Raw genomic sequence first — 243,793 nt, 5'->3', positions numbered from 1 at the left:
ATGAAGGATGGGAAACATCAAGTCCAGTTAGCTCAGTGAGTCCCAACCAAGAAGAAACTCATCCTTGGAAACTTAAAAGGGAACTGACAAACTTAAAGGCAAAGGGAATCATGTATATGTGTATGAATAAATGGAACCAATTACAAATATGAAATCAATAGTATAACTTCAAGAATAAATTTATCAAAAATAGTAACACTCCTTAGAATTAAAATATTTATTTTGAATGAGCAATAAGATATGATATTATGAAAAAATTTGATTTTATAAAGCTCTTTTTACTTTCTACAAACTGCTAAATTCTAATAAACCTTCCAATACAAATGTATCTAGCGTAGGCATGTGCCTAACTTGATAAGCTGATTCTGAAAGCTAGAAGGAAAAGTTTAGAAAGATTCCAGACTGTCTTCATAAAGAACAAGCTAAGAGACGCCTTCCCAAGATCTTGAGAGGTGTCTGTGAAATGAGAGCAGTTAAGCAGTGCTGGATTGGCCCAGGAGCAGTCAAGTGGGTCAGTGGAGCAGAATAGCAAATCTGAAGACTAATCATACAAGAAGTGATGCCTGGTGTGAAAGAGGCACTGCAGATCAAAAGGGAAACACAGAGATGGGATTTCCATGTTGAAAATGACATAGATGCTGAGACACAAGACACTTAGAATCAGTTCTGGATTTAAGAACTCTGATGTGAAAACTAACACTTTGCATCTGTAGCTGAGGGGACCCTTTTCCTCTACCCCCTGGGAGTTCAGTAATCAAGTCTATGAAATAAAGCAACAGAACACATATTTGCAAGGGAAAAAAAAAGGTATTCAAATCAATTACATACATTGGGGCATGACATGAAAGAAAAGTGAACAAGCTCAGAACCCAGTGAGATCCAGAATCTTCTATTTCCTCTTCGTGGGGGCTGGGGGAGAATGCGTGATTTGGGGGAGAATGGGCTCTCTAAGGAACAGGTGTTAGGCTGTGATAAGCCCTGTTGCCTTCTGGTCTCCCCTCCTGGGAAATGAGTTTAGTCTTTCCCAGAGATTGAGATGAAAATTGTAGAAGTAAGTAGCAACAAGTAATCGTGTTTAAAGAAAAAGATTTGTTTTAATTGGAAAGGCAGATTTACAGAGAGGAGAGAGAGAAAGATTTTCCACCTGGTGGTCACTCCCCAAATGGCTGCAGTGGCTGGAGCTGAGCCGATCTGAAGCCAGGAACCAGATGCTTCTTCTGGATCTCCCATGTGGGTGCAGGATCCCAAAGCTTTGAGCCATCTTCTGCTGCTTTCACAGATCACAAATAAGGATCTGGATGGGAAGAGGAGCAGTCGGGACATGAACTGGTGCCCATATGTGATCTGGGTGCCTGTAGGGGACAGGATTAGCTAATTGAGCCATAGCATTGGGCCCAAGTTATTGTCTTTGAGTGACGATTTCTTAAAATCTCAAAAGCACAAGTCTTTTTATGAAAAACTTTGTGAACTTGATTATACTAAAAGGAAAACCATTCAATAGCTGCATAAGCCTTAAACTAGGGTCAGGTATCTGCAACATACCTCATCAGCATACAGAACTAAAGGCAAATTATAAAAATTAAACAACAGAACAAACACTGTAAATTCCCCTGTAGGCAAAAACACAGCCAATAAACACATGAAAGATGCGCAGATTTGTTAGCAATCATCACTACCTTGATATCCATCAGACTGGTTTGAAGAATAGAGTACAACGATGAGGATTCACCCGTTTGCTATAACTACTTAGTCAAGTTATTTTATCGTTAGTTATTAAAGATGGCTATGTCCTACAACCTAACAATGCTGCTTTAAAAAATTAAGATATCTTTCTTTGAAAGCCTGAGTTAGAGAGAGAGAGAGAACTCTCCCATCCACCAGTTCACTCCCCAGATGGGCTGCAATGGCTGGAATTAAGCCAGGCAAAAGCCAAGAGCTTCAACCAGGTCTCCCACAAGGTGCGGGAGCTCAAGCATTTAAATCACCTGTCAGTGCCTTTCCAGGCCACTAGCAGGGAGCTGGATCAGAACCGAAGCAGCTGAGACTCCAGTCAATGTTCATATGGAATGCTGGCGTTTCGGGCAGTGGTTTAACTCACTACACCAAAACACTGAAGAAAACTCCTTTATTGGGATGCAGACCTGCAGGAGAGCACAAGAAGCAAGGGAAGGGGCAGCCAGACCATGCCAGGTTACAGTACCCACCGGCATACACGTGGGCCAGGTCTGGGGACAGACCAGTCTGGCCAGCACATAACACCCACTGGCAGATCTGAGAACCAGAGCAGGGGGCAAGAGGAGCCAGATTGGGCCACAACACCAGCCAGTTCATATAAGGGACAACAATCAGGCTGAGCTGGGATAGATTGCAGCACCCACCAACAGGAGCTGGAACAGGGGGCACACTAGACTAGGCCAGGCAGTGCAATAGGACTGCAGACACTGAGGGGAGACGAGTCATGCCAACTTGGGACCAAGTGGAGGCCAGGTATGTGACTCCCAGGGACAGGGGATCTGACAGGTAGTGGATAGATTGGTTCAGGTCATGGGACCCACATGTGTGGTGAGGGATGGGTTCCTGAGACCCGGGGACAGAGGAACTGGTGGGATGTGGGTCACTTGGCCCAGATCCTGGAACCCGCCTTCCAGGTGGGTGTTGGTTCGTGAACCCTGGTATGGGGAATCCGGCAGGGCTTGGGTTTCCTGACCTGGGTACCAGGGCCCCCCTACTAGGTGGGTGCCAGGTTCATGAGCCCCAGGGGTAGGAGATGAGGCAACGCTTGGGACACCTGGCCTGGCTACTTAGACTCGCCTGCAAGAACATGCCCTACTTAATGAAAAAGGTGGCGCAGCGGACACAGGCCCTGTTGTAAAAGGAGAATATGGCAGCACATTTGGTGCTGTAGCAGAAGAAGAGAACAAACTGGAGAACTACCCCAAACAAACGATGACAGCAAAAATTTCGGTGAATGGAGCCAATGGACATTGGGAGGTGACATCACCCTCGGATCGGTGAAATCAACAGCATTTCAGAACTGTCCAAACCACTTGGCCAGAATCCTCGGAATAAGTACACATTGAGACCCTGGGTTGATATGAGGTGGTGGTTCCTCATCCCCGGGTCCTGGGATGTACGGAAAGTTGTGTTTTCCCCTTTGTTTCTCCCCTTAACCCAGAAACATAAGAAACAGCAAATTTGCAAGCAATGAATCCACCCAATTTTCCCCAAACCTTGACCCTTCCCTCCGGGATCAACCATGCAATCATTATTTAAAAATTTAATTAATTAAATTTTAAAAATACTGAAGAAGCCACGTGAGCACAAGTAGAAACACAAAGGAATGTTTGCAGCTGTGCTAATATTATTGGGAGGGAAAGGGAAAAACGATTGTTCATCTCCAAGAAACTTGGCAACTAGGCATTTAATGAAATGCTGCATTTAATTTAAAATTTTAAAATATTTTTTGAGAGACAGAGGGAGACAGACACCCCGCCCCCTTGGTTCACGCCTCAAATGCTGGCAATGGCTGAGGCTTTGAGCCAGTAATTCAGTCCAGGCTCCCCATGCAGGAGGTGGGGACCCAACTGCTTAAGCTTCCCAGGCTTGCATTGGCAGAAAGCTGCAATGGACCAGGTACTCTGAAGTGAGACTGGGTATATTAATTGGGGTCTTAACCACTAGACTAAGTGCCTACCCTTAGCTATACAATGTAATGCAGGTATCCACATTCCTAAACGCAGATAAATCTCATATACATAACATTGTGTTAAAAAATAAACTATGGAAGAATACTTACAATATGGTTCTATTTATGTTAAAGCATGCAAAGCCAAGGTAATTTGTCAAATAAGCTCGAACTGTTACTTTGTAATTTGTACTTTGTCATATTTGGTAGTTGCATGGTCTGTTAAGCTTCAGGCTGACTGACATTAAGCATTAACGATGGTGCTGGATAAAAATCCGAGATCAAAACCTTTTAAATGAATCTACGCACTTTTAGAAAAATATCCATGTAAGAAATTGGAAAGATATTGGGCTTGTTTTAGATGCCACTGGAGAGTCAAACTTTGTCCTGTGCTTCGTGTGGTCATCCAAGCATGAAATATAGTCACCTGCTCCCATCTGCTTGCTGTGACACCAGTCACCGTGGTTTGTGTCTGCTGCATGCCTAGACCGCCTAAGCACTCCAGCTGGACAGTGTCCCCCGAGGAGGCTGAGCAACATGTCCAGGGCACAGATCCCGGCTCTGGTGTTTGGAATTGGAGGGTTTGGAGCTCTTGTTGCAGCCGTCATCTCCAATGAGTGGAAAGTAACCACCCGAGCATCGTCGGTGATAACAGCCACGTGGGTTTACCAGGGTCTGTGGATGAACTGCGCGGGTAACGCCCTGGGCTCCTTCCATTGCCGACCACATTTTACTATCTTCAAAGTAGAAGGTAAATATAATGGCTTTGTTTGGAGCAGAAAGAAAATGGTGGCTCCTCCCCACCAGACACTGCTCCTCTCTCCCCCACCAGCCCCGCACCAGCCCCGCACCAGCCCCGCACCGTGCTGGCGTCTCTGCATGCAGGTGACTGCTGTCCTTGAGGAGACAGAGTGCTGAAAATAGCAAGATTGGCTTAGGATGGATGCGGTGGATGGATGTTAGTTGCAAAGGTGTGATTGTTCATTTTATTTGACAAGGGGAAGTTAAGAATGCCTTTGCAGACCTGTCAGAAATACTCATTGTGAATAGCACCCTCCAGAGCAAAACATAGAAAGTGATGGACTTATTTGAAAAGCTAGTTTCAGTTCCCGTTGAGTGGTGGAGGGATCTGAATGAGTTATCTTCCTTTGTTGGAAGCGTTATTGTTTAAGCTCTCTCTGCCTGTTATCCTAAATGCTTGTCTCACCCGACTCGTACACCTTCACTTACAGTGACAAGAAAGAGAGTACTGAGTGAGGGCAAGGCTTCTATTTTTGGAGGACATTGGGGTTTTGTTTATTCATTTTCATTCTTGACCAAACATTCATCTTTATGCATATTGAAAACTGAATTACAGGTACACCTGTCTTAGCATATATACATATCATATATCATATATATAAACAAATACATTTAGATCTTTAAAAGACATTTTCAACCTCAGGAAACCTTCAAGGAAATAATTATTTACCTTAATGTCATTATTAAGAATAGCTGTTTTCTTGTACTTTCTGCACAATGGATTTGTTCATAAGTCTGCCATAAGTCATGGGTTTGTTTTGTGAAAAATAACCCCTATTTTTTTTGATAAAATAAGAGATTTTTCACAACCAAATGGCAAAAACTGTACCTTGGCCCCTATAAAGAAAACACAATAAAAATTTAACTAGGAAGTTACTAAAGCATAATATTTTATGAGATTTTGTGTCAAGTGTGCATGTCATTAGTCCACAGTGAGTGCCAAAGGATAAAGAGAGAACACTTAGCTAAAGCCAGGAAATCACTAATGACAAGCAACGGAAGTGTTCAAGCTTTGACACACTAGGTAGGCCCTCGAACAGCATGCCCTTTCCTGGATACCCATTTGAAACATCAATTTTCTATCCCTCTTCAGCCCCAACTTCTAAACTTATCTGGAGGCATTTCCAAACTGCTCCTTGCACTATTGAACATTTCTCCAGAAACAGTGACACCTGTAAGGGAAGAGAAGGTGTCTGTGCAGACAACGTGTCATTCTGCTTGCCTGGAGTAGTCATTCTTGCTCCATTCCCACCTTGGGCAGCAAGTGGAAGGTGTGGCCTGTCAGATAAGTCTGTTTCATTGTTCACAACTGGGCTTGTCTTTTAAGACCTTATTTTGTCTTCTTGTGCTTCATTTCATATTCCTGAAGGAACCCCAGTGATTAAGGAAAGCTACTCATCCTGAGCTCCCAAAATACGCTAAGGAACAGATTTCTGACCGACTGCTACAGCGGCCTCACCTAATTCATCTTTAAAAACACACACAGATTTTATTACTAAATAGTGTCAATAGTGGCTCAAGTAATCATCTGCCCCTGAACTATTTTGAAAGTTGGTTTTGCGTCTTGGTTTTTAAAGCAATATATTCTGTATCTACTGCAGACCTCTGGAGAGGTGGTTGGAGGAGTCTTGTCTACGGACAAAGCTTCCATCAGCACACACAAAACTAAGCTGTTTTGTTCATGCTGAAGCAAAATATTAACGAGAAAGACAGTTTTCCGCAAAAGTCTACTTTCAGCCCCAGAAACGCAGGTTGATATTTCAAAGGGCAGTGAGGACTCACAAATTCGAGTTTTCTTATTCTCATGAAGTCATTGCTAACACTGCCGATTGCTGTTTCTCGATTTCTGCTTGAAAACAGCAATGGCAACATGGGGAAAGGGATGGTGCCAGCGCGTTCTGGAACACTTCAGTGATCACAAATGGGAAAAGCACTCAGACTCCAGTGAGGAATACAAATGGTTAAATTAGCTGCTAAATAATGAACTACTTCCAGCCTGTATGGCCAGTTTAGGACAAATCTTCTTAGGCTTAGGACAGATTAGGTCTCCTCTAAGAAAGAAAAGCAGAAAGCCTTTCTAAACTGTCAGATTGGATTGTGCCCCCAGACCCCGCCCCGCCCCTTGTGGTTACATAACTCCACCACTAGGCTCACACATCCTCGTATCTAATCCTCTTGGATGCTCAGGAGAGGCGGTTTCTAACAATGAAATCATTTGGACTAACAGTGACTACACCCCTTTCAACATTTGATTTGACCAGGCAGCTTTTAGGGCAAGGACTATTTACATTTAGGAAAAACATAGTGTTCTACTGCAGAGGGACTTACTGCAAGTCTGTCCTTACTGAGTTGAAAATCAAGCATCTTCATTCAGAACTGATTCACCGTCTTTAGATCCAAAGTCAGCTGTGGGCTGTGCCTTGTTTTTGCTGTGTTCGGGACTTTTCCTCACATCAGTGTTGGGAGGGATATTTAACGATGAAAGTAAAGCATGTCTCTTAGGAAAAGGAGCTATTATATTGCAACAAGGAGTGACAGAAACCAAATTAAGGTTGCTTTGGGACAGGGACTTGATCATTTTTGTTTACCTTGTGCTGCTGGCATGTAGAGGGCTCCAGAGTTTAGCACAAATGACGGAATGAATAGAACAATAGATGAGATTAAAGAGAGCTTAAAATGAGGGTAAAATTGTATTTGCAGAGGAAGGCTGGAGCATGATGAATTGGGGAAGTGAGTTACCAAAAGTTAGCAGACCGAACTTCCAATTCTGGCTCTTTCTTTTTCCATTTATTTGTAATAATATAAGGAGGACAGATTTCTTAAGTTTATCTAAGAAGATAAACAGAGTTGTACCCCTCCTCCCCTCCCTCAACACTTTTCCTTCCTTCCTTTTATTCTTTAATTTTTGCAAAAATTCAATTTCAATCTACTGTGTAATCACAGGCTTAACATTCTATCACCATGATTAAAAAAGATATAAAGACCCGGTTAAAAACAGCAATTTTTTTTTTTTTTTTTTTTTTTTTTTTGCTAGCTGTGAGACCTTAACTTTAGCAGTAAGATACTCTGAGCCTCCTCAGTAGAGTTTTCTCCTCATGGACTCAACAGTCCCTGTGAGAGTATCTTTGAGCCTGCATTTCAATCCCAGAGCTTCTCCAGCTTCCCCATTTGGTTGTAGAAAGTCAGGAAAGTCTTACAGCCATGAAAGGCCCCTCTGTGCTCTGTACTCATCAGATTAGGCCCTTGCCCCTCCCTGCATCTGTCACCTTGACTGGCTTTCTGTGTTCCTGACTGTAATCTTATCTGCTGCTGGGTTTACACAGGTTTGAATGACCTCGAATGATCACACAATCCACGTAAAGGTGCCAGGAGTTCAGTGGAGTGAAACACTGATCTGCAATTCAGCTAACAAGTAATGCCCAGCTCCCTGTAAAGAGGGTGGACCCTCTCTCTACCTTCCCAACTCCTTCACCTCTACCTCTGCCTCCTCCCTTTTTAGGAATTTCATATGAATAGACCCAATGGAGTTTTCTAAAGGAAAGGGGATCAGAATGGGATCTTCTAAAGAAGGAGTCTTCTGTGAGTTTCTGCACATGCAGGGGGCAGACGGGAGCCGTTTGATCAAAGCTTTAGACTTCTTGCTCATAAAAATGTGTGTGTCTATTCAAGATACGAAAAAATACTGTAAACTGAATGTTTCATGAACAATAGTAATTTATCTCTCACAATTCTGGAAGCTACTAAGTTCAAGGCTGAGACCTGTGTAGATCCACTGTCTGGTGAGAGCCCATATCCTGACTCACAGATGACAGATTCTGGCTGTGTCCTGTCACAGAAGGGACAAGGAAGTTTTGGGTGGGGGGCCCTCTTTGATAATCCCATCTGGAGGGCTCTTCCCTCTTGACCTAATCACCCTCAGAGGGGCCCATCTACTTTACCATCACCTCTGGGGCATAGGTTTTCAATATATGAATCTGAGTGCACGCATTGATTCACACCAGAGCAGTGCCTTGGTCCATGATGAAGTGGTAGTAATATATAAAGCAACAATACCTTGACAGTAAACAGAGAATAAAAGAAAAAAATAATAAATGGAAAATAATTAAGGTGTCCATGAAGTAAGGTTGTTTAATAATTCAAGTGCTTATAAATAGTAACATTTCTATACCTTGGGTGACATTTACCATTAATCTAGGAGGGGTTTTTATTCTTTGAGATCCTGGTGCTGCTTTTTTGAGACTTGGTTTCATTAAATAAACTTAAGGTTAAAGTTAATTTCATATTAATTTTCAAGCTGTGTAACAAAAGCATATAAAACTTAAAAGCATACAGAAAAGGTCAAGTTTTATCTTTATAATTCTCTAAAAGTGTGTTCTCATCCCAACAAAAATGGCTTGATTTTATATGTGAGTATTTCAAAAAGTTTGCAGGGAAAATGGAATTAAAATGTATTTTAGTTCAAAAATTTTGAAATCCATGCATAGGCTTTCATAATGTACTTTTTCATGTTTTTTTTTTTTTTTGGAAGACACCCTCTAATCCTATAATGGGGAAGAAAGGCAGTTGTGTGAAATGAACACAGTAGATTCTAGACAGGGTACCAGCCAACAACTTTCTGTGTTGACAACACACAATACTGAAAGGTGTCCATGTCTTGTGGTGAAAATGGTGCTAGAGCACTTAAAAAGAATTCACAGTCAACATCTGGGCTGGCAAGCCAGGCTGCTGTGCTGCAACCACCAGAGAGTCCTCAGGGCATCTTGTCTCCATCAGTAGCTCTTCCTTCAGAGGCCAGGACTTCAGCTCACTTAACCTGGTATTCCCCTAGCTCTCAGCAGGCACTCAGTAAATATCTACGAATTGATTAACTAGCAGAAGTCATTCTCTAAGTTGATTCTAGCCTTTAATATATGCAGAGGGAATCACCAAGCTCTGGGGGAAGTGCTTAGAACAAGCAGAAGAGCTATGCATATTTTTTAATAGTGTCTTCCTCCTTGAAGTATGGCACACAGGACAGTATCACCTGTGTGCCCCGGCCACTTAGTGGAAATAAACAGTCTCAGGCACTGTTAAAAAACTGACTTATCAGAGCCTGCAATTTTACAAGATCTCGAGGTATTTCCTACGTACCATAAGAGGTTGAGAATCTTAGAGTTTGGATTTAGAAATATGATGGGCTCAATATTTCCAAAATAAGGCTCTTAATCTGAGAATCTGTATTCTTACCTGTTAGATGCTCATGTCTAAGAGAACAGGCCAAGGGCCTTTACAATGTCAAACCCAAAGAAGTTCTCCAAGAGTAGCAGCAATTATTACTATGAACAGTCCATTCGATGTTGTGAAAATTCAAATCTCAACAGTAGGAAAGTGATCATTACTTGTCTCAACCCATTTGTTTCCAACCAGGAGTAAAGTACATGACACCTGGAATCGAAACCTGGGAGAGGTTTGCCTCCAACCCTTTGCAGAGTGTGCGATGTCACACCTGTAACGACACAGAGGATGCTGCTCATGGGACCTCTTAGGGTTGGTTATGCTTTTTGTTGCTGCGGCAAAATACATAAGGCTGAAAGTTTCTCTTGGATAACAGCTCTGGAGGCTGGGCAGTTACTAGCACCTGATTAGATTCTGGGGATGGCCTTATGTTGCTTTCAGTTAATGGTGGGAAGGGGAAGCAGGCTCATGCAAAAGAATACATGTGAGAGAGAGTGGGAGGGAAGAACGGAGGGACCTGGTTTATTTCATAACAACTTCCTCTTGTGGCAACCAATCCATCAGTCTTGTATGACAAAGGCACTCATGTACAAACAGCATAAGCCCTTTTCAGTATCTCCACTACCTATTAAAGGCCCCAACATCTCTCACTGTTGCAACATTAGGAGCCAACCTGAGCTTCAGTGGTAACAGACCATAGCACCTTATAGGGCAGGACTAGCACACGTTGGACAATCAGTTGCACTAAAGGTGTTTGTTACTGTATCCATCATGTGTTGTGACAGCTGGTAAAGGGAAGAAAAGACTTGGCATGGGTTCATATATTGGACATCCCAAAAGGACAAATGTTTGCCCAAATATTCCCAGCCCTGAGAGATGAGGAAAATTTTGCGACAGTTCAATACATTGAGTTGAAGCATAGCTCCACAAATGGGGGTGGGTGACCTCAGAGTTCTCGGCCTCTGAAGGCACTCCAATTCCCCGTGGTCTCCTTGGCTGTTGGGATGTAGTCCTTGGTGCTCGTACTGATAGTCTTTGGAGAGGATCCGGGAGTCTTCAGGGTTGGGATACAAGCCTCCTCCTGTCCCCCTGCTCTGCTCTGGGGTCCACCCCCCTGCTCGGTGCATATGACCTCCTGTTAAGAGGTTGTCAGGATTGCTCTTGAGTCCCCCTATATGTCTTTGTAGTTTGACTATTGTCTAATGCTGATTCGAGTCTGTTGTCTATGAGTTACCAGTTATGATCCTGGCAGGATCTATTTCATGTCTTCCTCACTCATTCTAGGGAGATGGAAGATTTCTCTGCTTTCCTGTCCCATTATGGAATAATATAGGGTATTAAAAGTATACTAGGTTTTATAGTTCTTTGATGTCACACTGATTGTTGGTTCATTGGTTACTTCACAATATCTTACTGCATGTGAGATAGGCTGTTTGAGGTTGAGATAATATTATATTTTACAGGTACTATTTTTCATATTGACATCATTCCAGCTTAAATTAAGGCAAACATGTGGCATCTAACCTTTTGAGATTGGCTCATTTCCCTTAGCATTATGGTTTCCAGTTGGGCCCATTTGGCCACAAAGAACTGCATTTTGGTTTTTTTAAATAGCTGAGTAGTATTCCATGGAGTAAATGAACCATAGCTTTCTTATCCAGTCTTCCGCTGGTGGACATTTCGGTTGCTTCCATGTTTTTGCAATTACTGATTGTGCTGCTATGAACATAGGGGTGCATGTTGGTTTCTCGTGTAACAGGTGTTTTGGATATATTCCTAGGAGTGCTATTGCTGGATCATATGGTATGCAGATTTTGAGTTGTTTGGGTGTTCTCCATACTGATTTCCATAGAGGCTGTACCAACCTGCAGCCCCACCAGCAGTGGAGTAGAGTTCCCTTTTCCGCGCATCCTCTCCAGCAAGTGTTGTTGGTATTTTTTTGTATGTGGGTCATTCTTACTGGTGTTAGGTGGGACACTGAGTTTTTAATTCACTTTCATCCCTTATCTCTAGGATATTGATAATTTGTGACAAAGACCACGGAGAAAAATCCTATTACATGACATAAACTAGTGTGTGTTTTAATTTTTTAGAATCAGGTCTAGTATGACATACAGGGAAATGACTGTCAGGAAGGAAGACATTTTTATACTTGGATCCCTGGGGATAGGAGGCACAAGGTGGCTTACAGTAATAAACATGTAAACACCTGGTTTGATCAGGAGGCTGAGGGGGTGAGGAACATGAATGAAAGCACAGCATTGTGCTATTTTCCCCTTTCATTAATGTATTTGGAAAAGCGGGGGGAGATGAAGAAGGAGAGCAAGAGACTAGGGGAGCTCATGCTCCCATCCACCAGTTCATCCCTTGGAATGTCTACAATGGCCGGGGCTGAAACTGAGAACTTAATCTAGGTCTCCTACATGTGTGGCAAGTACTGAATGACTTGAGCCATTGTTACTGCCTCCCCAGGGTCTGAATTAGCAAACAGCTCGAGTGAAGTGGTGGACATTTGGCCCAGGGTTGATGATAGGTTTGAGCCCAGGCTCTAGCTCCCAGTTCCAGCTTTCTGCTGATGCAAAGTCTGGGAGGCAGCAGGCAATGGCTCATGTGGTTTGGATTCCTCCTGCGCATGTGGGAGACCAGGACTGAGCTCCTGCCTCCTAGGTTTGGCTTGCTGCAAACTGAAGGCAGTGTAGGGGAAAATGGTCAATGAAGTTTGTTCATGTTTCTGCATCTCAGTGAATGTATGTTTGTGTGCCTCTGACTCTCAGTCTCTCAAATAAAAAAGAAATAAGAAAGAAAGCAAAAGAAGAAATTGGAGTTAATTTTGAACCCAGATACTCTGGTATGGGATTCAGGCATCTTAACTGTTATGCAGAACACCCACCTGTTTCCTGTGATTTTATCTGAAGGCAATGTGTAAGGCAGGGTAAGCAGGTGTATGATTGGCTGGTTTATATCACATCTGCAGGCTCTACAGTGTAGGGGCTGTGCCCAAGTGTCTGGTTAGCAGTCAGGGGATGGTCAGTATGTGAGAGTTCCTTAAGTAGGTGGTTGGGGCTGTGGGATTTGGGTTGGTTGGTTTGCCTAAAAAGGGATCACATGCTATGGCATAAACAATCTCTTCCTAAAGGAGGTATCTTCCAAAGCCATCAGTGTGCCAGGCTCTGTCATTTCAAAACCTCTTCCCACTGTGTACTTTGACATACTGTCCATTCCAGAAAGCTACACTGCCCTGCTTGTAAATGAAGGTAGGATAATTTAGCTGGTCGACAGTGAAACTAGCGTCATTTTTGTGTGTATCACAAAAAAAATATTTTGATTGCTAGAGACTGCCAATTTGGCACAAGGCTAGAATGTTACATTACGGCTACAAAAGGAACCCTTAAATAATGAATGCCTTTATTTATTAATGAGTCCCCTCATCAAAGTATGTGCTAGATTACTGGAATTGAGTGGATGTATGCTGTGATCTCTCAGGAGGGATGGGGCAAAGGCCTCTCCCAAGGAAGTACCCTTAGAGGAAAACAACCATTCCTATCATCAACTCAGAGTGGAGTGCTGTTTGACAGTTGAAGACAAGCAGAATCAGAATTCCTAGAAAAGCTGATGCTGGAACTGACTTGAATGATGAGCAGGTGGTTGTCAGGGGAACGGGCGGGAGGGCACTTCAGGCTAAGGGGTTTGTCTAGCTCCACAATTTATTAACCATATCACTGTGGGCAAAATGCTTACCATTTGGACTCACCCGTCTGTGAAATGGGGATGTTTGCTACTTTAGAGGCTAGTGCTGTTGAGGGTTACAGCAATGCCTGGCGCCTACTGGTAAAGACCTTGAGGCAGGAGGGTGTCACGTGCATCAGGAAGCAGCCAGCCATTACTACAGCTGAAATTTGAGGCAGCTACAGAGGAGGTGAGAGGTCAGGCTACAGAGTCAGAAAAAGGGGGAGCTTGCAAAAGGACCTGAAGCTCTTCAAAGGGTACTGAGACTTTTTTCATGAAAGCAACTTTTTAAAATATACTCTGTTTATATAATTATTATTTTAGGTGATGTTAACATAGTTGATTAGGGTGGGAAGGGTCTAGGGCTAGGGAGAAGTGGGTGTGATCAGTTTCCAAACTTTCTATTTCTTCTCTTCCCGTTTCTGTGGAGAGGGGAGAAAGAAGGCGAGAAGACCTACTCAGCCTCCCAACCATCCCACTACCTTAGGATGAGAAACAGCCACCCAGTATCAATCCAGGGTCACAATGTGATGCACGCTGCAAGGGTTTGGCCCAGGTGGATGAAATTGTTTTGAAATGCTGTCAATCTATGGATGAGGAATCCCTTCCAATGTCCATTGGCTGACACAGTTGACCTTAGAGTCTCCATTCACCCAGATATTTGCTGTCATCGTTTGGCTAAGGTAGTTGTCCATGTTTTATTCTCCATTCTCTGCTGTGCTACCAGATGTTCTCTGTAGGACCCAATGAGCTACCATATCCTCCATATGCACTATAGTCTGCCATCCAGCACTCCATCCTTTATACTGTGGAGGACCAGTTTTCATAGATGGGCCCATGGACCCAGGCCAGGTGACCTGGGCCCTGCCAGACCCAGCACTGGGGCTCAAGGACTTGGCACCCACCATGCAGGAGCCCCTGGGACTAATGGATCCAGCACCTACCATGCAGGTGGGCTCAAGGGCCGAGTCCAGGCGACCCAAGCCCCACTGGACCCCACAATACTGGGCCTCATAGACCTGACACCCACCGTAAAGGTGGACCTTATGACCTGATGTTTTAAGCAGAGAATCCCTGGTGGGACCTGGACTTCACCAAGATCCTGCAGTATGTCATGTTAGAGCCTGACCAGAGGGGGCAGTAGAAGCAACAGAAGCGAGGTCTCTCAGAGCTAGTTGTTAAGTTTGGGTGACTCATGGGGGCTGGGAGGGGTCAAGGATGAGCCCTGAAGATTTCTTCTGGAAGACTAGGTGGACAATGTGCTGAGGAAAGCTGGTCCCAGAGTAGATCCCAGCACAAAGTCCAGCCCCTTCTCTTAGAATGATATTGTCCAATGCATGCCAAGATATCAGATGATCGGATTCCTAATGTTTGGTAATGGAAAAATCAATTATATGAAATAGTTTGATTTTAATGTTCAAATTGTGATTTTTAGATGTCTAATTTAAACCAAGAGGAAGGTGTAACAGCTATAGATTAATACAGACTTAATGCTATTGATGGCATATGGATGGCAAAACTAGGAGAGCAATGTTCCTTGCCCCACTCCATAGTCAAATTGCGTAGTTCTGTTCTGGCACAGGGTATTGTAAAGAACTAGGCATAAACCCCATGCATTGATTCTGCAGAAGGCCAACTAGAAGGACAATGGAGGTTGAAATGTAAGTACACACAGACATTTGTTTTATCTAGAAAAAAAAAAAGAGGAAAACTAGATGGGGTTGTGGGAAGCAGGAGGAAGGCCCAAGATCATGATGCTGATGTTACTGGGGAGTCAGATTTAGGATCACTCTGAAGAACAAATTTCTATCCCAATTGCCCCCTCAATAGAATGGCTGTCTCACTGAAAACTGGCCAGAAAATCTGGCATTTTGGTACAATGGGTAAAGTAGCTGCTTGCTAAGTTGACATTCCAGTTAGGAGTGCCAGCTCCCTGCTAATGTGCCTGGGAAAAGAACAGAAGATCGTCTGAGTATGTCAGACCCACAGCTGTCCACTTCCAATCTAGTTCCCTGCTTGTGGCCTTGGAAAGCAGTGAGGACAGCCCAAAGCCTAGGGACCCTGCACCTGCGTACAAGAGCCAGAGGTGGCTCCTGTCCCTTGCTTTTGATCTGCTCAGCTCTGGCCATTATGGCCACTTGGGGAGTCAATCAGTGGACAGAAGATCTTCCTCTCTGTCTCTCCACTTCTCTGTTTACATGACTTTCCAATAAAAATAAATAAATCTTAAAAAAAAACAAGATTGGTCATCTTCCTAGGAGACTAATTTTTACCAGAACACAAAATAGAACTTTGGTGAGCCAGGCAGAGGGACATTTTCTCTCTACCTTTTAAAAAGATGCATTGGAGAGGCAGAGAAGGCCTAGAGATAGATATTTTCTATTCGCTGCTGGTTCACTCCCTCAAATTCCTGCAACCACTGGAACTGCGCCTGGCTGAAGCCAGAACTTGGGAACACGATTCAGTTCTCCCATGTGGCTGGTGGGGACCCCGCTACGTCAGCCATCACTGTTACCTCCCAAGGTCTGCAGTAACAGGAAGCTAGAGTTGGGAACTGGAGCCAGAATCAAACCCAAATGTGGGATGTGGGTATCTTAGTCGCTATGCCCTGTCTCCTTATCTTCCTACTGCCAGTGTTCCTATATGCTTCTGCCAGCAGGCCTCGAGCTAATGGTACCTGGGGATACCAGCCTGCTGTCTCAAATAGGCATTCTCACCAGCCCAGCACTCTGGGAGACTGGCAACCTTCCTGGCACAGAGCACTGGCGCTCTGGCCTCTCACCACTTTGCTTCAGCATCCTGTTCCTGGAGGCCAGCTGATATCTGTGCACCTGTTTAAACCTGGACCTCACAACCCACACTCTGTTTATCCAGCTGATGTCTGAGTTGCAGGTATAGACCTGACTTCTCGCTACCCAGTCCCTCTTCACAGCCTGCCCATGGCTCTGTCCTGACTGTATACCGGATGGGGGAGAAGGGGAGTGAGCAGGAATCTGTGTGTGTGTGGCTAGAACCCTTTGATTGCATCTGAAGATAATACCCATGCTCCTGTAGTGACTCCTTCGAGGGAGCACAGCAACAGTGGGACCAGGTGGTGCTGAGGAAGACAGTGTCCTCACAGGACCCTTGCCTTTGCAGCCGCTGCTCCAGTGCCAAAGCTGACTTGCAGTGCCCTGCAGGTTCTTGAGGGTCGCAGGATTGTAGTCTCTCCTTTGCCTGCCCCCTCTGTCACTGCTTCCAGTGCTTTGGTGATCCCTGCTGGGGGGTGACCTGCCTTTGCCCAGGGTGATGAGCTGTCCCATTTTGCTCTGAATCCAATGGAATTAAAAGCAAAGTCACACCAGAGTGCCTGTATCACACACACACACACACACACACACACACACCCTGCAGACTCTACAGTTCTATGCATACATATAAACCTGCACTACAGGTATACTCAAACCAGACTGCCCACATCACACACACTGCAGGTTCTATGGCTCACTGTGCATATACACAATCACACACCATGTAAACACCTCTGAGCGTTACACACAAGTAGACACACTCACCTTACTGTCAACATACACACATTTTACACATATTCACCATCCAGGCTCTACACATACACACACAAAGTCATTTGTCTTACAGTCACACCCACAGGTATCAACACACACAGACTCATGCTCTTGTACAAGTGCTGCACATAGTTCAACGCTCACTAACCCATGTAGAATCACATAGGCTTAATAGCTAACTGTGCACACACACACGCACACACATACACACACACACACACACAGCATGCAGACATCCCTCACATATCACACAGCCGTCATCAGAGGGAAAGACTGACTCAAAGGCTAGTGTTTACACGAGCAGCTAGCGGTGGGCAGTCACAGCTGAATTCAGCTGCTTGCTAGTGCCAGAGTAGCTAGAGCTGGGTCAGCGCAGGAGCTTTGCTCCCTGCTCCCCCACCCAACTCCCCAGATGTCTCAGACCTGCCGAGTACCTGGAAATGACTTTCCACTTCACCATCACCCTATGCTGGGAAGTTCTGCACATCCACCTCACCTCCTTCCAGGTTCTCTAACTCCTCAGTGATCCCTGGGATGAACATTGGGATCTGGCACTTGGTAAATTTTCTGCTTTCCTCCTTCCTTCCAGAGGTCAGTCCTCAAAGCCTGACATGCCATTCCCATCCCATCTCCTATTGCCGAGAGTGGGTCTTTTGCTTGGTAACTTAACCTCTGTGGTTTTCAGCTTCTTCATCTGTAGAACAGCTGCTCATTCTATCTTCCTTAGGAGAAAGGTTAAATTAATTATATTGTGGTTTCCCCACTCACAACGTGGTCTGTTAACATAGCTGCAACTCCTGGCCTGGTCCTCTCTGTGGCAGCTGCTCTCTCAGCCTGCCACATTCCCTGTGGTCTCAGTGGGATTCTGCTGCAGGGGGTTAAGACCTCTTTCTACTTCCAAATCCAGCAGGCTGGCCAGGCATTTCCATTCTTGCTTTTCCTGACCGTGATGCCAGCTCTCACCATGCCTCCCTTCTCCTGACCTCCTTGCTGTTTGCTTTGGGTCTGCCCCACAGCCCCTCCTGACTCCCCTGCTTCGCTACTCACCTGGGCTCCCAATCTGGGAGCCTGGGCTTCACAAAGCACCTGCCAGCCACTCGTTGTAGACTATACAGCTGGTTAATGTCAGTTTGCATCCTCTGTTCACATCCCTACCCCCAGGCCCATCCAACCTTCTCCTAGGGAGTTTCAGCCTGTCTCTGGCTCAAGTTACTGCCTACCTGTGCTCTCTCTACTGAACTAGATTGGGATGAAACATGAGAAAGAATTTCCTACTTTTCTACTTGCTTTAAAGAAAACTACTTCTTCCAGTTTAGCTCTGGCTCTACGCAGCTGCACTCAGAGTATTTATTCTCTGCTCTGTACCACTTACAATCCCATTTGAGTGATCCTGTGTGTTGGATCACATAATCCTCCCCATTTTACAGGGAAGGTAACTAGAGCTTTGTGAAGGGATGAAACTCACTCAGTGCTGTTGCAAAGGTAGTGGCTACACAGAACTCAGATGTCAGCCTGCATGACTCTTGAGCCCAGTGATGCTGCCACCTGTCCATCAGGGACCACCTAACCAGGGCTGGTTCCCAGCAAGAGCCCTGGGACCCATCCTAAGTGTCCTTGGAGTCCCTGTTCCTGTCCCATTGTGCTTCGCTTTCTTGCTGTAGGCCTCTGTTCATGCCATTTGGGGCAAAGCCCATTTTGTCATCATTCCCCACCTCTTCCTTGTGTCACATTCCTCTTTCAGTGCCATCCCTACCACCCCCATGCAAAGCATTCAGCTTTATATTTTATCATAGTTTAAATTTGAATCTAGAATTCTGAAGTAATACAAAGGCTTCCCATAACCCTACAGCCAGCCTATTTCTCCTAATATTAACATATTTGTAGGATATTTTTATAAAAATTAGTAAGTCATACTCTCCTTCCCCTGTTTTGGTTGATACCAACTTCATGCCAAGATTCTTCACCTCTTCCAACTGGAAGGAATCTTGGTCTTCATTCACCATAGCAGCTGCTTGGTCTCTGATGGTGCTTTTACTCCAGGTTGGTTTGTGTCCTTTCCTGCTTCTACATTAGCAGTCCTGTAAGTGTAGAGACTTCATTGTTTGTAGCCCTTGCCTAGAAGAAGCACTCTGTGTTCTGTGAGTGTAAGTCTATGTTCTGTAAGTGGATGTGAAATTAGTTGTATAGGATAAACAAACACAAGTACCAGATCTTGGGGATTGGAGATTTGGTTACCAGTCAACGCTGCACTGTCTTGTCTGGAAGAGCAATATGACAGGTGTTGCAAAGCATCCTAATAGGCTATCTCAAATGTATCACATGCTGATAGGGACTCAAGCTGGCCTCAGTGGGAGCCCCTGTATTTCCTGAGAGCTCACGGGTCATCTTCTTTAATCATCTTTTCTAGACTTTGTCTGGATTTTGCTACCAAGATCATCACTGGCAATTTCTGAAATGCACCCTTTTGGTGTTTGGCGCACTTCCTTGACCTCCAAAGTTTTCTCATCATGTTATATGTCATTATACAGTCACATCTGGTACTTTCACCAGATGTTAACATTATGAACACTATCAGGAACCATTCACCATAGTCCTTGTGCAATGTTGTATTTCAAAAATGCCACTGAGAAAAATCATAATATGACTTTTTAAAAAAAGTTTCTGAACAGATTGACTGCCCGAAGACTTTCTCCTGAGTGATTCTGGACTGTCTCTGTCTTGGTAATTAATGACTTTGAGATATGGATGTGGTTGTTGGCTTTGGCCATAAATCGTCCAGCCATGCATGACCACAGTCAGCAGAAAAAGTGCTCTCCAGCCCCTCAGCTGCTGGATTCGTATGAGCAGGCAGGCAGCAGAGATGTTTCTATGGGGGCTCAAGTTCATGAATGTTATGAACAACTCAGCAAAAGTGCAAGGTAAACATAAAGTGCCTTTCACTGTAAATAGACTCAATTATGAGCCAGGACCTTCTCAAGATAACTGGTACTTTTTGGGTTATCACTATTTCCAACCATGGCTGAAGATGATTGGTTTGGAAATAGTTTGTTCTTTAATGGCCTAACTTTATTTTAACTCCAGTAGTTGAGATGAGAAGCAGAAATCATTTTCCAACAATAAGTTATTTCCTATCTGAATTTTTTTTTAACTTTCAGGATTTTCTGTTAGTTATTCTAGTCTCTGACCACACACTCCCCAACTCAAGTGTGTTCCCTTGGCTTCTGAGATTTTATACTTGCCTATATTATTAAGTTAAACAGGGAGAGCAAGCTTACAATTTCTAAATGTGATGCTTTCCTTAATGCAATGTTATTTTACTTTATAGTTTACTTTTTTGTGTTTAAAGTTATATCACATATCAAACCAGCTTGTGAGCAGAAATGCTATCATCTTTATGTGTGTGACACAGTTTAAATGGAACCTGGGCCAGAACTCTGTTTTTCCAGGGGTCTCCTCCCTGGACGTCAAGGCTTTCCCAACAATGCTTGTAATTAGGTTCTCGTGTCCTACCTGCTGTTGTCTAGGGAGAGAATTCAGACTGTTCATAGCAGGGCTGTGGGTTGGGTCTCATCCCACCAGCCCTCCCACCAGGCACCCTAAAACTTCACTAATCTTCCCTCCTAACACACATATACACATTTGTCTCTTCTTCAAGAGACACTAAGCATACCTCTTTAGACAACATCACTGTGTACAAGTTTATGACTTGGAGTTCTAGTGGCACCATCATCCTCTAAATGACTTTTTACAACATGCTGGTCGTGGGCAATCCTAAGGCTGCATACTCTCTTTCTAATGCTCCTTCCCTAGGTTAAGTATAGATAGACTTACCCAAGGATCCCGAGTGGTAATGATTTGTATCTACCTATGGGCAGGTAGTTTCCACAAGATACACCTGCAGCCAGGATACCCACATCAGAACCAGTTGTAGAATGGGTACCATTTTGGGCCAGTAGCTTGTGCTATCCTCTGGTGACTTATATAAGGCTTGACCCTGAGACAGGTCACCAATACCAGCTTCTCTTCTCTTTCTCCACACCCTTCTGTGAGACTGACTACAGACTGAGAAGGAAAGTGTCCTCTAGACTGGCATCATCTTGGAGGTTCTGTCAATATGACAGGTGTGGGAGTGGCACATTAGCATGGAAGGAGGGAAGGACAGTGGGCAGTGGTGTCAGTCCTAAAACCTTTCAGAAAATTGCTTGAATCATTAGAAAATTTATGAGTCTACAAAGTCATTGAGGAAAGAGGTAGTGTCTAACTTTACAGGCAACTTCATTTTCAAATGAAGAGGATATTTTGAGAGGTGTGGTGTCTACTTCCACCTGCCCATGTAGTGCATTTTAGATCTCCAGCCTGCAAATCCTGTGCAAAACAGTGTCTTTGGAGGAAGATGTTGAACTGCATCCCCTTTAGCACTTCTGGGCTTAATTTCCAGGTTGGTTCTTGACTGTAGCTTCCTGCCAATTCAGACCCTGCAAGGCAGCAGGTGACTGCTCAAATAATTGGGTTCCTGACAACCATGTGGGAGACCTGGATCCTATTTATGGCTCCAGGATTTAGTCTGTCCCATCCCTGACCACTTGATTAGTGAATAAATGGATAGCAGAATTGTCTCTTTAATTATACCTATTTTACCACCTCTGAAATGTTATGTCTTTTTGTAGAAATCCATAGCTAACTGATTTTTGTTTGCTTCCTGGGACTTTTCAGTTCTCTCTCCAGTGTGTTCTATATTGCTCATACTTTGGAGTTCCAAAAGGGGGTAAATATTACCATTTCTAGAAGCTTAGCAGTTATCTCATTTCATCTTATAAGATCATCTGTGATGTGCCCGTTGTGGTTCCCTGGGCAGCCTCAGGCAAGTAATGACCTTGTTAGTTTAGGAAGCTATCTCCATTCTACCCCCGAGGACTAACTAGGCAAGCCAAGCAGAGGGTTTCCAAGGAAGCAGTTCACTTGATTTCTTTTGCCTAGGTTCTTGCTGATTCTCAGCCCCTTTTTTGCAGTCTGTGAGAGCTGCCTTCCAGGATCTCATAGGAAATCTGCCTTTCTCCTTGGCTTTCAGACCCCATGCAACTCTCTTTTGTTTATTACCTTCCACTCTGCATTATGGTTTCAGGCAGTGATGTGTTGGTAAACACTTACCCAGGGCTCCAAATGATTGTCTATAAACATAAAGATGTAGACACATGCGCATATGTGTACCTGCTCATTATGAATCTTACTTATATAAAGAACATAAGACATAATCACTTAATAAAACATACCAAGTTCTTGATCATGAATTTCATACACCCAAAAAAGTTTCAGAACACATTTCTTGATTTTTATTCCCTTTTTGTATTCAGAGAGTACCAATGGCTGCAGTTGAGGAACAAGTATAATTTTGACTTGATTGATGGTGAAATACAGGACACTCCAAAAAGTTCGTTGAAAATGGAATTAAAAGATGAAGTTTATTTTGGTGCCAAACAATTGGAACTCCAGGCATAGTTTTTCAATACATATTTTCTGTGAGTCTTTTGAAGACTTTCATATTAAGAGACATGGAAGCAAAACAATGAGGTATGCTCTGGGGTAATCCTTGGTCATCACTAACATGAATGACTCCCTTGCCATCATTATGAGCATTGGAGGACCTCTTCTTCAATATTGTGTTATTCGTGATGGAATGGGGAAAAACATGACACATTTTAAAGTCTAATCTGCATTTTAAACATTTTAAGAGCAAGAAGCTGTCTTGGTTTATAGCATTGGCCATTTCCTGTGGTGCAAGTTCTCCTGCCACAGTAATTAGCACTGTGGACTTCATTGAATGTGGAGTTGGAAACACATGTATAATAACATGCCATTGTACAAATACTGGGTTCTGCATTTCTGATGTTCAGTGGATGAGACACATGGATTCGTTTACTGATGCTGCTTATTGAGTCCCCTGTCTGGCGTTCCTTATACTAGGTACTGCAGACACAGCAGAAAATTAGGCAGAGGTCCTACCCTCATGGAGCTGAGGTTCCAGTGGCAGCGGGGGGTAAGAACAGCAGGAAACATCCCTGCAATGCTGCATACATGCAGTTGTCATCCTCTCTGTAGAATGTTCATCAGTCTCATTCTGTCATGGTGCTTCTGGGTCTTTCATTTTTTTTCCTTTTTCATTGACTATTGAAGTGCTGTAGTTTTACAAACAAGGAGCCAAGATTAGAGTGTGAGTAGATTAAATAGATGTGATTTTCTTGATGTGTTTTGGAATTTTTATGAACATTTGTTTTACTTGTCAACTAACTTTGGATAAAGATAATGCTTTCTAACGCTACAGAAGTCTTTTGCAATGCTCAGAAAAATACCTCTAATACACTACACTAAGAAGTATTTCCCACAGGCTTGAAAAAATTTTGAGAGTTTTTCAAGTTTATTTATTTGAGAGGAAAAAAGAGAGAGAGAGAGAGATTCTTCACAGGTTAGTTCACTCCCCAGATGTTTGTGGTAGCCAGTGCTGGCCAGGCTGAAACCAGAGCTTCATTCAGATCTTCCATGTGCGTAGCAGGGGCCCAGTTACTTAGGGCATCTTCAAACACTCTTCCCAGCTCAGTAACAGGGAGCTGGATTGTAAGCGGAGTAGCTGAACCACAAACCAGTGCCCATTGGAGAGGTCAGCATTGCAGGCAGTGGATATACCTGCTACATTGCAGCACTGACTCCCCCTCATCCAAATATTTTAAATTCTGTTCCTGAAGCCTACTGATTAGTGGCTGTGGGGCTTTGTCTAGCCATCACACGCATATCCTACACAGTGCTGCGATTTCATTGGCCTTTCCCATATAGAATGTTCAATGTTTTTAACGTTTAAGGAAATTGTTGAGAGTTTATTTCCTCATAATGTTTTTGGTTGGGTTAAAGCATTAATGTAATATAACTTAAATCATACAATGGCACATTTTCTTTTTAAAAAAAATTTAGATTTCCTGACAACAGAAAGAGCGGCTCATATTTCTTCCTCTATTGCACAGTGCTTACCTAGCTCACTGCATTGTAAAAATAAAGACTCTGTAGGTTCATTTGTTGGATGAATGAGTTTACTTATTCATGAATAAATTCTTTATTCATGAATGAACTTATTTATTCATTCGTTATATATCTTCCTTTTCTTGAATTTTATTTACCATATTCTTTATTCTTTGAATTCAGTAACACCTTTCATATCATTTTCAGTAAGAGAGCTAAGTAAATGCATATTGACCTGAATTGAAAAGAGAAATAAACACACACAGCAAATCTTCAACAAATTGGACAAAAAATAAAATCTCCCAGTGAGTTGCAAATGAATCCAGTATAATGCTATGGGTGTTTTGGATGAGGGAATTCTGTCCCAGCAAGTCACACTCTCCAACTAACCTTAGGCCTGCTTGAAGAAAGATCCTTCTAATCCAAGATATCCTGCTGCTTTAATTTAATTATGAAACAACATTAGATACATTTGAAGATAACTTAGCAGAAAGTTTGGGTTTGATCACAAAAGATGCCACCAATGCAATAAAAATGATTGCATTAGGTTAAAGACTTAGGCAGGTAAGAGAAACTAAAAGAACCTCTTATTTAGTGCAATAACATGTATCATTTGGGATTAGACTTTAATATCATATCCTTTTAAATATAAACTATATTTGTTGTCTACACACCAAGTGTTCTTCTCTCCACCTTTACTCCCTTTCCCTGATTACCCAAATCACTTCTTTCTAGGTTCTGCCAACAGTTCTTTTATTTCTTCCATTTTTATTTTTATTTTCATTTTATAGGAGTGTCAGAGACAGATCTCCCATACACTGATTCACTCTCTAAGTGCCCCTAGCAACCAGGACTGAGCTCTAGGTTCCCACGCAGTCAGCAGGGATGCAGGTTCTTGAATCACCATTTGCTGCCTCACAGGGAATACAATAGCAGGAATGTTGGCTCAAGAGCAAGGTGCAAAACTTGAACCAGGTGGCTGTTTAACTGCTGCGTCAAACACCTGCCCCAAATCAACATTTGTTTCCTACCTCTTACATCCACCTGTTTCTTGCCCCCACATATCTTATAGCTCCTTCCTCACCTTTTCTCAACAATGCCACCCCACTTTTCCCTAAGAAACTCCAAGAAAAAAAAGACAAAACCTCTGTTCAAAAGCATTTCAACATCCATTCATTCATGCCAATACACATGTTAGGCACCTTTTTGTGCAAAGCATTTTGCTTGGTTTGTGAGGGCATATAAAACAAACAAACAAACAGGTAATTGATTGTTCCTGTTCTTCGAGGGGGATTGAATGTGAAGGCAAGAAAGTGGAACAGGAGAAAAATGAAGCTGACATATATGTATGAAAAATAGAGAACCTACTGGACTACAAATACAGACACAAGCAAACTCAAAATTTTCACGCATGAAACTGTCTCTTCCTTCTACCTTCAATTTGTCATGGACCCATAACTGTTCTTGGCTCTTCCAATAGTGTTTTCTACCAATCTGCATCTACTTCTGTTGTCATTTATGCATTTGTCTGTTACGTGAGCTGGATTTCTTCTAGAACATGATAGATAGATCTGACTCCATAGGTCTGAAATGGGTCAAAAATCTGGTATAAATAAGTTCTCAAAAGATATTTGTTAGAAAGCTTTTTGTTGAGTTGAATTAAGTTTTCATCAATTGCCCAGCTTGTAAAATATGCTTCAGATGAAACCTTCCTCTTCTACATGACCAAGTTCCTGTTGGCATGCAAAGATTTGGATGCTCTTTCTTTGAGAATTCGAGGAAGATGAAGAGAATCTCTCTGGAGCTCTGTGTTCTGGACATTCTTGGTAACCAACAGAAGAGTCTTGGTTATCTGTTTTACCTTTTACCTAGTCAGCCTATACCAGGGTAGGGGACTCCTCTGTGTCATCACTCTTTTCTATTCTCTGTTTTCCTACTCTAGTTTCAAACATTTTACAGCTAAAATTTACCTTGTTTTCTTTCAGGAACCAGATAGTATTTTCTACCCCTTAGTTTTCCTAGGGAAGAAACTAGCATGGTATATAAATGGTTTCCAATAAGGAATGACTTGATAAAGATTCTTTCTGAACAGAAAAGGAAGCCTGTATATGTCATCATGGTTTCTGGCCCTTCTGTAGAGAATACCATCCAAATGACACCTTGGAAATCCAGTATCCCCGAAGCTGAGCCAGTTTTGGAAGTGTGTATAGCCACAGAGAATTCTCTCATCTTATAAGGGTACGAGTTGGCATATGAGTTAGCCATTATTAGAAAACTGTGCGACAAACAGCCACAGATCCTCATGGTCTTTCCCTAGGGAAGTTCAGTCAGTCTAGGCTGGGCTCAGCAGGGTGGCTTTCCTGATCTCTTTGAACTCAGCCATGCTTCTGGCATTCTGCTGGACTTGGCTGATCTTAAGTGGGTTAGTTAGAGTGATTTAGCTCAACTGCACCTGCCTGCCTTTTCAGATTAGTAACCTTTCCTGGGTTCACCTTTTTCCTGTCTTGAACCTGGAATATGAGGGCAGATAAGATTTCCAGTCTACTCATATGTCTAGGAATGACTCAAAGTTCCAGATAAATAACTGATGTGCAAAGACAGAAGGAACTCAGTCACACACGTGGTTTATTTGACTTCCATATTACATCTGTGGTATGTGATTGTTCAGTGCAAAATGGATGTCTTCCTTCAACTTTGGTCCTCAGTCACACCCATCCTTAGAGTATCTGGCTTTGTTTTATGGTGAGTTCTCCAACCTCATACCTTAGTGTCCTTCCTGCTACCCCACAATATGCCTCATTGTCATCAGTATGCCTCTTGTCCTCACCTAGTAGTGGTTTGTAAAGCCTGGAGTATATTTGGAGATTTGATTTGATGAAGAAAAGGTACTTTGAGATAAAACAGCTTTGTCAACCAAATTCCCAATGACAGCTTTTTAAACCAAAGTGGACTGTTCCTATCGCTGTGCCAATACTCTGTGGGCCTGTCCACAGAATTTGCTCAGAGTTGGACACTTTGTGGGCAGTATTTGAAGTGACACTAGGATAGGCCTTTCTCTCCACATCCTTCCAAGTGGTTACAAGCTTCCTACCATTTCACTTGGCTCGTTTTACCCAAGAACTATGACTATCTAACCAAGTCTAGGATTTTTTATGAATTGAGGGAAGAAGTAAGGGCTTCACAGGAATGAATGTGAATTGGTAAGAGAGGGAAGAAAAGAAGTGCCACTGGAGGGAGAAGTTGGAAAAAGAATAAAACGGCAAAGGGGATTGTAAGAAAACCATGCCAGGGAAGTGTCAGACTAGTAATTTCCCCATGAATTAATAAATAATTCATGTTTTAATAATGTCCATTTTATATTTGAAAGTCATGATGTTACCTTTTCAAGTATATCCCTTAATGCTGTATCACCGAGTCACTTTCAGAGCACGCTCTCAACAGCCACTTCCTCTCATTTTGTTCATTTGGCTTGTAGAGAAATGAGTTTAAATTTATTAAAACCACAATTGAGATGGTATGGTCATTCCCACGGAGCTTTCCAGAAGTGAAAAAAAAAAAAAAAAAAACATAGCTCTCAAAAAGGCTTTGATGTCAGAAGGAACCAAGAGGCCCAGATGAGGGCGCAAGTACCATCCACTGCTGAACTTCGTTCTGTCACCCATATCCTGCACACAGATGTTTGCAGCTCCTGGGAAAACAGAAGGGAAGGAAGAGGTGTCAGGGCTTGGGGATCAGTTGGTAGGAAAGTAAAATTTCATGCCACACCAGTATGAGGCAGTAACTGTTGAAGCATTTAGTCTAGTAGTGAGTCCTCTGGCCAGGCTGCCCACCCCGCCTTGGAGTGCCTGTTCTGTTCCCAGCTCTGCCTGCTACCTCCAGCTTCTTGCTTGTGCAGACCCTGACAGGCATTAGTGAGGGCTCAAGTAGCTGGGTTCCTGCCATGCATAGCAGAGACTGGGATGAGTTCCTGGCCCCTGGCTTTGGCCCCAGCCATTGCACACATTTGGGAGTAGACCAGCAGATGGGAAGTGCTTTCTCTCAAAAATGAATAAAATTTTTAAAGTTTAAAAAATGATGGGTAAGCCTCACTTTACCCTAAATATCAGCATATTTTTTGCTAGCAATAAAAAGAGTAGAGGAATTGATACGGGGAGATGGAAGCAACAAGAAATGGGGAAAAGAAGAACAACTCCAAAGAGGCTGTGGTGCTCCAACTCGGTAGGTAGCAGTTCCTGTGGGGTTCTTACCCAAGAAGGGGAAGAAGGTCATCTATGGATACAAAACAGCAAACTCTAAGCTGTGCCGGTTCCACCCCTCAGAGTCACCAGCCAAAGACTGGGGCCTTCAGAGTCGGCCTCTGGTTGCTGGTACTTCTGGAGCATGAACATGAGCACAAGTACTTTAGACAGGGCAATTCTCTCACTAGGGGCCCAGTTTGGTGTAAGCAGGTTTCCCTCACCTGTTGTGCCCATGAAACCATGTGAGTTTGCAACCTTGACTAACCATTATATCTTTACACAGCTTTTGAAACCATTTACAGATTTAGTGATGAGTCATTGTGTATTTACAGCAGTCAGCCAGAGCTGAAGTTAGGTCCACTTCTGTCCCTGGACGGAGGAGCCCAAAAGACAGACCCAGGACTGGCCCTGCAAGACCCTCTTCTTTGGTAACACCCAGGATGATCTTTCCTCTGGGCAATGAATGTGTGTATCTAACTTGCAGAGTTGCACAAGTTTTCTAGATTGAATTTCATTCTATGAACAAGCTCTTTTTTTTTCAGTCTATAGGGTTATTTGTGCTCTCATTTCCTGGCTCATTCTTCAATTGCCTGAGGTAGCTGGGAGCCCAAAGCTGGGAACCAGGAACTCAATGTCTCTCTCCCATGTGGCTGGCAAGAATCAAGTCACCTGAGCCTCCCAGCATCCCACCAGGAAGGTAGTCAGGAGCCAGGGTCGGGAACTGAACTCGGGCACTGTACGACAGGATATGGGCTTCTTAAAGCAGTGTCTTAATCATGAGGCTGAAAGCCACCCCCCAAAGGCCCCTTAATTGTACAACTAAATTACCTACTGGCCGTCTGGCAGGTGCAGCAGCAAAAAGGAAGATACACTTGCTGTCCTTTAAGACTCACTCCTACTAAACCTTAGAAGAGCATTCATGCTGTCATTTATGATCAAAGAATATTCAAAAGACATTTTTTTCCTATGGCCATCCCTGAATGTATCACCTTGGGAGTGTTTTTCATCTTTTTACAGGCTGAGACCCTTTAACACGTATTCTTCATCTGACAGTTCATAACCTTGGCTTTTTTTTCATAACTTTTTGCAGTTGGTTTGTTCCAATCAGGACCCAAGTTAAGATCCTTATGTTGCATTGGGTTCATATCTTGTAAGTCACTTTCAATCTATAGGTTACACTCCTTCTTTCTGTCTTTCTGCAAGAATTTGTTGTGGACAGTGATTTCTACGAACCTGAAGGCTATCCCTTACTTGCCTCCATTGAGTACATCCTTGCAGAGCTGTTTATCAGAGGCCACCAGAGAAAAAGGACCAACAGGACAGAATAGAGCTCTATCTGTGCCCTCCCCAACAGCTCAGTGTCTCACTCTGTCTTCTCTCTCTCTGTCCCCGCATGCATGCAGTACACACACACACACACACACACACACACACACACACACATACACACACGGGATCTCCAAAATGTTTAGGGAAAATAGACACTATTAAAAAAACTGTGTGGATTTCAAAACTTCTATAGCATAATAAAATTAACTTTTGGAAAAAATTATTTGTGAGATAGACACAAGGAGAGAAAGAGAAACAGAGCTTGCACCTGCTGGTTCAGTCCCCAGATGCCCTCAGTGGCCTGGCCAAAGCCGGGGGCAGGGAATCTAATCCAGGTCTCTTCTTCGAGCTGTCCTCTGCTTTCCAGGGTGCACATTAGCAAGAAACTGGAATCTGAAACTCAAAGCCAGGTACCCTGAAGTTGGATGTGAGCATTCCAACCAGCATCCTTTAAAAACAAAGATTTACTTATTTCAAAGGTGGAATAACAGTGAAAGCAAGAAAGAGGGATGCGCCATCTTAGGTTCACTCCCCAGATACAAACAGTGAGCTTTTGGTCTGACAGTTAAGATACTGCTTGAGGGACCCAGCACGCTAGCCTAGTGGCTAAAGTCCTCACCTTGCACACACCGACATCTCATATGTGTGCTGGTTTTAATCCCAGCAGCCCTGCTTCCCATCCAGCTTCCTGCTTGTAGCCTGGGAAAGCAATCGAGGATGGCATAAAACCTTGGGACCCTGCACCCTCATGGAAGACCTGGAGGAAGTTCCTGGTTCCTGACTCCTGGCTCCTGGCTCCTGGCTTCAGATTGGCTCAGCTCCGGCTGTTGCAGCCACTTGGGGAGTGAATCAGCAGACAGAAGATTTTTCTGTCTTTCCTCCTCTCTGTATATCTGACTTTCCAACAAAAATAAATAAATCTTTAAAAAAAAAAAAAGGTATTGCTTGGGATACCCTTGTCCCATGTCAGGGGACCTGGGTTCAATACCGACCTGCAGCTGCTGCCTTCTGCTTGCTCCACTGCAGACACAGAGAGGCACTGGGGAAGGTCCAACTGGCTGGATTCCTGTCACCTGCGCAGGAGAGCTAGCCTGATCCCAGCTCCTGGCTCAGCCTGGCCCTGTCCTGAGTGCTCTGGGCATTTAGGGTGAACCATGAATGGGAGTTCATTCTGTCCTGTCTCTCTAAATACGAGTCTTTTTCAGCCAGATTGAATTCTAAAGAATCACTACTGCAGATTAGTTCAAGCTATCTATGTCTTTTAACAGGACTAGAAATAATATCATTTTAAACATGAAATGTATTCTAATACTTCCAATTTAAGCCTACAATAAGAATTTTCATTTGGATTTTTAAATTTGATATTTACATATTTTTCTTCTGTTGAACATCTTAGCTCCTAAAGGGAAAAAAAGCAGAATATACATTTTTTTTCAGTTTGTGAAAATGACTGGTATTTAATATATTTGAGGGAACATGCTTTCTAACATCATTAAGTGGAAAGTGTGCCTGGCTGAAGCCAAGAGCTGCTGCTTCCAAGTCTCCCAAGGGGTGTCAGGGGCTCGAGCGCCTGCGTTATCATCCACTGCTTTCCTACGCTCATCAGCAGGGAGCTGGCTTAGAAGTAACCAGAACCCATGCCCATATGGGATGATGGTGTTCCAGGCAGCATCTTTACCTGCTACGTCACAGTGCCAGCCCTACAGCCATTTATTTCTATGAGAAAACATCTATTGGGGGAAATCATGCTAAAAAGATCATTACTGAAAACCACTTTATCTTTCATGGTAATCTATTCATAGCCGTATATACAAAGACACTATTTCGTTGCCCTTGGCATATACCCCACTAGGAGTAAACAAACCCATTATGGATGGTTTAAAAATAGAAACATTTCAAGTCCAGATTCGACTGACACCAGGATGTCTGGCCAACTTGGAGGAGGCTGGGATCTGGGCACTCTAACCAGCTGCTTATTAACTCAGGTTTCTGCTAATTCAGGCATGGCTATGTACACAGTTACCTGTACAGTATTTACTTTAACTTAGCTGTCTATGGTTAACAGGGGATCCACCCTTGCTAATGATCAATTCGTCTACTGGCCGACAGTTCATTTCACTCCTGAAGCATTGGTCTTCAGGAAAAAGGCACAAAGTCTTTTTTTAAATATTTATTTATTTTTGTTACAAAGTCAGATATACAGAGAGGAGGAGAGACAGAGAGGAAGATCTTCTGTCCTTTGATTCACTCCTCAAGTGAGCACAACGGCTGGTGCTGTGCTGATCCGAAGCCAGGAGCCAGGAACTTCCTCCAGGTCTTCCATGTGGGTGTAGGGTCCCAAGGCTTTCGATCGTCCTGACTGCTTTCCCAGGCCACAAGCAGGGAGCTGGACGGGAAGTGGAGCTGCTGGGATTAGAACCAGCACCCATATGGTGTCCCGGCACGTTCAAGGTGAGGACTTTAGCCGCTAGGCCACCGCGCCGGGCCCAGAAAAGGTACAAAGTCTTAAACCTGGAGCCACAGAGGCACCAAGTACCAACTGAGCCTGGGAGGTCACCCAGTTAGTTCAGTAAGACCCAGCAGGTCTAGTAGCTCGCCTAAACCTGCCAATCCAGCTTGAGGCCGGGGTAGCATGGCAAGCCAGCTCCCCCTCCCCTATCTGTGCGTAGATGCTGCAGGGCCTTGTGAGCTGTGCAAATGGGCAAAGGAGGCCCATTCTGAATGCTGAATCTTAAGGCCCAATAAACTCCAGAATGTCCCCGAGATATTTGGTCCCGTCATTTGATCTTCAATCACTGGGTCTGAATCCATAGCTATCTTCACCCCCTTGTTCAGGCCCGCTAGTTCATGTTGCTGTTGAAAGGTAAAATTTGGTGACTATTTCAAACATCTGAGACAATCTTCCTACCACCTTTTATTTAAAACTCAACATAAAATTACTTTGAAATTATTTTCATTATCTTGATTGAAAGTCTTGTCCATTTGATAGAACATCTCCCCATACAAGGCGTTCAGATAAGGATTTTCCTATAATCGGGACCTTGCAAATGTGGAAGTGGCTGTCTCATAAGTCAACAAAGTAGACAGCTGAATGCTAGTGGGTTCTTGCCAGAAGCCTACACAAGGAATCCTGCAGAGTTCAAAGAATGGGTCTTGATAACATAGTTTCTAACCCTGATATTGAATGGAAAAATGATCAGCTATCATTTGTATGATGTCCCCAAGTGGTTTGTTTAGGGTGGTGAACAGCAACCATTTATTCTTCCACAAAGAGACACATCATGCTCTTCCTCCCCATTTCTCCTGCAAGACCAAGTATAACCTCTATTCACAGCCTTGTATCAAAGACACGTTTTAGAGAATTAGCCACAGGGAACCTAGGGAAAAGCGCCAGAGTGATTTGATTGTGGGGACTCCTCCTTACAGATAAAAAGGCTTCGTAGAAACCACGGTGATTTCCTGATGGCCTCTCATGCCTTGAACTGCCAACTTCATTTCTTTGCCCAGCCATCTGTTGTGTAAATCGCACACTTATCTCTTCTACTGATGCTTCCTCCCACTTCCCACACAGGTTGGCTACTGTCTAAGCTGTAACATCAAGAGCAAAAGGGAAACAAGTAGACACATTTGGGACAGAAATTATGTGCCTAAAGCCTGGACATAGTTTCATTCAATCATCCAACAAACACTGAAGCCCCCTGCTGTGGACCAGGCCCTGAGATAAGAACTGGGAAAATGAAAGATGTGTAGTTGCTGCTCTGTCAAGCTAAGGAGGATGAGAAGTTGAGACAGCAGCAGCTATGGAAAGGTCTGGAATCTGAGGGTAGAGAACCGTTGTCCTAACCTCACAGAGGTAGAGAAGCCCCACTGGATGAAGTGAGATTTCTCTTGAGACCTGAAAATGAGTTAGAGTTAGTCAAGAAAAGAGGAGAGGGTTGGTGTTGGTGTTTTGGCGTAGTGAGTTAAGCCACCACCTGCTGCACTAGCATTCCATAGAGGCACCAGTTAGACTATGGCTGCTCCACTTCAGTGCAGCTCACTGCTAATACTCCTGGGAAAGTAGTAAAAGATGGACTCAAGCCCTTGTACCTTTGCACGTGCCTTACAGACCTGAATGGAATTTAGACTCCTGGCTGGTCAGGCTGTTCCAGCCACTTAGGGAGTGAACCGGGGAATAGAAAATCTCTCCCTCTCTCTGTAACTCTGCCTTTCAAATAAGCTAATATTTAAGACAAAAAAGAAAAAAAAAAGATGAAACTTTCAGGCAAAGGAAAGCAGGTCCAAAGGTCCAGAACAAGAAGGTTTGATGAATTTGAGGAACCGAAATTGATGGACAGGCTGGTGTCTTTCAAGGAGGTGGGGAAATCAGTGATCAGCTGGTGGTGGACTGGTGGACTTTTTGGTCAAGCACCTTTTCGTAGTGGTCCCAAGAGCTGTAGTTTAGAACTATGGTAACACCAGAGGTGAACAACAGCAAAGGCCTCAAAGAACCAAGAGACAAACGACAGGTGGCCAACAGGCCAACATTGTGGTATGCTGAGTTAAGCCACTGCCGGCACTGCCAGCATCTCAGTACCAGCTGCTCCACTTCCCAACCATCTTCCTGCTGATAGTCTTGGAAGGCGGCAGAAAATGACCCCATGTCCTTGAATCTTTGTCACCCATGTTGGAGACTCAGATGGAATTCCTGGCTCCTGGCTTCAGTTTGGTCCAATCCCAGTCATTGCCATGTTTTGGCAATGAAATCATTGGTTTGAAGATCTCTCTCTTCTGCTCCTTAATTCTGCCTTCCAAATAATAATCTTTTAAAAACATAGATTGCTACAATGAACATGTTACCTGCTGATTTAGTTAATTGTAAAAGATTTATTAATTTCATCTGAAAGGAAGAGTGATAGGTTAGGCCAAATTACAAAATAAAAATGGAATTCAGTCCTCCTCATTCACAGCTTCTGCATCTAAAGATTCAACCAACTGTGGAATGAAAATGCTTGAAAAACTTGTGTCGCATCTGCACTGAGTGTGTACAGAATTTTCCATCATCATTCTTTAAATACAGTATAACTATATATTTTTTACATTGAGTTGGGCATTACAAGTGATCAAGGAGGGTGCGTATGGCTTATATGCAAATGCCACACCTTTCTGTATAACGGGCTAGAGCATCAGTGGGTATTGGCTTCCGTGGGGAGTCCCGGTAGCAATCCCCTGAAGGGATAGGGAGATGATTGCTAACATGTCAGATAAAGCAGAAATTCTGAAAGCAGCACGCTTCTAATTCCCTTGACAGTCATCTGTCCCTGGAGAGTAATAGGGGAGAAAACTTGCACCAGGACCACAGAACTGAGCTGGAATGTTCCAGGCATGGCACTTGGAATCTCTAGCTGTTGGGTTGGCCTCAAGACATGCCTAAGTCCTTCCACATGTATGAGTAAGGATGCAATCTGACCAGAGCTGAGCAAGAGGCAGGCAGTGGGCCTCCCAGGCAGCCTGCGTATTCTGTGAAGAGACTGAGGGAACCAGAGCTGTCTGTGTGATTATCCAGTCCAGGCAGGTTAGGAATGGCAAATTCCATTCACATCGTATTTTACTAAGTTCTCATTGGGTTCATTCAGCTGTTCCCTAACTTGAGCATGCACTGAGTCATCTGGAATGTGTTAGGCAACTAAACTCTAGAATTTGTATTTCTCCATGCTGATACTGTTGGTGCTGGTACCAGCACTTGGAGTCATGGATGATGTCATTCCACAAGAAAGCATTCAAGCGCCTGATCTGTGTTAGGCTGGGACGCTTTGGTGAGCACAAACACCAGCCTTCGAGGAGCTCCTCCACCTGACGGCAGCAACTTATAACCCCTCACGCCACTCCTGAGGGCTCTGCAAATGGACAGATGGGGGTTTGAGAACATCCTGTGATTACAGTGGGGAAACCACTGTAATCACATGTTCAGGCCCAAAGAGGAGCTTCTGGGGCCCAGGAGGCTATCACCTGCCCAGTGTTCTGGGGGAACTGATTGGACATGCCGACCCGTGTCTTTGCAAAGCTCTCAGGGTTGGGGCTGGGGTTAGATGCTCCACCCACTGACAAAGTCAGACAATCCCGGAGTGTCTCTTCCCTCAAGCTGCCATGTTCCCAGTCTACCTCCACAGATCAGAGCCGGGTTAGTCTTTCTCTTTGTGGGGTCTGGAGTGCCATGAGCCTGCTGCGATGCAACCTAGAGCAGATGCACTACTGGGGGTCTTCTCTGTCTATCCCAGATCTGTGCCAGTTTATTCCACACTATCCCTGAAGATGTGGTGGATATGAAGGAAAGGTCTGGCTTGGGAGATATAAAAAATGATAAGTTGATAAAAAGTTGGTTTTGAACATATCATAGATGACATCTTCTCTAACTCACCCCAGCAGTGAAGAGGGTGAGGAATACAGACACACAGGAGCCATGTTCAGGAGATACCTGTCCTCAGAGTCTATCCGTGGGAAGCCAGAGAGCAAGCAGGTACTGGGGAGGCTGAGTCAAGAGTGCCAGAGCGAGCGGAGGCACAGACCAAGAGAGTGAGCCCCTTGTTATCCAGGGAATGGTTACACAACAATGCAATACTGCCCCACCTCAGGTTCCAGGTGGTGATAGGTTAGAGTCACAGGTGGGCAGCAAGGAACACCTAGATGGTGGTGGGGGAGTGGCTTTCAAGCCTGTGACCCTGCACTAGCTGCCTACTCACTAGAGTGGGAACAGAAGTGGAACTTGAATGTGAGTCAGAACACAGAAGAATCGGGAACCAGCTTGTAGTTGGTTTTATTCTGATTCAGGGCCAATAGAATTCAAGATAGCTGCCCTGAAAGAGGCAGCTTGGTTACTAACAGGTCCTAGAAGAACAGGCAATAATCCATCACAACAGGCCACACACAGAAGTGCTGCCCGCAGAAGGCCCAGCACCTGTGAGGAGGCAGAGAGGCGCGAGGACTCGGACTGCAGCCTTCCCCATAGCGAGGAGAAGCTAGTCCATACGGCTGATTTCACCTGATCTCAGGAGCAAATTCAGGGCCGGTTTAAGTCTTCTCGGCAGGCTCTGGGGCAGAGGGACTGCCCTGAGTTCTTGATGCTGGGCCTGGGAAGTAGCCCAGAGGGCCAGGCCCAAGGAGTAGGGAGGATGTGGCCTCTGGGTTGGTTGGTTTCTATTTGAAAGAGGACTCCTCCCAAGGAGTGGTGGAAGGATGAGGCAGGACACAGATTTCTGGGTTACGTGGAGCGAGGTGTGTCTGGGACATACAGGCAGAGAGAATGCTAACTCACCAGCTTTAGAGAAGCTGCTGTCCTGGTTACTACCACAGTGGGAGAAGAAACACCAGCCAGCTGGAGAACAACTGCAGAGGGGCAAGAGACGTTGCTGTGTGTGCTCCACAGACCAGCTGCACCACGGTTCCGGAGCAAGGTAGTAGAAATGCCAAGACTCCTGAATCCGAATCTGCATGTTTAAACACAAAAATCCCTGGTTGCCAGCACAGACAGACCCACAGGGAAGTGGAGGGGAAGACCCTGACATTGCTCAACCTCCATTTGGGAAGAAACAAGATCTTTTGTTTAAAGCAGTGGTTCTTAAACCTGGCTTCAGGAAGAAATCACCTGCTGGGCTTGAAACCCTCCCAATCCTGGGGGTTTCAATTTATGAGAGAGAGTGTTGGAGGGAAAACATCCTTGGTCCTGTGTCACATAGAATTTCCATACCAAGGAGACAGTGAGTGGAGGAAGCTACTGGAGGGTAGGGACATAGTAGAGTTGCAATTCTGTCTGTCCTGCTCCCAAGAAAACAAAAAAGTCATCAGAAGGATATGACAGTTAACTTCTTCTTTCTATTCTCATGATAAAACTAGAAATTCATAAAGGATGGAAGGCATTTTTTTCTTGCTAAAAGCACCTTCAGGGCAGGTGCAAGCACCTGGGCCACTTTTAAAGGACTCCTCTCATCCTAGCAAGGACCTGCCTCTAACTTAGCTATGAATTCAGCTAGCACCTTACAGGGAAACCTGGGTACTGGGAGCACCGAGAGGTCCTCTGGCAATCTACACACCAGGCAAGTTTGACAAGCACCAGCCTTAGCTGTATGCCTCCACCATTCGGTACACACAGAGCCTGAGCCAGGGAACTGGCTGAAAGAGGTGTCAGCTTATTCAGGAGCAGCAGCGAGAAAGGGGAAGTTGGGGAGGGAGTGAGTGTATGTGTGTGTACGTGGAGAGTGGGCTGACAGGGAGGGGTCACCTAGGGTCCTGTCCCTTCTGTGCCCTCTGATCCTGGTTTTGGCTTTCCTGGCCACAAGGCTCAACTTCGCCTCAGCTCCCACATGGACAGTTGGGTTCTGCTTCCACCTAGTGGCGTCTTGCAGCACAGCAAGCAGTCACGGGAGGTTTCCTTCAAGGCCAGCCCTCATCACGCACCTGTGAGACCACACTTCTGACAGCTTCCCAGGCCAAACCCAGGCTGCAGAGTGGAGCAGCCAAGTCTGCAGTTATGTCAGTGTTGTCTTGCTCTAAAGGACCAACTAGTGCATTCTAAGTCCCACATCCAGTGATGAGGGCAAGAACAATCTAGAAACTCACTGAGTCCTGACGATGGGAGTCCTTGGTCTTCTGGGTGCCCACCAAGTCACACTTTCCTGTGACTTGGCCAAACCTGTCACACATGTGGTCCACAGCAAGGAGAATCCAGACCCACCCTCACGGCAGCGCCCCATCATCAGGTTCAGAACCAGCTGGCACTGTTTTGCTACCAAGATGGACAAAATCTTGTTGGAATTATAAATGGATAAGCCTGTTAGACACATGCATCAATTTAACAGACAAACACTTCTACTTACTAGAAGTTATTCAGGTGGTATGCATTCGGTATAGTAGTTAGGATTTCATACTCGCATCCCAGTTTGGCCTAGCTGGGTTCAAGTCCCAGTTCCACTTCTGGATCTGACCTCTGCTGAGGTGCCTCCTGGGAGGCCACAGTTGTGGCAGAAGGGCTTGGGACCCTGTCACCCGTGTGGGAGACGTGGGCTGAGTTCCTGGCTGCTGACTGCAGTCCGGCCCCGGTCCAGCTGTTGCACACATTTGAAGAGAGAACCTGTGCATTCAAGATCGTTCTTGTTCTCACTCTCTGCCTTCCAAATAAGATGAACGTGAGTTTTGAAGTTTTGCCAGGTTATTTAGGATTGTTGCTGGGAGATGGCGCTGCTTCCTGTCCAGGGCCCAGGGAAGGATGCAGAAGGATCAGCAGATAATTGGTTTATACACAGACTCGCAACAGCATTTCCCTTGCTCCTTGTTGATGCTTCATTAAAGAACTTTTTTTTCCCCCACACAGACTAGATAACTCTCTGAGAAGATGGAGGGAATGTTGTTTGACAGAATTATCCCCAGTGTGAAAACGTTCTGGGTTCCTTGTTTCTCAGTTTTGTTCCATCCTACTCTTGCCTCCCATCTTTAAAATGTTCCAGTGTTAAAGCTTGTATGTCCAGGGGACAGACTCCCCCATGACATGCTGAGTGGCTGTGGGAGGCGTCACACCTGTGGACGACAGGGGAGGAAGCAGGGGCAGGTGAGCTGTGACCAGCAGCAGTGCCAGCAGACCTGGCTTTCCAGGGCATCCCAGGCATATGTGAGCTGCCCAGTTTCTTACCCCTCTCCACTGCTGGCCACTGGACAGGAGCCACGCCAGGAAGGCCACACAGGGTCCTGGATTCTGTGTCCTGTTAGGAGCTGAGGTGTTTGAGGCTTGCTTGTGCCATGAGAATGGGACTTTCTGATGGGCTTGATGCCTGCAGGGAAGAAGCCTCCAGAAAAGTCCCTTGTAATGAGGCCACTGTGAGAAGTCATTCTCTGTCCACCAGGAAACCAGCCTGTACCAGGCAGTAAATCAACTGAAACCAATAGTAAATTCACCTTGATCTTGGATCCTTCAGGCTCTGGATCTGAGAACTGTGTCTGTATTGTTGACAAGTTGCCCAGTGTACTGAGTGTTGTTACAGTTGCCTAAGGGGATGGAGGCAGGGTGTGCCTGCAGGGGAGACAGCTCTCCCCAGGCTTGGAGGTGTGGGGTACTGCTGCCCCACTCACAGCAGCTGCCGTGAGAGCGTTCATCACTGTCCTGCCTGGGCAGCTGGCCCCAGTACCCACCAAACACAACTCTACTAATGGTTTGGTTCCATGTGAATTATTTCCTGACTGGTCTTTTTCACGTCTAATTTGTTCTATCTGCAATCTTTCTTGATTAATCTTTTTTAATCATTTTACTTGAAAGTCAAAGTTACACAAAGAGAAAGAGAGGGATTTTTCCATGTTCTGGTTCACTCCCCAAATGACCCCTATGGCCTGAGCAGAACCAGTCCAAATCCAGGAGCGTCTTCTGGGTTTCCCACACGGGTGCAGGGACCCAAAGCATTGGGCCATCCTCTGTTGCTTTCCCAGGCCACAGCAGGGAACTGAATCAGTAGTGGGGTAGCCAGGACTCAAGCAGTGCTCATCTGGGCTGACACCACAGGCTGAGGATTAGCCAGCTGCCTCACCACACCAGCTCCTAAATGATCTTCCTTGAAGTATAAGGTTTGCGAAATACCTCATAGCATTTGATGACGAGTCATTTTATTCATGTTATTCCTTTGGAAAACAGTATCACTGACTCCAATGTCTCCAGAGCGTGTGAAGAAGCAGAGTGTCCTGCACTGCAGCATGATGCGGTCTTGTTAAGTTGCACCGACTTCACCCCCCCGATGAGGGGTGAGGCCCACTGCAGGGTTGTGGCAGTGGTTGGACACCCCACACTCAGCGCTGGACACATGAGGTAGATGGACATTTACCTCACTGCCTGAGAGGAGGACCCTGCCCAGCCCAGTGCCACATGGGGGCAGCCTTTGCAGGAACAAAAGGAGGGCAAGGTGCCCCCTGGCATCCTACGGGAGGACGTGCCTGACTTGTTTGAATAGTTCTGCAGACTGCCAGGGAGCTAGCGCCCACCACTCCAGAGAAGCAAGCACTGTGCCTGGTCCCTTTGCTAAAGAGGCTTGTTTGGTGAAGGGCTTCGTTTGTGGAAGTAGGGGCCGATCCACATCTCCCTTCCCAGCCTGGGCTTCTTCATGTCACTGAGTGCAATGTGCTCCTCCGTGCCTCTACCTGTGCTTGCTCTACTTTCTCTAGAAAACAATCAGGAGTTCTACTCCCTTTGCTGGGGACATCTTGCTGGGCCTTGCAGGACAGGTACCCAGATGACATTGGCTGAGCCTTAGCTGTAGTTCTCAAAATAATTGTAGTTGTTGGGACTGACACGTTCCTTGAGATAAGGAGCAGCTTCTGGAACAGCTTAGGTTTTTTCCTGGCCCTCCTGGGATAGGATGATGTCCTATATGCAGTATCCCAGTGACGTCAGTTGGCCCGCAGGTGTAAAACCCAGAACAGAATGCTTCCATGTACCCTCCACGGCAGTGCACCATGCAGTCCGTGCAGATGAGACCCCAAACACCCTGGACAGCTTTCTTGCCCCTTGGAGGACTGGCTCACCCTGGACCCAGGCTTTCTTGTCCCTTATTGTCTATCTGTGGGTTACAGAGTTGCCCACTTGTTCAAGGGCTGGGCTTGGTGGAGGAGGGTGGGATGTGCCATCTGCGTCACCTCCTACTTGGTCTAGGGATGCTCTTTGCTGTCCTCCTTTGACATCAGTAACCAGTGTGCAGCGGACTGGCCTCATGGGCATCCCAAACGGAATTAAGGCTCAGTGATTTGTGTTCCTGCAGCTTCCCCCTCGCCCAGCTCTGAACCTTCTGACTATGCTGGTGCGTCTGCTTGGCCACACAGTGAATCGCTTAAACTGGGAGAACTGTGCTCTGTCGTTGCATCCCCAGTGCTCACGACAGTGTGTGACACTTGGGTGCCCAACAGATGATTTCCAAGTGAAAACTTTGAAACGTTTTCAGTGTTCAAATTTTTAGTTGTCTCATAAGAGTTAGCCACTCTTGGTGAATATACATTGTGTGTCTTTCTACTCCTGCAAAGCCCCCTGGGTCTTGCACACAACAGATGTTATGCCAATCTGTTTTACCAGTAGATGGCGCTAACGATTATGACATTTGTGAAATCCACTTGCCATTTACATTGTCAGTGGTTGGCAATTACAAGGGAATATATGAACAAAGAAATCCAAAGGAGCCTGGTTTCTGTGTGTAACATGCTTAAAGCTCCAAAGCATTCTGACTCAAAACCACAGTTGTTGACATAAAATTTCAATTTCTTTTTTAAAATAAAGAATGCAAAGAAATTAATTTCTTTATATTGATGGTTGCTTCCACATCAGCACTTTGCCTAGATACTCTGCTTAGCAAGCAAATTGATTCCGGTTATGTTGACGTACATGTAAGGTGTTTGTTGCAAATGTGTTGTCTGAATTGTGTTGCATGCCAACATCCAGAAAGAACTGCTTTTCCAAGTGTCCTCTAGCATGTGCTGAAGAGTGAAGAGCCTCAGAAAGGTGCTATGGATGAAGTATTTAAGGCCATCTTGTCTAACCCCTCATCCTAAAGCAGAACTGATGTGAAACATCATAAGGATGGACAGCAGTTTTACAATTTTCTGTGCAATTGGCTGCCTTTGTCCCAGAAATCACCCATTCACACCACCCTGCAACCAGCATAGCTTGTTATAAGATAGCTGGCAGGGCAGGTGTTAGATCACCCAGGTCCCAGGTCCCAGGTCCCAGGTCTCAGGTCCAAGGTCCCAGGTCCCAGGTCCCAGGTCTCAGGTCCCAGGTCCCAGGTCCCAGGTCCCAGGTCCCAGGTCTCAGGTCTGGTGCCTGGGTTGAAACCCTGACTCTGCCGCTGATTCCAGTGTCCTGTCCCTGTGCATGCTGGGAGATAGCAGGTGATGAGTCACATAATCGGATTCCTGCCAACAATGTGGGAGCCCTGGATCAGGTCCTAGGTCTCCTGGCTTTGGTCTCAGCCAGCCCTCACTGTTGCAGGCCTTTGGGGAGGGAACCAATGGGTGGGAGCCTGCTTGCTTGCTTATTCTTTCTCTTTGTGTATCAGTAGTTAATTGATCAGTATAAAAAATAATCCAAGAAATCGCTGATGATATTTTGTTTTGAAAATTCAAAAACTGAATTGTGTGATTCATCCTTCCTGTTCTATCTTTAAGAGGCTTTCAGCAAGCACCCCTGGGCTCTGCTGTTTCTCTGCACAATCTTCTTGTTGTCTTGCTCATCTGGAGTTTTTATTGGACTTGCATCTGTAATTCCCTAGAAATAAATGAAGACGACTCCAGGAACTCAGCCTAAACAGCATGTCTAACAGGCAGCAGAACACACTTCCCAGGGCATCTGACTCAATTCTGTGTATCACAGTAGTTCTCTCCTTATTGCAGCTAACACTTAGTACTGGAATGGTCTTTTGATTCTCGAACTCCTCTCGCCTGGGCAGGTTCTAAACTCTCCTCCCTGGATGTTAGGTCTCATCAGGTTTGCCCTAGGAGCCACCTGCCTCATCTAGCCCAACCCACGCTGCGGATGTTCTAGAACTGCGTGGCTCTTCTTTTCCCTGGAGTGGCACTTGCCACCTCGCCTCTCGGTGCAACCCTCTGGCCGTCTATCTCCAACTGTGCCTACTCTGTCTCTTTCCTCTTGATCTCACAGTCTTCCCCCAGTCATTGGGTGGGCCACATACTGCCTGGAAAATGAAATATGCCTTCCTCCCTAAAGCCTACAACTCACTTCCAAATGTGTCCTTTGAGAAGTTGTTCCAGGGTCATAAAGGAAACTGGTTAAACAAAAGTAAATCACTTTAATTTGCTAAAACATATCATGAGTCCTTTATGAGAGGGATGGAAGACTATAGGGTGCTGTACAGAGGGGTCTGATTTCACACTGCCAACAACATCCTAGTCTCCTTGGGCTGCTCCAACAAAACAGCTTCCGCTGGGTAACTTAGACCATGCCTGTTCACTTGTTCTGGGAGCAGACAAGTCTGAGAGTCAGAGGGGGCAAGTTCAGTTCCAGGCCAAAGCCGTCCTCCTGGCCTTCTGACACCATGTGCTCACAGGGCAGAGTGTGGGTAAGCTCTGGTCTCCTCCAACACTCCTAAGGACATGAATCCCAGCATGGGAGCCCTAGCTGCATGACCCTGTGCCCACCAAATGATATCTCAAAACCCCACATGCACATGCTGTCCCATTTGCAGTTACAGCTCAACACATCCATTTGAGGGGCAGGCAGGGCACGTGAGGATTTGGTCCCTCACTCCCTTTTTGTCTGGCATTGCATTGTCTGGCTTTCTGTGGAAGCTACATCTTGGGACACACACATTATTTCTTGGTATCCATGGGAAATCATTCCAGAACCCCTCGTGGATATCAAAATCTGTCAATGCCCAGCTCTCTTAGGCAGAATGGTGTACTATGTGCATGTAACTGACACAATCTTCCTGTATCCTTCAGCCTGTTACGTAGAATAGCTAACACAAGGTAATGCTGTGTCAGTAGTTGCTGTATCGTTTAGGGAACAATGATAGTAAGATGAAGTCTATATGTGTTTGGCACAGATGTGAGTTATTTGTTTCAGGTATTTTCCGTCTGTGTTGCATTTGTGCTGTGGAACCCATGGGTATGGAGCAATCGCATTGCAGGGCAGGCGGCGGAGTCAGACCGCTCCATTGGCCTACCCAAATCCAGGCTCAACCTCCCACTTCCAAGCTCTGGGGCTTCTGTGAGTTTCCCTAGCTCTCTGCAGGGTTCAATTTCCATAGCTAGAAAAGAGGGTAATAATGGGCCTGACCGCACGGGGCTGCTATGAATGAGTAATGGCAGGACACCCAGCAGCTCTCAGAGTCACAGAATGTTGTTAATGGTGTATCCACCATTGATAAATGTGTTTGCACGAAATAGCACCTGTTCTCTGGCACCATGTATTTCCGCTTCGGTTAAATCATGACTTTCATGACTGGGTCAGTCAGTCCTTCACTTTAGGTCACAAGCTCCTAGAGGGTATTGTGGTGCTGAGAGAGAGAGAGACCCATAGTGGAGACGTGGCAAATGTGGTTCAAGAATCACAAGTGGGGTGGCTGGAAAAGCAGCCACTGATAGCACGGGGACTCCACGCCAAGCACCACACACTGCCGGAAGCAGAGCTGTCACTCTGGAAAGGAAAGACCAGCCTAACAGGAGCTGCCAGCCCTGCCCATCACCCCTGCTTTGTGCAAACACAGCCACACTCTCTATAATCTCAGCTTTGAGCATGCTTGGCAATTACACATGCATCCCTACCTCCCTAAATAATTCGAGAACAGTGAAACTTCCACACAGAGGTTCCCTGTGCAATTTCAAGAGTTTCGGACCTCCTTTTATGTAACAGGCAAGGGATTAGGGCCAGCTGGGAAGTCCAAGTGCGGTTTTGCAGCCAAAAAGTAAGTTGCCAAACCTTTTTTCTCTCAAAGCAGGTCACTGAAAACTAAAAGAGGGAATTGAGAGCAAAATCAAAGAAGGGAAGGGATGTCTTAAGAAAAGTGGAATGAAGATGTAGAACTTAAAGATGAAGAAGAAAAGTTCAATATTTAAATGATGTTGAATTAGAATGTATATATATGCATATATGTTTTAAAAAAACAGAACACATGATGATTTATTTTAAAGCCAACTGTAAGAGAATTGATCAACCTATTAACTTCTAGGTACAATGAAACAAAAACTTGGATTCTGCATTGCAGGTCCTTACAGCCTGGGAGGAGTTATGGAGCCAGGCTTCTTTCTGAGTCCTGGTCTAAAATGTCATCCGTGACCTAAGGCGAGCCTTGCTTGAGAAGTCACAATCGCGCTCTCCGCTGCCAGCCTCACTGGCATGAATTGTATGATTTCAGTGAATTCGTACTGGATCCACAACGCCAAACTCCAGCTCCTCTTTAACTGAGATATGCATGGGTATCAGGGCAAAACTTTCAAAGAGAACTTAGGCTTCTAGTCCATGTACATATGTGCTATGTGTATGGACAGTTTACTTTTCTCAAAAAATGTGTGGGTGCAGGTTTTGGGGTAGCAGTGAAGGCTGCACACATATCATGTTAGTGTACCTGGGTTCAAGTCCCAGCTCTGCCCTTATGCAAACTTCCTGTTAAAATGAACTCTGGGAGGCAGCAGATGATGGCTTGAGGGCTTGGGTCCCTGCTGCCAGTGTGGGAGACATGAATTGAGTTCCTGGCTCTTGACTTACCTGACCCAGCCCCAGCTGTGGGCTTTGGGATAGTAAGCCAATGATTGGGAGCTTTGTTCATCTGTCTCTCTGCCTTTCATATTAGGAAAATGATTAAATTAGTTTTTTAAAATTTAAGTTGTAAATGAAAGTGCAAAAAAACCCCATAAAATTGGACCTGGCATGATAGTCTAGCGGCTAAAGTCATCACCTTGCATGTGCCAGGATCCCATATGGATGCCAGTTCTAATTCCGGTAGCCCCACTTCTCATCCAGCTCCCTGCTTGTGGCCTGGGAAAACACTGGAGGATGGTCTAGAGCCTTGGGACCCTGCACCAATGTGGGAGACCCAGAAGAAGCTCCTGGCTCCTGGCTTTGTATAGGCTCAACTCTGGTCATTGCAGCCACTTGGGGAGTGAATTACCAGATGGCAGATCTTTCTTTCTTTCCTCCTCTCTGTATACCTGACTTTCCAATAAAAATAAGTAAATTTAAAAAATATAAGATTTACCATCTTAAACCTTTTTAAAAAGATTTATTTATTTTTATTAGAAAGCCAGATCTGATTTATGGAGAGAAGGAGAAACAGAGGGAAAAATCTTCTGTCCACTGGTTTGCTCCACAAATTGCGGCAGTGGCCGAAGCTGAAGCCAGGAGCCAGAAGCTTCTTCCAAGTCTCCTACACAGGTGCAGGGTCCCAAGGATTTCTGACACCCTCACTGTTTTCCCAGGCCACAAGCAGGGAGCTGGATGAGAAGTGGAGTAGCCATGATTCCAAACCAGTGCCCATATGGGATCCTGGCACTTGCAAGTTGAGGATGCAACCAGTCTCCAGGCAATTCCATTAGAAAACTCCCCAATTCCCCATCACCACAACCATAGTACCCACATTCTACTTTTAGTTTCTATGAGGTTTTTTGGTTTTTGTTTTTAATTGGAAAAGCAGATTTACAGAGAGAAGGAGAAAAGCAGAGACAAAGATCTTTCAACCAATTGAATCACTCGCTAAGTGACCCCAGCATTCAGGGCTGAGCTAATCCAAAACCAGGGGGCTGGTGCTTCTTCTGGGTCTTTCTGACAAAGATCTCTGTCCACTGGTTTGTTCCACAAATGGTGGCCAAAACTGAGCTAATCTGAAGCCAGGAGCCAGAAGCTTCTTCCAGGTCTCCCACGCGGGTGCAGGGTCCCAAGGCCTTGGCCCATCCTCTACTGGTTTCCCAGGCCACATGCATGGAACTGGCAGGGAAGTGGAGCAGCTGGGACATAAACCTGTGCCCATATGGGATCCCAGTGGATGCAAGGTGAGAATTTAGTCACTGACCATATATGATGCTGGGCCCAGGTGTCTATGAGTTTACCACCATTGGCACCTGATGCAGGTAAAATCAAAAGAATTTTTATTTCACTTAACATAGTGTTTTCCAGTTCCATGCCTGTTTCTACATGTGTCAGAACTTTCTTCCATTTTAAGACTGAATAATATTAAACTGTATATAGATACTGCACTTTTTATCTGATTATCTGTTGTTACTTGGCAATCCAGTTTAAGGAATCCATGGCAATGTGTGTCATTGTGCCTGAAAGGATCTCACAAGTCACAACCAGTAGCAATTACCAAGTATTCTCTTCTTCACAACCAGTAGGAAGTACCAAGCGTTCTCTCTCTCTTCCCCTCCCCCCTTTTTTTTGGCCTGGCAGTGAAAATAAACAGATCTAGATGACAGCTGGGAAGAAGGAAGACATGAGTGACTCTGAGTGACGCATACCTGCCAGCCCTGCTGTAGGTAGGACGTGGAGGTTTCTAGAAAGACTTAGCAGTCCAAGGCAGATGGCATTGAAATTGTCCAAGGGGCAGCAAATGAAATCAAGCGTCTCAATATTGATTAGCCCACACTGACTAAGAAAGTGCAACCCTATATAGAAAGGGACTTTGGCATTAATAAAAAGTTTCTCTACACCAAGCACCTCTTTACCCACTCACCACTTGTTTCTACTACAAATACTGACTGCCCTCTATGTACCAGGCACTGCTGTAGGATACAAGGACTCATCAGTGAATAAATCCCACAAGCTCTTCATTCTCATGGATTCTGCATTCCAAGGGGGTGGGGTAGGCATGCACTAAACAAGCAAATGAGCAGGGTATTTGAGGCAATGAGAGATGAGCATGGTGCTTCAGGAGTGAGGGGGTGGTGCTGCTCAGGAATGGGCAGCGAGGGAGCAGTCCCCTGGCCTGAGGCCTGGGTGGCTCACGGGGCTCAGTTACCATGCAGTGATGAAGGCGGGGAGCATGCTGGGCAGAGGAGGTGGCGAGTGCACAGACCCTAAAGTGTGATTCCATGTGGTGTGTCAGAGGTGCCTGTGTCTGGAGGCAGTGGGAGACTGTGAGGAGCTGATTCATGTTGAAGTTGTATCTGAGTGCAGAAGGAAGCCTGAGCAACATGAAGAGGAAGTGAAAAGAGGGTGTCTCCAGCAAGTGGGAGAAGGTTGCATAGAGAGCAGCACTGTGTGCTCAGAACAGGAACAATTTCTGTGAATGGTGTCTGGAGTGTGATGACTGGTGACGGATGAAGCTAAGTGGGTTGGGGCAAGCCTGTGATGGACCTGTAACAAGCTGAAGAAAGAATCTGAGCTTTACCCAGTTAATGACTAGAAACTTAAAAGTTTTAAAAAATGTCTTGGCTGCGGGGATGGATTTGAATAGGGAAAGAGATTATGCTTTTGAGGAACCAATACAACAAAAGGGAGTACAAGGAACAATAGAGAAGAGGTGCCGTGTAAGGGACACAGCCAAGGGTAGATTTTCATAACCTTATTAATACACTGGTCTTTTCTTTATTATGGGACGGCCCTGATTATTTCTCTGAATTCTCTTGGTCTTGTTTTTCTCCTTTTCTGAAGTTAGTGCAGTCAGCCTAGCTTGGGGTTTGCATGGATATCTCTGTCTATTTCTAGTTTCAAGTTCTCTGTGTCTTTATGTTAAAGTTCATCTCTTTAAAAAGTCCAATAATTGGCTCTTTTTCTTGTAGTCTAATGATTTCTGCCTTTAATATTTCTTGAACCATTTACATTTAGCGTAATCACTGATAAGGTTGGGTTCACTTCTGTATCTTGTTGGGGAGAAATTCTGCTCCATAATTTTTGTGCCTTCTTTTCTATCTTCCATTAATTGAATAATTTTAATATTCTATAATTTATATATTTAAGCGATACTTCTTGGTATGTTTTAATGTTTTTTGCTGAGATTATAATATGCATCTTTCATTTACGACAGTCTACGTTATCTTCACATTATCTAATGTAAGAACTTTACAAAAGTAATGTTCCACTTAAACCTCCCTTTTATCCTTTGTGTTGTAGTTTTTCCTTCTGCACGTTTGTGTGTGTGTCGTTTTTTTTAATACTGACTACAAAGGTGAGGAAGTTGCAGACTCATGTGCCTCTGATTAGGCTGGAGAGGGCCAAGGTGAGTGATGTGTTTTTTTTTTATCTTCTGTGTCCATGGTGGTAGGTGGCTAAGTATATACCTCCTTGCTGTCAGACTACATCATTGTTGAGGAGAGGAGATGGACATTTGATGTTGGCTTTGAGACCCCCAATGCGGGGAAGGATGTCTGAGGGTTTTATCTGAGTGGTCTTAATTGTTCTGAAATGCTGTCAGTTTCATTACGCTGAGGTAAAAAAATTCTAAGGCCTATTGGCTGATCATGTCTACCTCAGTGGGCCGATAGAGCTATATGCTTTAAAAAGATAGATTCAGTTGGCTACTTGTTAGCATAATTCTGTGGTTCCTGACTTGGGCATATTACCTGTAATTAATCCAGAAAAATAGATTTTAGGTAACAACAATGTGGCGTAGATTGATTAGTTACAGGTAATCTATGGGTGCGAGTTCAAGTCTCAACACCTTCACTTCCAACCCAGCTCCCTGCTAATAACGCTTGGGAAAGCAGTGAAAGATGGCTTGAATGCTTATGCCCCTGCCACTTTTGTGAGAGGCTCAGTTGAATCTGCTGGCTGTTGGCTTCTGCCTGGCCCAGCCCTAGCTGTTGTATCCATTTGGCTTGGGGGAAGGGGGAGAAGGAAGAGAATTAGCCAGCAGATGGAAGATATTCTGTTCACAATAACAAAGATGTGAGAGCAACCCAAATAATCATGGACAGGTGAATGGGTAATCAAAATATGTTATATAAACTTGAGTGAATATCATTCATCCCTGAAGAAGAAGGAAGTTCTGACCCTCTGACCCATGGGAGTATGGGTGAACCTTGAGTACATTGCACTAAGTCAACCAATCACAAAAGGCAAACCGTATAAGGTTACAGCTACGTTAAGTCACATAAAACAGTCAGAATTACAGAGTAGAGTGGTAATTGCTGGGGGGCGAAGGAAGGTGCCAGGGGGAAGCTTGTTAAATGTGCATAGGGTTTCTGTGTTGTAAGATGAAGAGTGTTCCCAGCAGTGTGAATGTACTTAGCACTTCCAAACTGCACACTTTAAAATAGTTACAATGGTAAATTTATGCTATACAGTCATGGAGGCACCATGGGATCACAGGAATATGCACAGCTATGAAATGTCCTGGGTTTGATATCAGGACACAGTCCGATAGGAAGAATGAGGATATAAGGCAAGCAAAGATCAATACTACGCATGGATTATAATTGTGAGAGAAAGAAGCAGAAGGAACCTGAATATTTTCTTAGTTTAGGGGACCATTTGTGGTCACATTTACGGGCAGGAAAAAAGGAACAACATCTTCTCTCTGCTTCCATTTGAATCCCCCCAGATGTCCTCTGTAAGAACCATCAACCCCATCCATCCCATTGATCCATCTTGGCTGTGACATTTATACACTCTTTCCTGTATCTGCTCAACTGCACACATCACTACTGAAGATTATTTTACTGTAAATCCTCACAAATTGCATGCACTAAAAATGTGAAATCAGATCTTCTGGTTCTATCTATCTGGAAATTTACCAGACACCCCTAGTTTGAAGACAGGCAGGGTCACAGTGCCATGATTACTCATTGCTCAAACATAGAGAGCCATGTATGAGGGGTCCCCTGCAAGGAACTCAGGGAGAATGTGCAGTTGCTGAGGTTACTGACTGACTCATTAGGTATGAATGCTCCTTTGTATAAATACCCTGGCTTTTGGAAATCAATTTTGGTTGCAACCTGGCCAACAGTCTCTTTGTGGCTTATCTGAATGGTATTTTTGGCTCTGTGAGAGAAGACAGGGTGGCAGTTGGCAGCAAGTGAAGCAAGTACAATTTGAAGTTCTGTTTGTGGGATTACTGACAGGTCAATGTGCCAGTGAGGCGGTGGGTAGAAGACGCTGTCTAGGTTCCACCAACCTTGTGACAATACTGTGGACACACCAGGTTAAAGAAAAAATCTCCTCTCTTCCCACAAAAAGAGCAGTGAGGGGACTGGGAAGCTTTGCAGCCTCTAAAAGGTGATCTCTCTCTCCCAGTCTGCCTCTCAACATTGACGCATGGCGCAGAAGTATGGAGGGAGGAGAACCTTGGTGAGAGCGCTTCTCGGCAGGCCATGACGAGAGGGGCAGATCTGGACTTCAGGGAGTGTTTAGCTCTTTCTTTTCTCACTATGGCTCTCGGGAACTGACAGGAATGTAGGCAGGCACATTTACCTCTGGAAACACCTAAGCTTCTCGTTTGAGAAAACACATCCCATTGATCCCTTTGTGAATTTTGGCTTTATCCCAATTTCCTGCTACTTTCCAGAAATGACTGTGTTTCAGTTGGAAGAAAAGTGGGATTAAGGATCAAGTTAGCTCTGCTGCTTTTATTCGCACATGACCTTGTACTTCTGTAAAGGAATGTAGTAGGATGGGATGTGTGTGGTCTCAAGAGGGATAAATTAAGAACTGAATCCTAAATCAGTCACTAGGAAGGCAAAGCTCTGTGTATGTGATTTGAACCTATGTGTTTCAGCTTCGTTTTGGGTAATTATGTTTTAGTAATTATGATATTAATTAGGCCAGTTTCATAGAATGATTGTGCAGATTATGTTAAACAATGTAGGGTATCTGGCACAGCTGAAGGTAAGATATGCTTACTAGCTTGCTCCTCCACTTCTAACACCTCTGCAACGTTCACCTCATCCACTGAAGCTACCTGGCCTAAGGCCGCCATTCACACTCACGTCCTCATGGCCAAGTCCAGTAGCCTCTGCAGAGATTCCTGTTCTCTTCTCTGCATTAGGTCATCTGCTAGGAAAGGTTTCATCTTGGATGTTCACGCCCTCATGTTTAGGAGCCTCCCATAAAAGCCTGGTATGGAGCCCCCTGTACTGCATTACATTCTGTATCATGAGTAGCCCCATTCTCAAACTTCCCTGTCCAGCTATAAGGAAAGCCAAGTCCCTGGCAAGAAACTGTCCAAATATATTATATCAAACACTAATTTATTGTTGGGGAAAGGAGGAGGAAGGCAAGGGAGGTGCAGTTCCAGGCTTGCAGTGAGATCCAACCATGGGAGGCAGACAGACCCAACTATATGGCCGGAACTGTGAGTGAAATGAACACAAGTGTCAGCAGAGATCTTGGGGTGAGTAGGCATCTGAATAAACTTGGGTGTCCTGGGTAATTTTTGCTTACAGGTGATCTGAAGGAAGAGTAGGAATTCACTGATGAAATAGATTGAGGGCTGGGGAGTTGAGTAGAATGTGCGGGTAAAGGCTCAGAATGTGTGAAGGCACTAAGACTGAAACAGCTATGGTATGTCAACAGAGACAAGACTGAAGAGCTAGGTGAACATCATTTTGGGAAGCCTTGCAGGTTATGTGAAGTTTGAACTTTAATATGAAAATTCTAGAAAACCAGGAAGTGACATTATCAGATTTATACTTTATATGTAATTCCAACATAGAGCTTTGATTGGAGGGTGGGGAAGCTGACAGCATAAAGCCAAGTTGGTTTCTGCAAGAATTTAAAGGAAAAGGTGATGGGAACCAAACCCAGGACCAACTGGGAACAGATAAGAAAGATACTAACTTGGCTAGTAGATGTGTGTGATGAACCAGATAGTAAAATCAGAGATGATTCAGAAGTTTTATTTTGGATAACTACTTAAGTGATAACCAAGTTTTGGAATGTAAAAGAATCAGGAAGTTTGGGGGGAAGAGATTATGAATATGTTATAGGACACGCTGGGTCTTTGAACAGTGACAAGCATGTAAAGATAGGTCCCTCCATGTGGCCTTCCAAATGTGGAGCAGTAACAGGGACAGGGCTCATATCCTTTCACGAACATTGAGTGTGATTAGATCATAGTTGGCACACATTAACTCAAAGGTGAGTGGTAGGAGGATCTGCATGCCAAGCCAGGGATCCTTAGGAATTGCTTTGGATCTGCTTCAGTGAACAGAGAAATAAACCAGTGGGCAAGACAGCAAAGGTACGATGAATATCACTTTGTAAACCTGGTAGAGGTGGAAGAGAATTGATCTGGATTTTTAGTGTCTTAATTCAGCATCATATTAAAGCACAGCTCTCAAAGGCTCTATTCTCATCTCAAGGTATAAAGTAAGCAACTCCAGCACCTCTTGGTTCATCTCTTTCCTGTTGACTCCTCACTGGTCTCTGCAGTCTGTGGCGATTCCCTGCCATTGAGTTGTTTCTGTAACTGCATCCTTGGCCCAGCTCTACTTTGGTCAGTTTCCAGTGTTTTCCCCATACATAGCAATCATAGAGGTCTCCTGGTTGTAAAGCTGCTACTTTTTTGCACCTCATTGGTGGGTGGGCATGTAGTATTTGACAGTTTATTTCCATCATAGCTTATTCTAAACTACCCACATGGTATCTCAAAATTATCCATGGGAGGGGCTAGCATGAAGGAATATCAGAATAATCCTCCACCTGCAGAGCCAGCATCCTGTATGGACTCTGGCTCTTGTCCTGGCTGCTCTGCTTTTGATCCAGCTCCCTGCTTGTGGCCTGAGAAAGCAACAGAGGATGAGCCAAACCTTGAGCCATTGCACTCACATGGAAGACCCCAAATAAGCTCCTGCTGTTGGCATCAGATTGGCTCAGCTGTGGCCATTACAGCCATTTGGGGAGTGAGACAGTAGAAGGAAGATCCCTTTCTCTGTCTATTCTACCTGTAAATTTTTCAAATAAAATAAATAAGTCTTTTTAAAAATATGTTAGCAGTGGGAAAGCTCTCTGGACTCTTGCAAACAGGTTCCAGCACAGCATCCTCTGAAAGAGAAAGGAGGCAAGTTTAGTGTTCATTCACCTGGAGGGAAGAAATGACAATGAGATGGATAATTGGTCTTGCCACTGAGAATGTCAGATAAGAGAGCACGTTTGGATGCTTCTACCTTTGAGTTTTGCTGAGGCCAATCCTTGCCCTCCGTGGAAAGCCATGTGGTCACCATCCTCTGACCACACAGAATCCTGACCTTTGAGCAGCCTGTGATCATCCTGGGCCCTCCATGTGGACGTTAATGTTTATACTCCCTTTGTCTCTGTTAGCATGAAGTGGAGGCTGCCTCCCTCTCCCCAGGCTGGTGGTCAACTTACTACATGGAAGGATCTCATCTCGACACACAGCTCATTCTTGGGCACTGGACTGCTTACTCCTTGGTCCCTTACTCAGTTGGTCTTACTCTCATCTTTTGTAGGCCAGTTGTTTTGGTGGCACTTACATGATTTAAGATGTATGTATGCTTTTATCTTCTACATACTCTGAAAACTGTCATTGTAATCATGAATGTGTTTGCATAATAAAGAAATCTCAGTATTGGTCATTCAGAAGTTACGTTGTAGGGTAGGTGTCAGATGTAACTGTTAAGCTGCCCCTTAAGACACCTGCATCCCACATCAGTTCCTGGCTTCAGATCACAGCCCCAGTTTGGATTTCTGCTCCCAGCTCATGCATGCTTGAGGTGGAGAGGGTGGGCATCCTATTCCATCCTTGTGGGAGACCAAGATTGAGTGCCTGGCTCAACTTTGATCTGATCCAGTCTGACTGTTCTAGGCACATGAAAAGTGAACCAGCATATGGAATATGTCTCCCCATCTCTGTACTCTTCAAACAAGAACTTAAAAAGCAGTTATGCTGGGCCCGGCGGCGTGGCCTAGCGGCTAAAGTCCTCGCTTTGAAAGCCCCGGGATCCCATATGGGCGCCGGTTCTAATCCCGGCAGCTCCACTTCCCATCCAGCTCCCTGCTTGTGGCCTGGGAAAGCAGTTAAGGACGGCCCAAAGCTTTGGGACCCTGCACCCACAAGGGAGACCCGGAAGAGGTTCCAGGTTCCCGGCATCGGATCGGCGCGCACCGGCCCGTTGCGGCTCACTTGGGGAGTGAAACATCGGATGGAAGATCTTCCTCTCTGTCTCTCCTCCTTTCTGTATATCCGGCTTTCCAATAATAATAAATCTAAAAAAAACAAAAAAGCAGTTATGCTGCTAGGAAATTAAAGTGATAAGTATCCTCATAGGAGGTTTCCTCCATTATAAGATGGCTTACTATCTGAAGCAACTTATCAGGACTCAGGCCTCCAAAGAGCGAACAAGTGTAATAAGAGCACTTTCAAGGAATTATGAAAGCTTGGTCAGCTCCAGAGTGAAAACTAGTCAAACTCTACAAGTGTTCTGTCACTATGATGCGTTTATCAGGCGTAATTATTTTTTTAGAAAGTAAGACATGTTTGTGACCAGGATTGTTTTTGAAGCTCCTACATTTTTGGAACTTCTTTAGAATTTCAGATTTGACAACCAGTTTTGGTAGAATCCTGGCCAATTTTTTTAATTTAATCAACAGGCAGCTAGAAGAACTACAGACAGCATTCAGTGAGATACTATGGATACAGATGAATTTCATTTAGCCAAGCTACTGTGGGATTCTCTTTATGTGAAGAAGCAAAGGCTGTGATAGACTAGCGGAGAACAAGACAGGAAAGAAAGAAAGAAAGAAAGATGCCTGATGGAAGATGCAAGCTGCATCTGTTCATACACAGAAGCAAGTGCTGAGAACTTGCGTGATGTGATGGGAACTGGTTTCACACAGAAATGTTTGTGTGTGAGTTTTCTGCAGTGGGCAGGGGAGATGGGATGAGCCACTGAGGGCTCCCCTCCTGTAAGCCCAGTGTAGGGGAAGAGCTAAGGAATGTCGCCTTATATGAAGATCAACTCTCATTTGGTTGACTGTTTTCTCTTCCATTTGTTTTAATATGGATGGAGGCCATGCTTTTGGCTAATCCATGACCAGGCTTGGAAGGGAGAGGTGGGCAGGTGTTCTGTCTACCTCCCTGCTGAGTGATTTCACCCCAGGACAATCGCTTAGTGTCTGCCACCCAGGATGTGGTCCTGGGGATCTCCCAGAGGCCTAGGGCAGTTTCAGCAACAGCTCTGTGCTATTGTCTCCCAGCCTCCGGAGGCTTTCTCTCCTGGGCCACCCCCGTCCGCCCTGTGCTCCCAGGTGATCTGGGACCTTGTGCTTTGTACCTGGCTTAGTGTCTCTCTCTCTCTCTGGGCTTCCTGAGGAGAGTGGGTTAAAAGGATGCAGAAATTCCAGCATTCTACCCACAGAGAGTGCCTAAAGTGGTTCTGATTTCTGCCTTTTTTGTGTATTTATTTACTTAAGAGAGAGAGAGAGAGAACGAACTTCCATTACCCCAAATGCCAGGGAGCTGGGCCAAAGCTGAAGGACTCAATTTGAGTCTTGCATGCGGGTATCAGGGATTCAACTATTTGAACCATCACTGCTGTCTCCCATGGTACCTATCAGCAGGAAGCTGGTGTCAGGAGCCAATGTTGGGAATACAACCCATGTACTCCAATGTGGGATTTGGCAGTCTCAGCTGTGAGGCCAAGCATCCTCCCCTGCTTTCTAGATCAATGCCAAGTTTATGATAAACCTTTATTAACCTGAATTTGGAAATGTGCTACCATTGCAAAATGGCCCTCGTAATTTACAGCCAGGAGCTTCTACATGATTTACTCACCCAATCCTTGCATGCAGACTGCCTGGCAGGTAGTAGGCTGTGCAGTAATGGTACATGGCAATGAAGGCAAATTTTCATTCTGCATAATGAATGGCAGGATGTGCTCTCTGCTTCAGAGTTAGAGTTAGAGACATCTTTCATCCAGTGGATCACTCCCCAAGTGCCAACAATGATCTGAGCTGGACCAGTCCAAAACCAGCAGCCAGGAGCTTCTTCCAGGCCTCTCATATAGAGGCCCCAAGCCCTTGGTCCATCCTCCGCTGCTCTTCCAGGCCATAAGCAGGGAGCTGAATTAGCAGTGGAGCAGCCAGAACACGAAACAGCATCCATGTGGGATGCCAGTGCTGCAGGAGGAGAATAAGCATGCTACACCACTGCACTAGGAAGTGCTTCTTTTCTAATCAACAGAAAATTTGCTTCACTTGAGGGATTCAAGCTGTAGAGTCATTCAGCTTCATAGCATATGATGCTCCATCAGCTGTATTTCAGTTTTCTCTTCTTGTACAATGTTCTCTTTGTATCTGATACTCAGGATTTTAAAGGCTGCAGGATAGATTTTTTTTTCCCTACATAAGATTTTTTTAAGCTTAAAATTAAGAAAATGATAAGGCTATGAAATAGAAGACATTGTGGGCAGAATGAGTTCTTAACATCTTTTTTTCACTGCGTTATTTATTGGATACACATGACATTGGCAAGAATTGGAGTTTGCTGGAGATAGACTTTCCCCCATGGAGCTTACCTGATAACCTTTGCAAGCTTTAGAGACAGACATAAAGCAAATGTACAATCAAATACACAACCTGACAGTTTTTCATATGTGCCATAAAAGAAGTAAGCCATCTGACATGGTAGGGAATCAGGAGTGATGATCAGGTGCCAACTGGCATCAGCTCTCGCAAGTTGACGATTACACTTCAGAAATCTTACCAGCCCGCAGACTTGACACTGGCATGTGATGGAAGTGGTTCCATGCAAGAAACAAGCAGACTCTAGTACTCAGCTATTCTCCCACTGCCATCCCCTGCCCCATGGGCTGCTTGCTAACCACTTCTCGCCACACATGACTGGTAATGAGGACAGGGATTGGCTGTTTTGTATAGACCAGTGGGAGATGACCATCTGAGGAAATGACATGTACAGAGAAACTCAGGCTGTGAGACAGCCCAGTAGAAGTGTTTTGGACAGAAGGGTGAGTAGTGCAGAGGCACTGAGGCAGGTTGCCCGGAGGGGTTGCTAATGCTTGGCAGCAGGTGTCAGCCGTTAGGGAGCAGCCAAAGGATGGGAAGAGAAGGAAGCCAGAGAGACACATCTCAGCTAACATGGGGCTTTGTAAATTAAGGCAAAGCATGCAAGTGTTCTTTGGAGAGAAATGAAAGATTTCCAGCAAGTAGTGGTGTGTGTGTGTGTGTGTGTGTGTGTGTGTGTGTATGTAAGGGAATTCCATCTTCCTCAAGTCTTCCTACTCAATATAATTTTCTGAACCTTTTGCTGTGTAAATCAAGAAATATTTTTGGAACAAACCTGTTGTGGGTGAGAGCTGTCTCAGGGCTAGATACACAAGAGTGGCTGGTAACCAGGGGCAATATTTACTCCTACAGACTTAGATAAAGCCCTCCTGTGAGTCAATAGGCCTCCCTCCCCTTCTTCCTTTTCCTTTCCTTCACTTCCTTTCCCTTCCCTTCTCTTCCTCCGCTCCATTCCCCTTGCCTCCTCTTTTCCTTAAATTTTCCCCTTGCTCTCTTCCTTCTATCTCTCTTCCTGCTTCCTTTCCTCCATGCCCATTTGCTGAGCACTGACTCCTGCACTGTACCTAGGAGCCAGAGAGACAGAAGCAGGCATGAGGCACTGTGCTCTCCACGAGCCCTCCCGCAGGGAAAAAGTGGGAGTCAGATAGCGTCAGCATCTACTGAACTTGGGAATGCAGCGCTGGGAGAAGGTGCATTGAAAAGGGAAAGTATGAAATTATACCAGAAAATTCAAAATAAAAAATGAGTTTCAACTAAAAAAAAAAGAAATGGGAAAGCCGATATTTCAATGGAATATTAAAAGCTAAACAGAAAATTGCCAGTGAGGCAAGAGACCAGGTCTAGGCAGAGACAAAAACATGTTTATTTTTTATCTGGTAGAATTATTAATAGCAAGCATATTAATAGCTGTGCTATCTCTTCTGGGAAGATACTGAACACTGGAATATTTAACTTTGGCATTTAGACAATATTAATATAGCCAATATTAAAAATAGCATTTTTAAGATTTTGTACACTTTGTTCCACACAGCAGTTTTAAGGCAGTTCCTTTGAAACACTATAATAGATGAGGCAAGAAAGGTGAAAAGAAAATCGTAACAATGATACAAAACATTATGAATGTATTTCATAGTTCTTAGAGTTAAGAGAGGTGACCACTAGATACAGCCCAGGCCACATAGGAAAGACAGTCAGATTCAACATTAAGTATGGTTTGCAAATAAAACAACCGAGCCATGAGTCACTCACAGATATTTCTAAAATGGACTGTAATGGAGTCTGACAGTGCTGTCCGGCAGCTGTCTATCCTTAGCATTAAAAAGAAACATAATTTCCTGCAGGGGTCATCATCTTTACCCACAATCTACAGGCATGTCATGGATTTGGCTGCAACCCCACACCAAGAGTTGAGGATGTGACACAGGCAGGACCAATCAGTGCACTGCACTCCCTTGGCTAATAGGGATTGATTCAGAGATGAATACATGAGTCAATCAGAGTGAATCAGACCACTTGGGCTTCTGGGAAAGTGATTCCTAGAGGGGACCTAAGTTCTGGAGCAGCCCCTGCTGTAACTCCTGCTGCTTAGGGATCCCAAGAGCAAGGATGGGGTGAAGACCAAGAGTGATGGATGCAGAGACTATCCTGCGTCCATGATTTAAGCACGGACAAAGCATTCCTTGGCGCTCACTGAGGATTTTAAGTTTATGAACCATTTATTTCTAACTTTGCTTTCACCTGTTTCTGCTATGCTTTTATCCTTCGCACATGTAAGTACATTTTGGGATACACTCTCAATGATATTATTGTAATCAATACAAAAGTGAATTTTATATAACTGTCTTATACCATCCCTTAAAACAAATCAATTGCTACATTCCCTAAATAAAATAAAGTCAGTTCTAATGGGAATGACAGCAATGTTGTCTCCAATGGAAAAGCTAATGTGGGCCAAGAATATGGACATAATTCATACTCAGAAAATTCTGAGTAAATACCATGTCTTGACACTGCTTTGTGATGGCAGTGACAAGACTGACAGGTGGATATGTTGCATCACTGATTAGATTTAATTATGCTTCAATAATCATTAGTTTGCCTTTAAAAAAAAATGAGACCTTATTCCTAGAACTAGCCTCCCAGGGTTCTGATTCCTTTTCTGCCAGTTAAGACATCTGGGCCAAGTAAATTAAAAAGCCTTGGCCTCAGGTATCTCAGTGATTATTATATGAAGATACTTCAGACACTCAGGGAACATTAAACGGTAACTTTAGGAGCCGGCATTTGGTGTGACAGTTAAGATACCTGTTGGCATCTTAGGGATGTTCACATCTCCTGTCAGAATGCCTGGACTCATGTCCCAGCCCCATTCCTGGATACCAGCATCCTGATGGATAGCTGTTTAAAGAAGGGGTGAGTGTAGGTTGGAAATGAAGGCCATATCAGCAGACTATCAACACAAATATGTAAGGGAGGAAAAGTGATCTTGTCTGTGCCCTAAGTGAAGGGGCCCGTGATTGACAGAGGAAGCAATAGCTAACACCACAGATGCCTACGTTATTTCAGTTGCCATAAATCTAATTCTAAAACTAAAGTGGAGCAAGTTTCTTCCTGATGAACATAGAAACTGTTGCACCCAGATCAAGTGCAGACAACAGCAGAGCTTTCAATGGAAAATATTCCTAATTTTTTTATAATTACATATGTAATTGTCATGTTACAACTTTATTGTTATGATTTTTTGAGAAACATTTAATTAACGTTATAGCCAAAGCCATAATGTTCCACTAAACAAGAAGTTCAACAAGTAAAAAGACCGTAGTAATGTTTTCAAAAAGACTTACCTATTTATTTGAAAAGCAGAGTTACAAAGAGAGAAGGAAAGGCAGAGAGAAAGAGACAGATCTTCCATCTGCTGGTTTACTCCCCAAATGACCACAACAGCTAGAGCTGAGCTAGCCCGAAGCTTTGATCCAGGAGCTTTATCTGAATCTCCCACATGGGTACAGGGGCATAAGTACTTGGGCCGTCATCTGCTGCTTTCTCAGGCTCATTTATAGGAAGTTGGATGGGAAGTGGATCAGACAAGACTTGAACTAGTGTCCATTTGAATTTCTCCCATCACAGAAATCAGTTTAACCAGCTATGCCACAATACCAAAGGCTGCCATCCTGAATGCGCTTAGTTCCTAACTTTGACCAGCCATCAAGTTGCCACAAAGAGTAACTGTCATAGGCTCAGGGATGAGATTTAAGACAGCAGAGGAATGGATGGAGGACCATGTACACTCTGGGTTGAGTTTCTGGTCTCCAGGTCCAGTCTAGCCAAGTCTAAGCCACTGCATTTTGAAAGCGAACCATTTCTCTCTCTCATTTTTTTCTCTCATTTCTTTCAATCTCCATGCCCCCTCTCATTCACACACACAAATACTACATTTTTTAAAGTTGGTAAGCAAATAAGAGTCAATCATGAAAATCATGTACGGAAACCAGATATGAAAAGTATGTGAAAATTTAAAGGACAAAGGAAGGATTACTTACATAGTCAAATCTGTATGTTTCCGTTGTGGCAGCATTTGGGGAACACATTGAGTGTGTGCATGCAGGCAGACATGCACTTGGATGTACTCAAGTGAGTGCCTCTGTGAGCCTGAGACTAGACGTGCTGCTTATCTGTCACACAGGGATAGTATTTGCCTCATACAGTTGTCATAACAAGTAAGTTTGATAATATCAATCAATGTTCAGCACAGTGCTTGACATACGCAAATATATCCTAGTAAATCGCCCTTTCCTGTTTTCAGTTGTCCATTATTAAATGAGTAAAAAAAATTCTTTAATCTTGGCAAAAAACTACATTTTAAAGCATTTAACGTTCCATGAAAGTGAGGATTCTGAAAGCTATACCTCCTTGATCACATGACCACTAAAGGAATGTCAGATTTATTCACCATTTTTAAGTTAGAAAGTTCAAATGCAACATGACTTGTATAAATTTCAAAATATGTATTTTAATGCCACATGAAAGTGGAATTGGGATTACTTTTTTTAAAAATATTTTTTATTTTATTGGAAAGGCAGGTCAGATTTAAGAAGAGAGGGAGAAACAGAAAGATCTTCTGTCCAATGGTTCACTCCCCAAATATCTGCACAGCCGTAGCTGAGCTCATTCAAAGTTAGAAGCCAGAGACTTCCTCCAGATCTCCCAAACAGATGCAGGGTCCCAAGGATTTGAGCCATCCTCTACTGCCTTCCCAGGCCATAAGCAGGAGCTGAATGGGAAGTAAAGCAGCCGGGACATGAACCAGAACCCATATGAGATCCCAACACTTGCAAGGTGAAGATCTAGCTATTGAGCCATAGTGCTGGGCTGGGCATTAGAATTTCAACCCCCGTCTACTTCTAAAAATTATAAACCCAGAAGATCCTTCATTTGCTTCATTTCAAGCATGTAGCAAAATATGCTCAAATTGACTACACAACCTGGTACTCTTGTGCTTGGGTTCCGTGGGTTGCCTTTTTTACCTGTCAGAGAGAGGTGATGATACTTTTCAAGTTTAGGGAGGGAAGATACTTCAGCCAAATTCTGTTACAATCATCCCATTTGTATCCATGAAAGATTTGTTTTAGGCTTCCCTCAGATACCAAAATCTGACACCTCTAAAGTCTTTATATAGAATGGTGTAGTATTTACATGTAACGCACACAAATCTCCCTACATCTTTCATCATCTCTAAAAGACTTACAGTACCTAGTACAGTGTAAATGCACCTGTTCAAGTATAATGCAACTGCTCTCCAAGTGTGACTACATGGTGGACAAAACTAAGCCTAGGTTTCTGGAGAGACTGAGGGTCTGTGATGTACTGGGAGGTGTGACTGTGCCTCTCTACTTTTGCATGAATGTAACATAGTGTTTGGTGCACAGCACTTTTGTTTTGCTTCATGGAAGTTTCTGGAATTTGGGAAGCAATACTTTCAGTCTGCAGAATACAAAACTACAAAGAGGCAGATATCCCTGACACAGCGAGTTCTGCTCCAGGGAGGCTTACACCTCCAAGAGTTTCCATTCATCTTGATACTAAACTGTAGAGCTTTTCTAAATTTTTGTAAATTTCTAAAGACTTAATTTGTTAGGAAAGATCAGCAGCAAACTTCTTCATGTTTTTGTGAGAGGTGGGTCATCCAAGTTGGACTCAGGCCCTAAGAGAGTTGAAAACTCGTGGATTAAGGCCTTTGACCTCATTTTTATTTAAATTCAACACAGTTGAACAATGTTCAGGGTTATCTACTCGAGTTTCTGTGAAAGTTTGTTCTTTATATTGCCATGATACTATTTCTAAACATAACACATCCAAACAAGTACATAAAGTCAACATAGCTGCTATTTGTTAAACTTTTTAAACTTGCAGTAGTTTCCCAACTCCCCAATTTGTTTGTTTTTAGTTTTTGTTTACTTATTGTTTGAAAGGTGGAGAAACACAGACAGGCAGCCATCCCTCTACTGGTTCATTCACCAAATGCTGACATCAACTGGAGCAGGGCGAGATCAAAGCCAAGAGATGGGAACTCAGTCCTGATCTCCCATGTCCTTGGTGTCCAAGACTCCCTGGACTCCCAGGTAGTTGGCTGAAATCCAGCATGGGCCTCACCCACTGCCTCTTCCAGTAAGTAGTAGCAGAAACCTCGAATTGAAGTGGAGCCAGGACTCAAACCCAAACACTCCAACATGAAATGCGGGAATCCCATGCTGTGTCTTAACTGCTGTCCCCTCTTACTTTGCTTATTTTTTTGTGACATTTATTTGTTGAAGAGAACAGGCCATTTGTCTTATAGAATGTCTTACATTATAGATGGTTTGCCTTTGCCATGAAGTACACAATCCCCTTGGAAATAATTTTGTTTATTCATATAAGATAAACAGCCTTTTTTTTTGCATACAAAAATCCAGTTGACTCAGCAGCGTTTCTTGAAAATCCATTCTTTCTTAAGAGTCTTGTTATTATAAGTCAAGGGTCTGTCCATCTGTTTGTCTGTCTAGGACTGTTCCTGGGCCCAGCATCCATTTTCCTTAGGCTTATTGTCTTCCACAAATAGGGAAACTTGGACTTGGATCTTTGTATTAGGGACATTCAACCAGTCAAGTGTATGGAAACATTCCAAATTTAAATTTTAAAAAGCTCTGAACTATGAAATACTTCTGATCCCAAGTATTTCACACAAGGAATTCAACTTGAATATAGGGATCTCAATTAGCTTATGATTTTGGTTTTTTTGTTGTCAGAGAACATATTCTGATTCCAATTTATTGAGATTTGCTTTTATGGTTTAGTATGCAAAATAATTGATGCATGGGTGCTTAATGAAAGTTGTGATTCCTGGGTGAAATATTTTTATGTTTAACCATACAGTAAAACTTGTTGATACCATTACTCAACCCTTTGAAATTGAGTATTAAAACCTCATATTATGATTGTGAATTTATTTTTCTCCCCATGTAGTTAGGTCAATTTCACCTTACATTTTTCTAGGAATTCTTGTACCTCACTGATGAATTAGACATTTTATTGTGAAATGACTTTGCTATGATGCTTTTTATCTGTATAGTTTGTCTAATATTAATAGACACCAGTATTTTTTTAGTATTCATGGGATAGATTTTCACATTGTATTAATCAAACTTTATGTTCTTATGATTTTGTTTTATCTTTTAAAAGCAGAATCTAGTTACAGTGGTTTTTTTTTTCAATTTGGCCTGAAAATCTTGGCCTTTAGGAACATTCAGTTCATTTACATCTAATACGATCATCAATAACGTGTAATTAAATTTGCTATTATTTTGTTCTTTTTCTTCTGTGCCTTCTGTTCTCCCTTTTCACTCCTTTCTTTCCTCCTTTTATATTCCCTTGCCTACCATTTCATCTATTTCTTTTGTTTAGTGTTTATACAACTATAATGTTCTCTTAATGCTTCTCATAAAAAAATTTTTGGGACACAGCTATAAATCCTCTGTGTGTGTGTGTGTTTTAATTGAGATGTAATTCACAACATCAGCTGGAGAAGGAACATTGAACACTTTAAAGTGTACTGTTTTTCCTTCTCTCTCTTCAGTTTTTAATTATGTGTTTGAAATGCAGAGTGACAGAGAGATTAGGGAAAGGAAGAGAGAGAAAGAGAAGTCTTCATTTGCTGATTCACTCCCCAAGTATCCATACCGGAGGTCTGGTCCAGGTGGTGGCCAGGGCCAAGCACTTGGACCATTCTCCACTGCCTCCTCAGGGACATCAACAGGTAGTTGGATCAGAATCAGTGCAACCAGCATGCCAGCATTACAAGCAATAGCTAAACCGACTGCATCACAGCACTGAACTATGATCAGCAGTTTTCAGTCTGTTATTATATTATACAGCTATCACTATCAAAATCCAGATTGTTTTATCATCCGCAAAGGCATTAGTAGTCAGTACCAATCCCCCCCCCCGACACACACACACCATTTTCATGAGAACTGCTTATCTACTTTCTGTCTATGGATTTGTCTGTTACCAACATTCATATGAATGTGATCACACAATATATGGTCTTTGTGTCTTCGTTTTTTAAAAGGAGGGAGAGACAGCGGCCTTCTATCTGTTGGTTTACCACAGTGACTGGGGCTGAACCAGGCTGCAGCCAGGAGCCAAGTTTCTTCCCAGTCTCCCACGTGTGCAAGGGCCCAAGCACCCTAATGAGTTTTCACAGGTACATGCTCAGGGAGCTGTACTGGAAACAGAGCAACCAGGACTTGAACTGGCACCAATATCGGATGCCAGCATTGCTGGTGGTGACTCAACTCACTATGCCACAGTATATGTCCCATGTCTGGCTGCTTTACTTATTACACCATTTTCAAGGTTTATCCATGGGGTAGCATGTAATTGTTCTTCATTGTTTTCTTATTTAAATAATCCATGATGTAAAAACAGTATGCCAAATTTATTTATTTGGGCTATTATAGATAATGTTGATAAGAGCATTCATGGATAAGTTTCTGTGTAAATATGATTTTCAGTTTTCTTGTTTATATGCACAGAAGAATTACCTGTATTAATTCACAGTTTAACATTTTAAGGAACTATCAGTTTTGCACACTGCTTCATTATTTCAACTCCTACCAGCAGTATATTGAGATTCTAATTTGGCCACATCTGCACTAACATTTTGTTGTTGTTTATTTTGATGCAACGTTGATGTCTGTAGTTTAGATTTTCATTTTTCTCATGACTAGTGATGCAATGTGCCTTTTATGTGTTTTTTAATATTTATCTTTTAAGATGTCTATGCAAACAATTTGTCCAGTTTGAGATTGGGCTGCTTGGTATTTTATTATTGAGGTATAGGAATTCCTTGTACGTTCTGTATGCTACATCCTTATCAGATCTACAAATATTTATTCTGTTGTTGCTTGCCGAATTAAAATGACAGGTAAGTGAACAAGAAATAAATCTTTATTGTTGTAAATCAATGAGATTCTCTGTTTGTTACTGGTTGTAGAATTACTTAACAAGAATTAACTTTTTAAAAAAAAATATTTATTTTGGGGGCTCTGGCCATTGCAGCCACTTGGAGAGTGAACAAGTGAATAGAAGATCTTTCTTTCCTTCTCTCTGTAGATCTGCCTTTCCAGTAAAAGTAAATAAACCAAAGGGAGTATTTCTGGACTGAGTCATAAGATAACACAACTTCTCAAATTGTTTGTTTAAAAATTTATTTACTTTTACTTGGTGCAAGGCCTTAAGGCTTTGGGCAATTCTCTACTGCTTACCCAGGTTACAAGCAGGGAAGTAGAATAACCAGTACACAAACTGGTACCCAAATAGGATTCTGGTGCTTGCAAGGGGAGAATTAGCTTATTGAGCCATTGCACTGGGCCTAAGAGGCAGCTTCCATCCACCTTTGCGTTCATTGTCTCATACCCCTGCCTCCTAATACTCTTGAATTACTGCTTTGGTGAGTGTGCCTCAGTGATTCCCCTGGCTTAAAAATTCTGTTTGAAAGTTGGGCATCTCCTGAACCATTTCTCACATTTCTTACCTTTCTGTCCTACTCTCTAATTCTCAATATTTTTGTGCTTCCTTCAGGGAGATAAGCTAACTTTTCCCCCAAGCCTTTCATTGTTTTTTCTGTTTCTACTGTAATATGTTTTAAAAGATTTATTTATTTTTATTGGAAAGACAGAACTATAGAGAAAAGCAGAGACAGAGTGAAAGATCACTCCTCAAGTGACCACACCCGCCAGAGCTGAGCTGATTCAAAGTCAGGAGCTTCCTGTGGGCCTCCCCCCACTGGGTACAGGGTCCCAAGGCTTTGGGCTAGCCTCCTCTGTTTTCCTAGGCTGTAAGCAGGGCACTAGATGTGAAGTGGAGCAGCTGGGACTGACAGGTGCCCATATGGGATCCCATGACTTGAAGGTGGAAGATTAGCCAAGAGCCATTGTTCTAGGCCTTGTAAGATGTGTTAATTTCCTAGAGAGCTTTAGCTGTGTATGTGTTTTCTGAATGTTTTTGACTGTTTGTATTCCATAAATGCACTGTCTTCACTTTTTGTATGAACATTTACATTTTAATTATTAGCTGTGGAGTTTTTTCCTTTCACATTACTCTTCCAACTTACCTGTGATAATGTTCATTTTGACTGCCATATTGGAAATGGGTTCCACCATCTCGTGGGCAGGTGTTCACTTTGGCATTTCAGAATTCACTGGAAGCTCGGGGATGTAGATGAGGTCTGTCTCACAGACAGGTATTTGGAATGAGCTCTAACTGAGGAAACATCCACATAAATAACTTTCATTTGTCCTTCATAACTGCTTAGATTTTCCCAAGATGGATCTTTAATTCTTTGGTGTATAGAGTTTAGGCTTGGCTACTAATGCTTTTTGAGTTTTGAGAGCTAGACGTAGGAAAATGAGCAGGAGGAAGAGGGAGCATTTTAGTATTCCATGTGGAAGTTACTTCATCTCATTGTTTAGTTAAAAGGAGAGACAAAAAGATCTTTTATCCACTGGTTCACTTCCCAAGTGGCCTCAATGGCTGGAGCTGAGCTGATCTGAAGCCAGGAACCAGGAACCTCCTTGGGGTTTCCCACACAGGTGTGGGTCCCAAGGATTTGGGGCCATCTCCACTGCTTTTCTAAGTCATAAGCAGGGAGCTGGATGGGAAGTGGAACCGCCAGGACATGAACTAGCATCCATTTGGGATCCCCATGGATGCAAGGCAAGGATATGGCCACAGGCTATTGTGCTGGGCCCAAAGTTCTAAAGAAACTCTAACAAAAGCCTCGTATCTTAGTCCCAAGTATGTCCACTTCTTCCTTCTTCCCGGGTTTCCCCCAGGCTTCTGCTTTGACTCCTCTGCATTGCAACGCCAGTTGTTTCATTTTCCTCACTGCCCTCCTGGGATTCAACTGTGCCAGTTTTAGAAGCTCCCATTTGTGACTCTTATTTCTGGCTTCAAGAGTTATATATATCCCTGCTTTATCTGGCATTTCTTAATTCTTTGTGGGATCTAGGCAATTTAAATTTAGAAATCCACTTACTGTCTTTAATGTAGTTTTAGGAGGGAATACATATAAATGTGTATGTCTGCCAACTTTATCCAGAGGTCTAACTTCTTGCTTCAGAGTTCTGATTTCATCTAGGAAAAAAACAGTAAGTCATTAAAAAAAAAGAAAAAAAATACCAACTAAATCATTCATAATCAGTGTATATCCTCCTATGGCCAAATGTAATTCAGTGTAGCCAAAACCAAAGTACATCTTCGCTATAGCTGTCCACTGTAGAGTAATATGGCTTTTGTGGGGGGAATATTTTTGTGGATCTACTGCTATCGTCAAACTAGATCTAAGTTAAACTATGGATTTCTAAGATCAGCAGCAACCTACAGACCTTGTAGTTGTAAGGTCTATGCTGAGATATGACCTTATATTTTCTGTCCATATTCAATCATTATTTGCAAACTTTACTCAAATAATTTTCTTTTCCTGTGTCACTGTGGCTGTATAATGCCACTGTATACAATGAAGAAGGTTATCAGCTAGAGGAAGCCAGGAATGAGATGAATGGTACAGCCACCTGCCAAAAAGTAAATTCAGATAAGATAGCAATAACATCAAACAGAAACCTGTACAATGATTTCCTTTTCTGAGAGACCAACAGACAAACTGAGAAAAGCAGCCTCAGGAAAGAGAGAAACTAAGGAAAAGAGAGATTGTCTCTATGAACCCCCGTGGAGCTGTCACAGCACAGTGGGTCAGACCCCACTGGAAGCCATAGGGGATCTGACCAAATTAATGGGTCATTTTATTAAGGAAGTAGCTGGCAAGAGAAAAAGTGCATTTGATAAGTTGTCAACATTCAGTGAAGGAGGACAATTAGCTAGGTCCTGAAGACAATAAAAGCACCAACTGTCTCTCGAGCTTGAATGTGGCATGAATGGATTTTCTGCAGCGAATTCGTAAAGTGCCAGCACACACATCTGAATGATCAGCAATCAAGAGCACTTTGTTCCTCTTGCAAAACAAAGCTGGGAACAAAGTTTTGTTTTGTAACATAGAACTGGTTGGGTCAGCAAGATGTGCTGTCTACAACTAATTTTTTCCCTAATATTTTTTGTGTGCATGTGATAATTATACATTTCTAGAGCTGTCCTCAACATAGAGAACATTTCAAAAAAAACACTTCTCAACTCGCTGCTTGATTTGCTTGACTTACATCTTCAGTCACCAAGTTCTTTCTCCTTCTCCTTTGTTGGCAACATTTTCATCAGATCTCATGGAATATTTCCTCCATGGAAGGTGAGATTTCCAGCTCATTGAAGTGAATGAACACGTCTGTTTTAAAAGAATGCGCCACGTTACCTAGAAAACAGAACTTGAAAGGAACTATTAAGACCCATTAGTCTTATTAATAAGTTATTTCTCCAGTGCTGTCAAGGGCATTGGGAACAACGGACCAGGCAGCAGATTTCACAGCTTCTGGGTGAGCCTGCCTCCAGGCTGGAATAGCTTGGTCACCTGACATTCCTGTAACTCTTATTATTTTTGGCTTCCTGAGGCAATGGCCATGTACATGTGGTCTCTTCCATCCCCGAGAAGTCTTTGCTAGGACACTGATATGATCTCTGTTCTTTCCTTACCCCTTTGTATGGAGCATGCAAAAATCACTAATCATATTTAGGGCTTTATACAAATAAGTAAGTCATAATTAGCATTTACAATAATTTGGGATTTAGCACTGTTGCCCCCTTCCTTGGGTCATCAAAAGGCAAGTCTCTCTTGAAACTCAGATTTGACCAGGTGGTGTTATTTTTAGTAGCTGTGGTTAAAAAAAAAATGTGTACCACTCTAGAGCCAAGGCAAATATAATTGTTATGGAAGATTTTTTTTTATTATTTAAAACATGTAGTTGTCTGTACTTCCATCAATGAAGACATCAGGAATGGGTAAACTTCATATGTTGAAACATTTTTAGTGTCGATTAATAGCCATAGAAAGTCTATCCTGAAATTCATTGTTTTCACGCACCTGTGTATCTTTTTTTCTTGAGACTCATAACAATTTTTCACAGAAAATCCATTTCACAGAACTTATGCTGTCCCTCTGAAAGCTCTGTGAGATTTCTACAGCACCTGTTTGGTTTTGGATGTGAGGGATGTTAGCATTCTTTGTGCTGAAACCACAACACTTGTGAGTGGCAGCAGACAAGGACTCATGGCAGGGCCTGAATGCTCAGGCACTCCCTACAGGAAGGAAACAGGCTATTGAATTACCGGAGTCAAGCATAGACAAATCCATGGGGCTGGCAAGCTCAGAAGAGACCGCAAGGACTTGCACTCAGTCTCTCTCTCTTCCCCACCTCTCCCTCTCTCTTCCCCACCTCTCTCTCTTCCCCACTTCTTTTTCTCTTTCCTCTCTCTCTCTCTCTCTCTCTCTCTCCCTCTCTTCTTTTCCTTTCTTTTCCTTTCCTCCCTCTCCCTGTCCCCTCTCTCCTCTCTTATCTCCTCTTCTCTCTCACCTTTCTGCCCAAGTCTCTGCAATCTAAGGGAGAATAAATTTCTCACTGTTCTCATTAGTGCACAGAGAACAAATCCCAAGTTACAAGGAAGAGTGTGAAGGGACTGGTGACAACCTTCCAGCAACAGCCTACTCCCTGTACATTCAAGGAAAGTCATTTGTGTCCATCAACTCTACTTGGTGTGTCTGATTGTTCCACCCATATGTTTCAGCAAGGCATTTCCCTGAAACTCGCTATTTATGATGCCAAGCTATACTAGGAAGAGTCTAAAAATTACTGTTTTCCCCTTACAAATAAAAAGTGAAAGGAAGTCTTGTGTCTGAGTTTGTACACTAAGTTCATAGAAACACCCTTGCCACAATGGTGGTAGACTCCATTGAGAGGAAACTGATCATCATTATTAAATAATAAAATACCATAAACATTAAATTTGAATAAAACAATAGTAATATAATACTTTATTTAGCATTTTCAAAGCCCCTTACATGTTCAAATAAGGGCTCCAAAGCATTTGACTATCAATTTGAATGTTAAATCCATGAAGAGCTGATTCATGCTGAAAAGTCATAAGGTCCTTCCTGTTTTTATTATTATTATTATTATTATTATTATTATTGTTACTGTTATTATTGTAAAGTCAGATTTACAGACAGAGAAGAGAGAAAGATCTTGCATCCACTGGTTCACTCCCCAAATAATCACAATGGGTGGTGCTGAACCAATCTGAAGCCAGGAGCCAAGAGCTTCTTCGAGGTCTCCCATGTGGGTGCAGAGTCCCAAGGCTTTGGGCCGTCCTTGAATGATTTCCCAGACCACAAGCAGGGAGCTAGATGGGAAGTGGAGCAGCTGGGATACAAACCGGCACCCATGCGGGATCCTGGGCGTGCGAGGTGATGACTTTAGCCACTAGGCTACCACACCTGGCCTACGGTCCTTCCTATTCTTATTTATCTGTCATCTCTCAAATAAATAGAATAAATAAATAAAAACTTAAAAAAGAAAAACCCTGAGAGGGACCTCAAGTGGTTGAGTCCCTACCATCCAAATGGGAAAGCTGGATTACATTCTAGGTTCTTGCCTTTACCTGGCCCAGGCCAGGCTATTGTAGGAAACTTGAGAGTGAGCCAGCAAATGGCAGATCTTTCTCTTTGTCTTTCTCATAAATAAAGTGAATAAATGATAAAAATTTTAGATGAAGTCAAGTGGTATGGTGGGCTAAGCTGCCACCTGTGACACTAGCTTTCCATATGGTGCCAGTTTGAGACCCAGCTGCTTTACTTCCAACCTAGCTTTCTGCTGATGCTCCTGGGAAAGCAACTGAAGATGGTTCAAGTATTTTGGCACCTGCATGGGAGACCCAGAACAAGCTCTGGGCTCCTGACTTCAGCTTGGCCCACTCTACCATGTTTAGGCCATTTGGGGAGCTAACCAAAAAATAGATTTCTCTCTTTCTATCTTTCCCTATCTCTGTGTGAGTCTGCCTTTCAAATAAATAAATATTTTTTCTTAAGAAGTGAATAAAGTTGCAGGGTTGCAATTGTTCTAGCCGGCTCTCAGAAGTCATTATATTCCCATGAGACTACTACGCAGATTGCGGTTTTCAGAATTTAAATAAAGAGATCGTATATTTAAGAGAAGAGCTTTGGGAGTTGCTTGCTGAATATATCCATTTTAAAAGATTAGGCAACAGACTTGCACTTTCTCGTACAAGCATTTAATTTTTTTAGCAAAGACACTGTAACAGTCTAACAGGAATTTAACAAATGGTGCTAAGGTAAACTAACAACCATATGGAAAAATGAACCTCAAATTCTAGGTCACATTAAGCAGACAAACATTATTTAGAGATGGACCATACGCTTCAATATAAAAGCTAAAACCATAACATTTTAAAAGATTATTGCTTCATTATTTGAAAGTAAGCAAATATTTCATTAGATTATAAAAAAGCATTAGCAGAGGAAATGTATATAAATGTATGTAAATTAAATGTCATTAACATTTTAAATTGGTCACAAAAAGAGAGCTTTAGGAAAATAGACACACTCTTCATGGCACCTTGAAGGCCAACAGTCACTTTGAAATGAAGCTGGATATTTTCTTCCCAGCCACCGGCTCTCAGGAGCTCACTGAAATGGACAGTGAACATAAACTTGGCCTTTTTATGAGAAACATATGGCCACAGAAGTTGCTGCCGACACCCTGAGTGAGAAAGGGAAGAGTTACACAGTTTGAATTCCAAGTGGAAATAACAAACAGCACTTTCCCTTGAAGGAAGGTGTCATGACTCAGTCCACCTGGCATTCCTGTCCCTGCAGGCAACAGGAAAAATCAGCTTGGGGCTGCATTGTCAATGCCAGCCTGGGTGCTCACAATAACCAATAACTTGGTTACTATAAAAAAGGGGGTAGGAGACAGGAAGGGGGAAGATATTCCTGAATTAACTGATATCACAAAGCTTTCTCACCTGGGAGCCAAAAGAGCCAGTAGAATCTGCAAACTTTTCATTCTCTCTGCAGAAGATGATGTTTGCCAGAATGTTGAAAGAAAACCTTTAAATAAAGAAGAAAAAAAACCTAGCACCAAAACACCCAGGTTCAGCATCTTGTTACTCCTCATGTCCTCCAACACAAATGCTGAAGAGACAGCATTCTAAGGAGAATAAGGAAGAGCAGCAGAAGATGCGAAACTTTTGGCCAAGAGAATAAAAGAGGCCAAAGAGAAACGGTGGGAACAGATTGCCAATAGACATATGCTGTCTGCTCAGAGACAGTATACTTCTAAATCTGAGTTTAGTCAAAATTAATGCTTATGAATAACAGATAAATAAGATCAGATAAAAAAATAGACAAGCCACCAACTGAGAATACATGCACTAAAAATACACCTGACAAAGGACCCGTTCTAGAATGTACAATGAATTCCTAGAATAATAAAGAACCTAATATAAAAGAAGTAAAACATTTGGACAGGCACTTCACAAAAGAAAGCGTTTGAGAGGATAACTTACAGACATGGTCAATAGCATGAATCGTCAGAGAAATGGAAATTAAGCTAAAATGAGATATCTCTGTATGTCTACAGGTTGGCTAAAATAAAAGACCGGTAATAGCAAATGTTGACAAGGATGCACCTGGGATTCCAGAATACCAGGGATTCTCATACATTAACAGAGAGCATGTGGCACAGTATAACATTTTAGGGGAAAATGTCCAGGGAAGTTCTTATAAAACTAAACATACTTACCCTATAACCCAATAGTTCTGACCCTGGATATTTACCCATAATAGTACATATTCACAGAAGCAGTTCATAGAAGCTTTATATGTAATTGTTTTAAAATGTTCACCCTTACAAAATTAATTAATCCAACTGTGATACCTCCAAGAAAAAAATGCAGTTCAGCAAAATAAAGGTGAATTAATGACACATCAACAATGAGGGGCCCAGCCCAGTAACCTAGTGCCTAAAGTCCTTGCCTTGCATCTGCTGGGATTCCATATAGATGCTGGTGCATATCCTAGCTGCTCCACTTCCCATCTAGCTTCCTACCTGTGCCCTGGGAACACAGCCAAGGATGCCCCAAAGCCTTCAGACCCTGCATGCACATGTGAGATCTAAAAGAAGCTCCTGGCTCCTGGCTTCAGATTGGCTAAGCACCTGCTGTTGCAACCACTTGGGGAGTGAACTGGCAGCCGGAAGATCTTTCTGTCTCTCCTTTTCTCTATAAGTATGCCTTTCCAATAATAATAATAATAATAATAATAATAATAATAATAATAATAAATGTGTCTTGAAACATAAACTGAAAGACACCTGTACAAAACAGTGAGTACTATTTGATCCTATGTGGCTAAAGTTCTGAAGCAACAAAACTAGCAACTATCAGTAAGGGCAAAAAGTAAGAAAAATGATAGGAGAGGGTTGGCTGATAAAGGAAATGGGAGAATTTTCTGGAGATGGTAATGTTCTAAGTCTTGATCAAGAGTTGTTTTATCTACATAGAGGTCTGTATTTGTCAAAAATCAGTGAGTTTTAGAAATATGCATTGTAACTGTGTCACATAATACAATGTAATTAATGAAGTAAAAAAAAAGAAATATGCATTGTATGTAAATATTGTATCAATGGGAAAAACACTAATCTATTAGTGATATGCATGTGGAAATATTCAAAAGAAATTATACTGAGGCCTACCACTTATTTTAAAATGTTATGCAAGGCGATACATGGGGAGAACTTTAGCTACTAGGCTACTGGGCTGGGCCCAGAGTTGATTGTTAATCTTTAGGTGTATATCACTCTCTTAGTACCTTTTCTAAAACTGTCCAATGAGATTATTTGACCAGAAGTGACTATCTTGTTCAAGCCATTAAAGATAGATGTAGTTTTTAGTGTCTTCTAGTAACTGGACATGTGTAAGAAGGTGGAGGGGACGTCAGTCCAGGAAGAAGCTCCTGCTGTGGCCACTTACGCTGTGCAACACAAAGACAGCCAAGACTCAGACCTTCCTGCAGGGGCAGACAGAGGCCAGGCCCAAGGGGACCCAGCGGAGGGCCTCACTTCTCAGGAGACTGTCCCAGGCCCAGCAGTGGGCGGCCAGCCCCACCCACCCCCTCTCCTCCACTCTGATCTTCTCTGCTCTCCTACTTGCCTTCCCCTGCAGAACCCCCTGCAGGTCGCTGGTCCTGCCTGGGAGGCTGCCCTAGCATGTAACACTTTGAGGCTTCCACCTTCCTGGGCAATCCCCAGGCCCAGGCCTGTTCCTCACAAGATCACTCACTGACCCAGAGCAGAGAGCTGCTGCTGTGTTCCACAACTGGGAGTACAATGCTTCTTTATTTGAGCACATTGATTCAGTTTGTCAGTGCCTGGCCACTGGAGGAACCGTTGGCATACTGTGTGTCTCGTCCACTAGATTTTAAACTCCATGCAGCAAGGAGTTGTGGACTTTTTTTTTTTTAATTCCAGTCACATCCCCAGTAAATTTGCATCTGTTACAAAGAAGGTGTCATCGAAAAGCACCTAGAAAGGGCTGAAGGGGTTTTTTCCTCCCTTCCTAATGAAAAAAAATACAGTTTTGTAATTATATAAAGCCATTGCTGAGACAGTATGATAAAACGACTTACAGCTTTGCTAAAATATCAAGAGTGCGGCAAGATTTCTAGAATTTGGAACGAATATTGTAAGGTGTTGAGTTCACCTATGATCGGATACGTTCCTGTCAAACATTTTTTAATACATTTTTTTAAACAGAAGCTACGTATATTAAACTTTTTAAGAATGGAAGTCAGATCAATACTCTTAAGAAACAAATCATTGTACAATGTATGTAGTACAATCTGTGAATCACAGCGATAGTTATAATACTCTTACTTGTTTTGCTTTTACTAGCAAGCCTCTAAGTTGTAGAGCATTGTTCTGATAAGAACAAAACTTGGGGGCTTTTAAGAACGAAAGAAAGAAACCATAACTCTGACACTCAGTGCTGTGTGCAATTTGCGTAATAGCTCCAAAACCCGCCAGTTTTTCTCCAGGCATACAGTGAATGGTGACCTGCAGTAGTTACAGCGTCACCACAGCTGTGAGGATGGAGAACCAATGTATGTGTTCCAGGAGCTCACAGTCCAACAGGGATACACAGATGGACTCTGAGTCTGTGTAATAAACACGGTTGTATATGTGTACCATCAAGATGGGTGGGAGAGCAAATCTCAGGCCCAGCCTGTTGCATGAGGAAAGAGTGATGTTTAAAAAGCTAATGAAAAGGAATTCTCCAAGCTAGTTCCAGAACCTTCTGAGCAGAGCTACACAGTGCAGTGTGTGGTGATCCCAGCAGGCTATTCCAAAATGAGGCATGGCAGGAAATGATCGTTGGTAGTAGAATATCTTATACATCGTGATAAAGCAAAAATTGTTCTGTTGGTGATGGGGAACCAACATAGGGTTTAAAAAGAAAAGGAAATGTCTGCCCATTTCCCGTGCCCATTTCTTGAGCGGCTTGTTTGTTTTGACATTTTGGTTGTTTTGTAGCTCTTTGTATATTCTGGAGATCAGCCCTCTATCACCTACGTAGTGCGCAAAGATCTTCTCCCATTCTGTGGGTTGCTTTTTTACTTTGTTGATTGTTTCCTTTGCTGTACAGAAGCTTCGTAGTTTGATGAGGTCCCATTTGTTTATTCTGGTCTTGATTGCTATTGCCTTTGGTGTCCTTTTGAGGAAGTAGGGACCTACCCCTAGATCTTGCGGAGTATTTCCAATATTTTCTTCCAACAGTTTGAAGGTTTCTGGATGTAGGTTTAGATCTGTTATCCATTTAGATTTGATCTTAGTGTATGGTGAGAGATGTGGGTCTATCTTTTGGTTTCTGCAGGCTATCAACCAGTTGTCCCAACAGCATTTATTGAACAGACCTTCCCATTTGCCTGGATTGTCGTTTGTCTTTTTGTCAAAGATTATTTGGCTGTATCTGTGTGGGTTCCCTTCTGGTGTTTCTATTCTGCTCCATTGATCTTCCTCTCTATCTTTGTGCCAGTACCACGCTGTTTTGATAACCACTGCCCTATAGTATGTCCAGAGGTCCGGAACTGTGATTCCCCCTGCTAACTTACTGTTCTTCAGGATGGTTCTAGCTATTCGTGGTTTTTTGTGTTTCCAGATGAACTTTTGAATCATTGTTTTGGGAAATGGGCAGACACTTCACAAAGGAACAAACCCAAATGGCAAATAAACATATGAAAAAATGCTCAAGTTCCCTGGCAATAAGGGAAATCCAAATTAAAACATCAATGAGGTACCGCCTGATGCCAGTAAGACTGGCCCACATGAATAAAAGCACCAACAACACTTGCTGCCGAGGTTGCGGGGAAAAGGGAACTCTACTCCACTGCTGTTGGGGCTGCAGGCTGGTACAGCCTCTATGGAAATCAGTATGGAGAACATTCAAACAACTCAAATTCAACATACCGTATGATCCAGCAATAGCACTCCTAGGAGTATATCCAGAACACTTGTTTTATGAGAAACCAACATGCACTCCTATGTTCATAGCAGCACAATCAGTAATTGCAAAAACATGGAAGCAGCCAAAATGCCCATCAGCAGAGGATTGGATAAGAAAGCTATGGTTCATCTACTCCATGGAATACTACTCAGCTATTAAAAAAACAAAATGCAGTTCTTTGTGGCCAAATGGGCCCAACTGGAAACCATAATGCTAAGGGAAATGAGCCAATCCCAAAAGGTTAGGTACCACATGTTTGCCTTAATTTAAGATGATATGATGTTATGTATAACATGTTATGTATGTTATATGTTGTGTATAAACTAAAATTGAAATGTCAATGAGGTGGTCACAGAAGGTGGTTAAGAACTAGCGTTTATTTTTAACATATTGGCTACTCATTACTATGTCAATTAATTCCATAATGATGTAAATTTTTACTGATGGTATATTGGAGCTTTTAATTGATTGGGATGATACTCTGCTGGCTCTGTCTTCAAACCAGAGAGGGTATACCTAAGAAGCCATTGAACTTGACTGGACAATAAGATGCTGGACTCTATGTTTGGTATATGCTTGCAATGGGGGAATCTCAACTGAACTTGAACTGTGGTTATGCAACAAGGTGGAGGAATCCACCATGGTGGGAGGGTTTGGGGAGGGGTGGGGAGAATCCCAGTACCTATGAAACTGTGTCACATAATACAATGTAATTAATGAATAAAAAAATAGTAAATTAAAAAAAAAAGAAAAGGAAAACCATGAGATTCACTCTTTATGAAAATCATCTGGGGAGACATGGTGGACGGGATGTGCAAGACTGACATTTTGAGATTTGGTTATTGTTTATAGTCTTTGTCTGCACTTTTGAGAAACAAGAGGGTTTTTCCACAATTGTTATTTGTTGAATTCTTACCTAATGCAGTGTTTTTTTTTTGTTTTTTTTTTTTTAAATATTCATTTATTCATTAATTACATTGCATTACATGACACAATTTCATAGGTACTGGGATTCCCCCCCCTTCACCCCAAACCCTTCCCCCATCATGAATTCCTCCACCTTGATGCATAACCACAGCTCAAGTTCCGTTGAGATTCCCTAATTAAAAGTTTACACTATACAGAGTCCAGCATCCCACTTGTCCAGTTCAAGTTCAACCTAATGCAGTGTTAAGACTGTGATTGCAAAGTAAGATGAAGCATGCTATTGTAAAAACTTAAAACAAAAAATGGAGAGAGGAGAGAGGAGAGTGGAGGATGGAAAGTATCCTAAATTTGTGAAATGTGGGAAATTTGTCTACTTTGCATAGACTCGGCCTATTACAGGCAAGGAGGCAAGTCAGGAGTGTACCTGTGAGAGTTCGTGGAAGAGGTGATGGGGATCTCGGTTGGGAAAAGTAGGCTGGGTATGAAGAGGTGAGAATGAGTCATGTCGCTCATGCATAGTGTCAAAAAGGATGGGTGATGTGGAGTGTGAAGGGAAGAGAGTAGTCCAAGGCACATGACTTGTTTGCAGAGTAAGTGGGTAAACAAATGTGGTTCATGGTTCATCATAAAAATACAGTTGAATTTGTGGTACTTGTGAGTCACCAAGTGGCTCTCTCTCTAAGATTTACTTCTTTTTATTTGAAAGGCAGATTTTACAGAGAGAGGAGACACACAGAGAGATCCTTCATTAACTGGCTTCCATATCCCAAATGGCTTTCATCCCAAATGGTCACAATGGCCAGAGTTGAGCTGATTTGAAGCTGGGACCCAGGAACTTCTTCCAAGTTTCCCACATGGGTACAGATGCCCAAGGACTTGAGCTATAATCCTCTGCTTTTCCGGGTCATAGGCAGGGAGCTGGATCAGAAATGGAGCAACTGGGACATGAACCGGTGCCTATATGTAATGCTGGCATTGCAGGGTGAAGATTAACATGTTGAACCACTATGCCGGCCCCAGGAGAAGATTTTTGGTAGGCAGGACTGGAAACCAGGAGGGGTGGATCAGGAATCTAACTTTGGAGTAACCACTTTGTCCAAGGAATGGGTGTATTGTGAAGGGAATAAATGGCAAGATTAGGTGATGAGAATGAACCTTGGAGCAGCAGAGGTGTAGAAGCAAGAAGGGGGCTATGAAACCACAGGAAGAAAATTGGACATGAGGAGCTAATCAGTAGTGTTAAAAGGTGCAGAAAGCATGAGCAAGATTAAGAATGAATGGTGTGCCCTGAATAAGTAGTAAAAAGATGCTGGACACATTTGCCTGTGGGGTTTCATTAGAAAAAGGACGATTAGAACCCGGAATGCAGCAAGCTGAGAAGTAAACAAAAAGGCAGAAGAAGAGAAAGAAGTGACAACTACATCAAGATGCTTCATTGAAAAAGAAATATGACAATTTTTTTTCTTTTAAGATTTATTTAGCTTTAAAAGCAGAGTGACAAAGAAAGGAAAAGGGATTTTCCATTGACTAGTTAATCTCCAAATGGCCACAACAGCTATGGTTGGGCCAGAACAGAAACCAGGGCCAAGGAACTCCATCCGTCCCCCAAGTTGGTGGCAGGTATCCAGGAATGCGGGCCATCTTCTGATGCCTTCTCAGGCGCATTAACAGGGAGCTGGATTGAAAACAGAGCAGCCAGACCTTGAACTGGCACTCCAATATGGATGCCAGCATCACAGAGGCTGACTTACTCTTACTGTGCCACACCAGTCCTGGCCAAAATTTCCAAAATGTGTCTTAAGATACCTTTAAAGGCCTTTGTGTATTTTTCCAGATCTGGACAACTAAAACAAATAACGGTCCTTGAGAGCTGTTTCATCCAAACAGAAAGATCACCTGAATGACAATGTGTCCCTTGGGATACAAAACTTCACTGCCTCAAGGGAAAGATAAGTTGTGACCACTGTTTTATAGGAAATGCCATCACTAAAGCCATTGACTTATGATTTAACGTTGTGAAAAACCTCCTAGTACATTTTGGTTCAAAGAAAACTCTAGATGACTAGTTTGGGGCCCTTGGCATGGTCAGTGTTTGCGTGGGAGTTGCAAACCTTGGCTTTGCAGCCATGCTAGTGCCATATTGCAGTGCTCTTCCCATCTGTTCTTCCTCCTCTTTTTCCCCATGATCTTACTGTTTGCTTTTCATCAAATGAATGCATTTTGTTGAAGTTCACATTTGAATGTCTTAACAATCTGTATCCAAAAGAGGGCGCAAATTTCTCACAGAATATGGAATAATATTTCCAAGTTACTTGTTCCTAGCTAAGTTTCAAAGCTGCTGTAATTTAATGCAGAAACATGATTCCAACAGCATGTATGCTATGTGAATGTTAATTAAGAGCTCTTTACATCTCCAATGTAGTTTCAGAGAAGAGCTGAGACTGTTGCTAAAGGAAGGAAATCAGTTGAAGTTCATGCTTTTCTATTTGGGATATAGCAAAATCAAGTTAAGGTTGAGTATTTTTATTTTCTTTTTTTTAAAGATTTATTTATTTGTATTACAAAGTCAGATATACAGAGAGGAGGAGAGACAGAGAGGAAGATCCTCCATCCGATGATTCACTCCCCAAGCGGCTACAATGGCAGGAACTGAGCCAGTCTAAAGCCAGGAGCCTCTTCTGGGTCTCCCATGCGGGTGCAGGGTCTCAAAGCATTGGGCCGTCCCCGACTGCCCTCCCAGGCCACAAGCAGGGAGCTGGATGGGAAGTGGAGCTGCCGGGATTAGAACCGGAGCCCATATGGGATTCCAGCACGTTCAAGGCGAGGACTTTAGCTGCTAGGCCACGCCACCAGGCCCGAGTATTTTTATTTTCAAATGGAAAATAAAAACCGACTGTTTATAGTCTTCTAATTTGAGAGTGTATTTCTATTCTACCATGGCCTAAAGATGCCTAGTAAAGTAATAAAAGTTATACTTTTGGAATTTGTGGTGTGTGTTTGTGTGTTTGGTGATCGCTATAATTGTTCCTGTTTCAATGAATGCCTGGTATGGAAGGCTCTTTTCACCTGTTGGAAGTATGTGACTGGTGAGTGGGAGAATACAGGAACTCTTGTCTCGGCTATATCTTTAATATGAGAGTTTCCTTGTGATATCTGTACATTTTCTGAGGGAGTGATATGTTAAAGATGGATGAAGAACTGTTGGATTTCATAGGTGATTCATGGAAATGGAATCAAAAGCAGAGAGGAAGCCATTTTCCTTTCTTTTTAGAGTTTTATTTTATTTGAAACGCAAACAGAGACAGAGGCCTTCCATCCCTCAGCTCTGGCCCAAAGTGCCCACCGCAATTGCCCGTATGCTGGTCAAAGTCAGGAGCCAGATCTCACTCCAGGTCTCTTGCATGGGTGACGGGTACATGAACTACCACCGGCTGCCCCCAGGGTACACATTAGCAGAAAGCTGGAATGGAAAATGGCTCTCCTATATGGAATGTGGGCAATCCAACTGATGTCTTAATCTTCTACACCAAATGCCCAGCTCAAAAGTCATGTTTTTCAATGACAGTCATATGCTACAGGCATTCCTTTCTGATCAGAAATTCATCTAATTAAATTTTGTGGTTGAACAGTATAAAATGAGAGGCAACTTCATGCACAGAATGAATGGTAGTATACATTAACAAACATTGGAACTTCCATGCCTGACTGAATCCCAAATTCCAGTTTTTCCATCATACCTATCTGCCTGGTAATTTACTGGTATGTGGTGACCACGAACACTCCTCCAGGGAACATCACTTAATTGGTTTCAGTGCCTACAAAGGAACCTGACTCCGAGTATCACTGAACCCTTGCCAATTGCCCTGGTGGTTATTAACCAGGACCCAAACAATTGCATCCTCTAGTGAATAAGCACAGATAGTACAAATGAAGGTAAGCCCAGAGCTCAGTATATACTGTCTTTTTAGGTACAGTCTAAATAGACACTGCAATGAAATTGTGTTTAAAAAAATTATTTCAATTTGAAAAACAGAATTACAACAGAGATATACAGAGAGAGGGAGTTCCCTCTTGGTCTCTCATGTGGGTGCAGAGGCCCAAGGACTTGGACTCTCCTCTACTGCTTTCCCAGAACATTAGCAAGGAGTTGAATCAAAAACACAACAACTGGTACTTAAACATCTATCTCTACAGAATGCCAGCACCCAGGTGGAAGCTTAACTTGCTGTGCTAAAGTGCTGGTCCCTGCATGTGTTGTTAATGGGGAGCCAACATGACAAATGGAACTAGGCATTGCTTCCAGTTTTTATTTGATGAAAAATCTATGACCTATTTCCTAACTACGAATCAGCAATCAGTACTCATTCCTACTTACATGATCCTGAAGTGCTATAATCGGATTCATCACATTTACTCCTGCTGGAGATTGGTCAAAACCTCCTTCCTCACACACTCACCCTGCTGTGCTGTCAATATGCAGGTTCAGTTGCATTTCTCTGTCTGCATCAGGTCCAGTTTTCTTGACTTTTATATTGAATATCATCTTCTCCATTTAGACATTTTCTTCTCTGGATTTGTGGAGTCCATGACTCTCCTCTTTCCTGGCCCCTGCTGCAGTCCAACACTCTTCGCCATGCCCCCATGAGAATCTCTGCCACTCTGAGAGATTCCATTCCTCCATTCCTCCACAGGGAGGCAATTTTTACATACCCAGGTTGTTCAATAATGCCAAACTTTGTTACATCTCAGAAAATCCCCATGTCTCCCCAATGACACATTCCAGAAGACTCAACGACCAAATGTGTTTGAGGGTAGCTGTGTGAAAGTACACAGCACAAATGAGCCAAGAGCTCAAGTCGTAAACCAACAAACAAGACACAGAGAGGCTCCTGTGATCTGAATTAATTTCCAACTATTTCAGCAGTATTAATGCTGAAGTGCTATTTCAACAGATCTCTGAAATGATCATTTTCCAGTTGGCATATGACTTTAAAAGGTTTGCTACATTCACTGGAATAAAATGACAGTCTGAAATTGTTTTTTGCAGAAGATATAACTTACTTTATAGTAGATGTTTTGAGAATCAATTACATGGAGCTAGAGGAAAACTATTGGGCATTGTGGTGAGTGGGGTCAAGCCAGTATCAAATTTGAGGTGAAAGTCCAAGCTACTTTAGCTCCAGTCTACCTTCCTCCTAATCTACCAAAGGCAGAGAAAGAAGGTGAGGAAGAAGATTCAAGTGCTTGAGTCCTTGCCACCCCCACGGGAGTAAGGTTAGAGGACCTAGCTCTTGACTTGAGCTGGGCCCACAGCTGGCTGTGATGGCCACGTGGTGACTGAATCCCAAGTGGAGGATATCATTGGCACGCTTGCTCGCTCCGTCTCACTGTCAGAACAGCTTTTCCAATAAACAAGTATTATTCTTTTGTTTAACGACAGCTGTTGCCTCATATAAGGGCTTTCATGATAGATCATGGTAAATTAAGTAACAAAATCTAATTATAACATGGTTTTATTTCTTACTGAAACTATATTTGCTTTCATTCCACAATACTGTGTGAAATATGCTAAGAATACTTACATATTCTTCTACTTTGTACTTTTTTAAAGAAAACCCATAGGATTAAGAAGGAACTTATTGATTCAAATGACTATAATTCTTGTGGGTCCCCAGAAATTTATAGCATTCTATCAAGCATATTACTGAACACTGCTTTCAGAGGATAATCCTGACCCTTTAATAAAGTCTTTCCTTTACGCACTACTTACCATGGAAATTGTGTAGGACATAGAGATATAAACAGATTAACTTTTAGATGATAGCATGAGTTAGGTAAACTATACATTGTGTTTGCATGTCTTTTGAAAATATTGTAGAAAACCTAAACATAAATTATATGCAGGCTGTGACTGTAGCTGAGAAAAAAAATGTACTCCTAAAAGTGATTGCTTTCGTTACTGCAAAAATCTAATCAGGTCTGTCATCTGCTTTTGGAATCCTGAGTAAGTAATAGAATGAGTGAATTTTTGTGCATTGAAATATTGCATATTCCCACTGAAACTGACAATGCCAGTTGCTCTCCAGGGACAAGCTCTGGTTTCTGAGTTGAAATAGATACAGGGTAGCTCTCAGGTTTCAAGGTGCAGATGTTTGGTGCTTTTGGACAGGTGAAGTTTTATAAAGCTTGTTCACAGTGGATGTAGGTAGTTCCTTGTTGTTGACAAGTGTGTGATTTGGAACACCAGGTACAGTGGCCACGTGGCCACCTGTCCAGGGCCCCACGCTGAGAACTCGGCAGCTGTGCCTTCTGATGCGGGCTCTGTCACTAGCCTGCTGAGGGGCCTTCTGTCAATTGCTGAATTCTCGCCATGAAAATAAACACAGGCTCCCATGTCACAGATCCAGAGGCAATCATACCTTGATCACAAAATAAACAGAGCTGGGTCAACCTTTCCTTTCTAAGGCCTGGTTGGAGGCAGGGAGAAGTCTGAGATGACCAGGTTGTTGGTTACTGTTCTTTGCTTCTAGTGGAAGAAGAATCAAATGTAAGAATCATACGTAAGCAGCACAGCCAGAAGCAAGAGGACCAGATAGAGCCAGTCAGGCAAATCCTAGGCAAACTTCGGGCACTAAAGGGTCGGTCTGTGTCTGGATGCTGAGAAAGAAACTTTAGGATGCGCCTCTCCTGCATTCAGGAGTGCGCGGACAGCAACCCATCGTGCCCTGACGGCCAGCCTACCTTTCCTTTTTCTTGTCTTCTGTGTCTGCTGCTCTTTCTTGATTTTCTTAGTGGCGTTGTTTGAAGAGGAGGAAGAAGCAATATCCTCCGTTGATGATCAGAGGAAGGCAGTTTTAGAGATTGTTCACTCACTGCTTCCCCCGGCCCCACCCATGTAGGAGGTTCTTAGTTGAGAAAAATGGACCCAAATAAACATAGATTCAGCAGGTGACGATGGAACTAGCACTGCTGCCAGGTCCCTGATGCCAATCTAGTGCTATTTTTGTACATGTTACTGAAATTTACTGATTCAAGACAAAACAAACATCACACCAAAAGCTGAACTAACCCTGTATCTTTCTTTTCTGTCAAAACAACAGCATGTGAATGTTGTACAGTGTTCAAATCAAAATAATGTATTTCTTCCCTCATTTATTATTTTTATGATCTCTTATTTTTATATGCAGAATGTGATATTCTAAATTCATTACTTTATAGCAGTAAGAGAGAAGGTGGAAGATATGATGGCCTTTAAATATTATTTCATGTGCATAGGATTATTTGACTTGAAATATGAGTGTATATTCTTCAAAAGTCAATGTGATTTTATTTTATTTATTTGAAAGATAGAGTTACAGGGCCCAGAGTGATTGCCTAGTGGCTAAATCCTTGCCTTGCACACACCAGGATCTCATATGAGCACCAGTTCATGTCCTGGCTGTTCCACTTCCCATCCAGCTCCCTGCTTGTGGCCTGGGAGAGCAGTGGAGGATGGCCCAAAGCTTTGGGATCCTGCACCCTCGTGAGAGACCTGGAAGAAGCTCCTGGCTCCTGGTTTCGGAATGGCTCAGCTCTGGCCATTACAGCCACTTGGAGAGTGAACCAGTGGATGGAAGATCTTTCTCTATATATCTTCTTCTCTCTGTTTATCTGCCTTTCTAATATAGATAAATAAATCTTTTTTAAAAAGAGTTACAGTTACAGAGATGGGTTGGGGGAGACTGGATGGGGAAGGAAAAGAGGGAGAGAGATGTTCCATCTCTTTCCACATTGCTCCAATGGCCTGTGCTGCGTCATGCCCGAGCTGGGAGCCAGGAGATTCTTCTGAATCTGCCATGTTGTGTTGGCAGGTGCCCAAACACTTGAGCCCTTTTCTGCCACCTTCCCAGGCCATTAGCAGGGCTGCTAAGTCAGAAGTGGAGCAACCAGGACTCAAATCTCTACACATATGGGATGCCAACATAGGGGCTTAATGCCCTGTGCCACAACACTGACTCAAATGTGTTCAATTTTTAATGTGTATTTATTTGAGAAGGAGGGAAGGAGAGAGAGGGGGTGTAGGGTAGTATGGATAGCTTCTACCTGCTGGTTCACTCTAAATGAATGGGTCAGGCTAAAGGCAATATCCAGGTGGATGGCAGCGACCCAAGAACTTGAATCATTACCTGCTTCCTTCAGAGACATAGGAAGCTGAGACAGAACCTGAACCCAGTCACCTGTATACAGGATGTGAGCTTCTCAAGTAGCATTACAAATGCTGTACAAATACCTGCCCCCTCAATATGATTTCAAAATGTAGTTATAAGGGGGTTTCTTCTTTGGCTCATGTTGACCAGAAATAAAAGAGTGAACTATAAGTATATAGGCTACAGTCACTAGATAATTTTTAAAAAATCAAAAGGTCATTATCATTAACATGACAATAGCAAAAAAGAAAATAGAGTTTGTAAAGAACACACTCCTGGGGCCCGGTGCGATGGCGTAGTGGTTAAGGTCTTCGCCTTGCACGCACTAGGATCCCATATGGGCTCCGGTTCTAATCCCGGTGGCCCTGCTTCCCATCTAGCTCCCTGCTTGTGGCCTGGGAAAGCATTCGGGGACGGCCCAAAGCTTTGGGACCCTGCACCCGCATGGGAGACCCAGAAGAGGCTCCTGGTTTCGGATTGGCTCAGCTCCAGCCATTGCGGCCACTTGGGGAGTGAATCATCGGACGGAAGATCTTCCTCTCTGTCCTCTCTGTAAATCCGCCTTTCCAATAAAAAAACAAAAAGAACACACTCCTGTTTGCTCAAAAGTAGCAGGCAAAGCAAGCATTGGAATCCACCGGGATCTCACATCCACACCATGAAGATGTCTTCTGTCCTGAAACAAAACTAGCCAGGCCTTCGGGTTGCTGAAAGGCAAAGATTCGTTCCATTTTAAACAGGTAGAACTATAGAGGTGCATGCTACCTAAAGCACAACCCGGGTTTCCCTAAAATAATGGAATGTGGAAGTCTTGAAAGTCAGAATTAATTAGTCTGTAGAAGAAAGGGTACAAGAAACTGGCAACCCTAATTGTGAGTGAGGTTACACCAGAACTATTGCTGGTAGATGTTAGGTAGCAAAACAAAACCACTATGCATTCTCCTAAATTCATATTATGTGACTCTAAGTCATTTGGAGAAAAATTCTTTAGCTGACTTATGTATCATGCAACTTGGAACTTAAAAGGCAAGAGCTCAATTATTTGAATAATTATTTGACTATATGAATTATAATGAGAGTATATTTTGCACGGATTTCTTCCTGCAAGATTATTCATTTGAAGACACAAGTAAAAACTAGTAATAGTTTTTGAGCACTTATGTTTAATGTTTCATCTGTTTTAAGTCTTTTTAACTAATAAATCAAATTATTGAATGCCTCTAATAAATCCAGTTGTATAATATCCATACCTTAATTTATTGTGACCCTCTCTGTCACATCTGGAAGCAACTTAGAATAACAGAATTTCATTATTCATTTTTCTCCTCTCCAATGTATTAACTCTACAAACACGAGAACAAATATGCGGGTTGCTTCACCGGATTCCACTGGCTGCCTTATTTACTTTGTGGGAGAAAAATCACAATATAATCTTTCATGCAATGTTCTGACTGGGAAAAAACATTGCTTAACTCTGTAGGATTACATATATGGACAAATGGTGTGGTGGGGAAGCAGCTGGGTTAGGACATATTTGCCAGAAAGATTATTGCCAGAAATCACAGAGGTGTGGCAGTTATAATAACCTCAGGCAAAACATGACATTAACTTTGTTCTTTGGATCTTTTCATTAATTCTAAATCAAACATAGAAAGATCCATTGCTTTGAACCACAGAAAGAGGTGTGGCTATCTATTGTCTGTCTCCCTTCCTAGCATACAATTTCCATTGTGATTTCTTTTCTTCCCATGGTACTACTGAAAAACCCTTTATAGAGATGACTTGGTACCAACTTGACCACAATGCCTCCGAGTCATATCTGTGGACACATTTTCTTCTCATCTCCACATCTTCAAGGAAAACCTTGTAAAATACGGAGGCTTCTGCTTTTGGATAGGATTGAAGTTTTTAAAATATATTTCTGAGTGTTTTCCTCTCTTCCTTTTGAAGAGGGGTTTGCTCCCACTTTTCTTCTTGCCTTTGATCATTCTTCTTTTGGGGTTCTGCCCCTGCCCTATCCATGGAAACAGAACCTCCCTTGGGTCTCTGGATCCTTCTTTATCCTGGCCTTTTCAGTGGTGTTGACACCATGCATCAGTCAATGGCTCCAGTCCTCCTTACACTGAAGTGGCTTCCAGCCCCCCTGCCCTGGTGTCTCTCCCATATGGCTGGCCAGGCTTCTTCAGCCTCCTGCCTGGCCCCTTGTCTCCTCGGCCAAGGTGGGAGACCTCAGGGCTCCATCTTCCCCATCTCAGCTCAGTCCTGGGGAGCTGGCTCATCTCATGTCTTTATACACCTTCCAAACACAGGCGAGCCCAGAAGGGACATGTTAGCCTGGACCTCTGCTCTCGTCTCAGCACCGGTAGATCCCACTGTCGACTTGGCATCCAGCCTAGATGTCTCCTGAGAATCTCAAATTGCAAACATCTGAAGCTGAATTCCTCATCTCTTCTTCCCATATCCACCACACCTAAATCTGCTCATCTAGAGGGTTGCTTGTTTCAGTAAATGATCACCCGTGAGTGACCCTTTTTGAGCTGTACAAGCCTTCCTATACCCACCCCCTCTCCCAGACACCCTTGAACACACACGTAAGTAATAGACAGCAACACACAGACACACATGGACACGCAGAGAGAAGGCTGGCACACATACATATAAATACTCTGGAACACAAAAGCAGACACAATACACACAAATGCACACAGGCACACACAATACAGACCCACATAAATACATAGACACACAGAGCACACACAAATAGACACACAGATACACTAAGAACCACACAGACACCCCTCACCTCTCTCCTCCCACTCCTCTCCCTCCCTCTGTTCGCGTGTGCAGCCCACACAGATCCAGCCCACTCCCCTGGGGACTGCTCTGCCTGGAGCTGAGCGTGTTGCTCACTCCCTCATCACCTGCAGGTCCTAAGTCAGGAGCTGGCTTCTCAGGGATGGTAACTGCTGGTGAAACTTCAAGGCTATCCCTCCTGCCTCTCCTGCTCGTACACAGACATACTTTGTGCCCTGTTGCCCTCACCAGCGATTTTTTCACTTTCATATAAATGATCTCATAGACCAGCTATTTCTCTTTACCTTGTTCCTAGTCTCTCCCACTGGGACTAAAGTGAGCCATAGTCAGGCAGTGATTTATTTTAAATTTATGTATGCTTATTGGAAAGATTAGATTTACTGAGAAGAGAGATACAGAGAGAAAGATCTTCCATCTGCTGGTTCACTCCCTAAATGGCTGCAATGGCAGGAGCTGAGCTGATCCAAAGCTAGGAGCTTCTTCCAGGTCTCCCACATGGGTGCAGGGTTCCAAGGCTTTGGGCCATCCTCCACTGCTTTCCCAGGTCATAAACAGGGAGCTGGATGGGAAGTTGGGCAGCTGGGACATGAACTGTCATCCATATGGAATCCCAGCACTTGCAAGGTGAAGATTTAGCCATTGGGCTATTATTACACTGGGTCTGGGGTTTTGTCTTTTTGCTCACCCTGTCCACAGGATGTGGATGGTTAGTGCACAGCCAGTCATTGAATGGATTTGGAACAGGTTGCATGGATAAAGCATGCTTCTGTAGGTGGGAACAAACCCAGATGAGTTTTAGCACTGTTGGAGGCTTCATCCTTGTGAATCCCAACCACTTACCTGGCTTTCCAGTGTCTCCAGAAGACAGCCCACCAGGCCACAGACATCTCATGCCACCACCTAGGCAGCTCCCCAGGTTCTAGTGAGGCACAAAAGTCTCAGATGTTCTCTGTTTTCTTACCGCTTTCCTCAAAAGCACTTCCAGCACCTTTGATAGAGATCACCTGCAGGGATATGGTGGGAGCAGAGAAACTGGACGGTGACACTTTGTTCTCTTTTAGGACACTTTTGGTCAGTGACCTTTGATCAAAACTGGATGAGAATGCAAAATAGACATTAGAAGCAGAGTCAAGTACATAGTACAGTAAGGCACACACACTGTAGAGGAACTTCTAAGGGGAGAGCAGGTGGAGGAGTGTATGCATGGGGCTGAGTATTCCCAAGCAAGTTGGCTGAACTGGCTCTTCCCAGCTGAGAGAATAGTCTAGAATGTGAAGCATGCAAAAGGCAGATTTCACAGGGTACTCTAATAAATTGTTTATTTGCTATGTATGTGTGTATAAATGCATACATTATAGACATGTTTGTGTAAGAACATACATATGTGACCCCAAAAATTAACTTTAAATTTTCAATGATTTTTTTCCCCCATGGAGTGATCCGTACATAGGGTAAACTTGGCAGTCCCAAGTGGTTTGGAATGAACTTGATCTGAGCTCTGTGAGGTGAGGAGCCGAAAGGGTGGAAATCTATCATCCCGTAACAGGCATGAGAAAGTATGGCTTCTTTCCTTCTGCCTTCACTTTGATTTTTTTATCACTTATTTGACAGGTGCATGTGTTGAGAGACAGAGGGGTCCCATCTGACCATCTGATAGATTGCATCTCTGTTCCAGCTCTGGCCAGAGCTGGACTGGGCCAAAGCCAGGAGCTGGGAACTCAATCCAGGTCTTCCATATGGGAGACAGGGACCAAAGTACTTGATCTATGCTGCTGCCCAGGATGTGTGTTAGAAGGAGCTGCAGTCAGCAGCTCCAGCCAGGCACTGAACTTGGGCGCTGCACATTAGACACAAGCCCTCAATGGCTGGGCCAGTGGCCATCTCCCACCTCTTCCCCTTGGTGAGGGCAGTGAAAGCTTCACTCTCCTCCCACTCTCCTTAGGGTCCTCCATCACTTTCAACTCTGGTTTAGCAGGTTACCTCCTGACTTTCCATCCCTTCATCCTTTCTTCATTTCTTGTTCTTTCTCTTCCTCGTGGTGTTGCTGTTACCCTCACACTGTCTCACGGGGGTTCCCCTCTTTGAGTTGAATTGCCCTGTAGTTGTACTTTTCTGCCTCACCGCCCTTTAGACACTCCCTCCTCCAATTGGCTCCCCATGGATTAACCTCCACACTCCTAACTCTTGAGGACTCTCTCTGCTCTTACTACCCGCCACATCTTTGTTATCTTCCTTCACAGTTCCTGCTTTTTGAAGATTTGCAATATCTTTGCATTCATTTTCACTTGCTGTGTGTTAAACACTAATACCACTTTTATGGAAAATATCATATCACTTTAAAGAGACACAAGGAAGTGCAAGAGTGTGAATGACATCCATTATTCCTTAAGGATCTACCATGCTCTGGTCCCTATACATGTTGTCCCCCGATCCTTTCCCTATCTTTGAAAGAGGCTGTGAACTCTTCCTGTTTTAGAGCTGAACAAGCAAGGCTGAGCAGGGTTAATGATCTACCAAGAGCATTCTTGAACTTTCCCTCATGTCTTGCTGGTTCCTGTAACTCTGCTACATCACACTAAGTGAATTATCATGTCCTATCATATTTCTAGTAATCAAAAATAAGACTTCAAAACTTCACCAGAAAGCAAAATGAAAGTGAGATAAAATAGATTTTTAATAGGTTTTTCTTCTTGTATAATTCCCCTCATCCCTACCCCATCCAATGCACATCTATACATAACCCACCCTTTGAAAGTAGGAAACAGGAAGACAGAAAATGGTTAGAAAGCAGAGGAGTGACAACACCAAAGGAAAACTTCCACTTCCCTTAGCTGCTTGTTGATTCTGTCTGAATGAGGGAGTTCAGTAGGAGTCACAGGTCAAAGTCGGAAATAGTCTTAAAGGCCATCCAACAATAACTCATTGGCCAGAGAGTGCACCCAGCCATCCCCAAGACCTGGATGTTTCCAGCAAGGCAAAGTAATTGTGACTCCAGGCAGGACAGGGTATTCATTGAGAGACCCCAAAGCTCAGAACATCGTCAAATACATTAAAGGTGGGGTGAATGTGTTTCAAAGGAATGCCTGCCACGTCCCCATCCACACACATAAGGTGGATGGCACCAGCTAGTAATGAACCCGTGGAAATGTTTGGATGTTGTCAAAGGGCAAAAATAAAGCAAGTATCTAGATAGTTACAATCTGCCCAAAAAATGTATACATGAAGGTACTTCAAAAACTATGGATGAATGAAATGAAGAGATAAGCTTATTTTGGTGCAAAACTCCTTTCATCATGTATGTGACAAGTCTTCAAGCTGTTGATGGAAAATCCATATGACAAGACCATGCATAAAGTTTAAAACATTTTACAGCAAAATAAGCTTATCTTAAAGTTCCATTTTCACTCACTTTTTGAAATATCCTCACTTTTGTGTGTGCATTTATATATGAGCAGAGATACAATGTTGAGAATGTGTTCATTCCTTAACCATTCCTAATCTACACCCTTCATTCTAAATATGATGGATTTTAGGTAGAGCATTAAGATAAACCAGAGTGAGAGAGAAAGCGGAAGGAAAAGGAACACAGATATGCTATTTTAATATCTTGGTATCGACATTCAATCTTCTTTAATGAGTTGTAACAATATTTGGCTCCTGGGCAATTTTTTTTTTAGACCTAAAGCTCTCTTTATCAGGACTCCAGTTTCTTCCCACCTGATTAGCAGCTTGCCACCTTGCTGGGATGTAGGAAGGAGCTAATGTGTCCTGAAACCAGATTTGATGCTTAGAAAATCCTTGAGCTTTTGAAAGGCACACCTGTGCTGTTTGGCAGGTAACTGGGATCTCAAGTGAAGAATTTCTGCAAATCCCTTTCTCAGTTGGCTCAGCTGCTTTACACTCTGGGAATACCCTGGCATGGCAGGTTCCTCTGCTTTTCCTTAATGACCACAACAACAGTGGAGGAATAACTTCCTATGTAAATTCCAGTGTCTTGGGCCTGAAAAGTAGAAAGACTCAGAAGAGATTTCAGGACATTTTTTTTACATTAGTTGTTATCATATTGGAAGAGGTCTATAGCCTTTTATGCAGGCCATATTATTGTAAATTAAGATGCCACCTTGAAAAATTTAGAGAAAGAATATTTCTCAGTATATTCACTGTTATAGTGAAATGACCAGTAGGAATGGTCTGCTCTGGAAGGTTAGATAAAAAAATTTGGTGAACCGAATCCTAAAGAAAATAAGGAAGCATTTATCAATTGGAAAGTACATTCTATAATTTGGCTTGCACAGTACCTACAAAGGTTACCTGGGACTCTATAATCTTAATATGTAATAGTCCACCTTATGCATTCTTTTTAAAAATCTTCAGTGTTTGACCCATTTTAACTTTCTGGACATGCTTACATGTACTTTTAGGAGTCTTCAGACTAAAAATGGTTTGAAAATCTTAAGATATGAGACATTTTAAATGATTTATATGCCTGAGTCATTACTGAGTATTTCTTTGAGTATTGAAGACAGTTAGCAATTTGTACTCTTTGGTCAGAAACTCCTGGACTTTAAAATACAACTTTCCATAATAAATATGCAATGCATTCTTGGGAGGAAAAAAAAGTTTAGTAATGTCTAATCTCATGGAACGAACAAAGGATAAAAGTAAAGGAAAAATCAATCAAGTCCACAGGCATGACGACCCGAGTCTGCTCTGGCTGGCAAGGTAACTGTCACTGGTGCCAGTTCAGGTCTCTGTTCTGGATTGTTTATGGCATGTTCAATCCCTTGTAAGTTGAAACTGCATTACAAATCCCACATTAATCGAACCTATTTCTTTAGGTTTTCAAACAAAGAGATTAATATTCATTCTTTTGGCAAGTGACACCACCTGTTTTGCTAAATTAATGGTTTGTAAGCAGAAGCAAAAATCTGCACCGGGCAGGGCTGTGGTTTGCAGCCCGGCCACACATTGGAGGTCTTATAAAAGCTGCTGCCATGGCCACTTGGGGTAGGGGATGCTGGCTTTGGTGTGGTGAGGCAGCAGAGGAAGAGCAAGAGTTTGAATTCAGAATTGATTTCATCAAAATGCTATGTTGCAATGGTGATCTGGGTTATGGATTTTCAAGTACAATAGTTAGAACTCCATTATATGTTAAATGAAACCATTGCACATGGTTCTTTCCTTCTTTAAGATGTACACTGTGTCTCTGGATCCAAACAGAAGAATTTATAACCAAAGAGTTGATAAACTGTTTGAGTCTTCAAGGCTACAACATACTTTTTCAGGTGTCCAGGAGAAGTTAGCATTTTGTCTTGTCTAGTCACAACAAAGAAGTCATCAGTGCATTTTATGGATATCTACCATGAGCAAGACACAACAAACAAGAACTGGCAAGGTAAAGAAATTGAGTACAAATTTTGTGTAGTTGTGAAGGGTTAGTACTTTTTTGCATGTTTCCAAATAAATCAGATCTAAAACAGGCAATATTTCAAACAGGAAGACAGTCCAGAAACAATAGTGGAGGGGACTGGTGTTGATTAAGCTACTATTTGCAATGCCAGCATGCCATTTTGGAGTGTTTGTTCAAGTCCCAGTTGCTTCACTTTTGATCCAGTTCCCTGCTAATGGGAAGGTAGTGGACATTGGTTCTAGCGCTTAGGCCCCTGCTACCTGTGGGGAGAGCCCAGTGGAGTTCTAGGCTCCTAATTTCCAACTGGCCCTGTCCTGGTAGTTGTGGCCATTTGGAGAGTGAACTACCAGATAGAAAATCAATCCCTATCTCTCCATCAAATTATTTTTTTTAAAGGAACAGTTGTGGAAATCTGCTGGAGGGCAAGAAGACAGGTGATAGAAGTACTTTCAAAAGACAACTCATACAAAAGAGTAACAGACATCATTTGGGTTCTGACAGTGGCAGATTGGGATAGCTGTGAGGAGAAGAAAGAAAAAGTTAAAAAGGTGCTGACCAAGTTTTACTATTTTTATTTTTGAAAGATTTATTTTTTATTAGAAAGGCAAATTTACAGAGAGAAGGAAACACACAAAGAAAGAAAGATCTTCCATTTGTTGGTTCACTTCCCAAGTGGGTGCAATGGCCAGAGCTGAGCCAATCTGAAGCCAGGACCCAAGAGCTTCTTCCAGGTCTCCCACGCAGGTGTAGGGCCCCAAGGCTTTAGCCATCCTCCACTACCCTCCCAGACCAATAGCGGGGAGCTAGATGGGAAATTGAGCAGCTGGCACCCTTATGGGATTCTGGCACTTGAAGGGGTGGGTGGGATCAGTCAAGTGAGCCATTGCGTTGTGCCCCAAATTTTGTTTTAAAGTTTAATCTCCAGTGGACTCAACACACATGGAGGTGAAAAGTACACAACCTATGCATCCCTCCAAATGAGCTGTCTTCCCTTGCACCCCACCACACCAGCCATGAAGGTCAAGTACAGTTCCCTGCAGCTGCCCCACCAAGGAAAGACCACTTTGAATCAGATCAGAGTGCAGATCATCACAGCATTTTGGTGTAAGTGAGAGACATTTCAGGCCCAGCTGAAAGGAGAACTTTCTAAAAGCACCTACAGAACAGAAGACAAAGCATCCTGCCCTGCCTGGAGTACTGGGCCTTGACTCATCAAGCATGGGCTGAATATTATTCTAGAAGCACAGTAATTGTGCAAGTATGGCTCATGTCCCAAGGATCTCTGTGGAAACCCGAGTTTTGATGAATCTATAGGCTAAATACTTTCTCTTCCTCATGATTGTCTAGTCACCTCCAATTTCACTCTGCCCCTACTTGGCTAAAGCAAAACAAGAAGTAATATACAGGAATTGAATTCTTTTCCATGAGCCAAAAATGTCCCTGTGTGAACAGAGGGCTGGTAGCTAGCCTTCCTGTAGCAGACTTGATTTATAGCTTTCAGAGCTTTGATTACTTTTGGCAAGAAGTGAATTCTGAAAGGTCACAGCAAGAATGGCAAGAACGGCAAGTGGACGAATAATAACCTCCTCATAAACCAGTGTCTTTGTTCCTTCGCCTCTGCCCAGATGTGTAACTACAGGAGCTGGAAGTACACCCTGCCCTTTATGTCTCACTTGAGACAGTAATGAAGGAAGGAAGCAATAAGTGAGTTTATTCTCTTGGATGCTGAAAGTGGAGGTGTTGTAAAAAGTGAAGCAAGATGTGTTGTGGAGGCCAGCATATTGGGTTAAGCCTCCACCACCATCCCATATGCCTCATGTCCTGGCTGCTCCGCTTCTAGTCCAGCTCCTTCCTAATGCACGTAAGAAAACAGTGTATGATGGCCCAAGTGCTTGGAATCCTGCACCTGCAAGGGAGACCCAAATGAAGCTCCTGGCTTGGGCCTGGCAGTGCCTGGGTGGGGGTGTTGTAGTGTTATAACCATTTGGGAAGTGAATTATCAGATGGAAGATCTCTGTCTCTCCCTCTGTCTCTGTAATCCTGATCCTCAAACAATTACATATTTTTAAACTCATTGTGCTAAAGCCCTCACTTCATGGATCAGACCCACAGAATCAGAAGCTGGAAGGGTGCTACAGGCCAAAGGCCTGAGGTGCGCAATCCCTGTGTGGAGAGGTGCGTGGTTGCAATACTGAAGATCAAGATGGAAAGAAAGGCATACGTCCGGGTGCCTGGGATGTCCATCACTGCTGTCTCGAGTTGAGACCTGTACCTCTAAGGCCTTTCCACATAGTGCCAGGCCCTGAAAAACTACAGAATTTGGAGGGCAAGGTAGATTTTGAAATTAAGCACTGGCACCTTGATCCCTCATGACAAGCCAAATAGGATAACACAGACAAGCGTGGAACACAGACCTCTAAGAACCCAGCAACCCAAGGGCTGCGGGACCAGACCTTGCCCTCTTAGAACACACAAAGGGCTTTTATTTTTCCAGCTCTGTTTTTATAAGGTGTTGGGGATGGATAGGAATGAGTCAGGGGGTGTCAGGCTGGGGCTGCAACCAGGCTATCCACAGCAGCTTCCAGTTGTTCCTGCACCACTGCAACAGGACAGCCGTTTTCCTGCGAGTGAGTTGTATGATCGGGAACTCAGAGGAGCGCAGGCCGGACACTCGCCCTGCCGGTGCTGCTTGCCTCCCTGTGGCACCTGCTCCACGCTGCGCTGGGCCGGGCGTCGGTGTGCGGTGTGCGTGCGAGGCCGAGTGCTCCCCCTGGCGCCGGGTCCCAGGGGCAGCGGCAGCGGGCGGGGGCGAGGGCGGCGGCGGCGGAAGGCGGAGTCTCCGGCCCCGGAGCGCGGGGGTCCCGGCGCCAAGTGGGAGCTCAGGGCAAGCGCGAGTGCGGCGGCAGCGGGCGGGATGGCGAGCACGGCCTCGGAGATCATCGCCTTCATGGTCTCCATCTCAGGCTGGGTGCTAGTGTCCTCCACGCTGCCCACCGACTACTGGAAGGTGTCCACCATCGACGGCACGGTCATTACCACCGCTACCTATTGGGCCAACCTGTGGAAGACGTGCGTGACCGACTCCACCGGCGTCTCCAACTGCAAGGATTTCCCCTCCATGCTGGCGCTGGACGGTCTGCATCCCCCTCGGGCCCCGCCAGGCCCTCACTCCTCTGGCCACCCTGTCGGTGGGGTCTCTCCGCCCCAGGACCCCGGAAGCTCCTAAACGGGCTCCTCCGAGGCCTGACCCCCCTGCCACTTCACTGGGAACCAGCCTGATGAAGCAGGGGAGGGTCCCCAGCACCCACCACTCTGCAGCTTGGGCGCCCTTGTAGCTCAGACCCTGGGACCCCTGGACCCCCTGGGAAGTGCACGCTGGAGAAGGGTGGTCTCGAGGACAGCCTGGCTGGGGTGATTTCCATGCACGCTGGGTCCTAAGAGTCGGGCACACGTCAGTCCCGCGTCTCTGGGGGCAGTTGGGACAAAGCTTGTCCTCTCCACACACCTCCCAAATCAGGGTCCCAATCAACATAGCCTGGTGGTGAGCCAAATCTTCCCCCTTCCCCTTTCCCAGCACCACACTCATTCTCCAACTCCTTCAGTCGCTTCCTTAATTCTTTTCAAAGTAGGCAGGAAAATATATATATATATATATATATATATATATATATATATATATATATATATATATGCCATATTGCAGGAATTTTTGCTCTTTTCCTTAAAAATTCTTCTATTAACCTTCAATTTCAGGCTTTAACACCTGCTCCGAATTCTAGGGAAATAAATAGCCCTGACCAATCTGGGGAAAGAAGCGTCCTCAGAGGGTAGGGACCCTGGGTCCCTGCAAGATCTTGCTCTGGGAACCCGCAGGTTGCATCTGTTCCTCCCTGGCTCCTGGGCTCCGTGGAGTTCCCTGCCTGGTGTTCTGTGAGCGTTTGCTTGTGCGGTTCTGCTTAGCCAGTGGATCTCTGTGTTGTATTGCCTTGTAGCAACAGGTGGATATGCATCTAGCAAACTGGATTTTCTCCATAGCAGCCAAAGTGATTTCTTTCATCTAGACTTTTCCCCCAGAGCTTTACAGTAACAGACTGTGTATGAATCCAAGCAGAAACTTAAGTGGAGTAATTTAATTATAGATCTGATTTTCTAATGTTATTTTAAATGACTGTCCTTGCAGTTTTTTATTTGTATAGCTGGGCAAGTGAGAGACAAAATTTGGTTCCCTCGAGATGGTGCTGGCTGCCAAAAGCAAGCTGTTTCTCAGTGTGGTTTTAGACAGAACCTCCTCTTGGGGAATTGTGTTTGGGTTATGAAGGGGTACCTGGGTCTGCAGCCCGTTGTGTAAAGTGAGCAGCCGGAACCCTGTTCATAACCACAGCGAATGCTGAGCTTCCCAAGCCTGCCAGCAGGCATCCAGGTGGTGAACAGACAGGCTCTTGTTCCTGTGGCTTTACATCCAGGAACGTGAGGTTGACAGTTTACTGTCTTGCAAACGTTCTTGGGCTTGTCACTCCATTGTTACTGAGGACGGCATGCCAGGTAGGCGCTTCCTTCTATGGGACAGTGGAGGGACAAAGGAGAGGAGGGAGGAGTCAGTGCTGGGGGCCATTCTTGTAGGGAGGAGAGTGGAGCATCCCGGTGTGTCCCAGAGCCTAGGGTATCCTGATTGGGGCAGGTGGGACAACAAAGAAGGGAGGAGAGCAGAGTGTTCTGTTAGTAAGCTCCATGTTAGTGGGGAGTAGAGGTGAAGTGAGGTTCAGATAGCACCCAAGCTGTGATAAGAAGGTGATCTGGTTTTTCTAGATATCTCTTAGCATGATGAGTATGGTAACTAATACACCATTTTCAACCTACTTATTTTCTTAACATTACACTGAATGTATTTTCCCATGCATTTAAAATGTCCTTAAATTTTTGGTGGCTGCAAGATAATAGGTCACTGGTATTTGAATGCATGATTTGTTTAGCGTTCCTAGCGTAACAATTTGAATAGTTTGCAAATTTTTGAAATTTTTAAAATTTTTATTTGAAAGGCAAAAAACAAGTTAGAGGTACATAGAAATTTTGTATCCATTGGTTCATGCCCCAAATACAACATTCAAACTGGGCCAGGCTGAAGCCAAGAGCTTGGAACTTCATCCAGGTCTCCCACACAGGTGGCAAGGACCCAGATGTTGTCACCCACTGGCTCCCAGGGTGCACATTAGCACAAAGCTAGACCATGAGAAGCAGAGCAGGGATGCAGGCCCTCGGCTTGAGGTACAGGTGGCCCAAGCGGTGACTGGACTCCTTGCCACTCACCCCTAAATCTGTGCCCTTTTCCCTTGTGCCATTAGTCATCATGGTGGCATTTAGTACTGCTCCAGGGTTGTGTAACCACCATCTCTACAGAAAATGACTTTTATTCACATAATTGACCATGATCTACCTTTTTTTTTTCCTGCAATGCTTTAAAGTTCATCCTTTGTCATCCCAAGTTGGGACAGATAGAGACAGCTCTTTTTCACTGCAGCCTGGCGTCCATTTGTGTGGATAGACTGGTGTATTTAACCATTTTGCTCATTGTGCACACAGGCCCTTTGCTACTTTTTGTTGGTGTTATCCTTGAACTCACCTCTTTGTATGCATGTGTGTTTCTGTAGCCAATTCCACTGAGCCGTGTTACTATCACAGCAGTAAATGTGCATTTCCATATTCGGTGTGTATGCAAGATTACATTCCATCAACGATATAAGAGGCTCCCTGTTTCTCTACATTCGTACCACTGCATTTTCTCATCCAGTGTTCTGGGTGATGGATTTTGTTGTCATTTTAATTATGATTTCTCTGATGATCAGCAATTTTGGCAATCTGTTCGTGTATTTAGAGACCCTCGTTTTGCTATCTCATTTTGATTTGTCCATATCTTACGCCTGTGGTTCTGCTTTTCCTGCTGGTTAAAATGACCAGGCATTCTGTGATTTGTGATGTATCTGCAATAAAAAACCATTGCTTGTCTTTTATGACACCTTTGCTTTCATGTGGGACTTAGAAATTCATGCTGTATTCAGGCTGATCCGTCTCTGCCTTGACAACTTGACCTTCTGCAGCTTCAGAGGGCATTTGCTACCAGAACACTTACTTGTCTGTTTCTCCCAGAAGGTTCTAGCACACAGCTGCAGATTCATATGGAAGAGAGCTGATTTTCCCACCTGCAAGTGGAAACTTTCTGGAACAGGGCCTCTCTTCTTGTCTACTGTCTGCCTGTGTCCAAAGCAGGTGCATGTGTTGCGTGTAAGACCTGACATTGCCTTTATAGTGAAGGGTGAAGGTTGCTTTTCTGTGGACCCTGGTGGCCAAAGACCTGAGCAGCCTGCCTGATCCCTGAAGCCAGGCAGGGGCTGCAGGGTAAGGAGAGAGAAGGCTCGGGACACCTTGCTCTTGTGTTTGATGGACAAGCAGACTTCTGGGATGCAGGCAATGGGATCATTATTCTGAATTTGCTGTGAGTTCAAAGCCCTGGTTCTTCACCCTCAGGAGGTGTCATGACCACCCAGGTTTTCCCTGCTGGAGAAATGAGTCATGGCAAAGCTGAACACCTGGATTTAATATTACACTGTGTTATGAAGGCATTGCTCAATCCTGCTTGGACTCAGTGTCTCTGCTGAGTGCCTTTGATGATTTTCTTATTCCTCGTCAGATAGTTTGTGTTCTTTTTTGTTGCTTTTTGTAAAGGCTAGTAATTTCAATTTATACAAAGGGAACAAATTTTATATGTTTCATATATACAATTTCAAGAGCATAATGATGCTTCGTGCTCAGCCCTCTCTCACTCCTACCATCCTTCCTCCTTTTCTTATTTTTCTTTTAATTTTTATGATGGCATGCTTTCATTTTATAAACACCAAGCTTAACCCTCCACTAAATAACGATACCTTATTGATTTCTATGTAGTCTGTGAGTTGGGTGTGTTGCATTCCTATTTTACAGAGGAGAAAACTGGGCTCAGATTAGGTAATAATATGATCAGGGGCACATCACAGAAACACCAGAGCTCAAGTTCAGAGTTCCTGCCTTTTCCCCATCCATGGTTCTTTCAAAGAGTTGATGAAAAAAGTATCCAAAGCTACCAGGATAAGAAAGATATCTTCTTTTATTCCTTTGGATTAAAAGGGATATTTAGAGTTAGCCAGCTGGAGTCAAGTTTAGTGATCCCCACTTTGTTGGTAACACGCAAAGCATCATAATCAGGGGCCAGCGGAGCCTACACCGCCTTCTCTGCATGGGTATGATCAGGGTGTTGCCTTTGGCTGCCTCCATGTCCCTGACTTTCTTCACAACCTGTTTGATCGGCTGCTTGTTGGCCTTGACGTCCTCAAGGAGCACAAGTGTGCTGTTGTCTTCTGTCTGCTTCATGGCGGACTCAGTGGTCAAGCTTGTTTCTCCTGGGGTGGCTCTTGCAAGCATATTTGGCTTCTGGAGACGCGGAGTCTTGGGCTGCCGGAAGTGAGTGACATGTGGATCTTCTTCATGTTCTGGCCCTAAACATCTTTCAGCACTGCCTTCTGAGCCAAAAAAAGCCTTTGCTGCTTCTTGGCAGGAGCCTCCTTCTTCGCATTTGGTGCCATTCTGGTGAGAAGTGCTTCTCCAGTTTGCTTCTAAAATTTCAGTGGCTTGCAAGTGTGTCTTGGGTGAATTGTCTCCACCATGTGGATATTTTCATTTTTGCTGATCTGCAACTGAAAAATGGGTCTGTGTCATTTAGAAAACACTTGACTTTCAGGGACGCTTTGAAGGTTTCCTCCAAAAGAATCTGTTCATTTTTTTCAGCTTGCTACATTTTACTCCTTGAGGATTTCGCTGTTGATTGAGCCGGTGCATTCTGTTTAGTGCTCATCTGTATGCCTTTGGGAGTGCTCCCTGAGCTTCAGCAGAGCACCATTTCCAGCCAGTTGTTTTTAGCGTAGGCCATCTATTTTTGGTGGTGGGAATGTTCGCTGCTTCTCTCGGGAGAACTAACTGTAAAGTATACTTCATAGAACTTCTAAGTAAATACGTTCATGCCCCAGCAGTTTAATGTGTTAATTAAGTATTAACAAGTATCCGTAAATTAGGCTTGTCAGAAATAATGGCCTCCTTGGCTGGGTTTTTATGTCTGTTGCAGTTGGTGGCGTTACTCGTGAGCTGTTGGAAAGTTGGATCTGCCTTGCAGAAGATAAACTTAGTTTGTTGGAAGTCACTGAAAGTTGGAGTCTGTGGGTGTTTTAGGAAGTGGCAGCTCATTCCTTGCATGGCTGGCAGGGGGGTTCATCCCCTACTCTTTGCTCCCCATTTCAGAACATCCTATCAGTAAGGGACTTCCTTTGTGTACATAAAACCTTGTTGGCGATTGCTGCTGTTATCATATCACAGAGAGAGACCTCACCTTCCAAACCAGGGATCTGGTTGGCAGAAGAGGAGGACCTGACCAAAACAGAACCTACTTCCTCCAACTCTCCCATACGAGAGACCAGAACAGGTTCAAGGGCTGAGACGGAAGCACTCAGGAGAAAGAAACCCAGAGAGAACAGAACAGGTGCAGATGTTACAGCTCATGTCACTTCCACTTTGTCTGGATGATGAAATGGGTTAGTCTGTGATCTAACCTCTGTTCACCCTCTGGGAAAATGCCTTCTCTGTTCTAGATGACAGCATGCAGAACTTCTCCTCTGCTAAAGTCCTGACCATCTCCATTTTCTGTGAATACAGCCTCTAAAATAAATAGAGAAAACAAATTTTGCTGCATAATAATGTTTTCTATGGACATTCTATTGTTACTTTTCCTTCTCATCCTGTGCTTACGTTCAATGTCAAGCTCTATATCAGGTGTGTGTGTACAGGGAAAAGCATAGCATATACAGGGTTCAGTGCCACCTGTCGTTTCAAGTCTCTGGGGTGTGGAAGTCTCAGGACTTGTTCCTCGTAGAGAAGGGAAACTACTCTTTTATATGTTTATTCTCCTCACCCCCAAACACATATTTTTAAAAATTTGTTTAATGACTGCTTTCAGAGTCAGCCAAAACTCCTCAAAACTACAGATTAAAATGAATTTCATCAAAGCAGCACCACAGTGACTGTGGTGGTGACCGATGAGCCACACCCCAAGGGACTGATGAGTCGCTGCTTCGCCCCCTCCTCCTCCTCTGCCTCTTCCTCATCCTCCTCCCTTGCCATGCCATTGCCTGTGTCCTGGACTACGGCCTGAGAGACTGAGGTAGAAACTGAAAACAGGGCTGGTCATTACTGGACAACAGAGAACCCAGTAGCCCTGAGGCATGATTATTGCTATCAAAAGAAGCCTTCCTTATCCTATTTTGTTGAAAATAAGTTTCTTTTGCTGTTTCTGATGGCCTCAATGTCAGTGAAATTGTTTTCTATGTGGAAGTAGCTCACTCTGTCCAAGAGAAGGTCACCATCACTTTGGTTTGCATATGTAGGAGACTAGAATGTAATAAAATTCAGTAAGAAGTTCCTGTTTGGTCTTCAGAGTAGATTCTTAGAATAGAAATAAATGTTCAGATTTCATTCTTTCCCAAAGGAGCCTGGACTGGAGGCCATCAGCATCTTCTCCCTGAACTCACGATTGTCATGGTTTTAGGATTATTATTTACTTAAGGATTGAACACGAATAAATGATTTGCTATGTCTTGACATTTCAGAGGCTTTCTTGTTCCCAACTAAAAGGCATAATTCCCTGTGTAAATCTGATGAATATTCATTTTCTTAACAAAAATTAACTTCCATGTAGTATGTAGTACTGTCACTATTTCAGCTTGAAATATGGTGCTATTTCAAGTGAAATGAAAATGACTTATGTGGTAAATGTTTATTCTATTCTATTGATTTCAAATGTGTTTCTGTCTGGTCAAAAGACACTGATGTTTGCCATCACCCTAGCCATGCAAATAAAAATATGTGACTAAAACAACGAATGGTGCAGGAGACATGGTCAAACAAACCAGCAGAACACATACCTATGATACTTGGAAGACATTCGTCTATATGCAAACAATTGATTTGATAACTGCAAACTACTCTTCTAATTAAGCAGTGCTTTTTAAGTGCAGTTTTATTACGTATACCTTGACAATAGTACAATGTCACTAACATAGTCCCTGATTTAGAGTCCTCATAGCTCATGACCTTAGTCAGGTCAGTGAGTGTTTATAAACTTCCACTAAAACTGGAAAATTTGGGAGCTTTTGTGCCCAGCTGTAAGTTCTCTGTTTTTACAATGTCAAAACCATCGGGTCACCTATTTAAGACCTCTGACTTGGAGGGTGGGAGTGGTGGTACATGGTGTGCCTCCTGGGGAAAGGCAGGGTGAGGTGGTACATGGTGTGCCTCCTGGGGAAAGGCAGGGTGAGGTGGGTTTGTAGTCCAGTATGGGTTCGAATCCATTCTAGATTTACTAACTCACTGCTGGCATATCACATATCCTTCTGTGTCTCCGTTTCCTCATCATGAAACGGAATAATCACACCCAGACCCGTACGGAAAGTGATACCTGTACTATGTGTGAACTGAAATTGGCACTTCATCAACATTAACTCGTTTTTCCCTTCTTGTCCCATATTTTAACCAACATAGTCATTTTGATTTTTGGAAAACAGATCAGGTACCCAGAATGACTATGTGGACTGAAGGTTTCTCCCAGTACAGCTGCGAGTTGTGAGTTAACATGCCTGGCTTCCTCTAATCGCAGGTTACATCCAGGCGTGCAGAGGGCTTATGATCGCTGCGGTCAGCCTGGGCTTCTTCGGCTCCATCTTTGCACTCTTTGGCATGAAGTGTACCAAAGTCGGGGGCTCAGATAAAGCCAAAGCGAAAATTGCCTGTTTGGCTGGGATTGTGTTCATCCTGTCAGGTAAGAAGTCACATTCTTGCAAACGAGTTACTTCACAGTGCTCATGAGGCTGTACTAACCATTGTGCTTTCCTGTTGCCATTCTCCAGGACTGTGCTCCATGACTGGCTGTTCCCTGTACGCCAACAAAATCACTACAGAGTTCTTCGATCCTCTCTTTGTTGAGCAAAAGTAAGTACTTTTTTCGGTCTGTAGGTTACAAACTTGCTGGAAATGTGTATGAATTTATGTTCTAAACTGAGGCATGAGTTTCCCTGTGATGACGTTTGGGTTTCCTGAATGGCTTTTGAAAGTGTGACGTGCTGATGAATGGCAATTGGCAACATCATTCAAGATTGAGCACTTGATGTGCCACACTGGAAAGAGGTGTATTTCATTATTCTGTCAAAGTTTGGAACTCATCTGCTGCACAATACACAGTTGCAGCCACATCGAGGGAAAATGGCCGAGAGGCGCAGGATGGGGAGGAGAACAAGATGAGATGTGAGAATAGAAAAAGGAAAGCTTGCCTCGATGGTTGTGTCTCCAAAGTTGCATTTTTCAGATGCTAGTTTCTTGGACTGTTAAATTTGCAGTGTAACTGCCACCTGGTTAACCTTTAGGAAAAAGCTGTCTGATGCCTGGTTTTTAAAAAGATGCTTGCAGATCATGGCAGCTGCACACAGTAGCAGCTGGGCTTTGTTGCTTTGGTATCAGCCGATACGTTTGTTGTTTTTGCTTTTCAACTATGAACTGTTGCTTTTGATAGTTTTCCAAGGCTTTCTTCTTTTTCTTCTTCTTCTTTTTTTGTTTGTTTTTTGCATTGGGAAAACCCCAAGGAAATTGTATCAGAAATCACAATGGACCAAATGTTTCTTTTGTGAGACTGTCTCCACGTGCTTCAGTAGGAAGCCACTGTATGTGCAGGTGTGGTAAAGCCAGCCAGGCTCATAGTCCATTTACAGACTTCACATCAGGTGGTGAATTTGTATGAAGTAAATTACTAAAGTAGCTTATCAAGGGGACATTGCTTTGTTTCTGGAAGATTTAGGGATCTCTGGAAATTGATTTGCTAGATCTGTCTTTAATATAGTTGTTGCATAAAGAATAAATGTTTATCTCATGAAATACTCATACAATGAAAATTATGGTGAGCATATGTTGAACCATGCCAATGTGTCTAGTAGAGCACTAGAAATATTGTTTTGTTGCTACTGTGCTCTTGCAAAATAGATGCTGTTGGTTGGTACTGCCTTATCTAAACTGAGGAAGGAGTTAGCCAAGGTGTTGCAAAGAGCTTGGGTTGATTGAGCTGGGATTCAATTCAATTCTGCAGGATTTATAATATTCTCTGTTGTTATTTTCATGACCGTGTGCCATGTATACTTTTCATCAAGAGGATTTCTTCTATACATTTACAACCAATTCAATCCAGAAATTGTATAAAATCAGAAACGAGAATAACTGCCTTAGCCTCCAATATGACATTTAGTATCATAGATACACAATGAAAATGTATTTCTTATAGTTTATTAAGAATATTTGCTAACCTTTCTACATTATCCTTTCTATGTCACCTTTTTAAAGTTTTCCTGGAGATGATTAAAAGTTGTTTGGTTTGCATTTTAGTCATTGCTTAACTCTTTCCTTAAATTGCCATGGGTAATTGGCGTACACGCAGTAACTTCAACTTGTCTTCCTGTGAATGTTGCCTGGACTTTTGCTATGTGCTTAGTCTCCTCATTCAGTTTAGTACTATTGAATTGTCTTAGTCTCCTCTCAGAATTTTGTTAAACTCAGTTCAACAATGATGCTCTATGAGATATATTGCTTTTTTCCAAATTCTTAGTAATACATTGAGCTACCCCACTCCCACTCTTGGCCTGCCAGTTTTCCTTTTTCCACTACTCCTTGCTGTTGGTTAATATTCTCATCTGCAGAATAGAGATAATAGGATTACTAGTCTCAGAGTTGCTATCAACATTAATACAGTGCATTTATTTCAGCAATGTATGTATCCGTACATGTGGTTGGCACAGAGCACCATCTTATATTAGCCCTTCTTGTGTGTTAACCATATCATTTTTTCTTTCACTGTGTATGGAAAGCAAGATTTATTTTTGTTAGCTCTTTTCTGTAATGACTTTAAAAAGAACACCTACAGTTTTCTGATTTATTTGAAACACACACCAAAAAGCACTGCTTACAAATGGACAATAGTTGTGACTATATATATAAAGATCTTGACACCAAAATCATACAGATAATATAGGCTTTGTGAAACACTTGCATTTTAAGAATGTTTTGGCTTTTTGAAATTGGAACTTTCCTCTCTATCTGAATGTTTCATGGCCCCTTGCATGAGGAAAGGCCTGTGTGGTTTCCATGACCAAGGATCATCAAGGCCTGAGAACCGTACATGCAGTCATACTCACATGACCCACAACGATAGAAAAGAAGCACCAAAATGCCGTGTGACACCCCCAGGTACACACACACTGTCTGAACGAAGTACCTCTCTAACCCTCAGTATGTTTGCTAATGTTGACTTCATCTGGCTTATCAAAATCTTCTGAGGAGGGGAAAGCTGGAAATTAGGAAAATCAATAGATTACAAGTTGATTACGAACACAAAATAAACTTTGCTTAGAGGACCTGAAGTGTTATGATTTTTAAAGCCAGATTTTGCCTTGGCATGATTTAGAGGACAACATTCCCTTAGCTGGCATTACTTAGACCATAGTAATCAGTGCCTCTGATTTCCTTTGCTCAAACACCTGGAGAAGGATATGTCAGAGAATCGGAGCTCATGGCATGGCTGACCCTGGATGAACTTGAATTTGTGAGGTGCAGTCATGAGGAAGGTTCTGTCTGCTGCCTTAATCCGGCAGCTTAGGAAATAAGCAGTTCCTTGAAGTTATAAAGAATCTATTTCATCTCCTGTCTTCTTTGCCTAGCACAGTGCCCGGAAGTGAAATTCTTATTTTTAATGCATCCTTTTAGGATTCTCAGAGGCTGAGCTAAAAAACATGCCCATTCTCCTCTTTGTTATCTTCAGATATTAATCTTACAAAACCTAGTTACTTCCAGAAAGGCTCCTCCAATTATAGAAGTCACGACCGTGAATGGATCACACCGAGAGAAAGCTATTGGCTGCCTTCTTGTATTTCTGTTGAGCAGGTGTTGGATCTCTGATACCCAAACCCTCGAATATGCTGGAAAACAGTTCAGGCCTCATAGTGTCAGCTTGCTGTTGTTCTTAAGAGTTAATTGTATTAAGTAATAATGTAATAATTGGATCTTTGTAGATTTCCCCATTTCTGTACCTTGATTGCATAAGTTTGGAAAATACAACCAAGCTCATATATACAGTTGCCACCACATTCCTTCCTTGAGCAAGGAACTCAATAGAAGCTGTATTGATGCACAAATTGGAGCTAATCGTGTGAAGTGATGGCAGCAGCACTGCATAGAGTATTGTGCTTTATGTTCAGTGAGTAGGCGGTGTAAGACTCTCACTCTGTCACCGTGTACCTGGGAAGTTACATTTAACAGAATCGCAGTCTTTGAAGAGTTTCGCCACACTGTTTGTGTTCTGCTATTCATATCCCACCCTTTCTTCCCTTTGGTTAGCTTCCTTTCATTTGAGTTGGGATTCTGTCTGATGACTCTAGCCTGGGCTCCTGCAGAGCCTGGAAAACTCTTTCTCAACTCTTCCCTTTAGGCTGTTTCACCTTTTTATAAAAACTAAACCTACCAAATCTGAAAAAACAAATGTGCCCTCCTGCAAGCCTGTGGTCACAGGTGCCCCTTGGCATGATTCATCAGCACAGGGCCATCGTGTGGTTCTCATCATTGCTTTGTTGTCCAAGCCACTGACTTTCAGAATGTCTTGCTTTGTTTTCTTAAATAAACTGTTCTGAGAAAGAATTGATTGACATAAAGAAACTGCTTTCCAAATCAAGCAAGGTTAACAGCGCTTAACCATTGCTATACTTGAGGAAACAGAACTTTGTGATCTTTGATTCATTCTCTTTTTGTGTAGGAGACCTATCCTTCCTATTTACAAAGGACCTCTAGACTTCCCTGCTTTCAGACTTTTCAGACCCATGGGTCAGTCTCACGCCTGGCGCATATTTAGCTTCTACTTTAGGATCTGAGCTTTGTTTAGATTAAATATCGTTACCACTCTGATTTTTGTTAGAATTAAATAGCTGCTTTCTTTCAGATTAATTCTCTCATTCTTGTTGTCTATGAGATTTAGTTGAACAACAGTTTAAGAAGTACAGTTTTTAGGTTACAGAGATTTTCCTGGTGAGTTTGATATTAATATTGATTCCACCAGGTGATCACACCAAGACATTTAACCTCTCTCTTCGGCCCTGATTTTATATATATATATATTTTTTTTTTTTTAAAGATTTATTTATTTTTATTACAAAGTCAGATATACAGAGAAGAGGATCTTCTGTCCGATGATTCACTCCCCAAGTGAGCGCTACAGCCAGTTCTGTGTGGATCCGAAGCCAGGATCCAGGAACCTCTTCCAGGTCTCCAAAGCATGGTCCCAAAGCAGTGGGTCGTCCTCGGGTGCTTTCCCAGGCCATAAGCAGGGAGCTGGATGGGAAGTGGAGCTGCCGGGAATTAGAACCGGCGCCCGTATGGGATCCCACTTACGTTCAAGGCGAGGACTTTAGCCGCTACGCCACTGCGCCGGGCCCGATTGTATTTTAATATATCATGATTATTTATTTATTTTGAGATTATTCCATTAATGAGATTATTCGGAGAATGTACAATTGTTAGTAAAGAGTTTATTGGTTCTTGCTAGGAGATTCCAGAGTGTGCCACTTGTCAAAAAAACAGAATATAGCTGTTAACTATGAAAAAGGGGCAGGCATTGTGGTGAAGCAGCGTAAAGCTGCTGTATTCTGTACTGGGAGCCTGGGATCACTCCCATCTCTTCTTCTGATCCAGTTTACTGCAGATTGGCTTCCTGCTACCCTGGGGGGCAGTAGAGGATGGCTAAAATACTTCAATCCCAGTCACTTAGCAAAAGATCTGAATGTAGTTCCTGGCTGTTGGCTTCTGAGCCCAGCCCAAGCTGTGGTGGTCATTTGGGGGAATGAGCTAGCAAGTGGGAGATCAATCTCTCTCTGCTGCTCTGCCTCTTAAAAAAAGGAACATTAAAAACCAAATGGGGGCTGATTCTGTGACCTGACTTTGTTCAAAAGCATCATCGGCCTCCGATTAGCAGAATCGATTTGATGCTCTTGTCTTGTTGGCAAGAATTAAAGACCCACTTAGACCCCCAGTGTCTGCCAACTCTGGGTGTCACTGACTGGTGCTGGAAGCATCCAGCTTGCATATTCACATCTTCTCAGCCTTCAGTAATTGGCCTCTGGGAGTTTCCGTTATGAGTCCGGCCACTGTAGTTAGCACTGCTTGTTTATTGGCCTGTGTCCTAAGCCAAACATAGAATGTCTGGAATTGGAAAACCACGTGTTCTTATTTTGGAATCTCTTAGCTAGCCTATGCTGCCTGACATGCACAGTGGCTTGGCTTAGGGCTGTCTGTCTTCTTCTCAAATGGAACAACTGAGCATACTGTAAGAGACCCTGTTGGGAAGGGGCAGGAGCGGAGTGGAGGCAGTGTGTAAGAGCAAGGCTCCTGGATCCAGGCAGGGGGTCAAGAGCAAAGCCCAGCTGCTGTTTTATCAGCTGTGTAACCTTGAAAAAGTCATTGATTTTTTTTTTCCTGTACCGTGTGCCCCTCATCTTACAGATGAAGATAACAAGAACTGAGGAGCTTGTGGGATGGATTAAATGAAACAGTGCAGTTGAGCTGTTTAGAACTGTTCCTGGTACAAACACTCAGAAACATTAGCTATGATTTTAAGGGTATTAACTCTTGCTCAGGAAATATTAAAATAACATGGTATTTGCTTATATGATCTGTCATGTTTGACCACAGGGAAATTGATGTTGAAATATCAAAGACCTAGTAGAAGGAAAAAGTAGAGGAAAGGTTACATGTGTCTCATATGGCCGCTGATGTTATTAGCATCGAGATATGCTTGAGCCTTGGCTTGTGAGCACCTCGCCTGTATAGGTTTTCTCTTGTTCTATCCTAAAACGTTTTTATGTTGGTTGTTATAAGATCTGTATGTTTTTATCTCACTGTCGAAAGCGGTGCATGCCATGTGCCCACACACAGATTCTTGATGTAGGCTTCATCAGGCTGGCTGTACCCTAAGGGAAAGTGTTTTCTGTTACAGGAATTTCCCTCAAAGTCAGTTTGTTCAGACTTCAAAGTTTGAAGTGAACATGTTATTGCTCCTACTGGGAGTGTTATGACTCAGCATGTCGTGTTGCACTGAGGAACAAGGTCAGAAAAACAGTGATCCATTCCAGCAGAGAAGTTCAATGGCATAGACATTGCTTAGCAACCATCTTTTCTAAAATGAATGTGTTAACTTTAGTATTGTGAGAAGTTCCTTTTTTAAAAAAATAAATTTTTAATGATTTATTTGAAAATTCTAGAGAGAAAAAAGAGATGACTTCCATCTGCTGGGTCACTCCCCAAGATGGCTGCAAAGGCCAGACCTAAGTCAGGCTGAAGCCAGCAGCCAGGAGCCAAAAGGCACATCTGGGTTTCCTGTGTGAGTGGAAGAGGCCGAAGCACTTCAGGCCTCCATTGGTTTCCCAGGCCATCAGCAGGGATGTGGATCAGAAGTGGAGCAGCCAGGACATGAACCAGTGCCCACGTGAAATGCTGGTGCTGCAGGTGGTGGCTTCAACTACAGCACCACAATGCTGGCTCGAAAGTGTTCCTTTGAATATATCAACATATTTATCATACTATGGGCAACTTTTGCATTCCCATGCTTCTCAGGGTCTACACTAGCAGGAAGCTGGAGTCAGGAGCCCAAGCCTATTATCAAACCTAGTACTCCTAAGAGGGATTGGGGCGTGTTACAGGCGAGACACCCACCCTGTGTTAGCATTGTTTAAAGAGATGGCTTAGTGATAGAATAACGCTTACAACACATCAGTACACTTCCTGGATTTTCAACTGTTTTTTTGAAAACATGTTTGGTTATTTTAAGGTACCGAGAATATTTAATCTGGCTGTTTGCACTTTTGATTACATTGGGGATGAAGACAATATGTTTGAATGACCATACTGTACTTGATGGGGTGAGACACAGTTCCTGGCTCTGTGAATTCAGCAAGGTCCTTTCACTCCTCTGGACATCTTACCAAGATGAGGGCTCTCACATTTGTGTTTGGAGGGACTGCCTTGATCCCTTTTGGCTCCAGCGGCTCATGCTCTCATGACTACCCTCACCTCTTCATGTGCTGGGTGGAAAGACAGCCAAGGGTGTTCAGAACAAAAATTCCATGCCCTAGAGCTGTTCAGCCACTGAGAGCTTAATGAGCCAGGGGGTGAAAACTGCCTGAAGTGACAGCTGGAAGTTATGTTGCTTTGATAGGCTGCTTATTATATTAGATTATAAAATATTCTTTTCAGCTAAGGTGTACATAAAAGGAAACTGGAGTAAGACTTAAGAGCTTGAAGTTTACAATCACAGTTACAGGTTCCACCATTTCTATAGACATAGGATAAGTATGAACTTGATTTGCCCAAGCTTTGGCTTCCTTATCTATAAGATGGTGAGGTAACTTCTGTCTTTCAGAATTATAGTCAACATTAGATATGGCTGTTGGATGTACAGCATCTTAGTGCCCAGATAAGCAGCACTGTGAGCTGTGTCGCTGTTATTCCCAGTGCACATTTTCTGTACCTGAATCTGTGCGTACCTGGAAGAACAGTGGTAATGCTTATTTGCACAAGCCTTTTCTTCTGATTCTTTTATGTTTTATTGCATTTTAATAATTTGTTTGACATCTGGCTAACATTTTCCCCCACCAAGACTATCAGATTCCTGAGAACAGAACTGTGTCTATCTTGTCCACCCTTAACAGATGGACAGCACTCTGGGTGTCCTGTCTTGGGGAGATGATCCCAAGCAAGGAATGACTTCCCATGGAAGGAAAATCAAGTCAGAAGGGGGATTAGGGTACAATGAATCCAGAAGTAGGAGGTGAAAATAAAAGGTATTTGTCAGGCATTTCCCTAGGTTCCTCTAAACAGTACATGCTATGCTATGACTTCAGGAATGAAGTGCAGCAACCGGGGTCACAGGACTCGGCTGGGTGGATGACTCGAGCTTCACCCAGCAGAGAAGGGCACATTTTTGTTTGTTTTTGGTTTTTGTTTGTTTTTTTATACAGAGAGGAGGAGAGATGGAGGGGAAGATCTTCCATCTGATGATTCACTCCCCAAGTGAGCCGCAACAGCCGGTGCTGCGCCGATCCGAAGCCAGGATCCAGGAACCTCTTCCTGGGTCTCCCACACAGGTGCAGGGTCCCAAAGCAGTGGGCCGTCCTCAACTGCTTTCCCAGGCCACAAGCAGGGAGCTGGATGGGAAGTGGAGCTGCTGGTATTAGAACCGGCACCCATATGGGATCCCACTCACGTTCAAGGCGAGGACTTTAGCCTCTAGGCCACGCCACCGGGCCCTTGAGAAGGGCACGTTTTTAACATCTCAGATCTTTATAGTTTCTTTCTCAGGGGAAAGTTTTAGTGGTTAGACTTTTCTCATAGAAGTAGATTTGTTCCTTATTGCTTTTTTTTCTTACTGAAATTGCATTCAATGATATAAATGTATTAAAAGTTATAGGGACAATTTTGCATGAGTCGTATCAGCTGAGACAATCCCAAAACAATATAGTTTTTTTGTTTTGGTCTATAGTTGAAGCTTTGTGCTCACCTCAAGGATCACAGGTCTGTCTGGTATGAAGTAGATATGTAACCTGCAAAATAATGAAGCAGCTTGGGCATTTGTAGTACAGAAGCTACCCTCTGAGTAGAAGAGCTGACCTTGGGCCAAATGGACATTGCTAACAACGCAAAGACTTGCAACAGATAATCTCAATTTTGGATAATCTTCCTGAGGTGTTAAAATCAACTTCTCCGCAGTACCAGAAATGAAAGGAGAATTTCCAAGCAGAGGATGAGATGGGCCTTGGGGACAAACTGGAGTGCATATTGTTCTCTCTCTGTCAGTCCCATTTTTCTGTAGCAGAAGGCAGTTTTGCAAGATCACACACCAGGACAGGTGTGACTTGAAGTCAGTATGGAAGACCTTGGCAATGCAGGTCCTCAACAGGAGTGAAGAAGAAAAATCAACTGAAAGAACTAGCCACAGAACCCCTCGTATCTGATTGGTTAAAAATAATAATTGGAGTAAACCGTGGGTCTCTAAAATCAGCTCTGAAAGATACTTGGACAGAGAAATTCACAAAGGATTCAAGTGGAAAGTGTATTATCCTTGGAATAGGGCCTGTGGGGACTTGAAGAAAAATAAAACATAATAAAATGGAATCAGCAAACCAGTTCTTAGTGCATGTATAAGCTAAACCTATGATTACTGAATTCCTTCAGAAAGTTGTAACATGACCTACACTCATGGAACTAAATCCTGACCTGCCTGGTAATTCATCCTGTGTGTTAGTGCAACGCAGTGGACATGTTTATCATGCTCTTTTACAGGGACTCAAAGTGCCAACCAGGGGCTTATAATTCCTATCACTTTCCACACTCAACTGACTGCTCTTAATAATTACAGATTTGTTTTTGCAAAACCCACAATCCCTGGCACTGTTATTCTGTTTTTAACAAATCTCAGTATTTTAAGAAAAACATCTCAGACCATCTCTTTGGGGGCATATTTACAAAAGAAATACTAAGGCATAGTTTTGAGAGAGAAGATAGCCTAATGCCTTGAAATGGAAAATGGAAAATATCCTAAAATTGTAATTATCCGATAACAATAATATGCTAGAGATTGTCAGTCTGTTAGTTGTCTATGTATTATGGATGATGAAGGACAGATTTGATGCCAACTTACTTCAGGGCATCCAAATATCCTTTTTTAAAGATTTATTTATTTTTATTGCAAAGTCATATATACAAAGAGGAGGAGAGACAGGAAGATCTTCTGTCCTTTGACTCACTTCCCAAACAGCCGCAATGGCCAGAGCTGCACCGATTCAAAGCCAGGAGCCAGGAGCCAGGAGCTTCATCTGGGTCTCCCACACGGGTGCAGGGTCCCAAGGCTTTGGGCTGTCCTCCACTGCTTTCCCAGGCTGCACAGGGAGCTGGATGGGGAGCGGAGCTGCCGGGATACAAACTGGCGCCCATATGGGATCCTGATGTGATGTGCCTATTCTTCAGAAAAGAGATGGGCCAACGTGGGAACACAGAGTTCCTGGGATTGTGCTGTATTTTTCTCATTGTTTATTTTTTTGCATAAATAGTCTTCTCCTAAGAAGATTTTCTCTAACTCTCTACTGCTGTGCTTCTCAGGAGTGTAGCGCCATCCCACCCTTTGTTTACTGGCTTCCTCTGGAGTGGGACTGTCTCAGTACTTAACAGCCATTTATTGTAAATGATAGCTAGCGATTATTGCTCCTCACACTAGATTTGGATGACAAATATGATTGGGCTACTGAGCCTCAGTCCTTTAGGGGCATCTTGTACCGTCATTTGCACATTGCTGGTGTTCCATAAACCTCTACTGAACTGATCTGAGATAAATGCAGAAACTGCCTGCTATTTCGTAACTACAGCCTGCCCACAGTTTACCCTGCAGAATGGAATCAAGAGCTGGAAAACGGGTGAGATGAAGGCAGAGCTCAAGGAACATAGCTGTCTCAGACTGGCTGATTTTGCTTTCACCTGCCCTATGTGAATGCTGTCTTTGCAACTATAAAGTAATTGCCATGTGAACATTTGGAGAAGAGGTTAAAGGCATTATACAGATTACAGTTGTCATGACTTCGAAGTTCCATCTGCAAAAATTTGTGATGAGCATTTAGCAAATGTTGCCTAGTAATGTTAAATACTGTTTACCTGCACTCCCCACCCCCAACACCACAAATAAGCTGTAATACGTGTGTAATACTTTCTCACAGGTATGAATTGGGAGCCGCTCTGTTTATTGGATGGGCAGGAGCCTCGCTCTGCATAATTGGTGGTGTCATATTTTGCTTTTCAATATCTGACAACAACAAAACACCCAGGTATGAAAGAGGCAAAAAATGACCTCTTGACATGTACAGTACTCTTCTCAATCATTACGTGTGGAATCAATTGTGGATAGTCCAGACAATTCTTAGGACTCTCAAAAATCCGGGATTAGAAAAGGTTAGGAATATAATTTTCTTCAAATTATCCTTTATCTGTTCCAAAGCTACTTCTGTATGTACAGATGAGAGCCCAAATATGAACCCATGTTCTTCAGCTTGACCTATGGTAATTTTCACATAGGCAGGAATTGTTGATGATGGTCCTCAGTCTCCCAGGTTCCAGGAGGGTTTTAACTACAGCTCTGGTTGGAAGAGAATGGCCAAACGAACAAGTGATGGGTGCTTCTGCAGAAATGTCTCCTGAAAGGACTTGCAGAGGGAAGAGAGCTAAGAAAGGGGAAGACTTAAATGTAGCTGTTGGTGGAGACAGGTGGAAATGATTTCTCTCCATTTCTGTTTGCCCTACGTGTAGAACAGTTTCTACAGACTGTGTTTTGCCTTGCAGAATGGCATATGCGTACAATGGGGCCACGTCCGCCATGTCTTCTCGGACAAAGTATCATGGCGGAGAAGATTTCAAAACCGCACACCCTTCAAAACAGTTTGATAAAAACGCCTATGTCTAAAGAGCCCTGCTGGCAAGCTGTCTCTTGAGTTTGTCCTAAGAGTGAATGAACTGTTCACAAAGAGATCCTCATCAAGACCCTCCTATAATCAACACTCAAAGTTTTTTTTTAATAGGAATTGGAAGACTTTGTTGATTGTATGGATGTAAATGGTTTTATATAGTTATATTCTAATTGCTTTCTGTTGCGGCTTTCTATGCAAAATAAGCAGGTTATTTACAAGGTTGGTAATATTTTGTACTTGTTTGGGATATGTGGAACTTGAAAAGGTTCAAGAAGTCTTTTCTATTATATCCATTTTACAATTCACATGTTTGTCTCAATCATCCCTTATGTTTCTTTCTCATTCACATATGGGACAGAAAGCAAATACACATATATGGTAAACATTATGTAAACGGTGATATTGTTTCTCAAAAGGTATGCAGGTGAAAGAGGTTTCACAGGCCTTGTCAAGCTGACTTTTGCCCTTCTATCCTGTCAGTATTTTGATTATTGAAGCAATGGCTAATGGAACCATGACGTAATTGCCTTTTATGTGACAGTTCCATGCTCTGTAGCTGCTTAGGCTTCTCCAATACAGAATCAGCAAAGACCCAGTTAAGGAATATGAACTCCAAGTCCAGAGCCAGTAAAGGAAGTACCACAGCTTACTTTGGTGCCTGCCTTATTCAGAACTGCTAGGTTGTTTGCTGCGTAGCATGCAGCTCCTACCCTTGCAATTGAGATTTGCCATTTTTCAAGACCTGTAAGTTGCTCTAGGGATTTTAAACAAAGATGCAGTTATTTCACCCCCATCCCCTATCTCACTCACCCAGTACAGCCACCCTGGTGCACACAGTTGTTGCTCTGTATTCAACGTGGGGGAAATCAGAGCTTAAACAATTTGCAGTAGTGCTAGTAACACAATTCAACTTCCAAATAGGATAAAATACACAGCTTCAAAGAGTGGAGAGGAACTGTTGTCTATGTTGTCTGTGACTAAGAAGCTGAGCAGGAGCCAGCTCTGTGGTGCAGCATGTAAGGCCACTGCCTGTGGCGCTGGATCCCTGTGGGCACTGGTTCAGGTTGCAAGTGCTCCACGTCCCATCCAACGCCCTGCTGATGTGCCTGTGAGAGCAACAGAAGATGGCTCAAGTCCCTGGGCCCCTACTCACACATGGGAGACCCAGAAGAAGTTTCTTGCTCCTACTTTTGGACTGACCTAGCTCTGGCCATTGCAGTTATTTGAGGAGTAACTGGTGGATGAAGACTTTCTCTCTGTAACCCTGCTTTTCAAATAAAATTGAAATAAATCTTTTTTTAAAATCCTGCTGCATATGAATCACTGTCCAGGTAAATCTATGATTTTCCTGAAGCCTGAGAGGCTTAAAAGGAAAATCACAGTGTTAGAAGTGTTTACTTGACAGAAGCACCCTACATTTCCATCCAAGGATGCAGACGCAGTAGACACAACCTTGAAGCAGAGACCTGGTTTAAAGCTCGTTATTGTCATTTTCATAATTTTATGGCCTTTGGAGAGTTATAAATTGTAATATTTTCTCACATATATAGGCTGTGGATTAGAACAATAATTGTGTTAGAAGCATTCTGATGAAATGAACTAACACACATCCAAAACAACTAAGTGGCTCATTAAACATCTTGTTCAGTGAATGAACAAAGTGACCAGTGGACCATCTTTTGAGCCTGGTATCTTTTTGTAGACTGCTTATCTCTTGTCTACTTACCGCATGACAAATCCGATTCTGTATTTTGAAAAGCTTCAAGAAACATACAAATGAAATGAGTACACCCCAAGGATACTTCAAAACCTTTATGGAGGCGTCAGCACCATGGTATAATAGGCTAAGCCCCCACCTTGCTCCACTTCCAGTCCAGTCCCCTGCTAATGGTCTGGGAAGGCAGCAGAGGTTGGTTCAAGTCTTGGGCCTATACCCTATAAGTCCTAACCATATACCCACGTGGGAGACCTGGAGGAAGCTCTTGGTTCCCAGCTTCAGATTGGCACAGCTCTGGCCATTGCAACCACTTGGCTAGTGAACCAGCTTATGGAGGATTCTCTCTGTCTCTCCCTGTAACTGACTTTCAAGGAAAATAAATCTTGAAAAAAGGAAGTGTTCATGGAAAATGCAATCAGGAAAAATTAAAAGGTGAGCTTACTTGGATATAAACTTTTAAAAAAAAAAGATTTCTTTATTTGAAAGACAGAGTTATAAACAGAAAAAGAGAGTGAAGTCTTCCATTTGTTGGTTCATGCCCCAAAGAACCTTAAAAAGCCAGGAGCTTGGAACCTCATCCAGTCTCCCACATGGTCACAGGCTCCCTGGTTCTTGGACCATCTTGTGTTGCATTCTCAGATGCAATGCCAACAAGTACAGATTTAACTCAGCAATGGTCATCAAACAAATCAGTCATACTCAGGGGAAGTCATGGAGGGCTTTACTGGGAAGGTTGACAAAATGAAGAGATCCCAAACACAACAGACCATGTGGTTAGAATGTTAGTTTTTTGAAACAGTACAGGACGGTACAGAAAGTGTAAAAAAATTCATAAAACAGCTCATATGAATTTCCAGACCTTTGACAATGCCTTTGTTCAAGAATATAACTTGAGTTTTGAGGTATTTTATAATATGAGGTGAATGTTTTACAAGAAGCCAGAACAAACTCTGAATACATGTGAATTTGGCAATGACTCCATCTTATCCATCTATATTCTGATAAATGGCATTTAAAATAGCTACATTTTATTTATCAAATATCCAAGATGAAGATTAAGCTGCAGAACCTAACTTTAACAGCAACATGCTTTCCAGTGGGCTCAAAGCTAAATATGACTAAGATACTGTAGGAAAATGCATTTAACACAGACCTCATTTTAATGGTTACATTTTCAACTTCTACGTGAAAAAAAAAAGTAACTCATAAGATTTTACTGAATGGACTAATACAATTTTAAGGATACCAACAGACTTTTATGAACACTTCTCAGTGTGACAGAATACATAAGATATTTTTTAAAATTGTAATAACTCAGGCTAAGACTTGTTATAAGTTAAAAAAAAAAATAAAAACGACCTCAAAAACTCTTGGAAAAAATACACTTAACACTTGAGTACCGTTCTGAAGAAAAAAAAAAAACTTCTTATGACATCAATGACATGTTATTTTGTTAAGCAGAAGTCTTAAACACCATTATATGCTTCAAAATACTGTGGACAATTGGTTTTTTAATACCGTAGGAGGTGCCATTAAAGAAACCCTTGTTCTTTGAGTCAGCTTCCTTGTTATTGTGGGAAACCCTCTACGGAGGAGCAACGGCACGCAAGGAGACATGTTCCTGAAATACTGCTGGCTTCTGGAAGCCTCTCCCAAGCCTGAGTTTAGGGCTACACGTCTGAAGAATCACTCCAGTCCGACACGGTTACTAAGCTGCTTTGTAAGGTGCTTGATTCATTCTCCTGAAGTCCTGTGGAGCCAGAGGGGAGAGCACGAGAAGGGACCAACAGTTAAGCACATCGTCAAGCCGGTAAAAATCCAAAACTCTCACCTGTGAGCCAGGAAGGAGCTGAGTGTACTCTGAGACACCCGCTCTCCAGCCCCCATGAGCCATGTGAGAGGCTGCTGCAAGATCCAGCCCCAAGTTGGCCATGACCCGGGAGCTCCTCCCAGATGCCCCTCACCCTGGCACGTGCCAGTTCCTGGGCAGAAGGCCCTGGGTCCTGCCTCCCTGCCCTTGCCCAGCCCCCAGCCCAGTCCCCTGCATTCAGTGTGTTCAGTTGCCATTGGTGACTGCCTGAACAGATGTCAGGAAAGGAGAAGCAGCAAGTCAGGCTGGATCAGTGCTGAGAACAGAACTTTGCACGGTCGATGAGCCTCAATGTGAATTCAGTAGAAAGTAGCATGATCTGGAGCTACCTGCAATTCACTGACGGGCAGAGAATTTGCCCTATCCAGTTTGACTTTGAGAGGCACAAGGCCACGGCTTTGGGGAGAGTCAGGAATTGCACTCAGAGAGTCCTCTCTGCCTGTACATTAGGACCCACTGCACTGCAGGTCTTATATATTGGTTTTCAGCACTTAGAGTGGATCTTTGGACCAAGCACAGTGATATGCCGGCTGTGCTATAACTTGACAATGTGAGAGGAGAGGCATTTCTGATGCGACAGTGAGAGGGACAAGGCAAAGTGAAGGGTGGTGGGTGGACGAGGAGGCAGGCACCAAGGTTGCCTGCAGAAATGTGAACACCCACATGTATTAGCTTACAAAGTTGGGTATAAATGTAACAAAGAGGGGCTTGGCAGCGTGGCCTAGTGGCTAAGGTCCTCGTCTTGATCCCATATGGCCGCTGGTTCTAATCCCGGCAGCTCCACTTCCTCTCTATCTCTCCTCCTCTCAGTATATCTGACTTTGTAATAAAAATAAAATAAATCTTTAAAAAAAAAATAAAAATAAATAAATGTAACAAAGAAGGGGCACAAAGTGAATGGTGAAAGTAAGCCAGGGGACCCTTGGTGCTTACAGGACACCCAAACCTAATGCCCAGGTCCATGCATTCCTGGGACACCTGGAGGTGCCCATCAGAGGAACTGCAGGTGGCCAAGATACAACTTGACTTTCACCATGTGCAAGAATTACTTTAATAATAATAATAATAAAACTAAGTGGATTTCTCTTTAAAATTCACAATGAAATTTATTGAGACTTCAGATACGGGACTTAACCAGGCTCTAGACTAGGTAGACAGAAACCCTTCCAATGAAGGATTTCATCTGTAACACATCCCAAGGACAACACTGCTAGCACTAAAACTGCCCTGGAAGAGAATCAAGAAAAATACTTGGTAGGGAAGCAGGAATGCAGGAGGATATCTCGGAGAGTGGGCCCATTGAGGTTTAAGAGTCACAATTTTAATATCTAGGGATACTGGCATGAAAGAAACTTTTTCTTTGGTAAGGATATTTCTATCACTAACTTTTTTTTAAAGAATTATTTATTTGAAAAGCAAAGTGACAGAGACAAAGAGAGATCTTCCATTCAAAGGTTTACTCTTCAAATGGCCACAATGGCCAGGGCTCACTAGGCCAAAACCACGAGCCAAGAATTCCATCCTGGTCTCTCATGTGGATGACAGAGGTCCAGTACTTAGGCCAGCCTCCACTGTTCCCAGGTGGATTAGCAGAGCTGGATCAGAGGCAGGACAGTGGGGACTTGAACTGGCGCTCTGATACGTGATGCTGGCATTGCAGGTGGCAAGTTAATCTACATCATACTGCCAGCTCCACTCCAGGTTTATGAAGACTCAAGATAAGGCTTAAAATTACACGAAAATAAGAACGCTGCATGGTAGCCTAGTAACTGGAGTCCTCGCCGGGATCCCATATGGGCACTGGGTTGTGTCCTGGCTGCTCCACTTCCCATCCAGCTCCCTGCTTGTGGTCTGGGAAAGCATTAGAGGACAACCCAAAGCCTTGGGATCCTGCATCTGGTGGGAGACCTGGAAGAAGCTCCTGGCTCCAGATCAGCTCAGCTCTGGCCATCGTGGTCACTTGAGGAGTGAACCAGTGGATGAAAGATCTTTCTCTCTGTCTCTCCATCTCTCCTCTCTGTAAATCTGACTTTCCAGTAAAATTAAATAAATTTTTAAAAAATTACATAAAAATACATCTTTTTTATATTGGTATAGCCCTTATTAATATAACACTGGAAAAGCATCAAGTTCTTGGTGATGAAAATTGTCTGATGCATGTTGGCATCACTGAAGTAGAGACTGATAAATGCAGGACAGGTAATCAGCAAGTGAGACAGGAGAGCAGCGCACCTTCCCCCCGCGGCCCGCGAGGCTGTGATGCACCCCAGGCCTTGGGCAGCTGAATAGGATTTGGTTCACTCTTCACAGATGGAGGCTCCTTCTGTTCTTTCCCAGGTCTTTTCCCCAAAGGTTTTTCTTCTTCTAAAGATGAGATATCCCAGTCATCCTCATCCACATCTGTGCACTGAAAGAAATGCATGCACAATGACTTCATGTTGCACAGGGAGATGGTGCCCAGCAGTCACACAGGCACTATACTCAGCAACTGACACTAAGCAGTAAAAGAAAAAGCTGGCGCTACAGCAGCCATTTCTACACAGTACTGTGATAGACTGGCAAGTCTGCATCTTGAAGGCTCTTCTGGGCCATGGATCTAGGGTTGTTTTTTCTACTTTGTACCATTGTGAATTTAGAAAATTCCGGTAAAAAGGCACTGCAGGGGCATTCAACTCTAAACATCACAAGAGCCCTGTAGAAAAGACCCTTCCTGAGGGAAGCCGACGTCGAGTGCTTTCCAAAGGAAGACACTTCATTGTCTCTTGAAAGACAAGTGGCTTTTTGCCATGATGGGACTCGGAGCAGCAAGATCACTAATGAAAGTAATCTGATGGACTGTTCTAGAGTCTGTGAGTGAACAGGTAAGAATTAATTTTAGGTGAAAAAATAGGATAAGAACTCAATCTTGGTGAAAAGTGAAGGCCAGAGTGACCCCAGCTGGCAGAGCCTGTCCCCCGAGATGAGCTGTGTGCAGAAACAGGGAGGGATCCATCCACAACCAACTCCAGGCCCTGGGAGAGAGAAGCACTCAGCAAGTACTGGGCTCCACTGCTCTGGGGCTGCCCTGCACTCTCTGGGCTCGTGTGGTTTCTGAAGCATTTTGCACAGATTCCAGAAAAGGCCCTTCCATTTGTAGGACGTGATTTAGGGGCAGGAGCACCCCAGGTTCCAGCCAGTCCACATCTCTCTGTAGAAGACATCTAGGATCCACAGGCAGCCAATACTCCTAGGACAGGAATGGGAAGCCTGTGAGATGTGTTAACATCCAGTACCAGGCATCAGTCCAATAGCTCTGATTCTCTATGGAATAGGAAGAAACACAACACTGAAAGACAGTCAAGTGAACAATCTCAACCTCTGTTATACTAGAAGTCTTGTCTTATATTTCACACACACACACACACACACACACACACACACACACACACTCTACAGTTATTGAGGTGTATCTGTCCAAAAAATGATTGAAGGCATGCTTGCAAGCCAAAGTGATGTCACCTTTAGTTCTTCCTGTAACTCCTCCTTTCTGACCAACATCTCAGCAACATGAACCCCACCGGTGGGCCTGGTGACATTTCTGGGATGTGAAGCGATCTTCTCAACTTGTTCAGTGAGTGTTTGGATGGAGGTTCCTGTAGGATCAACGGAAACCAGTTGAGACATGTTTCTTCAGAAGACTCAATCTTCAATCCAAATCCATCTTCATGGCAACTCTAAGCTCTGCATTTAATGACATCATTCAAGTAAGATCAACTGAATAAGAAAGTTTGTAATATTTTAAATTTGTTTTAAATCAGCTGGTTATACTTCACATAACTGTATAAATCAATGTCACAGCTGACCCTCCACATTTGTAGATTCAACAAACCATGGATCAGAAATATTAAGGGAAAACGATCGTGTTTGTACTGAACATATGAAGACTTTTTCTTTCTTGTCATGATTTCCTAAACATTATAGTGTGACCACTGTTTGCATGGCATTCACACTGTACTGCATACCACAGCAGATCTAGAGGTGACTTAAGGGCACAGAGGAGGTGAGTAGAAAGTACCCAAGCACCGTGCCTCCTCCATTAAGGGAACTGAGCATCTGCAGACTTGCAGGTGTGACCTGGCCCAGTGCACCATGGGTACAGAAGAATGACTATCTATGCAAATCAAAAGAAACCAATAGGTTGATTATATCTGATGTTTGAGATATGTAGAACTGATCCACTCTGAAGGGCAGCAAAGTGGATGGTGCCAGCCACGCCCGTAGACACCCAGTGTTATGAGTTGAGCTGGGTTCCCTCAAGTCCACATGTTACAGGTCTCAGCTCTACCACCTCAGAATTGTGACCTTATTGGGAAACAAGATTTTGCTTAAGAGATTAATCAAAGTATAGTCGTAGAATGGGCTCAGGACACAGGGAGCTAACGGCCATGCACATGCCCAGGGCAGCAGCATGGAGCAGCCTTCCCTTGCAGCCCTCCCAACTGTCTCACACTGTGTGCTGCCTTGTCATGGCAGCCCTCTCCTTCACCTTGGCCCTGGATTCATGGCCAGGCCCTGACCACATTCCTGGGCAGTGCCTTTTCAGATCTGCTGCCTTCCTCTCTTTGCACACTCTCCCATCTCTGACTCCTACCACTTGGTGTCCTCAGGGGACAGTTCCCAGGAGGTTTTGCCAGCCACCCAGGTCACCTGCAGGCTTGGGAAGGACATTCAGTTCCTCGACCTCACTGCCCTCGGTCCAGTCAGTCTCACTTCTGCTGGTTGTACTCTTCACCACGTTGCTCTTGTTGCTTCTAGATGGCTTCACAGGAAGTAGGTCTGGGGACCCGTACGCCTGGATGACATCCTCTTCATCCAGGTCCTCCTCGGAACTGAAGGGAGGAGTCCTACGCAAACCAAGATTCACAGATAATGCACCCCCAGACAGTGCCTCATGTCCAGGGGGCAGCACGACAAACAACGCCTGGGGGTGGGGTTGGGGGTGGGACTGGGTCCCAGACCAGATGATCTTGAGACCCAAAGGCCCACACAAGGCAGAGTGGTCACCACAAGTCCAGATCTGCCAGACCTGAGGCACGTGGATCCAGGCGGACTGACGTCCCCACTTTTCCCTTCTCAACCCAAGTGTGTAGATTCTTTCCACTCTTGGTTTTTACATACCTAAGAGGAACATTTCTCAGTGGGAGAAAAACATGTATTACCATGAACCCACCCCATCTTGTAAGACAATGTCGTCACCTTGCACAGTGCTTTTGCGTATCATTCATAGGAATGATCACCCCCATTTTAGAATGAAAGAGAAGGCAGAGCACAAGGTGTTGGTCCTGTGACATTGAGTCAATCATACTATGGCCCAGGAAGTGAAAGCACTTCCCTCGAGAGTACAGATCTGAAAGCAGCGTCCAGTGAGTGAATCATCTGTCATTTCTACACTGCCTCGGAGAAGGTCCCAATATCTTTAGAAAGAGGCAATGATGATGAGGTTTAATTATAAAACTAGTCTTGCTCATAATTAATCACTAAAATAAATCTGTAGTTTGAGTATCTGTATTCACTGTGCCGAGCCCTTTCCTATATTCTCATTTAACAAGCAGAAAAAGCCCATGAAAAGGGCAGCATCATCCATAACACAGATGAGCAAACTGAGGCTTCACACAGCCTTTAGCTGAGTCAGTGGCACACAGCTGATGAAATAACCATGCTAGGATCTTGGTTTCCCCAGAGAACTCCAAGAGAGTAAAGTCAGGTTGTTAGCAACTTCCGGAAGGAGCTGAAACTATGCCACCTTAAACAACCATACACTCTAATGGTAAAGTCCTTTCAAGTCATGCCATCCATATGATCTGATCAAATCTAATTGGTAGATTGATTATGAAATTTAATTTAAAATAAGGTCTTTAGCCAACCACAGTGCGCCTACTCATATACAATGAAAGGAATATTCTTTCATTGAACCCTCTGATCCTCAAATACTCACGAGATAGTTGAAGACTTTCTGGGAAAATGATCTTCCATGGGAGTTTTCATAATTCTAAAAAAAATCAACAAAAATAACTCTTAACTACGTGAATGAATAATACAGTCAAACATAAATCTTATGGAGTTGATGATTTTTGCTTTTAACATAAAGAGGAGGGAAAACTGTTAGCAAAAGTGTCCCAGCTAGCAATGATGGACGGAAATTCCAAGTGCGATCATCTGATGGGCAGAACATTGTCAAGGGACTCAGAGTCTGTTAGCTACTCCCTGTGCTGAAATGTGACACCCCCTCCAAGGTGATGGTTTCTGGAGGAAGCATTTGGGCAAGTGACTAAACCAGTGAGATCTTGATGAGACCCCATCATCTGATGGGGCAACTCTGGAGGGCTTCCTGCCCTTACTCAACGAGGAAAGACTAGCTCTTTCACTGCGTGCCCAGAGGACACAGTAAGGAGGCAGCTGTGTGTGGAGCTGAATGACAGCACTCAACCCTGCTGGCGTCCTGCTCTCAGATTCCAGTCTCCAAAATGGATTCCTGTGGTATGAGTTGCCTGGGCTATGACAGCTTATTACAGCTAAGATGATGAAGACAAGCATTCATCAAACAAGTGCGGAGGTTGCAGATACTCACTTGGCACCAGATGTCCTATCGGTGAAAATGGTTCTCTGTCTAGCCAACGGTCTGCTTTGGACAGGAAGGTGTATTGCTTTGGGGACTTCTCCAGTTGAAAGGGTGTCCATCTGAGGAACTCGGAACTTATCTGTAAAAGCAGGGTCAAGCTTCAGATTCCATTGCCTTTATCTCAGTAAGAGAAAAAGAAAAAGTCAATCTTCCACACTGTCAATGCTGCTATGAAAATAAGCAAGCATGTTTCTAGGTATCCAGAGTCCAGATTCCAGGGGTTTTTTGTTGGTGGTGTTGTTTTGTTTTGTTTTCAATGTAGAAGCAAACTCTATGGCTCATCATTTAATAGTATGAAGAGGTAGGCAATTGTCAATGAAGTGCCACTGTTAATGCTTGTAAACCCTTTAGATTTGTGAAAAGATGGCCAAATTAAGCACTGATCAGTGGCAATAAACTGGCTATCGGTAACAGGCTTACCTGAACAGAGTAATGTTCGCTCTTCAACTTTGCAGCTGACCTGATGCTGAAGAAATTCCCGGATTTGTTGCATGTTGGGTATTTGTCTTTCTCTCTCATGTCTGGCTGACTCCACAGTTCTTAATACTCTGTTGAAGCGATCACTGGGAATACCACGTATGTCCTGAAGGAATATGACATCAAGTTAATCAGTTGCCCTGGACCACTTTCATTTCATAGGCATGTGTGGGCATTGACTGCACAACTGCTTTGATTCATCCTTACTGTGTGGAAAATGGGGGAGGCACCCTCCTATCCCCAAACCCCCACAGAACATGCTGTCCCTAACCCCAGGAGGGGCTCTGAGTGCATGGAAGGTATGTGTCTGATTATTTCTGACTGGGTGATCAACCATGCAGTGCTGAATGCGGTGAATACCAAATGCATCCACAAGCCAGGGGAATTCCAAGGAGAAACCACTGGAGGCCCCAGGAACCAGAAAGGTTAACTGGGGGGTTAAGTTGTGCCCCAAAGGATGAGTTGAGCCCGGCAAATAGGAACAAGGAGGGACACCTCTGGGAAAGGCATATACTAGGGCAGAAATAGACATGGTTCATCTCAAAGGCTGATGCTACAGAGGCACTATTTTATAGCCCAATTCATAAAGCCCAGATGGATAAACCAATCCAGGAAACAAAGCAGCCTAAATAAATCTCCTCCAAACATTAGGGAAAAAATAATTGAATTTTTTATCATCTTAGGATGAAAGTAAATGTCCAAATTAAAATTAAAACCCTCAAACTATATGCAAACAACCTACATGAAGAATTTGTTTCAAGTAGTAACCTACAGAGGAACTGCAGATGTTGTATGAATGGCTTTGATTTCCTTGCTCTAGAAGAGTGCAAAAAGAAAATTTAAAACTGAAAATACTATGAGTTGGGGAAAGAAGTGGTAAAACTGAACTGTCCTGCACTGTCAGGAATATCAAGTTCTTTGCCCAAGGTAACTGACCTTTGTGTAAGTCAGGGCTAACAGTGGCCCTCATCCTGGAGGTCTGATTCTCCATTTATATTAGTTCGTACTTACTAAGCTCCTAGGAATGGGCCAGGCACACATGTAACTGACTAATTAATAAGCCAGCTTGTATTAGCTTCTGGTCTGCAAACATGGACGGCCTGGGTGTGTCTTTTCTCTGGTTGCCTCTTCTTTGGAAAACAAACTCCAGCAGAGCTCACACCTGTCACAGAATGAGGCGACGTACCGCGTTAATCCCCAGCACTTCCAGTTTCTCCACCAAGCTCTGCTCCAGAACTGTTCTGATTTCCTTAGTGAGGGAAGGGTTATTCTTCAAAGTTTTCATGAAATTCATGTTGTTGTGATTTACTTTCTGTTCATTTTCCCTTCCTGAAAAAGGGGTTTAAAACATGTGTTAAAGAAGAAATAAACAAATGCATTAATTAAATTTCCAAGCAGAAAATGACAGAGCGCAATTTTTTAAATAGCAATCAAACATTGGTAATGTTTTTTTAAGTTTTCAGGTATTTCAGTCATTAGCGAAATATAAAATACTTAAATATTGAAGTTTTTATGAAGGCATTCCAAAATGCTGTGAAGAGACAGATTAAAAAGAGAAGTGTATTTTGGTGCAAAAAATTGAAATCTATTGCATTTTTTCACAAATATGCATTTTCCAGGAAATTTGAAGATCCTTCATAAAACTATTTTAAGTCAGCTTCAAAACTTTAGTGTCTTTATTAACCACTGAATCAAGTTTTAAATGAAATGTATATGCCTAAAGAAGCATGATGAAAAATTTTTATTTAGCATTTTAATGTTTTATCACTAGAACCATCTCATTATTTCCTGAAAAATTCATCTCTAGATTTAGTTAAAACTTATGTATCATCTTAAGAAGAAAAATTCCAACTTATTTTAAATAATGAGAAATTTTAAGCAATAAAAAAATGCTTATCCCCGCACTAACCAAAATGGAAAAACAGTTAAAGAAACATCTTCAGAAAAGTTTGTTTTTTAAAATAAAGACACTCAGAACAACAGACCATCTATTCTCACTTTTCCTTTCTTGTGTTTTCACTGCATACTTAAAAAACAAGGTCTTTTCTAAATGGAGTGTGGAGGAGGGGGCCCATTGCATGCGCTGTGGGAGTCAGAATCCATGCGTCCAAGGGAACTAAAGAGGCAGTCCAAGAGACCCAGCACTCGACTGTTAGCCCCCAGGAAACGTCCCCAGCTCTGGGAGAACTGCATGATGTCATTTTGGAGTCCAACCCCCAAACAAAGACAATATCCAAGGAAGGGTCATTTCCGAGGTGTGTGACTGCAGGCTGGCCCAGGGGAACACAACCTTGGCTCCACTGGCTCACACACCTCAGCACTTAAGCTGTTTAGTACCTAACCAGGTTGGGTTTGTGAAGATCTTGAACAAAATGCCTTTGTTAAAGATGTTTGTCTAAATTCCAGTTCAATCCTGGTGGTAAAGAATAGTTTTGAGGGGCCCTGCGACGTGGCCTAGCAGCTAAAGAATAGTTTTGAGATGTTAATTAGTGGTTTTACTGAAGGGAAAAATCATTCAAACTACTATTTCTGCATTAAGCGGAAAAAAAAATACTGCATTAACATACTTTTCCATAATCTTCTATTTAGCTTGCTAAAACTGAAATTAGAAATCACCTATGACCACTATTAAAAGTTCCAAGTCATCTTAAATTTTATATTCTCAGCATTCATTTTGCTATTTAATCACCAACGCTTTCAAATATTCTGAAACACTTCCAAGAAAACAAAAAACATAGTTCCATAATAGGAACTGTCAAGCCATGACAATCCAAAGGTTTAGCTGAGGCCTTTGGCTTTGGCTTCTAGTTGGCCCGTCATTCTGAAAATTATCAGAGATATTAAAAAAAAAACTACTATTAAGAGAAAACCTGGAGGTGGTGATGCTAATATTGAAATAGACATCCCCCTGTCCTCTTTATGCAAAAGTTATCCTTTGTCCAGTCTCTCTGGTACCACAGGAAATACAACTCCAGTCCTGTTTGCTACAGATGTGGAGCCGCATCCTGGGGTCAAGTGATGCCTAGCATGGCTTAACCAGAGCTTACAGGACTTATAATTACTGAAGTCATTTGCTGATATGTCCACAATCATCCCCAACCCTGAGAACAAGTTCAATTTGAAAACCAAATTTCTCCAAATTAAAACAGATTTAATTTTTCCCTTGGTCCTCAAGTTAACTATTCTATGGTGGTGCTTGCTTTAGGAAACTGTTTATAATTTTAATTTAAAAACTCATTTTAAGTATTCTTATAAAGCTGAGATTGGCTGGTGGGAGAAAGAAAAAGAATGTAGAGGTAGAATTATTTACTTGAGAAACAACCATAAGTAAATATTTTAAAATGCATAATGCCGAAAGAAACCAACAAGGTAACACTTTCTAGAGACCAACATTTTGTCCAATGTAACGTTTCAAAACGACCAACCAGATGGCCAGTCACAAGAGTCCACGTGTGATCAGCTCTGCCATTTACGGTAAACATATAAGTGCAAAGCGACTAATCAAATAAAGAAGATTTCTGAATTACAAGGGACTACATCTATCCCTTTATAATGGGTCTCCTCCTATTTCCCATCAGGACACTAAGACCAGAGAAGTACAGGAACTTTCTCCAACTTGGCCACCAACTTGCCATTCTTCATAGGATTTAATCTTTGGATTAAAGCACAGAAAGCGGGAAATCTGGACTTTAGTTCCATCCTGGTCACACATTACACTCCACAACCTGCAGCAGGCTCTTAATCCCCTTGGATCTCAGGTTTCTGGAAAACGAAACAGCCCCTCAGGTTGCCTTCTTGAAGGAAGTCCTTCCACTCTCACATCCTATGGGGCAGCACCTGCACACAGCTATTGGAAAGTACATGTGCGGGATCAGACAGCCTTTCTCCTGAGGGCAGCCATGGTGCTTCTGCATAACCTTGCAAGCATTTATCTGCAAAAGTCAGCACAAGCTAAGGAATGTATTGATGGTGATTAATCAGCTGCATGCCTGTCAACTCCAGGGAGCTGCTGGAATTCAGTGACTGGTTCCTTTGTTCTGTGACCCTAAGCCCCCTCCTCTCTGCTACCAGAGCTCTCACTGAACACGGAGAGAGTAGCAAAGATTTTTTTCTTCCTCATTACAGTGCCCTAAATATGACCACAACCAATGACAGTGTTTGCTGTTGATCTCAAGCTCCCATCTTACAGTGGACAGCACTCTTGCCACAAAGACAAGCTGGTCCCGTTGTTAAAACCTGGGACTCAAGGTCAAGAGACTCAACAGATCCAGGGTGGGAAAAATCACAATTCCTCTTAGAGCCTTTCCTGTCTCATTTTTTAAAAGAGCTGTCAACTACACAGAATTGAAGTTCCAGCTTCAAAATGATGTGACCTCTTCTTATAAACCTCCCCATACATTTCCGGAGAATATGGGACTTAGCGTCTTGGTCCTTAATCAATGATATGCAGCAAGGGGACTGGAAGCTTGAAAATAAAATGATGTGTCATGATTTATGACTCACACAGGGCAAAATTTGTTCATGTTCTCTCTGGGCAACCAACAGGAATGGCTGGAATCCTCTGAAGGGTATTATTTTTAAGTGCCGTATCTCTTCATTGAGAGATGCCCACGCACAGTGAAGAAGGCAAAGTGGGGCAGAAGAGACGATGGTCTAATTCCAGGTGCTGTAGCAGCCATGACTGCTATTACTAGCCTTATTCAAGGGAACCATGTCTAGGGTTTCCAGTCTTTTTTTCAAGAAATCTCAGAAATTAGGATATTTCAAGGGGGATATTCTAATTTGTAAACATTGGCAACTGATTGTAAATAGTGGCGCTCTTGGTCTGTGGGATGGGATTAGCCAGCAGGCATCCCCTTGGATGTGACATGGCTGGAGCCACCTTGGAGGCTGCTGGAAGGACTTGCCAAAGACCCACCAACATCCTCCCATTGCTGCAGAGGAATGAGGTGAGCATCCCACAGAATGGTGGCAGACTGTTTTGAAAGCGAGGCTAAATCCCCTCAACCAGGTTGGCATTGTTCTTAAATTCTGCAACAGCAATTGAAAAGAAATAAGGATGCAAGGATGCAACTAGAATAATGCTCTTCAAAATTAGCATTGACTGAGGGCAGTGACTGGGACAGAAAGATAGAAAAATAAATGGAATAATCTGTTCGGTCGAGTCACACAGGTTGCGGAGGTGTGTGAGAGCGACATAAAATAGATAAAAAGGTATGGAAGGGGGAAAAAGCAAGAACAAGACTTGAATATATCATGCACTTAAAATGAACAGACTTGATTTAGTCCATTCTAAAGGTAAAAGCTTGCAAAAAATCTTACTTCTCTTCCTGATAAAAATGACAAAAATCACAATCCCTGAGATATTAGCAATTTTCTTAATAAAAAAGGGTTCACAAGCAGAATACTTGGTTAAATATTACTACATTTTGGTAAACATATTCAAAATGTCTTCATGATAACATCTAGTATTAGAAAATATTTCTAAATTTAAAGTATTTTTAATAAACTTCAAAAATGAATTGATAGGGCCCAGCAGCGTGGCCTAGCGGCTGAAGTCCTCACCTTGAACGCCCAGGGATCCCATATGGGTGCCGGTTCTAGTCCCGGCAGCTCCACTTCCCATCCAGCTCCCTGCTTGTGGCCTGGGAAAGCAGTCGAGGACGGCCCAAGGCTTTGGAACCCTGCACCCGCGTGGGAGACCCGGAAGAGGTTCCTGGTTTCAGGCATCGGATCGGCGCGAACCAGCCCATTGCGGCTCACTTGGGGAGTGAATCATCGGACGGAGGATCTTCCTCTCTGTCTCTCCTCCTCTCTGTATATCTGACTTTGTAATGAAAATAAATCTTTAAAAAAAAAAATGAATTGATAGAAAGTAACTTTCAGAATAGACAAGTCAAATGAGAAAGTGAGAACCATTTAAATTATCTCCTCAAACATGTAACAGCTCCCAAATTTCACCACAGACATGTTATTTTGCACAAAAGTAGCATGATGCTTTTTTTGCTATTAAAAATTATTTGAAAGTGGGCATTTTATCCATTTATTTTAAATTCAGGTTTGGCAAATATCTCTGTATTATCTGGTTCAATATATCACCCCATCAGAAAATACTTCCACTGAAATAAAGTTTTAGATTTTCTTTTCTAGGGTCCTGACAAAGGAAATTCTTATTCATGTACTTGCATAAGAATGTGGTAAAGCAGGGGGGTGGAATGTAGCAAGAGTTAGGGCAGGAACAGAACAGCTTACTGCACCTGGGCTGCAAGCGTAACCGGGACTGAAATGTCCGGCCTAACGGGATGGGGCGTCAAGGCTTAGGTTTTAACACATGAGTAAAATCTGCCCAGGGAACCCCCGAACAGGCCCTTGGTTACCTTTTTCTTCTTCTGAAAGTTCTTCTATTGGCTCCAGTATGTGCGATGAGAATGCTTGTTCTATTAACGAGGAAAAGTAAGAATAGCACAATAGAACAGCAGCAATTTCACATCAGTCTCCTTTCAAACAATTTCAAGTGTTAGAACTCCACAGTAACTTAATCATGCCTATGTAATAGTAATAGAGTAGATGAAAAAGATTGGAGCAGTTAGAACTGGTCACTTTTTCATGATATTTTCTATTTCTATGTATGTTTCATTAACTCCATTCTAACGAAGTTACATTTTTAAATAAATCAAGACTCTCACTGATCCTCGCAGTGCCTTTTCTGAGTCCTCTAAGGATACCACCACAAAAGATCTTCATCCCTTGTGAAATATTTTGGGCATGTGGCTAAAGAGAAAATTAGTAAAAAATACTTCAACTGCAAAAATCTTTGGAATTTCCACTTCCTGTTTGTTTCTTTCACTGACACCAGGGTCAGTGAGACAAGGAAGTTTCTTGCATCACGAAGGGTGACAGGTCAGCCCCAAGTTGTCAGTGACCTTGGAAAAGTTCAAGGAGGGGAAGATGTATTTGGAACAGCAATTGAGCTGCATTTTGGGATACCCCACATATTCATACAGGGGTGCCTGGTTCAAGTCCCAGTTCCCCTGCTTCTGACTCGGCTTCCTGCAAGCACATACTCTAGAAGGCAATGATGGTTTGAGTATTTGGGTCCCTGCCAGCCTGCAGATCTAAATGTGTACTGGGTTCCTGGCTTTGGCCTGACCCAGCCCTGGCTGCTGTGGGCGTCTGAGAAGTGAATCAGTAGATGGAAGAGCTTTCTTTTCCTCTGCCTTTCAAATAAAAATGAAAATAAATAAGTAAATGTTCATTTAAAAACCATTTTAAGAGTCCATGGAAGTGCCTATTATGAAAAAAAACTACATGAATTTCAAAAACTTTTGAATCAAAATAAATTTATCTTTTAAAATATATATTTATTTGAGAGGCAAAGAGAGAGAGAGAGAGAGAACTGTCATTCAATAGTTCACTCCCCAAATGGCCACAATGGCTGGAGTCAAATCCAGGAGCTGAGAACTCAATCCAGGTGACTGGCAGGAACTCAACCACTTGAGCCATTCCCACTGCCTGCTAGAGTTCATATTAGCAGGAAGCTGGAACCAGAAGCCAGAGCTGCTACCAAACCCAGGCATGCCACTATGGAATATGATCATCTTAACTGCTAAGCCAAACATGCACTCCCAAACTTAGCCTTTAGTTCTGTTTTTCCAGCAGTTTGTTGAAGGCCCTCATCTGACTCCACACCCTAAGCTGTGTTTCAAGCCCTTGTTCTGTTCTTTGAGAATTGAAAGGACAAGGCTGTGGGCTACAATAGGTCCTGGCCCCACAGCTGGGCAGGTGCAGAGAATTCCCACTCACCCCAGAGCAGTGGCTGCAGGTGGAGGAGACGAGATCACTGAGGAACTTTCCCCAGAGGGATGTCATATGGATACACCAGGCAACAGAACCCAACCCCAGCTTCCAACAGAGGAGCATTTACTATATGCAGAAGGTCAGATTTTGGCCAAAGGTTTAACAGTGACAGGTGTTAAACATGGGATAAAATGCAAGCGGCAGGTATGGCCTCGGTGGTGCATTGTTTATTCAGCTTAGAGTTGGATCCAGGGTAACCACCTGTCTGTCTCTCCACCCTCACCCCCAATGCTGAGGTCCTTTTATATTAGCCCAGACACCAGAGTGCAGCAAGGGACTAGGGTGCCAACTGCCAGCAATCACTAAGCGCTCGCCGGGTGGCCAGGCTTGCATCTGAGCACTGTGAGAATCTCAGATTTAATACCTTCTGCTCTGAAGATCCTGTTTGTAATTTATCAGATGACATTTCTGGACTTGTACTGCACATGGAAACATTAGGTAGACATAGAATCCAAATGTCTGAAATCCACAATGCTCCAATATCCAAAACTTTGTGTTCCAATAAGATGCCGCAAATGGAAAATCCCACACCTAACTTCAAGCAATTAAAGGGACACAGTAAAAATGCAGCTATACTAAAAATACCACATAAATTGCCTCCGGTCTATGTGTGTAAGCTGTATTTGAGACATATGTGGACCTCATGTTTGAGACTAGGATCCTACCCCAAGAGATCTCCTTATGTGTTTGCAAATCACCAAATTCCCCCATCTGAAATACTTCTGGTCCCAAGCGTTCCATTGAAGGGAGTTGGATATGTAGATAGACCCGACAGAGCTCTCAGAGGTTGGCCAACACCCCACTCTACAAACCTCACGTTGCCTAGACAGAGCAACGCATTTTCAGTCATCTTCAAAGAAACTTTTGGTATGTGACACAGTACTACGTGGCAGGCTACTCCATTTCTAGAACATGGTCCTGGTTCCTTGAAGGTGCACTGAACTCCATGGGGCTCCCATGGCTGCTACACACTGCTTTTCAAATCTGTTACTCAGCAGTGAGGTTCTGAAGTTATACAAACAACTATCTTACTAGTTTGAATTTGACAAAAACAGAGTTCTATTTTGTTTTGTTTTTAAGTCATATCATTTTTATATTCTGTACTTTCTAAATATGACAAAAAGAGATAAGATTCTGAGGAAGTTTTTGATTAAAAAAATACCTTCACAAAATTATCCTACCTATATTTATTGTGATATTATAGGGATACTCCTGTGACTTAACTCTCTGTATACAGGATAAATTGGCTAAGCCTTCCCAGTTCACTTCAGTGGTACAGGGCAGTTCTGAAAGAAGGGGGTATTCTTGAACCCCGCTCCTACAACAAGGGTTGGGGAAGATCCCATAGACCAGCAGGCCAATGCCACATGTGAGGCAGGAGGGACCCAACGATCTCGTGTTTTGTTAGTCACTCCACTTGCTGTTCTGAGATCTCCAGTGTAAGGTCTGAGGTAGGCAGCCATTTGAGTCTCCCCTGAACTGCCCAGCATCTTCCAGGCAGTCCTTTGATCAGCCTCATCCCAAGACCTCGGGAAGGAAAGCTCCCAGTCTTCTCTCCACACCTGCCTCTTCTCCCATTGGCCAATCACTGGCTGGACTTCATCATCCATGCCCTGGAAATTAACATTTAGCTAGCTGCCAGCAGCTAGGACCTCATTTGATCCTGGTGACAGCCCACCACAGTGGCCATTGCTGTTCTTCCCATTTGACAGGCAAGGACAATTAAAGCCACAGTTGAGAGTCAGTTGTGACTCTAGGCTGTGCAGTTTCAGACCCTTGGCCATGAAGTTACAATGCATCCCCGTTGGCATGCACGTGGTTGGTCTTCAGGACTTCTCCAAATGGCACTGCAGACACCCCATTATAAGAGCTCATTTCCCTTCTCCGTGATCCCTGACCGGTTGCCCAGCCTTTCTGCAAACAGCTGTTCTGCTCACTCTCTGCTCTAGTCTTGTCACCATAATCCTGTTTTCCTAAAGGAAGAATCTCAAGTCTCTGTCAACAGCTCTAGTTGGTCTCCCGTCTGATTCTTTGAACACACTCTGGTCATGCTGTTTCTCTTCAGTCCTCCATGTCCAGCCTCTAGAATGTTCTGCAGCTGTACACTATCTGAAGCACAACCATGGGTGTTGCCACCCAGCACTCAATGCCTGCCATGAACTGTCTCAGCATACCTTACCTCCCCTAAATCTCTTGTGCCCTCTATATATCAGCTGCACCACACAGACAAGTGCAGGTCATACTTTCCTGCTACCTTTCCCTTCTACTATTATCCTCACCTAGGAAACCATCCGCACACATTCACACCCTCAACTCAAATGACCAAATGTCAGCTGCTCCAGGGAGTCCCCCTGACCTGGATACTCATTTAGTGTATCAATGCTTCTCACCTTGCTCCATAATTATAAGCATCTGGTCACCTTCCTCAACAATGGCATTGTTTCTGCTGTATTTCGTTACCTTTGTTGGTCACCCCTAGCCTTTGCCTTGCACATGGGGTGGCCTGAAACTATTTGTCATTGCTCAGTAGGAATGACATGGTACAAAGCTAGAGAAACTCCATCATTACAAATGTCATGTTAAACACCTCTCCAAGGGACAGCAGTTCACCAGATTCGCCTGAAGCCGTTCCAGGACATAGCTCTAGGAGGCTAGCTGCATGTAAGCGTGGTGCCCAGGCAGGCGTCAGACCCATTCTCCTTTAGCAGTTCTGATCTGACACCCCTTCCACAGTCTCTGCCCCATCATTTTGCATTACCGTTTGGGCCAGAGGGAGGCTCCTTGCATTAAGAGCACAAAACACCTACAGAATATCCTATCTGACACATATTGGTGAATGAGCTCTTGCATGAAGCAGATTGCTGGGATAGATTTCAGTACCTTGAGTTGTAAAATATTTACATTAAGGACAAAATATAATCATTGCAAAGTTTAACAACAATGCTTCTGCCTTTTGAAAGACCAATGAGGACAGATACAAAGTTTTAGGGAAGCGTTTCCATTTCTAAGCTCTAGATTTCTGTGCCCTTTGTTCTATCTACAAGGTAACAGCAGGCGCACGAAACCCCTAAATATTTATAGGCTAAGTTAGAAGATGATCTTTCTTTATGGTAGAACCCAGCAGGTACCCATAGGCTTTGGGAAAAGTGATAATTTTACATCTTCGCTGTTACAAGATACACATTTTGCCTGGGCATCTAAAGGTAGGATACGTTCTCAGACCAACCTAAGCAACTGGCAAACACATCAGTTTAACAACAACAACATGTATTTTTCTGGGTGTTGTAATATCACAATTTAGTCATGATGAAATAAGCAATGTATTTTCTGGAGGTAAAAATACTCTGAGATTTTTTTTTAATCGAGAAAAAAACTTAATGAAGTGAATGGCAATCGAGCTGGATCACTTATTTTGTCCAGAATCCATGTTTTCTCCTGTCAATTGCCTTATTGCTACGTATTTGGTTCAGTTTATACAGCAAAGTCAAAAGTAGGGGAGCTATCAGAGTTTCCAATTTTATCCAGAACCCTTCAGGACAGGTATCCTGCAAATGCTGGCTCCTGGCAGCTCACGCTAGGTGCCCTTCCCTAAGGGAGTAGCCTACCTCTGCCTAGGGCAGAACAACCGTGCCAGGGGAATCATCCTGCCTTGCTGGAGGATGATTCCGGACCGCCAAAGCCAACTCCCCAGCCAGAGAGGCTACAGCTCCATCTGGGTGCACAGTCCCTAGCCCAACCTCCTTCCCTCACAGGTGCTGTCCATGCGCATGCCCCAGTAAACCTTCCACCAGTGAGCCTCTGCATCCGGGTCTGTTCCCAGGTGATCCATCCTAGCCTGATGAGTCATCATGGAATTTCCCATGGAGGAAAAACCTCATCACACTTCACGACGGAACAAGGGAAGGAGGGCAAATGTGCTGAATAACATGCAACTCAGAACTAAGTGCCCCTGCTTTCCACGAAAGTGAGGGACATCACCAGGTGAGGAACATCCGGGGGCCCTGGCCAAGTCTCCTCTTAGCTCCTGCCCATTGAGGTGCTTACAAATCAGCCTGGGTCCCAACCCAACCCACCACCGCATGGTCTGGCTGGCATGGAAGAACAGCATTTCAATCCCAGCAGGTGTTAGGAAGAAGGCAACCCGAACTACATTAAAATTTGTCAAGACTTGTAAATTAACCATGGGCAGCTTAATGTACCTATTCAATGTATCATGGAATAAAAATAGACATGGCAAGATACAAGCTTTGTCATGCAGAAAGCTAGCAATAACAAAGTAGGGGGGCAAGATAAAAGAAACCAAGATGCACTGTTGGAGTAGACATGGAAAGGCCAACAATGCCTTACCAAAATCAAACCTGAAAAAGGAGGCAGCAGAGACATTCTAGATCCTACATAATACAACATGAAGCAGCACTACAGGGGTAGCTTTTTCTGTTGGTTTTTTTTTTAAGATTTATTTATTTTATTGGAAAGGCAGATGTACAGAGACGAGGAGAGACAGAGAGGAAGATCTTCCGTCCGATGATTCACTCCCCAGATGGCCGCAATGACTGGAGCTGAGTCAATCCGAAGCCAGGAGCCAGGAACTTCTTCTCAGGTCTCCCATGCGGGTGCAGGGTCCCAAGGCTTTGGGCCGTCCTCTGCTGCTTTCCCAGGCCACAAGCAGGGAGCTTTGTGGGAGACCTGGAAGAAGCTCCTGGCTCCTGGCTTCAGATCAGCTCAGCACCGGCTGTTGTGGCCACTTGGGAAGTGGATCAGCAGAAGGAAGATCTTTCCTCCTCTCTGTATATCTGATTTTCCCATAAAAAATAAACAAATCCTTTTTTAAAAAGGTGCAATAAACACTTTCTGAGCATAAGAAGGATCAATACTAAACACCATTATCTGTAGATCAGAATATTTAGGAAGATAAAAATTTCCATGATGTTGAAATCTAACTTTTTAAAAAGGCCAAGCCACAAGTGGTGTGCAGTGATCATCAGATTCCAAAACACTTGTAAGTGAGATGGAAAAAGATAGTCCTTCCATCTGAACTCATTTGTAATTATACAGCAGACAATAAGAAAACGACACACTAGATAACATGCCAAGAAAACACTAAGCACCTACGTTGCATAAAAAGGGAGATACGGCTGCAAGTCTTCGCTAATCAAAGATGATCATGTGAAGAAAAAATTATTCCCTTTTGGATCAGGCCCAAGAACTGAATCCTGCAGCAATTTCACCTTACCGGTTCCTACTTATTTCCTTTGGTTTCCATCACATGTCCTTTCTAGGCCCTTCCAACTAATCTGTGAAACTGTTTTTAAAAAGGTGATTTCTTGCCACACTCAAAGTTATAATAACAACCACATGCCCTGTAGCATGTGCTGGTTGACTGGTCCAGTAGTAAGACTCTTTCTTTCTCACTCAATACCTACTACTCCTTTGCATAAAAATAATAAACTGAAAATCTCTATTTGTCAGTCCACTAGTGCCTACATATTATGCTTTGTAACTTTGGTAGTTATGTCCAGCTTACAATAATATTAAATATAAGGAATGCAGTTTTATTAACTATTTTGCACTCAAGTATTTCATATTAGCATAATTACCTTCCCTCTCCCCCAGGAAGTACTTTGGGTTAATAAGTTATCTAACACGGTGTAGAAACTGCACACAAAATGCGGAAACTATGGCTGAAACTTACCATGTGCCATTGTTAGGCTGGATTTCGCTTCCAAAGTCTGTGAGGCTGGGGCATTCCCTGCAACAAGATGGGAAGGGAAAAGTTCACAGGTTCCATTAATGAAAACATAAACATCTTACCTGATGATATGCAAATACTCCAATTAACCAGGACACATACAGGCCCTAAGGGCCAAATGCTTCAAATGACAGATATTACACAACTAACCTAAACCAACTTCTTCTAACAGTTTAATGAGACACATTCATTCAATGACAACCTGCAATCCAGTGGCTTTTAGTAAATTCACAGGGCTGTGCAGCCACAATTGTTGTCTAATTTTACAACATTTTTCCTGACTTATACCTCCAAAATATCCATATGTTTTGGCCAACATTTCTACTTTCCTCCCTGTCCTCTGGCAACATTGGCTTTTTTGTCTGTGAATTTACCTGCGGTAGACATTTCACCTAGGTGGTACATACGATAGATGGGCTCTTTTTCCTTTCATCTGACTCTTACACCTGACATGACGCTTTTATGTTTCATACATACCATAGCATGTATCAATATAGCAACAAACACTTAGATAGCCAAATAACATTGCTGTGTAAATGAGCCATCTTTTGATTGCTTCCCCTTTTTTGGCTATTACGATAAAAGTTCTCATGAATATTCATGGACAAAAAATGGATTGTTTAAAGGACTCTAGCCAATGGACTAAATGACTCCATTTAGTCCGTTTCTAGATTAAATATTAGAAACCTTTCATTTTGAGGAGTATGGTTCTGATTTATTTATGTATATAACTCCATGTAGAGGCATCAGTTCATTCTTAGTGTTTAGAGAGGCAGATTTGAGTCAAGTACAACTAAAAGCTCTCTCTTAAAATTTTCTAGAATGATAGAGTCCACCTCAAATTTGACAATTCTTTCCTGATGAGTCCCTCTGAATTATCCAGTTTATTCTCATGAAACAATACCTCCCTATCAACTTACTGCCTCTTTGTCAAGGTCGAGCTTTAGTTTAATCCCATCCTTAAAGCTACTGCCACATATTTCAGCTGCCTCCACATGTGTGTTTGTGTGGGTGGGTGTATTATCTTTACAGGGGCTACAGAGAAAGTGTTTCACTCCAAACTATATTAAATTGCCAATAACAATGAGAACACAGGCTTCAAGCCATTTGCAACATCAAAGTATAGCAAACTATAGCTCATGGGACATATCTAGCCCATGCCTGCTTTTGTACATGCGAAGTTTTATTGCAACATGGTCAGTTCGTTAATTTAAGTACTGTCTATGGCTCACCTTACACTAGAACAGCAGATTTGAGTCACTGCAAAAACACTATTTGTAGCATCAATGAAGCCTAAAATATTCATTTTCTAGCCATGTACAGGAAACAAAACCCACCAAAACATTCACCATTCCTGTTCTAGACATTGTTCCAGTTTATAGAATTAAAAAAATCAAATCTTGTTGAAATTGAACATATCCAAATCTTCTTCATAAAACTGCAGTATTTCCTTTTTAAGGAAGGGTAATGGGTGAGATCTGAAATGATATCTCAGTATTTAAGTCAAAGCTACAAATCACAGTAGTCAAGAGGCTTGACCCTAATGTATTAGATTAAATATTAGAAACCTTTCATTTTGGGGAGCATGGTTCTGATTTATTTGTTGTAATATATCTTAGTCTGTTTTAAGATTTGAGTCTTCTGATCTTAACTTTAGAGCATGTATATGTCTTCGTTTTCCTACCATTATTAGAAAGTTGACTTCTAGATCCTTTTCCATGCTAGGAGAAGGACTAGAATGAGCCAGCCACGCTCGCCTATCCACCATGGGCACAAAGGCCCCTGTGTATGGAGGTATGGGTCATTTTTTCCCCTGAAGTTCTCTGGAGTTCATAACATTCACACTTTTTTTCTTTTGTATTATTACACAACTATTGAACACAATTGACAATTTTATAAAAACTTGGGAACTTTATTATTTTTTTAAATAACATTTATTAAACTATAATAAAAACATTACCATCAAATTACAAAACCTGAGCAAGAAAAACAAACGGCACATGCTTAACTGTAGTTGACATTCAACTAAAATTTGCATTCCCAAAATATTATACAGTAATTAGAAAATACCAGCCAAAGTAATATTAGGATACTTTTACGTGTGGTCTCAACAAATTTGAACAGAAGCAAATTTTAACAAAGGTAAATTTTACAGTGAAACATAGCAGTAGATTAAGGATCTTAACATGTTTATTTTACTGCTATTTGACACTATGATACAAAAATAAGAGGATTTACTTGACATTTTTAATAAATATCTCATGGGCTGTTGAGTGCCTTACTGGTGAAAAGATTTAACTGGCTAATCTCATCAATCCATTTTGTACATTTAGTAAGCATCATCTCTGCCCTACATAACTCTTAATGCAATTCACAGCACACAAATGGTTATCATATTAAATACATAATCAACTCGGACTTCTCAACAACAAGGAAATTAGTAAACCATCAAATGGACTGCTTACCATACACTTTCCTCATAACTAAATAACACACAAAAAATCAAAATAATATTTGTCATCACTCTAAACTATTGGGAACTTTAAAAGATTAAAATAAAATCACCTTTATAAAGTTCTCAAGCTTTTTAAAATTCTAGTTGAGTTTCTTTCCCATATCTCAATGGATCATTTTGCACACCTGTAGGATCACCTGAATGTCCCATTGCTAACTCTGGCTAAGTTGTTGATGCAGTTTTATTGTTGCTGTGCAAAAATTTAGTCTTTTTCATTGACCCATCCTTCTCTGAGATGATTTTTTTTTCTTTCCTAAGATGTAAGTCCTAATTCACCTCTTCCTTCAGCCCTACTCTAAGCATCCCTCACGCCCTACCACTTCCCAACCTCTTTGGATTCCAGAAGCAAAATAAAGAGGCCCTGAGCAGCACGTGGAAGATTAACTGGTTCAAACCATCAGTATGTTCCAGGCACCTGTGCCAGAGCCAAAAACACATTCACTGATAACCTTTAGTCATGGCACAGTCCCCTTGTGATTGCAGAGCCCACTGAGCAGTGTCAGGCTCCAAGCACAGCCTCAGCGCAGGTCTGCCTGTTGCCCCTCTTAGAACCTCCTGCTCCCCTGCATTCTCCATCCACAGTTCTATCCCTCTGCTGACTCTATCCTGAACGTAGATGAAAATATTTCAACAGAACTAGCTGCCAGTTTCTAAACTGCCAAGATGTACTATTTAAGTTTACAGCCAAATAGTGACAGCTCTGGGAGCTAGCCCAAAGGAGCCAGCTGACATGGGAGGATGGATGGGCAGACAGTGGTTCAAAGCCTTCTGCAATCACAGCCTCAGCCATGCTCACATGAGGCAGCTACCACACACAGTCACAGGGCCATAGCAGGTGTCCCTTCAGGAAGTCGAGAAACATCAACCGGAGGGGATGTTAGAGTTGTCAGTTGTCCTTTTATTAGACAAGCTGCAAATTGGCAGGCAGGAATAGTAAAAAATCACCCAGATATCAACATAAATCATTACATAATTGGACATTGTGTTCCAAAGACAAGTCTCTTAAAATCATATAAAAGAGCCCGGAAGCTGTTCCAGAAACCTACCAGGTACAGCTGGAACAGTTGGCTTAGGTTCAAATACTTGCCATGTTGAAGGAGCCCCTGAAATGACAAAAAACTAAGTTAATAACAATAGTCACAAGCTATGGAACCACCAACTTGGTGGCTCTTCTCCTGATGTCTCTCCCAGAAAAAAAAAAAAAAAAAAAGATTTCCCAGTACACAGTGTACACAGTGACTCACCCAGTAGAATACACATGCTTACCACAGGTCCTATTGAAGCTCATCTTTTTTCTAGAATGACTTTTAGTCAAAGGTTTATGGTATCTAAGTAAGTGTGCAGGTATCCCTCACTTCCCAAGGTCTCACTGTTCAAAGAGAAGGACACCCAGGGAGAAGAACACCCAGCACAGGCACCCAGTACCTATCCACAGTTCACAAGCTGAGCCACACAGGAACCCATGGTGGAGTCACGGGGAGACCAGGCTGAAAGCAAGATTTTAGGTTTTTTGGCGACATCTGCACTTGGGGCTGCACTCTCCCCCCGGCCCAGCTCCTGAGCGACTCAGAAATGGGACAGCCACATAGGTGACCCCTGCTAGGTCACACATATACTCCTGCTATGCCGAAAACAATGTTCAACCTCTAGACCAGCAGCACTGAAAACGCTGCCAGCCTTCACAGCACTTTACCATGATAAGAGTGATGTCAGTATTAATAGCCAACACTACGGAGTGCTTAGCAGGTGTGTTCCACACGCATTATCCCATTTGGTCTTCAGAGCAAGCCCAAGATGTGGCTGATGTCACTATTTTGAGTTAAGGGAACTGAGGCAGAGATGTGGAGAGCTGCGGAGAGCCAGAGATGAGGGTTGAACCCAGGCTGTCTCTGGACCCTGCGCCTTCAGTTCAGACCCACGGGCAAATGGCTATAGGACAGGCATTGTGTATATAATCGTGTTCTGATAAAAAGCTAATAAAGCCACAGTATGGTAAAAATTTTTTAATTCCACTTTTTGCACAGATCTCCCTAATTAAAACAAGAAAAATGCCGCCTGAGCCCACACAGACCAGCAGAGCCCACACTCTTCTGACAGCACGGAAAGACTAGCAGGCCTGCCTGAACTGGGGCGCACGGTCCCTGTCCACTTACCTCTGGGCTCATTGACACTGCTTACTGGTTTACTGGTCAGCTCCTTAATCTGCAAAGAGAAACAGCCATCTAGCAATGTCTGCTTCAAACTAGAAAGGGACTTGGGGGCTAATGGGCAGGCACCAGTGCTGGTCGATCAGCCTTTCACCCAATCATCCACAGATACAGGACACAAGGACTTCAAAGGCATGAAGACCAGAGGTTTTTAAAAAGCAGCACTTGGCCTTTGGCTGCTTCTCAAAATAATTTCTGAAAGAAATTTTTATTTTTCTTCAAATTCTGAATTCTGAATAAATCTAGTACTCTTAAATACCAGTTTAGAATGTTCATTTTATGAGTTTTACTTTAGCAAGCAATCGCAAAGGGACAGAGTAGTCCACTTTCTTTCCTTTATACAACTTTCAAATGCTCTGTACTAAGACTAACTGCTTCAAGAACAATGGCGCCAAGCTCTCGGCAGATGTACCTGCTGCCTCTGAGTGACAATCAGTTCATTCTGCTCCTGGAGTCTCTGGCCCAGCTCTTCCATCCTTTTCTTGTAGAAAACATTGTTTATATTTAAATCTTCTGTCACCGAGGTTCGCAGTTTCTCTATGTAGGATAAGAGCTGCAAAAATAAAAGAAAGAAAGAAAGAAAATCAAGAAAGGCATCATCCCTCAGCTGCATGCTGTGGCTTATTGGTGCCCTGTCTGTGCATGCTCTGTTCTCTTTACTGGCCTTCTGTGAGTTGTGAACTTCTTATTGTTGAAGAGTCTTCTTTGATCATTGCCCATCAAGGTGCTGGTTGTATGACATAAATGGATCAGGTTGAATCCAGGAGCCTGGAACTCCATCCAGGTCTCCCACACAGGTGCAGGCGCCCAGGTGCTTGGACCATCTTGCACTGCTTTCCCAAGCACATTAGTAGGAAGCCAGAGCAGAAGTGAAATAGTTAGAGCTTGAATGGGTACTCTGGTATGAACTGCTAGTGTTGGAGGCAGAGGCTTTGCTCATTAGGCTGTTCACTGTTTCATTTTATCTTCTCATTTTTAATGTTTTATGGGGCACTATGTGATGTTTTAATTCATTCATACCCTGTGTAATAGCCAAATCAAGGTAAGCCATTTCTATCTCCCCTAATACTTTTTCATTTCTTAATGGTGAAAAGCTCAAAATCTTTTATCCTGGCTGGTTTGTTGTTGTTGTTGTTGTTTGGTCTTGTCAAACAATACACAGAACTCTACTGTTGGCCATAGCCACCCTGCTGTGCAACGGAACAACAGAATTTCTTACTCTTCTCTAACTTATTATAACCTAATATTTATTAATCAATCTGTCCCCAACTCTCTCTCCCTCCTACTCTCTCTCTCTAGCCTCGCTAACAATTGGATTGAGTTTCTGTCTTCTTAGTGACATTGACCTAAGACTTTGGGCAGATGGGGCCTTGCACATATGGGTCTCTGGGGCACATCCAACATCCAGACTGATATCCAAACCATACCACTAAGGGGCTATCATGGTGACACTGAACTCAAGATTGGAAGAAATTAGCAGTACAGAGATCTGTTCAATGTGCCTTCTAACATTTCCTGGACGGTCACTCCGCCTAATGAACAGAACTGACCTCCACTGTAAGCGATGGCAACCACACTGACCTGACATGGATCTTGACCTTATTTAGAATGTGCCTATTATATCAATGCAGAGGTTTGTGTTTCAGTAAGGTATGCTTACATACACAAAAGGAATACAATTTTAATGGGGATGGAGACATGGGGGAAGAATGGGCCAGAAAGAGCACGGAAGAGTTAACTGACAGGAGTATGGAGAGCTTAAGCCCAGAAATTATTTCAAAAGGTTCGCAGCCTGGGAGCCTGTATTTTGTGATCTATCATGTTCTCCATGTCTTCCTCCACCTGTCCACCACATCATCCCTCCTTCCTTTCCTGTCACTGGATGGCTGTTCTCCATCTCCTGGCTCTCCAGCGTCTTGGGCTAGGTCATAAGAGTACACCCACTGCTTACCTGTGACTCTGTTTGAACTCCTACCAATGCTATTAAAAAAAAAAAAAAAAAGACTGCCAAGTATCCAGGTTAAGGCAATCAAAAGTTGGCAAATGCAAACTTCCCCCAAACAGAGAAATACAATATGTGCATTGTGGGCACAGTAGGCACCAATCATGTGGAATAATTAATAGTTAGGTCTCGGGCAGAGATTACTAAACCCGATTGAATTCACCCTTCTGTTAGGCTCTAGGAGGCAAGGAGGGAGATGAGCACAGCCTCGAAGCAGGCCAGGCCAGCAGATGAGCGAACAGTGCAGCCTGGCGGCCATGCACAATCCCAGTGCCTGAGGTGACACACCTCTCAGTACACGGGAAGGCCTCACTGCTCCTCCTGTGCTTGCAATGACAACATATACAACCTGAAACTCCTGCTCTAATCCAGCCACAGGACCCCTGAACTCAGCACGAGGGCCTGGATCGCAGGGGGTCTTCAATGTAATAAGAGTTTACAACCTACTCCCTATTACTCAGCCTGAATTCAATCTCTCAATGCTAGACAGATGCCTTGAGGAAAGAAGGGCGGGAACTTTGAAGACTAAGAGCAGTGGATCAAACCACGGATCCAAGTCAGAATAGGTGTCGTTTTGGTTTCTTTCCAACTCTGTGCATGTCTTAGACTCATCTACTGCAGCAGGTTTAGGGGGTGGCGTTGGGCATGTGCCCTTTGTAAAGAGGCTGCAGCTAAGTCTGAGTGCATCCCTTGTTGGGGTTACTATATGGGATCTTCAGAATGTTCATGGCAAATGTTGCAAACAATGTCCACTGTTTCAAAATAGTTTTGCAGCCATTTTCTTTTTGTTCTATGTTCTGTGAACCTCTGGGAGTTCCCTTAGAGCATCTCAAAGGAGACTTTCTCCCTACGGAAAAGCAAGTACCCTGTCCTGCCCCAATTCCCCTCCCCTCTACTAGCTACGTCCCCGAATCATAACAGTGTGCCCAAGGTTAAATAGCAGTGTTTGTGGAATAAGGTAGCACTTTTTTTTTAGATTTATTCATTTATTTGGAAGGCAGAGTTAGAGAAAGAATATTCTATTTCCCAAATGGCTGCAATGGCTGGAGCTTGGCCAGTCTGGAGTCAGGGACCAGGAGCCTCTTTGGATTTCCCACGTGGGTGAGGGGCCCTAGGACTCCAGCCGGCACTCATACGGAATGGCAGCAACAGAGCAGCAGCTGTACTAGCTATGACAGTGTCAACCCCAAGACCTTATCTGTCAAACCCTCTGTTTCCTAATAAATAAAAGGGGCAGCAGTACCTACCCCTCAGAATTCCGAAAAGGATTAAATACATTATAACCTCCAATACCAGTTTATTTCTAACTGCTCCCAAGAACCCAGCAGTGTGCTGATAAGCCAACTTTAAAAGGGAAGGAAGGGGCCCCGTGCGGTAGCCTAGTGGCTAAAGTCCTCACCTTGCAGGCACTGGTTCATACCCCGGCAGCCCTGCTTCCCATCCAGCTCCCTGCTTGTGGCCTGGGAAAGCAGCCGAGGATGGACCAAAGCCTTGGGACCCTGCACCTGCATGGGAAACCCAGAAGAGGCTCCAGGCTCCTGGCTTTGGATTGACCCAGCTCCAGCCATTGCAGCTCACTTGGGGAGTGAATCATCAGAAGCAAGATCTTCCTCTCTGTCTCTCCTCCCCTCTATATCTGACTTTCCAATCAAAATAAAATAAAATTGAGAAAAAGAAAAAGAAAGAAAGGAGGGAGGAGAGGAAAAGAAAGGAAAGGAGAGGAGAGAAAGGAAAGAAGGAGGGAAGGAAAGACGGACTAATTCTACAAAATATCTTGATTGACAAGAAATATGTAAATATGTAAACACTCAGAAGCCAACTCTGGCACAGCTGTACAAGGCAACAAGGGACGAATTTTCCATGTAAAAGCGAGGAACAACAGGGAATATTTCTTGCGGAATAGATCTACGCAGGATGCCAGACACCATCCACACAACGCTCCTGGGATCCCACTTGCTGGCTGCCATAGGCAGAACCTGCTGGGAGATGTCTGCCAGCCTGCTAGCTACGGTGAAGGACTGTCACAAGCAAGGACTACGTGCATACGTGAGAACTTAGAGCAAAGCAGGCCCAGGCCTAGCAACACCTCTTCTGTTTTCACCATCTATGAAAGAGTAGCCAGGTTACCTGGCTAGCTAGCTTTCACATTCATTCAGCAAGTATTTTAAAGCACCATATTTTCAGCATGGTGATGGATGATGGCAAGAAAGTGGAAAGTTAGAGCCCTTCGCTCACATGGCTAACGATCTACTGGTGAGACAGCATAATGACCACAGGGAAGCAGAGAAGGCCTTGTCCGACAGTGACCAGAGCTGCACTAGGGAAGTGACAAGACGAAAAGAGGTGGCTGCCTACTTGGCCTCGGGTGACTTGTGCATGGGGGCTAAAGAGGTGGTGGGCAGAACTCTAAGATGACCTTCAAGGGTATAGCCCCTAGCACATGCACCCTGCATGTTCCCCACCCTTGTGCCTGTGTGCATATGCAGGGTGTGCTGTAGCAGACGAGGGGCCTCTGCAACACAGCCCCACACCTGCCAGCTGTGAGTTCACGAGAAGGGAGATGACGATGCTGGGTATGTTTTATTCGGCCAAGTCCTTTCAAAGAAAGTCCAAACTTTGTTAAACGGGAGAATGAAAGCCGGAGACGCTTTGTAGCTGGCCTTGAAAAAGTCCACCCAGCCACTGATACAGGGAAGTGGCCTCTGGGAGCCACAGTTTGCACTTTAGAGTTAGCCATTAGGAGCTGCACCTAAGAAGGCAGTGCCAGCCAATGCCACGAACACACCTTGTGGGTGAAACTGTTGTGATAATACAACACTGTAAGCCACTGACTTGTAGCAATTCACTACACCGAAGGAAAAACAGCTACCAGACAGGTGAAGAGCAAGTAAAAGAGAAAGCAAAGGGGCCAGAATGTTCTAAGAATGTCCTAGAAATTGCCAGAAGACCACTGTAGTTAGAAAGAGCAGGTTCGGACAGAGCAGACAGGATGAGCTGCAGCTGGTAGCCGATAGCCAGGTTTTGTTGCTCACTGTGTGGAGGGCAGATGAACAAGCAGGAAGATTGAGGGCGGCTCTCAGCTCAGTGGCGAAGATGCCCACATCCCCACCCAAGTGCCTGGCTCTGCCTCCTGCTAAATGTGCACCCAGGAGACAGCAGTCATGCTGTAATTGACCAGGGTCCTGCCACCCACTTGCCAGCTGCTGGCCAGCCCAGTCACAGCCACTGCAGGCATGTGGCGGAGTGAACAACCAAATGGGAGGTCTCACTCATTCTGTCTCTGTCTCACTTAAATAAATAAGGAAGGGAAGAGAGGTCGGTAGGAGTCAGAGAGACTGACAAAGTAAGTCACCCAATGGGATCAGTTTCTCTCCCTCTTCTCTCCCTCTGTGTGTCTGTCTCTCGCATAAAAGGGGAAGGGAGGCACTTGGAGAGACCAGTTAGGCGGTTCTACCAGCAGTGATGAAGGGACTCAGCTAAAGGTGCAGAGAATGGAAATACACTCAAAGGTATGTGAGACATGGGAGAAACTGCACCTGAGTGGACTCGGGAGCCACTTGCCATATGCGGAAGTGAAGCAGGGACTTCCATTCAGACCTGTTACACAAAGCCTTGCCCCAGCCAGAACAAACTCTGCTTGGTTCCCAGCGCTCTGACCCCTGTCAGTCAGCATCCTCCCTTCTGCACCTTGTTGGACACAAGCAACCTATGGTCATTCTCTCTTTTCAGCTCCACCACATGAAGCACACTCACTAAATATCTCCTGAGTGGAATCACTCCCCCAAACATGATAGAATTCCCAGGGCTTTTTAGACTGCTATGCGTTTGTTCATAAACTCCATACATCATGTCCATGTCTCAGTGACATTCTGAGTGCAATAGAGGAACGACTGTGGTTCAATTTCCTCTCCTAGCAATGACACACTTTGAAATGTATTTCAAAGAAAGACGGAAAAGCAACGAAGCGAGATCTTCCATTTGCTGGTTCACTCTCCAAGTTGCAGCAACAGGCACAATTGGGCCAGGACAAAGCTGGGAGCCAGGAATTTCACATGGGTCTCCCATGCATGTGGCCGGGACCCAGGCACTTGAACCAACAACTGCTTACTCCAGAGCGCACCTTAAAAGGATAGTGGAATTAGCAGAGAAGCCAGCACTCATGTCTGGGCATTCCTATTTGAGAACGGGGTGGACCAACTAGAATGGCAGCTTAAACACTAGGCCAAATGCCTATCCCCTACAAACATTTTAACAGTTAAATTTCTGGTGAAAGGAAGTGTCACAATTAAATTTTGTTTGTTGAAGTGATTAAAACATGTAATAGTGTTTATTTTAAAATTACTTATACTGCATCTCTGTAGAAGGCAAACATAGAGACATACATTTTTTTTAAGATCCGTATTTTTTTAAGATTTATCTTATTAGTTTATTTTATTATTTTTATTTATTTTATTTTATTATTATTTTAAAAAACCAGACTGGAAAGGCAGATTTACAAACAGGAGATACAGAAAGATCCTCCATCTGCTGCTTCAGGTGGCCTCAATGGCCAGGGCCAAGCTGATCAGAAGCCAAGAGCTTCTTTCGGGTTTTCCACACGGGCACAGGGCACCAAGGCTTTGGGCCATCCTATACTGTTTTCCCAAGGCACAGGCAGGGAGCGGGATGGAAAATGGAGCAGCCAGGAAATGAACTGCACCCACATGGGATTTTGAGTGTGCAAGGCAAGGATTGAGCCACTGGATCATAGTGCCAGGCCTGCAAACATACTTTCAACAATGAAAAATGATTAAAATAATACATTGATAAGAATATAAGGTTAAACCACTGCCTGGGATATCAGCATCTCATGGGAACATTGGTTGTGTCTCAGTAACTCCACTTCAAATGCAGCCCCTTGCTAACAACCTAGGAAAAGCAGTGCAAGACGTCCCAATTGCTTGGGCCTTAGTCATCCACTTGTGAGACCCAGAAGAAGCTCCTGGTCCAGCCCTGGCTGTTATAGCCATCTGGAGAGTAAATCAGCAGATGGAAGATCTTTCTCTCTCCCTGTTAAGATGTATATATTGCAAAGTAGTTATATATATAAAATGAAAAGGACATAAAACTCTAAAATAAAATCCAAGTTTCAAATTCTATGTAGAGACTGATTTAGAAACACACAGAAATGCAATATTCCTGATAACATAGACAGGAAACCACAAGAAATTATAAAGAAACAGTAGCAGTGAGCATCTTGGTATTAGAATTACAAGTAGTTTTACTTTTGTTACACATTGTTCCACATGTTTTTAAGTGGACAGATACCATTCCTTGTAAAGAAAATGCCCTGCCTGCATGGCCATTCGTGTGTGAGCCTTACCTGGTTCTTTCCTTTCTTGTGTTCTTCATGAAGGGCTTGCACCTGAGCTTTCCACTTGCTTTCCTATAAAGAGTAAAACAAGTAATTTGTGTGTAGCTGTCACAACAAAACCTCTTACAACAGCAGCCTCCTTTTTGATCAGAAATCCAGCTACCTAACTGGCAAAAATTTAGCTGCTATTTTAAAAAACAGATATAGCTGGAAATAGTTAAACATACATGCTACTTGTTTTAATCTTATACAGTAAGGTAGGTGTCAACAAAGATTCTCTATTAAACTAATAATAATGATCTCAGACTCTGAGGCCCAAAGTCATCACAAGTATTGATTGTGAGAGAACTGGGCCAGCTGTGTTCGGATAAAATAGTATTTACAACAACAGAAGTGATAGTTTGCCACTATAAGGGGCCAGAAAGGAACATCAAGATTTTGAAGTTTGTGGAGCTATGGACGCAGCTCGCAGGGAGGGAGCGCGGGAAATGCAGGCAGGACCTTTGCATTTCAAAACCATGTCCTTCCATTCACTGGAGGCAGGCTGGGAGCAAGAGCCAGCAGTTCCGCTGAGAACAATGACTCCCAGTCCCACATACTGACACCAGGCTGGACAGCCCCCGGCCAGTGCAGAGAGATGGGAAGGCAATGTTCGCTGCTCTGTCCAGGGGGAAAGTGGACAACAGAGCTTCCTTCTCCTGTGTCTGTGATCAGGTCCCAAGCCGGGGAACTTTCTGGAAGATGTACCACTCCAGCTGGAAATGGTCACCTGCCAGTATTCACAGGGGACTGATCCCAGTAAGCACTGGGACACTGAATCCCGAGGACACTCAAGACCTCACATAAAGCTGACCCTCCTGTACTCTAAGGACCAACACTGACCCTTCTGTATACTCTAAGTCAAAATCTCTGGATAATCTATACCACCCAATGCAAACCAAAGGCAAGGTAAATGGTTGTTTAATTTGGAAGAAATACGGGTCTGCATGTGTCCAGTAGAGGTGACTGACGGATGCATGGCCCATGAACACAGAGGGCCAACAGGATGGGAGAAGGGGTAAGAGACAGGTGCTGAAGGCTGGGAAATCCATGACAGGTAGGACAGCAACAAGAGCCGCAGCAGGAATGGGAACACGAGCTATGGGACTGCTGGAGCCTGAGGGAAAACGGGGGGCAAGGTGCAGGGCCCTGGCCCCAAAGGATCTCGGCTGCTGGCCAAGGGCTCTGGTCTTCCTCCTGTAAAAACCTGGGGGACTGGGGAAGTCACAGGAGGATTTTTAAAGACTGGACACAATCCGACCTGGCTGCAGTGGAGCTGGGAGGCCAGACATGAGCGGCAGAGTGAGTAGTTAAGCCCATGTCTCAAACAGAAGGAAAACATCTCTTCTGAAAAGGGTGAGTAAGCACTGGATTTTCCTTCAAAACCTGAATTCGCAAACTCATCTAACATCTGTTTCATGGTTGTTGTTGTTTTTTAAATCCCTCTAAACCACCATGACCAAAACAGCCATGGCAAAACCTGAGCTAAGCACGGAGCCTCACTTCCGGAGGTCGCAGCTACGTCTGATACACGTGCAAGGGCATCAGTTTGCTCACGGAGAGGTGCATGCAATCTCCGAGAACAAACCCAGGGCTTCGCCGCACCTTTCCACGCCCTTGGAAAGTGACAGCTGTCAGAAACATGGAAGAACAAACAAGAGCATCCGTTTCAATGGGCATTGTTAGGAAAACAGGACAACTGTACCAACTATCTTGCCGTATTCATTTCTATTAATCAAAAGCAAGCACTTAGCAAAGAGCTAGTATAAGTCCAGCAGCTTTTGGGAAACAAGAAGAAAAATGCGCTCCCTTCGCGGCTGCCGACACAGACGGCGTTCGCTGCAGGTGCTGCCCCCTGAGAGCCCTGCGGACACTGCGGACACTCCCCGCGCCTTCGTACGCACCTGGCTGTCCAGCAGCTGCATCACGTGTTGCAGATCCTGAGAGTACGGAGAATGGCCGTCTTTGAACTCATGCGCGTCTCTCAGCGTGCCGATGTTGGACTTGATCTGCAGGTTGGACTTTTGGATTTCTGACAATTGCTATGAAACAAGATCAAAAATCAACGGTACAGATGCTATCTCTTGGTAAGACCAAAATATCGACCGAAAGCAGGAGCACACAGCCTTGTCTGAAATCAGACTGTCCTTCTGATCATTCCTCCAGCTCCTCCCTCCCCCTCTTCCCAGAGGAGGCACGGCCCACTTCTCCCGCTTCTCGTCTTCCCGTCAGAACATTTACAGGGTGCAAAGTGGAAAGGAAAATGAAACTCTCTAATCTGAAACAACAGATCTTTAAAAAGTGATCAAGATACCACAGCTGCCAGAAACAGGGGAACTGAGCAGTGAAATGGAGGCCAGGACAGTCCCAGGACCCCGAGAGGACATCAAATAGGGGCATACGATGGGGAGAGAAGGATGTAGCTCCCAAACTCACACAGGCCTGTAAGCCCTGACATCTTAGTGTCCTCTTTGTCTGGGACGTAAGCAGTGAGGGCCTTGGGTCATTGGGAGTGTGCCCCCGGAAGGCAGTCCTCTGGTGCCCTCTGGAGTTCCTACCAGAGGGCTGCTATAAAGGTCTGAGTTTGGGCCCGGCCACCAGCTCTGCCTCCTGGCTCCTCAGTGGGATCCTTGCACTGCGCAAGCTCCACACTCACCAGATACCAAGCTGATCTTGGACTTGAATCACCAATATTCTGTGCTACATCAACTTTCCCTTTATAGCTACTGGCTTCAGGTGTTTCTGCATAGTAAGAAAAATAAGTCTAATACCCAGGACGACATTTTAATTTTACCCTTTGGTTTAATGCTGTTCTCAAAGTTACTTGCAGCATAAGAGATTTCAGCACATCACAGCAGGTAAAAAGCTCACTTCCAGACCAAAGGATGGGCCGCATGCTTTCCGACTCCTTAACTGTGGCTTCTCCAAGTGGCTTCATTTCAAACAGCACAGTATTGGGGGAGGGTATCTTTTCAGCAGAGAAACTTGCTACTGACAACGTTCCCCAGCCAGGGAATGAAAGCCGAATCAACAGTCATAAAACACATTGTGTGTCCCCCTTACACAATGTAATGGAAGTGTCACTGTATTTCCTCCCCAAAAACCTATTAAAAAAAAAAAAAAACACAACCCTATGAACTCAATCTAATCATGGGGAAATATTAGATTACTCCCCTCCTACCAACAGCCAGGGCATCCTGTCATATGCCCGGACCGGTACTTCTCAAAATGATCAAGACCATCAACACCAAATCTGAAAACTTGCCGCAGACAAGTGGTATGTTAAGGAGGCATGAAGCTGCATGGACTGCCCCATGCTGGATGGAGTCCTGGGGCAGAGAACAAGGATGCTGGGTAGGCACAGGAGAAATCAGAAGAGAATGTTATCTACGCCTCTAGCAATTCACGAATTCAACCAAAGTACCAGAGTGCTAAGTCAGTGTTAGTGGAAACTAAACATAGATCTTTCTATGCCATCTGCTCAGTTCTTCTGTAAATCTAAGACTCGTAAACAGTAAAATCTATCATTTTTAAGAAGTTATTTATTAGTTGAAATTCAGAGAGAGACAGATGAGCATGCAGGCAGGGAGACATACAGAGAGATCTTCCATCTGCTGGTTCACTCCCCCATTTGCCTACAACAGCCAGGGCTGGCCCAGGCTAAACCCAGAATTCAATCCAGGTTTTCCACATGGGTGGCAGGGACCCATGCACATGAGCCATCAACTGTTAACTCCCATGGTGTGCGTCAGCAGGAGGTGGGACGGGGAAGGGGGCAGCCAGGACTGAAACTGGACATCCCAAGATGGGATGTGAGTATCCCGAACAGTGACTTCACCACTGTGCAAAGGAACACTCATTGTTGAGTCTTTAAAACCATACAGACAACAGGGGCAAACAACTCGAATGCTTGTCAGCTGGCGAGTGGACAAAGAAGATACAATGCAACAGAACATCATTCAGCAAGGAGGAGTGAAGTTGCGATACAGGCTACAATTTGGTGCATCTTAAAACCGTTATGTGAAGTGCAAGCAGCCACTGAGAAAACTCATGTGCAATATCCAGAACAGGTAACTCCTTCGAGAGAGAGTAACCGGGAGACACACAAAGGTGTCAGTAGAAACTTTCACCTCTACTGCTCTAGCAAGAAAGTACCACAACCTGGGCACGAACAGTGTGCGTGCCTGTGTTCCAATGACAGTTCACCTACAGAGAGCATGCAAGCTTCATGTAATCTTCATATTGTCACAAAAGTCTGCTTTTGATTTTTCCCCAACGTTTAAAAATGAAAAACCACTTAAGCTTCCAGCTCATACAAAAAAAAAAAGCAGCTGATAAGTAATATTTGTTCATGGACTGACCCTTAGGACAGGAGTTCAAGGAGTTCAGAGGAGGGCTCCACGTGGGATTCCAGAACTCATCCCTCTAATCTTGTGTATTAAACGTTTTGGCCCCTAGAGGGAGCTCCAGGATCTCCCCTCAGCTCCCTTACTACTTTGCAGAGGATAACTGTGGCCAAAGGAGCTCACCCAGTGAGCTCAGAATTCTCCAGCGGGGATGGGTCATTTCAGAGAAATGTTTTCTATGACACCCTTTCCAATCATGACAGAGGAAAATTCCAAAACATGGTATCTAAGCCCAAACAGATATGGAATGAGGGACCCTCCTATATGGTCTCATCAAATGCATCCTGTAAGTATTCTCTGCCAGGGAGCAGAGCCAAAGCTTCCTGTGTCAAAGGTTCAACTCCTTCTATCTTCCGTAGGCCTCAAGCAACCCCTGAGTTCCCCGGGGAGAGGGATACCCCACGAGGGCACAGTACAGCCCTCCAGCCACAATCACCCAAATGGCTCCTTTTGAAGCAACCCAAAGCTCAAGAACCCGCAAGGCTTAATACTTACATATTCTAGTGCTGAATTCTTGGAAGTTAATTCTTTAAACTCCTTCATGAACATCTCCTTGACTTTTTCCATTTCACCAACTAGTTTCTCCTTTTCTTCTTCTTTCCATCGATCAAACAGCCTCAGGAAGTCTTCTTCTTTTGTTTTCTGCATTTCATATTCCTGAAGTTATTTTAAAACATGGCTTCAGGGTTTGGATGGGAAGCAAATATGAGCAACTTAAAATCACTGGTCAGTTCTCCACTCCATAGGGGCCAGTACTGCCCCTTCCGGTAGAAACACTTGACACAAAGATATTTCCAGTCACACAGAACACATCCTTCCATCCTCTAAAATACCCTCACAGGTCCACGGCCACCAGCTTCCACGTTGTGTGGACGTGCCCAGCGGACGTGCATGGGAATAAGGAAGACATAGGCATACTTCCAAAGAAACACCGAAGAAACTCCCATGAACCTCAAGAGTCTTTCTTGGTGGTCTATCAATTTAGGTTAAGAAGTACCATTCCCTATCTCATTAAGAACAAATTCAGATCAGGAGGAATTTCACTCAATGGTTAATTAATTCATCAGGGCCTGATTTCTTGAAGACCTCCAAGAGTTTGCATTTTTTTCAACTTAAATGGGAGCTTGAACATTATAAATTGACTGGACCTCACAGACATTTTAAAAAACACTGCATCCCAACAATGGCAGAACACGTGTTCTTCAATGCATGTGGAACCTTCACCAGGAGAGACCAAATGTTAGGTCATAAAATGTTTCTCCAATTTCAAAAGTTGAAATCATGAGAAGAACCTTCTCTGATCACAATAGAAAAAAAGTGAGACCAGAAACAATTAATAGAAGTAATCTGAAAAATCATCAAATGCCCAAAAATATCCATACTCTTAGTCCCTGGGTCCAAGAAAACCACACCAGGGAAATAAGGAAACACTTCCAAATGAATGCAAATGAAAACAAAACATACCTAAGCCTGTAGGATGCAGCCAAAGTAGTGACTGCGTGCAAATTCCTGCTTGTAGAAAACTATACTTGAAAAGGAGAAAGATCTCAAACCAACAATCTAATTGTATATCTTCAGAAACTGCCAAAGATGACCAGACAGAATCCACAGCCAGAAGGAGGGTAACAATGACTACGAGGTCAAAGATCAAGGAGAGAATGGAAGAGCAATGGAGAGACTCAATGAAGCCAAACAGGCTCTTCCAAAAGATCGACAAATTGACAAGCCTTCAGCCTGCCTGACTTAGCTATATGAGTGCAGACACTGCGTGAGAGCATTAGAACAAGAATACACTGAGGCCAGTGTGGTGGCATATAGCATTAAGCCTCTGCCTGCAGCTCTAGCATCCTGGCTGTTCCATTTCCAACCCAGCTCCCTGATAATGCACCTGGAAAAGCATCAGTGGACTCCAGCACTTGGACCCCTGCCTTTGACATGACTTAGCTCTGGCCGTTGTGGCCATGTGGGCAGTGAACTAGCAGATGGAAGGCTTCTCTCTCTCTCTCTTTCTCTTTCTCTGCCTTTCAAGTAAATAAAATAAATCTTATATTTAAAAAAAAATACAAGATAACAACAATCAACTGCATCAAGTTAAATAACCTAAGTAAAATGTTCAAATCCTTACAAAAATACAAAATTACCTACAGTGTCTCAAGAGAAAAAAAAAAAAAAACCTCAATAGGCTTTCAATGTGAAAAAAGTGAATTAATCATCAAAAATCTCCCAACAAAGCCCAGGACCAGATGGTTTCACTAGGAAATTCCACCAAATATTTGAAGAAAAATTAAGACCAATCCTACTCAAACTTCCCAACAAAGTAGAAGAAAGGGAAGTATATCCCGACACATTCTATCATGTGTGCAATATCTTGATACCAAAGGCCCACAAAGATGCTACAAGAAAAGAAAACCACAACCCAGTAAGCTTTATAAAAATTCCTACCAAAATACTAGTAAACACAGCAGCACAGGAAGATGACTGTATTGCCTCACCAAAAGTGTTTTACCCCAAAAGAGCAAGGCTGCTTGAACATAAAAAAAAAATCAATAATAGAATGAAATGAAAAACCATGATTGCCTCCATGGACACAAAAATTCGGCAAACATTCAACACCTTTACATGATGCATACTGTTAGTAAAAGAATAATAGACAGGGAGGCCTTTAACACGATACATGACACAATATATAAAAATTAACTCTGTCAATAATCTAAATATAAGAGCTTAAAACTATGACACCTACTAGAATATATAAAGAACATATAAGGAGGTAGAGTGGAGAGTTATTTAATGAGGGCCAAGCCTTAGTTTTGCAATCAAAAAAATTCTGGAAATTGGTTGCACAACAACCTAAATATGGGGCCCGGCGGCGTGGCCTAGTGGCTAAAGTCCTCGCCTTGAAAGCCCCGGGATGCCATATGTTTGCCGGTTCTAATCCCGGCAGCTCCACTTCCCATCCAGCTCCCTGCCTGTGGCCTGGGAAGGCAGTCGAGGACGGCCCAAAGCCTTGGGACCCTGCACCCACGTGGGAGACCTGGAGGAGGTTCCAGGTTCCCAGCTTCGGATCGGCGCGCACCAGCCATTACGGCTCACTTGGGGAATGAATCATCGGACGGAAGATCTTCCTCTCTGTCTCTCCTCCTCTGTGTATATCTGACTTTGTAATAAAAATAAATCTTTTAAAAAAAAAACCTAAATATGGTAGTCCCTCCTTTCTTACAGTTTTACTTCCTGCAGTTTCAGTTACCTGAAGTCTGAAAGAATAAAACAATTTCTAACAAATAATGCATACGTTTAAAACTGCATCATTCTGAGCAGCACAATGAAAATTTGTGCTGTTCTGCTCCATTCTGCCTAGAACACAGATCTTTGTCCAACATATCCATGTTGTATATACTACTCCCCTCTTAGTCATTCTGGTTCTCAGATTGACTAACATGGGATAGCATAATGACCCCAAGTGCAAAAGTAGGTGGCAAGAAATCGTATTCCTTATTTATAATTGTTCTGTTTTTATTATTGTTGTTAGCCTTTTACTGTCCTTTATTTATAAGTTGGACTTTACCGTAAATTTGTATAGAGAAACAGTCTGATCCTATTTCTAGTTTTAGGCATTCCCCAAGGTCTTGGAAAGTATTCTCCATGAGGTGACCTGATAGAGGAACTTGGGAAACTCCTCTGTCAGGATACAGACCCTGAAGGTGAGTGCAAGAACCAAGGATGGGAGATGCCCCGACCAAGCCAAGTTATAGTATGAGCCACCATACGTATTGGCCAGGCTAGACCAGTTCACGCCAGTTCACACCCACTGCCAGATGTGAGAACCAGGATGAGGTGCAGGATGGGCTGGCAATGTCAGCCAGTTTGCATCAGGGCTGGGACTGGGGGCTGGCTGGGCTAGGCTAGGTTGCAGCACTCACCAGCAATAAGCGGGAACTGGGTGCAGGCCAGGCCAAGCTAGGCTGCAGCACCTGCTGGTGGATGCTGAGGTGAGGCAGGTCATGTCAATCTGGACCACAGTTCCTACCAGCATATGAAAGACCAAGTGAGTGTGAGGACGGGGACTGGGGGCAGATAAGGCTGGGCAGGGCTACAAAGCCCATTGGCCTTCATGTGAGCTGCATTAGGGGGATAGCTAGGTGGGGCTAAGCGACCATATCTATTTGTGCATGCATGAGTCAGACTAAGTGCAAGCTGGTTGGGCTTTGCTGCAGCATCAGCTGACAAGTGCTGGGAATGGGGACAAGTCCTGTCAGACTAGACCATAGATCCACCTGGAAAGTACACGATCTGAGGCTGGGAGTGGGCCCAGTAGGGAAACTGTGGGCACCTCTTTGATGGGCTGCAATTCCCGCTGTTGAGCATGAAAGCCAGGGTGGGGCAGGCCTGGCTGGACAGGTTGTGGCACCCACAGGCATGAGTGTGGGCTGGATAGTGGGGTCAGCTGGGTTGAGGTAGGCTCCAACACCTATTAACATGTAAGAGAGCTGAATGGGATGTGGGATACACTTGACCAATCTGCTGCATATACCAGCATGCCCAGGAACCAGAGCTGGGGGTGGGCCCAGTAGAGGTTATTGGGGGTCGCTCTAAGCTGCAGTTCCCACTGGTGTATGTATGTGAGGGCAGAGTGTGTGGTGGGCAGGGTTAGGGTGGGCCACAGCATTCATTGGCTTGTATATGAGATGGGGCTGGGGACAGAATTAATCGGATGACTGCAACAACCAGTATGTGTGTAGGCTGATGTGAGTGATGAAATGAGACAGACCTCACAGGAGTTATATTAGGGTCACCTCTGGTGAAGTTGCTTTGGGGATACCCCCCAACTGGATCACTAGACTTAGAGCTCCAACCACAGTGAAAATACAGGATAAGTGGTCTGACTGTGTAGTGCTTGTGTCAGAACTAGGTCTCCACAGTTGCTGAGGCCTATGTGGTGGACATGCTTGCCCAGATGCTCATGGGGGACATGACAAGCAGTTCATTGAGGCCTGCAGAGGACGTCTAGTATCATAGATGGCAGAACAAATTGGACAACTCCCAGAGAAGTATCTGGGCAAATCAAGACTCTAAGGTGGACTGTGTCAGCCAATCAACCTTGGAAGGATTGCCTCAACCTTGGAACAATGAAATCAACAGCATCTCAGAACTATCAAAACCACTTCAGCAGTGTCCTGGAACATGTTCCACGTTGGAGACCCTGGGATGACATCGGGTGGCCTTTCCCCATTCCTGGGTACTGATGCGGTTGGGTTGTTGGGAGTAGCCCTCTCCTCTTTTCTCTCCACTGTTCCCAGACACCAGGAGAAAAAAAGGAGATTGGAGGCAATAATTGTTTCATCCACTTTCCCCCATTCCTTGACCCTCCCTACCCTAACTGGTTGTCCACATGGGCACGCATCCCTCTAAACTATGTAAACATTATCAAAAATAAAATGAATTTTTTTTCAATGTTCTCCAAGATTAAGGAGGAACTATTTTGTACTTAACAGTGCTGAACTATACACTTTCCAATGATTAAGTTGGTCAATTGTGATTCGTATGCATGTTTTGATATTTGAGAGAGAGAGAGAGAGAGAGAGAGAGAGACCATACAGGAGACAACAGAGCTTCATCACTTCTTCTGAGAAATGACTTGCCATTTCCCCTAGAAAGTCAAATTTTCCATCCCCAGCGGGAAACAAGAGAAAACCAAACACACTAATACTTGTCATTTAATAGCAACAAGAAAAGAAATGCTCTCCAAGGACCTCCTCTTTCGGTGAAGTCAATCCTCTGTTGGATCAGTGAAGGCGGAATTGATATCCATAGTAGCAAGAATTAAGGCACTTTGGCCTTCTTTCCTCCTGGAGCCCCTTCATCACCCCTAAGTAACTTTGAATCATGCCTTCTAAGCCCTCAACTGTTTGGGAAATGGTCACAAATATGAGATGGGAAAGACAGCTGATGCGCGAAAGGGACCTGACCCACTGTTGGTGGCTTTAAATGTGGAGGAGGAGCCCGGTGAGCCAAGGAGCCCCAGCAGCCTCTGGGAGACAGTGGCAGGAGCCCTCAGCAGCCAGCTAGCAGGAAAGCAGACACCTCACTCCTGCAACACCAAGGAGCTCAGCTCCACTGGCAACCCAAAGAGGAAGCAATTGGTCTATCTCTACAGTCTCTAGTGAGGACGACGACCCGGCTGACACCTTCATTTTACCCAGTGAGACTCATGTCAGAATACAGTGTAAGACAATATACATGACTTGCTTTAAGCCTAGAGTTCTATTTGCAGGAACATGCTTTCTAGTGAGATAATGAAAAGTTAGATTGGCTGTACCAAATGCAACCACATTTTATTGAGTTCTAGAAAAGCCTATGTACCCTGTTTATGAAGTCTGTGGCACACGTGAATGATGTGGCATTCATTGTCATTAGAAGACTATTGCTCAGTTTTGTGTCCTACCTTAGAGAACCTGACGGCGTGCGCGTGCTGGGCGGCCTCCAGCTGCGACTTGGTGAGCTGCAGCTGCTCCTTCAACATGTCGATCTCACTCTGCAGCTTATCGGTCTGGGCTTTTGTCTTATACTCTGTGCCAACAGAAAGGCTTGTCAAAACAAGATCACAGAAACCATCTGAACACTTGCGGGATGCAGTCCTAAGGGTAAGCCGGAGGAAGTGCTCTTCCCTGGGAGATCACTACTGGTCTCACCCCCTGTGAGCCCACTTGTGCTCTGTAGTTCTTATCTGGAGCCTTGGACACTACTGGGCCGTTGAGTTATTTTCAGCAGATTGTTTCATGCACTGTACGGAGAGCCCTGTGCAGGGAGCAACAATGATGGCAACACATAATCCTGGCTGCTAGGACCCAATGGCAATCTGGACTCTTTTAGAGATGCCTGTCTCCTTGGAAACAATGGCTTCCGCTGCAGGTGCTACCACATAAAAGTTTCTCACTCAGAATCCTTTGGGCTCCCACCAAACTCTCCTGGCAATTCCATCAGTGTCAAACAAGCAAAGGGCTCATATTCCAAATGCAAAACTGGGGGCTTTACTCTGTCATCAGGGGAAGAAGTGAGGTTTTCTGAAAAGTTGTAAAAGGTAGAGACAAGTGAGGGAGAGTACTTAGGAACCTGTACTTACATGAAGATGTACACATGATTGAATGGCTATACATGTGGCTGTGAGTGTAGACATGAAAGGTATGGAAACCAAAGTAGAAAGTCAGAATCTCAAAGATGACCTGAAGAAATAATACTCATTTCAGAGTCTGAAATGCCCTCTGAAAACAAGTATGAGAAAGAATAAGATACTGAAACAGAAGAGAAAGAAGGTCAGAATCATACTGAAGAATGATAGAATCATCAAAATAGTGCACCCTTCCATTTTTTCCAATCTACTGCTAAACTGTATCAGTAGTCCATAGCTTTTAAGTGAAATTTTAAATGCTTATTGTTTCTATAAAGCCTAGCTATTTCCTAACTGAAAGGATTTATCTGGAACAGGCAGGAATAGAAACACAACTGGCTGAAAATGGAGGTGGGTAGGGGGGTGGCTCAGGGACTGGACACCAAGCTAGAGACTAGAAACCAAGATGATGGTTACTATGGCAACCCACAGAGTTTTGATCTGCCCACAGGGAATGATGTCTTTGTTCTTTGCTTTTGAGAACATCCAAATGGCAGGAAGTCTGCTGCCTTGGTGTGACATAGAATCTTGGCCCTCTGGCATCTTCTCTTCCAGAAACACCCAGACACATCTCAGCATCCCTCCAATCAAGTGATACCTCTCATGTCTGTCACTCCCCGACCCCAGTGCTATTGGAAGCAGTGTCTATATTTGATGGCAATTACTCCCTTGGGATTCTCAGCCCACTCAGGTCAGGTTGCTATCCCCAGCAATAGTCTGGACAACAATGGTCTGTCGGGGTGAGGTTGGCCAGCCCAGCACTCCCTCATTGCCTCCAAGATTCCTCTCTCCAGTTTGAGGATCTCCCTCGAGCTGTGACCTACAGCATCCCCCACATTCATATCCATTATGTGTGTGATGTAATGTGCCCATGGCCAACATAAGTTCTCGATTCTCCTTTCTGCTGCAAATCAGTTCCCACCCCTTGCCACCCAGTATCCCAGGCAGCAGCACTGTCCTTCCCCCACCAAGGAGGTCAGCAGCCCAGGATGGCCTCTGCCTTGCCTCTTGTTCTCATGCTGAGTCACATCTCCGTAGGCCTTACCCCCAAAATATGTGCTTTACATATTCATCTCCCCTTGCGCTGGGAGCTTTCTGGTCCAGTCTATCACAGTCTCTCACTGAAGCTGTTGGGTCAACCTCACCACTTCTCCACCTGCTTCCGCTGCTGGCTCTGAGCAGCACAGCAAATGGGATTTTTTTCAGGTATAAATTAGATCATATTCTCCTCATTCAAACCCCTCAGCATTTTCCCACCATGCTCATTAAAACATTGCAGCACAGGTCTTTCGAGTCCTTCTATGGGCCAGTCCCTCCTTTCCAGCCTCATCAAAGACCACCTTGCCTGCTCACTCTACTCCGCCAGCCTCCCTTCTGTTACTCTGTTACTCAAACACTTCATCCCAGCTCTCCTCATTCCCTTACAATTGGGGTTCCAGGTGCCTGGGACACTGTCCAATCTTCACCAGGCCAGATCTGCTCCTGATTCTAACCTCCAATAGATGTTTTCACTGATCACATGAAGTCACTCCTCCTCATTCTCTTGCTTTCCCATGTTCATCGCCTTTGCCACCACTTGAAAAGACTTTCTCCTTGTAATAGTGAGCTCCTTGGCCCCATGCACAGGTTGCAAAATGGTGAGAGTGGACCTTCTCTGCTGAGCTTGCAGTTAGCTGCATCCACAGCCCTTACAATACTGCCTGCACATAGTAGGGATTCAGTACTGCCTTACTGAGTTGGCAGGACCATGCCATGTAAAAGGATTGAGAAACACACTGAATCATGCCTCACTAGAAATCGAAAAAAGGAAGCTAGAAGGAAACATGTACAATATAGAGCTGTTACTTACCAAAGTGAGAGTCTTCAGGGTGGCGGCGTTGAATGTGACTTTGTAGAAAAGCTTGGTTCATAAAGGCCTTGTCACAAAAATGGCACTAAGAAGAGAGTAACAATTCTCGAATGAGTGTCTCTAACAAGTATCTTCCTGCACAACTACAATTAGACTTGGGGTACCTGAGACAAGCCTGGCAAGTGATCCTACAAGCTCTTCTGTATAAGATGTGCATTTCCTCGTGGAGGTCTTAGCATCACCCTAAAAGGCAACCACCACTAATGACTCCATGTTCCAGATGAGGAAACCAAGGTTTTAAAGTTCAATGACTGTTTACACTGGAACAGCCGGATTCACACCCAGGTGATTGGATCTGCCAAGTGTCACCTTGAAGCAATCCCAGGACTCAAGTCCGATAAAGCAACAGGGGCGAACCTAACAGAGGACAGAGAGCATCTGTGCATACAGGAAGGACCAGGTGGTCTGGCCACTCCCACCTCTTCATGTCACACCTTAGTCAACAGGTCATTCAGTGTCATCAGAGTTGCCAGGGGTCGGCAGGTGTCACTTGTTTGGCAAAATCAGTCCTTTCCCTTTTATCCTTCTGTATCACTCACCTTTCAAAGTCTTTGTTAACCATTGGGTTCCCCACCCCATCGAAATAAAATGAAAAGATGGTTCTAAACAAACAGGGCTTTTATATAGAAGTCCCATTAATGTTTCATGGGATGACTATCAAAACTGGAGCACAGCAAATTTTAATATGTTTCTAGAGAATCGATTCTGTTTACCATGTAACAAAAGAAAAAGTCATCAGGCCAGCACTGTAGGCAGCAGCTTTAGCTGCTACATCACAGTGCTGGCATCACATAGGAGTCCTGGCTACTCCACTTCTAAGCCAGTTCCCTGCTACTGTGCCTGGGGAAAGCACTGGAACATGGTCCTAGTGCTTGGGTCCCTGTAGCCACATGGGACACCCAGAAGCTCCTGGCTGCAGCCTGGCCCAGCCCTGGCCACTGAAGCCATTGAGGAGTGGACCTGCAGATTGAAGACTTCTCTATGTCCTTCTCTATTTTGTTTCAAATAAACACAATAAATCTAAAAAGAAAAAAGCCATCATAGCACTATCTATATTTAATTTCCAAATGACATTTACAAAACAGCTGTTAACCATGTCAAGTATCATGTGAAGGTTACACTTCATGGCTGTCACTCAAGGTCAAACACTAGCTTCTTTCAGAATATTCTTTCCTGGGTGCTCAGATAGTTTGAGAACATTTTAGTCTTCTGAAGCCTTTGTAACCAACATCAGCCAAAATGACTAGAAACAGTGTAAAATTCATCTTTTCACTCTGTTGCTTACTTTTTTTTTTTGTAAGATTTATTTATTTTTCCTGGAAAGGCTGATTTTCAAAGAAGAGAGACAGGACAGAGAGAGGTCTTTCACTGGCTAGTTCACTCCCCAAATGGTCACAGTGGCTGGAGCTGATCTGATCCAAAACTAGGAGCCAGGAACTTCATCTGAGTCTCTTACATGAATGCAGGTACGCAAGGACCTGGGCCATCATCCACTGCTTTCCCAGGCAATAATCAGAGAGCTAGATCAGAAGTAGAGCTGCCAAGACTAGAACCAGTGCCCCCATGGGATGTTGGCACCTGTAAGTGGAAGATCAGCCTATTGAGCCATGGCACTAGCCCCAGTTTCAATATCATTAGCAAACACTGTTTGTATCTTTGGCACTTCCTCCATCTAATTGATTAACAAGAAGTATATTGATTTCTGTTATACTAAAACACTACTATATCTGTCTTGGGCTCAATGTCTAACCAATACCAGCTGGAAACTAAGAGTAGAAAAACAAAACCGTTTCATTCTGTAAATGCTGATGTAATTAAACATTCTTGTTCTGAGGAAATACTCACACGGATGTGTTTAGCAGTGCAGAGCTCACTGCAAAGTGGCTTAGAAGCCCTCACGTTGGGTACACAGCTTGCTGGGAGTACAGCCAACTTGGCAAGTGTTAATAATTGGTGAATGTGGGTGAAACGTGTTTCAAAGTTCTTGGTACTATCACGACCACTTTTCTGTCCCTTTGAATGGACCCCTAATTTCCAACAATAAGAAACTCCTAACAGTTGGATCATCCCACAGTGCCTGGGGACTGGCCTCCGCCATCCTTAGGTTTGTCACTGCATCGTTAGGAGGAAGGGCCCAACAGGTAGCATTTTGGTGACCTCCACAAAACACTACAGACCACACCAGCTGTTTAATTATTAACGCCCTGGTCACTGCAGAATGCAATGAACCAGACCATCAGATGGAGATTATTTTTTTCACTTCATCATAAGCCGTTTCTTCTGATTAGCATAACACCTCTCTAAGGAAGAGGTGTGGGGCTTTGGGGAGCTTCGTGAGCGGCGCCCTCAGGGCCGCTTCTCACCTGAAAGTAGCTGGTCTTGGCCTCGATCATGAGCTGCTGCGTGGAGATCATCTTCTTCCGGCGCTTACACTCCTCCTTCAGCAGCTTGATCTCGCCCGCCTGTTTATGAAGCAGCTTGCGGCTCTGCTCTCCCTCGCTGAGGCTCAGGCGCAGCCGCTCCTCCAGGGAGCGCAGCTGCGAGGTGAGGAACTCCTGCGAGTGCAGCAGGTACTCAATGGTCAGCTGCGCCAGGCGAATAAGCTTCAGCAACACCGGGTCCACCCCGGACTGGCAGTGCGGGCACTTCTCGTCCTCCAGCTTGCAGAAGGTGATGTTCATGATATTCTCCTGCAGCGTCAGCACGTCCACCGCCCCGGCCACCTTGTCCACGTCGATGGCGCTCAGCCGCCGCCAGTCCACGCTCTCCAGGCGCGGCCTGAACTGGAAGAAGGGCTGAGGGGGACCCGACGCCATCGCTGCCACGCCAGGAGGGAAGCAAGTCATGGAGGCTGTGGCCGCGCCTCCCGCGCCGAGCGTGGAGGCATCGGGCCCCTCAGGGCCAGCAGCCAGCGGGTAGTACACGTGCTTCTGGAAGGGCTGCAGAAGGAGGAGATGGCACGCTGGGAGGGAAGCTGGGGTCCCATGGAGCCCCGACTGCCAGGCGCGCACCTCCCACCCCAGGATCCCATTCCGCTTCTTACCATGTTCGCCAGCCAATCTGCCGCCTCTGCAGACGTCGGAGAAGCGGACTGGTGTCCTCTCTATCCGGCCTGGGCCGCCGCCGCCACCACAGCCCTGGAGAGCAGGAGAAGGCCAGGTCCTATGCGGCGGCGGTGGCAGCGGCGGCCTAAGGTCTGGGCGTCCAGGGCGTTACTATGGCAACGCCCAAGCCCGGACCGGAGCAAAGGGCACATCCGCCCGCGCAGCTCAGCACGCGCCCGGCGCCCTGCGGGACCAGAAAAGACCCAGTGGACGCGGCCCAGTGGACACACACCGGTCCCCTTAGAGCGACGAGAAGTGTTCCAAATGTTGACAGTGGTGTTGTCCCCCCAGGATACATAAAAATTTAATTTGTCTTTTCCGAAGGGTTCATATTTCGCAATGTTGCAAATTGGTAGGGGCGGACCTTCCCTCACCTGTTCAGGTCTGGGTATTTACCTGATCAACTTGCGAGAGGTCTGCATTGCTTTCCGGAGGGCGCTTAGCGGTTTCTAGCAGCTGCGTGCAAGACCTGAGGTGTCTTCTGGCAGCTGTCCGCTGTCACCACCGAAGTCGGTGAGTGGAGGAAGAGGAGCCGGACATCCCTCAGTCCACCGGGGAGACCCTGCTTGGACCAACCATCAGGGAAATTTTTTTCCTTCCTAACAACCAAATAGGTGAACAGAAGAGAGGAAAATACCATTCAGAGTAACTGCAAGTAAAGCTGTAACAGCAAATCGTGGCTCCCGCTTTTTAGATACCGGCGAGACCAGAAATAAACCCAGCCCAAAGCATCCAAGAAATAAGGCAAGCATGGCACATAGAAGCTCGCACATCTAAAGAGTGCTTAATGGCCCTTAAAATGGAACTATGAACGATTCGCTGCAGCCTGGCATAAAAAGTCCTAGAAACACCCCTCCTCGGGGACAGATTCCTGTGTTTTCCTGATGCCTGCCCTAGTGCGAAAATGTCAGCCACCTTGGCTTCCACATGGCATCAAGGGATACCAACCTGGCAGGTCTGCAGGTTCTGGGCTCCATCCACTGATCTGCAGGGTCAGCAGGAACAAGGGCCACGACTCTCCTGCTCACCGATACGTTCCCCCAGCACCTAGCACGGGACGGGCAGAAGAAGCGGTTCACCATATCCCCAACGGACATGAGAGTACACGGGGAGCGCAGGGATCCGGCTCTTTGGTTAAGGAAATGCAGGCCCCTCATCCCTCCTATTTTTCCTTGCACGGGACTGATGCAGGGCTTAACCAGTGCTTAGAGCTGAATGTGGGGGCGGCCTGCGCGGCCCGGCAAAAGGCGCGCAGGCCCGAGGGGCCGCTCTCGGTTAGCCGCCAGCACTCCAGCCTGGGGACTCACGCGTGCTGCCCACCCTCGCCCCCTTGATCAAATCTCGGTCACAAGATGGCCGAGACAGGAAAAGAGGGGCTCTCCTTTGGCGTTCTCTCCGCAGGATCCCCAACCATGCGCGGGAGCCTCTCGTCCCAGCGCGCGACATTGCGGGCCCAGCCAAACCCGCAAAGACAAAGGCCGAAAGACACGAGCCACGATGGGGGCGTTGGTAAGCCGGGATGGAAGGGCAGCGGCGGCAGCCACGCCATCGGGGTCTGGAGCGGCTCGGTTCGGAGCCAGGAGAGGCGGGAAGCCGGCCTGTCTTCGCCGGCAGTGAGATGTCGATCCTGCCGCGGGGCTCCCGCGGTCGCCTGGTGCATCCCTGCCCTCGGCTCACCCCAGCTGCGCGCTCCAGGACAGATGCCGAGCGCGGCAGGCGGACGGGGGCGACACAGGGGAACCCAGATCCTAAGGGTGCTGCTACAGACGGCGGAGGCCGAGGAGAGAGCAGCAGAGCCTGGAGAGGCGGGCAGGCTTCTTCTTCCAGGGCGCGGGACGCAGCGTGTCTCCAACTCCGGGCAGGTTGTGGCGAGACTGGTCGACTGGCGCCGTGCTGGGTCCTCCCAGATTGCAGGCCGCCGGCGTCGCGGGATCCCCCACCCCCCTCCCGCCCCCTCCCCTCCGCGGTCTCCTTCGGCCTCTTCCCTCCGCAGCCCAGCTCCTCTGGCAGCTGGGCGGGCCCGCGCGCGTCTACACCGCGGCTCTAAAGTGCTCTCGGCCAATCCCACCGCTGCTGCAGACACGTGGTGCCGGGGCGCGCTCTGTTGCTGGCGCCGGGTGTTCGCCCCGGGAAGGCTTTTCAAAGAGAAACCGGATTCGCTCCTATCTACCTGGTGGTCTAAGGGGCCGTCAGATAGTAGGTTGACCACTGGCATTGTGCGTCAATTCTCTTCCGAGGAGAGATGCTGGACAGGCTGTGAACGTTGACAGATCAGGACCTCGTGGATCAGGAGCTGGCAATGGCACAAAATTCAGTATTTTGAAATCAGGACTAATCCAGAAAATATGCATGCTATTTTAGTATCCCGGAGGTTGAAACAGACTGGGATATTTGAATGCATCTTTTGCAAGATCTTAGTGTCTTGTAAAGAAAAAAAAAATTCTTAAAAGTGTAGTAGTAGGACTTATGCCATTCAACAAGTGAGTCTAGAAATACCATTTATGCTTCTTTCTCCTGGGATGAGTCAATTCTGTACCATACTTTAGCACAAGGTGTCAAGGCTCAACAAATATTTCTTTTCGATTCATTGAATTAGTTCTAGTTGAATTCAGAAGGTCTGGAGCAAGTGTAAGATTTGGGATTCATTTAGTTTTCAAATGCCCTGAGTTTGAAAGAAAATCAAGGTTTCTGTAAAACTTCTATAAATACCATGACTAACTGCTGTTAGTGGAAATTTCAGGAAACATAGATGGGGCCATTGTTTGCAAATCTATACTGTGTGTGTGTGTGTGTGTGTGTGAGAGAGAGAGAGAGAGAGAGAGAGAGAGAGAGAGATGGTTGTTGACTTGTTATGTATATGTCAGATTTCCTGCTGTCCATCTCTTATGTCAGAGGTGTGTAGAAATAGAAAAATGTAAGACTAAGCCATTGACTTTGGCATGACCTAACAGCCATCCCACATTCTTGACACTTTGCACAAACCTACTATTCCCATTTGCACAAAAAAACTCCTTTGTTTCCAATTCTTGCAGTCTCCACCGGATTACAAGGACCTCAAGTATTCTGGCACCCTGAGCGTGTGGTAAGACTTCAGATAGGTATGCCTTTTGAATGCCAACACTCTGTATTCCTTGTTGTCTATCGTGCCCTATTTTCTCTGTATGTGAGTGAGTATGTATATATTTATAAGAAAATCAAGGCAAGCATCTGGTAGGTGCTGTGATGACCATGTCCGGGTGCCTGGGTGAAGTACTGACTTCCTGCATCCTGGCAGGCCACAGTGACAACTCAGGTACTTTGATTCCCACCACCCATGTGGGAGACCTGGGTTAAGTTCTAGGCTCCTTATCTCAACCTGGCCCAACCGTGGCTGCAGGCATTTGGAAAAGTGAACCAGGCAATGGCATACTCTCTCTCTCTCTGTCTGTCTTTCACATACAATAAAAATAATTTGACTTTAAAACAATAAAAATACACATAAAATCCTTTTTCCTGTAGTCTGAAAAGTTTCCACAAGGAAACAAAATTAGATGCCTATGGTAGATATGAAGCGTAATTCAGGACTTGGAAGTGGGAACCACATCCCAAGAATGAGGGCGGATCACCATGGGAAGGCATCACCTCTGTCCTGAACTAGATGGAGAACAAGGAGAAACCCAATGTTCATCTTGTGCTAACCATTGACTGCTAAGCTCGTGCACACGCATGCACACTGCTCTCTCATGTTTGTGTCCATTTGTTCTGCAACAGCAACATATTGGAGGCTGGATAATCCCTGAAGAGCAGACACTTGTTTTGTCATAATTTGGAAGCTTGAAATGTCCAAGGTCAAGGTGCCAGTAGGTTCTGTGACCTGATGAGGGGATCTGACCTTTGCTTCAAAATTGACACCTTGAGCTAGTGCATCCTCTGGTGGGGAGGAGGGCTGCATGTGTGCATGGCAGAGCAGATGGAGGATTGAAGCTGGAATGCTTCCTACAGCCTCTTTGTAAGGACGCAGCCCTCCTCAACAGCAGAAGTTTCAGCTCTTCTTGCTTACCTGTATCATAAAGCCCTCTCCCTTACTGTTATCACACTGGAAGCCACTGGCTTGTGGAAAAGACACATTCAAACAACAGCAGTACACGCGTACCAATACTGAGAGGTAGCTTAACAATGCCTCACTGGCAAGGCAGAATGCCAGAAGGCCCCCTGAGAGAGAAATTTCTAACTACCACCAACATACTCTACAAGCAGTGAGAAAACATTTTTTAAAGCTCAGATTAATAATAATAATAATTATTATTATTATTATTATTATTATTTATTTGCTTGGGGCTCTCACAGTGGCTTAATGGGCTAATACTCCACTTATAAATGCTGGCATCCCAAACGGGCACCAGTTCTGGTCCCAGTTACTCCATCTCCTATCTAGCTCCCTGCTTTGTAGACTGGGAAGGCAGCAGAGTATGAATTAAGACCTTAGGTTCCTGCACCCACATGAGAAACCTGGAAGAAGCTCTTGACTTTGGATCAGCACAGCTGTCATTGCAGCCATTTGGAAAGTTACCCGTGGATGGAAGATCTCATTCTCTTTCTCTCTCTCTCTCTCTCTCTCTCTCTCTCTCTCTCTCTCTCTCTCTCAATCTCTCTCTCTGTAACCTTACTTTTCAAACATAAAGAAATAAATAAATCTTATTTAAAACAGATTTTTTAAAATTTTTTTTATTTTATTGTATAGTTGTTGGCCATCTTTACATAGTTAATTATGGTTAACAAAAAAAGGTTCAGGGGGTATAGGGAAGTATGTAATACTGTTATGTCCATATTGTTTCCATCGTGTATCTGAGGTAAAGGGGGATATTGAGGGAGAAGCCCCACCCGTTTTCCCACCCACCCCAAGTCCCGGATGTGGGGCATGCTCTGAGATATTTGCTCAAGTGTTTTTTTTTTTTAAAGATTTATTTTATTTTTATTATAAAGTCAGATATACTGAGAGGAGGAGAGATAGAGAGGAAGTGGAGCTGCCGGGATTAGAACCAGCTGCCACATGGGATCAAGGCGAGGACCTTAGCCACTAGGCCACGCTGTCAAGCCCGCTCAAGTGGTTTTAATAGTTCTCCAGTTATGAATCGCTGCCAGTTTCACTCCATGAGGTCGTCCACTGATTGATATGGTCCATCATAAAGTCTCCATTTGCCCCATATTTCGCTGCCAACATATAGCTGAGATGAATGATTGACCCGTTTTGTCTTCTGTCTTTTCTTGGTTAGAGTTCTGAGTCCAGCAGTTCGATTGGGGAGATCTCCAAAGAAACTTTGAGGTATTCCCAGACCAGATTCTTGTATGTTCTAGCAAGCACAGGGCCCGGCAGAGTCCATCACCCCGATCAGCTGGTGGTTGCAATTGCTGGGTTATTTCTGTTTTCAGTCCTGAGTTGCACTGGAACCAATGGGTGTTGCAGTCCAGTCTGGTTCTGCCCAGCACATACTCGGCCCTTCAACCAGTGGGAGCTGCCGCCTAGTCAGGGCGACCCACATTAACCCCCACCAGGCCCGCCCCCTACCCTGGCTTGCCAGTATGTGTAGCAGTAGACCAGTCTGTCCCCCATCCCATTTGGCTCTTGTACTTGTCAATGTGTATTAAAGCTTAGTTCCATCTAACCAACTCAACCATCCAGCCCTCACAGATGTTGTAAAACAGATTTTTAAATGAGATCATTTACTTAGTTAAAAGGCAGCATTACAGACAAAAAAAGGAGAGACAGAGAGGTCTTCCATCGGCTGGTTCACTCTTCAAACAGCCACAATGGCTGCAGCTGGGCAGGTCCAAAGTCAGGAGCCAAGAGCTTCTTCTGAGTCTCCCATGCGTGTGAGGGGTGCAAGGTCCCAGGCTATGCTCTAGCTGCTTTCCCATTGACATCAGTGAGCAACTGAATCAGAATCAGCACATAGTGGGATACCAGTGCTGTAGACAGGGGCTTAACCAGCATGGCACGACACCTGCCCTGGGAAAATACCTTTAAATTTTATAACCCATTAAATTAGCAAATTAAGGTAGTGTAGCAATTCAAGTGGAGTACAGAATAAAGATCCACATATACTCAGGTATTGCATTGTATAAAAGCATTAAAGAAGATTCCCCTTAACAACCTATTTTTTTTATTACTAAAACAAAGTTTGTATCAAAGATGTGATGAGGAAATGCTGGAATGGATGGGTATAATGTAATCAATCCTCTTTCTCTATTTCCTAAAGTCTTTCTTAGGATAGACTTAGAACGATTGTAAATCCAACTCACAAAATCAGTTTCTAGGTTTGCTTTTGTGGGTCCTTAATTCAACAGTTCTAGAAATAAGCTGTGGCTCTTTCAGCAAAGTCACAGAGAGGCCTGAAACATCACAATGGTGACATTTTGGGATTTGATCTTATTCTACACAAAATGAAAATGATCATGCCTAGTTGTCCCACATTCTTAATTCATTTAAATTGGTGAGTGGCAAGAATTGCTTAGTTGCCAGAGCCCCAAATTTAGTGGAGAAATTTAATAACAAATTTAATAATAGAATGTGATTGAAAACCTATTAGCCCCAGTGACCAATTCCAAACACCCATAATTTTTTTTTTTTTGAGGATCTCCGTTCTCAGCATCAATTTCTTTTTTTTTTTTAAGAGTTATTATTATTGGAAAGCCGGATATACAGAGAGGAGGAGAGACAGAGAGGAAGATCTTCCGTCCGATGATTCACTCCCCAAGTGAGCCGCATCGGGCCGGTGCGCGCTGATCCGAAGCCTGAAACCTGGAACCTCTTCCGGGTCTCCCACGTGGGTGCAGGGTCCCAAAGCTCTGGGCCGTCCTCGACTGCTTTCCCAGGCCACAAGAAGGGAGCTGGATGGGAAGTGGAGCTGCTGGGATTAGAACCGGCCCCCATATGGGATCCCGGGGCGTTCAAGGTGAGGACTTTAGCCGCTAGGCCACTGCGCCAGGCCCCTCAGCATCAATTTCAATACCAGGTCTGGTTTCTTTGTTGTCAGTAGCAAAAATTGATCCTGCTGATGGAATATTAGGCAACTGAAAATATTAAAGGAAAATGTTAGTGTTGTGGTACAATGTGGGTAGGCCAACACTTGCGACGTAGGGATCCCACGTCAGAGAGCTGTTTTGCCACCTGGCTGCTCTGCTTCTGATGCAGGTCCTTGCTGATATGCCTGGGAAGACATCAAAAGATGGTCCAAGTAATTGGAACTCTAGGATGGAGTTCCTAGTATTTTGGCTGGGTCCAGCCCTTAGCTGCTGAGGGTGTTTGGGAAATGAGTCAGGGGTTGCGTTATTCTCTCTGCTACTGCTGTCTTTCAAATACATTGATCATTAAAAAAAATCAGACAAGAAATCCAAAAGCTGAACCTCAAGAAAACTGCAACCAGGTGAATTTCAGAGTTCTTTGTAACCCAGATAAAATTATACTTTCATAGCAGCCCCACTTGCCTTCAAGTATTGGAAAGCATGCTTAAGATTCAAATTCTGGTTGGAGAATGTGATGGATCTAGTTTGGGTTATGTTTCTGAAAGGCCATCGTGGAGGAAGTGTTCGCAAAAGCGTACTTGTAGTGGTACAAAGATATGCCCAACAGACTGCATGGCTTGGGAACAACAGTTCTCAAAGGTGTTCTTCTTCCCGTGTTTAAGCTCCAAGAACATATTTATCTTGGCTTAAACTCTACTCCTTTTCTTTCCTTTCTCATTTTCGTTTACCTATCATTGCTATGAATTTTTAATAGGAAATTTGTAACAGAGGTTTAACAAGTAGATATTTTATGTGTTCTTGATTATTGGTCCTTTCATGCTCTAAGTTGTTCTCAAAAATGTTTTGAGCTTTATTGCTGTAATAAAGCCAAGCAACAATCAAGCAAATGGAGATAAGCAGACAGAATTAAGCATCACTCATTCCACAAGGAAAAATAACATAATGCCTGATTTCACAGTCTCTTATTTTTCCACAATAGACTATAAAACTTTAAAAACTAAACTTTTCTAGTTTTAATACCTATTCTTAATTTTACTTGTTAAATTTAATGCATGTCACTGAGTCATAGATTTAAGAGAAAACGTATATGCTAAGTTAGGCTGAGCAGCAGAGGTAGTAAAAGGTATCATGTTTGATGATTTCCAGGTTAGATTCTAAGTAGCTGTCTGGCTAAAGTATTGTTTTTCCTACAAAAATTTTTCCCCTACCAAATGTATTTTCTCCATAGGTCCTATCTATTTATATATTTCATTGTGGTTAGCATTATTTTGGAAACAGGGAAACAAAATATATAACCTAATATGTTATTATGTGATTCTTTTATTTCATGCAAATGATTATCACATTATTTCTCCTAGTCAAAAAGTAGAATTGGCCTTCAGTGACCTCTGGTGGTTAGAGCAATGTCTTCTGCACTTTCCATGTGCCTTTCTGTTTTGTCTCTTGTGCTCTAGTTGTAGAGCTTTAACAAGAAGCCAGTAGTCATTGCTCTGGCTGGAATTCACTGGGTAGACATCAAAGGTGAACTTTACCGTTTTATTCTTGATGTTCATCTCTCCTTCACTTTTTGGATGAAATTACCATATTATTGTACATCACTAAGGATCCTTTTAGAAACATCATTTTACTTGTTAAGCAGATTGTAAAATCTTGTGCCATAAATCATCTTTTCCTTAGCTCCCACCCTCCTTTGAGTAAAACCTCAATTGCTTTGCTCCCTTTCAAACAATGTTTGTTTGAAACAGCATCAACTACAAAATTTATTGTGGACATTTTGAAACACACAAGTATCATCATTTTGTCCAAGATAAAAATACTTCTTGGAAGAGTCTGCATGGATTGAGTCCATTTTGTGACATTTCATTTAGTCTTCAACACACGCTTGCTTGGCTTCTCTGGTCTTCCAATTGAAAGCACCTCTTGAACTTACCTATGTAGAAATCAAAGTTTTATTCTCATCTTACTTGGTTGTTTAACAGCATTCATTCACTTGCCTCTTGAAATACATTCCCGGGGCGAGTATGGTGGTGTTGAAGCTAGGCTTCCTCCTGTGGCTCCAGCATTCCATATGGGTACCAGTTGGAGTCCTGGTGTTTCTACTTCCAGCCCGGCTCCCTGATAAAGGCCTGGGAAAACAGCAGAGGATGGCCCAAGTGGTTGAGCCCATGTAGCCATATGGAAGACCTGGAAGAAATTCCTGGCACCTGGCTGTTGGCTTCAGATAGGCTCAGCTCTTTGTTTGTTTGTTTGTTTGTTTTGCTTTGTTTTCCCTCTGTGGTTGTTTGTGGAATGAAGGAGGAGATGGAAAATTTTCTCTCCTCTCCTTTTCTCTCTAATTCTGTATTTCATTTGATCTTAGCATAAGGCCAAGAAGCGATCTAACTTTGCATTTCAAGTTAAAAAAAATTAAATCTTTTTTCTTAAAAAGGTCTGATTTTTTACTAGTAAGGCAAATTTACAGAGAAGGAAAAGCAAATTTATAGAGCCGGAGCTGAGCCAATCCAAAGCCAGGAGCCAGGAGCTTCTTCCAGGTTTCCCAGGCTTGGTGCACGGTCCCAAGGCTTTGGGTCATCCTTTTCTGCTTTTCCAGGCCACAAACAGGAAGCTGGATGGGAAATGGAGCAGCCAGGACATGGGCCAGAGCCACATGGGATTCTGAGCATACAAGGTGAGGATTTAGCCACTGAACCATAGCGCCAGGCCTAAAAGAATAAATCTTTAAAAAAAAAAAAGAAAAAAAGAAATGTGTTCCTTCTTATATTCTCTGGTGCCATACTCTCCTGGTTTTTCTTTCATATCCAACTTGGCAGCTTTCCTTCTTTAGTGTACTGCAAATGTGTAGTGTCCAAGAGTTCTGTCCTGGGATTTCTTAATGCATTCTCTTTAGTTGATCTCATCCAGTCCTATGGCTCCTGTTTACTCTTTGCTCTGCAACCCACACCCACAAATCCAATTGCCTGTTTGGGATATTCAAGGGGCATTTCAAACATAACATGACTTAAATGGAACCCTGGATTTTCCTCCTCGCCAATAGCTCATTTTTCTTTACTCATACCTCTTATTCAAAGCTCATTACTTGATTACTTGAATCAAAATCAAGAATGTCTAATTTCTTGACTTGTCCCATGTCTATCCATTCCCATTCATTCTCATACTATTACATGCACACCTGTCTGATTTCCTCCATCTTCATTTCTGCTATTACAACTGTATTTCAAGCCATAGTTTTTAAAAAAATTTTTTTTTTTTATTTCCCTTGGAAGAGTAACAGAGAGAGAAAGAGAGACAGAGATATTTCATGCACTGCTTCATTCCTCAAATGGCCACAGCAGTCAGAGCTGGATTGAACCAAAGCCAGGAACCTGGAACTTCTGGGTCTCTGTATGGGTGCATGGGCCCAAGGCTTTAAGCCATTCCCTGCTACTTTCCTGGGCCACTAGCAGGGGGCTAGATGGATCAGAAGTGGAGCAGCTGGGACTAGAGCCTGTGCCCATAGGGGATGCTGGTGCCATAGGCACATTAGTCCTCTATGCCTCTGTGCAGGCCCCAAATCATGGTTTTCACCTGAGCTATAATAGCATTTTTGCTGTGCACATTTATCCTCTGCAATCCAATTGTCTGTTTAAACATTAATCCAATGTCAGCCCTTTGCTTAAAACCCTGTGGTAGCTCCCTGCTTTCAACAGAGTAAGATTAAATTACTTTTAAAAGCCTAATAGACATTAAGAACTGTCCACAACTTAAAATGTTTTTTTTTCTTACTATACATGTACTTTGAATTTGGTCTTGGGATCTTCTCCCAGGACAACACGACATAACACAATACCCTGTTGCTGTGCTGGGCGAAGGTAGTAAGCCATGCCTCCTGGTCATATGATGGTCAGCAGGTGCATCAGATGAATTTTCTAAAACTTACATGTTCCACTTACGATAGGGATAAAACTCATGATCAGTCGAGGAGCAGTCTGTCTGTCTCTTGACATCATGTCACTTCATTGTCCCGCAGGATTACTGCTTTGGCACTACACTGTTTGTAAGACATACAAAGATTGCTTGCACTTTAAAGTCTTTGTACTTTCTATTTCCTCTGTCACGCTCCTAAATTGACTCATTCTCATAAATCAGGTGTGATTCACCATTCCCACACTCTGGGAGCAGTCCCGTGGCTCTGCCTCCAAAAGACCTCCTAAATTCTTCAAAATTCTCTTTGTTGATGTGGCATTAGACCATGATAATCGTCCAAGTCAAACCTTCCAGTTTGTTTGGAGTTACATGGGTCATGTTACTAGTTACTGCTAATGGAAACCTAAGGCTGTGCATCCCTTCTAAGTCTATGGATGCGTTGGCATCCATAAAAGGTGGTATGTTGTTGACAGAATTACAACAGTGTGGATACTTAATTCACCACTTGAAGGAGTGATCTTGGAGCTTCACAGATCTGCCCTAGATGTTGTGTGCTTTTGTGTATTCCATATATATAGGTGTTGTAACTGGGAGTATATGGTTCCTGGCCTTTTGTGACTGGAAACTTTCTCCTAGCATCATCTTTTGATTTATCCATGCTGTAAAATATTAGCATATTTAATTTTATTTCTTCATAGAGCTAAACAATGTTCTGTTGTATTTATGTTAGTTCCACTTTTTTACTCCCATGAATGTAAGTAGCTATGAACTTCATGTGCAAGTTTTAAAATTCCTGTGTTTAAATTGATTTTTTTACTGTATGTAGAGGTGGAGTTTCCACATCATCTGGTAATGCTGTTAAACACTTGGAGTTTTAATAATGTTCTAAAGTGGCTGCACTATTTTGCATTCCCAATAGCAAAATGTGAATGTTGCTCTGTCTCCAGATCCTCAGCAAGGGTTACTCTGGTTCATCTAGTTTATAATCATCCTAGTTAATAGAATGTGGAACCTTACAGCATCTTTTGTATTTATTGGTAATTGATGTACCTGTTGTGGAGAAATGTTTATTCATATACTGAGCTCATTTTTTAAATTTAGGGGAGAGAGAGAGACTGATTGATTTTTCCTATTCACTGATTCACTCCCCCAAATGCCTGAAAAGGTCTGGGAAAGTGGCAGGTGTGTGTGTGTGTGTGTGTGTGTGTGTGTGTGTGTGTGTCACAGCCAGTACTGGGAATTTAATTCAAGTCTCTCAATTGGGTGGAATCCAATTACTTGAACCATCACTGCTGCTTCTTGGGGTCTGATCACCAATAACCTGGAATCAGAGGCAGGAGATAGGAGTTGCCCCCAGGCATCAGACTGGAGTGTAGGCATCCTGACATCTCAATTCCCAGCTCCGAAGCCTGCCCCATTCTGTTTTTTTTTTTTTTTTTTTTTTTTTTTTGGTAATAGTTCTTTATATATTCTGAATAGATTCCCCCTTTTTAAATTTAAAGTGGGTATCATTTACTTTAAGCAACATTCTGGGATTGTGAAGAACAGGACACATTGTAAGGATGAGAATTCTGTTTCATTGCCAAGCACCAGCATCAGCCACACAGCATCGAATTATTTAGTAAGAATAATGTCCCTGGGGGATTTGCTCCTGCATAGACAAAGACCCATTTGTGTGTGGTCACCTCTCTTGCTTGCTTCTCCACTTTTCCTTCCTGTGAGTTTGTAGATTTAAAGCTTTCTGCTGCAGATACCAGCCAACTTGGTTACCAGAAAGCCAGTCCTGCTAGTATCTGGATTTCTTCTGAATGTAAAAGTAAAAAGCAGTTTCTCTGCCTTTTGCAGGCAGATAGTCATGAGTTGTGGGGCTGTACTGTGTTGCACAAGGCACAGGAATATTCTTCCATTCAAAGGAGACAGGAGGGTGGGCATGTCAAAGAAAAGGCTCTGGGACGCAACAGTCTTGTGAGTTGGGGGTGACAGGAATGGTGCCAAGGCTCATTGTCCTAGTAATGTGTTCAAAACCTTGGCACAAAAGTCCTTCTAACACATTAGAAACCCAAGTATTTGTTCTTAAAAACATGACAACAAGTGTCACAAAGCTTTCCCTCCAATATCCTGCTAGGCAATTCTTACGCCACATTTCAGAGGCCCCAAGGAATCAGGACAGAGGGAAAGTGAAACAGCCGTTCCTCAAGAAGGAAAAATGACAACAGTAAACGAGATAAATCCAAAAACCGTACAATCAGTCTCAAGTTGTATAGTTTACCAGCATGAAGAAAGTTACAAAACCAGAGTTGAAGAGGTAGAGTTAACTTGAGACATGGCAGGGTTTGCTGCTAGAGGGTTTCTCATTGATGGAACAGGGTTGGCCTCTGAGCTGGGCACAGGTGCAACAGACATAGGCTTCTATTCACTCTGCCCCTGGCTGGCTTGCGAGTCTATGTCCATATTTTCATGAATGGTATCTTCTCCTTTCAGATCAAACAAGTCTTTCTAGCTAGCTTCAGAGGAGTTTCTTCTCTGCAGCCTGGGTGACTCAGAATCCTCTCTGCCAGACTTGGCACCTGCCGCAGCTCTTGGCACAGGAAGGGAGATTTTTTTCTTAGCTGTCTCAAAGATGCTGGAGGTTATTTTGTTCTTTGTCACAGGTTCTTCTGTTGGTTCATCAAAGTCTCATGAAAGATTGGATCCCCCAACTGGAGGGAGGCTGTAAAGCTTGGGAGCTCTTCCTGCTTCAGAATCTACCCTTTGCAGGTGGTAGAGGTGGTAAGGAAGCTCAACCAGCTAGGTGGGCCCAGGAACAGAATACTGAAAATGGCAGATGCAATGGGTGCAAGGTTGCTTGAGACTCCACAGCCAGCCACCGTGTTGAGTGCCTCTACCATGGATCCAAGTTCTTTATCAAATATATGACTTGTAATTTTTCTTCCATTTGTGATCTTAAAGTGTTTTTCTTTTAATAATGTCCTTTTGAACACAAGGGTTTAAAAGCTTTGTGAAATCTTATCTCCTCATTGCCTGTGATTTCTGTGTGGTACAGAGAGCTTCATTGAATTGGGGATCATGAACACTTATTCCCATTTTTTCCCTGTGAGTCTTATGCAGGTTTTGCTTTTAGGTTTATGATAGAACTTGAATTGGTATGTGATCTAAGGAAGAGGTCTGTGTTCATTCTTTTGTGCATGTGGCTCTCTAGTTGCTTCAGTACAATCTGTTGAAAAGACTATATCCTGGACTATCTAAGTGGGCTGAAATAATTACAAGGATTATGAGAGAAGCAAGGTCAAAAGCAAGAGAAGTTAATGTGAAGACAGAAGTAGAGATTTGAGTGATATTTCTAGGAGCCAAGGCAGTGGCTAATTAGAAGTCAGGACAGCTTTTAAAAATTTTACATGAAGACACTGTATTTTGATCAGCATCCTCAAATCCATGGAAACAAACAATAAAGTTGCCATAAAAGGCTATTGTCTATTTACTGTGTTTTTAAGAAAAGATTTGTTCATTTGAAGGGTAGAGGGGGGTGGGCTGGGCAAAGCGGAAACCAGAAGCTTAGAGCTTCCTCCAGGTCTTCCATGTGGATACGGGGCCCAAGCCTTTGGGCCATTTTCTACTGCTTTCCTAGACATATCAGCAGGGAACTGGATGGGAAGTAGAACAGCCAGGACTCAAACTGGTACCCATATGGGATGCTGGCATTGCAGGCAGCAGCTTAACTGCCTATGTCACAATGCTGGCCCCAGGGTAATTTTTCATTTAACACAGTCACAAAAACCATGACAATCCATTTTATATAGTGACGGTAAAGTATGTGGTGGGCATAGATAGCTGGTGGGGAATAAATGACAATTTCAGAGAAAATAATCTGATTTCTTAAGATTTTAAATGTATTTGACTAATGAATTCCAATGTTAAAAACCTACTTTATGGAAATAAATGCTCATGTTTCTAAAAACAAATGTAGGCTGCAGGGAACAGTTTGTGGCAAAGCAGTTTGGGCCACCATCATCCTGCAGCTCCTTTTGAAGCCCATGTTTGTTTGCCAGATGTTTAGCCTCTCATGCTGCTCTGATATTGAATGTGGTAAATCAGCACATGATGGGTTTCTGTAACCTCAAGAGAGAACTGAATGGTGTTCCTGGATTCTTGCTTCATCCTGGCTCAGCCCTGGCTATTGTGACCATTTGGGGACTAAATCTGTAGCTAAAGATCTCTCTGATACTGTGCCTTTCAAATAAAAATAAACAACAACAAAACCCCGAAACTTTTAGAATAAAGATTTTATTTTTATTTGAAAGGCATAGTTACAGAGACAGAGGAGAAACACAGAGATCTTCCATCCACTGGTTCAGTCCCCAAGTGGCCACAACAGCTGGAGCTGAGCCAACCTTAGTCATGACTCAGGAGCTTCCTTCTGACCTCCCATGTGGGTGCAGGGGCCCCAAGCACTCCGGACATTCTCCACTGCCCTCCCAAGTGCACTAGGAGGGAGCTGGACTGAAATAGAGCAGCCAGGACATGAACTAGTGCCCATAGGGGATGCTGGCACTGCAGGCAGAGGCTTACTTTACTTCTCAACTGTGTCAGCCCCAGAAAAATAAATTTCATTTCAGTTTCTTAAATTGGAAGTTAGTGTTAGACACAGAGATCTTCCATCCACTGATTCACTCTCCTAATGGCCACAATGGCCAGAGCTGGACTGGTCCTAAGCCAGGAGCCAGGAAATTCTTTTGGGTCTCCCAGGTGGGTGCAGGAACCCAAGGACTTGGGCCATCCTTCGCTGCTTTTAACAGGCCATCAACAGGGAGCTGGATCAGAAGTGGAGCTGCCGGGACTCAAACCAGCGCCCATATGGATGCTAGTGCTGCAGCCTGATATACCACGTCAGACCCCCACATTTTAAAAAAGTAAAGGCTGCATATTGCAGCATTCATTGTATTAATTATAAAGCTATCTATTGTAATTTGGCTCAAATGGTGTTTATAAATATCTACCTTATTTCTTGACATTTCTCTCCACAATTAATCCATTAACAAATTTCATGTCCTTTGCAGGGAAAACACTTTCTAGATCTACCAACATTGTTTCCCTGGCCAATAAACATAGCTCAACTCATTGAATACAATATTCTTAATTTTGAATATATTATGTTTAAATACACTAACATGGTTTTGAAGTCTTTTGCTAAATAAGAGGTAGTACTAATTGCCATAAAGAGATTTAATTTAATTTAAAAATATTAATTTAATTTAATTTTAAAATATTGCATAAATAAATCCTGGGAAATGCAAACATTATGTATTTTTTCAACTAAAATGTGTTGTTGAAAAATATTATTCTAAGAGTGATCAGGTGAAAATAATTTTAGTTTTGTACATTTTTTTCCTATTTAAAGTATGCTACCTTATCTGTTGTAAAATTAGGTTAGAGATACCGTTAAAAGACTTATTTAAGTAAACTTACAGAAAGGTAGAGGCAGAGAGACTGGTTGCAACAGCAGGGGCTGGGCCAGACTCAAGCTGGGTGCTTTGCCCATGTCTCTCACATGGGTACAGGAACCCAGGGACTTGGCCATTTTCTACTGCTTTCTCAGTTGCTTCAGCAAGGAGCAGCTGGGACTGAAACTGGTGCCCATATGGGATGCCTGCACTGCAGGTGGCAACTTTACCTGTAATGCCACAATGCTGATACCTGTCAGGATACTTTCAAAAGATTTTTTAGAGATCATTTATTTGAAACGTAGAGTTATAGACAGGTAGAGGCAAAGAGATAGAAGCCTTTCATCTGCTGTTTCGCTTCCCAGACAACCTCAATGGCTAGGCTGGGGCAGGCTGATGCTTTCTTCTGGTCTCCTACATGAGTGCAGGGGCCTAAGTACTTCAGTCAGCTTCCTCTGCTTTTCCAGGTGCAGAAAAGTGCTGGAGGACAATAGATTGGAACTGCAGCAGCTGAAACTTGAACTAATGTCTATAATGAATACTGATGGTGCAGCCAGCGGCATAATCCACTATGTCACAGCACTAGCTCTGAAACAGTTATTTCTAATACTGTAGGATTCATGGCTATATAACTTTCAATAAGTGTTTGAAATCATCCACCAATGAAGACCCTTGCAATTTTTAATTCAGGTAAGTCTACCAATTCTAATACTTTAAATTTTGATCTTTAGAGCTTTTTCTTCAAGAATACTATCACAGGCAGCATTCTGACTAGTCTAGCATTACTGAGTTCAAGTCTGGGCTCTGCTTTTTATCTTGGTTTCCTGCTAACGCACACCCTGAAAGGCAACAAGTACGGTTAAATACTTGGGTGTCTGACACTCTCAGCTTTGGCCTGGCAGCCCTGGCAATCTAGGGAATAAATGAGACTATTAAAGATGGATGGATCTGCCTCGCTCTTTCTGCCTTTCAAATAAGTACAAATTAAAACCAAACTGAACGGCCCAGGGGTACATCCACTCACAAATGGCTGCTGTGTGCGGGGCAGAGAAAAAGGCGGGGAACATATCTAATGCCAATTTGAACAACTTAAACTTTGGTTCAGCTTAGTCTCTGATTTCCTCGGGGAAGCACAAGATGCAAACTCCACTCTTTTTTTTTTCCTCTAGTTGACATTGGCAGCATCCTTGAAGGTCCCTTGTCCTCTAAAACCGGGATGTCTCCTTGGCCTCTTCTGTGCAGAATCTTCCAGAATTGATTTTTTTTTCTTTTTCCTGTACACTGGACATTGGGAGTGGCAGTGGAGGGTGAGCCCAAGTTTCCAAGTCACTGTTACTTACCCGTCTTAGGGCAGTTATAAACTTCCTTCTGGCTTTCCTGGAAGGCTTTTACCGCCATCAGGTCACCTACTTAACCGAGCCGCACCTCCTGACCCTTCCTTGCTTACACTTAAGTCAATTTTTGTTCCGGGATGCTTCGTCCCTCTTCCGACTTCCTGGGACAGCGCTTGGCCTTCCCATCGCGTACTTCCTGGGACAGCGTCTGGACTTCCCATGGCGGACGCCGCGAGCGCACCCCAGTACAAACACCAACCGGGAGAGCCCGAATCGCTGGTCCTCCCAGCCAGGCCTCGGCGCCGACCCGCCGCCCCAAGGCCGTCCTCGGGCGGCCCGCGCATGCTCCCGGGCTCCCCGCCGCCTCCCTCCCGCCGGCCGCGGCGGTTTGGGGCTCGCTGACAGCTCCACGACCGCCGGACGCAGCCTCGTCTCGAGCTTCCACGTTATCCTATCAGAAACGGGGCGGGGCGGCGGCCTCCGCAGCCTATCAGCGCCGACCACGACCCAGGCGAGCCCAGTGGAACAGCGGCCAGAAAGAAGGCGATTGGCCGGCGGCGGCGCTCCGGGGCGGAGCGTCGGTCGGGCCCCGCCCACCGCTGCCCTTTTCTGCCGGGCGCCAGGAGCCTCGTAGGCCTGACAGGAACCCGCGGCGGGCGGGCGAGCGAGCGGGCGCAGCTGAGGCTTGAGCGCCGGCGCGGGCTGCTGGGCCCGGCACCCTTCCGCCTCCTCGGACATGGTGGCCCCCGGCTCCGTGACCAGCCGGCTGGGCTCAGTGTTCCCCTTCCTGCTGGTGCTGGTGGACCTGCAGTACGAAGGTGAGTCCTGCGCTGCTTGGCGGGAGGAGTGGACTCCGGGGCCAGCCTTGCACCCCTGGTCTCTACCCGCACCTCCTCGCCCGAGCAGAGGCGGCCCGGACAGTGGTGGTGGTGGTGATGGGGAGCCCGGGAAGACCACGGCCGAGCCTAGGCCCGAGCCGGAGGCTGGGCGCGGGCCGGAGCCCGGTTCCGGGTTTGAGGGGAAGAGGCTGGGGGGACCGGCGGGCCGCGGGGCGGGAGCCGCGTGTTCGGGGCGAGGAGCCGGGCCGCGGGACTAAGTTAGAGGGGGCGGCGACTGTGCGGTCCCCAGATACCGCCGTCTCCTGGGACCCTGGCTTGGCGCCCGTGGACACCGTTGGTCAGCAGGGCTGGGAGGTGGTGCTTGCCGGTGGCCAGGAGGGGGTGGCTTATCCGCTTTGGAGTTGGCGGGCGGCGGTGGGTGCGTTTGCCTGGGTGGGTGAAGTGGAGGAGGACAGTGTTTTTGAAGAGTGAGTGGCCATCGTTTTCGGATACACCGCGTTGCAGGTGCGCGTCGTTAGGTCTGTGCATTTAAGCTTCAGGGTTGGCACCTGAGCTCCTGGAGGCCAAGGCGTTGATACCAACGCAGCTCCCAGCGTGGTGTCATGCAACTTCAGCTGGCTTTGCTTTTCGGCATTCTCCAAAAAGGTCCTTCTAGAAACTTGGGAGAGCTTGCGTCTCACCTGGATCCTGCGGAGTGGAATGTTGGCTACTTCTATGGAACAGTGCAAGTGGGGAGAAAGTTAAAGCTGGAAGTGCCAATTGGACCCATGCTCCTGTCTTGGTTGCTGTGCGAAATATTTGAGTGTAGCTAGTTACCTGTCATGGGCACTGATCTCTATTGTTGATGATGAATTCGCTTCATGTTGAACACTTTTTAAAAAAATTTACTTTTATCTGAAAGGCAGAGAGAGAAAAAAGAAAAGAACGTCTTCCTTCGCTGGTTCACTTTTCAAATGATAGGGACAGCTGGGTCTGGGCCGAGTTTGATCCAGGAACCTGAACCCCATTCACATCTCTCATAGAGGCCGAGGTCCACGTAGTTGGTCCATCTTCCACTTTTTCAGGTGCGTTAGAGAGCTGAACCATCAGGAGTTGTGTTATTGTTCCCTCATGTGGGATGCTGGAGACACAAGCAGTGGCTTAACTAGCTGTGCCACAATTCTTATCCCTGTTTTACTTCTTGGTGTTTTTAAGATTAATAATCCCTTTGTATTAAGTTTTACTTGATGATAATGACTCTTTGTTTTTCTTTGGCTCACCATTGATCATATATTTCTTGGACCTCAAGTCAGAACATGTTAGTGTGACAATATTGGGGAGCAGGAATTTGATAGTGAGCCTGGCCTCCAGAAAATCTAGCCACTTTAAAGTGGGCTATGCATTTTAGTTGCCTTGTGATTTCTTCTTAATCCCCACCGCCCCCCAGTATTTATTCAGTTGGTAACATTAATAGTATGAACATTTCAGAGGAAGTTACTGGTGCTCTTAAAAAGTTACAGTGATGTATACTTTTTTATATTTGCTTTTTCTGCCAACTTGTGCGTCACCTTTTAAGACTTGCTGTTGAGTTTCTGGAGTTTCTGATTCTATAGGACTCTGAACACTCCATTTCCCTGTTGTGGTATTTTCCACAGGAGAACTTCATTAGAGCTTTTCTCTATAGAAGGCATTAGTGACACTTCTCAGAGGCATGGCAGAATATTCCCTTCTTCGAAGCAGTGTTTGTGCCATGTTGCGGGGACTGGCTGCCTGCAATAGAGAAGAAAGGTGCCAGTCTGTAAGCCACTTGTTATCTGTGCGTGTATGTGGTACTGTTCCTCGGGGCTGAGGGGGTGAGCTCCTAGGGCTTGGGGAAGGCTCACCTGTGTATCAGGTGGATCTCTTAGCATATGAATGCTGGCAGCTGAGGAAAACCTGTTTCTAGTTGTTAGCCACTGGCACTGACCCACAGGAGAGCGATTTCTGCAGTGTTTCTCACACTTGATTATGCATCAGGATCTCACAGGGAGGGCTTTTAAAACCAAACTTGCAAATTTCTGATAGAGTGCATCTTGGTGGTGCCTGAAAAGTTTTGTGTTTCTAACAACAGCAAAAAGATTTCCAAGGTAATGAGATGACCCAAGTCCTTCCCAGCCAAAGCCTAGTACCTCAGCCTTGCCCAGCCCTGGTTCTTGCAGGCACTGTTCTGTGTCTGGATCCTCAGCCCTCCTTCTCACGGCTTTCAGAAAGGCATTCGAGTGAGAGGGGCCATTGCTGGGCCTGGAGCTTGGCTATAAGAGAGGAGAGTGTGTGTGTGAAACCAAGTTGGCATATGTTACCAAAATAATTAGCTTAGATGGCCTAGTTTTCCATGATTTTTAAATATTCCTCTTTTTCCTTTCAGACTTTTCTGTTAATTGTAATCCGAAGAAGGAAAGCATGTTGGGTCATATGTTGAAAGGTCAATCCATAGCATCATCTTTCTCAAAGATTTTTAAAGGAGGAGTCTAAAGCACTAGGAGAGAAATGGAATTTTTGGAGTTGAAAGAAAACTTTCGTCTGTATGTTAGTCTGGACTTGTTCCAGATTAGGACGTTATTTTGCTTGTTGGCTAATGGTTTGATCACTGATTTGAGTAGGAATGTAGCCTGGGAACAAAACCATTTTTCTTTTATCGTAATTTTATCTTTTTTTCATAATTTGATTTCTTTTTCTTTTGTAACATGATAATCTGAACTTAGTTCTATCTGATCTGATTAAACAACATATTTGGTCGTGGGGAAAAGAGAAGTTACACAGTTATATGTGTAAAAGTCATAATTCTGGGATCTAGTGCAGTAGCCTTGTGGCTACATCCTTACCTTGCATGGTCGCTGGTTCATGTCCTTGCTGCTCTGTTTCCCTTCCCTCTACCTGCTTGTGGCCTGGGAAAGCAGTGGAGGACGGCCCAAAGCCTTGGGACCTTGCACCCTTGTGGGGGACCGGGAAGACGCTCCTGGCTTCAGATGGACTCAGCTGTGGCCATTGTGACCACTTGGGGAGTGAGCTAATGGACAGAAGATCTTTCTGTGTCTCTTTCTGTAAATCTGCCTCTTCAGTAAAAACAAACCTTTAAAGGAAAAATGGTTCTTGTTTCACCCTAACATACTGAAATAGGAATGCTTTCTTTTCTCTAGGTATTTCTTGACGTTAGAGATAAAGTATATGAGGTAGCAAATATGAATGACATATATAAACTCTGTAATCAGATATTTTGTAGAATTAGTTTGAAATCTTAAATAAGATAATATCAGTATAGTAGCAACAGCAGTACCTGTTGTTTGGAGTAGTTTCATTTTCTGAGAGGACTTGGAAAGGCAGCGGTTCTCATTCTGTGAGGTAGGGGATTCTGAGATGGGGTGGCCTTCTGTATGAAGTTTACTGTGATTAAATGTAATGTCTTTTGCCATTTTTTCCCTTTGATTAACTTTCAAGTTAGATCATGAGAATTTAGTCAACTGTTTTTTGGAACTCAAGCATAAGTTTGTTTATCTTTCCATACCTTGGGAAATTAGATTAGTTTCATTTGGAGCCCCAGCATATGGAGGACACTTGTGTAATCACCTGGAGAAGGCTTACCTGGTATTTTTTGGAGAGTACACATGATGTGAAACTCTATCTCCATTCTGGAAACATTTCTTCTGTATTGTGTGTGTGGGGGTACTTTATAAACAGTAAAAATTTCTCACAGTTGCAGGAGCTGGGCATTCCAAGATCCAGCTGCTACACTTGATGTTGATTCGTAACCTTCTTGTGAGTTCCCATGTGACAGAAGGGGAGAATGCTGTGGCCCCCGCTGGCAGAAGGTGGAAGTGCAGAAAGGGCTAAGAAGAACACTATGTTCCCTCCTGCCTTTGCCTGAGGTGCTAATCCTGAGCCCTCAGGGCTGAATCACTTCTAGGACGCCGAGCCTAGCTTCATTGCAGTGGGATGGGGAATACTCAGACCAGAACAAGGTGTTTTTGTTCTATGTCTTCCTTCCCCTTTTCTGTCAATCATTGTGGCAGTCCTCCAAATAATGGTGTGTAGAACAATGGAATAAAAAAAATTGATTTGGGTGCAGAAAAATTTGAAATCCATGCATTTAAAAAATTATTTTTATTGGAAAGTCAGATATACAGAGAGGAGGAGAGACAGAGGAAGATCTTCCATCCATTGTTTTACTATCCAAGTGGCCACAATGGCCAGAGCTACACTGATCTGAAGTCGGGAGTCCGGAGCCTCTTCCAGGTCTCCCATGGGGGTGCAGGGTCCCAAGGCCTTGGGCTGTCCTTGGTTGCCCTCCCAGGCCACAAGCAGGGAGCTGGATGGGAAGCGTGGGTGCTGGGATTGGAACTGGTGCCCATGTGGGATCCCAGTGCATGTACTAGGCTACTACACCAGGCCTGAAATCATGTGTTTTTAAAGTATGTATTCCTGTGAGCTATTGGAAGGTCCTATTACCTACTTAAACTGCCTTCTGTCTGTGGTTGTTGGTGTAGTGTTTCAGTCATCTGCTCTTACCCAGCACATTACTTCAGCAGCACTGCAAAACCATACATATCTCACATTCTATTTACTTCTCCAACTTCTTTTGCTGTTAATCTTGATCTCCATTACCAAGCTCTCATTGCTTCAGCTTCTTGTACTTCCATGGCCAAGCCCATTTACCTTTATTGTTTGCTAATATCTGGAAAGGTCTTTTCTGAGTTTTTCAGCTGAGCGTTTGTGTGTTAGACTTCCTTGACATGCTATGTAACACGTGCATTTTTATGTGGAAAGACAAACAGCTCTTTTATATGCTAATTGCATTTTGTTTGGGTGCTTTCCCAGGAGTGGATGGCTGGGTCACATGGTAGGTCTGTTTTCAGAGGAGTCTCCATGCCATCTTTCACAGATGCTTGTGTTAGTTACATTCCCACCCGCAATGTCTTAAGGTATCTTTTTTTTTCCCCACATCCTCACCAGCATTTGTTATTTTTTGTTATTTTTGGATGATAGCCATTCTAACAGGGGTGAAGCAAAACCTTATTGTGTTTTTTTTTAAATGTTTTTTTGATACAGCTTAGTTGGAGCTGGGGTCTCCCTTCCACCTTCCCCAAGTTCCCTCCCCTCCGCTCTGTTCTTGTGGTTTTTATTTGGATTTCCCTGATGCTAGTGTTCCTGAGCATCTTGTTATGTGTCTGTTGGTCGTTTGTATTTCACGCTTTGCAAAATGTCTGTTCATGTCCTTTCCCCATTTTTAAAGTGGATGTTTTTGTTGTTGAGTTTTTGAGGTCTTAGCAGATCCTGGATATTAATCCTTCGTCACTTGCAGTTTACAAATAATTTGTCCCATTGTATCTGTTCAATTTGCTGAGTTTCTTTTCTATTTCAGAAGCTTCTTAACTTGACGTAATCCCATTTGTCTAGTTTTGCTTTTTATTGCCTGTGCTTTTTTCCTTATTCACTTGAGAAGGCTTTGTACCAGACATTGTTGAAATGTACTCGATAGTTGCTCAGCTTTTAGTTTTCAGTTTGGCTGCATTGAAAGGTCTGAGGTCCACAGCTCAGTGTATTTTTGTTGTAAGTTTTGTGGTTGGTTCTTGATTGACTATGGAATTGCTAAGATAGGAAATTCTTGCCGTATGTTTTTATAGTCAGATTCGACTTTGCTAACATTGTGTTTCTGCCTTGAGGTTTTGTCAGACCCCACCCCATTAGCTTGGGTCTCAGGGTTTTCCTCTTTCTTCACAATATAAGGGTTTCAACTTGAATAACTGCTCCATAACCACCAGTTTGTGCTGGCCCTCATCTTATTCTTTCAATCTTGATTGTGACTCTCACCATGGTTTTAACCCCTCACCTTAGGTTTCTTTGCATTTTTAAACATATGTCTGTGAAACTAGAATAGATCTTAATGCTAATTTCAAGGAAAGGTATAGTTAACCAATCCACTTTTTCTCCTGTCCTTCGTATTTTGGCGACCAATCATTGTTGCTTGTCTAGGAGAGGTTTGTTAATACTGGTAAGAAAATTATAGGATGTTCGGTTGTCTTATCTCTTGGAAAATAATGCTCATAGACCATGTGATGAATGAAGGATTTACCTATGACTCAATAGAGATGATACACTGCAGAAAGAGCTATTATTTTTCAGATGTTGGTGTTCTTGTAACTTGATCATACCAACTTTATTAAGTACCTTAGGGATATAGTCTGATGAATTATGTTTAAGAAGACATAGTTAAATTCATTCAACAAAGTTTGATTAAATTCAATTGCAGAGTGATAAAGAAGGTGATATAATGAAGAAATGGCTGTCCTGCTCTTTTAAGATTTATTTATTTTTATTGGAAACTCAGATTACAGAGAGGAGAGACAGAATTTTAAAAATCTTCCATCCTCTGGTTCATTCCCCAGGTTGCCACAACAGCCGGAACTGAGGCAATCTGAGGAGCCAGGAGCTTCTTCCGGGTCTCCCACCAGGGTATAGGGTCCCAAGGCATTGGGACTGTCCTCAACTGCTTTCCCAGGCCACAAGTAGGGAGTGGAAAGGAAAGTGGAGCAGCTGGGACATGAACTGGTGGCCATATGGGATCCTGGGTGTGTGCAAGGCAGGGACTTCAGTCACTAGTCTACTGTGCTGGGCCCTGTTCTGCTCTGAAACTTGTTTTTGGTCTATGGTGAAGTATCAGGTTTGTTGGATAGGCAAACTGAAAGCTAATGTATTGAGATAGTCAGTTTGCACAGGCCTCTTCTATAGCTGTGACCATAGGGATACAGAATAATCAGGAACCACAGGAGGGTCCTCACAAGCCCTTCTCCCCTGCTGCAAACTCTCTCTCCTGAAGTAAAGTAACGCTTCACAAAGGAGCTAGCATTTGAGAGAAGGACCTTAATTTATTATTTGGAGTTTTTCAGTTTGGCAGGAGGGGAAGGGCATTCCATGAAACAAATGTGAAGGGATATGAATTATAAGAACATAGTATGTTTGTATGGTCAGAGAGTTGAATAGGGTCGACACATGAAATGAAGAGGGAGAAAGAGATGGTGAGATCCGTGGTCCAAGGAGAGGCATTGGCCAGTGGAGTCTCGGCACCCTCCGAGGGTCGTTTGGGGTTGATACAGGTGCCTGACTGAGTAGGGTGTGGGTGAGGATTTGGTGAGTAAGAATTATTTTCAGGTCATGGTGGACTTTGCAGTCGGCTGATTCTGAAAAGTAGGAAAATAGTTATGAGTAAAGCTCTGTACCTGGGATGGGTAAAGAGACCACCCCAGGGATTTTATGGGTGCTACTCCACCACAACCAAGCCCACATGCCCACTTGGCCCTACAGGGCTAAAAAGTTAGAAGTGCAAGAATGATGTATAGTGGGGCTAATCTGGTATTTAAGGGATTCTGATAATCTAGCCAGTGATAGGAAGACAGATTTTTTTTTTGTCAGGATACTTTTTTGGAAGACTTCTAGTAGCAGCATGATACATGAATTTGGAGGAAGGTGAGACTTGGTAAGCTCCCAGGTTGAAGGTATTACATCTTTTGGGCGGTGTGGAAATGATTTTCTTTTTTTTTTTTTTTTTAAAGATTGATTATTATTGGAAATCCGGATATACAGAGAGGAGGAGAGACAAAGATCTTCCATCCGATGTTTCACTCCCCAAGTGAGCCGCAACAGGCTGGTGCGCGCTGATCCGAAGCCGGGAACCAGGAACCTCTTCTGGGTCTCCCAAGCGGGTGCGGAGTCCCAAAGCTCTGGGCCGTCCTCGACTGCTTTCCCAGGCCACAAGCAGGGAGCTGGGTGGGAAGTGGAACTGCTGGGATCAGAGCTGGCGCCCATATGGGATCCCGGCGCGTTCAAGGCGAGGACTCCAGCCGCCAGGCCAAGCTGCCGGGCCCGGAAATGATTTTCATAACCAGTTCTTAGACTATAGAAGGTTCTGTTTTGTAAATTATGACCAAAATTTGTCAAAATAATAATGATTTTCTCTAGAAGATTAGACCATGGAAATTTTCATAGAGAAAGTAGAGCTTATGTATTTAATTAAATGAGAACTCCATTTAATAATGTAACAAAGATTATAGTTTTATTCTAAAGGGACAGGAAAAAATGCTGAATACCTCTTCAGAAGGCAAGAGCTATTTAGTTTGAATAGTGTAACTTAATATATACTATCATATAATAGTAACATAGTATTCTTACCTCAGGGGTAAGAATATGACATGACTTAGCAGTTCTAAGGCTTTCATAGTGCTGTTCTTAACTCCCATTTTAGGTTCAGGCTGTGTGATTGGAAAAGATTATGGTTAAAAATGTCACCTTAACTAATTGACTGAATGACTGAAACATGCAAGCAAAGCTTAACTGCTGGAACCCTTAGCATTTACATGAAGGAAATGATTGTGTATTGCAGGTTTACCTTGCAGGTTCCTGGGGAGAAGATACGACTGAGAAGAAATGAGGAAATAGTGCTGTCTTGGGCAACTGACAAGTTTATTTCCACCGTTCCAGTTTATATACATTCCAGTTTATATACATTCCAACATAGTTTAGCTCAGACATCAGTTACAATGATCAGGTTTGGTATACAACGTGTGTCACGTGTGTGTAAGCGGAGAGTTCCAGGAGAGCTAACAAGGCACCAGGATCAAAGCACCATTGGTGTGGGATATTGATAAGGGGCACTACTTTGATCTAGGATAATTGGCTAACTAAGCACAGATGTTCGCCGTGTACCGGGGAAGCAGGAAAGCACATCCGGGGGCTGACTAGGGGCAAGAGTGTACTCTGGGCGAGAGGCCCGCCCCTCCGCCTTCTCTTTCCTGGAGCCTCTTCTCAGCAGGATCCCACGGGCCTCTGCTGTCCCAGCTATCCTGTTGGATGTATTCTGATAGTGTATTATCGTGAAAAGAACTAGGTTTTGGAAATGGATTTTATTTTAATAGTTACTGAGAGTCATTGGGCAGAAATGGCAACTTATTTGAATCTCATTTTTCCTAGTTACGTGAAAGAATTAAAGATGTTAAATCCCAGGTAAGGAAGATAAGCAAAATAAAGACATGGAAGTATGTAGAATATAGTAGATTATAAAGTCATTCTATGTCATATCTTTCCTTAGTTTCTAAACAATCTTACATGAAAGAGAGGAGAGGTTGATCTCCCCCCTCCTTTGATTTAGTATACAAATATCTACAATTTCCAGAACCGGCCAGCGTGAAGCCAGGAGCCCCCAGGTTAATTTGGGTCTCCTGCATGAGTGGCAGTGATCCCAGTACTTGCGCTCTCTCTGCTCTCTGTTCAGGCTGCATCGGAGGAGCTGGATCAGAAGCGGGGCAGCTGAGACTTAATTCCATTGTATGATAAAGCTGTCTTAAGCAGAAACTTGTGGCTGTGCAAATTGCCAACCCTCTGTGTTACATCTTTTTTGTTAAATGCTTTCCTTGTCCACCCTTAAATTTTTTTTTTTTGGAGTAATGGTTTGTCTCATATCTTATTTTCTTTCCTCCTTGAGCAATCTTCTATTCAGTACATTGGTGTTTTTATACTATTGAGGACTTGTTTGGAATAGTCATGTGATTTCATGGACTTCTTCCTCCATCAATTTTGAGAGCACAGGCACTGTCAACAAAATACTTCTGTAGTTGTCTCTGCCGTCACACCAGGATTCCAGTTGTAGTTGTCTCTGCCGTCACACCAGGATTCCAGTTGTAGTTGTCTCTGCCGTCACACCAGGATTCCAGTTGTAGTTGTCTCTGCCGTCACACCAGGATTCCAGTTGTAGTTGTCTCTGCCGTCACACCAGGATTCCAGTTGTAGTTGTCTCTGCCGTCACACCAGGATTCCAGTTGTAGTTGTCTCTGCCGTCACACCAGGATTCCAGTTGTAGTTGTCTCTGCCGTCACACCAGGATTCCAGTTGTAGTTGTCTCTGCCGTCACACCAGGATTCCAGTTGTAGTTGTCTCTGCCGTCACACCAGGATTCCAGTTGTAGTTGTCTCTGCCGTCACACCAGGATTCCAGTTGTAGTTGTCTCTGCCGTCACACCAGGATTCCAGTTGTAGTTGTCTCTGCCGTCACACCAGGATTCCAGTTGTAGTTGTCTCTGCCGTCACACCAGGATTCCAGTTGTAGTTGTCTCTGCCGTCACACCAGGATTCCAGTTGTAGTTGTCTCTGCCGTCACACCAGGATTCCAGTTGTAGTTGTCTCTGCCGTCACACCAGGATTCCAATTTGAACCCAACTGTCAGCCAGGCTTGATCTGTAGCCCACCCACAGTGCTAACTTGATCCCTGGTTTGTTCTCGAGTATAATTTAACCATGATTTATGTACCATTTAGTGATGCACACACACATTTTACTGTAAGAACCATAGTTTATATTGGAAATTTTCCTTAAAAAATCAAAATGTGCCATCTATGCCTATTTTTACTTCCTTGCGGCAGATGCCTTAAAGGATTTAAAGCAGAATTATGATGAAAAAAATTGTAAGGTTGGAGGTCATGTTCAGAACCAAAGGAATGTACCTACCAGAGTGTCAGATGCTCCCTTCAGCCTTGGGGGATCCGTGGGTCACGGTTGGGAGGAGGAAGCCGCCTTCTAGTGCGGCCTCCCGGCCACGCTTCTCAGCCTGCTCCTAGGCTGCTCCTCACCCACCCCAACTGGGCCTTACAAAAATTTCAGAAATTTAAAAATGAGAAAATGAGCCCCTATCCCCACGTACTCATCTCCTCTTCAACAGGTACCAACTCATGAATGATCTTATTTTTTCTGCACTCAGATTAGTTTAGAACATTTCAGATATCCATCCTGTCACTTGGACGGAAGATCACACCCATGTGAGAGATTAGGAAGAATCTTCGGTCTCCTGTCTGGCCCAGCTGCGGCCATTGGAAAGTGAACCAGTGGATGCAGGGCCAGGCATAGTGCCAGCACTCAAAATATTTCTTAAAGTGGTGTTTCTCTTCTTTGTCAGAGTTCAGTACACATTGGCCTCAAGCTGCTTCCACAGCACACTTATGGGAGTGTGTGGATGCAGCTTTGGCCATTGATCCTCTTCTTCTAATGTTTCAAGAAATTTTCCTCACTTCAGTCATGTTTGCCGTGTGGTTGACTGTAGCCATTACTCAGGTTTCCAAACCTTGTGCTTGAATTAGCACTTTGTTACACTTCATCGCAAGTGATAACTTAGCTGTGATTCCAGTACCAGCTGTGGATGATGAGCATCTTATTAGTTCAGCACTGACTCATGCTCAAGGGTGTGACCAACCTGATCCTCACATTCCATCTGTGTAGATCTGTCTTCAGCCTCTATTGCCAATACTAGTTGTTTCAGTCTAGGTTCACCTACGAGACAGAAACCACACATTTACTTTTTTAAAATTTTCATTAAAAGAGATGGAGATACAGATAGAAATGTATCTTCCATCTATTGTTTCACTCCCCAAATGCCTGAGACACCTGGCACTGAGCCATCCTAAACCTGGAGCTGGCAGTTCACTCCAGGCCTCTCATGTGCATGGCAGGGACTCAACTACTTGAGCCATCACCTGCTCCCTTTTAGGGTCCATAACTTTGGGAAACTGGAATTCGCAGTGGAGAGGGGATTTGGACCCATACATTGAGAAAAAAGATGTGGGTTTCCTAAGTGGTATTGTAACTCATGTGAATGCTGATATCCAAGGTAGGATTCTAAAAGGAGAAAGTTTAATGTAAAGAATTGTTAAGTCATGATAGAAGAAGGAAGATTTAAAGAAAGCTCAAAGGAAGGGCTACCTGGGAGAGTGACTCCCTTGTCAAAGTTGGGATTCATATCTTCTTGTAGAAGGTAGAGTGGCAGCTCTAGGTTGGGAATGGAAAAGTTTGCTGGGTTGCTGGCCATGAGCTTGTCCACAGAAGATGGGCACACAAAACAACTTTGAGCTATAGGCCTGTCAAGGCTGGTTGACATATGTGGGGGAATTTGGGGTGCTTCTTCAGGCGTGAAGCTTGGAGTGTGTATTATCCTTGTTAGAAAGTGCTACGTGGACTGTGGCTAGGGTACAGCACCCCTCAGTGTCCTCCCCATATGTTGCATACTGCAGAAGCTGAATATGGACCATGTTCAGCGTGATGGTTCAATTGGCTAATCCTTCACCTGCAAGTACCAATATCCCTTATGAGTGTGGTTCATATCCCAGCTGCTCCACATCTCATCCAGCTTCCTACTTATGATTTAGGAATTCAGTGGAGGATGGTCCTGAGTCTTGGGACACTGTACCCATGTGAGAGACTGGAAGAGGTTTCCAGCTTTGGGTCGGCTCAGTTCTGGCCGTTAAGAACATTTGGAGAGTGAACCAGTGCATCTAGTTCACTTTTTAAATCTTTAAAAAATCTGTTTAAATCTACTTTTCCAATAAAAATAAATCCTAAAAGCCAGAAAAAAAAAAAATGAAATGTAACACCTAGACCAAGGAAATATACTTCCTGCAGTGTACCTAACATTATCTTTTTTAAAAAGGTTTATTTATTACTTTAAGGTTAATTAATTTTGTTAGAGTTAGATATACAGGGAGGAGAGACAGAACGGAAGATCTTCCATCTATTGGTTCACTCTCCAAATGGCTGCAATGGCTGCTGCTGAGCCGATCTGAAGCCAGGAGATTCCTCTGGGTTTCCCATGTGGGTGCAGGTTCCCAAGGCTTTGGGCCATCCTCTACTGCTTTCCCAGGCCACAAGTAGGAAGCTGGGTGGGAAGTAGAGCAGTTGGGACACGAACCGGTGTTTGGCCTGGCTAAAGTCCACTAGACTACTGTGCTGAGCCTCTAACATTCTCTTCACTGACAAAGTATAACATGGTGCTCATTGCAAAGGAGAATTGCTTAAGAACTCTAGTTCATTATCATAATGTAGCTACTGACAGTTGAATTCAGAGTTCGTTGATAATTGGTTCCATCAATAAGATTGTTACTTTGCTCAAAATGCCTCAGCAATTCACTGTTTTCTCAAAGTGAGACTCAAGGCTGGACTTCCTCAGCCCTCTACCACTCATGCTGTCTCCTTGCTGTCTGTTGTAACCTTGCTTGCTGGTTTTGGAATACATCTGTGTACTTCAGGTATGGATTCCCTTGCACTAGCTAGGCCTCCCTTACAGAATAGAGATCTGCATAGGTCCTCGCTTTCAAGTCTAGTTTGGATGTCAGTTCACCAAGAGGCGTATTCGTAATACCCTTTCTGCCACCGTAAATTCCCCTATACTCCTAAATCCTTCATATGATTTAACTTTTCCCACAACGCTTTCATCTTGATGTGCTATGTAATCTACTTATTTATTATGTCTCTTTGCTGTCGGGTACCAGGAGGTGAGGGACAGGCATGGGTTTTGTTTTCTGTTCACTCATCCCACGTATCTAGAACAGTGCTGGTGGTATATGTGCTCAATAAGAACTTGAATGTATATCAGATTATATAATGTTTATTCAGATGAGTTTCTAGTATAGCAAATGTTCTAATTTTATTCAAAGTATGTTCAGTACCATGTTGTGCAATTAACTTCTCATTTTGTAGATTGTTTTCTTTTGGCTCTTCAGGTCAGTATGGGCATGTTGCGTTTTCTGTAAAATGAAACATTGTTATTCTCTAAGTCATGTGTCACCGTCTGACTTTCTCACTTCGCAGCTGCTTGAGCCACTGAACTGGGTACCTAGCTTTTGATTGTTAGAGTTAACTATCAATGTCTGATTATTTTAAAATTTGTTTTAGGTGCTGAATGTGGAGTGAATGCAGATGTTGAGAAGCATCTTGAACTGGGCAAGAAATTACTCGCAGCTGGGCAGCTGGCCGACGCTCTATCTCAGTTTCATGCTGCAGTAGGTTGGTATCATAAAGGAAATCAGAGGCTGTCTTAGTGAATACTATTTACCATATCTTTTTGAGAGTAATGTTTTTTTTATAAAAAAAATTATTCATTTCAAAGGCAGAGTTACAGAGAGAGAGAAAGAAATTTACCACCTGCTGGTTCACTCCTCAGATGGCTGCAGTGGCTGAAGCTGGACTAGGGCAAAGCCAGGAGCCAGGAAATCATTTAGCTAGATTGGAAGTAGAGCAGAGGACTGAAATCAGTATTCATATGGGATGCCAGTGTCACAGGTGGTAGCTTAACGTGTGCCATACTGCTGACCCCTGGATAACATTTTTAAAATTTATTTATTTTTATTAATTACATTGCATTATGTGGCACATTTTTATATGCACTGGGATTCTTCCCCCGCCCCTCCCCAAACCCTCCCCCCATGGTGGATTGCTCCACCTTATTGCATTTCCATGGTTCAAATTCAATTGACATTCTTTCATTGGAGGTATTTACCAAGCATAAAGTCCAGCATCTTATTGTTCTGGTAAGTTCAATAGTTGCTTGGTGAGACCATCTCTGGTCTGAAGGTAGAGCCAGCAGAGTATCATCCCAATCTATTAAAAGCCCCAACATAATATTTCCAACCATTTACAACATTGTGGCATTAATTGACATGGTATTGATTAACCAATATGTGAATAGTAAAATGCAGGTTCTCAACCACAACCTGTGACTTCTTCATAGACATTTCAATTTTGGTTTATATTCAGCCGTGTTCTATACACCTTAAAATGGCTTAGATTGCCATTCAGCTGTCTCATGTCTATTTTAATTTTAGTATTTAGCAGTTTATAGTATTGAAGCATGGTTTCTCTGAACCTGGCTGTTTTTTTGGGTAGTCTAACTCTATAACAAGACATATGTCAACAGTTTATGGTACATCTACTCCATGGAATATTATTCAGCGATTAAGAAGAATATTATTCTATTTAAAACCAGGTGGTCCCAACTGGATAACATTTTTAATAAAAATAAATATATGAAAGATATATTATGTGCCACAGTTGAAAGTATGTTTATCTGGTGTGAGCGGCAACTAAGCCTTAATATTACAAGTACCAAGAGCAACTCCTGAGAGAAAGCTTTTCTCAACGTCTTGTGTAGTTTTCTGACTTCTTTTTATTATTATTATTATTATTATTATTATTATTATTATTATTACTGTTGGAAAGCCGGATATACAGAGAGGAGGAGAGACAGAGAGGAAGATCTTCCATCCAATGTTTCACTCCCCAAGTGAGCCACAACAGGCTGGTTCGTGCTGATCCGAAGCCGGGAACCAGGAACCTCTTCCGGGTCTCCCTCGTGGGTGCAGGGTCCCAAAGCTTTGTGCCGTCCTCAACTGCTTTCCCAGGCCACAAGCAGGGAGCTGGATGGGAAGTGGAGCTGCTGGGATTAGAACCGGCGCCCATAGGGGATCCTGGCGCGTTCAAGGCGAGGACTCCAGCCGCTAGGCCACGCTGCCAGGCCCAGTTTTCTGACTTCTTACAAAGATTTCTGTTAATGTATTTAACTTTCCTGATGACTTGAATTATCAGAATAGTGTTTGATACCCCTGGAAATCTTGCCATTCATGGTCTGATTAGTACTGGCCAAACTCCAGCCTTCCCTTCTGCTGTTTCCTAATGCTTGCTTGGCTCTGTAGTGTCGACTGATGTAGGTCTTGATCAGTTAGGACTGAGATGACCAGAATGAGTCCTCTGAAGATGGCTTACGAGGTTTTCTTTGACTCACTGCATGAACTTCTGTGCTAGGACTTTTTGATACAAACTTCCCTTGGAGTCATTTAAAAAATTTTAAATTTACTTATTCTCACCTTAATTTGGATTAGAGTGACCAATCAATAGTGTGACAGGTAAGAAGACAGTCTATTTTTAATAGGATACAGTTGTGCTCTCAGAAGAACATGTTGATATAATTTACTACAGAAACTGAATGTGGGGCCTGGCACAATAGCCTAGTGGCTAAATTGCCTTGGATGCACTGGGATGCCATATGGGCACTGGTTCATGTCCCAGCTGATCTACTTCCCATTCAGCTCCCTGCTTGTGTCCTGAGAAAGCAGTCAAGGATGACCCAAAATCTTAGAACTTTGTGCCTGTGTGAGACACCTAGAAGCTCCTGGCTTCAGATAAGCTTGGCTCTGGCTGTTGTGGCCACTAGGGGAGTGAACCAGCAGTCGGAAGATCTTTCTATTTCTTCTATGTAAATCTGCCTTTCCAAAAAAAGAAAAGACAAATGTAGTTAACTTGAGATTTGTTTTTTTTTTAAACTCGGACTTTTATTAGTGATTTTATTAGCTGGTATAATAAGAAATGTAGACTTAAAAAACATTTGTATTTATTTGACAGACATCCAGAAACATTGAGCTCTCCCATTGACTAGTTCACTCCCAGATGATTCTGTTAGCTCAGGATGAAACCAGGAGCCAGAACTCTATTCCATGCAGATGGGGAGACCCAGCTGCTTGAGCTTCTGCCTCCCCAGGTGCACACCAGCAGGAAGGTGGAGCCTGGAGCAGAGCCAAGCCCCACCCCCAGGCACTCTGATGTGGGGTGCTGTTAGGATGGGCAGAGTCCTTATCCTGCACCAGTGCCCATCTTCAGAAAACAGATTTTAATCTTGTATTTGCCATTTGGTGATCCTGTGACATTGGTCCAGTTACAAAATTTAGGTTTATCCAAGTTACCTAAATTCCCAGCCTTTTCACTTTGTTACCCAAAGGAATTTCTCTGAATATTAGGTGAAAATAAAAAAAAAATAAAGATTTCCTAGGAAATAGAGAAATATGAACATAAGTGTAGAGCACATAGACTTTTTTTTGTTTTGAAAATTAGGACTAGATTTGTTAACTTCGGTTAACAGTTTTCTTAGCCTGTGGAGTTTGTTTGGGAGTTTACATCCGAGCTTCATGCGTCCTGAGAAGTGGTCGATGCCTGGCACAGCCATGACTTTAAGTTTCACTGTGCGCCGTTTACTATAGGAGCATACCACTATAAAGTGACTAAAAACCATTTTGTTTGTTGTTGTTGTTAGTGCGGTGGTATGATAATTTAATGGTTTTTTCAGTTATTAGAAAAACTGCCTAATTTAAAACACAGTAATGAGTAACATTTTAGGTGTATTGTTAACGTAGGTATGGATTTATTAGAAAATAATTGTGGACAATATGTTGGATGAAATAATATTCATACTACACAGGAAAAGCTTATGTATTAAACTTTCTTAGCCATACAAATGTTTCCATATTATAAAATAGATCTACTCATCTTTTGAGTTTTGTGTGTGTGTATCTGGAATGTCAAGTTGGTTTTTTTTTTTTTTTTTTGGTCAGGAGTTTTAAGATTTGGAATTGAGTAGGAATTATTTCGATGTGTTGGAAGCAGTGTGAGTGAAGGGTGAGATGAGTGGTCCTCTTAGCGTTGTCTTGTGATGCAGTTGTAGCTGTTTCAGTGTCATCCAGTGGTCAGGTTTTGATTGGATGCAGATTAGGGGAGAGGGTGATACAGGGCTAAGGCCTCACCCCTGCAGCACGCGTTTAGTTTACGTCATGAGTCCTACTGTCTGGAGACGTGTCCTTGATAGACTTTACAGGGTGTCTTGGATTTTTCTGGCATGAGCACATGTCTAAAACAGTAGACTAAATTTTGAGCTATGTGAAATGATAGGTTTCTTTATTGTCTTTTCGAGGCCAGTGAAGATTGAATATCTCTAATCTGAAAATCTGAAATCCAAATGCCCCAAATCCCAAGCTGTTTGTGACCCTGTAAATGTAGTGGGTCCATGGTTAGAATGCAGATGTACCAAAGTATTGAATAAAATTATCAGAATGATCCTCAGGCTGTGTGTAAGATGTTCTCTGGAGTCTAAATGCATTTTGTGTTTAGAATTTGGTCTCATCCTCAAGCTATCTCATTATGTGTTTGCAAACATTTCAAAATTGAAAGTATCTGAAATATTTCTTGCCCAAGCATTTTCGTAGAGTACTCGATCTGTTACATTTCACATCATGGAAACGAAACTTTCATCAGCAAGCAAAACCCTCCCTCTGATTTATGTCACTGAACATGCATGGTGCTTTCCTGTATTGGAGCTCCATCTGTGAAATGAGGATAGACAATACTGTTCACATTTACCCAAAGGGAAGTAAAGAACGCTGCAGTGTCTTTTCAGAAATCACATACCAGTTGAAAAGATCCAGGGACTGTCCTGTTACTGTAATCTCCACTAGAAGCTCAGTAGGTGTTTGAATAAACGAAGGAGTAGATTGGGCTGACTGGGACTAAGAATGTATTTTTTTCTATTTGTAGAATAGGATGTTTTCCATCTTACCTCCTAGTGGATTATTTTCTCCTGGAAATGACCTTACTATATTGGCACTAATTTTTTAATATTTGAATTAATATTTCCAGGATTCTTAACAGACATTAAATTTAATCTCCCATGTTCAACTCTAATAATCTGGTGTAATTATTTGAATGGTGTGGTTTTAAATGAAGGTTAGTATTTCCATTTGTAGGTTTATAAATTATTTGCATAATGAACTGTATTTTACAGTGGGTGAGTAATAGGAAGTGATTATTTTCAGGGCTATCTAATCTCATATTGTGAATTAAGCATGAATTTGCCAAACTAAAACTTTATGGAGGTGGTGACTCTGATTCTAGTAACTGTTGATGTTTAAGGTGAAGAGCCAGACAGGAATGGTCTCCCATGTGGGTGGCAGGTGCCCAAGCACTTGGGACGTTTTCCACTGCATTTTCAGGTGTATTAGTGGGGAGCTGGATCAGAAAAAGTGCAACCAGAACTTGAACTGATGCTCCATTATGAGATGCCAGCATTGCAGGTGGCAACTTACCTCACTGTATCCACAGCTCTGGTCCCATGCCTCAGGTTTTTCCTCCTGTGTGTTTGCCCAGTTTTAAATTAAGTTCCCTGAGAGCAGAGAAATCTTACATCACCCTAGAAGGTGTGAGGAAGACGGGAAATATAACCTATCAGGATCATAACTGGTAACTCATAGACAGCAGACTCGAATTAGCATTAGACAATAGCAAAACTACAGAGGCAAATGGGGGAATCAGGAGTAATCCTAACAACCTCTTAACAGGAGGTCATGCGCATAGAGCAGGGAGGGGTCCCCAGAGTGGAGCAGGGGGACAGGAGGAGGCTTTTATCCCAAACCTGAAGACTCCTAGATCCTCCAAGGACTATCAGTATGAGCACCGAGGACTACATCCCTACTGCCAAGGAGACCACGGGGAAATGGAGTGACTTCAGAGGCCAAGAACTCTGAGGTCACCCACCCCCAATTGGATCTACCACATGGGATGGAAGAAGCCCAAATCCTGCCTTGCAGGATCCAAGGTCATTGGAAGGACAACCAGGCCCTGAGCGGTCCGCAGAAACAGAAGAACAGTTAACTTCCTTCAGGACTAGGGAGAGGCGCTTTCTCTGGTCCTTGTCTGCTTCCAATTTTGGGTCCCCACCCCCTCTCGTAATAACCATCCGGAGCACTCCAGAAACCCCTCATGACAAACAAACAAACAAACAAACAAACAAAAGTAGAATAGACAGACAGAGAACAACAAGGAAAGCTTAGAAACAGACAGGAAGCGGCCAGCCGGGATGCAATTATAACTCACTGGGTGGGACACAAAGTTACTCCTCACTGGGGTATGAAAGATTTCTCTGCACACCCCTCCTAAACATGCTCACCTAAAACTGTTGACATATATCCTGTTAGAATTATAGCGTCAGACTACCCAAAAACAGCCAGGTTCAGCGAAAACGTGCTTCAATGCTATAAACTGCTAAATACTAAAATTAAAATAGGCATGAGACAGCTGAATGGCAATCTAAGCCATTTTAAGGTGTATAGAACACGGCTGAATATAAACCAAAATTGAAATGTCTATGAAGAAGTCACAGGTTGTGGTTGAGAACCTGCATTTTACTATTCACATATTGGTTAATCAATACCATGTCAATTAATGCCACAATGTTGTAAATGGTTGGAAATATGTTGGGGCTTTTAATAGATTGGGATGATACTCTGCTGGCTCTACCTTCAGACCAGAGATGGTCTCACCAAGCAACTATTGAACTTACCAGAACAATAAGATGCTGGACTTTATGCTTGGTCAATACCTCCAATGAAAGAATGTCAACTGAATTTGAACCATGGAAATGCAATAAGGTGGAGCAATCCACCATGGGGGGAGGGTTTGGGGAGGGGAGGGAAGAATCCCAGTGCATATAAAAAATGTATCACATAATGCAATGTAATTAATTTAAAAAAATGAAATGCAATAAAAATATGTTTAAAAAAAAAGAAAAAAAAATAGAGTTCCCTGAACATTTCCCTTGGGTCCACCTAGCTTACTAAAATGACTTGCAGAACTTGGGAAACAGTGGTTCATTAACTAGTTAGATGGGAAAGTTGCACAGAACCAGGTTTGTGGGAAGGGGTATGTCATGTTCTAGGAACCTCCACCTGTTCAGCTATCTCTAATCTCTTCCAAAGCCTGTCCATGTGTATGTGTGTGTCCATCTGTATATGTGTGTGCAGATACGTATGTTGTGTGCATGTGTATATGTGTATGTATGTGTATATGTGCACACATTTGTATGTGTGTGCGCGTGTGTATGTGTGTGCGCGTGTGTATGAGTGTGATTGTGTGTTTTGGAAGCTTCATGGCATCGGCATGATTGATCACATCATTGATAGCTCATGGTCAATTGAATCTCCAGCGAGTCTGAGGGGTGGTGTAGAACTGAGAGACCCGGCTCTGTAGGCGCGTTGACAACTAACCCTCAGCCGTTCTAGGGCCTCCAGCCCTCTCAGGATCTTATCAACAAACCAGAAATTTTCTAACTCCAGAGATTCCAGTGGTTTTCCTAGGAAGTATTCGCTAAAACACTACAGTGACGCACTGTAGTTTCTATCAATAAACTACCCCCGTGGTACTGTAAGATGGGTTTTTGGAGCCATTTTGGTCTGTGAGTGTACTCCGTGATGTTGACACAATTGCGGAAGAGATGAGCAGCACATTTATATCCCCTGTCATGAAGAGACTCATGACTCGGATTTACGTATTTCACAGTTCCACAGTTCTCACGTTCAATAAAATTACTGAAAGTGCCTCAGAAATGCTGTATGCAAGGCCTTCAGAAGGTTCGTGGGAAGTGGATTCTTAAGTGTTCAGTTTTGCGAGCCTTTTGAAACCCCTGCTTATGGACTTATTTCTGTGTGTAACCAAATAGATAATATCAAGTTATGTTACAAATAATCTTTAATTTTTCTTTGTGAATGGAATAGTTGTTTTTCCCAATAGAATCCAGTGCAGTTTTTGCTGACAGTGCCTGAAAACACAAGTCCAAAACTAGAAATAGGCAGTCTTCTATAGATTTCAGGAAGTTACACCAACTTTAGAAGATGTCATTGCTGAGTATCCTGATGAGGCACATCTGTTCCTGAGCCATCTCTGATGCCTTCTGAGTCCCTGTTGTCTTGGGTACGTGTCTGTGTGCTGAAGCTGACCTTCACTGTGGTGGTTGCCAGGACTTGGCTTCCTTTTCCCTTCATTTGAGTGTCTGCTGTGGACCGGTCCTGTGAAGTCCCAAAAGTCAATGAGGTGTAAATGCACACTTCAAGGGATCTTTTCCTCTGGACTAGGATGTGTATAAATCGTTGGTATCACTGATGAAATGTTAGGTGCAGTAAGAAGTGTGTGGGATTCTTAAATTCATCGAACATTTGGGGATGGAACAAGGTGGCAGCTGAAGCAGATATTCATTGGTCCCAGACACCAACTGGAATTGCTGCTCATGTACAAGCCACCTTCACAGGACCTGGGGAGGTCCAGTGAGACGACAGTGAAGAAGGCAGAAAAAAAGGTTGCTCCCCACACTCGAGCTATAAGCACTCCAGCCCCATGCCTTCCTACCTGGAGGAGGGAGCAGGAGTTAAGTTGAGATCTTAGACTTAAAGCCCAGTATCAGGCTTGCTTGGAAAACTTGGTGTCCACAGGGCCTGGTAGCTCCTGTCTAGAGGCCAGTACCTGAACTGTCTTTGAATCTTCAGCCAAGTGGCCAAGTGGCCAGCCTTTATCATCTTTTCCTGGCCTCTGGCAGGAAGGCAAGACTGGGCACTGGGGAATGAGGTGACAAATTCAGTACAAGATTTGCTTTAGAGCTCAATTCAAGGTGCTTTGGCAAGACCCAGCACAAGGCCCCTATTTCCAGTACATAGGGATGACTCACCAAATTAGATTTGGACAAGCCTAGAGTGGCAACCCACCAGCCAGACTTAGAGCCAACTTTGTCTTAGGGTGACATCTAGTGTTTAAATAGTGGAAATGTCCACAGGCTCAGAGATTGCTTAGAATTTTGGGAAGACAGGTGCAAAGCCAGACTTTTTATGACCTGGAAAAATTTCTGCTTTAATGCACAGATGTTGCATGCCAGCCAACCTCAAGAACCCTCATGGAACCATGAACTTTCAGAACAGAAAAGAACATATATAAATTGTTAGATATATGCAGAATTTAAAACAGCTATTTTAAGGAAACTCAAGATTGTTCATTATTATAACAAGGAAACTCAACAGAGAGAAGTGAGTAATATAAAATGTACCTGAGTTGGACCTGGCGTGGTAGCCTAGCTGCTAAAGTGTTCGCCTTGAACGCACCAGGATCCCATATGGGCACTGGTTCTAATCCTAGCCGCTTTCCATCCTGCTCCCTGCTTGTGGCCTGGGAAAACAGTCGAGGACGGCCTAAGGCCTTGGGACCCTGCACCCGTGTTGGAGACCCAGAAGAGGCTCCAGGCTCCTGGCATCGGATTGACTCAGCTCCGGCCATTTTGGTCACTTGGGGAGTGAACCATCAGACAGAAGATCTTTCTCTCTGTCTTCCTCTTTGTATATCTGACTTTGCAATAAAAATACATCTTTTAATAAAATGTGAGTTAATTTCATGAAGAAAATTAAAATATAGAAAATACTGATAATAGATGAAACAGAAGAAAGAATTTAAGCGCAAAGAAAGGCTACTTGAAAAGCTATAAAGAAAAAAAGGGTTGAGGAATTCTGAGACCTTTGTGACAGCGTCAGACATGCAGATATCCAAGTAGTAGCTGTTCAGGAGGGACTTGAAGACCAAAAGGGTAGAAAACCTATACTAAGGTATACTAGCAGAAAGTTTCTCGAGTCTGGAGAAAGATACAGCTATCCAGATGTAGAAAGGTCAGGGAGTAACTAGTCAGGTTGGACCCAACTAAGCCCATCCCAATATATACCAAGCTTTAAAAAAAGCTTTAATTGAAAGGCAGAGCTACAGAGAGAGACAGGGAGACAGATCTTCTGCCGATTCACTCCCTAAATAATTACAGCTGCTGGGACTGGACCATGTTGGAACCAGGAACTTCTGTAGTGTATCCCACGGGGGTTCAGGAGCCCAGAGACTTGGGCCATCCTCCCTTACTTTCCCAGGCATATTGACAGGGAGCTGGAACAGAAGCAGAGCAGCTGGTACACGTATTGGCACCCCTATGGGATGCCGGCATGGCAGGCAGTGATGGAACGTGCCGCGTCACATCACTACCCACTAAGGTGAAGCTCTGTGATTTTAAAGATACAGAGAAGATTGAAATCTTGAAGAGAATAGGAACAGCACACAAGGGTACCCCAGCTCATCTGACTGCAGACTTCTTACAGATTGGGTGAGCAGGCTGGGCACTTTGTGGTAGTGAAGGGGGGAAAAATGAAAAACAACCTGCCAACCAGAAATACTGTGTCCTCAAAGCTGTGCTTTCGGTACGTGAGTCATTTCAGAAAGTCAGAGCTGAGAAGACTTGTTAGCCTGAGACCTGCCTTAGAAAGTATGATAAAAGGAGTTCTTCAAATGGAGAGGGAGAGAGGCGAACAAGTGAAAAAGGTTGAAAATTTACTGACCAGAAAAAACTCATCTGTGACTTACATGGTCTTTGACAGATGTGCTAAGAATAATTGTTGAAAATGTGACTGCCTTTTCAGTAAGTGCTGCTGGAAAAATTGCAGTGTATAACTGTACTCCCATCTTCACTATAAGCAGATCAGCTCAGAATAGGTAAGGAACTTAATGTAAGACCTGCAGTCATGAAGCTATTAGGAGAAAGCATAGGGGAAATGCTTTGGGATCTTGCAACAGGACAGTTTTATGAGTAAGATCCCCAAAGCATAGGCAACAAAACCAAAAAGAGACTAAACAAGGAGCCAGAGACGTTACTCCGTCCATGAGTGGCAGGGGCCCAAGCCCTTTGGGCACATTAGCAGGGAGCTGAATGGGAAGTAGAGCAACTGGGATTTAAAAATGCCTATTTGTGATGCCTGTGTTTCAGGGAGCTGTTTAACCCACTGTGAAGGTATTAAATCATTCTGTAGCTAGTTAAGCTGATCAGGTCTATAAAATTTTAATTTATTATACATTCCACATAAAATATAAAATCAAAATATTCAAATATTCAGTTATGTTCTGCATATTGTAACTATTTTTATTGAAGGTTAATTTGTAAGAAATGTTTTAAAACTGGCTAATACATTGGCTTTCCTCTCTTAACCGTCCAAGAGAAATTTATCAGACAAGTCAGTAGTACTTAGCTATAATCCTGTATTGATTGATTTAATTTATTTTTACACTTAAAAAAATTTGTTACTAAAACATCCGATTTTTTTTTTCAAAGTTTGAAAAAAATGACCCTTTCCCCCATCACCTAATTAGTATACCTAACAAAATTTACCATGTTAACCATTTTTAAATGTACAGTTGAGTGGAATTATTTCTGTGCCCATTGTATAGATCATAACTACCCATATCCAGAAGTTGTTCCTCATTCCAAACTGAAAGTGTACACCCAACAGTTGCCCACCTTTGCTGCTGGCAACAGCCCCTGGTACTGCCATTCTACTTCTGAAATTTGCCTGCCATAGGTACCTCAGGAATCATAAAATATTTGTCTTTTCATTTCACTTGGAATTACATTGTTAAGGTTTATCCATGTTGTAGCAGGCATGAAAATTTAATTTATCAGGCTGGATAATATTCCATTGTATGTGTGTGTCACTTATCTGTTCAACTACTGATGAGTAATGGGGTTATTTCCAAGTGTTACCTGCTAATACTTGTTTTCTTCTACCTATTTCTCTTTTTGAAATTGTTATACTGTCCTAATAAGATTTTTGTATAGCTCTCCTAATAGGTGTGAGGGTAGTATCTGTATGTATGTGCATGCTGCTGCTTAATGTTTTGTTTATTCATTTGTATTTGAAAGGCAGAGAGAGAGGGAGTGAGGGAAGGAGTCGCTGCTAGCCAGGGTTGGTCAGGGCCTGCCTCTGGCCTCTTCCGTGAGTGGCTGGGACCCAGTTACTGGGCTGGCTTCTGTTTCCTCCCAGGATGCATTCACAGGAAGCTGTGTTGGAAGCAGAGAAGCCGGGATTTGAACTGGCACTGGAATGTGAGTGCACCTCGTGGCATCTTAATCACTGTGCCACAACACCCGCCCCTGCATGCGGTTTTGGTTTGTATTTTCCACCGATGAGTAGTAGTGAGCATCTTCTCATGTGCTTCTTGGCCACTTGTGTATCTCCTTACCGCCTTGGACATGTGGTTGTGCTGTGCGCCCTATTCTCTTCCCGGGCCATCATTCCCCGGCAGTGCTTCAGGCGGTTCTCAGTGCTACTAACAGCTGTTCCAAGCCATGGGGCTGAGTGATTCCGACCGCCCTGCTTTACAGACTCCCCTACTGTAATGTTTTCCAAGTAAGATCTTTGTGGATAAAACTTCAGGAAATTTCAGTGGTCAATCTTACAGTGATGAACATCTGTGTATACACACACATATATACACAGGTACACGTATCTAATATGTATATATAAAAGATGACTCAATCTGATTAAGGCGTTTTAACATCTTTGCATTCCAGAAAAGTGTTCTGCAGCATGAGCTTTGTGTCTAATTGAATTCACTCCTTTAATTTTGTGTGTGCTGATGGGTTGAGTTAGCTCAAAACCCTGAGTCATCCTCTTTTCTTTGTTTCAAATGTTATTAAATTTTCTAATGTTTTTTCTAATGCCAGTCTCATATCCATTTTTGTATATTTATTTCTTCCTTTCTATTTAGTTGAATTTTGTGAAGGAGCAGTGTGTGTTAAAAATGTTAATTTAGTTGGAAGTCTGTAACTTTCCAAAATCTTGTAAATAAGGGCACATTTCATGTTCTGAATTGTTATTTAGGAATATCAGCAAGTAAAGACAGAATTGGATACATGTAGAAGTTATAAGTTGAATCTATTCTAGATCAAAAGATTTCTAAGTGTTTATCTGAAAGAACCAGACAAAAATTTTAGGCCTTGCTATGATGTAGTCCAATTTTTACAATGGTGTTTTTTTGCAACTCAAAAAACATGTGAAAAATATTTTTAAAAAATGTGTGAGGAGAGAGAAACAGGGAAGGAAAAGAGAGAGAAAAAGAAAGAAGAAAGGGAAATAGAAAGACATACTGCCCTGTGCTGGTTCAGTCCCCACATGCCTGTATCAGCCAATGGTGGCCTAGAGTTGAACCAGGAGCTGAGAACTCAATCTGGATTTTGCATTTGAATGGCAGGGGCCCAGCTACCTGCTGTTTCCAGGGTGTGCGTTGGCAGGAAGCTGGTATTGGGAGTCTGTGTTGGGAATTGAAACCATACACTCTGATATTTGATGTGGACATCTTCACTACAACCAGGAGGCCAAACACCAGAAAAAGAAAATTGTTAACTCTGTGAATTCTGAACAGAGGTGGAAAGTTGAGCGTTGGTCCAAGGGCTAGTGTATTGCCACCTGTTCTAGATTCAGGACTTATTTTTGAAAGACCCTTTTATTAATGCATTTCTTAATAGAATTAAAAATTTCATACTGTTCAGGTAATCTGGTTCTCTTGAATAAATGCTAAGTTAATATTTATTTTAATTTTCAGATGGTGATCCTGATAACTATATAGCTTATTATCGAAGAGCTACTGTCTTTCTAGCTATGGGCAAATCAAAAGCTGCACTTCCTGATTTAACTAAAGTGATTGAATTGAAGATGGATTTCACTGCAGTAAGTATCTAAATGTTTTTTGTTTGTTTTGCAGGGATCCTTGAGGGAATTTGGTAACTTGTTTAAAGTCAAACTGCCTGCTAGGCACAACTGGAGGGTGCCAAAGCTTCTGTGTGCAGGTAGTGGCCTGGTGAGCAAGTGATCCAGGGTCCCCAGAACCACAGGTCTGGATGTAGCAGAGACAGTGGCGCAAGAGGGGACTTTGTAGAAGCCTGGCAGTGATGTAGCTTTGTGGTTTAGAAAGAAAAGTCTGTGTGGAATGTGGAGTGCAGGGTGTGATGTAATGAGCTGAATAAGAGAATGAATTAAGGGTTGTCAGGTGGCTGACAACAGTTGACTGAAGGCCGCAGCATGTGCTGACTGAGCTAAGCAATGATTTGTGGGCTGAATTAGCCACATCTCCTCCAGATTCAGTATATACTTTGCAGGTAGAGAAAGTGGCCTGATGATTGGCAGGTCACCTGTAAGGCATCTGGAAGATAGGTGTACAGGGAACTCATGAAATGGAGTGGATTTGGGTCTTTCAGTCAGAACTGACAGAACCAGTGATTAATCAGATGGTTTCAAAATTAAGTTGATAACCATTATTACTCTGCCATATCTGAAAAGTATTTGCAATAAATGATCAGATAGGGGATGGCTGTTTGATTTGAAATATTACTATTATTTTAAGATAGAATTACCAAATATCACATTTTTAATTGAATTATTTATGCAGCTAACCACAACCTTTTGCAAAGTGGCTGATTTTCTTGGTGTAGCTAATTGAAATGATTCATTTTCCTTTTTATGGGTATTCATGAATTAATAGGTTACTGTTAATTAGAAGATTACTGACATTTTTATGTACAAGTAGTAATATAAAAGTTTAAGTGAGCTTTTAATGTGATTTCTGTTTTCTGGGACACATTGGCCTTCAGAATTGATATTCTTGGGAGATAGGAAATTACACATTTGTGAATTGGGTATCAGATGAAGGAGGAGAAGCTGCATGTTAAAATAGAGGAGTCTTTATTACTGTCGTTATGATAGACTGAATACTTGCACTGAAAAGCAGATGTGGAGGTTTCAAGATAGCTGCCTGGAGAGGCCCGTGTTCACCTCCTCAGAGGAGACCCACAGCAGCAGCTGCCTGGAGAGGCCCGTGTTCACCTCCTCAGAGGAGACCCACAGCAGCAGCTGACTGGAGAGGCCCGTGTTCACCTCCTCAGAGGAGACCCACAGCAGCAGCTGACTGGAGAGGCCCCGTGTTGCAGTGCATCCCTATGAGAGAGCCTACAGTTCAGCAAGGGAATAGTGGGAAGCCTGTAGGATTCAGAGACCAGGGAGGGTGGCACAGAGAGAGGAACAAAGGCAAACAGTAACTAAACTGCAGCCCCATGGAAGACATCTGAACATTAAAAGAATAGACATTAGCTCTTGGTCTTTATTTAAAAGGACCTTATCACCTGCACAGTAATAGGAAAAGGGTGAGCATGATAGCCTAGCTTGGGCCATTTTTGTTAGGAATCCAGTCACTGCAGACGAATCGCTCAGTAAGGACAGGGAGAACTCACAACTACTGTGCGTTAGATAAGGCCTTATCCTCAACTCCCAAAGAATCTAAGTGGCACTGTCTTGGGAAAGGAGAACTGTCAAAATCCATGTTGCGCTAGGAGACAAATCCTTGGCTGCGTGACTTCCAGGGCCCCTCAGCCTTTCCAGCACCCTTGTAAGGAAGACTGTAGCCTCACATATCCAGCTGGGTCCAGCTCCCTAACCTACATGAAGTTTTGCACCTCAGGAACACTGGGTACAGAGCAACTGGGAGATCTGGCCCCTATGATTTTAGAAATAGTGATGCCTGCTCACTTAGACCCAGGGATTGTCTTCATTCCCGTTTTTCTCTCCCTCCCCAGCAACGTGGGACATGAATAGTTGCTGCTGGAATCTGTGAACATGGGACTGCAGATCAGGGTTCGTGTGACCCCACCAAGTGTGTCCACTGGGGCTCAGAACTGTATATCAACTAGGGATTGTGTGTACATTCTGGGAAGTTTGTTCAGGACTCGACAAGTGCCCAGCCTGCTCGCATCCCAGGTCAGGGGCCTGCAGACAGCTCCAACACCACTCTGGTCTCCATCTTCTCCCATGGACAATTACTGGGGTTTGTATACCCCACCTATCCCAATCCATCATGCTGGACTTCTCTCTAGGCAGCTGCTGCTGTGGGTCTCCTCTGAGGAGGTGAACTCAGGGCCTCTCTAGACAGATAGCTGGTAGATTTTTGGTACTCTACCAAGCCTAGTACATAGCTTGCTTGCTTAAGACTCTGGCCTGGTGCACTGCTGCAGGCTCTGGCCTATAGTTGCTGTGTACATGAATCTTGGGGCCTGGTTCTACAGCCATGACTGCTTCTGTGAACCCAGCCATTTCTTCAAGCAGTGATTGGTGGACCTACCTTCTTCACCCAACATTGTTCCGTTCCTGTGGCTCCAGAGTGTGCAGTAGCTGGGGATCTGTGATGCAGCCTGACCCAGTATCAGCCTGTTCTGCCCACATCCTTGGTCGTTCTTGCAGCTCTGGCTCCTGACATAGGCGTGCCTGGGAGTCTCTACCAGCCCTGTTCCCAGCAGCAGGAGTACCTGCGCTCAGTAGTGATGAGGATCCTGACTCCAGTCCCTCCCTGGGAGATGTCTGGGGAGTTGTGTGACAGTGATCCCAGCATGACATGACCCAGGAGCACCCCCAAGTCCCACAGCTGTTACTGTCCTTGAAGAATAGTATATAGAGATTACTCCACTGTTACTGTTACAAAGATACAGGGAGTCTGCACTGTCATACTACTGAAACTAAAACCAAACTGACACCCAAATCTAATGGAGGCAACTTTAAATGTGACCAGCTGTTTTTCTCTTACAAATTTTAATTTCTTCTGTTTGTGTTGTCCTTTTGAAAGCCTGACTTTGGTATTCTTTTCTGGTCATGTTTCTGTGATCCTATGGACTTTCTGTATTTGTATGTTCAAGTCTCCAAATTGGAGAAGTGTCAGGTGTTATTTCGCTGAATATGTTTTCTAAGCCATTTGTTTCTTCCATTCCTCTGGTGTTCCCCAAAACCTGAACACTGGAGCATTTATTTAATGGTACCCCAGAGATCCCTGTTTTGGTTGTTTTTAATTTTTTCTTTCTTCTGCCAACTAAAATATTTCAAAAGATCTATCTATAAATTCAGATGTTCTTTGTTCTGCTCTATCTATTGGTTATAGATAAACTGAAAGGATCCATGAAACTATTGGAATTGATGAATGAACCTGAGAATTTTAGGATGCAAAACCAATATGCAAAAGTCACTGCCATTTTTATGCATTAACAGTTAACTCGTTGAGAAAGAGCAGTGACAACATTCTATTCATATTAGCTAAGAGAATTGAAACATTAGTATAAATTTAACCAAGGATGTTAAAAACTTCTACAATGAAAATATATAAAAAATGACAAGATCTCACTGTTCGTGGATTAGAAAAATTAGTATTATCAAGGTGTGCATACTATCCAAAGTGGCATACAGATTCAATTCAGTCTTCAATTAAAATAGTAATGATACTCCTCCCAAAGTTAGAAAACTGATTCTAAAATTCATTTGGAGGGGGCCAGCATTGTGGCATAGCGGTAAGCCTAGCACCTGTAACACTGGGATCCGACGTGGGGGCTGGAAGAGCCCATAGAGCTCTTGGCTTTGGCCTGGCCGACTCCATGTCTCAATCTGGGGAAGTAAGAGCAGATGGAATATCTCTCTTGTCTCTGTATCACCATCTCTCTATGTAATTCAGATTTACAAGTAAAATAAGTCTTTTAGAAATGTAAAATTTGCATGGAAACGCAAACCTTAAATCTTGGTCAGAACAAAGCTGAAGGCACCACAATGTCAGTTTATAAGATGTAATACAGGACTGTTATAGCCAAAGCATGCTGATAGTGGCATGAAGACAGACATATAGATCTGTGGAACAGAATAGAAGCCCTGAAATAAATCCACACATCTATAGCCCAAAGTATTTTTATCAAAGGAGGTAAAAATATTCCCTCAGGACAGCCTTGTGACTAAATGGTGCTGGGAAAATGGGATCTCCACTTACAAAAGTTTGAAAAGGCCAATAACTTTCACCTATAAAAATCAACTAAAAAGGTACAAATGTGGGGTACGAAACCAAGACAATGCCAGAAGGAAACACATGGGAAACACTTCAAGACCTTGACAGAAACAGCGACTTTTTTAGGAAGAACTTTCTAAAAGTACAATTCATGGAAGCTAAAAATCAACAGATGGGATTTTTCTTTTGCAAACTATGAACCTTCTCTAAATGAACAGCATGACGAGAAAAGTAGGGTAAAATATTTGTAAACCATCCATTGTTAAATCAAGCACAATAGAACAGGTAGTTCAGTTGTGGGATGGACCCAAAGGGGCAGCCATTTGGCCTCGAGGTTAGGTCACCAGTTGGACACTGGCATCGGTGTCAGGACACCTGGGTTTGAGTTCCAGCTGTTTCTGTTCCAGCTTCCTGCTAATGCACATCCTGAGAGGCAGCAGGTTATGGCTTAGTGTTTAGATCTCTGCCCACTGGTTCTGGATCCTAGCTTTGGCCTGCCCCAGCTGTGGAGGGAAATTTGGAAGAGTAAACTTGTGAGTGGAAGATCCTTCTCTGCCCTGGTCTCTTTGGCTTTTAAATAAGAGAAGTAAATTAAAGAAATTGGGACTAAGTATTTTTTCAAAAAAAAAAAAAAAATGTAAGTGACCACTAAGCACATGGAAAAAAGGCTCAGCATCACTACCCAATGCAAGTAAAAACCACCTGAAGTACCATTTCATTTTTGTTCATATATGAAAGACAAGATGATAAATACTGACAAGGTTGAAGAGAGAAAAGGGAACCCTAATACATTGCCGGTGGGTTAGTATAATGATGCTGGAGAATGGTGGGGACGTTTCTCAAGAAACTAGAAACAGATATGCCATATGGGCCAGCTGTCCTGGGAATATATCTACGGGAAATGAAACCACACAAAAGATGCCCATGCTCCCCTCTTCATTGCAGCAGCTTTCACGATAGCCAAGACACATGCTTAAGCTAGACGTCTTTCAGTGGGTGAATGACTGTGGCGTATTACTTGACCTTAAGAAAGAATGAAATTCTGAAATTTGCAGCAAAATGGATGGGAATCAGTGGTTACCATTCGATTCAGTGAAATAACAAAATCAGACCAGTGCTGTGTATTCCTCTCGTGTGTGGAAGTTAAGAAGGGCATACATACACACAGTGTTCATGTGAATCTGAAATGGTGATTGCTGGAGGTTGGGAGGAGGGAGAGCTATGATAATACAAACTTTGGTGTGAAGGTAATTATTTCTGGTGCTTCACTAAACAGTGAGCTAAATGTACTCTGAAGTAAAGGCAATGGAAGGGTTAATTCCTTTTTTTATTTTATGGTACAATTCCATAGTATCTGGGATTCCTCCCCTCCCCAATCCCTATGTGTTAATTTCTTGATATCGGTTTAAACTTTTATCTTTTGAAATATCATATCATAACCTATAAAATGTGTTTCTCTTAATCCAAAATTTAAACAAAAGAAAACCTACCTTTGAAGCTTTGATTGGTAAGGTTTCATATTATACAAATTTTATTATATTGGCTAAAAGCATTTTAAAATAGGGTATTCACATGCTGACATAACTCTTCTTGAAGTTTGTTCATCATATGAATTCGCTAGTCAATTCCACAATATTTTTATCACTACCAAAAGAGATTCTGTACCTCTTAGCTGTCAGTCACTTGTTATTTCTAGCCTAACTCCTGGCAACCACTTATGAATTTGCTGGTTTGGATAGCTTATGTATGTGGAATCATGTAATATGTGGCTTTTTGGGTCTTTTTTTCACTGAGCATAATTTCAGGGTTCATTCATGTTGCGTATATGAGTGCGTTCCTGTTTATGCTTCATTGACTATCATACTTTCTGGATTACTTTTTTGGCCATTGTTATGAATATTCATGTACAAGTTTTTGTGTGAATATGTTTCAGTTTTCTTGGATAGGGCAGAAATTATTTTGAAGAAAGTATACTCTAGTAAAAACTATCCATAATCATTATATCCAGAAATTATTCTCAGTACCAAATCAAATAGTCTTTGCAAAAATATTTAATCATAACTATATTAGCTTATTTAATGTTGGTCTTTGTGTTTAAGAAATTTAGAAAATTCTTATGGCTCAGGAAACCCTTGTGTGTGTTTTTCTTCCTATAGGCAAGATTACAGAGAGGCCATTTATTACTGAAACAAGGAAAACTTGATGAAGCAGAAGATGATTTTAAAAAAGTGGTAAGTTAAGGATGTTTACTTGATTCTGGGAAAATGTTATTTTGAGAGAATATATTGGGTTCATTTTTCTATATTAAAATATTTAGTGATTTTGTGGCTAGAAGGGAAAGTGATGTGACTTACTTTTGTAAGGATCAGTTCTTAAATTAGTATTTGATAACTGAATTCAGACACGTTAACAGAAGGCAGATATACACAATGGTTGTGTAATCCCAACTGGCTCATGTGGCATACTTTGTCCTTTCTGGGAACCTTGGGACATCAGCTGAACTCCTTCAAGTCCTCGATGTGACTGGCAAAACATTTGATTTGAAAGGAATAGTGAGTCTTAAAAGGGGATTTTACATTATTCTTGATGGCTGCTTTCCAAAGTGTAAAGTGCTTGGATTTGTTAGGGGACTCGTGTCATTGAAGGCCTTTTTACTGAAGAATGAGCTTAACTACTTTAAGATGTGCATTTTCATTTTACATGGATTGGTTTCTAGAGTGGTTCTCCAAGACAGTCAGTCTCATTCTCATTCTCTCTCTTTATCCATCTAGCCATCCATCCATCCATCTCTGTAACTATGTATTTATATAAACACTTTGTTCATTATCTTCTATTATTTTTGGTGACTTATTGAAATGCTTCATTACTGTGAGAATAACCACTATGGAGATAAAGCTAAAATTTCCAATACTGTCATGACCATTGTCTTAGTGGTTAGTAATCTGCAGATAAATCCAAAAAATGTTAGCCTTAATTGGACTGAGTTAGAAGCTGGTCATGGTCTCTACAAACTGTCAGTTTCTGTGATGTTCCTTCCTAAATGGGAAGATGCAGATTTCTAGTTCTTCAGTTAATGTTCAGGACAGCAAGGGCATCAGAGTGCCAGCCGACTGTTCTTAGTTGAGGTGCCAGAAGCAGAGGTACAGACAGTCCTGTTAGGGGGCAGTCGTCACGTTCAACAAAGCCCCTTTCGATAGCCCATAGCTTTTTTGGATTTGTATCTGAGAAGCTCAGACAAGTGGAGAGAAGAAATACAGTATTGTTGTAGGAAAGGGATTTGGCTAAAAAAGTCGGAAACATGGAAGTGCCAAGGAAGGGATGTGAAAAAATGGCAAGAGGGAGGACCGTAATGCAGAGATCTTGGAAAGTGAGGGGGTCTGTTGGGAGGTGCCAGTGGCATCGTGGCAAGGGAACTGTCCATCACCCCTTTGAAGTGCTGCAGGGTTCTAAGCAAGTCTTGCCTTTGTTTCTCTAGCTACTTCTTTATTGGAAAACTCCGCTCCTCCTTCCTCCTCGGTCCCCTGGAAGCCGGGGTGACCTGACCTGATCCTACCCCTCTCTTTCCCATTCTCATTGGACACAGAGAGCCCGAGTCTTTTGTCTTTAACCTTGAGATCGAGGGCTTTGTCCTCACCTTCCAACACGAAAAGCTGTGTGGAGGACTAGACTCTAGTTTAGGAGAAAAAAATATGCAAATTCCCTTCAGCAGAGTTAGTCTATCTGAAACAATCAATAATGGACATCCAGAAAACAAGTTCCCAATCAGCATCTTTTACTGGGAGCACATAGTTTCCTCTATCCATTGTGGTCTACTCAAAGCTCCTCAAGGATGCAAAAACAGATAAAAACAAACATACCATGGCCCTGATGCAAAACCTTCAATTTCAAGAACCAAGTTGTTCAGGAAAAATCTCCCTGAGAGAGCAGTCGTGGTAGTTCCTGATGATACTTAGTGTCGTACCCTTCACAATCTTCATGGTCTTCAAAAAGTCCTTCCCTCGGCTGGTTTTTACTGTGGGCACTTGCCATTTCTGAGTCATTGATTTAATCTCAAGATGTTCCATCTGAGGGGTGAAATTGGTAGGAGTTCAAATGCACTGGGTTGAGTGGGCAACACAAAGATCTTACTGAAATTTCCTTCCTTACTGGAAAGAAATGGCCTAAAGTTGTGTTAATGTTGTATAGCTTGGGAAATGTAATAAAAAATAGAATTGCACACTCAGACTGAGTTTAATGTGTGTTCATTGAGCATTTATAAAATTGAAAAGAGGCACTCGGAAGCTTGTCACATCCCTGTCATGAGTCTTTTCAGAAGGCATTGCTCATCTCCCTGTTTTATGTGTTAACCCCTCCGGTATGGAATCTGTTTTATCCCATAACCGCTGTGAAAAAGCTGTCTTCCTTAGTTTGCTTTTGTATTTCATTATTTTGGTAAGACTGTTTATACTTAAAAATGTAAGAAATGAAAATAGCAAGCAAAATGTTAAAGGTAGATGAATTTACTCAGCTGTGTGTAACAGTGACAGTGTACTTTTTCTTACTCCCTTGTAAACCCTTTCACATTTCTACCCAAATTTGCTTCAAGAAGTTTGCCAGGGGCAGAGGACAGAGGCAACTAGGTCTAGTCCAGACCAGTTTTTGCTCTTATGTTGAAGATGCCTTCTCTGCTGCCTCCCCAGTGAAGCAAGTCATTGGACCAGGCAGCTTTGCCGGCGTCTCTTTATCCATTTTCTTTAACGGCCTTAAGTATTTGGAATGATTAGATATTTGAGTTTATGGGTATTAGACTTAAGAGAGTAAAACTCTGCTTTATTATTTTCATAGCTCAAATCTAATCCAAGTGAAAATGAAGAAAAGGAAGCCCAGTCCCAGCTTACAAAGTCTGATGAAATGCAGCGTTTGCGTTCCCAAGTTTTTGATGCCTTTGAAAATTTGGACTATACGGCTGCTATAACCTTCCTTGATAAGATTTTAGAGGTGAGTTTGTTAGCTACTCTAGCAGAGCGGCCTAACACTTATTGCTGTCTATTGTAAAGTGTGTTCCTACATTTTGTTATGTTATGTACCACAGGATATCTATACAAGTGGGGTAGCACTGTGGTATAGAAAGATAAGCCACCACCTGTGACCCTGGTGTCCAATATGTACATTGGTTCAAGTCCCGGCTGTTCCACTTGTGATCCAGCTCCCTGCTAAGATGACTTGGAAAAGTAGCAAAGGATGGTCTACGAGCTTGGGCACCTTCATCCATGTGGGAGACCCAGGTTAAGCTCCTGGCCTTGGACCAGCCTAGCTGCAGGCATTGTGGCTGTTTGGGGAGTGAACCAGTAGATGAAAGATCTCTCTCTCGCTCTCCTTCTCTGTAACTCTTTCAAATAGAAATAAATCTTAAAATGACAACAACCACAACAACAGTAATCCTAGGCAAGGTAAAGTCAGATTGGTCTTGGACTTTCAGTTCTTATGTCAAAGATCTTACGTAAGTGTGACAGAATTTGGACCTGAAGGTTTTTTTTTTTCTTTTGCTGTTTACTTAAATTTTATTGTTCTTTCCTTTGGACAGTTTCTGTACTTGTTATATATACTTGTGTATACACACACACACACACACAGTTTTCTATCCTTTTTTTTTTTTTTTTAGTGATGCAGTTCAATAGACTCGGGGATTTTACCCTTCCACACTGTCCTACCCTTTTCCGCCCACTGTTTTCCCCTATTTTGTAACAATAGTTTGGTCCTTCAACAATAGTCACAGGTTCATCATTCTGCTGTCCAAGTGTATCCTGACACAGTAGGTATAGACAATGGCATAAAGTCGAGCATTCTATTGTCAAGACATGTTTACTCTTCATTGGGAGTCCATCTTTTATTCAGAAGTAGAAATGTATCTCCACTTCATGGTATACTTGCCTGCATTATACAGATCCTCTAGATAAATGTGTGTGTGTGTATGGATGCTTACCTATATAACTAGTGATCTTACATTTTGCATGAAGGGGATTGTATCAGAGAGAACATATGATATTTGTCCTTTGGGGATTGGCTTATTTCACTGAGCGTAATGATTGGTCTCTAGTTGGGACCATTTGGTTGCAAATAATAGAATTTAATTCTTTTTAATGGCTTAGTACTATTCCACAGAGTTAGATGCATCACAGTTTCTTTATTCATTCTTCTTTTGATGGGCATCTGGGTTATTTCCATGTTTTTGCTATTGTTGATTGTGCTGCTATAAATACAGGATTACAGATCCCTTTCTCATAAGCAGATTTCATTTCCTTTGGATATATTCCCAGAAGTGGGATAGCTGGATCATATGGCAGATAAATTTTCAGTTCTTTTAGCATTCTCCATATTAACTTCCATCAATATTAAATGTTTCGTGGATTAAAGCTACATATTTTTATACATTGCTGGCTTGCCTATTTTGTTTGAATTCTTGCAGCGGTAGAGAAGAGCTGTGTTAGTGGTGTATAAGAGGAAAGAGTTGAAGAAAAGATTTTAAATTATGTTTGTGACAAAAGAGAATGTTCAGAATGAAAAGTTTCTAAGGAACAAAGGGAGACAGAGGTTTATGAGCAGGGAAACTGAGCTCTGGGGTTTCCTTGCCTCTGAAGGATTTAGAAGGAAGCCTACCCAAACACTCATGGAGGCAACCAGCTTATTGCCCTTTTAGTAGCTCTTTGGTACATAGCCCCGTTTAATCTTGGTAGTAAACATGATGGACATAGAATAGGCATTTTCTTGATACATATTTTTTTCTTTTTGTACTGAGTTCTTTTGTATGCTGACACATTTTTTAAAAAAGTATTTACACACACACACACACGGAAGGAGGGAAGACAGAGTGAGTTTTCCCATGTGCTGATTTCCGGCCAGGATCTAAGTCCAGGTCTCCCAAGCCAGCAGAAGGAACCCAATTATTGAGGCGTCATTGCTGCAGCTGGAGTCAGGAGCCAAGCCAGGTGTCACCCTCAGGCACACCTGCCTGAGACATAGCAGCTGAACTGGCCTCTTACCCACCAGACTAAATGCCTGCCCTTCTTTGGTAATTTCCTGGAGGAAGCCATGTGATGTAGTTCAGTACAATTCAAGTTTTTATTAAATTGTTTTGTTTATACATTTTAAGGGAATAAAAAGTTCATAATTTCTACCTTAGTCTGTAGACTATCCTTTTTGACTTGGCATACTAAGTGTTTATAGTACTGATTTTGACTTCCTGTTATGTAAGTATGTATAAGAAATGTGAAAAGATTTGTGCAGGCCTTACTGGTGAGTGTTTGGGTTACATGTTGCATAATGTTGTGTTTACCATACATGGTAAAGTTTTTGTCAAAATAGGAAATGGCAACTTCTTACTCTCCTGCCTTCTCACGGTTTTTTTTGTTTGTTTTGAAAAGAGGACATTATTTCAAGGAGGTGATATTTTATAAGAGATAATTGCATTTACTTATCAGTGCAGTAAAAAAAAATATATAATTTGAAACTTGCTTTTCATTTTTTGACTAGAAATTAGAATTAATTAAGAAAAAAGTTTGTGGAATATTCTCTTCAAATGTTTCACTGGGAATAAATATTTCATTGTAATAGTGAATGTTTTCTTCAGAATTTTAAGATTGTGTTATTGAATCAGGTGGTAAGGGGGGCTTTTTATGTATATCCCTTTCCTCTGTAGAAGTTATTGTGTCATCATTTTTGTTATGCTGCAGTTGTTTCAATTTTAAGCACTACTTACTACATAAAAATCATTGCATTAATTGCACATATTTTATGTTGATAACTATGTGGATAACTATGTGGTCTGCAAGAATGAATGTGTATCATCTGTTTCTTAAAGTTTAGTTCTTCTGTCTTTTAAGGTTTGTGTCTGGGATGCCGAACTACGGGAACTTCGAGCTGAATGTTTTATAAGAGAAGGGGAACCTAGGAAAGCAATAAGTGACCTAAAAGCTGCATCAAAATTAAAGAATGATAACACTGAGGCATTTTATAAAATCAGCACACTGTACTACCAACTAGGAGACCATGAGCTGTCCCTCAGGTCAGGTCTACTGACATATCTGATCATTTCAGAATTGTTGTCAATAAATTAACAACTCCATCTTATACAATTTAAATATTAAATAGCTAAAATGTAGTTAAGGCTGCTAATTATGTATTTTGTAATCTGTTATTCTAAATCAAGTTTATTCTCATGAATATTTATTAAAATAATTAGTATGGTGATTTTATTTGCAGAAGGAACAGAATGTTTATAAATCTAGAAAGTCATTTTAATTTGAATTAGTAAGTGTACATGGTATATGTGATATCTGAAAATATAGATTCAGTGTGTTTTACTAAAAATACTTTTATTATTTTTGTATTTAATATGGAAATTGATTGGTTTTTTTTCAATGTATGAGCAGTGAAGTTCGTGAATGCCTTAAACTTGATCAGGATCATAAACGGTGTTTTGCACACTACAAACAAGTCAAGAAACTTAACAAGCTGATTGAGTCAGCTGAAGAGCTCATCAGAGATGGCAGGTAAGAAGAGGCCGTGCGGAGCCTCCAGCCTCTCCCTGCCTGGGCTGGGTTCTGGACAGCCACAGTCGACAGTACTGGGCCAGGAGGTAAAGATGAGGAGTTAAAGAAAAAGAGTCTTTTACAGATCTTAAGGACAAGTAGGATTTTCCGGAAGTAAGGGGTTGTGTGTTAATGTGGTGTTCTGGAGTGTTAGCTTGGCAGAAAGGTTGAGAAGAATAAAGGCCATCCCATGTCATGCAACCTCTCAGAGAGGAGGCTGTGACCTCTTGACTCCTAATATTTTTCATATGATTTTATAATTTTTAGTTTTGATAATCCCACTTGGTTATTCTTTACATTTTATATTTCTTTGCTGAGTCATTGTTTCTTTGATGAGTTATTCTTTGGTTTCCACCTTGTTTTTCAAAGCTGTTTTAGCATCTGTCAGATAATTCTAACATCTCTGTTTCTTTGTTGTTGGAATCTGTCTTATTTGAGACCTCCCTGATTCTGGGAGCTAAGTGTTTGTCACACCTGGAGTTATCATTTTGTGTTAGGACTTGGTTTCTAGTTAAACCTGTTCTGGCAGATCATTTTAGATGGTGCTCCGGCAAAGTGTGGAGGGTGGGCACCACCATCTCGCTACTAGATGGGTTCAGACATTTTCCATTTAGCCATTGTTGATACCGAGGGCAGGGATCTTGTTGCTGGCACAGTTAGCTTGGAGCTTTGTGGCACGGGTGAGTGTTGTGGCTCTTGTAGTCTCCACAGACACTGCTGGGGGAGTGGCCACCACGTGAGAAAGGCCTGGCTGCCTCTGGGCCTTCTTTGTAACCATGTTGCAGGGCAGGTAGGGGCACCTGAGCCTCGAAGTACGAAGTGTAGGCAGTGTAGGCTCTGCGCTACTGTCAGTTTCCGTTGTAACCCTGCTCACCTTTTTTTTTTTTTTTTGGCTTGGGAGAGCAGGTTTCTATTATGCCTCGGTTTTATTTTATGTTTCTGTGTTCCATCTCTGGGTTGATGGCAGCTTTAGCTTGGTATGAATGCAATGAGAGAACTTGGAAAAGTCACCCCTGTGGTTCTCCTGAGGTCAGCAGTGAGTTGGCCGCCTTCTAGTCGCCTTTGAGAGTCTGATTTGTAAAACAGAAAGCAGAAATAGTATACATTGTTGAAGACTTTCAGTTTTATTTACCTGGAAGAATTGAGGACAGTAAATCTACTTTGCTCTTATGGAAGCTAGCTTTCCTTAAACCTGTGTTTTGGAAAGCAGCACATGGGGGTAGTTGTTTGGCAATGCTGGGCTTCACTAGCCCTTCTGGCTCCTGCCTCAACTTCCTGCTGCTGCACACAGCGCCTCGGTGGCAGCAGTGATGGGCCGCCTGTCTGAGTTCCTGCTTGCCAAGTGGGAGACCTGGCTCGAGTTCCCTGCTTCTGGCGCTGTCCTTGGCACAGCCCGCGCTGGTGCAGGCATCTGCCAGAGAAGCAGCAGATGGGCAGGAGCGCGCTCTCTGCCTCACGAAGAAAGCCACCGTTAAAAGGCAGCTGCACGTGGGGAGTAATGTGCCGTGGTGACATGCAGATCTTTCCATTTGGCATTACTGGAAAGTAACTAGATGACCAGTACTTTTCAACAGTTTGAAGAAAATGTTGAAGTAGTTTTTGTAATTAGAAAGCTCCTGGGATTGGAAATCAGGTAGCTTCCTTTTTGGAGGGCTGCATAACGGCTGTGGCTGTTGATGTTTGTTATATAAGTTGGATATAACGAGTCACACTATTTTCGTGGCTGTGTGTGGTTACTATGCAATATCTTGATCCCTGTTTTGTGGAAAGTGCTCACAAGATGTCAGACTGAGTGCTTCAGTCAGTTTCAAAATCGCGAGCTTTGTCCTGTACAGAAAATCACCATTGGGTTTGTCCCTCCTGAGTCTGCCTTGAGTTGTGCGCTTGTGTCTATGGTTATGTCAGCTCCTAACTCTGAACCCAACAGTCAGCACTACTCTGAGAAGAATGAGCTGCAAGAAGTGTTTGAAAGCGTGTGCTTATTCAGTCGACTTGAGTAGAGGGGAGGTACTTGTTACGTCTCTGGAAATAGAGCCCCATGGTTACTCATGGATTGCCCATCTAACAGATACACAGATGCGACCAGCAAATATGAATCAGTCATGAAAACGGAGCCCAATGTTGCTGAATATACAGTTCGTTCGAAAGAAAGAATTTGCCACTGTTTTTCTAAGGTAACTGTTGGCTTGTCTCTGGAAATAACAAAAATTCCCCATGTGGAATAACAAACATTAATCTTTCTCTCATCTTCACTTTTAGGATGGGAAGCCTGTTGAGGCAATTAGAGTTTGTTCTGAAGTTCTACAAATTGAGCCCGACAATGTGAATGCTCTGAAAGATCGAGCAGAGGCCTACTTGATAGAAGAAATGTATGACGAAGGTAGGTCGCTGAGGGCTTATACGAAAGCAGCGCATGCCGTATTTTATTTCATTTAGGTGAAGTTTGCCAGAATGTCTAAAAATGTCAGTTTTAGAAAAATAGAGAATTTGAAAAGTATCTATACTTAGTAGAACTTGAAAGGTAAACTTTGTGGGGAAATAGTTGTACTGTTGATAGTAGTTAATGGAATATCAAAAGAAAAAGATTCAGTTTTCTTTGATCCAGACAAGTTTGGAAATACAAGTAACAGAATTGAACATTTGAATTACAAACTTCATTATTCACAGGTAATTGTTCATTTTGGATTTGTACCTTTTTAAACTTTTATCCACATTTGTTAATATTTTGCACATATATGTGCATATTCCATGTATGTACGTAGTGTGGGTAGTACATATACACAATGCAGTAAGGCACATACAATAATTTGCATTAAAAATAGGTTCCTTCTATATGTGTTGTTTTTCCATATGATAGTATGTTGCAAACATTTACATCAAATAGCTTTTAAAAGATAAATGAACCTCCTAAACCCATACGTCAGTTCTTGCTTTAAGTTAGGCAATGCATTTTAAACTGAAGTTAGTCAGAACTGTTTTCTGTTATATTTAAATGAAGGATGTGGGTGGTGAAACTTGATAGGTGTTTCCTTTTCAAGGCAAATTGGTTAACCACTATTTTTCTTGCTTTCTTCAATTTGAAAAGAATCTCAAGATTTTCTAGAGAGTGATGACAGCTCTGGTAACTACCTTTTTGTGGGACATTGAGGTCTTTAAGTACTAAGTGAGGCTTGAAATGTGTATAGTGCAAACAACATGATCTAGTATTTTAATGTAAAGTTGAGCAGTGCCTCAGTCAGGTCTGGCGTCCACATAGCGGGTCCCAGGAAGCACACCTGTTCTGGTGATGCTTGAACTCCGGTCTACTCACATGATGCCTGTACTCGAGCACTTCCCATTCCAGGTCCTTCTCATGGCAGGCAGGAGCTGATGACTGGAACTATCAGTACAGCCTCGCACAGTCTGCGCTGGTGGAAACTGGGCTCAGGAGTTGCACCTAGCAGTCCAGTGTAGGATGCAGGCCTAGTCGCCACAAGGTTAAACAACCACTTCAACTTTTTTATTTTAAAGTACAAGTTTTAAATGATGACATAAAGAATAAAGAATCGTTAGGCTTTTACTAGTGAATAATGAAACATACAGATAGATTTTGGACTTAGGTTAGAATTATCTAGGAACAAAGGATGCTTTTGCCTCTGAATTTGATTGCTTTATGTTCTTTATGCAGTTGTAATCTTGCAATATTTGTCTGATTTCATACCACTGGAATGATAGGGTATTTTTTTTAAAGGCTTATTTTATTTTTATTGGAAAGTCAGATATACAGAGAGGAGGAGAGACAGAGAGGAAGATCTTCCGTCCGATGATTCACTCCCCAAGTGAGCGCAACGGGCCGGTGCTGTGCCAATCTGAAGCCAGGATCCAGGAACTTCTTCCAGGTCTCCCACACAGGTACAGGGTCCCAAAGCCTTGGGCCGTCCTCAACTGCTTTCCCAGGCCACAAGCAGGGAGCTGGATGGGAAGTGGAGCTGCCGGGATTAGAACCGGCGCCCATATGGGATCCCAGGCGCATTCAAGGCGAAGACCTTAATCACTAAGCTATCGTGCCGGGCCCTAAAGATGAGTTCTTGTTAGAAAGTCAGATATACAGAGAGGAAGATCTTCCATCTGATTATTCACTCCCCAAGTGAGCACAACGGCCGGTGCTGCGCCAATCCAAAGCTGGGAACCTAGAACCTCTTCCAGGTCTCCCACGTGGGTGCAGGGTCCCAAAGTTTTGGGCCATCCTCGACTGTTTTCCCAGGCCACAAGCAGGGAGCTGGATGGGAAGCAGGACTGCCGGGATTAGAACCAGCACCCATATGGGATCCTGGGCATTCAAGGCGAGGACTTTAACCACTACGCTATCGTGCTAGGCCCTCCAAGAACTTTTTGAAGACCCTTCACATTCCTTTACTGACAATGCAGAAAGAAGAATTAAGACCTGTTGAAATCCTTCTCTGAACTCTGGATTAGGGAAGGTTTAGCATTCCTGGTTATAATTAGTTCTAATGTAACAAATTATAGTGTAGCCAGATAGCCAGATCTTTTTGTTGCTTGGTCACCTTTTGCATAGTATCTATTGATTCTATACTACTCACAACTGTGTTGACATATTTTAACATTTACAAAGTTTGTAATACTCAAATTCTGTCCTCGAACTAAAGTTATGGTTAGCTAGGCAATGGGGCCATGTAGTACAACACACTGACTGTAGACACAGGATCAAGTTGTTTGAATCCATGCTGTGCTCTTAATATGCTTCTCTTCTGGAGCAGGAATTTGTTGGTAATCCTTTACTCCAAACTAGAGTTGCTGTTTATTTTTACCAGAAGAAATCTGTGCTTTTGCCTTACTGCAGATGCCTGAGGTTTTGCTGATGCACAACTTATGTAAATGAAGTCTACTTTCTTTGTGGAGATGCCCTTGCACTCTAGGTCATTGCCTTTCCTGATTTTTTTCTCCCTCCTCCTCCCCGATTCCTTCCTCCTTATCGTTATCCTTAATCATATGTTCTTGGATTCATATGTTCTTGGATTCTTTTTTCCATTTTTGCTGTAAGTGCATTCCTAAAGAATGGAATAAATCATACTCCAAAGAAAGCTTTGCAATTTTTATTAGAAATTCTGAGGAGAAAGGGTTTTTACCCCTGAGTTTTACATGTAGAAAGTTCTGAGTTGGCATTTGGTGCAGTTAGGCAGCAGTTTTTCTTGCTCAGGGCCCTGGAGAGGACTGGGGGCCCAGTGCTGTAGCGCAGTGAGTAAAACCCGTGCCTGGAGTGTCGGTTCATGTCCTGGTTGCTCTATTTCTTTTTTTTTTTTTAATTTATTTTATTTTTATTGGAAAATCAGATATACAGAGTGGAGGAGAGACAGAGCGGAAGATCTTCCATCCACTGCAACAGCCAGAGCCCGTGTCCAGTTACTGTGTATGTTCTTCGTATACTGACTGTCTTCAGTCAGAGGGAACATCCGTTTGTCCTTTGGAACTGGCTTGCTTCACTAAGCATAATGGTTTGCAACTGGAACCATTTTGTTACAGAACAGTAAGATTTCAATTTTGTAGCTGGATTAGGGTGCCCTTTCTCCCACTTCCTTGCCAGCGGTTGTTGGGTAATTTTTGTATGGAGGCCATTCTCACTGGAGTTAGGTGGAATATCATTGTGGTTTTAATTTGCATTTCCCTGTTAATTAGGGAACCTGAGCATTTGTTTTTGGTGCGTCTGTTAGCCCTTTGAATTTCACCTTTTAAAACTTGTCTGCTCATTTCCTTTGCCCATTTATTAATTGGGTTGCTTGTTTTGCTGCTGTTGAGTTTCTGAAGTTCCTTGTAAATCCTGGATATTAGTTACCTATCTGTTGTGTAGTTTGTGAATATTTTCTCCCATTCTGTTGGTTGTCTCTTCACTTTATTAACTATTTTCCTTAGAAGTTAAGAAGATACTTCAGTCTAAGTGTTTTAGATGCGTAAGCAACATCTCAGCTTGCTGTAGTCCCATTGGTTTATTTTTGCTTTAGTTGCCTGTGCTCTTGGGGTCTTCTCTGAGAAACAATTCTGTTTGCTTCCACTTTTCCTTACTCTTTTTCTGCCAGTTAATACTTTTCTGCCAGTAAAGGACTTTATCCAGGATTAGCCTTTGTAATAGTACTTGACGTGTTAGTGCTTGATGTTTTCCAGCTGCTTCTGCTGTAATAGATGAGAATTACTGGAATTTGTCATCTTTTTTGTTTTGTTAGCTCTATCCCTTCAGCAGTGTAAGGTACTTACTTCACTGTCCCTGCATTTCTCTGCTTGCTGTCACTCTCATTTCCATTTTGTCTTAGTGTGCTTCCTGTTGCTTTGACAAAAACCCACCGCCCCCAGAAGATGGATACTTCATAAAGAAAAGTTTACTCAGCTCACAGTTTGGGAGGCTGAAAATCTGTAAGCTGTCTGTTCTGGTGAGGGTGCACTCTCTCCTGTGTCACGTGTTAGGCAGATGGCGCAGAGGCAGGTGTGTGTGAGAGAAGGGAGCACAGGGGAGGCAGAGAGCCAGGGAGCTCCTTTGTAAATTACTCACTCTCAGGAAGTAATCAGGGCCTCATGAGAAATGTCTGGGGGAGTGCCAGCAGAGGCTTCACCACTCTCACTTTGCCACTGAGGACCGGAGCGTCAACACAGGAGCCTGCGGGGACACTCACACCATGGCCAAGTCACAGCATTCCCCACACAGAAGTGGTGTGTGCCATTCCTCCTCTGGTAATCACTTCTCCAGCCATCTCTGCATGAGTTCATTCTGTTAGTTTCCTTGAGGAAAGTTTTCCTCCCTTAGCTGATTTGCTCCCCAAATGCCTGCAATGGCCAGAAATGGGTGAGACTGAAAGCCGGAACCTGGACCTCCATCTGGGTCTCCCACATCGGTGGCCGGAGCCCAAGGATTTGGATGAGCTTTTGCTGCCTTCCTAGGTGCATGCGCAGGGAATTAGATTAAAAGTGAAACTGCCAGGACCAACACTCTGCTACAGGATGCCAGTATTGCAAGCCTTGATTTAACCTGCTGTGCCACAATTCTGGCCCTTCCACAGAAGATTGGCACCAGGCTGTTTTTACATTTCAAGCTTGTTAATTATGCTATGATATAGCTTAAGACCTTTCTAAGCTGGATTGCCCTGGCATCTTTCTTGTACACCTTTTCAGTATATAGATTCAGATTTTGTGTCTAAGATATATTCTGAGATGTTTGTCATATTCTGTTGGTTTGCTTTTTCTGCATACAAGTTAAACATGTAATGTTTGCTGTCCTCTGATTCCCCACCCTCCATCCCTGGTTCTTTTAAATTTCGCATTTCATTTCATTTTTTTAAACCTTTCTCTTTTTGTTGTTTCTCATTTCTCCTTCACTTCTGTGGAGGAAACCAGCCAGAAGATCCCCAAATGCTTCTGCTATGAGGCCATACAGGACATGCTTTTTTCTTTAAAGGGCAGAGGGGAGTGCCATAATAGGTGTAAACTGGTATCTATTAGTGAAGCTTGTTAGACTGAGCATGCAGGTGTATGCCTCCCAGAAGAGTTAGCAGAAATTAAATGTTTGTACCAGCAATTCAGACATAGTGAGAAATTCTTACCAGGGAATTGTGGGAGCATTCCTGAAGTTCGGGGTCCCTGATACCAACAGAGCCTTATCCGAGAAGTCCGAAAAGGGCTGCTGCAGACAGCTGACTCTTCGCATGCCGGGAGGGTCCCCGGTGCCCTGTGCTCCCACCTGAATGCTGTCGTGGACTGTCCTCTAACGTCTGTGCCAACAGGGGGTGCTATTTCTGTTCTGGCTGACAAGGGACAAAGTCATGGGATTGCTGGTGCTGGAAGCCCATGGTTAACTTTGTGATTGAAATTGCTGGAAGTTACTGTTCCCTTTCTAACCTCTACTTCTCGAACTGCTGACCCACAGCTGGCAAGGCAGATTTCCTTAGGCACTGTCTTGTACAGAGCGTCATTTCAGCCTTAGAGGTAATAAGACTGTTCTGTATAAAGTGCTGACATTAAAATACCCACAAGGCATGGACAGTGTGGGATACGCGAGCAGCACTGAGTTCTGTAGTCTAGGAATAATAACTACCTGAATCCAGTCTGATTTATGTCTTCACGTTTGTGAAGAAAATTAGAGGTGCTATTACTTCTCTTAACCGTAATGGTGAGCGAAGGGTTTGAGTGACGATGTTGGTATTAACTTGCAAGATGACTAAAGGCAACAAATGACAATTTCCCCCATAACAGCATTATCTTAACCTTACTTTGACAGCTATTCAAGATTATGAAACAGCCCAGGAACACAATGAAAACGATCAGCAGATTCGGGAAGGTTTAGAAAAAGCACAAAGACTACTGAAGCAGTCGCAGAAACGAGATTATTATAAAATCTTGGGAGTAAAAAGGTGAATTTTTAAAAATTTGCATTAGTATTCCTAACTGGCAAAGCTAATCATTACTCTTTCTCTCTAATTAATTTCCTCCACTTGTATTATTGTTACTAACCATGTTTGGCATCATAAAGCTATTCTGAATATCTTACAGGAAAATGCCTTTGTTAGACTAGTGATGAGATGCAGAGAAGCCTCTGGCGATGGGTACCGTCATGAGTCAGTCCCAGGCCTGCAGTCTGTTAGATGAGTCCAGAGGTGGGAGAGAACTCTGGTGGGCAGAAGAGGAGGGGGCGAAGATGCAGATGCAGAAAAGGAAAAAACATGTCTAGGCCTAAAAATAAAGCAGTGCTTCTAGAAGTAACGTGGAGGTACTAGAAGGTAGATGATCTGTTGACTGTGTGTTTTTAATGTAAGATTTACCTTCTCTGACAAAATTAACTATCTGTTTTTTGTTTAAATGCCAAGAAAGAACTGGATCATGCTATTTTGAATATTCTGAAAAAAATGAAAGATTCATGCAAAATTTTAAGAGAATTTTATAAAGATCAGTAGTAGTTTATTTGATTATTAATAAGATTCTGTTCTTCATGAACGAGTATTGGATTATCGAGAACTTTTTGTGACTCTGGCCTAGAATGCCTTTGGAACTACAAGGGAAAACAGGTTTCTAATACCATGCTATCCTTAACTGTCTCTTCTGATTCTTACGGTAGTGCACTGGACACATGTTAAATGATTATCAGTTAATTTTACCATCCTACAGAAATGCCAAAAAACAAGAAATCATTAAGGCATACAGAAAATTAGCGCTTCAGTGGCACCCAGATAACTTCCAGAATGAAGAAGAAAAGAAAAAAGCTGAGAAAAAGTTCATTGACATAGCAGCTGCTAAGGAAGTCCTCTCTGACCCAGGTATGCCTTGCCTTTAAGACCTCTGTTCTCTGAAACGGTGCAGTCAGTGGTGTGAGTAATCCTTGGCCCGTCTCGGAGACAGCGTTAGATGTGGAGGGTGAAGTGTGGTGGGACGTGTCTGTCCTGTCCCCGATTCTGGGGACTGTCACACGGTATAGTGGAAAGACTGTTGACGAGGAATGAGAAGCCTTGGGTTTAGTAAGCTTATTAGTAAACCATAACCACAGAGAGACCTACTAAAGATAATGGTGTTTCTACTGGAACATCAGAGCCCTGCAGTTGAGACAGAATGTGGATCTGGAGGCTGAGGCAAGGGAAATACCCTTATTCCAAGTTGATATACTTGATAGAGTGATTGGAGGAGGAGAGGAGACCCTGAAGCTACTGTTCCTCCCCCCAAATGTTCCCAACAGCTAAGACTGGGCCAGGCCAAAGCCAAAAGCCAGCAGCTCCATCTAGTTTTCCCACATGGTGACAGAAACCCAGGTTCTACTGCCTCCCAGATGCATTAGCAGAAAGTTGAAGCTGAGGTGGGACTTGACCCCATACACTCTGAGATGTGAGTATCCCAAGTAGCACTGTAACCCACAGCACCCCAATGCCCACCCCAAGGGGAAGGTCCAAAGGGCAGTGATGAGAAGGACTGGCCAAAGTGCTAAGTAAGCAGCCTAGGAGCAGGCCAGGGTTGAACAGATGTTTGCTGGGCAGATGTTCTTACAGAAGGACTTTCCATGTCACACTCTGTGGGGTAGCTATGTGTATGAGCCCTCTGTTTTTGTGTCAGGGTAGACACACGAAGCTCCATCTTTATTCTGTTCCTCTACAGTTTGACTCTCCTTTCTCCTTCAACAAGTTAGCGGAACTTGTCTGGCTTCCAAGGTTTTTTCAGTTGTGACGTGAGAGTACACATTGAACTTGAGCTATTCATTATCTCTATTTTCCTGCTAACTTTAAAGGGCAGTGATGATTCCTTCTGATCTTCTTATAGGGGCTTAAAGGGGAAACCAGTATGCTTGCTGGATTGTGCAGGGATGGGAGGAGAGAGCTAGGGAGAAGAGGCCTTGTGAGTGTTCTCCAGCAATCTTGCCTTGAATCACATGATCAGTATTGGTAGATATGTTTTGTTTGAGACCGTGTATATGAATGAGCTGCCATCTGCCGATTTATTCCATCAATTCTTGAAATTGCTAAGACTGAGCTGAGGCCACAGCAAGGGATACAATCCCGGGCTGCCATGTGATAGGAGCCCAGTGCAGGAGCCTGCAGGGCCAGCAAGGTGGCGAGCGGTGGGCATATTCACTGTCTGCTCTGTGTTCATTTACCATGTTAGTAGGGCCTAGATCAGGTACAGATGGGGTGAGAACTGAGTGGTAATCGACAATGAATGCTGTACTGTTTCCAGGAAAAAAAAAAAAATCAGTGTTAAGCTGATACTCCATATCAATGGAACCATGACTCTTAGATTCAACAAAGAGGAAATCAAGTTACTTATCTTTGGGAAAGCTTGTTTGAAGTTACTTCCTTTTTATGGAAGTGATCTATAGTAAGGGTGATAGAAACGTGTTTACTAAGTATGGTAGGATGCATGCCGTCTGTTCTGTTACTCAGCTCTCAACACTGTGCCCCTCTGCCCCTGTGCCAGGCTGTCTAAGGGCAGAGCTCTAGGAGACTGCACCCGAAGAGTCCTCTTCTGGGAGGGGACTCTTGTAAGCTAAGGGAGCTGGCTGGGGCTGGCACCTCAGGGCTCGACCTTGGGGAAGAAAAAGTAGATTCTGCATCCTAATGTCTGTTCCTAAGAGACTGAAGATTCTGATATAAAAACTCTTGGTCTCAAATTGAACTCAAGTTGAGAAGTGGTTCCCCAAGCCCAAGTGTACTGTCTCCATATCCCCTTTCTCCCTGTACCACTGTTAATAACTATCTTCACTGGCTGGTTTTTGTCTAGAAATGAGGAAGAAGTTTGATGATGGAGAAGACCCCCTGGATGCCGAGAGCCAACAAGGAGGTGGCGGCAACCCTTTCCACAGAAGCTGGAACTCGTGGCAAGGGTTCAATCCCTTCAGCTCGGGTGGACCATTTAGATTCAAATTCCACTTCAATTAAACTGTTTTTCTGCTCTTCTTAATATTTTTAAAGATTAAAAACACAAAAACCTTGTTCTGGGATCCTAATGAAACAAAATTTCACATATTTCAGTTTGTCCATGACCAAAGAGTTGTTTTAATGAAAAATCCGTTCTTACCCATTCAGACTGGTCAGTGGGGTTGCCAAGGCAAGGAGACGAGGAGTGGTTCTGTCTGTGACAGTAGCCTGTGTACACAGTGTGAGGGTCTGGAAGTGCTGGTTGGGCTGAAGCAGCTCCCCCAGGGAAGTGCTGGCACAGCTGGCATTCTCCCTTGGAGTGTGCCATTTCTTCTTTGCACAGCCTTGCACAGCCCGTCGGTGCCTTCACCTGGGACGTTCCTGAGAATGCGTGCAGGTGCAGTGTTCCTGAAGCGAAGGTCAACACGCTGAGCTGTCTGTTGTTAGGGACGCCTGTGCTTGGCTTTTGGCACGTGCAGTTGTTTGTACGTGTCTGACCACACACGTCCACCAGGGGGCAGCTGGGTTATCCAGGTGTAGACTTGATTTTAAGCATATCTACTTAGGTTGGTGTAGTGTCTACAGAACACTGAAAATTACTTAATTGTAAGACAAAAACAAAAAAAACCTTGTGGGCTCTAGCTTAATATTGCGATATTGAGCAAAAATGCCAAACAAGCCGATAATAACTGAAGTAATATTGTTGAAGCAAAAATTGAAATGTTTTAAGCAACTGAAGCTCTGAATTGTTATACAGATCCCTGTTACAAGACTGGTTTAGGAATGTAAACTCGCTCAGACAACAAACACAGAATGTCATGTTTCACACTTAATAAAACAGAGGGAGCGGCAGCTCCTCTCCTGCAGCCAGGCCAACCCCGGAGCTGTAGCAACTCCTGGCTGGGACCGACCTTGCGTCCCCGCCAGCCAGGCCAACCCCGGAGCTGTAGCAACTCCTGGCTGGGACCGACCTTGCGTCCCCGCCAGCCAGGCCAACCCCGGAGCTGTAGCAACTCCTGGCTGGGACCGACCTTGCGTCCCGCCGGATCCTGCTGCCTCTAGATGTGCCACCTAGAAGGAAATACAAGCTTAAAAATCGTGTGTCCTCGCTGTATTTTCACTTGCTTCGTTGAACTGGACAGCATCTCCTTGAGATACTTTCTTACCTTTTAACAAGGTAACTAAGAAATGAACTATATTTAGTTTTTGTGTACTGGATAATTTTTGCCCTAAAATGAGTGTTATGTTGATCCAGAACATAATATTTATGGAACTACTGATGCTGCATTTAAAATCTAAGAATTTAAGAAGTATAACCTTTATTCTGGAAAGGTTTGTTTTTGCCTCAAGTCATTCTGAAACGTTATAAGCATTAAAAGGCCTAATATATTGTTTTTATGAGATCAAGCATTTTAATTCATTGTGGGAGACTCCTTGACCACGAATGTTTACAACGGCGAAGCACAAAATCTGTTCTGCTCTAGTCACACCCTGAAATAAGTGTGGGGAATTTAACTTGGAGGATAAGTCAGTTAATTTCAGTGTTTTTCACATTCATTTAGGGTTCTCTTTTGTACCAACAAATTTAACACTGCATTTTGCAGGTTTCATTTTGTTTTAGTGTGTCAAAGTTCAAATCATTGTGGCAATTTCTAAGGTAAATTCATTTTGTCCTTTATACAACTAAGAAATAATTATTTTTTCTGTTGGGTTCCCTCTGCGTATGTCATTGTGACCTCTGTAGTTCTGACAAGCTTTGATGCAGGCAGAGCAAGGGCGAGGTCCTGTCCGACCCTCCCTCTCGGAGGTGGTGGAAAGCTGACCACCAGCAAGAAGCCCCTGGGAACGCAAGAAGCAGGTGGGCACATCACAGCTGGGGCTTCGCCCTGGCTGCTCCCCGAGGCCTGCTATGTTGCTTCCCCTCTTTATCATTGCCTCTCAAGTCTTACAGGAACTTAGTCAACCAAAAGGTGGAGTTACTTGCCTGCTTTCATTAAGAGAATTATGGTGCCAAATGCCAGTTGCTAACTAAGTCTCAGCACACAGCCATAGATCACTGAAGGCAGAGCTGGTCAGTGCATGCTTCCCTTAAACAACTGCTGGGGAAGGCCTGGGTGTGTGTAAGGGCTTGAGCTCTCATCCCAGCTGCCTGCCTGACCCCAGGAGATTCTGCGGTGCACAGCATCTCACTGGAAAAGAATTCCACTGTTGGACTGCTTCCACTTTCAACTCTTTGGGGACTGAAGGTGCCAGGTAACTTTAATGTCTCATTTTGGAAATATGAGGATACTCTAGACCTTTTCTTCAATTATATTCCTTTCTGGTGACTATTTTCATGCAGAATGGTTGGTCTGTAAGTTGATATTTTCTACAATAGCGAGTAAACACATCAGCCTATAAACATATATGAAGTTCTTAAATCAGGAAACTAAATGCATTTTGTCGTGAATAGAAAATTTGAAAATTTTAGTTTACTGATGTGAACTGGATTACAATATTAAACATGCCTTTTCTTCAGTGGTACAATGATTGTTAAATATTAAAAAGCAGACATTTTTGGAACTCTGATGAAATAAAAAAATTACCCATAGCCTTTTTATGAAAAAAAAAATTACTAAAATCCAAGGATAGAAAAAGTCAACAGAATCAGAATTATAATGGGCATCATTTTCCACTTATGGTGTATAAAAATTACACTATTAAAGGCATGAAGTTGGTTAGGTTTGTATTTGATATTTACCAAAGGGTGCCCGTCGTTGGCTGCTGCCTCACTGACACAGGTCCTGGGCCTTGTACTCACGCGAGTGGACATCACATGACTGGATTTCCATTTTTCTAATGCAAGGAGGCAAGCAGAGGCTGATTTGTCAAGCATTATGTTAAATCACATCATTCCTTTTTTGTTAGTGGCCGAGTTCATTCTGTAATTTCAAATGAGGCTAGGTAGGGATAAATTTTTCTTTAATGGATCTCATTTACTGAATGATTTAGAAGTAAAACTAGCCACCACGTGGCTTTCTATGTAGCAATAGGTTTGTCTCATGTGGTTGAAACACTGACCTGAAGTGGAAAGCAGAGCTGGAAGGGGTGGCCGCTGGAGAGGTTTGAGAAGTGAAATTACTACTCTTACTGTAAGTTTATAGTTTGTTTTGAATAAGACCAAGGAAT

At 43.4% G+C, this 243,793-nt stretch overlaps 3 protein-coding genes and 1 pseudogene across 12 annotated transcripts; 3 read left to right on the top strand and 1 right to left on the bottom strand.

Annotated features, from left to right (window-relative positions):
• Nucleotides 1-4,222: 4,222 nt before the first annotated feature.
• CLDN10 (claudin 10) lies at nucleotides 4,223-119,332 on the top strand. Of its 6 annotated transcripts, none has more exons than XM_004577397.3 (5): nucleotides 4,223-4,379; nucleotides 106,103-106,264; nucleotides 106,353-106,434; nucleotides 117,285-117,392; nucleotides 117,904-119,332. In XM_004577397.3, the coding sequence occupies exons 1-5, from the start codon at nucleotides 4,223-4,225 to the stop codon at nucleotides 118,022-118,024; spliced, it is 630 nt and encodes a 209-aa protein (XP_004577454.1). In that variant the 3' UTR covers nucleotides 118,025-119,332. The 6 variants fall into 6 exon arrangements, with proteins under 6 accessions (XP_004577454.1, XP_004577453.1, XP_004577456.1 ...); XM_004577396.3 differs by having other exon boundaries at nucleotides 4,223-4,436; XM_058670543.1 differs by lacking the exon at nucleotides 4,223-4,379 and adding an exon at nucleotides 98,229-98,510.
• On the top strand, nucleotides 73,120-73,842 carry LOC118758009 (small ribosomal subunit protein eS6-like; annotated as a pseudogene).
• A 1,112-nt stretch (nucleotides 119,333-120,444) lies between the features above and the next one.
• DZIP1 (DAZ interacting zinc finger protein 1) lies at nucleotides 120,445-172,930 on the bottom strand. Of its 5 annotated transcripts, none has more exons than XM_058670540.1 (23): nucleotides 172,734-172,930; nucleotides 172,005-172,103; nucleotides 171,453-171,655; nucleotides 170,996-171,240; nucleotides 170,316-170,914; nucleotides 167,893-167,977; nucleotides 165,321-165,445; nucleotides 159,374-159,535; nucleotides 156,377-156,514; nucleotides 154,443-154,505; nucleotides 147,491-147,631; nucleotides 147,025-147,073; nucleotides 145,918-145,974; nucleotides 142,300-142,356; nucleotides 135,128-135,187; nucleotides 129,937-130,079; nucleotides 128,694-128,856; nucleotides 128,223-128,352; nucleotides 127,590-127,643; nucleotides 126,302-126,498; nucleotides 125,114-125,247; nucleotides 123,848-124,022; nucleotides 120,445-121,495 (listed from the first exon to the last, which is right to left on the bottom strand). In XM_058670540.1, the coding sequence occupies exons 5-23, from the start codon at nucleotides 170,796-170,798 to the stop codon at nucleotides 121,416-121,418; spliced, it is 2,496 nt and encodes an 831-aa protein (XP_058526523.1). In that variant the 5' UTR covers nucleotides 170,799-170,914; nucleotides 170,996-171,240; nucleotides 171,453-171,655; nucleotides 172,005-172,103; nucleotides 172,734-172,930; the 3' UTR covers nucleotides 120,445-121,415. The 5 variants fall into 5 exon arrangements, with proteins under 5 accessions (XP_058526523.1, XP_058526521.1, XP_058526522.1 ...); XM_058670538.1 differs by having other exon boundaries at nucleotides 170,316-170,891; XM_058670539.1 differs by having other exon boundaries at nucleotides 170,316-170,891; nucleotides 171,453-171,618.
• Nucleotides 172,931-189,298: 16,368 nt separating this feature from the next.
• Nucleotides 189,299-240,700, top strand: DNAJC3 (DnaJ heat shock protein family (Hsp40) member C3). Its single transcript, XM_004577395.3, has 12 exons — nucleotides 189,299-189,551; nucleotides 203,287-203,397; nucleotides 216,430-216,554; nucleotides 222,843-222,917; nucleotides 225,511-225,663; nucleotides 228,546-228,727; nucleotides 229,095-229,214; nucleotides 231,322-231,427; nucleotides 231,513-231,633; nucleotides 237,511-237,643; nucleotides 238,395-238,543; nucleotides 240,489-240,700. The coding sequence occupies exons 1-12, from the start codon at nucleotides 189,470-189,472 to the stop codon at nucleotides 240,644-240,646; spliced, it is 1,515 nt and encodes a 504-aa protein (XP_004577452.2). The 5' UTR covers nucleotides 189,299-189,469; the 3' UTR covers nucleotides 240,647-240,700.
• The last annotated feature ends 3,093 nt before the right edge of the window (nucleotides 240,701-243,793 follow it).

The sequence above is a fragment of the Ochotona princeps genome, chromosome 12 (genome assembly GCF_030435755.1).
Source record: "Ochotona princeps isolate mOchPri1 chromosome 12, mOchPri1.hap1, whole genome shotgun sequence".
NCBI classification, from domain to species: Eukaryota; Metazoa; Chordata; class Mammalia; order Lagomorpha; family Ochotonidae; genus Ochotona; species Ochotona princeps.
This window is presented reverse-complemented; position numbering and strand designations above follow the sequence as displayed.

What these genes read in the sequence shown, in the direction of transcription:
- CLDN10 (XM_058670543.1), top strand. Translation starts at nt 98,291, where the DNA reads ATGGCGAGCACGGCCTCGGAGATCATCGCCTTCATGGTCTCCATCTCA. An exon ending in CTCCATGCTGGCGCTGGACG is followed by an intron (nt 98,511 to 106,102) that starts GTCTGCATCCCC and finishes CTCTAATCGCAG; the next exon opens with GTTACATCCAGGCGTGCAGA. An exon ending in GATTGTGTTCATCCTGTCAG is followed by an intron (nt 106,265 to 106,352) that starts GTAAGAAGTCAC and finishes GCCATTCTCCAG; the next exon opens with GACTGTGCTCCATGACTGGC.
- DZIP1 (XM_058670538.1), bottom strand. An exon ending in AACTGTTCCAGCTGTACCTG is followed by an intron (nt 142,357 to 145,917) that starts GTAGGTTTCTGG and finishes ATCTTGTTGCAG; the next exon opens with GGAATGCCCCAGCCTCACAG. An exon ending in TCGCGGGCCGCGGGGGGAAG is followed by an intron (nt 121,496 to 123,847) that starts GTGCGCTGCTCT and finishes CTGGCTCCACAG; the next exon opens with GACTTCAGGAGAATGAATCA.
- DNAJC3 (XM_004577395.3), top strand. Translation starts at nt 189,470, where the DNA reads ATGGTGGCCCCCGGCTCCGTGACCAGCCGGCTGGGCTCAGTGTTCCCC. An exon ending in TCAGTTTCATGCTGCAGTAG is followed by an intron (nt 203,398 to 216,429) that starts GTTGGTATCATA and finishes TTTAATTTTCAG; the next exon opens with ATGGTGATCCTGATAACTAT. An exon ending in TTTGCCACTGTTTTTCTAAG is followed by an intron (nt 231,428 to 231,512) that starts GTAACTGTTGGC and finishes CTTCACTTTTAG; the next exon opens with GATGGGAAGCCTGTTGAGGC.